The 288,358-nt window shown below is 42.7% G+C and overlaps 3 protein-coding genes and 1 long non-coding RNA gene across 8 annotated transcripts in view; 3 read left to right on the top strand and 1 right to left on the bottom strand.

Moving 5' to 3' along the window:
* NIBAN1 (niban apoptosis regulator 1) overlaps positions 1 to 48,546 on the top strand; it is a 69,278-nt gene extending 20,732 nt beyond the window's left edge. The window contains exons 2-14 of the mRNA XM_074833122.1: positions 10,066 to 10,196; positions 11,454 to 11,585; positions 12,278 to 12,392; positions 13,893 to 14,060; positions 29,742 to 29,857; positions 35,701 to 35,805; positions 35,900 to 36,062; positions 37,031 to 37,218; positions 37,475 to 37,636; positions 40,463 to 40,573; positions 41,176 to 41,283; positions 43,091 to 43,202; positions 44,130 to 48,546. Of these exons, the coding sequence (XP_074689223.1) occupies positions 10,066 to 10,196; positions 11,454 to 11,585; positions 12,278 to 12,392; positions 13,893 to 14,060; positions 29,742 to 29,857; positions 35,701 to 35,805; positions 35,900 to 36,062; positions 37,031 to 37,218; positions 37,475 to 37,636; positions 40,463 to 40,573; positions 41,176 to 41,283; positions 43,091 to 43,202; positions 44,130 to 45,862 (3,344 nt within the window). The 3' untranslated portion in view covers positions 45,863 to 48,546. The remainder of the gene's footprint in view (positions 1 to 10,065; positions 10,197 to 11,453; positions 11,586 to 12,277; positions 12,393 to 13,892; positions 14,061 to 29,741; positions 29,858 to 35,700; positions 35,806 to 35,899; positions 36,063 to 37,030; positions 37,219 to 37,474; positions 37,637 to 40,462; positions 40,574 to 41,175; positions 41,284 to 43,090; positions 43,203 to 44,129) is intronic.
* A 517-nt stretch (positions 48,547 to 49,063) lies between these two features.
* On the top strand, positions 49,064 to 80,491 carry EDEM3 (ER degradation enhancing alpha-mannosidase like protein 3). 2 transcript variants are annotated; one of them, XM_074833120.1, is made up of 21 exons: positions 49,064 to 49,254; positions 51,470 to 51,515; positions 55,888 to 55,988; positions 58,514 to 58,553; positions 59,952 to 60,064; positions 60,757 to 60,910; positions 62,060 to 62,194; positions 63,323 to 63,428; positions 64,016 to 64,113; positions 65,449 to 65,574; positions 66,149 to 66,232; positions 67,746 to 67,829; positions 68,391 to 68,515; positions 69,005 to 69,170; positions 71,675 to 71,829; positions 72,614 to 72,767; positions 73,273 to 73,467; positions 74,231 to 74,396; positions 74,902 to 75,087; positions 75,954 to 76,001; positions 76,646 to 80,491. In XM_074833120.1, the coding sequence occupies exons 1-21, from the start codon at positions 49,082 to 49,084 to the stop codon at positions 77,050 to 77,052; spliced, it is 2,862 nt and encodes a 953-aa protein (XP_074689221.1). In that variant the 5' UTR covers positions 49,064 to 49,081; the 3' UTR covers positions 77,053 to 80,491. The 2 variants fall into 2 exon arrangements, with proteins under 2 accessions (XP_074689221.1, XP_074689222.1); XM_074833121.1 differs by lacking the exon at positions 75,954 to 76,001 and having other exon boundaries at positions 49,065 to 49,254.
* Positions 80,492 to 92,608: 12,117 nt separating this feature from the next.
* C8H1orf21 (chromosome 8 C1orf21 homolog) lies at positions 92,609 to 219,593 on the bottom strand. Of its 3 annotated transcripts, none has more exons than XM_074833118.1 (7): positions 219,382 to 219,593; positions 202,906 to 203,004; positions 169,115 to 169,320; positions 142,871 to 142,965; positions 107,852 to 107,928; positions 103,470 to 103,530; positions 92,609 to 93,374 (listed from the first exon to the last, which is right to left on the bottom strand). In XM_074833118.1, the coding sequence occupies exons 3-7, from the start codon at positions 169,206 to 169,208 to the stop codon at positions 93,336 to 93,338; spliced, it is 366 nt and encodes a 121-aa protein (XP_074689219.1). In that variant the 5' UTR covers positions 169,209 to 169,320; positions 202,906 to 203,004; positions 219,382 to 219,593; the 3' UTR covers positions 92,609 to 93,335. The 3 variants fall into 3 exon arrangements, with proteins under 3 accessions (XP_074689219.1, XP_074689220.1, XP_074689218.1); XM_074833119.1 differs by lacking the exon at positions 219,382 to 219,593 and adding an exon at positions 203,914 to 203,936; XM_074833117.1 differs by lacking the exon at positions 202,906 to 203,004.
* An 8,753-nt stretch (positions 219,594 to 228,346) lies between these two features.
* LOC141926747 (uncharacterized) lies at positions 228,347 to 280,198 on the top strand. 2 transcript variants are annotated; one of them, XR_012624197.1, is made up of 5 exons: positions 228,347 to 228,486; positions 242,747 to 242,808; positions 243,570 to 243,617; positions 247,043 to 247,279; positions 280,080 to 280,198. It is a non-coding gene; the product is annotated as an uncharacterized LOC141926747 (long non-coding RNA). The 2 variants fall into 2 exon arrangements; XR_012624198.1 differs by lacking the exon at positions 280,080 to 280,198 and adding an exon at positions 248,795 to 249,332.
* The last annotated feature ends 8,160 nt before the right edge of the window (positions 280,199 to 288,358 follow it).

Below are 288,358 nucleotides of genomic sequence, written 5' to 3'. Positions count from 1 at the left end.
AGGAGAATTTGTCTAGTTTGGCTTACCTAAGACATAGAAAGATTAACCACATATTAGGAAAAAATACTTAGAAACACCAGAACTAAGAAGCATTCCTCTACTGATTCATTTTCCCAGCTTAAAACCGCTAGTCCATACTAGTTGCTGTTCTGCAGCTGCTGGGTGTACATATGGATGGATGATATGATGGAGATATTTTTTCCATATGCTTAATACATATGCAAAACAGGTTATTCAAAGTCATGGTGAATAATTCTGGCTTTACCAGGGCAAACACGCAGACTATCTACTGGCGTCATGACATTGTACCCTATGGTGTGCTGCTGTGAAACAACATTTTTGTCTTGTAGGTTGTGTCAGCCCTGAACAACTCCCACTGTAGCATCTTTATGGCCAACAGAGTCAGGTGGCATCAGAAAGTGATCCCATTGTATCACCATGCTTTGTAACAACAAAATAAATGACATATTAAAGAAATTCTGAAATAATGCTTCACTGAAACTTCTAGGTCTTAAAAATGAGTCCTCCCATCCTCTCCCCAATAATGTTTTGCTGTGACAACAGTTCAGCTTCCTTGTGTTCATCTCGCAGTATTATAGCGGAAATTAATGAGAACCCGAAGCAAATGACTAAAAATGTACTACAACGAAATGTTTTCCCATTTTTGTTGTCCAAGCTTAATGTAAAGTGGGAGGTGGGGTAAAAAAATTCCTTCAGATGTGAACTGCATCTTATATATTCATCTTCCCTTAATATGAAGTTTTATTAGAAGCTTAATTTTATATATATATATTAATTTGTTTGTCCTGTTTAAAAAAGTGAGAAAAGCAATAAAATGGATTCTTGGTTTTCACAAAGAGTTGTCTCTTTGTCTATCTAAAGACCTATGTGGTCAGCTACATCTAATATGGGTAAATACTTCTGTCTCCTTTACTATGTAATACACACCTTTATTCTCCCCCCCCCGCTGCATAGCAAAGTTTGCAGTGCAAGTATCACTGTGGTTTTGACTTAAAAGGACTTCCTGGGGTGCTGTAGCAGAAATCCAATTTTAAAAATACATATTTACCAAGAAAGCAACGTGTCAAAAGACCACAAGAGGAGGTTGCCTGAGAGATTGCAACAGCAAAAGGCTTTTGCAGGCTCATAAGCTGGAATGGGAAGGAGACCATGTCTGGGACTGCTCCTCTGCTGTACCCCTCCCAGGGGGAAGGTGCGTGCGTTCCTTGCAGTCCCCCTCCAAATGTCTTTCCACGGCTGCTGCCCCGCAGAGGACCAAGGAAACACGGTGTTGGCACAAGCTAAGAAAAATAGATTACATTGGGAAAAGGTCCCCACTGGCACACTGGTGACATGTATGGCCTTGGCCTTCAAAAATCTGAATGGTACTAGCTGTTTGGGTTAAAATCTGGTATTTACCCAGTTGGTCTTTTGGGTTTCAAAATGGCAAGGAGGAACTCTGAAAATGAAATTACTTCCTGCGATAAAATCAAGAGACGTGGCTGTGGTCTTGGAAAGCTATTAAAATAAACAGCCATACTTTGAGACCTCTGCTTAATTTAGTTCAGAGATGAATCTTTTTTTTAACCTTTTTTTGCACATAGGCTAGCTGAAATATTGTCCTTTGCAAATCCCGACACTCATTTTCAGTGTATACAGGAGCCAGAAGAGAATCAAACACCTTGTGATTCAGTGAGAAAAACTGCAAGGGAAGGGGACCCAACAGTACCCTTATTCTCATTTTGTTACCCACATGTAGCCCTTTTCCATTTTGTGGGGTTTATGTGTTTGTTGAGGAGAAATGGAAAAAGCCATTACCACGGGATAATGGCCTTCTGCTACAGTGCTTAAAAAGTGATGCCTCCATGGGAAACCTGGTACTCTGGGAAGTCCATCTGGGTTGACTTACACTCGACTGGTGGTGAAAGGAGTTATAAGGTAAAGAGAATAAAGGGAACTTGCTTGTAAGGTAACCTCAGCATGAATGAGGCCCCGCATGGAAAGACATGTGTGAGTACTCATAACTATGTCCAGTGTCATATAAGCCTTTGAGTAATTTTGATTTTGAGCTAGCTAGTACAGCATATTTTTTGCAGATTAATTAAGAAAAAATAAATGAGTAAAAATATCTCCTGAATCTATATGAGCACACTCCAGGCATTGCACAGAATGAATCTTGTGCAGGTGTGTGTGTCTGTATAAATATACATCTGTTCAGAAAAACCTTCAACTAGTAACATGAAGATGGTTGTTTCTGTTATCTGTATCTCCAACGTGAGAATGTTTTTTGTTATTTTATCTTGTGGATAGTCAAGCAGTGAAGTAGCTGGCTGTAACGCCTGTCACCTGAAAGGGAGGGAAGAGGGAATACATCCTGATTTAAAGGGTGATGCAGCGCTGGCTTACATTTTTGGAAAGCTGTTTAAATGTTCCCAAGAAACATTCTTGTACGACCTATTGTGATGTGTAACGTGATACTGAGATCTGGATTGGAGAATGCTGCTCGAGACAAGCTTGGTGTCTGTTTCCCCATTAGTGGCTCAGCTTGTGGCTCAGGGAGTTGAAAAAAAACCCCAAAACTCAAAACCATTGACCTTCACCAAATTAACTTAATACAGAGCATCGTTTAGCTTCTTGTGGCCCCCAGGAACTACACTGGGTTCATTTGGTTTATTAAATCCCTAGCTCTTCTGGTGCTGTGAAATAAACTTATAAATAAAGGATTGTCAGACCTTATTCTTGTTGAATTTGACCATGAGTTATTGTTTCTAGACAGAGCGTTGCTGCTTCTAACCCCATTACCAATAAAGGATAAATTTCAGCAGCGTTAAGGATAAGCTTATCTGACACAGTGTTAATCAAACCCTTGGCTTGCGTTGGGCTTGTTTCTGCTTGATTAAGCACAAGCTTTGGCCTTTGTGTAATTTGTGATTATTAGGATTTTTTTAATCTGACAGAAGTGCAAAGGCAACTCATGAAATCTTATTTCTCCCCTAAATAATGATTTGGCAACGGGAGCATTGCAGAGCTGGCGGCTGGTGGCCACCGCTGTTTCATAGAGCAGTGCCTGATCTCACCAATTGCAATTCAGGTATTTTAAGGTTAAAATTCAAATCCTTCCCATTACTTTCCCTATCCCCTGCTCCAGGTGGTCTGTGTTTAAGCGGGATTGGTGCTCTGTATTTTGCTTTGCGTTTTTTAATAGTGAGACAGTATTCAGAATTAATTTAAAATAGCAGGTTCCGTAGTTAAATCACAAGCTACTCTTAAGAAAACAAGTCTTTTTTTTTTTTAGAGTGCATGAGGTCTGTCTCACTGAGGTCTGTCTGCTCCCTCTGAAATATGAGATGCTCATCAAGTTGCCCAAGAATACCATTATAGGTGTATAAACCTATTGAAATCTATGGGATAATTGTGCAGCTCAGTATAAAATTTAGCCTCGTTTAGCAGAGCACTGCAGGAAGAGCTACGTACTCAAATGAAATTGTAGAAAGGGAGATCTGCAAGGCTGGACCAGAGCCTGTTATTTTTGGCTTCTCCTTTGCCATGGATTGAGTTTACATGAACTTACAAACATGTTTGTTTAGCTTGCCCTGAGAGAGAAGCTTCATTTCTGGTGGAACACAAATTTCACACCCATGGTCTCAGCTGGCAAACTTGCTAAGAAATATGATTTTTTCACAAGACAGCATCAGCTTTCCCACTCGTCCTATAGAAGAGATGGGCTAAGCACCCAAGGAGTGCTTATATGCTGAGATTTAGGAAGAGGATGATCAGAGGTGTGATAGGTATTATCCTTTCCTGTGCATTGAGTTTTGGGCCACTAACTGGAATTTTACCAATGTAATTCAGTGTCCACATTGCAGATAGATAATTTGGGCATGTGTGCATGCCAGTATAGTTACAGCATTACAAGTTTTTAATGAGAGTAGTCTCCATGAATACAAAAACAGGCTGAGAGTAAATAATTGGTTTAAGTATTTTATCAGGTGCAAACTGCGCTTCTCAACGTGTCTGTGTGGGGAAGAGGGTCAGCTCCACTGGAGAGCTTCTTGGTTTGGCTGAACGAGTGCAAACAAACCTGCAGAGAGGTGGTTCGGACAGATCAGAACCTGGGATTTGGTGTCATCCCTTTTTGTCATAACAGGCATTAAATCATGACTCACAAATAATCAAAATACTGTTTCTATAAATAAGGATCAAACTGAGCTATGCTTTCAACAACAAAGAGAGGGTTTTATAGTGCCTCCCTGAACATGTAGGATAAAGCCTGGATTTGAGCACTTGGATTTGAACAGCTTCTGGGTGGTACCACAAGTACTGGTATCATTTAAGGGCAACGGAGCTGGTGCAGGGTCTGGAGCACAGGTCTGATGGGGAGTGGCTGAGGGAACTGGGGGGGTTTAGTCTGGAGAAGAGGAGGCTGAGGGGAGACCTCATCGCCCTCTACAGCTCCCTGAAAGGAGGGTGCAGAGAGGGGGGATGAGTCTCTTGAGCCAAGGAACAAGCACCAGGACAAGAGGGAATGGCCTCAAGCTGCGCCAGGGCAGGGTCAGACTGGCTCTTAGGAAGTATTTCTTTGCAGAAGGGGTTGTTGGGCGTTGGAATGGGCTGCCCAGGGCAGGGGGGGAGTCCCCATCCCTGGAGGGGTTGAAGAGTCGGGTTGACCCAGCGCTGAGGGATCTGGTGGAGTTGGGAATGGTCAGTGGGAGGTTCATGGTTGGACTAGATCATCTTCAAGGTCTTTTCCAACCGAGATTATTCTGTGATTCTGTGATTCTGTACTGCACTAGAAAGAAAACTGTAGGAAAGAGGGAATCACTGGTAATTCCCACTGCACTATTACGTGTCCCAGAGAACCAGACAGTGGTGGGCACTCTTAGAGAGGATATGCCAAAGAGAATTGCTTTTACAGGCTTTCTGGTTACCAGATGCATTTAATAAATGATAATGATGTTTGAAATGAATGGATGAATTCAGGAAGAGCAGCTTTTATGCACGGTATCACAGCAGAAGCAGCAGAGGCTGCTTCGTTGTCTTCATGGCGAGCATCCCCCCTGTTCCGGAGCTGCCAGTACTGACATCCAGCTTTGCTGATTTGCAGGGCCCAGATGTAGAGCATCTACAGTTTTAGACGTTTATCTTAATCAAAGGCTGTGCTTATCTTGGACTTGGGATGAAGTTGACCCATGAGCTGAACACTGAAATGATTATGTTAACTCATTTTACTGCTACCCTGATAGGCTATGAGAATAACATTATATATCTGGACAGATAGATAGCTGGCTGGCTGGCTGCCTGGTAGTAATTTTAAAGCTCAGTACTGAATTTGCTGAATAGCATTAAGGTCTGCAGTATAGTTTACAGCTTATCGTTTAAAAGCATGTCCCCAGTTGTAGGTGAAGCACCATGTGGGTATGATCAACTGATCTTTTTATATTTACTTCTGATGGCTTTTCTCGTGGCCTTGTGGAAGAAATGCAAGGACAAAGTCATTCATTCCCATTCTGTCTCAATACTTCACGCTTGTTTGAAGTGCTCATGCACAATGCTTATTGTTTCTTTTAGGTTTCATTTTGTCTAGGGTTTGCTTTGATACAACAAATCACCTACTTTTTTTACAGTTCATGTCCCTCGGGGCTCAAAGTGTATTTTCCAGCTGGTTTAAATGGTTTAAGAAGATAAATCCCCCAGACCTCCAAAGAGATTCGTATCACAGATCATGGTATTTTTTGAAAACCCCGTTCAAAAGGTGCTGAGTGCAGGCAATTGTGCTATGAAGAGGAAGGGTCATGGCCATCTTGCTACCCTTGGAAGGGTCATGTTACTACCAAACACCAATATTTAAGTGGAATAACAACTTTTATGGCAAGTCCTTACCTCTTTCTCTTCCTAACTTCCAAATGGCCAAAGTCCGGTGAGTGTTGGCTACCCCTCTCTTGTATGCCAGCCAATTATTTTCTGACCTTTTTTTAATGAATTTTCCTGACCTGCATTTGTACCAGCCACTTGGCACCACATTGTTGAGAGCGGAGAAGCTTGGCAGGGTGAGCTAGCCAGGCTGCGTGTGGCCGTGCCACCAGGCTGAAAGCCAGTGGCTAGACCAGCAGAAATTCATGGGAGAACTTGCCAAGGAGTGCCCTTATTTTTTAAAGTTGTATGTCAGTTTATTTTAATAAAAGCAGTGAAACCCAAAATGAAAAGTTGGGTATTTGAGGACATGCTGTGGGTCTGATGACTTGGAGCTACGTACAACTGTTCAGCATGGTGATGCACAGCTAAGGTCAGTGGAAAAGGGAGAAGAAACAAGTTTGGGGGAAGATTCCCAATTTCCAGTGGGACAACTGACAGATGTTTCTTGTTTCTCAGTGTAATGACATTTGTTTTTAGTTTTAAAAGACTAACTTGTGCTACATTTTTGTGATCAAGTGCAAGGGTGGTTCTGCAGAACAGGAGGTGCATCATGAAGCATTAGCCAAGTTTATTCTGGAGCAGGATCTAAACCCCCAGCAAAGGGGTGACGGACCCTTGCCATGTTAACTTGAGAAATCCTTCTACCTCCATCACTGTCGTCTTTTCCTGTTGGTAATTTCAGTTGCATGCAGGCTTCTACTGGAGATGATCGTAGTACGTATACTCCTAGGATAAACATCCTAGCTGCTGCTTTTCAGATCCCATTTATATGGGCTGGAGCTGCGCCGTTGCCAGATCAACCAAGTGGGAAAGTTGGCTTTGCTCCATATAAACAGCTCTGATTAAGCAAGCCACACTAAATTTGGAAAAGAATTAGGGGAACTCATTTTTCAACTACCCTGGAGTATTTTATCTCCAGTTGCTCCATGTTATCATTTCATGGGAATAGTTTCTATAACTCATGACTGTTTCCATCATGTTTATTTTCAGATAGTGTATTTTTATCTTCTGTAAACCAAAAGAGTTTAAAGATCCATCGACGAACAATGGATCAACGGGCTGTCCACTTCTTTTCCCACCCACAGGTAGCGTTGCAATTCCTGTTGAGCCGAGCACTACAAGTCCAGGTCCTTGTGTGGTCCCACTCACAATCTGTTCAAAAAAACTTTTATTCTAATTTTAAGAGGAGGCAGTATTTTGAATGTAGAGATTCTTTGCAACAAGTAGTGCAAAGATTGGAGTAAATAGCCTGAAACATTTGCTCCTCGGTTCGTGTTTTGGTTGATTGTAAATACAGTCTGCACATAAAATCTACACTGATGTCATATTTCGCACTTAATATATATTATGAATTGCATAGTTCCTTTCTCTTTGGTCATCATACTTTAAGCTGATCTAAGAAATGTTGACAGTGAAGAATCACACTTCTGAGACAATTTAGCCATGATTGAAAGACTTTGCCAAAATTACAGGTATTTCCTGTGATTGTTGAGGGTTTTTTTCCCAACACCAGAATTTTGTTCTTTGTCCCACTTCCTCTACAAATTTTTACTGCAGGATGCAGGCAGTAGTCAAGTGAGGTCCAGTGTCCAGGAGCCCTCTGTAACAGATTAAGAGGCCGCTGCAAACTGGAAAATAAAAAGCCGCGGTGGAAAATAGGGGCAAACCCTGAGCAGGAAACTCCACTGGGGCTGGGGCCAACAACATCCTACTGCTGGCTGGGACCAGAATTAAAAAAAACATGCTATAAAGAAGGTTTTGGGAAGCTTTGTCCTTATTTGGAGAATAAGTTTATGCCTCTGCCCAAAGCAGGCTGGTTTTAAAAAGGCTGGCAGAGGGGCAGGGATTTTCTGCTTCAGCAGCACCGGTATCCTGCTATTATACACAAGCACATCCTGTAATCAGTAGATCTCAAAAAATCTGGTCTCTTAAAAATGGAGGGTTGGAGTCTAGATTGTCACCTGATGCCGTCCCATGAGTAAATCTGTGAAAAATTTACATACCTGAAAACTTAACCTGGCCGCCTGACATCCCTCCAGCTTTGTGTAACCACTGCCAACGAGCCGTCTCCTCGCAGGGCTTGAACAGGCGGCAGGTTTGTAACCCAGCAGCAGTGTGTGATTGGAAAGGGGCAGGAGTGGGGCAAAAGGGGCTTGCAGTTTAGTTGAAGGCAGCGATCACTTTGATGCTTAAGAAGGAGAAGGCTCCAGCTCACCTCTCTGAGCTGGTTACACGGGGGTAGCTGGAATGAAAGGTCGTGTCAATATTGTCCCTAAACTTGAGAGATGCATCAAATTCTGTGCATCAAACTGAAAATAAAACTGCAGAAGCAGAGGAGCTGACGTATAGCTTTTTCTTTTGCATGCTAGTCCACGTAACTACAGTGAGGTAAATGTAATGATCAGAAAGTTATGGAGTAATTAAATACTGTGCTATATGAATTGATGAAATTACCTCTGACAGCCTGGTGATGTCCCGCATTAGGAGCAAATTGGAGCTGGACCTGAAATAAACACCTTACAAAATCTTTTGCCATTGCCTATCTCTGTGGACTCCTTACCAAACTAGCTATTTTTCCATGGCAGTCTCAGCCACATATATTTGGGGTTTTTTTAATGGAAATAAGGTGACCAGAAGTGGTAAATCTTTAACCATAGCATCTTCTACACCAGAGCATCCCATGCACTTTGTCCTGTAAAATCCCATGCACTTGCTCTCATAATGATCCATGGCTTTTCTCTTTGTTTAACCGTATTTAAAAGTATTTAAGATGTAAAAAGGCACGAACATTCTTGGGAACTGTGCTGACATTTAAACCCCTTTTTTTGGTGAGAAATGGCAATAAAATCAGTAGTAATCCGGAAGTTTTTCATGGTTACTTTAGAAGGACTATGCTTACATCCTTGAAACAGCAAATCTGTCCAGATCTCTCTGATTTCATCATAGCTGCTGCAGACTCACAGCCTGTTGTATAAAATAAAGAAACATCATGAAGACTCCCAGTGAATCCCTTTTGGTGGTAGTGTTGGTGGGTGGCTGAGAGGAGTTCATCAATCTGCAGGTGGTTCAGCTTTTCCAGGACTCTGGAGGTCATGGTGCTTCTTGCTGGTTCCCCTCTTTGGGCCTTCAGGAGTGCTGAACGCCAGTCCTGGTTTAGAAGCCCATGTGTATAAAGGCTTCAAGAAATCTCAGCTTGGAAACTACCATTTTTTTTGTCTTACACAGAAAAATATATTTCTCCCCAAGCAGAACAAAATAAAATTTTGGAAGCATCAAAATTGCTTGGGGTGTGAAATTGCATTTCTCTGTTGTATGCTCAGAAGAAAACCCTTTGTCATGGAGTTTCTTCATACAAGGAAAAAAGGGATCTCTCCAGATGCTATCTAGACCATAGTCCAGGTTTTGGTTTTCGCATCGCTGCAGACTCTTTGAGTCACATATATGCTCATGGCTTTAACTTTTAGCTTCACTTCCCTGTTTGTGAAGCATTTTTATTTCTTTGATAGTGTTAATAGTTAATTACTTGTAAATTGCTCTAAGATTCTCAGAAATGAGACTGTCTGTGGTTTTATTGCTGTTATTGCTACTGATGAGATCTTGAGCGTAGCAAGACAATACAAGATTAGTGTTTATTGCAGCATGACTGGGTATCTGTTTACATTAAAACAAAAGAAGAGACTGCAGTGCCCAAGCCTAGAAAACATCCTTTGTAGGAGCTTGGAATCAGCTTTAAAATCTCACTATGTGATAAAATTGGCTAATATGGCTAAACAGTAGCCAGTATCACTTGTTTCTTTGAAACAAGTTTCTTTGAAAACCTTATCAGCTCTTGAACACCCATGACTCCATGGCTGTATGTCCCAGGGAGAGGCCGATAGCGTCTTAGAGAAATGGATTTGGGGTATGTTTTGCCTACTCTTAGAAGGAAAAACAACATTCAAACGCCAGTGTTTTCATGCACAAATTCCCTCTGTGCTTGGTTTCACAGCAGCTGAATGCATCTCCAAGGGTTTTCTGATCTGCTGTACAGCAAGTGGCTCTTGGTACGCTTGGGCAATATTTTGGGTCGCTGGTGATAGCTGCTTTGGTTCTGCATTACAGTTTCCGAACTCACATACATTAAATGCGATTAAATCTCTGTTTCTGCTTTAGGAAAAACAGAAGCTGTCATCAAAAACTTCAGCCCACACTACAGACGCCAGTACGCGGTGGCTTTCTGCAAACACGTGCAGGATGAGCTGGAGCAGCACCGGGATTCCCAGTCCCGGTTCCTGAAAACCAAGGTAGGAGGGCACGTAAGGCCTTCCCCATCCTCAAGCTGTCATATAGCTCTGCTCTCCTGCATGAAATAATTAACACATTGACCATTTAAATCACACATTTAGTAGTCGTAACGTATGAAAAGCATGAGCTGGAAGTGTATCCGCCACTGACTGGGCTCGGTTTTCTTGTTTTTCCCAGTTTTGAATGCCCTCGAGTAAAGTTGATAGGCGGTACAGATACTCAAAGCTTCTAAAAATCAAACCCAAAGTATTTTTAAAGCTATTTAAATGTTTCTATATATACAAGCGCAGTACAGAAATGTTCTTTCAGCTCCTTATATTGGATAGTTGAATACATAATAAATGTGTATCTAGGACATTTTATGTCTGTACTTTCTTATATATAATCCAGGTGTACACAGTAGATTTGCAAGTGCAGATGTTTGCAAGATGCAGATGGTTCAATCAGGTTTTAGGTGGAAAAGTTACATCTGGGTGCAGGTTTAAAGTTTATTTTTGAAAATTCATCTTTGTTTTGGTCTTGTGTGGTTGTCTTACCGTATCATGAGAAGAACATCTAGGTGGAGTTGGACGCTTGGACAAAACTAGTTGCTTCCTGCTGATTGCAAGGTTTTACAAGAATCTTGAGACAGAGATCATACATTCAGGGCAGAAATTAATGTAGGAAACTTAATTAACCCTTTCAGCCATGGCTATAGGGTTCCATAAAAAAGATGGCAATAATCCCCTCTGTGAAGTGAGCTATGGAGAGCTGTTTGTTATGAGAGACAAAAGTCTCTTTATTAGAGGAAAATGCAGAGAACCAGCCTTCAATATTAAGAAGAATCAAATCTAAATGTTTCAGCTGTGTTGGAAATTACAGGTTTCCAACACTCTTGAAATGAGTAGGGTAAAGCAGTGAGGTGGAATGCAAAAGGTAGGATAATAGAGGATCCGTGTCTTTCAAAAAGACACATATCAGTTACAAGAGCACATTTTGAGTTCAGCATGCCAACCGAAAGGTAAATAAGAACGTCTCTGTCTCAGAAATCTGGAAGTATTTTTGGAAGGCAGAGCCCTTCTACTGCCTCTTCACCTTAGGCTTCAAGAATTTGATTGTGATGTAGTATCTACCCAAATCAGAGAGATGTTTATGACTCCAAATTGCATTTGAAGACTCAAAAGACCTTGTAGCAGCCTTATGGAAATGTAGAAATAAACACTTCAAAATGGTCAGTAATCCAGAGTAATTTCAAATCTCAAAAATTGTCTTTGTAGCCCCCAGCAGAAGCTGGAACGGTCTTATATGAAGCAGAGCTGCTGCATTTTGCTGAGGATCTGAAGAAGTGGAAGGACAGATATGTCGTTATCAAAAATGACTACACTGTGGATTGCTTTGAGACTAAAGAGGTAAATGCTTCTTCCTCTTATGTTCTTCTATGCTCCCAAATAAACTGGTATCAGGTGAATTTGCTGCTGTTGCTGCCTTTCTGTTAGCAATGATAGGTGAAATGTCCTCGGCAAGGCAGCTCCAGCCTTGCAGACCTGGATGGAAGCTCCACGGGGATGGCTGAGGGTACAACCAAGTGCCTTGCATTGGCCATATACATTAGCAAGAAGTAGAAAATCATTTTAACTGTGCTTTGAACCTTCCTTTGCCTATCACAAAAAGCTTCTCATCTGTATGTCATTGTAATACATCCCTACTCTTCTGCAGTTGGATTTTAAGTAGCAGTTTTTGGGTGGCTACAAGTTGACCGCAGTGAAGCTTTTCATTCGGCAGCTGCCATAGTCAAACTAGTCCTGGCTGACAAATGAAACAAATAGGGCTTAGAAGAAAATCCCATCCTTTTCCCCTCCCTTCTGTCCCTGACACTTCACCACAGCTGATAAGCACTGAGAGAATATTTTAAAATATGTGTTTTACATTTAACCATGTTTTAGATCTGCTGTGTCTAGGGAATATATCCAAAATTCAGTCTGACAAAAAAATTTTCCCTTTGGGAAATATCCCCATGCATTAGCTTTGTCAGTGAGTTGTGTATTTTATGTTTTCCCTCGCCTTAAATCTCTACTTGACTCCCCCTCTCTTGATTTTCCAGGCCTACCAGAAAGGAGCCAGCCCTAAATATCATGTTCTTCCTGCAGGAGGCAAAGTACTGACTTCAGAAGAAGATTACAATTTGCTGTCTGATAAACATTTTCCAGATCCTGTTGGTAAGCCCTGCTCAAAGCTGAACTGCCAAACCCCAGGCTCTGTTCCTTACGCAGACCTCTTCTGGCAAGCCTTTCAGGCTAGACTTTAAAACCGGGTGACAGAAGATGCACACAGCCCTTTTCCTAAGTCACAGCACAGCTCCAGAGTGGACATACACAGATGCTATAAGCTAATGTTCACAGAAATGCTGGCTCCCTTTTTTCTCCAGCATCCCGGCACAAAGCTGCTGGAAGCTGTGCAGAAGCAGGGCAGGAACCACACCACCATTGTTCCCAGGCTTTGTTAATATTCCTGGTTTATTTGTTTCCATTTTTAGATGCCAGCTGCCCGGGTTGACTCACAGTTGATAATAAGTCCCACAGAGAGGGCAGGAAGGTTGCTGCTGCTGAACTTGTTGTTTCTGGGACGGGAACCGCTGTGGTCCTGCCTGCCCCCACTCCATGAAGACTGAGAAAATTTGGGCTTTAAGCAAGTGGATCTCATCTTAAAGAGTCAGATTTGGATAATGGGATGCCACATAAGGAAAGGAATAAGGGCAGCGTGTAGACAGGGTTTTTTTAAAGTTCTGTCTCATACCACTTGAAGTTATGAATGCTGGGAGGTGTCTCCCTTACACCCCTTTCCCAAGGCACAGGTTGGTCAGAGGGTAGCATGGGGCAGCGGTGCCTGGAGGTGTCCTCTGTGTGTCACCACAGCTCTGCAGAAGTTGGAGTTGAGTGACGTGGAGCAGTCCAAGGCTGCTTGCGGTCTTTCCGTGGCTCTCCCTTCACAAAGGGAGTCAGTTAGTCCTTTAGGGCCCTTCTCCCTTCTGTGCAATGCTGAAGGCCCTCCGAGATGAACCTCGGGCTCTCGATGCACACTACTGTGACAAGATTGGGTTTGGCCATCCATAGACGGTGTTGTACAGCACCTCCTGTGCACAGTGACTCAGGGCAAGTGGAAACTGGAGATACTTAATGCTTCCTTTGCTTCACCTTCAAGGGCTTGAAGCAACACGTCATAAGGCCACCTTGCACTTGTGTTTGGAAACCCTGGAGACAGGAAAACCGCTGCTGTTCCTACATGGTTTAATGCAGTTTGTTTCTATACAAAAGACCATGTGATCCTATATTGTCTCTATGTGGAAGAGACCAGAGCTGCCCACTAACTTACTTATTTGCCATGAAAACCTTTTCCCTAGCAGCTACAATCCAATGAAATAGTTTCTCTGGAATTTTACTAAAAGTGTGTAGTTTATGGCTACCTTGGATACAAAACAAGAGGACATCAAGTTGCTGTGGTATAATGTACAGAGGTGGTTGGTGCCTGCTGTGTTTGCCCATCCCATCTCTGTCCCCCTGCCTTCCCTGCCCAATCGCTTGGATCAGGAAGGCTTGATTTTTTCATAAATCATGCTTCCCTGCTAGCAAAGGTCTGTTCTCTCTGTCATAGCAGAGGAAAAGAGCCAACCCTCCCAAGAAATCTGCAGATTTCAACTGGACATGGTTTTTTTTGTGTAGGGTCGAGTGAGAAGGATGTCGCTCAAGCCTTCGTTCAGCTGCCGAGGGAGTTCCCGGTTTACCTGTGGCAGCCCTTCGCCCGGCACAGCTGCTATTGCTTCCCGGAGCCAGAAGCTCAGAGGCAGTTCAGCGCCGTGCTGGGGGACTGTGTGAGACACTCAAACCACGGTGAGTGCAGAAAGAGCCTCCTCTTCCTGTGTGTCGTTCACCTCGGTGGAGATTTAAATAGCTATTAGAGTAAAAAAGCTGTAGAAAAATGCAAGTCACTTAGGAAAGATACTTGGCTTTCAGTGCCTTGAGGAATGCATTAACATACTCCTTTTTGCTTTGCTGGGAGTGCAGTTAGGTGGGATTTGAGCTGCAGTGTAGTAAGCTTGGGTAGAAAACATGGGAATTGCTTTGAAAGTTACATTCCCCTCCCTGTCAGCTCATCTAAATCCAGTATCATGATACAGAATCATTGGAGATTTTCACTAAATACGTCATGGCAAACTGCCACCTGTGTTTGCAAGCTTGGCCAATGCATCCCAGATGTAGTAGACCAGGTTTGTACAACGTGGAGGGGATGTAGTCTCCCAGTACATTTCAGTAATGTTCTCCATGTATCACCAAGGGTCAAACATTTGATGTTTTCTGTGGGTGTTTAGGTGGCAGCTCATGCCTCAGCTGTGGTTAAGCTTTGTAGGAAGGACATGAATGGTATGTAAGACATGGAATTGATTGTTTGCACAAGGGTGTTCTGCTGATCAAGGATGCCAATTAAACTCAGACACCGGAGTGAAAAGAGTAGGCTGATTTTACTGTTAATAATCAAAGGATATAACTAAGTACTACAGAAAATAAGCAGTAAGAAAAATACAGAATAGTACACTTAATTATTAATAACTACATACAGTTAAGCAAGGCAACGCACCTAATCATTACTACACGACCGGGAGAACAGTGATTACGAAGGATACCTCACCCCTTGCACCCGTTCCCATCATCCAGACCCGCAGGCGCTGGGCAGCCCCGGTTACAGCGAGGATTTGTTGAGCCTTTCCCAGAGAGTGGGAAGTCCTACGCGGTGCCTGACCCGTCGGTGAGGCTTCCAAAGTCGCTGTGAGCGGGTCCAGCCTTATATACCAAAAATCACCAAGCCAGAATAACTGTCACCTTTGTTTTGAGTGGAAACATCTGGTTTCATCCTCCTGTTGGATTCCACCCAAAGCCTGACCAGGGCTCGGGGGGGAGAACCAAGGGAGTTTCTAACAAGGCCGAACACTTGGGTTCTCAGCCTTGAACAACATCCTTGCGTCCCATCCTCGAACAAGGCTGAGCGAGGAGAGTTGGATCCATTCTCTCAGCATTTCATCCTCACTACTGACTATATTCTGTCTAAGCTGCATCTTTCACTAGCAAGCTTACATATTTTGTTAATGATCAGATACTAATTAATAAATGCTAATGGTAATACAGATTTTACTAATTAGCAGATACTAATAATGTGAGGTTCATCTAGAGGTCAACTTTGTTTTGGGGCCTATTATTCAGGCCCTAGTACTACAATGGGTTAATTTTAAATCTCACTTTCTGGGTGTGTTAGACTACAAAACTAAAAAACCCCAAACTTGTGACTTGCTAGGATTATAAAAACAACCTTGCTCCCATAAAATTGGAAGTCCATTTATGAGTTGGATCCTTCAGAAAAAGAAACGCTTTCCTGTTTTTCAGATGACTTTTCTCTTTTTCCATCAAGCTGACCTGGTTGCCCCACTGGTGTCCAGGATCTTCCATGCCTTTAGTGTCATTTTCAAACCCCATCTGCTCCTGCTGCCGTTGGTGGGAGATGAGAACACTCAAGAACTTCTCCAGCAATCTCAGCTACTTTGGCCTGAGGCCCGTGCTTGTAGATAAATGAATTGACAGTGCAGTGTATGAACTGTCCCTTTTACTTACAGAATTGGCTCCTAATGTATTTTTTTTAGCTGTCACTTTTGTGTCTTGGTCATCAGCTTCACCCCATTACCCTCAGACAGCTGTCTCTGGATCCTTCTCAACGGCCATCTCTTTTCCTTTGTCTCCATAGCCAAAGGCATTCCTGGTCTTCTTTAGGACTCCATTCTCATGACAAAAACACACATTACTCTATTTCTAGGCAGTTTCCTAAGATGTGCAGTTACTTGCATGGTGCTCAGTGGTGGTTGGTGGTAGGTGCCTTCTTCGCAGGATACGCAGGACTCTTGTTCCTGATGCTAGCCAGGTAGTTTACACTCCCCTGACACTCAGTGGTGCCCCTCTCCAGCTCGTTTCCAAGCTCATGCTGAAGGCGATGAGACGCAGCGTGCCCTTCAAGCTCTGACAGCCTCACACAAACCAGAGGAAGCAGCTACAATGCAACTCTGTGTAGGAGTGGAGAGGCTGAGGGCTGAAACACCCTGGTAGGCAAATGCCCAGTCATGGGGACTATAAAGACTATTTCATGGCTAACATAGGTTGGAGGCATCAATCTAGAAGGAACAAACCTTCACTCGACACTTGCAAATAGCTTGAGGGTCAGTAAATATTCCCTATATAGCTGCCAGAGGAACCCCAATTCCCATAGTGTGCCTGAGGGCAAAGCCTGCCTCTGTGATTTTCATTTCTGATTATCCTGGTTTTAGCTGGGGCGGTCGTACAGTATGAAAGCGCTCCAGCCTTTGGAAAGCCACCCCTTTGCTCCTCACTGGGGTTTGGTAAGGAGTTGGGGATACAATCAAGTTTTCCTGGCACTGTCAGTCTTCCATGACTTGAAGCCTGTTCATTAGGTTTGGGATTTTTCATTTCTCTCTTTTGGAGCAAGTGTAACGGGCTTGACAAAGCTTTTGGCAGCCTTTCTTTTTTTTTTCTTAAAGTTCAGCACATCACTCTAGGGGCCAGTTCTGAATTGGCAGAAGCTGTGACTAGATGACCTAATAGGTCTTTTCCATCTCCAATGCCTGCAAGTCTGTGTTTTATTATATTTCATATGGCTCAGCTATTGCTCATTTACGCATCTGTTCCAGGATTTGTCCCTCTCAGCTTTTTCTGCAGTCAACTTTTTATCTGACAGAAGATGCTTAGTGACACTGGAGCACCTTCATCAAGGCTCATCCTTTCTGTCACATTATTTCTGCTCAGCAGGCTGATTGGTAGATAAAACCAGTTTGGATTAAGACCTACTGTTACACCGGCAAAAGTGAACAGACTTTTACAGCTAGGGAAATGGGAGCCTGTATCTTCTGGATTTCTTGGAGTTACACCATCTCCTAGAAACCTAGGTTGCTGCAAACGGAAAAATGCTCACTGATGAGTGCGCCAGTAACCTTAACTCCCCTTGGAGTGAACTTCTTCAGGGTTTTGTTTTTAAGGAGTTCATATTGATTTATATTCATTCTCACATAACTGAAAGATGTTACTTTATTAATACTTTTTAAAGTATTTGCAAACCATTCTACCTACAAAAAACCAGGTATCTGAACAATCCAACAAAGTTATAGGCACGTGCAGTAATACAATAGGTAATAAGGCTCGTGATGTAAAAATCGCCTGTGCTCTTTTATTAAAAAAAAATGAAAAGAGAGAAGAAACATGAAAAATCCTTCGAGATCGATTGTGGAACATAATTTAGTGGGATAAGGAGCACCAGCCAAGGCAGCACTCACCCCTCCCTCTTCTAAAAAGTGCCGAGTTAACGTTTGCCAGGGCAGATTTGGCAAGGACAGGAGAAAGATGTAATGTCTGATCAGAAGTTGCCTTTCTGTCTTTTCTATAATCTATCACTTCTGGAAAGGAAAGTATCACAGTGGGCTTTAGCCAAAAGCTTGGGGGAGTTTTCAGTTAAAGTCTGTTTTCTCCCAGGAAGCAGAATTAAATACGGACTCTTGCTGAACAGAAAACTGTAGTGAATCAGCGTGTGGTCTTGCGATGGGAGCCGCCCTGGCATTCAGCTGTTTCCTCTCTTTAGAGTCCCTCTGTTATAAATAACTGGTCCAGCCTGTGTGTTTCTGGGTTTTCTGGTCGTAACTCATGGTCAGGAGAATAATTACAAAAGCATTTGGATTTAGTGATCACTGCTTGTAAATATGATTCAGATGTACAGATTGCGGGTTCTCCCCTTCCCCGCCCCCCCCCCCCCCCAATCTTCCTATTGTGTTTGTCCTTTATATTAATTGATAAGAGTTTGCAGTTGAAGGGGACAATTATTTCCTTCATTTTCAATGGAATATGTAGATCTTTTGCACCCTTCTTGGGTACAGTTCAAATAAAGCATATTTAAAACCTTTAAAATGAATCTAAGCCAGTCAAGACCTGACTGGCCATGACTTTAAAAATATTCCAGCACGACCAGATGCGTATGCTGAGATTCTCTGAATTACTCTCACTCTGAAAGTTGATTGATTAATCTGCATACAGAAATCATCCCAGTTCAGTGATTCATCTGGGCAGCTCCTGCTTTCTGCTTTGCAAGTCGGCTTTTGTGATGCCTCAGGATTTGGGGAGAGGATCAAATGGGATCAGTTGGGTGTAAACAGGAGGCTGGTCAGTACGCTTGTCCCATGCTTCGTCACCACAATCTGTCCTGTCTTCTTACTAAACTCCACTTCTACCTATTTTCCAGGGTGAGGGTGCTCTCCAGTGTGTGTGTTGGGGTTCTAAGTGCCAGCAAATAGAGAAGGAGCCATGGGCACTCCCCAGGTTCGAGGTGCCAGCACCTGGAGAGATGTGTGTGAGAGGTCCCAGTGCCAGCAGTGGGAGGAGGGACCACAGAGCACAGGGGCACACAGGGGCAGGGCCATCATCTGGTGAGACCAGAGTGCTTTCCTAACGAGCATCCACCAGCCGTGCGTGTACGTAGGCTTCACTCACTAGCAAACTTCAATCTGGACTATCTGGTAAGTAGGTGAGGAGGGGTGGGAGCCCATAGAGACACCATAGGATGGGGACCACTACTGAGGGGCCATAGGTCCGAGCCAGACACGAGGGTCTGAGGGTTACTGCTGGGGGGAACATAGGTTTGGCCCTGCTAGCAGTGGGGGCAGGTGTGGAAGGATACAATGAAAGCTGCAGTTGTTGGGCTACCAGATTGGCAACTCTAACATAAGCCATACTTGCACTTGAGTCCCTTTTCTGGCTTAGTTCGAGTTAAATATATTTCTAAATTGCTTTTCACCAGTCACATTATGACCCTTCTCCTGTGAAAATTAATGACTGTGTAACTTTGCTCCCATTAAAAAAAGAGATGACTGTAAATTTGCATACTCAGTATACAGAACTGCTACTATCTAATCTTGGCCATTATCTCAAAAGCTCCATCAAAAAGCTTCCTTCCCTCCAAACTGTCCATTCTTTACCAACAGCTTTGTAATTAAGGACTTCAGTGGGCTGCATTAAAGAACATTGTGTGCAGCTCTGAAATGCTACGATTCATTTCTTATTGAATTTATTGCCTAGGCATAGGATATGAAACATTATAATGGGCATATTTGCTGATTTCAAAGCTTTTTGGCTTTGGGCAATTAATATGATAAATGAAAGGGTGAGTTAAATTAGTTAAATGACATAAATGTGCATATAGAAAGATAACGTTGAGAGGAGGTCTCTAGATCACAGCATGTGACAGAAATTATATATCCTAATACCACTTTCATATCAACTTCCTGACAGAAAGGGGCAGCAAGGAGAATTTTCTGCCCATGATATTATTTTTTAACTTTCCCTCCCTAAGTTTTGCCTCATTTGTGTATTTCTTCGGTTGACAGGAAGGAGCTGCTGACTGTTCACTGTTACTTCCAGGGAGCCTGATCTCAAGTGTCTGGGGAGGTCAGACCTTCATCAGTGTAGGATTTTATGTAATAAGTTTTAAAAACTTCTCAGGTTTTTAAAGAAGCTGTGCTTGAGTTGAAGTGGAGTGTGGAAGGAAATGGCTTCATTTTTGACTCCCATTTCCTCATCTGCTACTCCCACTTTAGATGTGGGCTGTAGCATGGGATTCATTGGTTTGCCTTTATCTCCATGATCCCTACACTTTCATCCACAGCTTGGATTTACTTTCGTTTCCTCTCCATCCCCATTTTCTTAGTGAAATGGTGAGGACTGCACAGCTCAAATTTTGGGGGAAATTTGCTGCTGAAATGGCCACCTAACCCTCAATGGAGAAGCCCTGTCAATCCCAGAATGGTGATAATGAGGGAAATGCTCAAAATATTCATAGTGCTCTAGTATTTCCCATTCTCCATTTTTTAATCCTTTATGTTTGTATGCCCTGAAAATCAGACTGAAGTTTATTCCGAATGCTTACTTAATTTTTTGATATTTTAGGAGGTCTTCTCGTTCCTATATGAGGTTACCAGCTATTGTGTTTCACTTAGTATTTGCTGTTAAAAGTGAAGAAGCCCGACCACTTGGTGCTGGGATAGAGGGGAGTCTGCGTGATGAGAAGGAGAGTACAGCTAGCTAATTCTGGGAGACACAGAGTTTCACTTCATGATTTTATTTTCTTTCATCTGGTTTGATTTCACATCCTTATCTTGATAATCACCCTCATGAAACAGGAAGCTAAGGGACTTTCAGAACCATATCCTGTCATCTCCAATTCAACCATAAATAACAAAAAAAAAAATTAGAGAAATAAATACATTAAAGAAGTACAATGAAGAAACACATTAGGCAAGAGAGAAATACAGAATGTACTTTCAAGCTTATGCATGGCCCTCTGTCACAGCTTGGCTATTGTCAGGACAACTAGGATGGCTTCAGGTTTTTTTTCTCCATCTCTGGCTTTCAGGGTTGCCATTAGCCATTGTCCACATTTCCTTTTTCAACTCTAGATGGCAGGTGTTTTTCTCATAATTATTTTTAGCTTTCCTTTATTACAAGTATATAGTGTGTGTAGAGCTTACCAACTCTTAGACTATAATTCAGAATAATTACTGAAGCACTGATAAAGGTTGAGAAGATGACATCAAATACTAGAGTTGAAGGATATATATATCTCCATATACAGAGCAAAGAAGCTGTGACGAGTCCAAATTGGACTTTGAAAAAATTTCTGAGTCTTCATGTTGCAAATGGGGTGGCTTTTCTTCTCCAAAGAGGGCAGCGGAAGGGAAGGATTTTCTTGTTGCCTTTTTCTGATGAGGTGCGGAAGGACCAATTAAAGTAGAAAGGAGGAGGAAATTGCTTTTTTTGATGTTAAAGAAAAATGTCCTTCTGCATTGGGATGAAACCAAGGCCTTTCTGAAAGTTTGCGTGATAATTTGGGGTGGGAGAAGGTATGAATGGAGACAAAATATTCAGCCCTCCACCCGCCCGACTCAAACCCTGGACTTGCGTCTTGGCTTCTCTCACTGCAGCTGCTGCACTTTGATTAATTAAATCACTTTATGGCTAATAAGATCATATCTCCTGTGATCCACATGAGTGGCTGAGACCACGGCTGGACTTTCACCAGACAGATATCTGAGGTCCAAATGGACTTTTCAAAACTGATGTGTAAACTTCCATAGAAATATTAATGTTGTCATAACATTCAAAACCATTTTGCTATAAAGATCTTTGATAAGGCTTGTGGGGTGCCATGAAACTCATGAAATGTTTTAGGATACAATTTAGAAATTTTTCTATAATTTAGAATATTTTGCTGAAAATAAGACTATTTTTTTCTCTTTCTGCAATGTTTTTGCTCTACATCAGTTCTTTCAATCAGCGTGGCTTTTGCTTTTCCAGTAAGCCTGCTTGCCTATACTGTAGCTAGGATTTTCAGTCTGTAGGAGTTGCATTCATTCTGAAACACCAAGATGATTAATGTGCTAAAATCCTAATTGCAATTACAGTCTTCCTACCTCTCTCACCTCCACACCTTGGGCTGATTCTCCTTTTCTTATCTATTACCAAGTATGGGGTGGTGCAGAAGAGCCTTGTGCCCACCACCTTTGCCTATTTGAGGAGCTGTGAAGATAACAATTTCTGTGGGTTTAAGGTGGTGTATTCAGGCTCCAGCCTCAAAGTTCAGCAGCAGAAAAATTCTCGCCTGCACCAGGGATATGGTAGCTGGTTTGGAAGGCGCTTGGAAGTTGTTGGAGGTAAATGATACTGTGATTCTTTGTGTGTGTTTATACGGTGCACTCATGTTTTAGACTATGAAACATAAAGCTGCTGGTCCCAGCAGAGAGAAGTTCCTTGTAATCTGTCTCGTGCTGCTTTGAACAGCTTTAATATAGGCATTGCGTGTTGCGAAGCAAATAGTTAAACCTGCTGAATGTTGGTTTGATGGTCTCAGAGGGAACTTGTGCTGCAAAACTTTATTTTCTATAAATACAGCGTATTATTGCAGGGTTGTATCCTGTTTCGAAATGACCTCATCTAGCTTCTGTTAGTGGTTAGCAGCTTCATACCACATGATCTATGAATAATATGATAGTACATTGCTGTCAGGAAAACATCAGAGCTGTGGGGTTGACGCTTCTCAGATATACTTCACTTCATTCTCGATCTGGATAATAATATGCCAGGACTCCATTTTGTAAAAGTAAATGGTGTGTCCTTTTATTCAGAGGATCATTTTCAGAGGTGCTGTAGCTGTGTTACAAGCCCTGGGCAAACTATCTTTTCCTGAGGTCCAGTTCCCGAGCTCTTCTCATCTCCCCAGGTTCAAGCAGTTGGATTCACTCTCATTTTCTTACCTGCTGTCTTACCCTTTGGGACCATTTGCTTACTTTTTTTGAGACAGAAGTTTTCAGAACCTTATTTTTTGGAGTTGATGGCCATGGCCTTTCTTACCAACTTTCTGTAATATCTTACAATCAACAGCTCTTAAATGTGCTCAGAACTCAGGTGGTCGCTTTTTGCCGTATGATAACATGATGATCAGATGGTCTTGCTCTCTCTTAGCCGTTCTCCATGTCCTGTCCATAATCCTCTGTGTGATGATATTACTCATACACGACAGTAGAAAGTTGCTCATCTTTAAACAGAAACTACATGAGCAACAGGCAATAATCACCACAGTCCCTACCCACAGCAAATAAATCCCAGGCAGGTATTACCAGAAATGCTGGTAATATTGCAGGCTATTGCAGGAAGCCTGTGTTGCAAAGATCGCTCCTAGAAAGGGAAATTGTTCCTTGTCATGCTCATTTATTTTTATTTGATAGGCATCCCCTAACTGTGGTGTTGGGAGGTCGGCAGAATGATTCCTTAACTGCAGGAACATCTCTTGTTCCCTGATGTTCTCCAGCTGCCTTCACCCCAAATCCTCCAGTGGCTGGCAGCGTGCAATAGCTTTCTTTGAAGTCTCAGTACAAGAGATGGGAATGGTCTATGTATTTACATGGTTAGGACACCACAGGTTTTTAAAATGGCAGTGTTTTCTTTCAGCAGCTTCCCTCTGGTTTAGGGTTATGTATTTTCTTTTTTGCCAGCTTTTATTTTAAAAGAACCAAGAGCATGTATAATGGAAAGCAGAGGAAAGACAACAATCTAAATATATTTGACAGAAACATATGCCAAGGTGAGAGGGGGATGACTTGGAAGGATAAGAAAATTGTGAAAAATGTAATTTGTATTTCTTAGCATGAAATCTATAATGTTGAGGGTAGCAGTGTCCAGTGGAAATAGTAAGTGGTGGAAGCACCATCTTTTGAGACTACTAAAATCAAAGATAAGACATAAAAATTCCAAACATTTTTCAGCTTTATCCACCTCGTACTATCTATTTGTAGTATCACAAGAAAGAAGCCCCTTCACCGATATCTGTACGGACATTTTTCTTGTCCCAGAAAAATAGTGAATGTCGATCAGCAAGAAAGAGCTGCAAAATAGATGTTTTGGCACTGCCTTCACCTGAGCCAGCTTTCCACCAAACAGATGAGGAAGCAAAGTAATATTGTTGTGAGATCACATAACATTAAGTGCAGTTTCTACCTATTTATCATATTCCAAAAATTATAGTAAATGACAAACATTCTCCCCATCAGTGAAAGTCCACCGAACTCGACTCCTCGATCATCTTCTTTTCCTTCCAGTGACTGTCCTCCACTATCCTCCTGCCTTCCCCACTTTTTAACCAAAGTCAGACTGTGGTTTTGAAGATTTGAGGAGGTATTTGTAGGAGGGAACTACAAAGTACGTCAGGTTGATAGCGACTTGCGTTGGGAAGAGACATTTGACCGAAGCTGCAGTTCCTGAGGACGGTAGGCAAGAGGCAGGCGAGGCTACCTTCCTACCTATGGGCCTTTACATGATCATCTCTTATAAATACAACCACTGTTGGATGCCAGATTGCTTTAATATCAGTTACAGTTACCTGCAGGAAGAATTCAGGGACTGTATGGAAAGTAATATTCACTGACTGCAGAATCTTTCACCAAAGTGTAGGCAGCTGTCCAGCTCAGGAACGTATACGTAGACGCTGCGTATATGTATATATAGGTGCTGCAGGAAACAGATGAAGCCAGGGTGGATTACTTCCGAGTTTGGGTAGTCAGATGATGGGTGTTATGTCAGAATCAGCATTTCTTTAATTAAAACCCGTGCTCTGTGAGCTCAGACTTCTGGACTCCATGTTCATCTACATCTTTGGGCCTCAGGCTTTTGTGAAATGTCAGCCAAAAAGCTTAGATTGCTCTCAGTGGTTTAGCTCACTTTGGTAAAGCACTTTGTCCACAGTCATTATGCCCCTCCACTATTATTACCAATAAAAGTAATACATTTATTGTAAGAAAAGCCCTATGGGAGAAGGACATTTACTGGATTGCAATAGGGGCACTCAGTTTGTTTTGAAGAATGACATACTCAGTTTTTACACATCATAAAACATCCTGACTGCAGTTCCTTGGCTCTCTGAACAGTTTAACACGGTAATGCTGCTGCTGCATCCAAAAATCAGCGAGTCCCAGTTTGCAAAATTAGCCAAGACACAGAAGGGAACTGTGAACCACTGGTGTCTCAGCAGAGCAAACCACCCCATCAGTTCTGGGAGGTGGAAAATTCTTGTTGTCTGGTTATCGCATCCGACTGAGGTCCCACCAGGAGCTGGAGAAACATTTCCCTGCTCTTCCCAAACACAGACTTTTCCGTGTAGTTGCACGAGCAGTACAGAAATGAGCTGTGCTGCTACTTACACAACTTGTTGCCATTGCATTTGTTAAGGGGATAAACGATACGTCCTCTGTCTTCAAACACCTATTGGCATTCCTGTTGTTTGACGACCATTTTAGCCTCTCTCATGCTGCAATAGTGAGTTTGAATAGCTTCATTAATGACAATCATTGTTCAGAGGGGCACACAGTTTAAACTGGATATTGAAATGCTCACTTTTTAACAGCTAGTGTGGCACGTCAGGATATGTAACGTTAAAGAGTCATCTTCCTTTGATCGTAATTAAGAAAAATCATCATCTACGTGATTAAACATCAGCTGGTTTTGAGCTTTCTGCTACAGAGCACAGCAAGAGACCCAATGCAGCAGTCTGCAGTACATACAGAAACAAAATTTGAACTGGAATATAGATTTCATATTACCTGGATTTGCTGAAAGTCCACAGTTTTAGCTAGAGGCAGTGAGGTCTGCAGCACTCATCTTCTCTGGTAATGAGGCCTATTTATAGAAATATTTGCACAGATGTCTTCAGTTTTTTGACTGATGTAAGACTGGTCGATCTATGGCTACAGAGGAGACCAAATTCACCAGGGCGATTAATTTCCGCTGCTGTCTTCAGACACACACAAGAAGTGTTAGTGAGTCAGAAAAATTGTTCCGATAGCCTTTCCCGTGGGGCTTTTAAACAATGTGCCAGTGCATGTCCATCTTCAAACAAAGGTGCAGCTGTCCGGCCGTGGGTGGGAGAGCACGTAGGAACTTGAGACTGCAGATTTCCTCGTTACTCCCCGTAGGACCAAACATTCATCTGCCAAGTGACAGAGAAGGAGCCGCAGCTCATAGCCTCAAGCACCTCGTTAGGGGACTGCGAGTCCCACAGCAGCTGAAACGTCGGATGCAGCTGAAATGAGGAATGGGACCCTCTAAGTTAACACTTCTGCACCAGGTGTCGAGTAGCCTGGTCCTCTGTGTATCATTTTGATGAGTTAAGGTTTGAGGTTTGTTTTTTTGTTGGTTTTTTTTTTAAAAAAGACGGGTTTAACCTGTTTATATGCTGCAGGGAAGTTCATTCCTACAGACAGCTTTCTGCAGTACTGAACAAACTCAGCCGTGCCTCTGAGAGATGTGCAAATTTGGGGAGATTCATAACATCATAGTGTTTCCAGATTTCCTTCCATCTTTTAAAAAGGAACGTTGTACCAGTTATTCTGTTATGTTTATAAAAGGAATCTATGGTTAGCAATATCTTATCTGGTATTAAAATTAAGCTCCACAATTGGATATGTAAAGATAGAGTCTCTAGGTGGGTTTTCTTATTTTAAAATTAAACAGAACAGTTTCATTTTGCTCTCCACAATTAAGCTGATGTTCTATTCATTAGCAACTGAAGAAGCTGCTTGGGTAATTTTCCAAGTGTGGACGAGCCTGGATTAAGCACGTAGCATCAGTCTGGGTACCTATAAAGTCTCACTGGCCTTTTGCTGGAGGACAGTCAGTGAACTTTATGGCTTTGTATGGGAGTTGGGTAAGGGTGACCTACAACCACCGCTGCACCAGGCTCCCCTAACATGCTCCACTTTCTATAAACAGCAAGGACAGTTGCATCACTCATGATAGGTGCCAGCTGGACTTGTTGAAGGGGAAGCCCCTGTGAGTGTGTTCAGGAGAGTGAAGCTCATGTCCTCCTTTCTGCTGAGGAACAATCGTTCCTGATAGCGCTGGGGTTTACCACCTGCCCTGTTTGCAGCTGCAGCATCTGCTTCCATCTCCCACGCACCATCCTCTCTCTTGCACGCAAACGGGGCGACCCCAACAGCTTATTCATTGTTTCTCTTGCTTTGCTGTGGCATAACGGAGCTGGCTGCCAAGCCAGCCGCAGTCCTGTAGCCTTTTCATAAACTGCTAGATCTGATTTACAGAAGCCCTGGCTCTTCCCTGCTGAGATCTTGGAGGACGTGCACCGCAGCTCCTTTCAGCTTGGGTACAATTCCCTTTTCTTGAGCCATATCCCATGAATGTGCCTCTGTCTTGTGTGCCTCGGCAACAGCTTCTGCACAGCCCAACACTGGATGGATTTAGTTGTTCAGTGCCTTATCACTGATGCAATCTTTTCCTCCTATGGAAAGTGAGAATGAAATTGCCTAAATTAAGCAATTGTGGTAGCCTTGAAAGATAAAGCTTCCTTTCTACTTTGAGCTGTTTTTGTAGTAAGGCTGCTGTAATTATGTTCTTCTCTTGTGTTTACTGGCATAGGAAAGAATGTGTGATTGGGATTTTATGGCACTTACAGCTTGGTATTTTTCCCATGAACTATTCAAATGAATCGCTCTTAGATTTTTAGCACCTTCTTTCCACTTCTGTGCAGGGTTGGGGACAGTCAGAACAGAGAGAAAATACTCCCTTGAGCATGGAGTTTAAAACCTGATGATCTTAGAGGGTAGACTTTTGTCATCTCATCAGATCCAAGATCCAGCCCTTTGGATGGTTTGTTGTCCCTTTTGGTTAGGAAGGAGCACAGCTGTGAAGAAGGAAAACATGTGAGTCACGATCGGAGGGCTGCAGGAGCTACAGTTCTCCCTTCCTCCAGCCAAGCCCAGCCCTCTTCTCATCAAAATAATCAGAGTTTAATTCTGGGAGGACAAAAGCTTTCAGATGCAACTCTCCACGAGTTTCTCAGGTGTAATACTCCATTCGTTCATTAAAGCTGCCATCAGAGGATGTTGTCTTGGCAGTGAACAGCCTGACTTACAACTCTTGTACTGATATTTTAGCATCCTAGTTTGTGATGCCATTAAAAATGCTGTAAATCATGGAGGTAGCAGTGAGTATGGTTGGGATTTTACCTGGCTGTTTTTCTCTTGTTTGATCATCATGTGGGCTTGAAGAAATTGTGTGATCTCTCTGGACCTCCAAATATCCCCAAACCAGGGATGGTATCTATAGAGTGGCATTGAGAGAGTGTTTACTGCACCTCAGTATGTAAAACATACCTTCCTGACGTAATTATTACACCCAGAGGAAACTCTGAAAGGGCAAATTCTGACATTTGGGCCCTTAGCTGATCTGAAACCTCATTGCCCGCCATGTAGATAATTCAAGCAGTAGCCAGGGTGAAGCACTGATGAAATTAATTGTAGGTTTCTGTAGCTTTCATTTTTGTGTAAAGCGTGTGGAGGAGACATTTCAGGCATTACTGTAGCGTTAGTCCTTCATGTTTCCCATAATTTGTATAATCCCTGTATTGCCCTTGGCATGTAAGCAAGCCTCTTATAAAGCTTCTTTCTTTAGAAGTTTCATGAACAAGTCAAAAGAAGTGTCTTGCTTGACAGGCAAGGCTTGAGAACGTACTCTCTGACTCTTCACATAGCCATTGTTTATACATATCAGTATCTTCTAAAGCAGCATACTTACCTTTGAGAGAATTAACATTCTTCTTCCCTTCTTTCTTCCTAATGTGTGCACAATAGCACTTCAGCTGATCAAGGCTGCAAGTAGATAACCCTGAAGAGGGGACAATAAACCATCGTGGCTTTGTTTTTCCCTTAAGATAATAATCCTCACAATAATCCTGAAGCTCTGTTTCATAGCAAAGACACAGCACTTGAATTCCTGAAGTATTTCAGTGGTGGTTTTTCTTACTCAGGCTTGTCAAGTGGCCTGATTGCTCTAGGGGGCTTTTCCACATTTTGAGGCAGAGGGACTGTTTCTCCTCACGACAAACTAGTTCTGCTGTGTAACTATAGCAGTCTTCCTTAGCTGTGTGGCTTTGTGTGCTTTCATGTGAAGGAGAGTGTTGGCTGCAACTCTCTTGAAAGCCTTTAGCAGTTTGGAAAGAAAAATTTGCCTGAGATGTAGTTTCTGTTACACGACTGGTTATCTGGAGTTTGTAAGAGCAAACTAGCTCGGCCACTTCTCATTCTTTTCCGTGCTGTGGTCTTATTTCTACAACAGTGTCACCAGGCTACCACATTGTTCTTGGGAAGAGCTACCATCTAGCAGCAGTAGCCACGGACAATAGCCAGATACTCCAGAGCTGTGGTTAAACATTCCTGAAATATTTAGGGAAAGCAGCATGATTTTGCCAGAAGTTTTTGTGCTTAATTGGTAGGAGCACGGTGCTTACTTCGTCCAGGTCTGTTTTGTACATCCATGAAAAATCATGTTGATCATTAATTCCTTAATACAACAAAGGGAATAAAAGATTACTGGGGAGTGTTAACTCAGGGTTCAGCAGTTTATCAAGAACGTACAACATGCCGCAATCAGCCGACTATCACTATCTTAAATTCTTAATCTTATCTCAAAAAAGTAGAACCTCCCAACTCTTGGCCCTGGTATGTGTTGTCAAAGTCTTCCAATGCACCACCTTGAATTGCTTATAGGTGTAAAGGCAAGGGATGAGCTTTGATATGTTAATGACAGCCTTGTCAAAGTCTACCACAGACAAGGCTTGCTGCCGTAAAACTCTTACCTTATCTTGTGCTCCATATTAACATTTGCTGGTGTTGGTTTAATTTATCAGCTTAGATGGGATGGCTTGTGATAGTTCATATCTGCAATGTGATAGTTCAACATTACATTTCTAAATCTTAATGAAAATCCAAGGTCTTCAGATATTCAGGTTTAGTAAATGGTTTAAAAATGTTACTGCTGGAAGCACATGGAACAGGAAACTGCATCAGAAAAGGATGGTTATTTTTTAAAATGTTATTTATGGGTAAATATTTAATGGTAATTTTTTGTTTTCTTTAGATTTTCTCAAGCAGACCACGTATGAAGTTGAGGCGTTCTTAGAAGCCATTCAGTTCTTCCGGCAGGAGAAAGGCCACTATGGAACGTGGGAAATGATAACCGGCAATGAAAAAGAGGTAAAAAAAAATCTTCCTGATTTTGTTTTGGCTTTGGATATGGCAGCTCTGAGGATAGTGAAGGTTGTAAAGCCTCTTGGGAAAAAAATGGTTTTTAGAAAAAAATATATTAGGTAGAAATACCCAAGATTTTAAGGTAGTTCTTACAGATATGGAAGTGACATTTCTTTTTTAATAAGCCCCATTCTGAGTTTTTTACTAAAAAGTGAAAGTGTGCTGTGAACTAAAGTTGTTGCGTTGTGCTGGAATGTAGGGATAGCCACATTTCCCCAAAAGCCTGATATATCTACTTCAATTTTATGCCACAGGGTCAATTGGTGAATAAATGCTGTGTCTAAAACAAGGCACTTGCTAACATCTCGCTACCACATTTGCTGCTGTTTATAGTTTTGGTAAATCAGTGAGACCAAAAGCAAACACACCAAACTCAGAACCCATGGGTTGTATGCAGCAGATACTCGCTGTCAGCTGCATTGGGCTGTGCTCCATTTTTCTGTCTTTTGTGACAGCTATTTTGTAGGTAAGAGTTATTTTTTGCTTGTGTTGCTATTACCTTTGCTACTAAACACAACAGTTTGCTTGTCCTGTAGTGCCTCTGGATGCCATCGTAGGAGATCAGGCTTTACAAAAAACAGAATAGCAGCTAAACATAAATTTTGAAGAATCTCTTCATTTTACTTTTTCCTGTTCTTTGGGAATGAAGTTTTTAGTCCTGAGCAGATAAAATAGTAGACCTACTTATTGTGCCAGACTTCTGAAACAGAGTCTTGCATAGTAACAGTCACACTCAAACACCAAAAATTTGTGTACTTCAGTTCCTCAGAAAGGAGATGCTAGGCTCAGGGTCTGCGTCTGTGCTTGGGCACCTGAATGAGCAGCTTTGGAGCACTGATGGTAGCTGAAGTAACTCTACTGATCCCTCTGGCATCACTCAAGATGTCTTTTAGTGCAATTGAGACCTGATTTATAAATTTTTTCCAAAGCACTTAGCAGCAAATATTTACTTTAGTACCAGCTGCTGGGTGTTTTCCTTGACGAAATCTGGCTTCCCTTTGGGAAAATGGAAAAAAGCCTGATGGAGAGTTCAGGATCCAGGGTTTTGCTTTAAGAAACCAGATTGTTCTTTTAGGAGAAGCCTACCTTTGAAATGCTGAAAAATGTGGAAGCTGGAGAAGAATCTGTAAACAGTGTCTTTCCCAGTGCCAGGGACTGAAGTTTCCTTCTAACGTCTGATAATGAATTCGTTAGTATAACGAGTTATATCCTTCCAGTGGAGGGACTGAGGGCTTTTCTTTTCTCCCCTCCTCCCTCAAGTTATGCAGCTATTATACTGCTAGTTTCATTTTATGTTTTGTTTTTCCTATTGCTTGCCAACTACTTACTCATAACCCATATACCTCAAGAGAACTGTAATCAGAAGACATCCAGACTAGTTACGCTATTATCTTCTTAGTAATAATTCTGTAACTATAGTGTGTTCTCATGCTTGCTTTGACCAAGTAGAATAATTATTTTAGGCAAATATCCAAGCTAAGTGAATGGTTTGGAACAAGCAAGCTACAATTTGTTGCTGCAAGAATCTCTGCAGAATGCCAATAAATATATTCCCTGACATTCATTTATAATGACAGAGTCTCCGCAGCATTAGCTCACGCAGTTCTGCCTAGGTTCTGCAGCACGGATGTATATTAGCAAGTACCCAGTCACTTGGCTGAAGACCTACTAAATTTTTTTGTGTCATAAAAGCTCCTTTTCTTGGTTTTGTTTTTGCTCTTTCGTTTTTAAGGTTTCTTTACTAACAAAGGATAAATTCAATTGTAGATGGTATTTCTGTAGGTAAGTGCTGAAATACAGGGTTAAAACCGGGACATTTTTGTTAGAAGCAGCAGTATAGCCTCATAGTTGAGAGCACTACAGCACACCAATTTTACACTAGCATAACTCCATTGATCTACATGAATGTGGAAATAACATATTGGTAAATCAAGAATAGATGAATAAAGGATTTAAAAACCCCAAACCCCTACAGTGCACCTTGCAGTACAGAAATATAAAGCTGATCCGACATTCCTAAAAATGTTTCCAGAGAGCTCAGATTCTTCAGAATATGTTTGATCCGTTGTCACGTATATTATTTGGTCTGTGGTGCTCCAGTTTGGGTTATTTGTAAGATTTTTTTTTAAGTGACTCATTAGTTTAGGACCTGAATTAGTCCATTGGTTTTGACAGGTATTTGAGTCAGCATAGCTGAATTTGAGTGGTGCTGTGGCATGATCTATAAGTACTGAATTACATGAAACAACAATAATAGGGTATTGCATATCATTAGGTATGTGAGAGGTATATTAATAAAGAGTTATATTTCTGTAGGGGCTGTCTTATGCACGGAAATACTGTTTTACACAACGTGGCATGCAGTCAGAACCCTTTCTTTCTTACTTTTGCTGTCTAAATTCCTGCCCTTTCCCTATCGTGTTGTTGGTGCATGCCTAAAACCCTCTCAGGCAGCTGTAATACGTGAGGTTGAATGTCAGGAAGCACTGGCATGAATGAAATGGCACAAATGAAAAAGCACTGGCATGACGAAATGTAAAGTTGAGTGGTGTTTTTGCACTCTGTATTGGTTCAGCCAGCAGCTGGGTGCATCAGGGCAGTGATCCTTGAATGAGGACTGTGCTGGGCTGTTGCTGAAAGCCAGGAAAGGAGTTGGGTTCGAATATGCATTACTTAGCAAAAGCTCTGTTCAAGCCTTGCTGGAGAGGAAGGAGGACTACCTACTTCACCTGTGAGACTTTACTGAAGCTGTTGAGCAAGCTAGTAATCCTTTACCCAGAGTAAATGAGAAATGTACAGAACCTTAAGATGCATTTTGTCTGCTTTTTAATAGGGTTACTGTGTCTCTCTGTGATTTGCAGAATATCTACTGCACTTGAAAGCTTTCAAGAAGCTGTGGACAACCTCATGTGTGCTGTACAGTCGGGACAGATAAAAAGCCTTGAAAGGGTTATGTGCTGTTCTGCATAGCACGTGCACGATAGTATTGCCTCTGTCATCATAAATTGGCAGCTGGGCATCTGTAACTGTGGGCCAGTACAAACATACCCAGGCAACATCTATGAACAAAAAACGAACACGTCCAGAAATAAAAGATGTCCCTCCCTGCTCTGAATCATGAGGATGAGTAAACCAAATATGGGACTGAGGTCTTTAGTTAAAAATTGAGATGCTTTAAGTAGAGAAATTCAAGAATCCAGCATATATCCCCAGCACTGATAAATGCCTCCGTAAGAAATGTGTTCAGAGACCTGAGATCACAAAGAAATAGAGGTAGGGCAGGGCCCATGATGAACTGTTTCCCTCTGCTTGCATAGTTTGCCTTGTTGGCCAACAGCAAGAGGAAAGCACAGGAGAAAGAGACGTCTTTCCAGCTTTCTCAGGCCAGAGATACAGTGTCCATCAATAAAAAAACAGAGAGAAAAGCCTAGACTCTCCAAATTAAATGTGTGCCTGTAACTCTCTGTATTTATTCCCAGATTGGTGCATCTGAGTGGGGTGGGCAAAGAAGAAGTTGTAGTTCAAATCTAGGCAGAGGAGGTTCAAAGCCTGACAGAGTGGGTCATTCTGAAGAAAACTCCTGAAATGTGTGCCAGTGAATGAAAGCAGGAATCTGTCTCACTCTGTTTCATTCTTTCTGTATTGAAGAAGCCAGACTTTGATTATTCTTCTGTACAAAGTTGGGTGATGCTATCAAGAGAACCACAGAACTGTTGGGAACAGTTGAGTTAAAAGGGGATCTCTGGAGGTTATCTGGCCCAATCCCCCACTCGGAGCAGAGGCAACTTTAGGAGTTTTGTGCAGTTGACTTCTGAAGCTATCCAAGGTTGGAAATTGCATGACTTGTTCCCATGACTGCCTTCATGATGAAAACTATTTCTTAATACCTGATTACTATTTCCCTTGTTGCTGCTTGTAACCATCACCTTCTTCCTTTCCCTGTGCATTTCCAAGAAAAGTCTGGCTCTGTCTGCCCAACATCCTCCATTATGTAGTTGTAGACAGCAATAAGGTCTCCCCTGAGCCTTATCTTCTTAAGGCTGAGCAAACCCAGTTCCCTCTGCCTTTCCTCATGTGTCATGTGCTACGTCCTCTGATCATCGTGGTGGCCTTCGCTGGACTTACTCCAGTGTGTCAAGATCTGTCTTGTACTGGGGAGCCCCAAACTGGACGCCACTTCAGATGCAGTCAGACAAGTGCTGAATAGAGGGGAACGTTCTCCTCCCTTGACCTGCTGTTGCCCTTTGCTGTGAGGGCACTCTGCAGATCGATGTTGAATTTCTTGTCCACCAGGATGCCCAAGTCCTCTTCTGCAAAATTGCTTTCCAGACAGTTGTCACCAGTCTATACTGGCACACGGGATTTTTCCATCCCAGATGTTGGACGATGCATTTGCTTTTGCTGACCTCTATGAGGTTTTTGTCCACCCATTTCTTCAGCCCATCTAGGTTCCTCTGAATAGCAGCCTTGCTTGCCAGCGTATTGACCACTCCCCCAAATCGGTATCATCTCTGTTCCCAGTGGGATGTCTTTTCTTTCTAATTGGAACCATCTGCAAGACCAAATTGCCAGTTGGATGCTGGGATCAGAGAGGGTGATGCATCTCTTCTACAACCACTGAACCTCTTTCAAAGTCAAAATGTTTTTGAGGGAGAAAAGTACTCAATGTCAATTTAGAAAAATACAGCAATGACAGACTGACAATATACTTAGAGCAATAATAAAAAAATGGGGCAGTGATATATTTTCCTCAGTTTTCCTACATTCCATCATGAATGGTTGATGTGTAGAGGTCCCTTTGACAATTTTCTTCCTCCTGCCTATCTGCTGTGGTGCACCTTTGTCACAGAGTTAGGTTATATATTTCATGGTTTTTGTTCAAGAATCTGGAGGTGTTGGAAGGAGATTTTAATGTATATGAATTCTACAAGGTGAAAGTTTTATTGGTTTTAGACCAGTATAGTTGTCTTTTAGTGACAAAAGAAATTGCTTGAAAAGTTTTTCACAAACTCCAACAGCTATTTATTTTATGCCTTTTGCCTCAGGATTAGGCTGGGCCTAACAAATCTTTTGGATCATGTTACACATTTTTGAAAAAAAAAAATCAGATAGAGTGGAATTGTTTGATTCACAGATTACCCACATTTCTGGGTTCCATCTCAGTCCTGTATCCTATTTTTTCTGGGATGTCCTTCTTTTCATCTTTGAATTGTGAAGTTGGTGCTCACCTGAAAAAGTGCTAGAGATTCATGTTAGTACGGTCATATCTTTCTTTTCTTGGCCGATTCTCTTCCTATCAGAAGGATCCTTTGTCTGACGAGTCTTTAGAACAATTTCTGTTCAACGATATCTCCTCTGGGAGGGTGTGAGTGTCCCAGAACAAGGTCAGTTTGGGGAAGCAGCAGTCAGCAAACCAACTTTTCAAATGTTTTTGATCCAGTTGCTCAGTTGATATAAATCATTTTAGCTTCATTGATTTTCACATGGCAATTTCATAATGGCATGCAGTAAATTTTAACGGGCATCTTAGTTCAGCATCTTAGTTCATCTGTTGTCAATTGTTGCATGGTCTCTCAGTCTTTCAGTGAAAGATGCTTCAGATGAAATGCATGGAGCTTCCCTCAAGCATACCTAATATTTTAAATTCGGTCCTCCTGGCAACCTGGGATGGCTAAACCATTGTATATTTGAGGTTGCCTGTGTTTGCACATCACTCTGTGATGTGAGTGCTCAGTTTTCAGATGAAGAACAGTGTGTCAACATGTCATTTTAATCTTCTGACTATACAGATCCTGAGCAACCTTGTGATGGAGGAACTCCTGCCTAACCTTCAGACGATGATTCTGCCTAAAATGAAAGGAAAGAGGAATGACAGGAAGCGGGCCTGGTTTGGTGTAAGTACTGTTATTTGCAGACTAGTTGTTTCTCACAGCAGTTGTCTGTGTGTGCTGATTCTGATCTATGCTTCTTAATTTAATCTGGTTTTAGATTGTAGAAGAAACTTACGGCCTAGTCCAGCAGCAGGTGGCAGAAGGATTAAGTACCTTGAAAGACGAATGCAGAGATTTTGCAAAAACCCTTGAAGGAACCATTCGTTCAGACATGGATCAGATTCTGAACTCCAAAAATTTCTTAGCTGGAAAAATCAAAGGTTAGTGGAGGAACAGCTGTGTTTTGGAGCAATTTTTTAATGTTTCCCATTGTGTTGCTTGAATCACCAGATGTCGTTGTTTTGAAATCCTCATGTGTTTTGAAAAATCCAACTGAAGACACTAATTTTCAGAAAACAAATGCTTTGGGCCTCTACTGCCTTTGATGGGAAATGATACCTGTGGCCGCTGTGTCTGTGAAGATACTAGGTCTTCTCAAGTTGGAGCTAGAGCTGACAGGTTTTGAATATTCTGACAAGAGTTGCTCATTCTGCTTTCATTGTCATTTGGACAGCCTTATGTAAGAAAGATACAGGTCACATAAGCATAATTAAAAGCGTAGTGGTTTTCGCCTGATGTCTAGGAATGTGCCACAAAACCAGGTTCTGGTTCTGTGACAAATTCATAGCCTACCAAAGAAACCAAAGGGCTTCTTAGGTGGTTTTAAACTAATGTGAAGTAATTACAATTTTGCTATGAATAGAAAAATGAGTGTAAAAAGCAGGCAAAACATGAGTTGGTGTTGCTTAAGCAAGCAAATAAATAGCTGATAATTTAGGAGCTGTTTTGATAGAAGTCAGAGTGTTCTGTTGATATTCTCACATACCAGACTAGGGTGCTTTCAGTGAACTGCAGAGTACCAAGTTTGGAGGTCTCCTCATAGAGTCACCCTGGGCACGCTCTGTGCAAACCTCCCAGTATGTATCAGTAGTTAAGAGCTGCCCTTTTCTCTGCTCTCACAGTGCCCCCAAGCTGCTGGCGTTTGGTTAGGTGGGGCATGGGAAAAGATATTTCACTGTCACTCATAAAACTATAAACTCTGCTTTCATCCCCCTCATCATCTTTGCGGAGGTGTGACTCCAGGGAAAAATACGGAATCGTTGAATTCGTTGTAAAGTAAATCAGATTACTTTTTTCACTGTATCTCTTAGTAGCCTAAATGCAACCGTTGTATTTTCTGACACTCCAGCCACTGTTTCTGAGCCTGCCCAGAAGTGCTGCACAGAAAATATCCAGCCATTTCTAACATCCATATTAGAGGAGCTCATGGGTCCGGTGAGTTCTGGATTCACTGAAGTCCGCTCGCTTTTTGATAAAGAAGTTAATGAAATCATCCAGGACTTTCAGAAGACGAATGATATCACGAAGCTAAAGGAGGTAAGACATGAATATGTTTGGAGCCTTTTATATTAGCATAAGGACCTTCTAGCTAGAACTTGACTGACAGCAGTATTTGCTTTCCCAGGTGATAGTATGCTAGCACTTAGTTTTGTCATTTAGAAAGTCTTGTGGTATTTGTGCAACTGCAGTGTAGATATCAGAATTTGAATTAGGGCCACTGTTATATTCTCTACTAAAAAATTGCCTCTGGTTGCTTTCTCTCGAAACCTGTTCTTCCTCCACTGGAATGCAGAACGTGGATCAGCTTATGAACCTACCATTCAACTCTGTGAAAATGGAGCCCTGCTATCTGAAAGTGAACCTCCTGCAGGAGCTCCTTCAAGACCTCAAGAGTCGCTTCAAGGTCTATCACATTGATTTTGTGATTCAGAGGACACAGAACTTCATGCAAGAGGTACTGTAAGATCCAGTTTTTCCTCCTGGGAGAACAGGTTAGGTTTGTCCTTCTAATCTGCTTCAAAGTGATCTTGATAAAAAGCTGTGCAAGGGTCCCAGAATATCCCTTAATCAAAATACAGATAACAAAACCTAAGAAAATCACACCTAGAAGCTGTTTGACGTTTATATTTGTGAGGTTGCATGTGTGTCTTTCAGCGAGGCAGAAAAATTTTGGATGGATCGTTTCTCCTGAACTTTCATGTTCTGAATTGTCAGTGTCTCAGCACCCAAGAAAGTTGTGCTTGTAACCAATGGCATGGCTAAAATCTACCTGATTTCCATTCTCAAGGATTGATTTTTCAGGAAGTGTCTTAAAAATATTTTACCAAAACGGAGTGTCTCCTTCTTGGTAGTTTATTTTCTCATTAATACAAAGTAAGGTAATGTTAGAAGCTGGCAATTACTTGGACACAGATGATGTCTCAGGATGTAGCTGCATGTATGTTCTTTAACCAACTTCACTTCTCATGGGAATGGTTCAATTGACTACATCATTTCAGATGAAAAATGAACTCCACCTCTTTTTCTCCATTAGTGTGTATTGGTATAGGCTATAATTTTGCTTTGTTTTTATTTCTTCTGGATGCCTGGCCAGAAATCTGTTAGGAGCTGGCCGGTAGACTTCTTTTGATTGCCAGATCACGGGGCAGATTTGGCCTTGTAGCTCTATGTTGAATCCTGTGATTTTAATCCATAGTTGAGAAACTAAATAATCTAGTTGGTAATCTTGTGAAATGGAGTTGGTCCAGTTTTATGTAGTGGGAGTTATGAATATGGAAAGCAAGTCTTTAGCACAGTGCTGGGATAGGGTTTTCCTAAAAGCAGCTCCTCTAAGTACAGCCATGATCAGCAGCCAAAGAATTATTCAGAAATAAAATTCTGATTTCATGTCTGGGTCTTTCAGGGGGACCATTCCAAAATGCTGCCAAATAAAATGTCTTTCAGCAAGAGAAGACCATGAGTCAAGACAAAGAAGTAGAGCGAAAATAGATACAAACCAAGTGGTGTTTTTTTCTAAACAGGAGTCAAAATTCACAATAAATAAGTTAAATTAAAGCACAAGTTGTTCTAAAAATGCTGTTCTTGCTTCTCTCTCTTTAAAAGGCTGGTATCTAAAAATGTTGTCATTGCTTCTCTCTCTTTAAAAGGCTGGTATTTTTCTCATAAAAATTGTAAGTAGTTTCACTTCGTGTCCATGGGCATTTATTTTATTAACGAGGAAGGTCAGGCATGTCTACGCTGGCGTAGTCTTAACTTAAAAGAAGCATTTGGCTTAACTTTAACTCGGGAGGAGGCTGGAGCAGGATTTCTTGGTTTGGGAGCTTGGCATCCTCTAGTGGCCAGTTTTAGGAAATCTGGGAGCACAATGCTCAACTGGCATGAATAAATAAAGCAGCTTTAGTGACTTCACTAGAAGTACACCAATTTACAATTTTCTTCAAATAAAAATTTAAATTAAAAGTCAGTAGTTCATCTTTTAATTATTTTTGGACTTAACTCTGTGCTGATCCTGTCTTTTTCTTATATCCAAGGTCCTGCAGTGCATGAGTGTTTACAGCCTCCTGATGCATGCACAAATTGAGTAAACCTCCATCTTCTACATTTCCATTTACAATTACAGTCTCTATAATCCAATCTTACATGATCTGCAGTCAGTTAAAAGAATTGGCCTTCAACGTTTGTCCCTACATATTTTAATTCGGGAAAATATTACTAGCCAAAGAGGAATTAAAAGCATGTCTTATCCATAAGTATGCATGTATGTCTGTCTGTGTATCCACTGGGGTGGTCCCATGTGATGCAAAGGAAGACCCAGCCATATGGACAGCCTCCCTGTACTTCTCCAATGAGGATATATTAAAATTTGAGTGGAAACACTTAGCTAAGAAAAGCAAAACCTCATTAGGTAGACACAATTACCGCTGGCAGAACTGTTTTTCTGAAATACCTTTTCAGAGTAGGGGGTTTAATGTTTTTAATGAATCTCTGCATAACCTGAAAATGTAGCAAATGCCAGCCTAACATAAATCTGTGAGAAATTATTCCACTCTGTGTGATTTTTACTGATAATTATTTGTATTATAAGGAAAGCTAGCGATTGCTTTCTTTTTAAAAAAAATATCTGCAGTTTTAATGATTAAGATGATTAGAATCTGGTAGGAGTCAATGGGAGTCTTCTCATCAGGGATAATGAGTTTTGTCTATGGCCTTTATATATAGACGATCGATTCTACTTTTTGTCACCATCAGTTTGGATGGTGACATGAGAGTAAATCTATACAAGAAAGCCATGATAGCATAATAATGATACTAAGGCTTAATTTCCTTTATTTATTGCATCATTTCTGTGCTTGCTAACCTTCAGAGAACTGAAATACATCAGAAAATCTTTGGTCAGTATAAATTAATCTACTCTGAGTAAGTTTGCTGGTATAACTGTTTGTTTAGTTACATCAGCAGACTTTCAAGTATTGACCTGCCTGTAAACTCTAGATAGAAGTTGAGGTAGTTTCATTTTCTTAGTCTCTTGGATAATCTTCTTTTGAGTTTCCTATTCCAAAACTGAGCGTTGCAATCTAAACTAAACTAGGCTTTTCTTCCCCTTCGACAATTTTTTAAAGTACTTGAAATATTTATTGATTTTAGGCTTGTTACTCTTTCTCCATTTCGTCTTCTCAAAAATACAATTTAAGTTAACACTTACATTTATCATGCTTCTTTACATACGTAGGATTTTTATGTTACTGGTCTTTAACAGATTTTTTTTAATTATTGTTTTTAGCTGATGGAAAATGCAGTTTATACTTTTGAGCAGTTGTTCTCTCCAAGTCGCCAGGCAGACTCAGCCAAAGTTGCAACAACCATTGAAAAAGTCAAGCTGAGAGTACTGAAGGTAAATGTAATGCAGCAGCGTTTGCACAGGAAGACCTTGGGTTCTGCCTTGTTGGAAATGGAGAATATATTTTATATGAATTTATCTCATAAATATATCTCTTACTATTAGCTGGAAATACTGATTTGGTGGCACGTAGCAAAGCTGGTCATTTGGGGGGTTAAACCTAGTTCTGGGCAGACACTTGTAAAAGTATTTACATGTGCAGTCCCTTTAATTGCAGTTAAATCATCTGGATATGATGCTGGGGATCTGGGTAAATAATTTTTTACTAGCTTTATAATTTTTTATTAGCCTGCCCCTAGAATTCATTACTCTCGGAAGAGGCAGTGCTGAAATACCTGGAGACAGCAGTCAGGGGGCTGTTTGTAGGTATAAAAAAAAAAATAAGGGAAAGAGATCCCAGAAAACTAGATTTTGGAGTATTTTTGGAAAAGCTGGAATAACCTGCATGAGAATTCAAACCCCTGAGTGGAGCCGTGATGTGATATCCTTCGGGATTCACCCATCACCAGTTACATGATAACAAGAACCAGTTCTTCCCATGAGTGATTAATCCAAAACACGTTTGGGCTTGTTTCTCTTTTTGTCTGTTTTGACAGCAATATGATTATGACAGCAGCACTATCCGGAAGAAGATATTTCAAGAAGCACTTGTACAGATTACTTTGCCCACAATGCAAAAGACACTGGCTTCAACGTGCAAACCAGTAGGTTTCTGTGATTTACAAAAAAACAATAATAAAAGGCAGGGAAGGATTAACACCTTGCAGTAAATCCTCAACTCTGTAAAGCTGTTTTCTCTCAGTGTCGTGCAGATTGGCTGCCTGCTTGGCCAAATGACACTTAGATTTGCCAGTTTGTGGACTGGGTAGATGTGGAGCATAAGGAGGATTTCAGGAAACAGGGAATCTGTATATACAGCCTGCTTTCTCAAAGATAGTTGCAGACCTTTGCCCATCCCCATTCCATTTCTTCCCTAGAGATCTGAAGTCCCCTCAAACTGGACTCCTCTCGACAGTAACGATTGTAGGTTATGAGCTTGTCCTTGTGTTCAGCAGCCCCGCTGCAGGCTGAAATTCGGTCTGTGGGAGAGGGCACTTTCTTCTTGAGCAGCATGCCGAGGCACGGCTGTGACCATGCACCTCCCTCAAAGCCAAGTGCCTGCTTGGGCAGCAGGAGCAGCAAGCAGACAGGCTGCGCACTCGCCCTCGGTGATTTTAAATGGAAGTAATTGCATCAACAACCAGGAAACAAACATGCAGACGTGATCTTGGTTGCCCTTAATCGTATGAGTAGGTTAGTACTCAGCAAATTTGGCTACCAGAGTTTTGTGGAGATGTTATCCATGTGGCTACATCAGAGGCCAGTTGGAATGCTGTTCACCTTGGCTCAAAATAGTCTGTACCCTTCTTGAAACCCATGCATATCCTCTTGCATTTTCACTCTACCTGCTAGAAGATGACTGCCCTAAGCCATCCCGGCCCCTCTGCCCTTTTGTTTCCCTTCGTGTTCATCAGTCCCTGGAGGCTTAAAGCTCTCACCCACGGTGTGCTGCTCTTGCTGTTTCTCTCCAGCTTGTTTCAGCTTCAAAAACAAGTTTAAAACCAAGTATTTTGCCAAGTTATACTTGCAAGTCTTTGAGTATGGATTATTAAAACTTACAACTTTAAAAATTGTATTTAAAACCACTCTCTTCTGTATGTCACTCTACTTTTTTACTATCCCCCCAAAAATAGTCTCATGTCCAGTGTCAGCAGTGCCTTCAAGACATGGGGTCTACGCACAAGGGGAAGCATTTCATCACCCTGAATATATGTAGAGAGCGTGGAGTCCCACATTGTGTCTCTGTCATACAGGTCGGAGGGAGCAGTGGTGGTGAAATCTTCCCACAAGCCCTTTCTGTTTAATTTCCCACAAGCCTTTTGCATTTGTACCTCTGCAGAAATGAGCAGTCAGCTCTAGAAGCAAATGTATGGCACAGTTGACATGTCCAGCCAAGTCTTTACTTGAAAACCTCCAGAGGTTTGTATGTAGGCACCTCTTCTAGAAGTAGGCAGAGGTCACTTAATTTACTTTTTATAGGCCACCAAACAGCTGCTTAGTGATGACGACTCAATTATTGTCTAGACAGCCTAATGCGTTATAAATCAGTAAGCTACAAATGTTACACACCTATTAGAAAAACAAAACCAAACCCTGTATCTCCCACGCTCACTATGGACAGTGAGACGTTTCCTCACCACCTATTTATTTCAGAATTGTTTATTATAGTGCAGATGGCAATGTTCTATAGGTCATTTAAATGTAATAGTAGTGCAAGAATACTGATTGACAAGTGCATAATAAATTGTGAACATACATAGTTCATTTAGTCATAGTTCAAATAGTTCATCTCAAGAACCAGCAAGGAGCATTGCAAGACCTGCTAGATGGCATCTCCATGGTGCTCTGTTGAAGTAGGACTCTCAGAATCTCTCATTTTTATATACCTGTTCCTTTCTTCTGTCTGCACAGGAGCTGCAGAAATACGAGCAGTACATTTTTGCTGATTACACCAGCGTGATCCAAGTAGAGAACGTGTATGAAGAGATTTTATATCAGACACTGCTTGAAGAAACCCTGAAAGGTGAGGACATTCTTGAGGTGACAGTAATAACATTTCAGCTGTTGGCCCAGGAGCTCTTGCTTCAGAGCTTCCCAGAGTCCTAACTGGCTGTTTCAGACCCGGGTCCCACTTTTCCGCAGACTGGTGGTTACGATGCTACAGTGTTTGGGTTCAGATCACTAAAGATGTGTGGCCAGCCCTAAAATCTGAATTATACTTTACCAAACCTGGGAAACTCAAAGTGATAGCTTGGCACAAGCCTATTTCTAACAAAATGTAATTATGCCAACCTCATTTTATCTTGATTCCCTGGGCCAAGGAGTGGAATTATGCTCTTATTTGCAAAGACTTGGTGATATCTAATGGCAGCAGAAATGAATTTCCCCAAATGAAATGTACTGCTGGATGCAGTTTCCTTTACATCACTGATGGCAGTGCAGTAGTCCCGGCAGATCTCTGCTTTTGTGTCAGAAAACGAAACTATTCTTGATGGCATATACAGATATATAAAATACTTGTATCTGTCTGGATCTGTTTGTCTACACCCTAGATAAAAGACGAGCATATGTATTGCACAGTAAGTGTTAACAGACCCTCTTTGGCACTCCTGTTCAAAAATATCAGTATAATAATTAATGTAACGAACACACTTTTATTCATACGTTCAGTGTAAATACTTCTGCATTGAAACATTACCTTTGTCCATTGTGGGTCCTCTGGTAGTTTCGTATTACAGCAATGCTTAGGTCAATATTGATGTTGCATTATTCAGAACAGATAAACACACCCCACCCCCAAGAAATATAAACTAAAAAAGCAAGTTGAGAATGAAAATTACTGTTGTCTGTAATATCAAAATATGACATTAGAAACTCAGGCAAACAGTGTACCTTCTTCAAGGTACCCCTGTCAGTTTTTCCAAAAGTTTGATCTTTCTGTTTTATTTAGTGATAAAAGAAGCTGCCATTATGAAGAAGCACAACCTCTTTGAAGATAACTTGAATTTGCCCTGCGAAAGTGTGTCCAGCTTAACGGACCTGAAGACCCCTTCAGGATCAGCACAAACCACTCCTGCAAAGAAGCCTTCCGCCGCCCGAGCCGAGATGTCAGACACGGAAACTCAAAGTGACGAAACACTCGTTGTGACGGAAAAAATTTCTTGGGAGAAGGATGCTGATGATAGAAAGTCATCAGACAAAGAAGCCGTCGCTTCTGTTAGTACAGCTGGTGATCAGGCAAGCAAAACTGAAGAAGTGGTCATTACAGACATCAGTGAAAACCAGGAGTCCCTTTCAACTACCCTTACAAAACAGGAAGTTGCAGAGGAAAAAAGTGCTTTGGAGAATGAAGACACGGTGAGAACAGAGTTTGTAGCGAACACTGAGAAGGAGCTTAAGACACAACAAGTAGCTGTGGAGGAAAAAGTAGCTCCTGGGACTGAATCTGCAGTGAAACATTCTGGACCTAGCCCTAAAAAAGAACTTAAGGTACATGAAGGAGCAGTGGAGGAAAAAGTAACTTCTGAGAGTCAAACAGCAATGGATGCTGCATTTGTGGGTGGCACTGAAAAAGAAAGCAAAGCACAGGAAAAAGTTGCTGAGATAAAACTGACTTCCCCACATGATAATGTAGCAGAAGCAGAGATTTTAGGGAATGCTGAAGAGAAAATCAAGGTAGAAAAAGAAATGATGGAAAAATTATCTCAGAGCAAAAATGTGGTAGGAACAGGGTTTGAAGAGGGTAGTAAAAAAGAAAGCAATGACCAAGGAGCGAATACTGAGACAAGGGTTACTTCCCAGGATGAAAACACAGGGAAAGGAGGGTTTGGGGATAATCCTGTGAAAGAAAGCAAGTCAGAAGAGAAGAGTTGTAAACCCCCTGATGATGTGAATGAGATAAGGAGTTTGCTGATGGTAACAGTTGAGATACCAGCAGATACTCCAGCTGAGAACATAAAGGAGATTTGTGAAGGTGAGATACTAAAGTTGCAGGAGCACAGTGTGGAAAACAACGAGGTGAGCAAAATGGCTGCGGCAGAAATTCAAATGAGCCAGACGATGATGAATAAAGATGCAGCAGAATGCACGGAGTTCAAGGAAGACAGACCATCTTCATCTAGTTTGGGGACAGATGGTACAAATTCAGTGAATGTGTCCAAGGAGGGCTGCAACATGGCACGAGCAGAATGGCTGGTGGAGAGCTCAGATACGCCTCAGGAGGCAAAGGCAGAGGTGGATATCAAGCAAAGCATTTGGTACACAGGTGTGGGAAGCTGCAAAAGTGATAGCTTGCAGCCAGAGGAACACACTGAAAATGTGTCCGAAGGCAAAAGATTAGATGGGGAGGAAGGAGGAGCAGGGAATAGCCATGCTGTCCTGGTGGAGGTAGGGACTGGGAGCTTTTTTCATAATCCTGCTGAAAGTGCAGACACAATGCAAGTGCCCATTTTGGATGTGGAAAACCCAAGAACAGGACTGCTAGATGTGCTGGTTTCTTTGGTGCCGGAGCAGGGTGAGGTTAGCACCGTAGAGGTCACAGGAGGTACAGAGGCTGGTGAGGTTGAAGGGAAGCCAGAACATGAATCATCTTCACACACAGAAGTGAAAAGCACAGAAGCAAAAGATAATTTCACAGAAGAAAACAGAGAAGATAGTTATGCACAGCAAAACTCTGAAAAGTAAGAAGCGTTTTTCAGCCCAGCCCTGCAGGATTTATTTACTCCAGTAATCCCTGTTTGATTGTGAATACTCACTTGGGTCCGGGCTAGAGGGAATGGGCTTTGTTGTGGTATTACCAGCTCTTGCAGTTTTAGCACAGATCCCTTCCTGAGTGATGAGTGATAGTTTCTTTTTGGTTAAAGCCCACACTGTTTAAAACCAGGCTACTGTTGGGGAACCTCATCTCTCACTTAAAATTTGCTACCTTTTATGGTTATAGAAAATGTAACCACTGAATTCTTCAAAAGCAACTCACCCCCAACTGTAAAGCTATTTTAACAACTTAACTGTTCTTAGGTGTTTTAGCAGGGGAGTAGCTCATGATTTTTAAATGCATGGATTTGACAAGTACTGCTATGATTCTTAGGTGGTTGGTACATACATTGCTATTTGAGGACGCTTTTAGTATTTGCATGCAGTATACAGGAAATAAATAAAACTTTTAGTCAACAGAACCAAATAGTTAAAGTAGTAGGTTGCTCAAAAGCCACGCTCTATGCAAACTCATTACTTAATTATTTTAAAGTTTTGACGGATATTAAAGACAAGCAAGTGTTCTTTTTTTTTTTTTTTTTTCTCTGATTGCTATATTTAAAATGGGGAAAACATGGGAGCAGGTTTCTCAGTCCCACTCTGCACTTCTGGGTTATTTAGCCTTCCAGAGCACTTTACAGCTATTTTATTTTGTTTTACTTTATGGAAGGGAAAGATGAGAATGTTTACAATAACTATAACCATTAGACGGCATCTTTCTGTTTTACTTCCCACCATAAAATATATTCGCTTACGTGAATCTTAGAATTATCTAATACAGAATTTTAAGAGTCCTGCCATTCTCATTCTTATTGAGTTACCCAGTTCTGTAGGCCTTTTTAGGTGCGAAATTATGTCATAAATTGCAATGATTGTGAAACAGCATAATCATTGCATGTAATTTCTAATACAGAAGTTAACTAAAGCAAAAAGTAGCCAAAGGTTATTCAGGTTATTCACATGTGCTTAGATTTTGGAGGGCAGAATCACATTTCAAAAGCAGTCATTAAAATGAGACCTATTGCTTTCATAGCTGACATATTATCATCTGTATCAAATCATGATCTATGCACAAAGTTGCTTATATGGGGTATTTGCATGCACAATTTACAGACTGTGCACAGAAAAGCTGGGAAAGGAGAACCAGTATTTTAATAAATCGGGCTTTAGAGTTCAAGACCTCACTTTAGAAGTCAGTTTAAGGCACCTTAAAAATTTGGCCTGGTGTTTCAGACTGATCCTGAATAAATATAACACAGCACAGGACAGCAAAGATTAATGATGAATACAGTAAGGACTGCAGGGTATACGCCCATAAAGACAAGAGAAGAAATAACAAAGTCCTGAGAGCATAATACTTGTTGGCATTTAACTTCTACACACTGTGCAAAATCTATTATTTAATGCTATCAAAATATGCCATAATACTAACAGAGAATTGACACTAGAGGAACAGGCAAATATTACTGCATAAGTAAGGAACACTGTTGAGTAACTGGACCAACTGCAATGTCACTGTTGTAAAATAAACACAACTCCTATTTATTCCAGAAGCCATACTGTGGTATAGAAACATTAAGGTCACAGATGTTTTCCTTGCAAAAGTACTTTGACTCGTTTCCTCCTTATATTTTATGCAAAAATACTAATTTGTAAACACACAAACCACTGTCAGACAATTTTTTTACAAATCATTAGTTATTTCACTGTCAGCTACTTTGTTTTTACTAACCATTATCTATTTCTAATTGGTACTGAACATTAAGTGACTTTTTGTGTGCTTTACAGTTAAGCAGCAGCAGTCTTTTTTAGCCATGCTAAAATTAGGGGACGTGACATTTTTTTAATACAGTGTTTTGTACGAAAGAGGACTAGCAAGAGAGCAACTCTCTGCGAAAAAGGCTGCCATCTCCTACAAAAGCTGTTTTCAGCCAGTATGAATTAGATACATCTGTACAGAAAGTATTTAACATAAACATTCCCATCATAGTCATTTTTCTACGGCAGCCTTAGATCTGGGTAATATTTTCCTGTAATATTAAAGAATTGAGTCGTTGAATACGGATGCTCAGCGTAATTTTTTTTCTCAAGTAGGATGGGAAAGAACAGGGAATATTTAGCCTGTACATCGCCTCGTTCTGCAGTTTAAATTGAAGTTCCTCATGGCCGGGGGACTGATTTTTTGCCTTCGTGGACGTTTTTTGTGTATTCAGGTATTTGCAAAAGGATAGAGAGTAGCATTTTTCCAGTCTGTAACCAGACTTGGGCAGAGGTGACAGCAATTTAGAGGTCAGCAATCTGCCAGGTTACATCGGACCATTGATCAAAAATTATAATAATCCACCCGTTCAGTAATTTTTGCCGCCTTCTTGGAATTTCCTACACTTACCTGGAAGGAATTATTTCGCTTGTAAACTCGGAACAATAATAAATCGCCTTTTCCCGCCTGGAGGGTTGGGCGCGCGGTGCCTTGAGGGAGGGGCCCGGGGGCTGTTACCGCCCTGGGGTTTCACGGGGCTGTCAGTTCGGAAGGACAGGATATGAAACACATTGTATCTCGCTTATAACTTTGTAAAAACGCTTGTGGTGAAAATAAAAGCAGCTCTTCCCTTCCACCGCGGGGAGGTTGGTTTTGTGTGCGTGCGTGACAATTTAAGTTGGGGGTTCCGTATTAAAAAAAAGTAATACACCTCAAGCAGCTGCCGGGGGCGGGGGGGGGTGGGGTGCGAGGGAAGGAGACGCTTGCCGTGCGCCCACCCCCGGCTGCCGTTTGGACGAGCCGGGAGCCAGCAGCCGAGCCCCGGGCGGCGGCGGCGCCTCCCCTGAGGCAGCGCGAGCCCCGCTCCCGCCCCGCCTTTTGTCCACGTCTCCCTCCGGCCCGGCGCGCCGCCGCCGTCACGTGACCCGCGCGCCCCCGCCTCGCGGCGCTGCCGTCGCGCTCCTATTGGCCCGGTGGGGCGGCGCGTGCGGGGGGACCCGGAAGTGGCGGCGCGAGGCGGTTTCCTTGGCTACGCCACAGGAAAGCGAAGGGCCGATCCCTTCCGCCTGCGCGTCGGCGCTGGGAGCCGCGGCCGCCGCGCCGCGAGGGGCGGGCAGCGGGCGAGATGGGCCGGGGCCGGGCCTAGCGGTAGCGGGCAGGCGGCCGCGGCCATGAGCGGAGCTGCGGGCTGCCAGGGGGGCGGCGGCGGCGGCGGCGGCGAGCGGGGGCCCCGCTGGAGGAGGCCGTGGAAGCTCCTGGCCCTTGGCCTGCTCTCCGCCTCCTCCGTGCTGGCGGCCGCCCCGGGCGCCGGGGCCATGAGCAAGGAGGAGAAGCGCCGGTTGGGGTGAGCGCCGCCGCGGCGGGCCGGGCCGGCAGTGCGGGGAGGGGGGAAGGACGTCGGCGTCGGGTCTCCCTCGGGGCCGCCGGAGCGCGGTGCGGCCCGGGCCGAGCCCACTCTCCGCGGTGGCTTTGCGGTGCACCGGCGGCCGCTCACCGGGCCCTCGCCGTGCTGGGGTAGGGGGATCTGCGCTACGCCGGGGGTTGGGCTTGATGGGTGCGGGTGTGCCCCCCGCCCGGCAGCGCTCCGGGAACGTCTCTCCTGTCCCTCCCTTTCCCCCCGCGAAGATCCTACGACATGCATGGCATAGCTCTCCCGTGAGCGAGCGAGGTGTCCATGCCGGGGCTGGGCTGGTGCCTCGGGTCAGGTCGCCGCGGCTGTTTGGGGCAGGCAGCCCCTCATCGCCTCTGCTGCGTGTGGGGTCAAACCCTTCTGCCACACGCTTGGGAGCTCCAGGCTTGAAGATTGCAGCCAGTGGTTGCGTGTAATTATGGGTAAAAGTGATCAAAGGTAAATCGACATCCATAGTCAGTTGGTCTAATTATGGCTGTGCCTCTGGAGCATGGGAGTGTTTGGGAGTCATAAAAAAGGTAAATGTTTATACGTGGTTTTGCCTAGTTCCTGTATATAAGGTAAGCTACTTTGGTCCCCCATGCAGGTACATGTAAGAAACTGATTCTCTTTTAGTATAGTTTTTAGTTGAAGGACAAAGATGACAGTATAGGTGGCAATGCATTACACTGCACAGAGTGGGATTGTTTTAGACAAATATGTAATCAAGCATATTATTGGGGCAGTTTCATCATCGTCCTCTTCCCATCTACTGGTCAGTTGCACAGAATGATGATGCAAAAAGTCTGCTGGAGAAACTCTCTGGATACTCTCATGGTTATTAATCGTTAGATGTAAGTTGTTATTTAACTGACAGCGTTTACAGTTACTGGGGTTTTCCATCTTGGGTTGTCAGGGTACTTTGTCTGTGTAATGTTTTGTACGTTTTCTTCATGTGAGTATATAAGGAGTTTAAATTTCATTCACCAATTGGTTTTAAAATTTTTGCATTCAGAACTTGCACTGGCTGTATCATCTGATGCCCCAGACATACCCAAGTAATGTCTCACCACGGTTTGTATTTGGGGGAACTGAGCAGGGTCATTTCTGAATAACGGCAGGGAATCTGTAGTTAATGACAAGATCATGTCAGTCGCAGAAATTCTTTCAGAAAATGCCCTGTAAATGTAAGTTGCATGTAGAGAAATAAAAGTTTTAAGGAGCTTTCTGAATGCTACATGACTGAACAGCATTGTATGCTTAGTTTATCTGGACATGGCACTTGTGTGCCAAACTCTGGGATGTTGCCTGCTCCAACGGATCCCAGAACTGCAGACTTGGTGTAGTCCAGGAAGTACCTGAAGAAAGCATCATATTCTGCTCTTTTGATGACTTTGTGCATTTGATGAGTTAAAACTGCTTCTTAAATTTCTAAGTCATTGAACTAAATCAGATACTTCACATATAATTGTGGTGTTCTTTTTTATGTTCAGTCTTATCAGCAGAGATTGTGAATTATGTTTATGGTAGCTTAGAAATTAGCATGCTTATTGCCTTGCAGGGCTCCTCAGTAAAACAGTTAGGAACAGTTGGAAGTAGCGCTGTCTCTCAAAAAGACCAGTGGTTTTTTTTATATAGTACCATCTCTCACCATGACTGCTTTTCAAACGTGTAAAATGAAGGTATCTACAAGGCTTTTCTTTTGTATTTGCTTGCCAAGACTTCTAGTGCAAGGAAGAGGTGTACCTCGTAAGTTATGGCCGTTTTCTGAATCACAGACAGGAATTTATGCTGTGTCAGTTGGTTTTAGTATTGGTGATTACAAGCAGAACATAATTCTATTTGCCAAGCATGGAATGTGTCCCATCTCTAGCTTTAATGTGTTGGTAACATCTACAGCTATTTAAGGAGAAGCATGGCAGGTTGAAAGAGATCCCCAAATACTTAATTTCATGCTCGGTAGAGAAATAGTCTTTTCTTTCTGCAGTGAAGGAAAGTAGCCAAATTAGGGAAAATTATTACCCTGTATTTCATTTACTTGAGTACATTAGTAGAGGACTTGTTACTGATGTTCAGATATTAAAGTGTACTACATCTTGCTGTTCTAAGATGGTGTGTTAAAGGCTGTTGTGAGGCAGACCACTAATGCTTTTTCTTTTGTCTTTTTTAGAAACCAAGTGCTTGAAATGTTTGACCATGCGTACAGTAATTATATGGTAAGTAAAATACTTGTTCGTTTAATTTTTTCAGAGTTGTTATTGCTGACCTGGGAGAGAAAGCAACATACAGTACATAACATTCTAGAGGAATAGCAGGGAGGTAGGGGTGAAAGCAAAGCTAGAATAACTAAGAGCACCTGTATAGCCTTTAAAAAGAAATGAACAAATGTTACTTTCGGAAGAGCGATGTCAGGAGGGTTACGATGGCTTTCAGAATGGTAGCTAGGATTTGCTAGCTGTAACTCTGTTACTCTGTGCCTGATCTCTCTCAAACCAGTTTATCTCGCATCAAGCTATGAACAGTTGTCATTTTTGGTAAAGTATTTGCTTTGAAATTCCAGACTCCTAAAGCTACTGGGAAAAGGAAGCTCTGGAAGAGCTGTCTGTAGTCACCAGATTCTGAAGAATACAAATTGATCTTACTTATTTTGTAGGCAGAAATTATGTATAATATTTCTTCTGTGGTAAGATATGTTAGATGCAGTTTGGCAGCTCTTTTACGGACAGTTTGTAGATCAAAAAGGGGATCTGGTGTCATATCTACGCATTATAGCCTCTTCTGAGAGTGTGACTGTCACATGACAGTGAGCCACACTTGCTACGGCTTCTTTTAAAATGACTTGTGATTTTCTGTGCAGGTGTATTCATGTTCTGGATATGTGAGCCATTCTGCACTCTAATCAACCTTGAAATACGTTAGCTTAGTTGAGATATGTTTAAGAATAATTACTTAGCGTGGACTGACTTTCCTCAAGTAATAGTATACTGTTAGCAATAAACTTCTGAGGAGAAACTGTAAATGTGAATAAGATAAATATGAAAGGTACATTCTTACTGGGTTTATGTTAACAGTCTTTTTGTACCTTCCTTGTGGCTGTTGCAGAAACCCCTCTTTTAAGTTGCACCATTTCCTGCAGGACAAACCACTGTCTCTTGACAGCATCTTGCCACAATGCCCCAGTTTCTGTATTATGGTTTAACACTTTAATATGTAACAGAAGCTTCAAAGCTTGTGAGTTAGAAGTTTATACAGATCATGAGAGTTAGAGAACTCTAGAATGGATAGAAAGCCAAGCAAGAGGATTTTCAAGGTGGGTGCAGTTTTTAACATTAGCTCTTGCTTTTGACACCTTATCAGTTTGACAAACATCAGGCTTTTTGATGAGAATTTGTAAGCAGTTACTTGGACCTGGTTCCATGAAAAACACTTGGCGTGTGTTTCACATGGCATTCTGTAGTAAAAACTGTTACGTATTTGTCAAGATTGGATAAAATGTTACATGCTGGTAGAAAGGATCTATGCTCCTACTGTTCTTTGTGTCATAAATTGGGAACTGGTAGGTGTCTTGCTACATCTCTTTCATCCAGAATTTCCTTGCTTCAGAAGAATGGCTTCAGCTATCCTGGAAACTTTGAAGCCAAAAGGATATTTACTTGCCACGTATGCTGGAGCACTAAACAAACAGAGAAATATGACTTGTTTGTTTAAAGTTGAGGAAAAGATTAGGGTATCAGATGATTCTGACAGCAAGAGAATTAAGTATTTTTGCAGCTGCTTTTGAAACAGACAGCTGAAAAGTTTTGATTTTCTGTTTCTATTAATATGCGTTTTAGCCTTGCATATTTGGAAGACTGAAAATTCATGTTTGCATGCAAGGGGGAAACTCCCTTGTCTTTTTTTTTCGGTTGTTAACAGGAGCTTTGACTAAAAAGTTGCTTTTTTTTTCGATCCTTTGACAATATTTGTAATAATCAGGACTTTTTTCTTCTTGACTGTCAGAAAGAATATATGAAAATGTCAGTCACTTGAGGCCAGTAGGTATTTCTTGGTTTACAGCACTAGTAGCAATATGTCTTTTTTGATTGTTCAAATACTGTGTTGCCCTGAGTCCTGACATTAGGCAATATGATCATCTGTTCGGTCAGAATATGTGGAAATTCCAGAGTGTCTGTTGAGCTCCATTGGTATAGTATTTTCCAGAGGTATGTTTGTTGGAACATTTGTGCTATGTTTTATATTTAATGGGTCTTGCTATTACCTTCCTTTGGGGTTACTTGAAAGGGGTGAGGTTACAAGTTGGGAAATCACTTGACCCAGTAGCCTTTCCTGCTCTAGACAGAGAATAAGTGAACTTTTATTTTTCAAAATGCTTCTAATTCCTTATGAATTTGTAAGACTAAAAGTCTACTTTCTTCAGAATTTTCATCACCTTTTTTCCCATAATTCAAGTCAGAGATCTTAGTTTTGACATTGCTTTTTGTGTACTTCTTTAATCTGTTTTTCTGAATACTTTGCACAGATATTCAGAAACATCTGAGCCATATTAAAATGATCTAGATTCTGGCTTTTGTAGTTGAACTTGAGGAGAACAAAGAGTCAAGCAAAGACCAAAACATTTGTGAGGGTGGTAGACGGGGAGACAAACCATCAGTTTCAAAAGAAGCTGCTGTAAGAGCTGTTTATTTATAGAAGAATGTTCTTCTTTTCCTCTCTATTTCAAGTTTGAATATAGATTATTTTTTTGTAGCATATATTTGGAAAGACTTTGAATGTATTTACTTGCAGTTTCAGTGCAGTAATACAACTTTTTTATCCTGCCACATGTTAGTTCTCCACTAAAAGTATAATTGGAGAGCACAGTACAGCAGTCACTTTCCTGATGAAATCAAAAGAGAGAAGCTCCATCCCAAATAACTTGTATTGGGCTTCTAATGGAGAGGCAGTTTCATGCATGTTTGTTGAAATTAGATATATTTAAGATTCACCTTTTTTAATGTCAGTGGCCACTCTTGAAAATTTTTCAGTAAATCTCTCCTATTGCACAATGATGAATTTCAAGTTTGTGTCCATTTCGTTTGATATCTCATTATGGTGGGAGTTGAAACCTCTGAAACTCGCACTGACTGGAGAGGCAGTAGGGACAGGCATTTTTTAATCAGTGTGCTTGACTTAGGCAGCGCTGCCACTCCTGTTATTTCTGACTGACTGATGGGAAATAATATTACAATACAGCTTGTTTTGCAGAGTGCTTTTTCTAGAAAAAGGGAAATTAACTTGCTTTTCCAAAAAAATTAGCAATATCTCTCTCTTTAAAAAAGTGTTATATTTGTAAAAGGCGCAGTCTTGGTAAGCTTTTTTGTGAATGTTATCTTTTGTTATGCCTTGTGTAGTGATTAACCAATTTATTATTTTACCTCCTAAGTGAGTTCTCTTATCTGTCACTCATTGTGACCCTGAGTCACTTATGTTCATTTGGAAATGTTTCCAAAGTGACTTTAAAGTCTAATTCCCACTAATTTCTCCATGAAATACCAGCCACTTGATAGTGCCCGCATTAGTTTTAGATTTTAAATTCATCTTTGAGATGATAATTTCTGCGTAAGAAATGTTACAAGAAGTGTCACATGCACCTTGTTGCAGAAAGCACACAATAAACTATTCAAGTTAATTGGTGGTTGGTTTTTTTTCAGATGTGCTGTTAGTTGTTCCAGACTTCCTTGGGAGGTTAGAGAGAGAGAGGTCCTGTTGCTCTGTTCACAGTTTAATCATTTCCAGCCACCCAGCTGGAAAGCAGCGCAGCAGAAAAGGACCTGGGGGTCCTGGCGGACACCACGTTGACCATGAGCCAACAACGTGCCCTTGTAGCAAAGGCAGCTAATGGTGTCCTGGGCTGCATTAGGGAAAATATTGCCAGCGGGTTGAGGGAGGGGATCCTTCCCCTCTGCTCAGCACTGGTGAGGCCATGCCTGGAGTTCTGTGTTCTGTTCTGGTCTCCCCAGTACAAGAGAGATACAGGTGTACTAGACAGAGTCTAGTGAAGGGCCTTTAAGATAATGAAGAGACTTGGAGCATCTTTCCTATGGGGAAAGGCTGAGAGAGCTGGGGCTGCTCAGTCTGGAGAAGAGCAGGCTTGGGGGGGATCTTACAAATGTCTACAAATATGTGATGGGAGGCTGTAAAGAAGTCAGAGCCGGGCTCTTCTCAGTGATGCCCAGTGACAGGACCAGAGGCAGCAGGCACAAACTGAAACACGGGAGGTTCCTTCTGAACATCAGGAAACGCTTTTTTACTGTGAAGGAGACTGAGCACTGGCACAGGTTCCCCTGAGAGGTTGTGGAGTCTCCTTCCTTGGAGATATGCTAAAGCTATCTGAACACAGTCCTGGGCAACTGCGTCTAGGTGGCCCTGCTTGAGCAGGGGGGTTGGACCAGATGACCTCCAGAGGTCCCTTCCCACCTCAACGGTTCGTGATTGTCGTGCAGTTTTTCTGAAGTACGGCGTAATTTGCCTTCCTTTTAATGGGCTCTGAAGAGTTGCTGAAATGGCTGTAACAGTTGTAACTTACTCCCTCGTTTTGTTTCCCTGCAGGAGCATGCGTATCCAGCTGATGAACTTATGCCTTTAACTTGCCGTGGACGAGTACGGGGTCAAGAACCAAGTCGAGGGGATGTGGATGATGCATTGGGAAAGTTAGTGTTTGAAATGGTTATTGTCTCATGTAAACATCTAGGAATCTAAGTACAATTTGCAGCCCATAAATCTTGTTCAGTTGACAGGTCCAGAAACTTGCGTTTGTAAGAAATACTTTTATTATTTCCTCCTGTGATGTTAACTGATGTGAAGTTGTACCTTAATCAGAAAAAGAGAATTGACCAGTGAATGAGATCCAAATGCATATTTTTTTAATCATTCTCCCAAGTATTTTTCCAAATGTGAGCTGACATTTATGGTATTACTGAACTTCACTGTTCAACTGAGGTTATAAGGGTTAATTGTCAGCTGCACAGAACAGTAAACTGTTATCCATTATGCTGGCCTTATAAGTGATATTTAAAATGCTTTTTTTTAGTAGAAAGCTCTCTCAAAACATAATTAGTCAAATGATTATCATGTGTGTGGTAGCCTGAGGCCTTTGCCAAAGTATAAAACATTACTTCACATGAAAATTCTTCATATTTTTTCTTCAAGATAGCTTATAATATGAAGTACTGATCCTTTGGCCAGCAGAATGTAGATTTAAGGACTGTTTTTCTCCATGTTAAACTGAACAATCAAAGACAAAGTTGACTTACTCTAAATGTGCTTGTAATTGATGCCTTTCTTGTCTGTATGTGTGCAGTTTATAGAGCAAATATTTAGTAACGAATAGCTGATGCTTTTTTTAATTGGTATCTCTGCTTAGTGTCCCTAAGCAGAATAGTGTTAATCAGAGCTGAAGTCTTTGTCTTAAATACCTCTTCTAATTCACTCTCTGATATTGAGCATGATGTTCTGATTAGTTTTGGTTATGTACAAAATTCTTTAGTCTAGAGATTCCTATATAAACCTGCTGCGTTGGAGGTATTGAGGGATATGACTGATGAGAAAGAAGTGTCGAGAAAATGTATTTTTGATTCTGGTCATGCATCTTTTTAATGACCTTTTGTTACATAGTAACATACTATCATTTGAGTAAAAATACGTTTCAGCCCCTTAAGTGCGTTGAATAGTTTTATTTTTTTTTTGTATACATGCTTTTTTCAGTTTCTAATAATTAGCTATATTATTATTTATCAGATTTGTTATATAATGCTTTTTCTTGCCAGCTGGCTCATCAGTCATGTTCTCTACAGGCCTTTGCAATCACTAAATGACAGGGTGAGACAGCTAGGTCAGTTGTGTTTCCCTGGAGGACTAGGGAGTATACTTGCACACCAGCCTTCTCTATAGCTCCGCAGTGCGTAATCTCCCCCTCTTTTGTATGGAAAAAGTTGTGTCTTTGTTATGCAGTTATGCATAACCACTAGTTAATCTCTTTCTCTTGTAGAACAACATTCAAAAATTGCACTTATCTTATAATATATGACCACTTAATTAGAATTTTGGTTACGCTTCATGCACATGTTGCCTACAGGGTCTCAAACATTGGGCACTTGCTTAAATGCTCCATACTTGTTCTTCAGTAGGCAGTTGTAACTGTTTCCAAAGTTTTCATGTTCTGTAAATTCTATTTTCTGCATGGTGTGTGTTTCCTAACATAAGAGCAATTTTATTGGGTTAGGCTAAAGGTCCACTCAGCTTGGTATGTACTAGAGCAGGCCTAGAGAAGAATACACGAACAGGACAAGCCTCATTGTGATATTCCTGTTTCAAACACTATGGATCTGACTTGATGTTCTCTTTTTATGGAATAAGTAGTTATTTTAAGCCTGCTGCTGGCTAGTGCTGGATGGCTCCAGGTGAAACTTACTGTGAGAAACAGTGAATAGCAGATTGTCATTCACTTTCTTCGTGCCATGTGCAATTTTAAAGTCTTTGTATAATGACATTTAAGCTCTTGCAGGCTGAAGAGTGCAAGTCTGTGCACTTGTTCCTAGCACAGAAGGTGCTATGTACCTTCACCCCCCCCCCTTACTGCCCTTTATTGTACCTTTTCCTGTTCCATTATATCCCACATAGAAGTTTCATAACAAAATAACAGCATTTTCTTTAGTCTTTCATCACTAATTTTAACACTGACTGCAACAAATCTCAGCTTTTTCTGAAGTAGGTAATTGGAACAGTTTCTGGTAGAAATGTAGCTTGGAATGATTTTTTGATCTTCCTAAGTCTTTTTATTATTACACTTAAGTCAACATTCTTCATTTCTTGAAAAAGAAAGGAAAAAAGAGGTTGGAAAAAACTTTGAACCATTCTACTGGGTTTCTTAGTAGATTTGACTGGAGACTACAAATAAAAATTTAATTTGCTTACAAGAAGTTTGAAAGCTTTGCAGTAAGTAAAGGTATCTTTATAATCATAGCTTGTTTCGGTCAGCTCCTATTTTGGTCCCTAACAAAGGGAAGAAACTTAGTAGGGTGTTTTGATATTAAACATGTTGTGTACAACTAATTTTTTAGCAGCTAGTGGACTGTGAGAATTTAGTTTCTTCCATGGTATTGGTTACTAGTAAGAATGATTTTGATTTCTACACATACAGGTCTATAGTAAATCTGTTTTAAATTTTGTTTCATAGGTTTTCATTGACCTTGATTGATACCTTGGACACTCTTGTGGTAAGTTTAATCTATTGATGAACTTTGATTAAAAAAAAGATTGCCTTCTGATTCTCAGGCTTATTTTTAGATTTCTATTCTGTTAAATTATACATAAAAAAATACTAATTTTTCTTCTCCTTTGATCTCTGGCTGTCTGTTTGAAGGGGCTATTGCGTGTAAGAACTTCCAGCTGCTGCAATGGTGGTGTTCAGAGTTTGTTGCAAAAAGAAAACTAGAACAGTTCCTTCACACTTCATTGATACTTTCTTACCTTGCTTTTCTTAGGCTTTAACTTAACAAAAAAGTATGTGAGTGCTTCCCATTATAGTCTAAACCAACATGCTGACTTATAGGTGAACACCTCTTAATACCTACTGAATTATTTATGTTTTTAAATTGTACATACATGTTTCATGAATGAATTTGCGTGCACTTAAATATACATTAAAAAATGTAACCCTGGACATGTTTGCCAGGAAATGTTGCCAAATTTCTTATGTTCCATTTCTTATTAAAAGATTCCAGTAATTAGTAAACTACTCTTTGTTAGATTTCAATCCCTTTGACATATATTGTCATTCTAAGTTAGAGTTCAGAAATCAGGAATTTTGGGCCATTCCCATCTACAAGTAAATTTAAAGTTTTGAAAATCCTTACTGTACTGATTTGGAGTGTGAATTATATAATGCTTTTTCTCTGACAGCTGTTCCCTTTTTATGATGTGCTGTGAGATGACCCTTGGCTCTTTTGAATTGGGACCACAAATGTTGAAAATGTGGAGTCTGGAACTCCCAGTCTCTACCAGACCCTCAAATGGATTATTGTGGTTTATTTATTGTTTTCTTGTCTTAGAGCAGGATTAATATTTGTGGAATTTAAAGGCACTTACGGTAACAAATTGGATAAGTCACAAAGATCAATTGAACTAAAAGAAAGTCAGTGTGAAAGCGAATCTGTAGGAAACGCCTGAGCTGTTGTTCAGGCAGAAGGAAAAAGCTGTTGGGAGGAGGAAGACTGCTAGGAGCATTCACTGAACTTAGGCTGTGGCACCTTAGTCCGTGGATAGGAGAGGCCAGGAGGCCTTGCCCCCTCTGCCAGCACAGCCTGCAGCCTGCTGAGTCCTGGTGCACTACAGTCATGGTGTGCGAGTAGGGGAAGGAACAAACAGATCCCTGGGTAACAGCTTAGCTACATTCTCAGTGACTTTATTCTTTGTGTACAGCTTTTATTCTTTCATGTATCTCATGAGAAAAACAATAACACTAATGTCAGTTTGCACTGTATCAGAGTATGCCCCTGCAGGCTTAGAATATCAATCTAAGGCATGTTAAATGCTTTCTTTAATTCATTGTACTTGTTCTACACATGACCGTGTCTATTAGCTAACCTAAACACCTGGTTACATTTGTATTCCAGGTGTTAAATAAAACCAAAGAGTTTGAAGAGGCTGTAAAAAAAGTAATAAAGGACGTTAATTTAGATAACGACATAGTTGTATCTGTCTTTGAAACCAACATAAGAGTCCTTGGGTGAGTAACTTTTATGTTTTAAAAACTCTTAAAAATATGGGGTTTTAGCTAGATGTCCTTAAGGCATACCTTTCTGTGCTGTTTCACCTCATTTAAAACAGTTGTGCCAGTGTCAGTTAGCATAGCTCACCACCTGCCCCCAGAAAGGTTTTAGAATGCTAGGCAGGAGTCCATGCAGCGGTGCTGAATCAAGTTGAGCCCCATCTAACTGCTGCAGGAGTAGTGCTTTTCATTTAAAAAAATGGTGCATGCTGATGAGGTAGCAGTGCTTTTTCTTAATGCAAACACTCTTAGAAATTACACTGTTCAATACTTGATTTAACAGAGAACATTTTGATACTTAGTATAATAGATTATTTCAGTTTAGAAGGGACTTCTGGAGGTCTCTAGTCCAATTTGATGCTCAACACAGGATCAGAGCAGGATAGTTTTAACCTATTATATGCAGTTTTATATTGATGAATTAATGATTACAGTTTAGGATTGAGTCCTAAACAGTAAGAATTGCTTCCAAAATACTGGCAGCTAACTTTGATTTTAATTAGGAGTTGCTTCTGCTCAGCGTTTCTGAAAATTAGGGCTGTGTGAATATAGCACAGTTACGTACATAGTCATCTAAGTTACAGAAATTTTTGCATTGCTGTTCAGATGAATATACCTTTTGAGATGTGGATATTTTGTCTTGTGTTTAGAGGTCTTCTAGGTGGGCATTCAGTGGCAATTATGCTGAAAGAAAAAGGTGAATATATGCAGTGGTACAATGGTGAACTTCTGCACATGGCAAAGGAACTAGGCTACAAACTTTTACCTGCTTTTAACACCACTAGTGGTCTCCCTTATCCAAGAGTAAGTTCTCTGGTTTCTGCAATTCCGGATTACTTCTGTAAGCAACATTTTTGATGTTTTGTTTTTAAGTCTGTTTCTAAAATCTCTTGTATATTTATTAAGTGTAGAGAAAAATCAAAAGCTGATAAAGTGCTTATTTATAATACATACCACCTAGTATTTTAAAATACAGTTTTAGGCTCTCTGAATCCCTTCCAGCTCAGAAAATTCTAATCTACATCGTTGTGGGTAAATAGTAACAGCAGAAATCTTAACTAATCACTGCCTACTGATTTCTTGCTCCCTGTTACTATAGGCACCACCAAGTAGCTGAGGAGAGTAATTTTTGTTTTGGTACATATCTCTCACTAAGACAGTGAAAGAGCAACTTGCAAGCACTTGCTTGTGAATTTAGCACAATACTGATTAATCCTCATGGTCAACGTCCACATTTTTAAAGGGCAAGGGGAGCTGTAATCTAAAAATACTCACTTAATGTAAAACTTTCATCATATTTAAACAAAGCATGGTACATATTCTTTGAGTGACAGAAAACTACTTCCCGTGCATATCCTCAATTGAGTTCATGAGACATGGCTTTGATTGGAAACTTACCAATAAATTAAAGATTTAGGCTCAGGAAATCAACATTTTTCTAGTGAAAATGTCTAATTCAGAATGTTCAGGGTTTTATAGATCTTCTGCTGAGAGGGCCCTCATCAGAACGCAGAAATTTGTTGTGGCCACAACAAAAGTGGGTCCATCTAGCAGGTATTCTCTGGAGCCAGGAGTAGTGAGATATTTACAAAGCTTAATTTCCATGAGCACTTGTGATGTTCTGAGTTCCTGGTTTGCTGGTAAATAAATTGCTAGAATTAGATTTTCAGGGTGGTATTCTTTTATTCAAATGTACAGTGAACCGGACAACAGGTATTTGGGGCAGTTCTTGTTTTGGAGGGTTGAGTATTTTGGGTACTTCTGGATAACTTTGTGTGCGTGTTTGAGTTGACAGAATGAGGCAAAGCAGAGCAAAACTGAAGGGGCTGTGTGATCTTTTTTTCTTGCCTTTAGAAAAAGCGTAGATTAGATAGTTGCTCTACAGACCTATCACAGGAGTGTAAATTCTTTCAGCTAGTAAAAATAAAGATGATAATTTCTACTTTTCTCTAGGTTAACTTAAAATTTGGTGTAAGACATCCAGAAGCACGAACAGGAACAGAAACTGATACCTGTACAGCTTGTGCAGGTACCTTGATCCTTGAGTTTGCAGCTTTAAGCCGATTCACAGGAACATCTATATTTGAGGTTTGCTTTCCATGATATCTTATTTTTTGGATTAGGTGTTCATTAGTCTTCTGTTCCATTTCTGTAATTCTGGAAAAACAATTTTGAGTTCATGAAATGGGTGGATATCTTAGCTGTTCTGCACAAAAAGTTTGCATGTGTTCAGATTTGTTGTGTTTGTGGGTTTTTTTCTAAGTATAAATTTGATTAAAAAAAAAAAACAACCAGGAAATAATTTTGTTTGAAAATAGTTACAGTAATATAGAAGTAAACAAGATAAATATACTGAAGAGTGACTAAAGAATGATGCTTTCATAGTTTCTGGGTAGAGGAATCAGGACTAGTAAGAAGAAAAGTGAGATACTTGGTCCTTAAAATGCAGATTTAAAGAAAAATATATATAAAAAAACTTCCACACTCGTATAGTCCCACTGAACATGTGCAAGACCTACTTAAGGGTATATTGTCAGCAGAAAGCTAAATGAAAATCCTTGCAGGATAGTTTCTTTGATTTTTTTTTTTTTTTTTTTTTTTAAAAAAGGCAAGCTCTTTTTCACATTAGAATTCTTTACTATCTTTCATTATGAGCCTGGTGTTTTACTTTGTCATGGAACCCAGTGGCAACATAACTGGGGCTGTGTTGTGTGTTTTGGTAAAACTTGCCCCCTAAAATCCCATGCATGTGTTTGGTGATTTAAAGCCATTTTTGTTGGGTAGCTTGTTACCTTCAAGTGAATTTTGTGTATGTAAAGAATGTATATAGCTTGTATACTAATGAACAGAGGTTGCTGATCCACCTTGAGATGTCTGAAAAGGCACAGCAATTTTGATTCTAAGGATGATATTTTTCTTGAAATATTTTAATTAGGTTGCACTATCCCATCTGTATGCACAGTTTTAGAGTAGGAAACCCAGGCAGGACGTTTGGCTTGCCTGAGACCATACTGTGTATTGGCAAATAGTTGTGTAGTCAAGCACCATTCTTTCTAATCGCAGCCCGTACTAGTTAAGTGTATGTAATACTGGGTTTTATAATTGTTAGATATGAAACATCTTATTACTTCCTAGCATCTTAATTTCAGTGGACAAAAGAATAACAGTATCTGTGTTTCTCTAATTTCCTTTAACGAGCATTTTTTGTTGTTGCAGGAATATGCACGGAAAGCACTTGATTTTATTTGGGAAAAGAGACAGCGCAGCAGCAATTTAGTGGGCGTTACTATTAATATTCATACTGGAGACTGGGTCCGCAAAGGTGTGTGGTATTCTGACTGGGAATCAGTGACCACAAGTGGTTTGGGGCAAGAAAAAAAAAATCTTGACACACACCACACTTATCTAGACTATTTAAAAACATTAATGGGATAGGCAAGTGGAATTACATAATTTCAGTGCTGGAGAAACCTGCTACAACAAAGCCTGGCTTTGCTCTGAAAGCGTGTTTTAGTGGAGAAATTAGTTTTATTCTTTGTAAAGTTAGTGTTCTCTGATTCACTTTAATACTGGGAGGGGAATGTCTTGGGATAAACTTTCAGAGATTCTGCTATAAATACATAGGAAAAATATAAATAGGACTCTGGTGGTTTATGGCAGCCAGTAGAAATACTTTCATATGAGAAGACTCTTCAATGCACGTCTGTTCATATTATTATGTGCACTGATATTGCAAAGCCTTTAGCATAGACACAGTATTGTGTCTCTGCATTCATCTGTGCCTTAATTCTAGTGCTAGGAGGCTTTTCCTTTTACTGAAACAGCCTTCAAAAGCAAACTGAAACCAAGGGAAAATATCCATATAGCTACTTAAAGTAAAATCACCTTTTCATTTTCTGCTCTATCTAGATAGTGGAGTTGGAGCAGGAATAGATTCATATTATGAATATTTATTAAAAGCCTATGTCTTGCTGGGAGATGACAGTTTCCTGGAAAGATTTAACACGGTAAGTTAACACCTTGCTCAGGTTTGTGCCTTCTGTAAGACAAATTTAAGACTAATTGTATTGTCAGTCAGCTGTTAGCCTGAGAAGCCTATGAAGAGATCTTTAGCAGAGTTTCTGTGACTTCTGATGTGTTTAGTGCCAGCTCTTTTTGCTATGAGTTTTTGCTAATCTTGGGTGAACTGCCACCTGAGCAGCTGTTTTAACCCCATCCAATCAAAATCGAAATCTTCTCAAAATTAGACCTTTTTCCATGTTTCCAGTACAGGACAAGCTGTATTTCAAGATCACCTTGGAGAGTGTAATACTGCAAACTTTTCTGTAATGTAAGGGCCTCGTGTCACAAACTGTGGTACAATTTATTTCTGTCCTGGAGCAACCAGAAAGATCTGAAAAATCAAACTCTGGATATTGCATTGCATTGCACTGCAGATCCTAAGGCCCAGTATACATTTAAGTATACTTACAAGCTGAAAACCACACTTAGATTACTAAATTCATAACTAAGCAACTTTGTCAGCATCATTATTCTTTATAAAAATATTCCTTCTTTTGAAAATAGCAATATCCAATAAAAACATTTTATGTCATAAAATGATTTTATATCATGTAGCATGATTTTGTATCATAAGCAATATTAAAATTGGAATAAATCAGTAGCTAAAGGCCCGTTGCATTACACTTTAAGTGTAATGATTATTTCATATTCCTAACCTGCAGCCATCAGTATTATATTTTGCCTCAATTATGTCTATTAACTGTTCCCTATCAGTTTGGTTCATGTGCTCATGATTGTACCTTCTGTTATTCAGAAAACAAGAAAGGCATTTATCTTGAAGTATAGGATTGGAAGTCAGCAAGTTGACAAGTGAGCTAGTGGGTTTTAAAGTTCTTCTGAGCCATCAAGTCCAGCTGCTTTGTTGGGTTTTTTTATACCTCCTTTTCCCCTTTTCCTCCTCAGATGTGTTAGCTTTGAATTCTCTTGTTCAGAGAAAGCGATTTCAGCTTTGTTTAAAAAGGTGTGCTTAAAGATTCGGTCAAAACAAATGTGCCTTAGCTGTGATACTTGTTTGTCACGTGGCTGCTGAATATACTTTTCTGTATGTGTATTACTTGGAAAATGTAGTGTGTATTGCATGTGTAATCCTGTGGAGCTTTTCAGTATTTACTATGCTGCTTTTTAGTTTGCAAAGCTGGAACCTACTGGGCATTGCCAAATGTAATAATGATTGGGAGTGTAGTACTGGATCTTCCATTGAAATAAAATGCCATAGTCTAGTGATTACTATCTGGTTTGTATTGATAATATAAACTCATGATTTTTCTGATGTTTGTCAGCACTACGATGCCATAATGAGATACATTAGCCAACCACCTCTTCTTCTTGATGTTCATATTCATAAACCAATGCTAAATGCTAGGACCTGGATGGATTCTTTGCTAGCTTTCTTCCCTGGATTGCAGGTAAGGTTTAAAACCCACATGCAGAAGATTTTAATAACAAGGAAACGATTAAGTAGACTGGATATATAGTTGACAAGTCAAGCTTAGTAATTTGATGTTCAGAAATACTGAATGAGGATTTCTGTACTCACTCCTGTCACTTCACTGCTATGATGCAAGTTAACGTGCATTTCTGCCCGTGTTGAGTATGAAGAAAAGTATGTCTGTGTGACTTGCTTCCTTCACTCCTAGTCATGAAAACACTCAGATTAAGCTGCCTTTGTAGTAGTCAAATGACCAATTTTCTAGTTTCTGTGTCATTTATATCTTTAAGACAAACCACCACAGCTCTCTGTAAATGAGAGAGATCCTTTTTCTACGTAGGCAGTAGTCTTAATGAGCTCACTGATTTTGCTTGAAAATCTCTTGTGGAATATCTATGGCTTGCACTGAAAGGGGATAATATTTACAGTATACGTCTGCTGAAAATGTAGAACTTGGTCTGTAGCTTTGCATGAACACAGTAAGTGTGCCTAACTTTGAATATTATTCCTATGCGTGGTGAATTATTGTTAATTTTATTGTTCAATTTTAGGTGTTGAAGGGTGATATTAGACCGGCTATTGAAACTCATGAGATGCTGTATCAAGTTATAAAAAAGCATAACTTTCTTCCAGAGGTAAGGTAGTAAATTTTTGATCATGTAAAGTGATTCTTACCTCAATTTAAGCAGTCTCGGATACCTATTTGAAAAAAATAGTAGGTATATGTGTTATTAAAACCAAAGGCTCATTTCCACAGCATTCTTATGTGATTCACAGTTCTGCACGTATGACAACTGTGTTTTGGATATGAAACATTTTTCCTTCAGTTATGCTGTAATTAACACAATAATAGGAAGCTGCTGCTATTAAAAATTGCTTAGGCTTTATATTTCAGCCTTTCAAAATTGACTTTGACTCATTTCAGAATGCAAAACTTGTTTAAGCACATGTAGTAGTTGCTTCTTAGTAATATAATAGCATTAATGCTAAAGATTGCAGTCATCTTTATTAACCCAAAGGGGGGAAACTAAAGACTGAATTGTTCTGAGAGAATGTTCTGAAATTTTGCATAATGCCCTTGAAAGTAGGTACACAAACTTACCTGTAGGTATTGCAAGTGTAGTCTTTTGAGCAAGTTAATTCTGCACAGAAAAGCTTGTTTACCTGCTGAAGTGTGTGTCTTTATTCTGGGATGACCCAGAATATATGAGAGAGCTTCTGACTCCAGTTTTCATTTTGACTTTCCCCTGGTGTAAGCTTATTTCTGTTAGAGAACATTTTAATTAACGTTGCATTCACCTAATAAGGATATTGAGACCAAAGAATGCTCTCTAAGCACTAAACTTTTAAAATGGTATGGTTTGGCTCCTTAGGGGTTTTTTAGGTTGTTTTTTGGTGCTTTGTACTTATGAAGGAAACTTTGAAAGATCAGTTAGCTGTGTTTATACCAATAGGCAATCTCCTTTAGCAAAGACTTAGTTTAAACCCTAATGTGAGCTAGCAGTGAATGTAAGCCATCACAGAAGTGGCTTTTGCCAGTGCATATTAAGAGTGACTACATAGACTAGGAAATTTTTAGATAACTGACTTCTAGTCTGTGGTATTTCTTATGTTAGAAACAGCTGCTTACCATCTGTCAGTCTGACATGAGAGCTTAATGCACTGGAAGTGTCAGGTGGTAGGTATGTTTGCAGAAGTGGTATTTGTCAAAGCTCGGGTGGTCTCTCTGTAGTGGCCCTTCAGCGGGCTGCTTGGGTTGGACGGCAGCAGCAGTTGTGTGCTTGGGCTGATGGGGTGATTGGAGGCTGCGTGCTGCCTCCTGGCTCTGGAGCACACGTTCTCATCTGGCACCTCGTGCCAGAACTCCACTTGCTGGACACGTGTCAGGAGGCTGGGTGGTGTCCCCACTCCTGCACCAACGCAAGCTTAAATCTCACTCAACAAAGTGGGCTAGAGCACTCGCTTAGGTTTTGGCCTCAAATGTACTAACTGGACAGAGGGTCTTGTAGCCTCCTGGGACTGATGTTGGGCCTTCAGTCCTCCACTGTTGTGTATTTTACCTGTTGTAATACAGTTAAGGTAGGATTCCAAATAAACCTGCATTTGGTTTTCATTCTTGCATTTATTTTTGTTCTTTTTCTTCCTCAGGCATTCACAACAGACTTTAGAGTTCACTGGGCTCAGCATCCTTTAAGGCCTGAATTTGCTGAAAGCACTTACTTCTTGTATAAGGTAAGATGGCTTCTGTTCCTCTGACTGTTGATCACTTTGTCTAGCATCTAGGATTTTATTGGTGTTTTATTCCAATCTAGAATGAGTAGCCTATCTGCAGCTTATTTTGTCTACTGGAGCCAGTTCTGTATGTAAACAAGATTAAATTATTGGTTATCAGAAATTGTTACAGGAATTTTGGTTTATATGCCTAGAATTAGAAAACTGTTAAGTGACAAAGGCCCATATTTTCTAAAGATATTTAGGTGTTGCTGATCTTTCTTAAAGAGATCTTAGAGACTAAGAAGAGCAAAAGCCATTTGTACCTTGAGAGAAGAGCAGTGCCTGAATGTCTTGTGTTCCTGTACTTCCATGTGCTTATCTGCATATCTGTAAAAGCTAATGCAGTAGTATCTCAGAAGTCTCTCTTGTGACTGTTTAGCACTATTAATGAAATAGACTTTACTGGTGTCTGAGAAGGTATGGAATCAATAAATTAGCGTTAGGAAAAGCTAACTGCACAGCTAAGTCTGAGTGCACCTATATGTTTGTGTTTGGGTTTTGTTTGTTTTTCTTTTATAGGCTACTGGGGACCCTTACTATCTAGAAGTAGGAAAAACACTAATTGAAAACTTGAACAAGTATGCAAGAGTACCTTGTGGGTTTGCTGCAATGAAGGATGTTCGTACAGGAAGTCATGAAGACAGGTAGAAGTTTTTGCAATTATTTTTTTATAAAAGGATTATAGAAAAAAATATAATTACCCTGTTTATATAATAGAATTGACTTTTGAGTAGCTGTTTGTCTTCAGTTTGATAACCAAGTCTTAAATTACCCATTTATCATAGTGTATAAACTATTTCAATAGTTTTATAGTTTGTTACATTAGAATATTTTTAGTTTGATAATGTTTCACTTGTCTCAGAGCAATAGATTAATTACTTTCAAACAAAATACGCTTCTAATCTAGACATTTGTAAAGAAGTTTGTTTTTTCTATAATGCTGTTTTGTGCTGAACATGCTGAATCATTTCCCTCCAAACATCATTTCTTCCAAGTGGAAGGAATGCTAATGGAATTAAGTTCAGCAATAATAATCATGAAGTCTTCAGAGATGGAGCAATATGAGTATTTGTTTTACTGATGCTTTAGAAAAAAGGGGATCTTCCTAAAGGACATCCATTTTTTTTCCATAGAATGGACTCTTTCTTTCTGGCTGAGATGTTTAAATATCTTTACCTGCTGTTTGCTGATAAGGAAGACATGATTTTTGACATTGAAGATTATATCTTCACTACAGAAGCTCATCTATTACCACTTTGGCTTTCTACTACAAACCAAACCATCTCTAAAAAAAATACGGTAAGTAACAGCTCAATTCTAAATCAGTTTTAGTGGTACTTCGAAGCAGGTTTTTTTTAATGAGAGAAAATGGAAGAAAAATCAGAAAAAAACATAGTTTGGAGAAGTACACCTGTTTTAACGCTTCGTTTAATATGAACTATTTCATCATATTAACAGTGCCAGTCACATGAGTATGAATAATGTTTCCATGACTGGATTCTGCACCATTGAATCTTGAGAAAAAAGCTGTGGAATGTTAGCAATATTGAAAAAGAAAATCATTCCCCATCTCTGTATAATGATATTTTAATCTTCATCTTTACTCTCTATTATTTTTTCTAAAACATACACAACAACACACCTAAGTCTTTGTTGTTTATTTTACTATGTGAACCCTTGGCAAATTTTGAAAGGTTTTTTGAGACTGCTACAAAGTTAGTTTGACAAGATACAGCTATAGATTTTGGGGTATTTAATTGTTTTAGCCCATGCAATAGGCATCTATTGTTTAAATGTGAGAACATTTATGGGTTTATAAATTACTTAACCTTCCAAAATAACCTGTAGTAATACAACTGTGCTGTGAAGCATCATCAATACTCGTCTTTTGTTTGGTTTTGTGTTCAGTAAGGTGACATAATTTATCTTTAAGGTAATAATACTACTGGCAAGCAAAAGAAATGCATGAGAAAGTGGAAAGAGAGAGGTGTCTGGGGTATCAGGGACATGCATTCCCTTATGTTAGTACACCTCTATTTTTACCCTTTACTATGAGTTTTTTACAATAATGTAAAAAATTAGAGGAAAATGCTCATGTTCTGTGTCCTGGAGAAATCTTATAATTGAGTAGAAAGCACTCTGTTTTATGGACATTAGATAGTGAAAAATTTTTAATAACTTGCTCTTAATGTCTGACATTGGTAAGACATTTAATGGGTCATTGGGTTGGTTTTTCATGTTTCTTGATGGTGGCGATCCTGCACCCTCCCTAAAATGCTCTTTCCTTGACATTTATCGTCTTTTGTCTTTGAGTTTTGGAAACCAAGTCTGTTTTTTAAACTACGCAAGAAGTTCTCTGAAGGTCTGAAGGAGCATTTTATATAACTTTCGTTCCCAACATGACAAGGTGATACTTTTGAGACGGGATTCCCACAGCTGATGCTGTGTGAAATGGTGGCCTAACATATGTAGTTCTCTTGAGAACCACAAATGTTAATAAAAGGCCAATAAAGGAGATCAAATAAATTGTTCAAATGCAGTTTTCTTAAGCTATTTAAGTCAAAGCTGCTAACATGCATAGTACGAGTAAGAAAGATCCATTGAAAATGGTGTCAATGAAGTGCATTAAATGGCTAAAAGGCTGTGAAGATGAGTGTGTTAATCTTTTATGGAATTTATCTGATGAGAAAAAAATTGATGAGAAAAATGGAATGTATAAATTATTTTTAATATAAATACAGTACTGTTAAGCCAAAATGTCTGAGATAGTTGGTGGTATGAACCCAACATCCTGTTTGTATTTATTCTCATAAACAGGAAAGGTCATGTCTTACTACGCTGATGCTTGCAATAGTGCTTGCAAGACTTTCTGAAGTGAAATGACTACTATTTGTCACACTAAGAACATAGGTACTTTAAAGTGTTTATTCCAGTAAACTAATAGCCTTTTAGGTCTTTTTTTTTAAGTGACCCTTTAAATGCTCGATTGTTAATTAGCTAATATGTTGCAAACAGGTTTGGGGTTTTTTTGCAAGTAGATAAATACTACATTAATTTTTATAGGTGAGAAAATTAACTTGCCAGTTACCCAACCAGTTACTTGCAAAACTAAGGACAGGCTAAATATGGCTTCAAATCACTGTACATGTTCCACATGGTTTCACGTTAGAAAACAGCGATTTGTGCAGCTGTGAACTCTGTCATCTTTTCTGAAAATAGAGATTGTTTGAATTACATGTAGATTCATCCTTGCCCGTTCAGACTTCTGGGTCTGTGTGGCTCCTGAGGAGGAGAATCTTTTGTTTGTATGAAAAGATGTGACATTCTTATTAGTACAAAGCAAGAATGACCTAAGGCCTGCAGCTGGTCCACTCAGCATAAAGTACAATTTCAGCATCATCTTCCTTTAGTTCTCTGGCACGTAAAAGTACAGGGGCACTAGCTATGTCATGAGCAGGCTTGAGAAGTGCTGTTTGCCAGTGAGGATTAGCCACTTCTGCAAAAAATTTCTAGTAACTGTGGATAGAAGTTTGGTAAGTTACAAATTAGAACTGGTGTTATATTTATCTATCCCTAGAAAGTGGTTGTAGTGCACTGGTTACCCTTTACAATTGCAACGTGTGGCACAGAGGAGTGATGTATTCTTCATTCCTGGAATCTGTGGGGTTGTAGGACATTTATTGCATTCAGGTGCTGTATGTCCTGAGTACACAGATTACTTAAGGGTAGGCCTATCTGTTGATTTTCTTCGTATACAAATGTAACCTACATTTTTAATAGAGTATCTGTTTCTTTCATTTTAGACTACGGAATACACAGAGCTGGATGACAGCAACTTTGACTGGACCTGTCCAAACACCCAGATTCTTTTCCCAAATGACCCTATGTTTGCTCAGAGTATTCGTGAACCTTTGAAAAATGTGGTGGATAAGAGCTGTCCTAGGGGTATTTCCAGAGCGTAAGATGAATATTTTCTGTCTTTTGTTAGTGTAGGAGTGAGTGGAATTCTGTTTGTTATTCATGGGAGGAGAAATACGAGGTGTATTGGAGCTTGCTCTGCTAAGTTTGTAGTCCTTTTAGAATGGATAGCCTAGTTAAGGGAAAAATCAGTGAGGTTTTCTCTGGCATCATCAGCAAGACTTGCTAATTCCTGCTGGAAATGAAGTAAGTCTTTCAAAGCCAAAGGAGCTTAATGAGCCACCTAATCCACGTGGGAATTATAGCCCAGGTATTACGGGAAGCATGTCTCTCTGAGTTGTAAAATTCATTTCTGTAGTCTCTTGAACAGTTCTGCAACTCTTCTTTGCAGTAAGCAAATAAATCGTGCTAGCGTACATAACTTCACCTATTTTGAAAAATATAGGAGAGTCTGTTAAAGCTGAGGAAGTTTATCCTTCTGACTACCTCTTTGATATTTATACTTCATGAGTAAAGCTGAGTAGCAACTGTATGAGGAAAACTGGTTTTAGTCTTACAATAATGCAGACTATTTAGAAATGAGAGAGAGCATACGGTAGTTTTGTTATTAACATTGCATGTGCTTTTTTGCACTACAAAAGTATTGATACTATTGACAAGCTTTAAGAAAGGTAGTTTGACTGGAAAGTTGCATTCTTGTGATCAAGCTTGTACTCAACATTATCCCAAAGAATTCTAATCTTGTGGTGGTAGGAATAACGTGAGAGTTACATTTCAAGAATAATCTGTTTTTTAAAGCTTTACTGTCTAATATCTTTTGGCAGAGAAGAAAGTTTGGGAAGTGGACCAAAACCACCATTGAGAGCCAGAGATTTCATGGCCAGTAATCCTGAACACTTGGAGATACTGAAGAAGATGGGAGTCAGTTTGATCCATCTGAAAGATGGAAGAGTGCAGTTAGTACAGCATGCAGTGCAAGTAAGACCTGACAGTACTTTTTTGGAAAACTTTCAGTAAAAAAGTACTAGCAATGATATTTGACACTTAGAGGTTCAGGAAGAACAGCCAGACTGTGGAAGGAGGCACATGAGCTGGATATGCAACTATATTTAGCAGGTGGCTGCTTGTTAATATTTTGCCTCAGCAACACTTTTAACTAATTTTTCATTAAATTAGATGGAGGCTGTTCATGTCAAAGTGATGTAGCTAACAGCATCTTATCAGAAAATGCTAGCTTGCAATGTGAGATACTTCCATTTGTTTAGGAGGTCTATATGTTTGTATGTTTTCAGTCTTCTGGGTGGTGGAGGCACTAAGAGGTTAACTTCCTTATTTGAAATGATCCATGAGTGCCAGTGAACATCCGTTCTGTATTTTAAAATCTTTGTAGCAGTGGCCCAAGCAAACATAACTTCAATTATTTTTTTTTCCAAGTTTCTCAAACATTTAAGAAGAAACTGTTTATTGTTTCTTTACTACTCAGGCAGCAAGTTCACTTGATGCTGAAGATGGCTTACGGTTCATGCAGGAAATGATTGAACTCTCCAGTCAGCAACAGAAAGAGCAACAGCTACCTCCTCGCGCTGTTCAAATTGTTTCCCATCCATTCTTTGGCAGGGTGGTCCTGACTGCTGGACCAGCACAATTTGGGATGGACTTATCCAAACACAAAGCAGGGGTATGTAAGATGTGTATGTGATCTATTCCTAGCTTTCTGTTACTTTCCTTATTGCATAAGCCTAAATTTTGCAGTACTGGTACTATTTCAGGGTGGCCAGCTAGAGGGTGATCAATTAATTACAGTGGTTAAAATGACAGGGCACAGCAGTGACAGTCTTTTAGATGAGTGGCTTATCGGTCTGTGGCCCATGCTCTGCTCCCGAGTCATCATTTAGGATTGAAAATGCATACACAGTATGATTTTTTGAAACAACTTTATATAATCTGCAGTGCGTATCTTAAGACATGTTAATTTAAGGAAGGCTTTCCTGCCATGTCAGCCATGACTTTGCAGAAGCCCATTTAGAGTTAGAGTAGGCTGTTCTTGCACAAGCTTTTATAAAAGGCTCTATCTAGATGGAAGAAGAAAATATCACAGAGGCAATGGTCCCTATTGGAAGCAGTAGGAAAACCCGATGACTTCAGTTGGGCAAGATGCAGCCCCAAAGAGGAGTTCCAGACTAACAGTTCACAGAAGAAAATTTTCCAGAGACAACTGCTCACAGGTATAGACAAAATACACTGAATATGAGAATTAGGTTTTCACTCGGTTGTTCTTTGCTTCTTAGAAATCCGACTTCAAGGTAAAGATTGCCTTCACCAACAGAAGACAACACTACATGTGTTAGATAACTGAAGAAATGAAAATGCTTAGGGATCTTTTGCAAGCTTGAACCTCGTGCTATAATGCTCTCTCTTTTTGTTTTTGTTTTTCCAAACAGACACGAGGATTTGTTGCAACCATTAAGCCATATAATGGATGCTCAGAGATCACTAATCCTGAGGCAGTGAAAGAGAAAATTGCTCTGATGCAAAGAGGCCAGTGTATGTTTGCTGAAAAGGCACGAAACATTCAAAAAGCTGGAGCAATAGGAGGCATTGTTATTGGTAAATAAAATTTTAAGTTCTTAAAATCTTCAGTGTGTATACATGTAACCTGTATTTTACAGATTTGAAGATACTGGAGAGCTGACAAGAAGCTGTTAAACTCTCTGAGATGACAGTACTCCAACACAGAAATTGTGCTTTCAGAAGATGAAGAAATGTTTTGGTTTTGTCCAGTTCTGCACAGAAAGTGTAGCTAAACAAATTGAATGGGTGATTGTCACAGTTTTCGCCAATTAAAAGTTGTTATTTTAAGGATCGAAGTTTTGCAGCAGTGCTGTCTACTAACTGCTGAGGAAAACTTGAGATGCAAATGAGAAATGTTAAGGGCAACAGGTACACAAGTTGGCTTTTGCTTTTTACAACCAACTTGCTATTTTCTGCCTGGTGTCCTCTTAACTGACTGAGCAGTAGAAAGCTGCTGAAAAAGTCTGCTGAAGTTGAGACTGGTAGTCTGTTTATCTAACAGGAGGTTTGCTTGCTTTTCCTTTTGTGTGCATCTGGCTAGATGACAATGAGGGAAGCAGTAGTGACACAGCTCCTCTCTTCCAAATGGCGGGTGATGGAAAGAATACGGATGATATCACAATTCCCATGCTCTTCCTCTTCAACAAGGAAGGAAACATTATACTGGATGCAATCCGGGAGTATGAGGCTGTGGAGGTGCTCCTTTCTGATAAAGCAAAAGACAGAGGTAAGATTAGTGGTTATTTGTACAAATTCAGCTTCCATCTGTGCCCTGGCACAACGTGAAATGTACAATAGTGATTTCTACTGCTACCTAAAGGGGCAAACTTGTTAATTGGTAGCTCTAGTTTTCTGTTTGACGTTGGTATTAGTTTTTTCATAAGAAAGCCATTATCTGGGATGTGTCATTATCCTTTCCCCCCTCAAGTTAACATTAACATCCAGAAATGCTGTTTGTAAGTTAAGTGTCAGTTTGACTAATGAGAAAATACAGCCTTTTGGATTCCTTTTGAACCCTTTTGTCATAATCTGCTTTGAAGCAGTATCAGGAATAGTGTAAGTATTTTCAATGCCCTACATTGTAAACGCCTTTCTCTTATCAAGCTCCCCAGTGACATTTTTGGTACCCAAAAGGAAAGAGACAACTGTTACAACTATTTTGCCTATCTAAGGAGAAGTGGTTATCATGAGAAATAAGGCTGCTGACCTCTGATGTTTTGCAGGTTTTTCTTGTATAATACAAGAAAATTGCAAGCTAATACATTCCCAATTACTATGTTTGCATATGGCAGAAAATTGTAGGTTTTCCTTTTGTAAGCCTTCCTCATAGCACTGCTTTGTCCAAGCAGAGTATGTAAGAACAAGTATCTCTAGTAAACCAGTGACAGTGTTTATTTTCTGCACATATGCAGAGGTGATATGCTGAAAGCTGCAGTGTTGTTTCTTTATAGTTGCTTACAAATTCCTCCTGTTTATAACTATGATTAAGCTGCTTTAACAAAATACTAAATACAAAAGATGGCTCTGCATTTGAGGATTTGTAATCCGTACCTGCTTCTTCCCTCCTCCTTGTGCTTCCGTTTGGAATCCCAGCAACAATCTTTAAAGGTAAAATGATTCCAAACTACATTATTGATAGCAGTAAGTATCCCATGTTAAAAATGGCATATGCAGTTAAACTCTCTAGAAGTCTTGAAATATTAGTGTCCTCTATACTAGCTATAAACATCAAACTCCAAAGAGATCTGCATGGTTAAATCGGACAGCTATTGTAAAGTTACAAGCTAAATCAGTACTTGAGATACGTATGTTAATTGCTTTGTGTGGGGATGTGCTGATAGAGGCTTCAGCTTTGGCTCTCTCTAATTCACAGTTCAGTAACCTTACAAAGCTCTGTTCGTCTCCCACTTGCTTGGATGTGGGATCCTGGTGGATGTGGGAGTGATTTAAAATCTGGTATTAAAGTTCAGTGCACGCAGTGGGTATTTGCTTAAGACTGAAGGATGGTAACTAGCACTGACACAGAATTGACTACTGAAGTTTGAGGAAGTGATGCTAGTTTCACTATGTTGTTTGCCCCCGTTTAAAATGTGTTTAAATGTCTTCCCTCCCTTCCCTCTGTCAAATATGTTCCTTAATAAAATTAAATTTTCATATCCATGGAAAGTCTGCATGTCCTTGAGGAAATAAGGCCAAGGGAAGTGACCTTGCTTCTGAAATACATAATAAAATGCTGCTTTTCTAGTGTTTTTTTCAAAACATTTTTCTTTTCTCCCCTCTCAAAGACTTGGAAATGGAGAATATGGACCAGAAATTATCTGAAAACGATTCACATAAACAGAATTCAGAAGAAGCTACTGCAGCATCTCAGGATGTCGGTGCGGTCAGTGAGGAGCCTGAAGAAGGAGAAAATTCTGATGTTACTGACGCTGATTCTTTATCTCCTGCTCACGCAGACAGTGACAGCATTTCCATTTCAAATCAGGATTCCTGTGTCCCTGGAACCGATGAGGCCAGTGCTCCGGAGCCAGCGTGTACGCAAGGGGATAACCAGCCTCAGGAACAAAAGACTGAGACAGAGTCAAATTCCAAAGTTAACTGGGATAATAAAGTCCAACCTATGGAATCCATATTAGCAGACTGGAATGAAGATATAGAAGCATTTGAAATGATGGAAAAGGATGAGCTATGACTTGTAATCATAACTTATTTGTTAGTAAACAAATGGAGAACTCTTTGGGTAGAAGTGAGGCCCTGATATCTGAGAACTAGAAAACACATTCAGTATTGTGATGAGCAACCAGGTTTCACCTGGAAATTACCACAGAAATCCAGCACGCGCTCTTTGTATTGTTTTAATTTTTTCCTGTTTAAAAATGGGAACGTGCAATTGAAGCATTTGCCTGGCTCCACCGCACGGTGCTGTAACCCGGGAGGCTCGCGCAGGGAACGAGCCCGACTTCTGCGTTCCAGGCTCCGAGAGGTCACACTCCCTTGGTCTCTGGAAAGCAAAAGTTGAATGCGGTGGGGTTAACACACCACGTAACGGTTATCGCTGAGAGCACTTGAAGGCAGTAGGTCAGCCACCGTTCTGGTTGGAGCGAAGGTGTGGTTCCTCTGATCTCTGCCGAGTTGAAAGCCTTCATTGATAGCAGCAGGTGAAATTGTTTCCAGTTGTCGTGTCTTTAAGACATGGCTAGAAGCAGTTTGATTTTGTCCTGACACATCCTACTGAGGCATAGTAGCGTTGCTCATCACTCCTTCCATCTGTTACCGTGAAGAATGACCACGATGACACGCGAGTGTTCCCTTCTGCGCCGCTTTCGACTAGAGAAACTGTATAAACCAAAGGCAACGTGTACTTTGTAAGCAGGTTCCATCAGGGAAACTAAGGCAGCCTTGGGCTCTACCAGGTTTGTGCCGTGTTGTGAAAGTTATGCTCGAGCTTAAGATGAAGTGGACAAGGCGGATGTTGAGTTACAGGTATTTCTTTTGGCCTTCCAGGTTGAAAAACTCATTCTACCCCAAGATAAAGAATTTAAACTGGCAATATTCTCTGAAAGGACACTAAACAGAACTAGTTCAGCTATAACACAAAAAAATCTTCCTTTTTCTACAATTTGACTTCTAACAGCTTGACTTTGTTGCCATTCTTTTTATATGCAACTTCTATACGTGTGATACTTCAGGCAGTGAGGCCAGTACCAGTAGTGAAGTGCAACAATTTTGGCTGTTGGGTCCATAGTTCGAAGTGTAGTGGTGTGAGCTGCGAGGGTGACTGGTATGTTACTCTGGGCTTGGGGAGTTTGTTACAGGTAAGTGTGAGTCCTAATCTGTTATCCCTCTTACGAAAAACATTATTTAAATAAAAATGGGGATGTTTAAACAACCGAGAGACGTTTTGACTGTGTCCAAAGAAACTGCCAAAAACTAATTAACTTGATTTATATAAACTGCTTTTAGTGAATTGTGGTTCAAAGAATTGTTTTATATTAAAGAGTAAATTAACACTGCCTATATGCTGCACCAGTCTAAAAATGAAGGTTTATGTTCATCTTTGCAATGGAAAGAAGGAAAAAAAAAAATAAAAGCCCCAATCTGAATTGCACCTTTCATTTAGCTGGTGAAATTATGCGTGCTGAATATGCAACTGTTAATTAGTACAGCCATACTGTATTTATTTATGTATACTCCTGTACAGTGTGAATGGAGAAATCCCAGGCAAATGTTGTATACATGTGTACTTAATGACACTTGCTTTCAAGAGTATCAAAATGCACAGGCACCTTTTGAGAGCATGACAGTCAATCAGAATATTATCCATAAACTGAATGATAACTTCAAATCACTAGAGTAGGAGGGAATTTCAAGGAGGAAATGAAGCGGTAGCGGAATAGTGAATAAGTGTCCTTTTAAATAAATCAGCTTTTAAATGTAGTTATAATTCCTTTGCACAAATAACTGTATGGAGGCTTGGACTGAATGAGTAGGGCGTGAAGCAGCTGGGGTTTTTCAGTTGAGGGTTTTTTTGTTTCTGTTTTTTTTTTATGTGAGTTTCTTCATGTAAGGCATTTGATCATGGGAGCCCTTTAAGTGTCCTTCGGCACTCGGAGCCTCAGCCCGCACCCGAGGGACGCTGCGCTCCCCCGGTAGCGCCCGGGCTCCAAGTGACGTGGCCAAGTGCAGTCAGCTGCAGGATCAAAACCGTCAGGTGCAGATCAAAAGTTTTCACTCTGGTAATTCCTTTGATCTGTCAGTGCTTAGTGCCACAAAAGGAGCATTTTTGTTCCCATGCTCTTTGACACGGACTACATCTTCATCCTTGTTAGCTCTCTTGGCGGAGATAGAATTATTTTTATAGCTATAGAGGCCCTCTGGTCATTATGTTAAGACTGTCAATATAGCAACTAAAGGTTTTCTTTTTTTACATGCAGAAAATTTAGGTGTAGATGTAAAATTTTATTAAAAGATTAACTTTCCTTGCCATCACCAGCTCATTTTTATTTAACTGCTTTTTCCACATCTATTGCTAAAGCAGCAGACGTTAGCTCTCCGTTTAAGGGATTTTGAATGATCCCAGAACTCCATATGGATTTGAAGCATCATTTTGGTGGTGGCCTACCTCAGATAACTGTTGCCTCCTTCCTTTTGGGTTGGTTTTTTTGTTTCGTTTTGGTTTGTTCTACTTTACCTTTGAAACCGTCATGAGAGCCATAGCTTTGTTTACAGAACTGAATTGGGTAAGGTTGACCTTTGGGGAGAGAGGACTAAATTGAGGGGGCAGTTTTATTCAGGTTATTTTCACTTTGTATTTCCCTATGAGGAAGTAGGCTTTAGTTTAACCTTTTCGTATCGTTCTGGAAATAATTCAATTTTCTGTCACTGTCATCTTAAAAAGCGAGAAGAATGTATTCATCAAAAAAACAAAACCTTTTGGAGAGGGGAGTAAGTGTTCTTCCCAGATTTTTAGAAGTCTGCTCCCTCCACGTAGACTATTGCTTGTACAACATTAATCAGTAATCACCTCTTTCTTTGTATAGTATTGTACATTTCTTTGTATGGTATTGAACACTGAAGAATTCAGGAATTGCAGCTGGAACTAGCACTTACTCCATGCCATGTAATTCAGATCAGCCAATTAATTTCTCATTTGATCTTAGAGGAATCTTCTTAATTGTTTACATTTATTGTTTCTTAATGAAGTTTCAAAGTGAGCCCAGCTTTGGTTCTCCTTCTGCCAGCGTACCTGAAGGCGTAGCGGTAGGCACGAATAAGTGTATGTTGAGAAGTTAAAAATGGGACATCTTATGCAAAAGGCATCAGTCAGAACACAGGGGAAAAAAACCATTCTGTGAATGAAATATTGTATGTTCAGATTTTATAAGATTATTTTTTTTTTAGCCAGCCCAATTTACAGCCGTATATTTTCTTATGAAAGATGTCTAATAACAGGTGCTGTAACACTATTGTTGGGTTTTACTGTCTGGTGGTAAGTGTATACAATATTTCTAAGGGCAACTATGTACTGTGATGTAAAAGTCTGGGCTAAAATGTATATAATCCGTGTACATAATTGTGTACTTGATTATAATTGATTGTAAAGATTTAATAAAATGTAAATATTCTGGTCACGCTGTGCTAAACTGCCACTAATTTACCTTGACTTCAGTAAGGCCTTTGACACCGTTTCCCACAGCATTCTCCTGGCGAAACTGGCTGCTCACGGCTTGGCTGATCGCATGCTTTGCTGGGTAAAAAACTGGCTGGATGGCCGGGCCCAGAGAATTGTGGTGAACGGAGTTAAATCCAGTTGGAGGCCGGTCACGAGTGGTGTCCCCCAGGGCTCAGTTGTGGGGCCACTCCTGTGTAACATCTTTATTGATGATCTAGACGAGGGGATCGAGTGCACCCTCAGTAAGTTTGCAGATGACACCAAGCTGGGTGGGAGTGTTGATCTGCTCGAGGGTAGGGAGGCTCTGCAGAGAGACCTGGACAGGCTGGAGCGATGGGCTGAGGCCAACTGGAGGAGTTTCACGAAGGCCAAATGCCGGGTGCTGCACTTGGGCCACAACAACCCCCAGCAGCGCTACAGGCTTGGGGAGGAGTGGCTGGAGAGCTGCCAGTCAGAGAGGGACCTGGGGGTGTTGATTGACAGCCGACTGAACAGGAGCCAGCAGTGTGCCCAGGTGGCCAAGAAGGCCAATGGCATCCTGGCTTGTATCAGCAATAGCGTGGCCAGCAGGGACAGGGAAGGGATCTTACCCCTGTACTCGGCACTGGTGAGGCCACACCTCGATGAGTGGGTTCAGTTTTGGGCCCCTCACCCCAAAAAGGCCGTTGAATGACTCGAGCATGTCCAGAGAAGGGCAACGGAGCTGGTGCAGGGTCTGGAGCACAGGTCTGATGGGGAGCGGCTGAGGGAACTGGGGGGGTTTAGTCTGGAGAAGAGGAGGCTGAGGGGAGACCTCATCGCCCTCTACAACTACCTGACAGGAGGGTGCAGAGAGGGGGGATGAGTCTCCTGAACCAAGGAACCAGCACCAGGACAAGAGGGAATGGCCTCAAGCTGCGCCAGGGCAGGGTCAGACTGGCTCTTAGGAAGGATTTCTTTGCAGAAGGTGTTGTTGGGCGTTGGAATGGGCTGCCCAGGGCAGGGGGGGAGTCCCCATCCCTGGAGGGGTTGAAGAGTCGGGTTGACCCAGCGCTGAGGGATCTGGTGGAGTTGGGAACGGTCAGGGTGAGGTTCATGGTTGGACTGGAGGAGCTTCAAGGGCTTTTCCAACTGAGATGATTCCGTGATTCTGTAATTTCTGAATTGCCCGCCAGCTCTGTTTGCCTGTTTGAGCAAGGCCATTAGTCGTTGCACCAATACTGTCCCGCATCTTTATTAGCAACCATAACGAGGGGCAAGCGCAGATTTGGCAGAAGCAGTCAGTCCCCAGCTGGCAACGCTGCTCTCGGGGGTCCCTGGGAGGCAGGAGAAAGCACCACTGGGAGCCTGGGAGGGGTCGGCACCCAGGAGGCTGGAGCCCCGAGCCCTGCCCCGACTCTTGCAGGAGCCCCTCGCAGCCCCGCCAGCAGACGTGCAGCCTCCCTAGCAGGAGGGTACAGGGGAGCACAGCTGTGGGTGAAGGCAATGGGGATGCTGTGATGCAGGAGATTCAGAAATAAGAGATACCTTTCCACTCTGAGAGTGGCCAAACACAGAGATACTATATATAATCAGAACACCACCCTTTCAGTATAAAATTGGAAGTGGCCTGGAAGGGCTCTCAGCAACCTCCTCTAATTGAAGTATTTCAACAACTCTTACTCTATTTTTTTTTTTTTTTTAATCCATTCCTGCAGTAAGAATAGAGATCCTCAAAAGTTCATTTTAAGTATGACTACTTCTGAGCCTGTTTTCATTAGAATTAAAGAAAAACAGGTCTCTCTTGGGCCTGATTAGGTATGTCTCAGAGGAAACATACTCCATCATCCTTCCTCTGTTATCAGCTGTTCTTGACACCTCAGCTCCCGTGAGCTTTTCCTCCATGGAAGTCAGGATTAAGAAAATAAAAGATGCAGGAGCCCTAAATTTAACTCATTGTTCAAGTGTTCAGCAGTGCTGATGATACTCATTAAGCAGAAACCATTACCAGCCTCACCGGTGAAGTGCTAAATTTCTTCAACCTATTGTTACAGGAGAATCAGGACTTCAGGGACTGGAGTATTTTGGAGCAAAGGTACCTTCTGCCTTCCTCATCCCTTGAAGGGTCTTAAAGCTGGGGTACTCTAAAAGCATTTTGGTCTGTGGGGCGTACAGCCATGTAGTAGGTGTTCCTCAGAGAGCTGCCTGCTGCCCATCGGCCCTGCAGGGGCATGGGCAGCCGCTGCCCTACTCACGGGCTCCGTGTTGTAGCAGCGATGGGCAGACAAACGGCTCAGTGCAGAGCAACGTGACTCAGAGCCGGGCAAACAGAAAGGAGTCCAGCGCAAACCTGGGTCTTTGTAGTAAAGGTTTAATAATAAAAAAGATGACCACAAGGAGATATGCAAAGAGATGGAGAGAGGGAAAGGGACCGCTGGTATGAGCAGACAAAGACATCGAGATGTATTGTGCTCCTCTGTGGCACCTCCTGGGAGCGGATGACGGTGGGTGAGGGCTAAGCCAGGGACAGGGCAGAGGGGTTTAGACCAAACCTTTCAGGACTAATATCTCCAGCACAATAGAGCAGCCCCTCATGTTTTCCCATCTTTCTTCAGAACCATCGTGGCCTCCCATGTGCTTTGCTTTCCTGCAGGGATGCCCCATCCCTCCCTCCCTCCCTGGCTTACGTTCTTCCCCATCTGTCCATTGACCAAGCATTGAACTAACACCCAAAAACCAGGCTGAGACATTCATCCTCTGCAAACACCTGCACCCAGCCCACAGCCCTGGGTCATCTGGCTGCTGCCCATGCGGGCAGAGGGATGAGGTTGATTAAAAGAAGCACCAGTTCTACAAAACCCTGGCCCTCCTGGGCAGGCAACATGTTCACCATGAGAGAGCAGAGCCCAAGACTCAGTGAAGGAGGGTTTAACCCGTTACCCGTCCTGTTGCTGGGGCCTTGCGGGTGGTGGATGGGGGCTTGGGAGGTTGGAGCAGAGCCTTGAATGGCAGCAAAGTCATCTCTCTCTTGTAGCTGGGGTAACTGGAGAGATCTTGGAGCAAACCCTTAGCAAACTTCATTACTTTTTATTGAAAAAAAAGGGAAAAAAACTGTCTTAAAGGAATCAGTGTTCTCTCTTAACAATACTCTCCCGCAGCGCTCAGAGGATCTGGTTTTCTTTTTCCATGTTCATCTACACCACCTTGCCAGCCACAATGCCCAGATGCTCTTTGGCATAACAAGGAGTCACCCTCTCTTTGCAGATGGCCTCCAAAAAGGCAAAAATATTAGCAAAATTAACAGTCAAGGTGCCGCCCAGTCCTGCCCCTCTCTGTATTTCCTTGAAATCAGGAATATTTAGTTATATATTTCTGTCTCTGAACGTGTTCCTGACATTCCTGCTCCACGGGGATGCTCATTGCACAGATGCACAAAAGGTAAGGGAAGCACAATGGCATCAGCACATCACACCTCCTACTAAAACTATCCTTAATAATTACTTTATGGCAATAGCTGTATTGATGGGCTGATACTCCACTTTCATTTCCACTTTCCAGTTAGGTCACCCAAAGCTAGAGGACTTCAGTAGCTCTCACAAAAATTCAGCCTCAGCTGCTACTCGTCCCAAGACCCATCATTCACGTCAGCCTGAAGCTGCCAGTGGCAGGAGTCCCATTTTCTTCTAAGTGCTACATAAAAAGGTAATGTTAATAAACGTTTCCAGCTGGAATGGTCCTATAAAACAGTGTTTGCCTGGGAAAGTTCACCCAAGCTGTTAAAACCCCAAGACGGGCGAATTCATCTTTATTAATCCTTTGGTGGAGCGAACAGCATGATGGCACGGCACCAGGGCCAGCCTGAGTGCAGAGGCATTTAAGCCAAAATTGTGCAAAAAAGCGTGCGCAGTACTTGGTGGTACCCGCGCGTGTTCTCGGGGACCACCCCGGGATAGCTCGGGCACCCCACCGGCTGCGACACCAGGACAGACCTGATGGCAGCAGTGCAGGGCAGAGAATGAGAAGAAATACAGAAAACCAGTTTCACCATTCCTTAAAACATCCCACCCGAGCATTTCTCTGCCTTCACACCCTTCGCTGGGTGCTGCCATCGCCTTTGCAGCGCTTGGGGCTGCCAGCACTGGGCTGGGAAGGGGTTGCTGGGCTTTGGGCACGAGTCCCGGCCAAGGGGGATGCTCAGAGACGTGTGGACCCAGTGGAGTGGCAACGTGGGTGAGAAGAAATGAGCAATTCCAAGCTGGACGTACTGAATTTGATGCATTTTAGGATTTCTTTATGGATCTTCTCTCCTTGCAGGCAGCGGGGTGGTAATAGACTAAATGTTGAGCATTAAGAGACGTGTGTGATCCTCCCCTCCACAGCAAAAGCCCTTTCCCCATCCCTCCTCTGGCCCAACGCTCCTCACACTCTGGTTTAAGAAAATTAGCAAAGAATGCTTAGAAAGGCTTAAGGATAAAAAAAAAAGGCAAAAGATGTGCAGGAAAGGGCAAAAAAGCGTTTCCGACAGAGGCTGGCTCTCACGGCTGTTTTATGTAACTGAGCACGTGACCTTCCACGTTTATTTTCGGGCCTGACAGGGGATATCTGATTGCCAGGCAGAAAGCATCTCTGTTAAATGATGTCAATCTTCACCGCACTGGCATTACAGCATCATAAAAAATTACATAGCTGCTATTTTGGGTAGCAGCTCTCTCCGACTCGGTGAATAAATGCATCTCCATATGACTCACTCTGGGGGATTATTAATAGACACAAAAGCAGAATGCCAAAAACCTGAGAATATCACTCAGTTCCCACATGTAGCTTTCTAGTTTCTCGCAGCAATCACACTCGAGAAGTTTTTTGTCTCAAAATTTAATTTTTTTACATGTATATACATGGGGAAAAAAAAATCTTCTATTCAACTCACACCTTTAAGGCTTGGAGGGAGGAAGAAAGTCTGCAGTGATGGAGGATGCTGGCTGCTCCAGCCCTGGGAGTGCAGGGTACCACACAGCAGCCCTGCACCACTCGCCGCGCAAACACCCGCGCAGGGCAACGCCTCCTGCTAACAGACCCGCTAAGGCGAGGCTGCCACTATTAACAAAGCTCCAAATAAAAGCTCAGCGATCCTGAATTAAACAGAAACCATCCGGGACGGCAGAGCAGCGGGGAAGAGCAAGTCGTTATGAGCGGGAAGAAATCACACGCTTCTGCTTTTGCTGCGTGACAGCTGGCGGGTAAGTCAGCGATAGGAGCCACCGTCGGATGAAGATACGGACTCAAGCCCGGAGCTCACCCTGCCCCGGGGGCACCTTCTTTGTTCAACCAGCTTTTCAGTAATTAAGCTGAAAGTTATCAGTGGGGTCCTCCACACTGTCCTAGCCCCGCTACCACATGAAATTGCTGCGCTTAAATAGCGTCAGCTTTGGTAACGTGGGGAAACCTTTAAAAAAAAAGGACACTTTTTCCCATAAAATGTTCTGTTGGTGTTTACAACACTGCCGAGATGCTGCCATGGGTGCAGGGAAGAGGTGTCCATGAGGATGGTGTTATAGTTGGCTTTTATGAAACAGGTTCACAGTCCCACACATGTTTGTGATGATGATGAAGAAGAAGATGAGCATGAGGAAGATGATGATGACTGTGTCACCTTCAAGCTCAAAGCGAGCATTTACCTGGATGTCATGGATAGAGGTATGCAGCTAAATTTAAAGAAAAAAAAATAATATTTTTTTTTAAAGCAAAGACATGAACTTTTTTGAATTCCACCAGCTTTCACATTTTGCAGTTCTCCTGAGCTGGGACTTCTTTCCCTTTGCCACAACAGCACAGTAACAATAATATGAATTTTTCACTTGGTGCTTACCCAATTTTTTGGATGTTTGACCTGAAGGCAAACAACATGTCCCTCCAAAACCATCTCCGCACTCCTTGACCCCTCCCCTCCAAACATCCACAGAAATAAATTAAATAGAGAAACGTTTCAGTCTGAAGAAGGAGAGTTTCCCAGCAGTATCAGGACTCAGAGCAGGGGCTTCTAATGTTAAAAGACTCCCAAAAGCATCCTCCATAAAGTCACATTGGTAGGAAGATCAACAAATCTGTGCTTTCTCAGTGAACACCATAAAAATTGTCTGCACTGCACACTGACCTTGGCTGCAGACAAAGCTTTTGATTTTCCTGGAGTACAAGTTTCAAGTGTTAGTTATTTTCCCCTGGGGCTGTGGCTATCCCAGACAGGTAAAAGCTTCTTTGGCACATGGGGCTGTTGCTCAGACTCCCCAACATTCCACACAGTGTTTGAGTCAGGGCACTGCTGTCTATGTCACTGACGAAGATATTGGCTAGTACTGGTCCCAGTACAGAGTCTGGAGGGACGCCAGTGGCCCAGCCATGATCCCACAGGCAGGCACTCTGGCTGTATTGGCCCCACTGGCTTTGGCTGGGAGTAACTGGAGAGATCTTGGAGCAAACCCTTAGCGAACTTCATTACTTTTTACTGAAAAAAAAAAGGGAAAAAAACTGTCTTAAAGGAATCAGTGTTCTCTCTTAACAATACTCTCCTGCAGTGCTCAGAGGATCTGGTTTTCTTTTTCCATGTTCATCTACACCACCTTGCCAGCCACAATGCCCAGATGCTCTTTGGCATAAGGAGTCACCCTCTCTTTGCAGATGGCCTCCAAAAAGGCAAAAATATTAGCCCTGGCCCTGGCCCTGCTGACATCCTTTCACTTCAGTGTCTTCTCCCTGCAGATATGGACATCACTTCCAGAATTCATTCACCAATTCTGGCTGAAAGGCAAGACACGTTGTAAAATGTGAGTAGAAAACATGCGTGCTGGACACGAAGCCTACATGGCGTCATGGACTGTTGCCTGTGAAGCAGCAATGCTGACCAAAGCTGTTGGTGGGACAGAGTGCCAACAGCAACTGGAAATCACCACCTTTTCTCGTTTTAAGCTCGCATTAAATTCGTTCCTCAGCAGATGCAAACATTACCCAGCTGGAAGCCTCTCCTATTCTGAAGGTCTGGTGTGTCAGCCAAGCCAATCTGGAGTTGAGTCATTGCTAACTCCAAAATTGAAGTGACAGGTAATTATTTTATAGAGTTGATAAAGCTGAGAAACGAATATTTATCTTCAGTCTAATTTTTGTACGACAATGGCAATGTCTCCAGAGTTCAAACATGTCTCTCTGGTGTTTCATCTACTCATTCACTCTTGTCTCATAACTGAGATTTTAAAGTATGTGTTGTGCTTTGTGGGCAGCTACAGTCACCAGCTGGACTCTCTTACAGCCATTAAAAGGCACGCTGCAAAAAAAATCATGCAATATTGCCGATTGCTGCCTCCTTTCTCTTACAGCTGTGGCCACCGTGTCTTGTGGCAGCACCGTGCACAACCCCACCAGCTGCAGAGAAGGTCAGAGCCCACCCGAGTGTGCACGGGGACAGCAGGATGAGGGAGTTCGGAGGCTGAAGATTTCACCTGTGCAGCCAGGATTTGGAAAGCACTGCTATTCCTGATGTGCACAAAGGGATGGGGAGGAGCAGGATGGGGAGGGTTCTGTGTGGCTCGTCCAGGGCCACAAACAACTCGGGGCAGTGGAGGGTGCAAAGCTGGGTCTTCTGGGTCCCAGCAGGGAGCCTTAATTTAAAAAAAAAAACCACAAAACACCTTTGACTGCAAGCAAAGGAGGAAATTAATGTTAAGTTTTGGATGGTACAGTTTTAGGGCTGAAGACCAGTATCAGAGAAAAGTTTGTGGGAGCCAAGAAACAAGAGCACTTGTAGTCAGACAATTAACCAGCTCCTTTGCTGATCCTCTTCAGGGGCATTCTGACCAAGGTCTGCAGACTGGTTTCTCTGTTTTATCTATTTGTATGTCCATCCTCTCTGTCTGCCTATAGGGTTTCTGGCTGCTCATCACCCACGATACCATAATGTCTGTGTGCTTCCCAGGCATCCCACTGGCACGCCCGAGTACTTCATGGGGAGTCAAAGTGGATCCTGCTCTGGTCAGTCCAGGCGTGTTTTTAAAAAGAGAAGTCTAAACAGTGATTTGGAGGGATACTCAGAGGAAAGAGCATTTGCTGAGTGTTCCCAGCGAGACCAAGACATCCTAAAAATAACCAGCCACAGCAGCAAAAGCCCAGAAAGCTTCTAATACCCTGCCCAGCTCTTCCTGAAAAAGTGGGAACAGCTGAAAAATTTTAGAGAAGCCCAGAGTTTGTCAATCTACACTCTCTAGTGGTTACTACAGAACTTAATTTATGTGGCCATCATGGAGAATCCTGCAGTAGCTCAGCCAGGCCATCCAACCATGCAAGCCTTGCTCCTGCAAGGGGCTCTTGCCCATTTTCCCCAAACGGGATGGGCTGGGGCTTTGCTTAAGTCCTGGCACTGGAGAGAAACCACTCCTGGTCCCTCATATCGCACGCAGAGACCTGGCCCAGAACATTTCCTGCTGGGGGTCCCACGGGAGAAAAGTACACGTGTCAGCATCTGAACGATGTGACATGATCCATAGCCCTTGAGATGAAAAAAGCACTAATACGTTTTTGGGCTTCTTTAATCTAATTTAGGTGCAGACTCCTGTGACCCAAGACATGCCTTGGGCCAAATGCTGCTCTTGGTTATCAGGTGATGATGTCATGGCAAAACAACGCCTTGGCATCGAGGGTTGGTGCTGGCATCCAAGAGCAGGCTTTCCCCTCACCTCTGAAAAGGCTCAGGAACACCAAATGTCAGCCTTCAAAACTAGGACGCGAGTGGCACGCGGAACAGCCAGCTCTTCCTTGGACCAGATTAGAAAATGATGAGTATAACCAAGCCTAACACCCAGAGTCCCATTTCGGGTAGGAGGATAAAGCCTCTGCCTCCTCCTGCCCACCATGACTGGACCTGCCCCCTTGGTGAGTTGTACGGAGAGTGGAAGGGTTTGGGAGGGGGCACAGGTGAAGAAAAACCTGCAATAATTAAAAAAAATAAAGGCATCATCTTTTTAGGTCAGAGGATGTGTCACAGTAGATACAATATGGAGACAGACAACGACTGAAAAAAGTTGCCAAAACCTCACAGAACTAGACTGAACGCAAAAACGTGTCCCTGTCCCTGGGTGCTAAAGAGGAAAAAAGAAGTGTCAGCAGCCAGCCAACAAACAGATTTATTTTTTTCCCCAGGTGTCACTCTCCAGGTGAAACACATCTTATGAGCACTGCATCAAACGGCGCCCAAATTGCACCGAGCGCATCAGCGCTCAATCTCAGCTGCCCTCAGCAAGCCCTGCTCCTCAGGTGAATGAGGATGATGACGCAGCTCTGGCACGCTGGGATGGAGCACCCACCTAGGCAGTCCTTGGAGGGACACACGCCCCTTGCGTTGAGTATTTGGGACACTTTGGCACGCACCTGCCACGGCATACGGCTGGATCTGGGGATGGCCACTGGCCTCTGGGGCAACTCCTCCTGCTCCCCGGTTCCTCTCCTCGCTCTTGTCTGGGGCTAACTCTTGGGGCAGGCTCCCAGGAGGAAAAACAGCACAGCTCGGAGGGCTTTAGAGAAGGAAAAAGCATGTCAAGGGAAGAAGGTCGATTGCAAAAGTCCTTCACCACAATCTTCTCCAAGATCCCAGAATAGGAGTTGGAGCTTATTAAATAATGCGTCAGCCTCCTAAAGAAAAGTTGGGCGCCGAATGGTTTTCTTGGTATTTCTTTTAAAAGAAACCTTGAAAAACCCATTTACAACTAAGTGCAGCACATCAGATAGAAGCAGTTTTTCTGTTCCCATCCTCCTCTTTTCCACCCCACTGAATATATTTAAGTAAAGTAACGTGGAGGTATGCCTGCAAGGAGAGATGCATTTCAAGCTACAGTAATCTGCTTATATTATAGATCCTCAGCCACTGCATGTATGTAGACTTTTAACAAAAATTACTACAACTTTGCAAAGGTGGAAGAAATAAAGCACGTTAAAAACCAACGTTCATCCAAGTGACCTTGTGGGTCTGTTTGTGGCATGTGCAACTTTTTACAGGGAGGTTTGGTTGTTCTTGGCCCTTTCCCAAATGCCACATGGCTCCAGTCAGGTCCCTGCACTTGTTCTGGACAGGTTTTTGCAGCAAGTTGCTGCTCAAAGCTTGAGGAGATGGTTTATCCTGCTTCAACAAGCAAAGCAGTCAGCTCCTAGTGGCTGAGGTGCGGAGAGCGGAGCATCAACCTAAAGCCTGAAGTGTTTAGAAACCATCTTATATTTCATAGACTTCAGACGTTCAAGACTAGAAGAAGATTTCTGCTCTGTTTAAGTTTTGTTTCCATATAAGCATGACTCCTTTTAATAGGTAACCAGCACTGATCTCTGCTTTTCCATATCCCAAAGAGTTTAAGAGCAGGTCTCCTGCCTGACCAAGAAGCTCAGTCAGCTGAAAACCATCATGAAGCTCCTGATAACAGGTGGCTGAAAGAAACTCCATGTAAAAAAAGTCTGGTGTCTCCAAAGACCCTGATGTGTCTGTACCACGGGGTTTGTATGGGGAAATTTATACACAAGACATTCAGCATCTAGAAAACGAACCATGTTTCAAAAGGATGGACCCAATTCCATCACTCTTGTACTACTTGCGAAAGCTTTATAAAGCACTTCTGAGAGAGGGATTGCGGGATTGAGCCCCAGGACTCTTTATTAATTAAAGTGTTTAAATAATTGAAATGTGTGGTCTCTTGACTCTCCTTAGCGTGGCTACCTGCTCGAGAGCTGACATAAATTATGGAAAAAATCATATGCAAGAGGACAGAGTTATCACCTTGAGGAATTTGTAACAGATCAAATGGCTCCGTAGCTCTGAGAGATGCCAACAGCCCTAAGAAGGACGATGTGATGGGAGGAAGGTGGTGAAACCTCATCTCCAGGGAGGTCGGGATGCTCGGGAACAGCTGCGTGGTCAAAGCAGATGCCAAAATGCAGTGAGGATTTAGGAAAATCAGAACTTGCTGGCAATTTGTGACCATTAACAGGATAAAGATGCACAAAGCGAAACCTGCCAGAGAGGACCCTGTCACTGAGCTACTGGAGTTGGGCAGTGCTTGAGTTGGAGTCCCAGTCCTGCGATACAGCCACCACTCGACCCAAACCGAGGTTGACAGGAGACCTGGGGCTGAGCAGTTTGCAGCATTCAGCAACAGCTTCTACCTTAAGAAGACAGCTTGATGCTGCAGCCTCACAAACGCTGCTTGGAAAGCTGCTCTTGCAGGAGGTGCTCACATCCAGTCCTGTGCGAGGAAGAGTAACTCCTGGATCTCTCTCCCTAGGGGGTCCTCCCTACCCCACCACCCCATCCACCGCCCGACAGCCAAAGGAAAATCCAGTGCAGGGAAGGAAGTTGCTTTTTTTTTTTTTTTTTGACATATTCTTGGTATGGCACAGCACCGATAGGGAACAAAATCTGATGTGGACTGTCCAACCCAGCTCAGAGCAAATACTGGACTCTTTACTCATGAAAATCATTAGTATTTTAGAGATTTTCAGAAGTCACACATGATATTTGAAGGACTTGAAACCCTTTAAAGGGATCTGATTTTCAGAAGGTCCAGTGAAAAACAGCCAACACTAAAGGGCTTTGGGCCAAGTACCCCACTCAAGTGTTGGCCACATCAGCAAAAAATGCTACTAATGCAATCTCACGGTCTGTTCCACATACATCACACACATCAGAGCAAGGAAATCAATACAATACATAAACCTATGTCCTGACAAAGTTTCCCCATAGGATGTAGTGCAAACCTGGCCCTCATACGGTGTCAAAGCAGGAAGAAAAATCAGCACAGGTAACAATCTCCTTTGAAATAATAAATACAAAAGGTGTATTTTTTTTTCCTTTTTTTTTTTTTTTTTACTCATGACAGCATTTGTTAAAAATATTACATCTGCTTTTGAGAAGGTAATATCCTCTCCCTATAATATGGAAAAATAAACTCTACAGGACACGCAACAGATACCCCCAGTTGGCACAGAGCTGCTTTAAGAGATTAGATCCACAGACTAGATCAACACAGAGGGCTGGTTTTGCCTTCCTTGTCCCCAGACTCTTAAAACATTGTATTGTAGGAATGGTAAAAGACAAGAATACATAAAAACAGTAAAATGTTTATTTTCTTAGAAAAAAAGAGATTCAAAATGATTGTGATCACACTCCCATTCGTGCTCAGCAAAGCCAATACTGCAAGCTTAGTCCTTGATTAAGATACCTATTAAATGAAACTCTTTTTCCTCTTAAAATACAAATTCCTGCTCCTGCATCACTTCCAGTATTTCAGTGATAACATGCTTTTAATGGATAATAGTTTCTCAGCTTCTTCCCAGCAGAGAAACAAGGCTTGCCATGGCAAAAACATCCCATCTCCAAAGCTTGAAATCACCAGCATTAATAAGCACTCCGGCCCGAACGCGGACTGACAGACAGCTTAAGGGTGTTTCTTAGATGCTTGAATGTTCACTTATGGAAGCTTTGTATAACACTACCTCATCTGATAGAAAACAGGCCAGAAGCCTCAATAAAATCAACAACGTCTTTTGGATTAACTTTAAGGATTTGCTGCGTATCTGGACACAGAAAAAAGTGAGAAGTTGCAACAAGTTTTAACTAGCAGCAACAAAAACAGTTCCTTACGAGTTCTTAGCAATATTCCTCATCTGTTCATTAAGAAACACTGTAACTGAATGGAGCATATAATGTGGAAATGATCTTCTTCTGTTATGTAGTGCTGTTCGCTCTAGAAGACTTCCAAAAGGTCTCGACTGGGTTGTAATCTATTTACACAGTAGTATTCCTGGTGCGAGCGGCAGAATTGGCACTATGTGACATCTTCCTCTTCTGAACAATAATCACGACCCTGTAAGGAAAAAAGCCAGACAGCTTGTAAGTAACTACTTGAAGACAGAAATAACGTAAATCAAGGGAGCCCTTCTTAATAATGCATATCAGTTCTCTAAACTTAGGATATTTAAGTTCAGAGCTGGGTAGAAACCTTAAAAATAGGGAACGGCGTTCTCCCAACTCCACCAAACATTTCTGTAAGATTTGCACAAAACCAGGCTAGGAGACCCTTCCCCTTCTGTCACTATTAAACTCATAAATTTCATCCCCTATACTGAATTCCAGGGGGAGTCCAATAAACTGATGTACAAAACTGTTTTATGTAAAGATACACCGTGATGGACACAACCCTACAGAGCCATTGTGAAAACATAATCTCCGAGGCAAAAGCAATGAAGCACATAATCCTATGAGCAACGCCAGTCAGCTGCTGGGGACAAGAATACCTCATCTGATAACCTCAGCAAGAGTTTAACATTGGAGCAAAAGGTACTATTTGTATTGGAATTACACTTGCACAGTGGGGGAAAACAGGCTATGCTTCACAAAACAGGGGTTTCTTACAGACCAGTCACGTTACGCCTTCTGTCCCATCCCAAACACAAGACTTGCAGCAGCATCTATCTAGGAATTACCCTCGGGAAGGTCTGGAGAAGCAGCCCCATCCCTCACTAGTTGTTCGTTGCAAAGCAGCAAGAAGAGGACCTGACGGGACCTACTGTCCTCGTTTCTCCGCACAGGAACAGCTGGAGCTGAGCTTGTCAACACAAAAGCTACCCAAGATATCCTGTGTAAAACAAGTGCCTCAAATGTAGTACCAAAAATCTCAACCTCCATGACAGGTGTATCACCCGAGCACTTGCGTGGAAAATCCCAGCAGATGAGCAAAGGGCTGGCAAAGAAGAAGAAGAAGAGAACAAACACAAGAATCTCAGACCTGCAATAAAGTGTAGAAGCTCAACAACACCCTGTAAGCAGAAGAGACCAACTCAGCAGTGATAAAACGGATGAATATCTACTCACTCAAGGTGGGGTATCTAGTTGCCCCACAAATCAAAACTGGTCACTGGAAAGAGGCAAGGGGAAGGGGAAAGAAAAAAATTTTTAAAAAGGGAGAGATGATTCTTGGTGCAGCGATCAGTTTATTTGGGATGCACAGCTGGGGTACATGTTGGGAACGAAGGCTCCAAAATGTCTCTGCAATTAAAATCCCACTGATGATGCTGGGATTGCAGAGCTCGCTTTGCTGGAGGGTGCACACCTGGGAACGTGTGGTGCTTTAACAACCTTCTGTGGCCCAAGACTATTAGTAAAAGGGCTTCCTTAGTATGTCAAAAAAAAACCCCCAAGAGACTAATCAGCCCTAATTTCAATTCAGCAATCACTGACCCAGAAAGAAAGAAAAAAAATTACATTTTTTAAAGTAAAAGCTTTGAATCAGAAAGAAGAAATGCCGAAACACTTTGCAGCGAAGCCCAAATCCATGGGTTTTCTCCAGGCCAGGGACCACAATGCATTTGGACAAACCCAAGGAGGCTAAGCTGGTGGTGATGAAGGCTTTGTCCAACATGCTTGAGAGCTGTGGCAGCCACCAGTAGTGAATGATGACTGAGACTCAGGGCTTTTCCAGGAGATTCACTTACCTGGTTTCCTGGCCTCCTGCTCAAGAGGGAGCCCCGTGGCCTATCATTGCGCCTGTGCTTTGCACTGGTGGCCATCAGTGCTATTAAAGGCTCAGACAGACGCGAAACATGGAAGAAAGCTGTCTTGCATTTTTTCCCTCCCATTCCTCCTGTCATTCTTCTGCTCCTGGGTTCATTCTGCAGCAACAAGGTGCATTACCACTCAAAAGGATGCCAAGAAACCGCTTATAAAGCAACGTGCTGAAGAAGTCCTTGTCACAGCGGGGAAGTGCTGCCTCTCGCCCACCACCTGAAGGCTGCTGAGAGCCGGACTGCTGCCGCCAGACACTTTATTTCCATTTTCATGCCGGCGGGGATGGAGACACGTCGGTGTGTCAGAAGTGGCCTTCAAAGCCACGGACCTGGGTTGCCACCAGGCAGGGAGCTGCCACCATCCTGAGCTTCCCGCCAGCCCGCTCCTTCCCGCGAGTGCGTGTGGGCAGCGGTGGCACAGCCGGAACAGTGAGGAGGGTGAAAACTGCCTGAAACACCAGAAACACCTCCCACACCATCCTGCAGCGTGACACGCAGCTCTTCCACCCGCCGAGCCCGACACGGACCTGCAACCCCAACCCGACCAGCTAACGCGATGCCCACACTGCGGTAACGCCTGCCAGCACAGCGGGGAGCCCCGCTGCAGCCCGAAGCTGTTGTATTTTTTTGCAGGGATGTGCTTGAAAGAGGGGTTCGCCTCGGCGCTTGCATCAGCAGGGGCAGCCCCCACCGACACGCAGGAAGGGGGAGGACGCAGTGAGGGAGCAGGGGGGCCAAAAAGGTTCCCACAGCTGCTCGTGGCTGGCTGAAGTCTCCATGTCCCCTGCCCCTCTCCACCACAGAGCTGTACACAGGAGCACGCCGCAATGTAGGGGAAGGGATGCATCTGTTACACACCGAGAATAACATCGGCGCGAAGGCACGGGGGGCTGGCAGCCTGCATGCAGAATTAGTGATGCTGCTTTCACTTGGGTTTTACGGCGAGTTAAGAGGACATTGCTTTTGTTTCCCCGGGAGGAGGAAGGGCCACATGCACCCTCTCAGTGGTGGGATGTGATACAACCTGCAGAACCACCCCGCTCCGGCAGGTTTAAGTTTATTTTCTCAGAGGTGGGAATCAGCTGTGACAGCAAACACCCCACTTTGCACATACTCCTGCACCCATCCCGGCTGTCCTACACCCACTGCCCTGGCTACGCTGCAAAGACCCACACCAACACATGCCCAGCATTTAATCCCAGCATGACACAAAGCATGTGGGGCTCAGCCCAGCAAGGTCTGAAGCATCCTGGCCCAGTTCAGCAGGGTTAAGCACATACTAGTCTTTAAGCACAAAGGAAACAGCGTTTAAGCACTGGAGCAGCTCATGAGCAGAAAGTTAAGCAGGTGCTTTAGCATCTTCTTGCAGGAGGGCTCCTAGTAAGTGAGGTCTCCTTGAGAAACTACACAGCAATGGGTATTTATCCTCCTAAAAAGAGTTGGAGGGGGAGAAACCATGCTACAGGGAGGCCAAAAAAATTACAATTCCTTTTTTTTTTTTTTAAGACAAAAGCTTTTGTCTAAAGCTTCTTCCCTAATTGAATTTTTATCAGTAATAACAAGGTCAGTGTTCCTCAGGAAGATCAGAGAAAGAATAAAGCTGCCTTCCCTGCTGCACCGTATCCAATACACCAAGTTTCTCCTTGGTGCTTCTCAGGCAGAAAGGCTGGAGAGGTCTCCATGGCCCCGCTGACAGAGAACTAAGGCTGCTTTGGTCCTGCTAAGCACTGTGGCATCCAGTAAAACACTTAAAAATGTCAATTTTTGACCTCTTGGTTGTTTCAGAGGATGTCTGATAGATGCTGGAGGAGACAGTACCTCGAGTGACCGCACCTGCAATCAGCAAGAGGCCCGCTGGGCTTGAGATGGGGAATTATCCCAGTGGGGCTGGACAAAACCTCACTCAAAACGGTGAGCTAACAGCCTGCAGAGCTCATAAGGTCTTCTGAAGAAACCACACTGAAATACTGACCATGTGAAGCAGCAGCCAGAAGATGAGCTCCACAACGTGAGCAGAGGAGCTCCGGTAGTATCTGAGTGCAGACTGGAGTGATGGGGTGTTTTTGGGGAGCGGATGTGTGTCAGGGAAGAAAAGAAGAAAGCAGAGAAGGTGACAACCTCCCCAAATAGAGCAGCATCATGGCTGGAAAATGAGGGTGCAGGATTGCCAGCCAAACCCTGTTCCCTGCTGCCCAGGGGAGCAGGCTCCTGCATCCAGAGGAGCCACAGGCACAGAGCATGTGGCTACTAAAAGAAATGTATGGGCCATCCTTTAATAGCACGGGTTATTAAGTTTTAATAACTGAGAGTGTAAATGAACTACACCAGGGAAGATGAGAACAGGAACACATGCATCCAAGTCCAGGTAATTCCCCGAGATATCCCATCTTCCTACCCCATGGTTTCAAAATCCAACTTTCAACTTTTGTAGATTGTCCCAGAAATGCCTTAACAAAGGTGTGTGCATTTAAGGTAATTAAAAAAAAAAAAAAAAAAAAAAAAGCCTTATGCTCCTTTCCTGCTGCTTTTACCCAAACCAGAAGGGCTCACTCCCCTGCTCTCTCCCCTCGCTGCATCTAGAAAGCGCTACCATGCTGCTGCCCCTCCCAGGGCACACATCACGCTGATGATATCCTTTTAGAGAAAAAAAAAAATATCACAGAAAAAGCCCTTTTCCCCATTGTTGTGGGTGACAGGCCAACCAACAAAACCCCCTGCCGCCCGACTGCAGAAGCCTTCCCAGCTCAATAGCCTTTTGTGGGGCTGGCGGCCTCACCGAGGCAGAGGAGGCAGCTCAGGAGACGCTCCTTCCGCCCCGGCTCTGCAGCTTGGCACCAGCACCCTCGCGCCTCGGCCCTGGCGAGGAGAGGAGGAAGAGGAGGGTGGTCGGCCCGGCAGAGGGAAATGAGCTGCACCAAGCAGCCCTTTCTTCTGCGGCGGCTGAAAGAGCTGGCGGGACACAGTGGCCCCTTTCAGAGGAGATGGCCGCTGCTGGGAAACGTTAGCCCGGCTCTGCGGTGGGAACGCTCTTCATCAATCTGGTTTTGTTTACAGCGCTCGCAGAAAGGATGGGAAGAAAATGCCAGGAGGCGGCACTACATAATTGTATACTGTGCTAATTTTTGTCTGTTTCTTATTTAGTTAGGGAAAAACCAAGAGAGTCATTAAGAGCAATCCACTTCGCTAATGAGTTTTAGCCTAATAATTCTGCCCTTGCATACGTTTCGGTTAGCACCCCCCCTATTTCTAACAGCACTCTTTATGATACAAGGAGCTGCATTGTGCCTTCCCCCCGTGTTCATGCCCAGTTTTACTAACGAGGAGATGGAGTGAGCTGCTGCTGGGCATCTCTCCCATGGCCTCCAACAACAAACCCATAGTCTGCAACTCGTCTCCCGGCTGTCAGGTGTGTGGATCGGTAGAGAAACCCCTGCAAACCCACCCTGACACTGGCACCGGTGCTCAAGTTATCTCTCAACCCAAAGCAACATCCCCTGCGGCAGCAGAAACACGATGCCTCAGGCTCAGGGTATCCACCAGCCACATGAGAGTTCATAGCAAGACACCTTCATGTGCTATGTCATTTTTAAATCTCATTTTTTTCCATGAGCATGAGCTTATGAGCATGAAATCCAAATTGTTGGATTTTTTTTTTTAAACCACAAAGCCAGAGATGCTTCTCTTCTGGGGGTACAATCCCCAGATATAATCCTAGAAATTGCTTGTCAACTGTTCAGTTACACCTCAGACTTGGTATTTTTTCCTGCAGTGAGACAGCTGCCTACACACTGTGCCACAGCCTACAGTAATAATATATACTTAAAGGAGATAATTTCTGATGATTGTTTTACTGCTTCATAAGTAGGATTCAGAGAACACAGCCATTTTTCAGACCAATCTCCATGATAGCCATCATCACAATGTTTTCACTAGCAAGTGCTAAATGGGGTAAATTTTCCACATTCAACATTTTATACGTCACAGCTTTTAATTTTGCTTTTATTTCATATTTTCATGGAAGCCTTGGTGGGACAAGGCCCCCTCAAGTTGGTAGACTTCAGGCTGCAAAGACTGTGCCCAGGCTTAACTCTGCTCTGAGCCATCCTGTTCAATTAATGGGATTTCTTCATAGTGGGTAAGGTGGAGTTTGCTTGTGGTCCTGCACAATCAGGGTCCAAATAAAGTTGAGATATAGGGGAGAAAAAAAATTAAAAAAGGCTGGAGAAATTTTAGGGGAGACATGGCAACTCTTTGTGAATCCATATACAGTATCTAACTAAATTAGTCGTTGCACTATTAGAAAGAGAACATAGGTAACTAATTTATTTGCTTGAATACCAATACAAACGGCCTATTTTTGCTATAGTTTCTCACTGCAGCCAGCGGAAAACACCAGGTATCATGCAGACAGGGACTCTGTTAGTGGGACACATTTCTATCTTCTTAATCTGAGACAGTATTTCAAAACCAGATTTATCACATGGTGATGAGTGCAGTGACTTTCCCCATCCCGGCTGCAGCTAGTGGGGCCCATTTCTCCTCTTCTGGGCATCATGCAGCAGATCTTGGATTCATCCAGCAGCTGCTGCGTTTGTTTTAGGAGGGATGTGTCGGTCGCTCTCCACTTGCTTCTTGGGTTTCTGAAGTCGTCGTTCTGCTTTCATTTCTCAGGTCAAGCAAATCACTTGCACCTCTGACTCATGTCTTCCTAATTTATTCTGGGGGGGGGGTGTCTCTCCTCGAGCTTAATTGCTGCTATTACCTGTTGCTCATCCTCTACTGGAATATATTTATGTGATTTCAAGCAAGCTCAATTTTCGAAAAACAATGGTAACGCTATCACCAGGTGAGCTGCCTGTCTCCACTCTGTTTTCTTCCCAAAGTCTTTGTACGTCTGTGCCCTTTCGTCTCCAAAAGCAAAGCCTTGACTCTACTCACAGTAACTTCAGTGAGTGTGAAACCCCAAGAGGACTCGCTGCAGCTGCTGGCAGATGTTGGGAGCAGTTCGGAGCCAGCTTTCACCACAACTCTCGGGCCTCATGCTCACAGGTGACTTAGTGTGTCCTTTCCCTCTTTCCTCCCAGTGTGGTGCCCATCCAGCCTTGGTGTTGCGCTGAAGCTGTGCTTGCCCTCTGCCACTACACCAGCATCCCATCATCTGAAAATCATCCCACAGCTGTGCTGAGATTTGTTGAACCTTTTAATTGTCTGGTTCCTATCTGTCTGGCTGCATGCCACACAAACTCCACCACAAGAAGCGCTCCGTGGTCTGTCATATACATATGACATATGTATGTTTCCTGTGTTGTTGACTGCTTAACTCTACCCAGTTACTCCCGACCTCCCACATAACTTTATATCTCTGGCTTCTCATCAGGCTTTGTTTGTTTCTTTTTTTTTTTTTAGCTCAAATTCTGGTGCCTCTGAAATGACTGGGTTGACTCTAGCAGAACCAACATCTAACCCTACGTGCGAGGCTGACTTTTACATTCTCAGTCAGTCCTACCTCAGCATTCAGTGCCAAGCCTTCATTTCAGTATTTCTTCCTTCCAACAAACCGTATGAATTGAATTACCATAATCACACGCAGTTCCATGCATTGCGAGTTCAGCTCTAGCTCTCCGTGCAGGGACAGACACTCATGCAGAGATAGGAACAGATGTCTCCCTCTGAATTCCTCACAGTGTTTTGACACTGAATTCTGGTCGCCAGAAGCTCCACGCGTTGGGGTTGACATTCTGGTTTTTACCTTTGGGTGGCATTTGCAGAAGGCAGTTCAGCTTTGTACGGGCAGCCAGGAACGCGGGCGCGTGCTGGGTACCGAGAGGGGCTAGACTTTCAGAGAAATTCTCCAGACCATTTCATTAAGGCTTTATTTGATCTCCAGGATTCATAATACTTCATATTTTGAGTTGCTAAAACATCAGCCTGTATTCTTTCCATTTTACACTTTGATTGCAGAAATTTTATTTTAGCTGACCTTCCTGTCCGTTTAATCGTTTTGCTGAGTCCAAAACGCCCATTTAATTTTCCTCTCTAACTCACAGCACACGCATTAGAGTTGTTGTTACTCATTTGTAATAGGTGACCTAACACCCCTTGAGATTTCAGTGCAAGTTGAGGGATGTTTGGCTTCTGAGTGGAGAGTTTCTGTGGACATAGCCCACGGAGTCAACATCACTTGTGTGCCTCCATTGCAAATCCAATGCTACTCATGGCCATGGTTACCACGTGAACATTACATGGTTTTGGACCTCATCGACCACAGGCAATGCCCCCCCACTTCAGCAGACTATTTCAGCTGTAACTGGTGAGCTGCTCAGTGATATAAATCTACAAATTATTTGACTGCTGTCCTCCATTTCCCTGGAGAAGGGACTCAAAATGCTATTTAGGGATCAAACAAAACCCCTCATATTTTCCAATCTTTCTGGCACCTGTGGCAGATACCTAGAAAAACAATGCAATGCGGGCAAAGATTAATTAAAAAACGCAAAACTTCTCTTAGGAAGACTTTCCTCAGGCACAGGAGGTCCCCAGAGAAAGCAAATCCCATGTTCAGCTGCGCATTAACTCCTGCCAATCCCATCAACTGTCAGCAGCTTGAAATGCATGGGAGCCGTCTTTCTTTGACAGATAACACTGTGTATTTCCTCTAAATAGGCAATCTCCTGATCTAGAAGATAAATTAGTACAAGAGCCCTGGAGAACACCTGCAAGCATCTGAGAGCATGGTGCAAACAGCAAGGAGACATGGTCAACTGCATCTCAATGTGGCAGCTGGTGAACAAATGGTATTACTGCTCTGAAACAAATCTCGAATACAAAAACCTCAATTCATAATTAGATACAGCTATCAGATGGTCTGGTACGTAGATAAGAAAGACCTTTGGAAAATCCATTTCACTGGAGATTCTGTGTTTGACATTATGGAAGGTGATGATGTCCAGGAAAAGTATCTAAATATTTATAGGGTGAATGCAGTTACTCAAAGGAGACGTAGCTATATTATGGATATGTAGAAATTCTACTTTTAAATGAATATGGGTTAAGTAAAATCAGTCCTGTGAAATAATGGTATAGAAATATTCTTCTTAGGAATCTACAAACTCATCCTCACTTCTACTCTTCCTCCTTTATCTAATTTTTTGCTTTCATCATTTAATTTTTTTTTTTTTTAGAGTAGAGCAACAAATTTGTTACTTGGGACAAGTAAGTGATTCACCTGCTGTAGCATTCCAACTCCTAAGACCAGGAGTGTTGGCAAAAATGGCAGAAATTCAGTCACCCAAGTAAAAATTTCCCTCCTACTCTGCAATGCAGCACTACAACAATAGAATGGAATGGAATGGAATGGAATGGAATGGAATGGAATGGAATGGAATGGAATGGAATGGAATGGAATGGAATGGAATAGAATAGAATAGAATAGAATAGAATAGAATAGAATAGAATAGAATAGAATAGAATAGAATAGAATAGAATAGAATAGAATAGAATAGAATAGAATAGAATAGAATGGAATAGAATAGAATGGAATAGAATAGAATGGAATAGAATAGAATAGAATGGAATAGAATAGAATGGAATAGAATAGAATGGAATGGAATAGAATGGAATGGAATAGAATGGAATAGAATGGAATGGAATAGAATAGAATAGAATAGAATAGAATAGAATAGAATAGAATAGAATAGAATAGAATAGAATAGAATAGAATAGAATAGAATAGAATAGAATAGAATAGAATGGAAGAGAATGGAATGGAATGGAATGGAATGGAATGGAATGGAAGAGAATTCAGTTGGAAGGGACCTCCAACGATCCTCTAGTCCGACTGCCTGACCACTTCAGGGCTGACCAAAAGTTACAGCACGTTGTTAAGGGCATTGTCCAAATGCCTCTCAAACACTGACAATCTTGGGGCATCGACCACCTCTCTGGGAAGCCTGTTCCAGGGTCTGACCACCCTCTCAGTAAAGAAATGCTTCCTAATGCCCAGCCTGAACTTGGGAGTACAAATTATTTGTTGCAATTGGGGAAGCAAATATTTAATATCAAGTATTAAATAAGATACACCACTTTAAAGTGTAAAGAGTATATTAGTGAGCGAACATCAGCTTAAGATATAAGCAAAGACTGAGATCTAGACTTGATCCAAATAGCCCATTTAATTCCTTAAGTCTCAGTTTCTCATCCATGTTGTGGAACAACTATTTGCTACTATCTCACAAAGAAGCTGGGATTCTCATTTAAAAGACTTGTGAAACACATGAAAGCTGCTATCGAGACCATGAGATGTGCAAAGAACTGTTCACCCTCTTCTTCAAAACATCTCCACCATCAGTATTTTATTCAGTGCAGTATGTAGTATGTAGACATTTATTGTGTCTTACCTTTTCAATTTTTTCATCAAGCATTCTGAAGAATTCTTGTTGGCTTTCAGAGATGTGCATGCTGAAAGGCAAAGGAAGAGTATCAGTACCAACAGGATTTCTTCCATTTTAAAACACTGACACTGCAGTTCAGGGTTGCTGAGGGACCCAGCTGTAAGCTTTCACTACTGTGAAAAATAAAGCACTTTACACTTTTGTCTACAATGACAATTTATATATATTTTTTTTTTAATTTGCCCACATAAAAATTACTGCATTTAGTTCTGTGTGTCCATGCCATGGGCAGGGACATCCTTCATTAGATCAGGTTGCTCAAAGCCCTGTCCAACCTGACCTTCAACACTTCCAATGATGGGACATCCACAACTCCTCTGGGCAGCCTGCTCCAGTGTCTGACCACTCTCAGCATAAACCATTTTTTTTTAATGGCGAATCTAAATCTACCCTCTTTCAGTTTAAAATTGTTGTCTCTTGTCCTCTTACTACAGGCCTTGGTAAAAAGTCTCTCTCCATCTTTCTTATAAGTCCCCTTTATATATTGAAAGGCCACAATAAGGTCTCCCCAGAGCCTTCTCCTCTCCAGGCTGCACAACCCCAACTCTCTCAGCCCTTTTCCACACCAGAGCTGTTCCAGCCCCTGGACCATTTTCGTGGCCTCCTCCAGATCTGCTCTAACAGGTCCGTGTCTGGTGCTGGGGACCCCAGAGCTGGACACAGTGCTCCAGGTGGGGTCTCAGGAGAGTGGAGCAGAGGGAGAGCATCCCCTCCCTGGACCTGCTGCCCACGCTGCTGGTGATGCACCCAGGACATGCTTGGCTTTCTGGGCTGAGAGAGCACATTGCCGGCTCATGTCCAATTTGTCAGCCACCAGTACTTCCAAGTCCTTCTCCGCAGAGCTCTTTCAATTCATTCATTCCCCAGTCTACATTGATACTGGGGATAAAGATCCCATGTTTTGGCAAAATATGTTTCATTGGCCTGCCATGAAACATCTAAAAATGCATTCTCGTGCCTTCTGATGTGCTTCTTAAAGGGGAAATGAATTCCACTTTTCTATTTGGTGAAAGCTTTTTCTTCTGGAGGGATACCCCAGAAGTCTGCCAAGACTTGGTGGTTTTCTGACTCTTCCAGCTGTTCATTAACTCCTGCAGTTCCCTACCCTGCCATGGATTTTACAATCTTACACAGATCCTCAAAATACACACTGTGTCAGCATTTGGGTGTGTTTTGCATCGCTAAATTGCAGGGCAATTTTACTGCCCAGCCAAACTTCTGAAGATCATGGCCTGCAAGGGCTTTAGGGCCTCCTGTGGGACTTTTCATGTATACGGCAACAAAATACTTCATTTTTTTCCCCCCCTTTATTTAGTTTCCTTATAAATTATGGTTGGGGTGAATCCCTACAGTATCATCTCATTTTATCAGAAACTGGATCTATGATGTTGCAAAGGCAAGAATATCTTTCTAGTGCTTACCTACCCAGAAAGGGCTGTACTGCCTTAAAGCCCCTCTCTAAGACACCTGATTATGAAGGTGACAGGATTGGCTGCCCCAAACAAACATCTTTTCCCCATCTCAGGTGGAGGTGGGAACCTGAGGGACAGGCAGACAGCTGGGGACAGAAACTCCAACAGCCACTCAAAGGTGAATTGTTCCCTCTCCCGAATTACCAGCTTTAGGTTTTAATGCCACTTCTGAGACCTTCTCTTCTGAACTAAGCCTTCATTTATGTCCAGCATAAGCAAATCATTGTATACATTCATCCTGATAGCAAGTGAAGTATGAATGCTGAGCTTTGTAGGGAAGTGCAGTGTGTTGTTGGGCACTTGGGAGAAGTATTAACTCATTACAGCTGAAAGGATCATGCCGAGGAAGAGGGGACTGGGGTGGGAATTCAGCAAGCTGAATCAACCTTTAGTGTTGGAGAAAATCTCCAAGAGCTGTGTGTCCTTCTAACCATTTGGCCTCACTGTTGACACTGGCACCAGTCTCCCATCCTTCAATTTTTGCATCTTTTTTTTTGTCCCACATTGAGTCCCTGGTGCTTTTCTCCAGTCCCCCATGGGCCCAGGTGCTCCTCCCTGCTGTGGGTCCAGAGGATGCTCCAGCTTCACCTTCCCAGAGGGATGTCGTTATTTCAGGAAGGATGCTCTTACCACCCCTAACATAAATAAAGCAGACACACCCGAGATACCGTCTGCCACGCATCCTCATCTTTGTCTCCTCGTCCTTCCCTTTGTGACTGACCTTCCTGTATTTTAGCTTGCAGGTCCCCCCTGGGGAAGGGCCTGTTGTCTTGTGCCACCAGCAGCGTTTTGCAGACAACAAATAAGTGTATTTTTCAGCCCTCTTCACTAATGCAAAACCATATCGCTAACCCCTCAGCCTCTGAGTGCTGCAGAATTAGTGAAGTGAACAGTCTGCTGGGTGTACTCAGGGAACAGCAAGGTGGGACCAGCCTGGGCTTGCAGGTGTTCCAGGGCGTTGGGCGCAGAGCCCAGCTGTAGCAGGGCACACAGCGGATGTCAGCGGAGCCAGTTTTGAAGATGAGCAAACTGAGCAAGTGTCAGAGGTTGGGGCAGAGTGCAGGGATGAAACCCCATGAAGTTATGGCAGGTACCAGGACTCAGTGTAAAGAGCAAGGACCAACCCCTTGGCCTCTGTCAAAGATCGCCATAAATCTGCTTCTGGCTGTCTATATACACTGGTTTTAGAGTCCAGGGCTCTAGATGTAAAAATCTAAATCCTCCTACAAATGGGAAGAGCCTTCACAATCTTACTTTTATAGTTCACATATTAAAACTCCTTCCACTGTAAATGACCTTATGATTTGGCACATAATCCACGTTTTGTTTTGAAACAACACCTGTTCTACAAGAACGGTCCTACAAGATGCATCTAATCCTCCTTGCAGTCAGAATTGTCATGGTTTTCAGATGATAAACCTTAAAAAAAAATGCACATGGTAACAGATATTTGCTGACTTGGCAATTAGCAACTCAAATGTATGGAGCCACTTTTGTAAACAGAAATCCAGTGGTAGGTTGGGGAAACAGCAGAGGCTTGGGCAAACAGCGGAGATTTTACCCAACAACCTAATGTTACATTTTGTAACCCCTGAGAAGGTTCCTTACTTTTGGAGGATAGCCACATTCACCCCTGCCAATGCAATGTCTTTCAGCTTTTTGGTGAATGAAGGTCAGTTCTGATTTCTGCAGGGACTTTTAAAAATCAGAGTCTGATGAGCCCCCTAACCCCACACAGTAACTCTGCCTTGGATGCACCAGGAGAGATGACCCATCAAAAGAAACAGCCCTTTCTTAGCCCAGGTTGACTACCCTCCTGCTAGAGCATCTTAAACACATCTCTGACCCTGCTGGGAAGGACCAAGCCACAATAATAAAGTACAGCTTTGCTCAAGGGTGATTTTACCTCCAAATCCCCACTGTGAATTTCTTTGCAATTACATCTGAAGCACTCAATTTTTCCTTTTGAAAGGAGGCTGAATTATACTGTCAGTTCATTAGGAAATTACTGAAGTTTCCAGACTTGAAACCACGTACAATGCACTTGATATGCAGCAAGTTTAAGTTAATAAGTGCCCCGAAGGCACAGCATAAAGAGCAGCATTTCCACTATTGTTCAAAACCCAACAGCAAAGCTTTGTCATTTCTTTGTTATGAACCCAATATATGGCTCCATGTAATCTGCTATTTTCAATCCAATTAGTGATTAAAATGTAATGGTTATTTAGATAAGAAATGAGTTACTAATATCAAAAACCAGCTCTGTCACAGGAGTTAAATATTTCATGGCATATGTAATGCTGACTGATCTCAGTCAGGGTACAGCACAGAACTGCAAGCGAAGTATGGAGAAACTCAGCTACAAAAGAACCCTCATTTTAAGAAACAACTTGACCATTTTAAATGGAAGAAGTTTACCATTCCTAATCCCAGGCAGCATAGCTGCTAACCTAAGCCAAGAGCTAGCAAATACTTTCCTGGGAACTTAACCGACAGTATTCAGGAACACTAGGGCATATATGATTTTGTTTATGTGCAAGTTGTACAGAAAGCTGAGAAATAACACAGTATGGTACTTCTATAAGGCATGGTAAGATGCATCTCACATTTTTAAGTCCTGCATCTCTGCCACAGAAAGGAGAGGATGCTGAAGGGATGCCGGCACAGACGCTGCCCAGCTGCACTGCTGGTGTTGGGACACAGGTGACCTTACCTATTTTATTTAAATTAAGTATGGTTTTAGGGCTACTGGAAGCACCAGTTGGTTTTCACTAGGCAATAATTGGGAATCTCACAGATACTGCTTAATCCTGTGTCTATTTGTACTATGACTTTAAAAAAAAAAATTGAACTTACTTTGCTCTGGGTTGATGTACTAATCCTGGGATCTCTTTATTAGATTTAAGTCTTACGTTTGAACTGGCACTTTTTTCCTGAAACACACAACAGAGATACCATCAGTATTTATTAAGCACACAAAGCACAACAGACATTTGTCATCGTGGTGTCACACGCTGCTGCATCCAGGCTCTTCTACCTGTACAACCGAAGGAGAAAAGCTCATAGAAAATGAAATTAAAGGCAACACAGTTGATGCAATGACCCCAGGTGGGCAATTTTTAAATGTCATGGGTTCGGTGGCCTGGGGGATTGCCTCCGGGTCCCAAACGAAATCCATCTAGGACGTGTAGCAATCAAACACTGCACTGGCTAATAACTCTCCAGTGGTCCATGGAAAACGAGGTGTGCAGCTGCGGCTTGGCTCCTTGTAGAGCTGCACTGATAACACGACCAACTGGCACCTTTAACGAAGCAAGGCAAAGCATTGAAAAGGCAGAGCCCCAGAGTCACCCCAGACCTGTAGGTCTGCTCAGAAGAGAGGTGAGAAACATCAGCATCACGTGGAAAATCATGTGGGAGAAAGCACAGATGAAACACGCTGGTGAGAAGAGCAGCAGCGGCAGACCTGACCTGCTCAGCCAGAAAACTGGACATGAGGGCCCAAGGAAGCAAACCAGAATATGTTTACAAGAGAAGAACACAACCGTGTCCTTCGTGGAGAACCAGAGCCATTAAAAACATCTTAAAAAAGAGGTGGGGAGGGAAAAGAGTTTAGTTGAGAGCCAGCATTTCAAGGTAACATCTTGTCCTTGTGCCAAAAGCTTCTGTAAACCAAAGCTTAGTGCAAACACATATCTATTTTCTGCAAAAACCTGGAGAAGGATATGGCCCCTTCCAGATCTTCCCAGCACTGCATGTTAGGGAAAGCTGCTGGTGCAGATGGGAGAGAGCTGAGTCAAATCTTACAGCTCACCCGCTCCACAAATCTGTCTGAATTTCTTAGGCACGTCATGCCCGTGACAATTTAAGAACTGTAAACCCAAGAATTAGTGCTTTTGTGGGTAATTTTGGTGGTTTTGTTTTGTCTTATTTGGTCTTTGAATGTCTGAATCACACAACATGATTTTTAAGAGGGCTACTAAATCACTGAATTAAAAAAAAAAAAAAAAGAGGCTGTCTAGCAGTTAATATTTTAATGAATAATTCTACAAGGGCTGTAAACATCAACTGCCTCAGCATATTTAACACTGTTTAATGCATATCTTCTAATCCTCCTAAACAGAAAACGGTGTCTTGCATGAAAATAACAGCTAGAGAGAAACAAGCTTTTCTTCCAAGCCTTAACAAACATCTCTGTATGTTTGTTACATCTCACCAGCCACCACCAGCCCATAATCCCATGATGTCAAGTCAAAGCAGCAGGAGAGAAAATGAAGCCACTTGGTTTCAAAGCATCTTCTAATTCTAACAGTGTTAACTAAGGATCACTACGGACATGCGTGTTGTGTGTGTGGTGAACATGCATGTACATAGTCATACAACTCATATGAGTTGATATATGACTCATACAACTGTCAAACAAACTCATACAACCATCAAGCAAAATGCAAACAAAGGGACAGGTGTCATGGAGAAGACACCAAAGCCAGAAAGCAGCTAAATCCCAACCTCATGCACCAGGTGAGCATTTATCCTCAAATCTGCTCCACCAGTTAAGTTTGCCACAACGCAGAGGCAGAAACTGGGAACGGTCCACACTGCACCTCTAGGATGGCACCTCGGATGGTCCAGTGGTAGGCATGGTCTGCGCCCGTAGCACCTCCTGCCCACCTGCTGCAACACAAGGTGAATTTTGGGCTACCTTCTGTCTCTGCATACTGTCACCTTGAGGCACAGACCTTTTCCCACCAAAAAACTGCTGTGAATCCATAGTCTCGACTAAAAGGGAAGGAAGGCTCTGATTTACAGTTCCTGCGCCGGGAGCTGTGATAAATCAAGGCAACACAAACCCTGCTTTCCACACCTCCGCCTGTGCTTTGGTGCCAGTGCAGCTCTATCAGTAGCTGGAATCAGCACAAAACCCAGCCTAAAGAAACTTCTGTCACTTAGGAACAAATAGAAAGACACAAGGAAAATACACGTTGCCTTCTCTCTGTGGGTCCTGGAGCAATATTCAGAATATTAATTGACTCTGATGGGAAGATGGAAATAAAATTCCAGTTTACTTGACTTCAGGATTCCAAAATTTACTCTTCCCTCCTATTGTTTCTGATAATTAACACACCTCAATAACCTATTACTTACAATTCTTCTGTTTAATCAGAATATGTCACCTTCTCCATCTGTTGCTCAGCAGGAACGAACAGAAAAAGAGGAGTTAAGAGAAAAATAAAACCCAACCAGGCCTTGAACTGGCTCATTGCTTTGTTTATAGCTATTATTTACAGCAGTGATATTTCGTTACACTGACCAAAATATTGGGTTTGATAAAAATAGATATTCAAAAATAATTCTTCCAAATACAAACAAATAGAATATTTTTTTCCCCATCACTTTGAAGACAAACCGGTTCATCAGAAATAAATAGTTTGGATTTTAATACTGAGCTTATAAAGAAACCTGAAATGCTTTAACGTAGTCAGATTGCTCTTCCAGGCTGACTTGACTTTGGTTGAAGGGTCACTTCTGCCAGCCTAACCTGACAGAAGTGACCCTTATCTAACATTAAAGAAGTTACCATGTGTCAGCAAAACCACAACTCATTTTTAGAGTCCTAATCTGCTGCAAACAGAAATTTAGACGCAAAAATTTTTTTTAATCTATCTCATTTTATAAGGATTATTTAAAGGAGATGCACTAAATGATGTCTCACACAACAAGCTTAAAAGTAAACCCTCGAGGATGCTGTACTTTGATAGTGGCTTTAGCTAGTCTATAGCAAAAAGGTGAATAGTGGACATTTTACTCCTCATTATTTTGCAATTAATCATTATCAAGGTAAAGCTGTCATCCAATCAAGGTGATTTCATTTGATAGATTCGTTAATTATTGTTAATTCCTCCATAAAGGATGCACCATATCAGAATTTCAGGGCATTAACAGATGGTGGTGACTCTGCTGCCAGATGCTATTAACACAGCAACAGCCACTACTGCCATTATAATTAAATATCTGTCAACATTTCCCTTGATGCTTCCCCTCTTACAAACCCACTTCTAGAGACATGTGAACTTCATTTGAAGTATTTTGCTTCTTCATAAGACTGCCACAGATGGACTCAGGTAAGCTGCTAATAGCCCTTCTTCTCAACTCTCTTAACACTCACAGCTTACTAGAGAAGGGCTGATTTTTAAGAGATGCTTCCATAAGTGCTAACATATTTTATGAAGAGACTATACATTGTTTTATGCGTTTTTAATTGATTAAATTGGCCAGGAAAAATGAATTAAAGATGATAGCAGCAATTCTACTACCTAATCTAATGGCTAATTTATTAACTTACAGTCACAGTTTGGTCTTCAATTGTTTTTCCTCTAAAGTTACAATAATTAAACAAATATACAACCAAACAGGGGAAAACCCCCCTAAAACAGTAAAACTTACTGCAAGTAAAACAGGTTTCTTAGTTTCAAGGCTGGTTTTTGTTTAATTTGGAAAAAGCTGAAGTATCCTACTTGTAACTGTATCTGGGAGCCACTGGTGTTTGAAGGTGGCGTGTTCCCCCACATTGGTAAGGCCTCTCCAGGTAGCAATCATGTTTTACTCAATATTGGTAGTTTACAGCTATTCAAATATTTATAAAGTAATATTCCTGATTTATATCAAGATGACACTTTTCTTCAAAGGAGCCCACAGTGCCTTTCAAACTGCTTTCTGGAGCCATGTAATTCATCATTAAAATCATTTAGGGGAAAAATGAAGTATTTATTTTGTTTTTATACCATAAATTAGTCTTTAAAATAATTGTATTTGAAAAGAAGGAAACCAAATGCATCAGTTAGATATGGCATGAAAGATGAGATATAAAATTTCAATATGCCAGCTCAGCACTTTTTACCTCCCTCTGTTACAAGGACCAGCCTCAGGTAATAACTTTTTATATGGACTGTCTTGATGCATCAGGGTGAACAAGGGAGAAGTACTGACCTAGGAGATTTTAGTCAAGTTTCCTTATATGCATACATGAGCATTTATTTTTTGTATTATCATTTGACAGGAAGGGAGCCTCTTTCTTCTTTCTCTAGTCACCTGGAAGCAAAGCCAACTGAAAATGTTATTTAGGGTAACTTTATAACAAAGGGGTAAATCAAACACTGAAAAATCTCAGATGTTGGTCAAAGAAGATTAATTCTTGGATGCAATTTCATCAGAGGAATCACATTATCCCTGCCACAATGTGTATATGCATATACGCTGTGCTGTCCAGAAGTGGGTCTAGGGCACTTGGTGATGAGGCAGGGCACCGATTATGTGCGTTGGAGGGTCCTAACACCGGGACTCCATTCTCCTCCTCCTCTCGGGATCCTGCATATGGTATGAGGGATGATGGAAATCATGGACCCATCTGACAGTGGAGGTGGGTGCCTGCACAGGCTGAGCTTTGGAAACCAGGCTGGAGAGGAGCTCAGTTTGCACACACCGAGCACTGGACAGTGTGTTTCAGATGCACACCAGCTCCAAAATAAACACTGGACCCTAAATCTAGTGCTTAGCAATGAATTTAACCTTCATGGCACACATGCAAAGAGAGACAAAGAAATAGATGCTCATGGTGAGAAGAAACCTGAGAAATACGTTATCATCACAGTCATCAGAAGGACCTTCTATTTTTCCAAAATAAATCTTTCTTAAAAACAACCTTCTACTGGCAACGGTCATGAGAAAAGCCAATATTGGAACAAACTCCCCTGATCTCTCCAGTACACCTCCCAGTTGGCTGCGACTGTGGATGCAGTCGCGTAGACTCCCAAACACACAACTGCAACACAAGTCAACAGGCGCTGACACCGGTCCACTATTGATGCCCATCTTGCCCTGGGCTCCTAGAAAACGTTGTTTGTGATCCATCACAGGAGCTCAGTTTTAAGGAGCACCTTGTAACTGAGGTACCTGAGGCATCAACAATGTTTAGCCTGTCCATTTGACCAAGTGCTGCCATCCTGCCACCTGGAGCACCTTGGTCTTCAGAAAGAGGACTTGAAAACATGGCTGATACTTGTGGATTTGAATAAAGCTTGAGGTCACGTTTCATAATAAAATCTTAGTCTTAAATGGAGTATTTTAATATTACTGCTGTATCAGGGAAGAATTTCCTCAACTAAGCATGAAGGATTTGCCTATGATGCCTTAGCCCTATAAATATCTCCATCCTTGGAGATGTCTAAAAGCTGTCTGGACTCGGTCATAGGCAGCCAGCTCTAGGTGGCCCTGCTTGAGCAGGGGAGTTGGACCAGATGACCTTCAGAGGTCCCTGCCAACCTCATCCAGTCTGTGATTCTGTGATAAAGTATCTTTCTTAATAAATTGGACACTAGGGAAAAAAAAAAAAAATCTTGAGTAGGTTTGTTGAGTTTTATCCCCAAGTAACAGGGGAGAGATTAAAGCCTGAAGACGTCAGGCCCAAATTGTGGCCATTCAGGCATGCAAAGGGAAGGCAGAAGCAGACACATTGCCCGGCATTTATTTTGGAAAAAAAATCAGATTCTGCAAACCCAGCCAACATCACGCAGTGAGTCTGTGCTGATGCCAGGAGTACAACCAAGGTTTGGCAGAGAAAAATCCTGTGCTTTCATCAGAGGTCCATGCTTTTCTCAGATTTGTTCCAGAGGGCAAGCCTCATCCTGAAAGTAGCTGCTTAACAGAGCACCTCCTTCCTGGCTACTACTGGGAAATTTTGCTGTAGCCACTCCAGCTCCTGAAATGCAATATGGAAGAGCAGGATTCAGAAAGGACAAAACAATTAAAAATTACTCAAAATGGGATAAAAACAGTTAAAAAAAGAGAAAGGTGCAAATCCTGAGCAGCTTTCCACAGCCCACCAGACAGGCATCCATATGCTACAATCTGAGAAACTAGATAATGCTGCTTTTAGTGGTTTTTTACCAGTCACACATACACGCACGCATACACCTATGCATCTTGCTCAGCAAGACCTGGCTTAAAGTCAACACGAGTCTTTCAACTGAGTGCAAGGTGGCTTTCAGCCAGGCCTGCAAAACATGAAAGAGAAATGCTTGTTGTGACTGTACAAAATAAATACAATCTACATGGAGATCCTTCACCACACTCAGATAAACCACTAAAGAAGCCAACATAGAAATTCAGGGCAAGGGCGAGTGAGAAGAATGAAATGACACTACAAAGGAATATGGATTACAAGGGAACTGAGTGAATTCGGAGACCAAGAAAAAAGAAAATGGGTATTGGATGAGAACATGCTACAAACTCTGAGAGCGGTTTAAACGGAGACTAATTTACCCCTCCAAGGGGTAAACAAAGCAAACAACTCCCTCGCAGAGTGCGGCACTGGCTGGAGGCAGGGCAACAAACTTGCTCTGTCTGCAGGTTTGGCCCCATTTCAGTCCTTGCCCCGCTGGCGCTCTGATATTGAGCTCCCTCTCCAAGGACATCTAATCTGAGGTTATTTGCCTTCTGTTCAGGTTGTCACCTGGCCTGCTTTTTTCCTCTTGGATCAGCTGTTTGCATACTTGGCTGAAACTAGTGCAGCAACTAATTTGTAGTTGCTTTTTTAAAATGATTTTGAGATGTTAAAAACCGAGGGGGGGCGGGGGGGGAAGATTATTAGTAGAACATGTAACGTGCCCATTACACTCAACTCAAGCTGCAGGATCTCAAAAAAATCTGACCAGAAGTGTAAAGTTGGAAAAAAAAGAAAAAAAAAAAGTAAGGAAGAGGAAAAAGCTCCCTCTGGAAAGAGTTGCAGGACTTCTCCTTCAGCATCTAAATATAGTTCACCCTCAGTCAAAGTTACTGGTCTTTGAACTTCGATGGAGAATGTCATTAAAGAGCATGGGGAAAAAAAAAAAAAAAAAAAAGGAAGGGTCATTCCCACCACTGAGGTGTTTTCAAAGGGCATTAATATTTCTGAAATCTAATGGCTGCAATTTTTTAAACATCCCCATCAACTTTTCAATTCCTTCTCCCTCCCAGTCAATATTAGAAAGTCTGGACTAATTGGTCACAGTAATTCCAATTAATTCTGTTGAGTAACCGAATACCAGGAAGGCTGTGGATGAACTGAAATGTAGACATGGGAGCAGCTGGCATGAAGACAGGAAATTAAGGCAGGTAAACAGATGAAAGTACAAATAAGGAGCATAAATAATAAGTATGACCAATAAATCCTTCAGGGAAACTGTTACCTGCACCTTGCCATCCTGTTCCCTTTCACAGCTCTGCAGTTGTTTCACCCCACATGTTTGATTCCTCTCCTTTCTATACTGCTTGTGACACCAAGGTCCATAAAAATAAAAATGGGTATTTCTATCTCAAAGTTATTTTCTGCAGACAGATTGCTAAATTTCAAGGTGTCCCCTACAGAAAACGAGGAGTGTGATCTCTAAAAAAAACACCTCCATTCTGAAATACAAGGTTTACACTGCCCTAAACCCAGGGTTTTCTGGTTGCTTCAGCCTCTGTAGCACTCCAAAAGGTCAGCCAGGAGAAGAAAATGAACATCAGACATAAATAAAGCCAAAACACCTGTATCCATAGCACTGCATGAAGTTTCATTTCAAATGGGATATTATTTTGCTCCTTCAGCAGGAGTCTTACCTATCCATGAAATAAAACTCCGTGTTTCATAGAGAAAGGGAACAGGAGCAGGAAGCAGAGGAAGGGACACGTCTGCAAGATGTCCAGCAGGAAGCAATTTGTAAAATGAAGTTGAGGAACATCCCCTCTACAAACAACTCTGCAAGAGGCTGAACGCTGTCCCTCAGTTACATACACCAGAAATTAAGGTGACAAAGGATTGATGTTGAGCATGAAGAATACTTGCTTACATCAAAAGATATCCAGAAATACTGCAAATAAAATGCTATGGGCAGAAAGGAGACCTGCTCTGCAACTCTCATTAATATACCAGATCTTTAATGGCTTTGGTACATCAGAATGGTTGAGAGTTTTATCTAGCAAATAAAAAATAGATGGATAGGTTTTTAAAACTGCATTACTGATAACTTACAAGACTAGACTGATTTTTGAGGAAACGTCACAGGTTTTAGGGCACTTGGCAACAGAAAACACAACTAACCTTGCTCTTTTCCAGGTATGTCACTCTTGTGGACTGTATAGCCACCCTGGATAACAAAATCCGGCTCAAAAATTAACCTTCTGCTCATTAAGCCTGTGTCGTCAATTATTCTCTCTCCTGCTTGACAAGCTTTTACAAAAATACAGTTATTTATAGTAAATGCTCTCAATTTTTCATGCACATCTCCTGAAGGCAGTTTTCCGCCAAGAGTAATAACATGGAAAGAGGTGGCATTAAGCATGAAACAACGGTATTGCCTGAAGTCTGTAAAACAGTTACAGCCAGGAATAAATGGTGTAGAGAGTCTCGAGAGTAACTTGGTATGTTACGCAGCCCATCTGCAGCAGGGCATGTATCCATTAGTTTTTGCTTCAAGAAGGCATTTTGCTGGAATGGCTAGCAGGTTATCGCTACTACAATTTTTGCAGAGCTTTTTACTGGGATGGTTTTGAAGAGCTTTATGCCCTTCAAATATAAATGAGAGAACATATCTAGAGAACGAGATGTGCCCTGTTTCATGGCTTTTTAAAATAGCTGGGCCTAAAATTTCAGCAGCCACAGCAATTTCTAAAGCCGGTTTTCTAAACGTAAAACCGAATTTTTTCAGCCTGTTTTTGGAACATGCTCTACACCCACCCTTTGTAAAACCAGTTCCCTGAGAGATGCCTCCACGTCAGGCACACGCAAGCGAAGCCTGCACTCCCAAAACCAAGACTGATGACTCTCCCATGGTCACATACTGCCTTAATACTAAGTTTTGGGTTACATTTTAGGCTGGGCTCACTGAAAAGATGGTGACCATCAAACGGCCACTTTGAGGAGGTGTTAAAAATAACACTTGGTTCCCTCCATCTGCAAAACAACAGCATGTTGATGGTGCCTTCTCTTGTAGAATCTGCAACTATACCGGTCGCTGCCTTTTATCTGCAAATTGCAAGTTTGAGTAGACTATGTTAATTACACATATCTTACTACACCCAGTTAGTTCCATAAAGTGCACTGAGATCCTCCTAGATGTGAGGACAATGAGAGCACCCCATTAACCCAGTCTTAACAGGGAATTTTGCAGGATACACGTAAGATACTTCTTCCCTCTTGTTCAAACCTGAGATTTACAAAGTATGGAACAAGTGACACCAGTGAAAGAAAAAGTCCTTCTAGGTTTGTTGTTTACAATTAAGAGAAGAGGAAAACCAGAACTAATTAGAAGATACAGTGCAAATGAAAAGACACCGTTAAGCCAAACGTAAACACAATAAAATGGAAGCAAGAAATTTTGATTGAGGCAACCCTGAGAAATGAGACGACAGAAAAATGAGAGCAGTGCTACTCATCAATACAAATGTATTTGCAACAGGATGGTTTGGGGCATTCACAGCCTATAGGGATAAGTCTCATGTATAAACCAATAAATAGAACAATATGTCCATGCATCCCACTAACACGCAGGCATTCTCACACCCACTATTCATTCCCACAATGTGTTTCCAGTTCCCACAGGCTGACGTCATGGGAAACACCTCCGACCACGTGGAACATCATACACCACACGCCGTACGCTCGTGCAGATGGACGCTGCTGGCTACCTGCATTTCCCACTTGTGGAGTTGTGCAGCTCACAAAGGGAAAAAAACATATTAATGCCTGTTCCAAAAGGGCAAGAATTCCTACAGTAAGTTCTCATTCTCACAGAACTGTCCAAGGCTCAAATTTTTTGATTTTTTGTAGATTGCAATTTTGTAAATGCCATTGCTGGAACATATTTTCAACGTCTGTATTTTGCTCATCTCAACGCCTGTTTTATTTGCATTAATTCTCAAATTTGCACAAGGCATAAGATTTAAGTCCCAAGAGGATGAACTTACAGTTCTTGCTACATGGCAAATTTCAGTGAGCGTGGGTAAAATATACATTTTAAGGGACATAATAGTTTGAGTATTATTAAATATGACATATGTACTATGAGAAGTATTACAGCTGCAAGAGGAGCTTTAAATCTATGTATTTTGTACCATTTTTTCATTGTTTTGGTTAGCCATTACTTTTGAATAGTAGAACAAATTATTATTATTTCACATAGAATATAGTAGCCTGCTCGCTTACTGAGTTTCCAGTCCATCCTCAGATGTATAAGCACGGGTTTTGTCTAGATTCTCCAAACAAATTTATCTGAGAGTAATACTGAGAAGAGATATCACACGTATCAGAATGAAAGACAATCATAATCGGTTTAAAAATTTTATAAGCTGTTTAAATCAGTAACGGAGGCTGAGTTTTTAAGTGTTTATCTCCTCTAAGTTTCCTTGGAAAAAGAGCAGATAAGTAAGCATGTCTCCTCAGTGTTAGCAAAAAGAGGCACCAGGAAGTAAATACATTCCATCAAGGATGTATAAAAATAGCTTTGATGCTCAAGATGCTGCAGATTAGAGGAAGATATCCAAGCCAATATTGGGTGAAGAACTAACTTAAAATCCAATTACAGGCCTAGAAATACACGTCTAACATCTAAGACGTCCCATATTTAAGAGTCCCCAAACGCCTGTATGCCTGTTATGGCCTTCATCATTCATTCTATTAATGTGTTCATCATCTCACCTTCTCCATCACCTCTTCCCAAAACCACCCCTCATAGGTGGGAGAGGACATAGAAAAGACTCAAAATGAGCTGTGCCCTCCTTTTCCAGAAAGCAGCAAACCTCTCCTCCAGCCAAGCGTCAGTGCATCAGTCCCAGCAGCAGCATGGCCCTAAGACAGGCCAGCGCTGGGACATGGTGTCTGCTCCCTTGGGAGGGACGGGCCACGGAGGGCTCATGTGCCATGCAAGGTCAGGCTGCCCAGGGATGTATCCTTCACTCACCCACAAAACTTCAGTTCAGAACGTGAAATAGCATTGTGAAACACTACAAGATGAGTCTCCTGAAAGTTTCACATGGTATCGACCACCACAAAAGAAGATGTTTCAAAATATCACCTAACTGCATCACCTGAGGGCATGTATCCAAATCCCTTCAACAGACTGCTGTCTAACCTGTTCTCCAAACGCCTGTCCTGCAGGTTCTCTCAACAGCCTTTCATTTTGCCACTTCCTAAAAGTTCAAACCCTTATCCTACTACCCAGCTTAAATCCTTGCCTGATGTCTTCTTGCATCTCTCAGTGGTCACGGAGAAAAACCGACTGTCATGCCTTTTAAAGAGACCTTTTATATATCAGGTGACTTGCATTTCCTTCTGTATTTTTAGGCTAAACAATCAATTCCTTCCATCTTCCATTATAGCTTACGTTTGCTAAACCTCCTATTCTTGTCACTCTGCTCTGGGCTCTTTCCCATCTGCCTACATCTTTCCTGAAGAGCACATTTCCAATTTCGGTCACAGTATTTAAAGCCTTGCTGAAGTCATGTATCACATGTATCGCCGTATTTAAGAACAAGAGAAGCTCCTGTTTTTTAATGCAGTATCTCAAACCAGTGAGGTTAACCTACCATATTCAGAGATGGCATTTCTCTGCCTGCTGCAGCCCTATCTGAGACTCATAAGCAAAGGGACAGAAGCTGCACTTGGCTCTACCAACTATTTTTACTGTTGAGGTTTCCCTAAAAAAGGAAAGCATATTTATTTTGACAAGCAGGTCAGAACACGTATTTGGGGATGAGACAGCCCAATTTCTTCAAAAACAGAGGCAGCTCCCGTTCAAATCTCTCCGACTTCTGCAAGCCGCCCTCTCTGAATGTACTCACTTTGTTATTGTAAATCATTGTCTGCTGTTGAAGTATCGTTAAGTTTTATTACTACATATAGAGGGGACATCTGTAAACTGTGCATTCATACTTCAAAAAAACGAGGTAAATAAATGCTGAAGGAGAAATAAGCTGAGCTCAACTTCTCTAATGGGCACATAAAATTTGTGGTACAGTACTCAAGATCTCTTTCAAGCCAAAAAGCTGGTGGGGATGATCTGTCTTCCTGCCTCAACCACTGCATTATTTAACAAAACAATTATTTGGTGCTAACAGAATTATCAGAAAGTAAAATATCCACGTTCCAAGACTTATAGTCCAACAGGTCTTCCTAAAATTAACAAAAATCATATGCAACAAGCCAAACAGGCATTCTTAAATAATTTTGACTTTGCTATTTCTAATCAAAACTAGCTTTCAAGTCTACAAGTTGATTTCTAGCCATCTGCAGATGCCAAGTTTTAACACACATTTTCTTTTGAAGTCAGGTGAGCGCAAAGGTAAGTACCTCTAAAATTTAACAGGGTTGTCCCATCACAGGAATGTTCAGAAAATGAGGGACTGTTACTACCAAGAGATGCAGCACTGCCAAACGCGACAGCTTTCTGCCTGAGTCAGAAATATACTCCAATGCATGTTCATAGGCATGGTACTTAGAATGAGGAGAAAACTAGAGTTTAAGTATGGAAATACTGCCTCATTTTTCACTGCAGTGTTATAATATTAGCATTCAATTACTTCCCTACACTTAATTAACTCCTTGTTGAATCTTAATGTGATAATGAGAACTTTAATTCAAACCATATACCACATCAATGATCCTAACAGCACAAATAGATTTTATTAAAGTCACCAAAGCCCCATAATCCCTCTGCCTTTTTATAACACTATGAGCCATATAAAAGCACAGCAGCTGCAACAGGCCAAGAATCTTCCCTGATTGCTACTAAGAACATTCACAAATAAAATCTACTCTGAAATCAAAATCAGTAAGCTGTGATTAATATTTCTCACTTGTTCATCTCTCTGGCAAAACAAAGAGCAACAGAGACATGGTGATTGGGGCTCTCTGCAGAGAGTGTGTTCAACCAAAGACCATGTTAGGTCATTTTTTCTGTCAAAACTTTCAACTTTTGAACAACCCCCAGCAGAGACCCATGGTTTGTATTCCTTCCTTGGCCTTTCTCTGGCCCACATTTTGTAAACTGTTAAAAACAGACTAGAGACCTAGCAAGACCTAGACCATCAAGACCTAGAAAGGAGCACACTTGACCTTCAAGCAGGCTTATCAACTCTATCAGGAACACCAACAAATAGATCATACAGCTTTTAGGAAGACAACTGGAAACACCGTGCTTGGCGCTTAGCAGCCAAATCTGACAATGCTTACCCAAAACTTCTCAACCTGAAGGACTGCAAAAGCAGTTTTGAAAAACTGAGGGATGAACTGCGTGTCAGGATCCCTTTTTCCCCTACCAGTGAAATGCAGCACTGCTCTCATTCCCTGACTCTTTATGAAAAGCACAGCCTACCACATCACTGAGGCTATGGGACGTGACGGAGCACGTCCCTAAAGAAGCATGTGCTTAAATTCATTTTTTCCTGATGTAACCTTCAACCTGTTACATCAGTTTATCTGATGTAACCTTCAACCTAGGCACACTTTGCTCCTGGATCTGCAAAGCACTTAAGGGCTCGTTTCACCTCACAGAGGTGCCTAAATCCCCCTTAGGTCAACGGTGCATATGCCCATAATGCTGCTCTCCTGAACCATGGTCTGCACGACTCTTCCAGCAGAAGACCACATGTACTGAAGACTAATTCTGCAGCTATTAAACACCACAACAACAACAAAGGACTTCATGCTGGAAGGACACTTTGTGATGCTGCTATGTACGTTTAAAACAGCTGGGCAAGGCACGCAGGGAAGGAAAGCTGACGGGGAAGACGGGCAAACAACCAGCCACAGGAACAGCATAGAGGCCAACTCAAGAAGCTTGAGCCATGTATAGGCAGAACTGGTAAAATAACCTTCACCAGAGAAAGGAAGGGCAAACAGCAGATGGGGCACCACCAGATTGGGGCACATTTTATGATGTTTAAACCTCACTTAAACCAACAGCGATCAACTGAGTGTAATGAGCAGAAGGAAATACACTCCCTGCAGCCAAGACTCCTCTATCGTTTCTTCTAAATGAAACATGGGCAGCCACACTTGCCCTAAACTTGCAGCTGTAAATAAGTGGGTAGTATCACTGCACCATCCTATTCACGTTCTAGGATCACTAAAGCCTTTCTGTTACTATTTATACAGCTTGCTCCTTTGCCTCAGCAAACACGCCAGCCTCGCCATGCACAGCTCACAGGTGTACTTGCCTCAAACTTGTGAGCTTCTGTGCCTGTGGTCTCTCTTCTCCAGCCCATCTAAGGACTTTCCTGCTGCTCAGACAGTGCCAAGTGAGCACCAAGCTCAGACTGAGAGGGCACACAGCTCTTTCACCCGTCTGCTCACTTCTGAAAGGGCACATTAAGCAATAAACTAGCTGGCCAGCAGGTGCAGAGAATGCTCAGGATGCTGTCACGGCTTATCTGGGAAGACAAACACTTAGATGATTAAGTGGGCTCCTCCTAATCCTCCAATTCAGACTTTAGTTTAAACCCCAAATTCCTGAAACTTAAAATCACTTTCAATTAGTATTAGCCATGCTGTTGCAAGCTTGCCACAAGGGCAGCTTCTGGTGTCCCAGATCCCCCAAAGGGACCCAGGGGACCCGCACAGCCGCCTCCATGGACGTTCAGCACATGCTCTCCTGGACTGATCAGAAACTCTGGTCGACATTAGTAAGGCAATATATGTTCAGAGAATGTTTTTCAATATTGAAAGGTATTTATTTGCCTCTTGGTAGGTCCCTCTCTCATTAAGAGTGCAGTTTCACAGTCAATTCATGACCATTTGACTGAGGTCTGCCCCTGCACTTTTGGTATGCTCCTTCTGCCAGGACTAGAACTTGTCTGGCCCTGTAACGAGTCTTACTGACTCACTGATCTGCCTGAAAAGAGAATTTTACATCTTTTTCCCATGGTTCATTCACAGCAACTGACTCAAATGGCTCTGCAGCCCACTGAGTGCTAAAGCCAAAGCACCAGGGAGATGGCATGGCCAGGGGAAACTTTCCCCCCTTCTTGGTTTCCACTGCAAAGCTCACCTCTTTGGACAGCTGCACACTGTTAGTGTTCCCACTCTTACCTTGTCAGCCTTTATTTACTTATGTATGAATGCTACTGTGAGCAGGAACAAAGATATCTCTATTGTAGTCCATTCATGGCTTTGCATTCACACTACAGCCTTCTCCTTCCTTTTCTCCTCCCCATAAAGTACCTTTGCAGTCTTTCAACTATGCAACTTGTGTCTTTGCGTGATTATAAATAATGCCTGTTGACACAGCTGCGAAGAAGGTTCCAGAGGAGAAACCACAGATATATCAGGAGTAAGTCCTACATCCCAAATGTTCAATAAACTGGACTTCCCAAATGAATTACAGAAGCAAATTTCACAGTGTAATTATCTCGCTGAAAGACAAAAGGATCTTTCAGACATTTTGTTTAAAATTATTTAACATCTAAGTATTGATTAAAACATTTTAGAATGACTATTTATCACAAAACAGTGAATAATTTCAAGACAAGAAAAATATTATAATAACTAGTAACATGATTTAATTCTACATGCTGTACTCTGCCTCTTGTTATATTTGGTCTAAGCTATCAGCCTACTGTAAAAGCCAGCCAAGAATTCTTCAAGCCGTGCCAGAACTAGAAATACTGGCCAGAAATATTTGTCATATCACAGCTCAGTTTCCAAAATGTAAGATGCTGGACTTCCACAGCCAGGAAAATACAAGGTGCAAAGGACAATAAAAAATGGACTTACTTAATATTGTTGGAATACATCAGATCAAATGAATCCAAGTCCTCTTAATCCTGTAGGACTGCAGCATGACAAATACACTTCATTTAGATACTCAGTCCCCGTGAGTCAAATCAGTCTGGAAGATTCAGCCACACAACTGCTGGACATTATTCAATTAGCATGAGGCAATGATTTCCAGTCCTCAGCAACTGAGGCAGCCTTCTCCTTTAGAGAGCCAGACGGTTTTACCTTGGATTAAATTTATCGATTTTTCCACTGTGTATAAATAACAGTGTCGTCAGGCAATTCCAGATGAGTTCACTGACCACAGAATTAATGGGTTTTGCTAATTTTTTCAAAGCACTCATAAAATACAAAACAATGGTGTCTTATAATTAGGTGTAACTGCGGAGGCAGCTTCTGCAATACATATATCTCCAAGAAAAATGTGTTGACACAGACATGCCCTTAGGAAGTTTGGGCATTGTATTTACTTACTGTAGGGTACCATATCTTGAGCCACAGCCAGTCCTATTCATTTCAGCGAGCCTACCTGTTGCAGTAAGCCCTGCTCTCAGGAGGCATTACCACCTCTCAAGACACCATACCTCTTTGCTGTTCTGTTCAGGACCCAGACCTTCAGTAATTCTAGTCAAGGTAAGATCCCGTGTACAATCCTAACAAATTAGGAAAAAATTAGGAACAAACCCTAATTCTTCATCTTGGATCAGGAAAAAAATTAGGAGCAAAACCTAATTCTTCATCTTGGATCAGTCGCAGGTGTGCAGATGCCCAGTCTCAAAGTCAGGATAGCTGCTGTAAGATCATGTTTTTCACCCACCTTACTTTCAAGCAACGCTCCCCCATCCAAATAGCGTATTTACCTGTTTAGAGTGAAAACATGACCTGAAAACTGTCTCTGACTGGAATTAGGAAGGTTCTTCAGATGAGCTCAAGTGTAAATATATGGGGTGTACTGATTCTGAAAGAAATATAAAGCAGGTTTTTTATATTATTTTAAAGGAGAAGATGAGGAGACCCTTTTTCAAGTTCATTTTGACATCCTATAATGATAAAGTTCACTACTTACATGTCTGTGCTAATTGATCAGACTGACTGAATCTGAGCTTTGACTAATACATTGTATAACAAAGGCCTTCAATGCTCTTCATTCTGCAGCAATAAAACTTCCTCCCAAAAATTCACCCTTTGGCTTTCAATCATGTCTCACAATCTAAGCTTGTATTTTAAAGCATTCTGTGATATTAGTATTTTTAGGGAAAATCTTTCCATGGGAAAAATGTTGTGAACTATCAATACTTGACACATTTTTTAAAAAACACTCATATTTATGTAAATACTACATATTTCAGTCATATTCGTTGCAGTGAACATGTGATATGCCTTGATTTTCATAAGGCTTTTGTCACCACCTCTCTGGGTATTTTCATAAACAAGTTAGGAAAACCAAGTCCGTTTGTCTAGACCTGCTAGATGAAAGCACTGTAGGATAAGTGCAAAGCTGGTTAGGAAGTTATACAGAAGGTAGTTTACAATGGCACATTGTTAAAATGGAGGAATATATCAAGTAGGATTTTGCTGGTATCTGTCCTGGAGCTGGATTTTCATTAGGCACTGGGATGATGAATAATAATGAATTGGAGACTATGACTCCTTTCCAAAACCACGGAGAGAATCAAGCCAGGAAAGACTCTACTTTGCAGGATTCAAAGTTATCCTGACAACTTGAAGAGATGTACTGAAGAAGACAGGAGATGATTCCAACAGGGCCCAAGTGCTGGGTATTGCACTTAGGCAGGAATAACCAACTGGATATATACAACACGGAAACACCAGTCTACATAGTAATTCTGCCAAACAGGATCCAGAAGCTTGCTGGACATGAGCCATCAATATCATGCTCTTGTAAAAAAGACAAGCATCACACTGATGCATGTAGAAGTGTAACGGGCTGCAGGATACGTGACCTTCTTCAGCTACATGCACCTACGTGGTCTCAAAGAACCACAAGAAGAACTAGAGCTCCATAAAGCATGACCATCGAGAAAACACTTCATGAACTAGAGCTGCTCAACCTAAAAAATGACAGGAGTGAGACACAATAAACTTCCATCCTCCATACTTACAATGACCGCAGCAACCATGACGACATACAAATCGACCATTAACTTGGAAGTTTGAATGGCAATGCTGTTAACTATTTCACTGCCCAACATTTTGATGGTGGTATTCAATTGAAGTCCTTGCTTTGCAATTCCCATATGCCTTCTCTTTCCTGACAGCTATTGATCCTATTCCTAGTCCACTCCCATGACTTTGTTCCTGACAACTTCTTTGTTCACATAAGGCAAGCCTTGCCTTGAAGCAAATACAGAATAATTATTTGGTATCTCCTACCCCAGTGTTAAGTTCCTCTAAACTAAATTAATCACGAGGAACCTCTGGCAGCTCACAATTTGCCAGCAAGATACACCAAAGTAATAAGTGATTTCACATTCTGCTTTTGAAGACAAGCTATTAAATTCACATACTGTACTACTTTAATCAAGAATAGTTAATTAAGCTGCTCCCTTGATATGAATTTTTATCAGTCTGCACCAGCCATACATCACTTTTATAGGACTCAGACTGTGGCCATGATGCATGTTTGTAATCTGTCTTTCCAAATTAATCTGTCACCATTTGTAAACTCAAAGTGGTTCCAATACATTTTGTTTCAGTGGTAACTGGGCCAAGTTTGGGGACACTGAGGGCTGGAGGGTGAGTGATGCTGGAACACCACTTCACAAAAGGTTTTCAGTGGAAAGCTGAATTACAAATCCCTCCATGGCTCATCACCCAATGTGACACCAAAGACTTTGTTATATTTTAGTGCTCTGTGTTTGCATCACTTTTATTTCCTTAAGTGAACTCAGTTTTATGCTCTACGCCACCATCATAAAATCAATTTAATAACTTACATTCGCATAGTAATCATCAGCATACATAATGCAGGAGTCATAAATATAGGCCATAAAAGTAGGGAGATCTGTAGTGTCAGATTATTAAAAACATTAACATATGATAAGAATCTAAGTCTAAATTTATTACAAGCAAAAATCCCCAATGATTTTCTATTACATTACCTGAGCTCAAGGACAGGTTAATGCAATGCTTTTCTAGAAAAAAAACAACTTTAAACACAGCAGTCATAGGAACTAGACTTGAATCTCTTCTATTTTAAAGCACTCACAGAAGTATGATACAAAAACAAGAGACACCGCTATTTGGTTATGTGACTTTAACTGTAAGAAAAGAGCTTTATGAAGTAAAAAGGTGAACGAAATGAAAAATGTAGCCATGTTTTCCAAACCAGTGCAGGGATCCTTAACTGGGAAAGCTCTGATACTATGCTGTGAGAATCTGCTAAAATTTACCCCCAGGAAAATAAGGAGCACAAAAGACAGAGAAGATGGAGAGAAGACATGTCATCTCATCTAGCCTTTTGGGAATGTACACCATCAAGTCAAACCAAGCCTTCCATATACCCATTTGACTATTTTTATTTAGGTTTTCTAAAAGGTGAACCAGTGAGGTTGATGCGAACTGGCTATTTTCACAACCTCAAAATGTTACAGACAAGTTTAAGGAAATACAACCAAAGGAGGTGGTTTAACATGGGACTACTGGATCCCCATCTCATCAAGACTCCCCTGAGCTGGCCCCGGAAAAGCCTCTGTCTATGGAGACAAAAGGAGAAGCACGTAAAGGCACTTACTTAGGTCACATTTTTTCAAATGAAGATAGGAAAATAATCTATGGCCTGTTTTATTTAAGTGAGAAATCAAGTATAGCCAGAAGAACAGCTTCCAAAACACAACCAAGCCCATGAGGAATATGCAAGTCTACTTGCAAGCCTTTGAATTGGCAGGTAGGGCCTGGCCCTTTTATGAGTTTTTCCCATTTAACAGTTAGATTTGTTTAGATAAACTCATAAATATGGTTATTTACATAGCAAGATAGAATGGTGTATTTAGGGATTTTAAGCAGAGGAAAATTCTTTCATGCTAATCATAAAACAAAAGTATGCCAAACTAACTAAAGAAACATGTTCTAACACCAAGAAACTTTTATAATTAATCCTTGCCTTAGATCATCTCAGAAAGAGTTATGAGTCTAGTTAATACTCGTTGAGAAATTGGTCATGTTTCTGAAATCGCTGAAACTGGGTAACAGACAATCTGCATCCTTTCTATCCCACGACCAATTTATGGCTAAGCCCTGACTCACTGCATTAAGTCCGAAAATATTTCTCAGCATTAGCGATAGCTCATTGCAGGCACAGGCAGACACTGTCGTGGGGGGAATAAAAATCCCCTCCCAACTCCACCTCTTCACAACAGGGATGAAGACAATGCATTGCTAAAGATCCTTTTTTTGGGGGTGGGGGCTTTTTGAAAAGAGCACTGGGGCTATTCTTAGAGGAGTTACATTGGTGTGCAGGCTGCGGCTAGCAAAGGCTTGGCCAGTGGCCAGCCTTGGCTGGGTTCGCTGCAAGGCTGAGCAATGCCTTTAGCTCAGGAAAAGATTTCTGCTTGCCTTTTTTTTTTTTTTATTTTTTTTAAATTAAAAAAAAAAAAGAGGATGCAGAAAACTCAATACACAACCAGCTAAGAACAAGCTGTACTTTGGAAAGACGTGCCACCGTCTCCTCACATCTGCTGTCACCGCTTCCACAGTGCTGCTGAAGTCCTGTTTCGTTGCTGAATGTTTTCCCTAGGAAGGAAATGAGTGTAAACATTGCTTCAGAGACAGCGTTTCCATACGGATGTTAATCTTTGGAAAAGCTGGGCAGGATGAAGTGACTTAGAGAGCCAGGAGATCTCCAGAAGCAACAAATCCCACAAATATACAAGCTGCTAAACTTGTGCATCCAGCCAAGCCCTTATAAAAAATAAGGCATGTTTTGACCTTGACTCACTCTTAGAGACTATGAAGCAACCTGAAGCCACTTATTTCAGAGCCCCACCAGTCACCTGAAAGGGCTGAGGATTTCCTCTGTTTAGCTCAGATACGCTTGCTAAGGCAACGTGCTCTCCAAGTCTAAACAGAGAGGGTGATGTGGCAAACTCGCAGAGTTTCACCAGCAGAAGTACATTACCAGCATCTCTCCAACCCTGAAATCATCCCCTGGTTTCCACCGTGCCTGACAGTGAAATCTGTCCTTCCTGTCTCTCTCACAGCAGCTTCATTTCTCCAAATGGCTAAAGGAAAGAAGAAAACCAAGGGAAAAAGGCAGTTTGATGACATGCTCCCTCCCACTCCCATCCAAATCGGAGTTCAGCATCCAAATATTGGGGGAAGAGGATGGCAGTACCTCATGCTTGCTGCATACAATGCCTTTACCCTCTCCAGCATTTGCTTTCTTTTAATATTTTAGGGTTTAAAAAGTTACCCCCAGGTCGCTCCCCTGGAAGTACATAGATGTTGTAATAAAAGTGCTGGTTTGGATGAAATTTTTGGGAAGAACTGGCAATATATGAGTCCCTTTTTGCTATGTTTGCAGGCAGAGCAACTGCTTCTGATTCCCAACTACTGCCCTCAGGTGCTGCTGTAATACAAACTACATTTAAATATATATATATATACACACACACACACAATTATAATATTATTACATAATTAAAAAGCATAGGTTTTGTGTTCCCATGCATAGACTATCCAGCAGCTTGTTTATTTTATTTAAAGCCACCTGTCTTTGATGCTAACCTATGGAAAGATTACATCTTAGATAAAGCTGCACGCAGAAGTACGCAGCCAGTGCGGTTTGTGCAGATCAAGTGCGGGAGATGAAAGTGGAGCACTGGAGAGCTGTGTTTGAACTCTAATATTGCTTCTTGTGGGAGCAAGGAGCAAACAATTTAAAGCCAAAAAAAAGGTTTTCTTCCCAGTAAGAACAAACATGAGACTGTTCAGCATATTAGTTTAGTTCAGTAAGACTGTGTAAACTAGTACTTCACATTAAAAATTATTCATGTGTACAGGAGATATATTTTCTAACATACCCACATGTAATTTCAAAATGCACTGTCCTCCAGACACACAAGACCCTGAATTATCTGCCCAGCATTTTCATAATACCAAAGTGCTTGCTTTTACAAGCATAAATTTATTTTCATAGGGCTTTATCCTTCCTGACTTTGTTTTTACTTAAAAAAAAACCCTGAACCCTTGAAGGTTATAATCTTACATTGATTCCCCTTCTCTAATCCAATTTTCTCCTCCTCTTTCCACCAGTTGAAATGCAGAAACCCCTTCCAACACACGCACTTGAGTCTCTCTCTCAAGACCCAGCAGACCAGCAGAGCAGCTGGTCTTGGCTATCCGCAAAAGCAAAGAGGAACAACCAAAGCCAAAGAGTGAAATTATAGTGAAAAAACAATCATGCTGAGCCCCTTCCAGCCCTGGCTTAAGCATACGTAGTACAGATAGACAGATACTCTCGTGTTACCCTTAGAGGTGGCTGAAGCATTTGTAGTTCGACTGGAGGCAGATACCCGATACAGGGGATTTCACATCAACTAGCTGGAGCTGGCAGCGATGCCGAAAGCGTCAGCAGTGCCCCACCGTTGGCTCGAGAGGCAGTTACTGCCTCAGAGCTGATGCGAATCCCAAACGTTCACACAATCCCAACTCCAGCCTCCATCCCTCTATTTAAAACGGGAGCATAAGCTGCTACCTTCAGTTTTGTAAGATTAAAAACTCTTTATGCTGACTCTATTTGGCAAGTGCCTAACCGATGCTCCAGGCATCTTATATAAGTAAATAAATAATTGAAAATGCTTCTCATTTAGAAAAAGAAAAAAAAATCCTTAAATTTCACTTAATATCCAAAAAAAATCCTGAAAACATTACATTTATATCCCTTCCCCTTCACAAGTCTATCATGCTTCTAGTTTCTTTTTTCAGGGGGATTTGTATAGGGCACAAGAAACATCTCAAGAACACCAGGAACATTGCTGGTCTCCCCTACCCGTGTGTGTAGATTACACGACCCCGCTTTCATCCACCACCAGCAATAAATCCCTGCCTCTTGGCTCACTCACCTCTTCACCTCCTCCCCGCAGATCATCTCTTGGCTTCGCACTGCCCTGGAGACCCCTGCAGTGGCCGCCCCAGCACAAGCAAACCCCCTTGGCAAGGTGGACCAACACAGGCTGAGGAATGTTGTTACCTCCCCAAATGTGTGGCAGCAGGAGAGCAAACAGGGGAGTGCCTTCTGAGTTCACACCAGGTCTCGGGGAGACCTGGATTTGCCAAGCCTGTCACCCTGAGCATGTAGTAATTAAGGCTAAAGAGCTCAATGAGTTTGTTAATACAGCTAATGAGCTTCCCCAACAGCCGTATCCAGTTCTCTTTCACTTTCTCTAGAGAAGACATCAATAAATCAGGATGTCTTCTGCCCGCATGTGGCCTTCACTGCAGCACTGTCCCAGCAAGCCTAAGCTGAGAAAATGTCTGGGTAGCCCAGTCCCTGCAGAGACCAATCATTTCCCTGAAAGAATTAAAAAAAAAAACCAAAATCATCCACTTAATGTCCACTGCGTTTTCAAATAATTTCATACAATATACCATAATTTTCTCCATGGTGGATTTTAAATATTTACCAAATTCACTGACATATTGTGATGAAGCACAATCCAAATCAAAACAATTGCTGCAGTGGTGAAAAACGTTCCTGCTCAATAACGATGTGAGCATGCAATTGCCTAATGGGTGGAAAACCTAACAAAAGCAGTGACTATTGAATCAGGAAAATAACGTTTCATGCTCATTCAGTACAACAGATACTGTCTTTTTAAGATTAGTTAAATAATGAGTACTCTCCTGACACAACTTTTATTCCTGCCAGTACTCCTCACTCTTGGATCTTCTACTGTATGTTGTTTCTAAAAGTATTTTTTTTACACTTCTTACTAAATAACCAAGATGAGCGAGGAAAAAAACACACTAAAAAGAATTTAGGTGATGAAGAAAGTCTCACATGGATTGGATATTGGAAACAAATGGCATTGCTTACGTAAAAAAAGGAGACAATGCAAGCATTTCAAAACAATAATGGTGCAAAACGGATTGGGAGCTTCTGGTTTTCTAATCCCATAACAGAGGAGCAACGGGGCTTTTAAGAGAAAAAATTCAAAACTGAAAACACTCATTTGAAAAAATAAGTTAGAAAAATCTGTTTTTCAAATAATGAAAAATCTAGATTAGGCAACATGCTGCTATCATGGCAAAAGCTCAGACCTGCCTGTTGAAAGGCTCTGCACCAATACGGCCAGTAAGACCACCAGAACAAAGCACAGGACCTGACCCATCTCCTACAGGACAACACTGAGTCTGACCACGGCAGTCCCTGTGGGATTAAACTGGGAGAGATCACATAAAATCACCAGACCTTTCAAAAAACACCTGGAAAGAAACGCTACAAATAAACTCCTACCTACATTAGAAAGGCCGCATCAAAATTGTTTTTAGAGCTGATGAGTGCCCTCAGCTACCACTATATGGATTTAATGTTGAGTAAAACGTTGGCTGGTGGTATGGCACCTTTGCTGAACGAAACCTGTGTGAACACCACAATGAGCTGCATGTTTCATTAATGTAGCACCTCCTTAGGGTGCCCCATTGCTTACAGGAAGGATGCCTCTCCTCAGCTAGGGCAAGCTGAGAACCTCAGGGCTGTAGAGATTCCTCTGAATCTCTTCTCACCTCTCCTTGGAGTGTTTCTGCTTCTTTTCCTCTTTTCTGCCCAACTTGCATGTTTTTCCCTTTCTCCTTTACCATTTAACTTTACCATTTAATGGTCATTTAACTCCTGCTTGCTTTCAGCAGTCGCTAAGGCAGATTCCTCTTTGGGGCTTTGGACTCACCTTAATAGCTCTGCTGGCCACAGAAGATGCCACCTTTCTTGCCTGTCACTCAAGATGCATTAAATTCCATCCGAGAGAGACATCCAAGATGGATGCTGAGGTCTACTTTGCACTAGAGAGCTGTCAAGTGTCATCTGTTTCGCTGCGTTTGAGATCAAACCAGCTGTCACCAACCTCAGAAGACAGCTGAAGCAATCTCTTCCCTAAAAACACGAACAAATCCCATCCTTTCACAACGGTCAGTCCTTGCATTTAAACTTGATCTCCGAATCTATACAAAGCCATCATAAGTCAGTGTGAGCAAGCTGAGCTCCCAGCTACTAGAAACCACTTTAAAGATACATTTCTCTATAAACAGGCCAGGAGACCAAAGTGTTGACATTGGTCAAAGAAACACAGGATAAAGGTAGGAGAGAAGGAAGTGTCTGCCACGTGCCAGCCACTGCAAAGCATTAAATCCTGAGAACTGGGTGCTGGAGATCTTTTACGTACAGCAGACAACAGTTCATTTGACTGGCTTCAAGTTCACCTCTTTTAACTGGTCTTTAAGGACATTAGTTAGGGAAATTCACAAAAGAAAACACTTTTTCCACTGAAAAAAATAGCCACAGAATTAACAAGTTCCAGCAAAAACACACTGCCTGTAAGAAGGATTTGCCTGAAACCAACACTCAATGTCCCACCCCTCCAAGGGCACCACCTCAGTTTCAATAAATCAAAATTAATAAATTCAGTATTGACTTGGGGTCTGCAATGGCATATCCCATCTCTCAGCACCTTGAAACTTTCTTTTCCAGGTGCAATATTGTATTCAAACTAAACCAGAGATGATTAAGGCTGCTTAAATATCTAATGAAACATCTGTGAATAAATTTGCTTGTTATCTTCACGTACTTACGTAGTCTGACTTATGTAGTGAGGTGTAGTCTGCACCTCACCAGATATGTAAATCCTAGGCCCTACGTTTTCTCCACAACTGCCACAATTGAAGGAGTTCTATACCTGAAAAGCAAGCTTGAGCAAACCCATAAAATATCATCTATAATTAAATTTGAACAGAGGAAATTATCAACTTCTACCTCGCTGCTATCAAAGGGAGGCAGGAGGGCAGGAGACCGCAGCTCACTGGTGGTCAGTGGTACTCCCACCCTGGGACTCTCAGGCTAGCAGTAGGCACAGCTGCCTGGATTTGCCAGCTTTATTCTCCAACAGTGACTTTTGATGATTTTAGGCATTTCTGTGTGTTCTTTTCTGCCTGTATCTTGTTTTATCCTCTGTTCCGAAACAGCAGAATTAATAATTAACACCCACCAGGCAATCGCTGAAAAGCAAGTACCAAAACAGAGGATACAGAGAGCTTCTATGGTTGACAGCTTTCAAAATCTTATTGCTCATCTTTCTTAAATCTTCAGTTCCTCAAGTTTTGAGATGCTCAGGCTCTTAAAAAATAATAAAAAGAAAAAAAAAAAAGAATCTCAGCTCTAAAAAAGAAAAAAAAAAAGTTGGGGGGAAGGGTTCCCAGGCCTCACAATCATGGAAGAAACACTTAAAAACTTCCAGAGCTTTTTACATAATATTTTTAAGTAACAAATTTTATATATAATCTATATATTTTGGCCAACTGACTAATTTCCAAATGGCTGATGCTGGCAGCCCTGCAACACAGGCTGGTTTACTGCAAAGTGAGCAATAAATTCTTATAGGGAACGGTATACGTTTCTGTCCCTCCTCCTGGAGAGCAGCATTGAAAGCTGCGTGACCAAAACACACACACAATGCCCATGGCCTTGATAACCCCAAGCACAAGGACAATGATAATGAGAGGATTTGAGAAATACCCCCAAGCTCGTGGTTGCTGGTGGGACAGTATACTTGGGATGACGGGGAAACGTGCCCATCTGCCTGCCACTGCCAGAGCTCACCACAGCAGCGTCCAGCTTGGGCTTCAGATGCTGACAGCTACAAACCCTGGATGATGTGGTCTGCAGAAGCCTGACACATTTCAGCCAACGAGCAGCAATGCTTTAAATTTTGCAGTTTAGGTCCTGGGTAGGACTGCTGAGAAAATGGACTTCCTCAGCAAAGCAAATTTTCAGCCAGTGCCTAATGGTGAAGGGAGAGCAGCTCAGCTGGACTTTTAAGAGGACTCTAAACAGAGTAATGCAGCTCATATTGGCAGAGGATTTCAAAGCCAACAGCATCATTCACTCTCAACAGCCACCCTGCCACCGCTGCTGACTCCTGCTTCACCAACAGCTCCTCGTCCATCTTCCTCCTCAACAGCATCAGCTTCCCAGAGAGAGAAAGAAAAACCCAGGCAGAAACCCACCCAATAAAATGATACAGGCATGGAAAAACCACCACCCATATGGCAAATGATCTGCTTCCACAAGTGACAGGAACATCTCTGCAGGCTTTGCAAGAATCCTTTACACTGACAACGTATTTGATCCTGAAAACTTGCTCCTGACACCTGCCCAAGGCTCCTGGCCATTACACTTTCACTACTATTTTTTTCCCCTAGCGAACACTAGCAAGACTGCAATTACATGTTGCTTCTGGACACTGTTACGTCAATATGCTTAGAAGAAATATCATTATTTTTTTTTTAGGCTTTCTACTTGAAAATCACATCCATCAAGAGCCTAATAAGTTGTATCACTCTACCTCTCAATAGACCAATATGAAGATTTACTCAGAGTGAGGACTGAAACAAGGATCAGTCTGAAGAAATGTATCTGGAGCACAATTAGTCTGTCTGTTATTTTCTGACTCGCTAAAATAGTATCCACTTATTTTATAGATTTTCAAAAATTAAATACTAGAGGAAAAATTATTACTTCTTCCACCAAAACAATTTTTAATGGAATCCAGAAGAAAAAGAATATTAATACTCACAGCAATCATTTACTTTGATGTCTATATAATATGCAGTGACCCGTAAGTGGAATGAGCTAAAACTATCATAAATTCATTAGGAGAAATCATTCTTTGAAGAATATCACTGTACATTTGAAATGAAATGGGCAATACGGAAATAAGCATAGCATTTAAAATAACTGGCTCTAGTAACAATATCCCTTCCATGCACTTCTATTTGAGCTGCAAATGCATTTCTTCCAAAAATACTGGAGAGGCTGGTTTATAAAAACTGAAATGCTGTAATTACTTAGTACTGATAGTGATAGGACAGCATTCATATAGGATCTCAGACTTTGAAAAAAGAAAATAACCTGAAGGATGATTTTATAATTTTAATTTCCCTGGGAAAAGGAACCTGGGAGTATGTGCAACATAAAATGCACCAATCCAGACCCGACCGATGAACACTGGAGGAAAAGACATCCAATAAACTATATATTCCCAGGGGAATTTCTTAGGTATCATCTAATAAAAGCAAAAAACAAAATTCCTCTTCACCAAGTGGGGCACACCGTTTGCTTTGCCCAGTCTGTACCAGCGCTGCTCAGAGCGGCTCTGCCTGGAGGAAACAACACCTCTGCCCTTGCAGCTGCCTGGGCAGGTGGTTCCTGGGCATCCCAGCCTGCCCGTGGGGCACGGGGTGCTGCTCCGTTAGCCTAACGTCAACCCTGCCACCGCCAGCAGCAAGGGGCTTGATACCACGCTCATCAATCCTTCCTTTAGTTACCTTTAAATTTTAATCCCTGGCTTTCATTTACTGACTCTGTAGCTGCATTTTGTAGCAGCGGCTTTTGTTCTGGGGTTTATTTCTTGAACTCCAGAGAGGAGCAGTCCAGGTGGGGAGCATCTCTGCGCTGGTCTGCCAGGAGCCTGTGGGACCTGTTTCCACAGACCTCCCTCGGGGCTCCAGGATTTGGCTGACGCAGCACCTAGGCAAAGTGGATGCCTCTCCTTGTGGGAAAACATGTGGGGGAGTAGCCTTGCTCTGCAGCCCTCAACTTCTCTGCTCCCTTTTCCAGCTCTCAGGACTACAGGAGATGCAGTGGGTGGGCAGCACAGCAACCCCCGCACATTATCAAGTCTCCGTGCACATCTGGTGACACTCACTTTGTCCTTTTATTACTTTCATGCCCCGGGAACCAAAGAAAAAGGGTGTCTCCATTTCTTTTTCCTCTCCCAGAATGACCTGAGCTGTATTTTTCAGTGTGATTTTGTGCTTTTCTCCCTGCCTGGATTCCAACCCAAGAGCCAGCATCATCTTCAAGCATTTTGTTGAGCTGAGGTTTTACAGCTGAAAATAGAAGAAGGGAAAATAGGGCGGCAAGAGGCAGAGAACAGCCTCTCTTTTATATACAGAAAGATATCTAGATACCCATCCTTGACAGCGGATAATGAACCAACATGATACAAATCATCCCAGTGCTCATACCTGGAGCTGACACCGTGCCAGCAGTGGGACAGGGTCTCCTGGATGATGCTGCATACAGCACCGAAAGCAAACGAGGCACCAACACAGGATTTAACACGCCAAAACTCTTCAGCGTAGACAAAATCCAAGAAAACCTCTTCTTTCTAAGGGCATTTCTGGTTTCTTTCCCCGTATAAGCAGAGCACAAGCAAGTTCTATCCTGAAATCGCGTGTTTTGAAACACGCTATTATTGCAAAATGGTTTAAAATAAATAATTAGTAAACTACAGCCCAGAATCTTAGTACTGTAGTATATGTTAATACGATACTAATTTTAATTTTTACCAAGCTCTTCACCAATGTAGTACAATAGTGCTGTGATAAATATATAGTTACACATTTAAAATACAGCAATTCAAAACTTACCTAGAAATAGTAAGCAGCAGTGCCTTTAAACGCTTTACAGTACCAAATTAATTGTATTCCCATGCTTAGATTTGCATTTGTGGTATTTTGCATATGTGGAAAGGAAAACACCACAAATACCCCCACTAAATTTAACCCCAGAGAGTGGCACCTAGCTTACTTCTTTTAGCTAGCTTATTTCTTCTTATTTATTTTAGTGTCTAGATTGGGCAGCTTGGCAATAGAATTAAAAAGCTATTTTCCTAAATCAATCTGCAATTCAGACATATGTCAATATTTGCATTACACATCACAAAATGTTTATGATTGATGTAGCTATAATACATATTTTGCATACCTATTTAAATATTTATATTATACACAGTATTTTCACTTTCACATATCACATTTTATATAGTTATTACAGTTGTTTCATTCCTCATTTTCTGCTAGGCTTTTAATTTCATACACTTCATCTATCAGATACTACTGTCTACTTTTAACATTTCACTGCAGAAAATGATAACTGGTGTTGAATACAGAGCCACTGAGATTGAGGTTTTGCAATACTACATGTTACAGAGCTGAATGATAAATGGAGAACAGCAGCTGGGCTGAGCAGCTCGAGACATAGTTAGGAAATAACAGCGCACGTAAGGCTGACAAAAATTACATTTGCAGGTAAGTGGAGTGGAAATTTATACTTATTGGAAAAAAATGGTAAAACATTGTTCGTGTTATTAAAGGCAGAGTGAGAGATATAGCAAGAGCCAGGGAGAGAGGCAATTTTCTTCCAACTCCAGCAGGAATTAATCTCAAGCTCAAACACGCAATTTCAATATGGAGCTTCAGGACAAAACAGAGGATTATGCCCAATTGTTTTGAGGGTTTGGATAATAAGGCATAAAAATCCTAATAAATAGCCTTTTGTGCCAATGCAGACCAGAAAAAGATTTCCATTAGTAAAAGTTGCAAAAACATCCCAAAACTGAACTGCGATAAATATCGAGTTAACCACCTAACACAAAAAAAAAGTAGTTTTAGTTACTTGATATTTTCCGAGGTATCTTACTATCACAGACCATCTCAGAGGAAAACTGATACAGCTCATCAAGTTTGCCAAAGCAATGATAAGCCGCACGTATACGACACACCTTCTTATTTTACCTTTTCTGGTAATAAAATTTTGCAATGGAAAGCCATTAGTGCTGTGAGAGTGTGGAAATGAGGACAATTAAATTTGTCCTATTATGAATGTTAAACAAGCTGTTATGATTGTACTCTGTATATTTAACTTGATGGAGTAGAGCTAAACAGTGAGTCCTTTCCAAACAAATTAATAGATTTTTAGAAATGGTAAAGTGTGTTCTTTATTCCAGTCATACCTAGCAGGTATGTTTTAGAATATATTTAGCCTTTTAAAATATTAGTATTTCCTGCTTTTTAGCATTTTAGCTTTCCAAAGTAACAAAACCAGGTATGTGATATATGTGATTAGCCAGGATTAGCTTTTGCTGATATTTAGGGCCAAAACCCCCATCCAGGGGTAAACTCAAAGTTGGTAAAACTGTCTTTGTTTTGGGGAAAGCTTATCATAAAACCCTCAAACAACCCACAGTCCCCCTAAGAAGATGGGGAAACGCAGGAGAGCTCACTTCTGCCCCAGCAGGGTTTTGCAGCGCCGTCGTGGATCCCCAGGGAGTTGAGGTTTAGTTTGAACACCCAGGGGTTCATCCCCTCACTTGGCAAGCTGTGCGTGGAGACAGCACTGTCTGGGCTGTGCCTGAGCCAAGCACCACCCTGTTGGAGCCCAGCCTGCCGTGGGCAAAGCCAGCCCACCCGCTCTCCCAGCCACGCCAGCCCAGGACCCTGACACACCATGGCAGCCCTTCTGTTTCTGAAGGCACAAATAACCATCGCAGCCGCTTCTTCAGCTCCAGGAGTAACACCTCACTCATGACCTTCTATGCAGAATCACATCTCATCTGAAAATTAGCACAATTTTCATGTTTTCTTATATGTATATATAGCCGAACACTTGTGATTAAAAAATGTATATAGTATATAGTAGAAATTACTTCTTTCTTTCATCAGTCTACTTGTTCTTTACAGATTTGACTCCAAACGTCCCTGTTTGAGCTGAGCAGCTATTAAGGCACGTGGTGCAGAGTGCCAGCACGCAGCGTAACCAAAGTTCTCCAGCACCTAATCCTGCTACATCCCAGGCTACAAGGATGTGTTACTGTCAGCTCAAGATTTTCGCCACCAAGTGCAACGTGTCTGGGTTCATTTCGAGGATGGAGATCCCAGGCAGGATGCTCAGGAAGGTGCCAGGAGCCAGAGGTACCAGGAATGAAATCAGGATCAGAGCGATCCCAACAGCAAGCGGAGAACTGGAGAAACAACCTGGGTAAAGAAGTGAATCAGACTGATGGATACAAGGGAACATCAGGGAAACAGTAACTGACTGTGACAGAGTCTGAAACAAGCTTGGCTTTTTTATCTTTTCTTATTTCCCTCCCCACCCCTCCCCCTGTCAAGAGCCTACATTTTAATTCAAGGAGGCCTTTATTCTGCCAGAAAATGCCTTTGCATGGAGCATCTTCTGTTTCACCTGGCATACAGCCCTAGAACAGCCATTCCCATTGTCAACACATCTTAGGAGTATTTCTGCTTTACAGTGTCAGTGTTGCTCAAGTTTTGAGCCCTGCTTAAGCCTCAGGCTGAAGCTGAGAAGATGGTGATTCACTGACAGAGCTTTGTCTCTCCCAGGGATACCCATGCTTGTACCAGCCCATCTCCAGCTCTCTCTTTAAACAGAATAAAAGCCTGAGACCCTGACAACAGGAGCCCAGTACAACATGACAATTTGCCTGGTGTCTGCCATGTCCTCCCATTCTCTTTATCTACTTGCATGACTTTTTTTTTCCCTAACTCAGAAATACTGCAACAGCAAGGGCAGAGATGGCACCGCATCAAAGAGCCTAAATTATAAGGGAAGATATTTTATTTTCACTTGAGCAGAGATATTTTTAAGCGAGACTTCAAAATACCTTAAAAAAAAGAGTAAGTGATGATAATGGGACCGAAAAATTTGATGGCATCTGAATAACATAATTCAAGCACAAGTATCAGAGAATAAAATAACCCACACCAGAGCAGTTCCCAGGGAACAGACTGTACCAACATTCAGATTATACATCTCATCTGGGTTGTGTTTCTGAAGAAGATGTGAATTAGGAGCCCTGTGACAATAAAGAAACGTGGGATTAAGAAACAAGAGAGGAGGGAAAAGGGCTGGTTGATTCTCCCACAGCCTTTTCTTGTTCCTAAAATTTCTGTTGCCTGGAAATGGCTGATGAGAAGATGGGATTATGTAAGCATTTGCCAACTTTTCACACGTTAAGAAAACTAAAGCCTGAGTGATGGGTAGCTTAACCCATCTTCTAAGCAGTGAACTAAAACATGTTTACTAAGGAGAACTTGAACAGTGAAACCCCTTTAAAAAAAATCCAGGAGTGATGAGGACTTGACAACTCCCAGGATTAAAAAGCTGCATACATTACAGACAATGTAATCTCCTTACAGTAAGATGAGGAAAAGGAAAATAAAGCCTTTTTGGTGTGCAAAATGGTTTTTGTTTTAAAGTATATACATCCTGTCTGATGGAAGACTTCCTTGCATCACTGTCTTTTTTTGTTTTCCTCCCAACAGACATGACCGAGAGCGAGCTATACCAGCTCTCCAACTCCATATTAAGTTATATTTTCCAACAAACCCACTGCTCCCATCAAACATGACCCATCAATAATAAAATAATAAGCACTGTGCTGTACAAATGTCTGTTCCCAAATGTAATCAGGCTAACACTTAGGTGCTACAAGAAAGCAGGCACTAACAAAAGTTTTGAATACTTCAGCGACTGTGTCACCTCAGCAGACCCAAGCTTTCCTGAACTCTTCCTCGTTGTCATTCAAGTGGCATGTTACCTTCTGCAAATACCCTAACTTAACTACAGCTGAAGGCTATCTTAAAATGTAACCTGCTACACTTTTTCCATTTTTTAATCAAAAAACCATGAGGATTGTGCTCATTTTTCCATTTTCTCTGTTTACCAACAGAGCACTGGGGTCTCCAAAATGAGCAAAAAATTCTTGCAGTCACACTTCCAGTTCAGAACAAACGTGCTTACATTGGCGATAAAGCTGAATGCACTGCGGATGCTGCTAGAAAAGGTGATATTCTCAGCAATGTTTCTGAGGCACTAAAATAACCCAAAATACTGCTGCAGGCTAAAGTTGCACTGTCCACGGGAGCATCATCAATGCAAAACTGCAGGTGGCAAATTCTGGAGACCGAAGCAGAAATCGTGTGGCATGATGCTCAACCACCACTCGAACACCAAGGTTAGGACAGAGAAATAAACTCAGCTACTTACTACAGGAATGCACGTGTAGCTGTGTAACGCAAGTAGGGGTGTCTAGAAGAGGGAATATAAAGTATGCAGGTTGCCTGGAGATCACTTACATCTTCAGGAAAAGAAAAAAATCCCAAACAGTGGATTTTTGTACAGCTGCCCAATGATGGCAAAAGGCAAATCCTCAACTGGTTCCACTGAAATCTGATGATGATTCTTACTGATATCTTACTGATAGAGGGAAAAAAACAAACAATCCTATGTGAAGAACAGCTGCAATGAACGAGTAGAAGCAGATACGAAATTTTGCGCCCAACTATTATAACTGTGAGATGTCTTCAAAAAGTTAAACTGGGCAAAGCCAATTGCAAAATCAACATTCCTCCAGCTTTAGAAGAGAAGAAACAACTTCTCAGAAATAGCAGAAGTGACTCAACTGTGATTCTTAAGCTGCTTCAACAGCATCTTAGTTATTTCAAGTAGTACTAAGAGTTTATCTGAGGTTTCCTTCCTGTAAGTGGAACTGTGAGCCAGCAAGGTGCTCCAATGAGGGGAAAAGAAACACAAAATTATTCTTGTGACTGCTGTGTTATGAATAGATTGCTTTTTCTATTCCAAACTGCCTTCCCTGTGAATTTTAAAATATGTAAAACCAGAAAGCACAGAGCAAATAATATCTACATAAGTAGGTCATTTTTTTAATGGCAGTGCACTGTCGGTTTACTACCAAGTCGTCTGCAACATAGACACATACATTTCAAAGCGTGTGTATTCGGATCTGCAAAGGAGGTGAGCGAGTATAATCGTGGAAGCACTCGCTCCAAGATCAAGTAGAGCCTAATTCAGAAAGACAAGCAGGAAAAGTCATATTTTGCACCATCTATGTGAGCTTCGCAGAGAGTTATGACATTTTGGAGAAAATCCTCTTGCCGTGTGTAAGCTGTAGCTTGAATGTGCTGCACGTTGCATATTTCATTACAAAAGCAGAGCCACGTTATTTCATTAGATAAGCGATAAGTTCAATCCTTACCAAGTTTTCTTGGTTCCTGGCTGCTATTTTCTGATCATCTTCTCCCCCATTTTTCATGTATTTGACCTCTTCCACTGGTTTGATCCTATACTCATCTGAGCACCAAGAAAAAAAAAAAAAAAAAAGAAAAAAAAAATTTGAACCAGTGTGTTCAGCAGCTGGGGAAAAAAACCAAACTAAAACCAGAACAGCTGACTAGAAAAGACCCTAATTAAACAAAGCAACTAAAAATTACATGTATATAGTTTCAAATGCTTAAACGTAACTGATACCAAGGAAGTTTTTCCTGACTGAAGCTTCAGTAAGAATTCCTAGTTCTGGCTTCCAGAAGTTGTTCAGTAGCTCCCTGGTCTAGTACAGCCACAGCACCAAACGGGATGTTCACTGTGTACTCTCCCCAAACTCCCTAGTCTTCTGTACAATATATTTAATACAAACAAGTACTTTCCTCCTGCATCTTCCCTGGATTTTTATTACCAGTGGGCAAACAAGTGATGTACAGTAGTTACTACACAGAGGAGTCTGCTCATGGATGTTCCTTGCATTGAGAAAACCTCTTTTAAAAAGCAACGCTGATGGAGGCTATTTAAAATTTAATTTAAAAGCTGGGAAAAAAACCCCACACCAAAAACTTTGCTTCTTTTTCGAAAATTTTGGTTTTCCTGCACTATTTTACCTGAGCTAAAGCAAAAGGTACATAATGTACAGTCATAGAATGGTTTCTGGAGAAAAGGCCCCATGATGACCTCCCCCCCGCCCAGCCATTCTTCCTGCACATGAATGTTACCCAGATAGAAATCCAGCGTGAAAAGAAGTAATAAGAAAAGTAAGATTCCTGGCTTGCCCTTAATATTTATCAGCTAGGTGTTTCAGCTCTTCAAATAATAAATTCCCAGCTCCTGTGGCAGTACTGAAGTATTATCTAACGTACATGTGCTGTCCCACAGTAAATATACAGCCTCGCTAAAACTTGAATAAAGGGTTTTTTTCCTTTGGTAGGACAAGAAGGGATTTGGTGATTCTTCTTTCTAGCCCAGGGACACAGCGCTTGCAGTACCACCACCACTGCCTTTTCTCAGCCCCCATTACAGCTTTTTACTCTGGTCATCTTTGTAAAATCTACTGGAAAAACACCCAGAGTTTTGCACCCACACTCCTTGAGCCAGGATATATAATTCAGACGAGAAACTTTACCCCAGGAAAGTTGAAAATGTTAATATAAAATTAAATGAGACATGGTACACTGGGAATAGAAGGCAAAACGTGGGCAAATTAAAAGAAACCACACAAACTTTATTCTTTTCCTTTGGGTTTTCAAGCAATATCTATCAGTTGCTAAGGGAAAAACAAAACACAAGTGTATTATTCTGGGTTACTGTATTGTTAAAAAAAATAATCAAAATTATTTAGAAGGAAACTTGTTTTCAAGAAAGTGTTAACCACAGAGTGTGTAAGTTAAATGAGCGTAACTTTGAAAAACAATCTTTTTAAAAAAAATACAGCATGGTTTTGCATTTGGCCTAGTCCATATCTATACACTTTTTTTTATTATAGAGTTTAAATAAAACTGTGAATTTATCCAATAGCAGTGTCTTAGATCCAGAGTCTCAAAATAGATGGAAGAATTTAAGACAATAGAATTAGATTGGTAAATGGGAACAACTTCTCTAAATTTTTTTTTCCTCTTTTTAAAATGGAATTTAGGTAGTCTGGAGGTGACAATTCATAAAACCAAAAAGGCTGAACACAATAAAGCCTGAGAATTAGAACTACTTGACTGACTGCAATATCTAACTTACGTTTTTCTCACTCCTTCAATGATCTATGTTGTGATTAGCAATAAAACCCACATGCAGAAAAAGCATAAAACTCCCACAGTGGCATATACAGATTTGAATAGGAAAACAGATGAGAAAGAAAATAGCATGAAGGACGTCTGCACAACCCGTGGCCAGTCCACATTAACTAAAAGAGAGAGGCATGTTCAACGCAGCCTTTTAAAAAACGAGTAAGGTATGGAGGTCCTGATGTTCAGTGGCAAAAATAACCTCTGAAACGTGTCTCCTGCTTATTCCAAGAGATTAATTGTGATGGAACACCGAGCGCACACCCGGGCAGCAGACCATCCTTGGAAGACATTGTCTCTTTTAGCAAGTGGACCAGGGCACTGATGAGCCCATGATTGATAGTCAGTATAATCAGATTTGTGTATGAAAATTTGATACAGTTCAACAGGCTAGAGGCAAGACAGGAGGAAGGGTTTTTGTTGGAAACTTAATTCTGTATTTCTTCTCTAACTGACTGTAAGAGACTGCTGCCAGGCTTCGCTGTTCAGGCGTTTGAGCTGAGGACTTGCTGGTACCTGGCTTCCCAATATTCATCATCACCATCATGGCAACACTCTTGTAATTATTGCACCATTACTACTTACAAATTTCTGCTGCTTTTACCAGGTGAATAGAATAGTTCAGTTGTAAGGGACCTCCAACGATCATCTAGTCCGACTGCCTGACCACTTCAGGGCTGACCAAAAGTTACAGCACGTTGTTAAGGGCGTTGTCCAAATGCCTCTCAAACACTGACAGCCTTGGGGCATCGACCACCTCTCTGGGAAGGCTGTTCCAGGGTCTGACCACCCTCTCAGTAAAGAAATGCTTCCTAATGCCCAGCCTGACCCTCCCCCGGCACAGCCTTGAACCATTCCCACATGTCCTGTCCCTGGATCCCAGGGAGAAGAGCTCAGCACCTCCCTCTCCACGTCCCCTCCTCAGGGAGCTGCAGAGAGCCATGAGGTCGCCCCTCAGCCTCCTTTTCTCCAAACCAGACAAGCCCAAAGTCCTCAGCCGCTCCTCACAGGACATGCCTCCAGCCCTGCCACCACCTTGGTTGCCCTCCTCTGGATGCATTCAAGGACCTTCCCATCCTTCTCAAATGGTGGGGCCCAGAACTGCACACAGGGCTCCAGGTGAGGCTGCACCAACGCTGAACACAGCGGGACAATCCCCTCTCTTGACCAGGTGGCCACGCTGGGTTTGATGCTCCCCAGGATGTGGTTTGCCCTCTTGGCTGCCAGGGCACGGTGCTGGCTCCTATTGAGCTGCTGCCAACCAGCACCCCTGATCCCTTTCTGCAGGGCTGCTCTCCAGACACTCCTCTCCCAGTTTAGACTTGTGCCTGGCATTACTCCATTCCACGTGCAGAATCCAGCATTTTGATTTGTTAAATTTCATCCTGTTAATCATAGCCTAATGCTCCAATCTAACTAGATCCCTCTTCAAGGCCTCCTGTCCCTCAAGAGAGTCAATAGCACCTCCCAGTTTGGTATCATCAGCAAACACCTCCTGGATCCAGATCGTTGATAATATATCGATGATATTGAACAGCACCGGCCCTAGGATCGAGTCCTGGGGAACACCGCTGGTGACCGGTCACCAGCCTAGACGCAGCCCCATTCACTGCAACTCTTTGAGCTCTGCCCTTCAGCCAGTCCTTCACCCAGCACATCATGAACCTGCTTATCCCACAGCTGGACAACTCATCCAGAAAGATGCTGTGAGGGACAGTATCAAAAGCCTTACTGAAATCCAGAAAAAACACATCCACCACCTCCCCTTTGTCCACTGGGTGGGTGACCTTATCACAGAAGAATATCAAACTAGTTAAACAGGACTTTCCCTTTATGAACCCATGTTGACTGTGCCTGATCACTGAATTATTCTTTAAACACCTTTCAATAGTACCCAGTAGCATCTTCTCCATAATTTTTCCAGGTGCTGAGGTTAGACTCACAGGTCTGTAGTTCTCTGGGCATCCCCTCACACGCCCTTTTTGTAAATGGGAATAACACCAGCCAGCTTCCAGTCAGCAGGGACCTGCCCAGGCTCCCAAGAGCTTTGGTAGAAGACCAAGGGGGGTCCTGCCATAACATCCACCAACTCCTTCAGTACTCAGGGGTGAATCCCATCAGACCCCGTGGACTTGCAAACATTCAGCTCATACAGTTGGTCCCTTACACCTTCAGTGTCCACAAATGGAAAGTCACTGTTCCTGCAGTCATGGTCCTCCAACTCAAAGGACCAGACAGCCCAAGGTCTACCAGTATTATTAAAGACTGAGGTAAAAAAAGCATTGAATGCCTCCGCTTTTTCTTCATCCCTATTAATCAGGTGACCATCTTCAACAAGTATCGGTCCCATGTTTTCTTTAGACCTCCTCTTGATATTAACTTCGGCAGAAATCTCCCTAAATTGTGTAGAATTCATAAAGAAAATAGATGTTAGAGAACCTGTGGACAGAGTCAGGCTAGGTGAGGGTAAGGATTACGACGTGAACATGGGACATCTAAGAAATACTTGAGCTGCCTGGGCAGACCGTTCCCGCTCTTCGTGGTTGTGTGAATTTCTAGGCTATGCTTCCTTTCCAGCTTCAGCTCCACACAAGTCTTTCTTGAGATCATCATCAACAAAAGTTCTCAAAAACGTAATTTTAAATTCATGTTGAACTTGGGCACAGATCCTTCAAATGTTGCATCGTTTGCCAGATGCATCAAGTAGCCCTGAAATGGCAGCAGAGAACTTTGCACAGATTTCTTGTGTAATTTCCACAGATATTTACAACAGTGTTAGCAAACGTGCTTCCCTCCAACACCTTACTTATCAATAAAATAACTATTCCATTATCTGTGCAGTGCAGCACAGTTAGCATTACTCTTCCCTCCGTCCTATCAACTGCAGGAGAAGTGCAGATGCCTGGACAATTCATATGTGAGAGGCAGCAGCAAGAAAGTTTCCAAAAATAAACCAGTCATTTTTCATTACATTTTTGGGACAATTTGAATACACCATGCCAACAAGGCAAGTCTTACTTCGGAGAAATCCACCTTCTCCTTAGGAGAATACAGATAAAAGAAATTCAGGATGTCAAAGACACCTGCTTCTGTAGATGTTAGTAGAATTACTCTTTTAATAGAAAGTGTCTTACAGAATTAATATTGTCATGGCTCTATTATATGGTATGTGTTTGGGCATGAGAAATCTCTACTTGTATTTCAAAAAGCAATGTAAATTTGACACAACCTAAAGCTGATGACCTGCCTTAAGGGCCAAGAGACTACCTCTTGAGGATGAGGCACGGTAAGGAAGAAGCAGGCTGAGTGCCCAATACTCAGGCTTCAGTGCCTAAATAAACGATTAACAGCCAGGAGTGCCAAGCAGCTAGCAACTCAATCGAACCTGTATGTTTGAGCAAGTGGTGCACGTACCAATATCAGACAAACAGGCAAACAGCGCTGGCCTGTGGAAAGCAAGCGATCAACCCAGTTTCAGTTAATGGGAGCAGAAGAGAGGACTGAGCCATGAACAACTGTTTTATCAGATACACACAGAGATGAAGGGAATGGATCGACGGTGTTAAGCTTGAAGCAATACTATTACTCATAAGCTCTCATAATTTTCTATCACAGGCAAAATATTTTCCTTAAAATAAGGAGAACAAATACAATATATTGGCAACATTAGCTCATATTGAGTAGTCACTTGCTGGAGGTAAATAGATATGTTTCCACTTACAAAGGGAGAGAAAACCAGCTAAGTAATTATACTGCCACAGAACAAAAAAGGAGGAGTATCCAGCTGACTACAAGCTCTACATCTTCCCAGTATGATGAGGCATACCTGGAAACATCCACTTCCTGAACTAGCCAATGCATTGAGGAAAAAACCCACCTCTAATTTCAATAGCCATTGAACTAGGCTGCTTAAATACGAGTAACTACCTGTATCACAGCTAAAATGTTGATATTTATACCTGCAACCTTCCTGCTACCTGAGGAGAAACACTAATTTTTGCTCACAGGTCTCCCTCTAGCATTTACAGTACTCAATGACCCAAATTTTACCTTTCACATTCATGTTGAACTCTGATTTGTTGGTGTTTGGTTTTTTTTTCCTGGATCCAGCTAAGCTGTAAAATCTCTTAATTTTTATGGGGCCATCACAAGTCTGTTCAAGTAGAGACCTGACATGAGAAATGCAGAACAATTCCTGAAAGCAATGGGACCAGTCAATATTTAGCATGTTCCCAGCCAAGACTGTTGACTGCAATGAGCAGTCAACCAAAAGGGCAACCAAAGGGTGCAAAGGAGGAAAAGGTGGTAGTGAGCAGCTTAGATAGGGAGGACACTGCTGGTGTAACGGAGAAGAAACAAGTCTGATGCTTAACACCTTATTCACAGGTAAGACAACATTCATTATTTCAAATATACTAACTATAGTAATTATATTAAAATAATTACTTGCAGAAGACAGGTCTTGCACTATATTATGTTATTATTGGGAGAACGCAACAACTAGATAAAGACCTTTTTGACTAGGTGAACACAACATTTATCTTCTATAGATACAATATAAGACAAGGTGTTCAAACCCCACAAATTCTGAACTATTTATGAGATTGTTCTTGTTCTAAAGTTACTATTAGGATGAAAGCACTATAAATGCAAAAGAACGGGTGTTCAAGCAACAGACAGACCTTGAAGTATGTCATGGGGTGTATGGTCATTAATGGCTTTAAGTGAATAAGAAAATTTAGATTAAAGACAGGTTGGAGGAACGGGCCTTTAATGCCTTCCCTAAAGCTAACACCTTTAGGCACTTGCAAAAAACTGCTAACCAGGTTTTGTTTGCTAAGGTAAGAGTGCACCAGAAACTGAAGTAGTAAAGGATGCTAAAATCACCTTTTGATTTTTACCTTCTGATTTCGACTAAAGTAAATACAGCATTTTGAAATATTCTGGTCTGAGTGCTCAGAAACAAACCCAGAGAAATCCTGAAATGTTGACTGAGATCAGGTAAGACCTAATTAAGTCTGACAGTCAACAAGACCTTTAAAGCTGTAAGAAATTCAGGATAAAGGAAATTATACAAAGTTCTGTGCATATTTACCTTGCTAAAGAGTAATACCCTTTTTCTTTTTCCTAAATACAGTTTTATGTCGAAACTAAAAGTGAAACATCTTTATGCTTCTTTCCGGTGCAAAACTAAAAATAGAATAGTGAATATCATAAAAATTTTAGGACACTATCACTCAGAGTGTGATATATCATATATAAAGAGAAATACATCTTTATGCTCCTTTCATGTGTAAAAGTAAAAATCAAGTACTGTCTTCCATTGTGTGGTATATTACATAAAAAGACAGTATTTCCAACAACTCAAATGGGGGAGGAATGGGTTTACAGGACTGTCACAGCAAATACCGAGTTGAAGAAAAGCAGCTCCATTGAATCAGAAGAAAAACAACATAAATGAACCACAAATAAAAGACAGAAATATTGTTGAGCATAACACCCACCACAAAATCCATCACAGGATATAAACCAGAAAGCAGCAACGCCTCTAGCACAAAAGTCTTTGAAAGGGCAAGGGAGGAAGAATTTTTAAGTTGAATATGCTGCAAAAATTCTTAGTAGGCAAATCTTATGAATGAAGATCTCCATCTGGAAACAGATAATTCTACTCAAACATGTCACCCGGTTGCCATGGCAATGTGACAAAGAAAACCAGCACTCATTAATAATGATTTCGGTGATAAATGAGCATATCAACTTATAATATTGAAACAATTACTAGAGGGGGGCAAAAAAGAAAACTGTGGTTGTTCCTATGAGAAAAATTTGTTCAGCACTTCCAGACATCACTGTAAGTGCCATTACCACAGTAACATCGGTAATGATGCTATTTCTGGCTCAGTTAAAAAAAAAAAAAAAAAAGCAGAAAAAAGCATAAACTCCATCAATTATATCTGGACTTACTGTGACTTTTGGAGAAATCTTTTGTTAAACATCAAGTCTTTAAAAAAAAAAAAAAGCAGCTTATTTACATTGCATTCCCATTTCATACATCTAAGGACAAACAGATTTGGCTCTGCTGTCATCAACAGGGATCATGGGTGAGCCTCTCTTCCCTATTTTTAGTGACGTATCAAGTATCAGACAGCAGATAAGTGGTACTTCAGTCACACCACCGAGAAGAAAGTTTCTAACCACACTTTCATTTTCCTGTGCTTCACATTTTTCTTTCGTGTCTCTTGCCTTTCTATCAAAGGACATGCCAAGATTTATCCTTCATTCGTTATAAAACACACGTCTATTCTGTAAAATATGAATTTTGCCTAACAAATTTCTCTGTACCTTACATATTTCTGCCAGGTGCGGCAAGGATTCCTACTGCTGTGATCACAAGGAATGCCACCGATCAAAGATTCACATGCTCTCCTCTCTCAAAGACCTGAAAGCTAAAAGCTATATTTAGATAAAGGACTGAATTGCTCTTTCTAAAAATATTTGTTAACAATCGTTAAGAGATTTTGATACAATTTAACTGAAACATATAACAGCAGGTGAGCCACTTAGGTGTTAAACATCATCTACAATGCCACCGCAAAGAAGGAACACTCTGAGCTCCACAGCTACACCGGTAGGATGAGCAGCGGTGGGCTTAACTCCAGAAAAAGCCAGGCTAGACAGGAAAAATCATTAACCACAAGGACAGTCAAGTACTAGAATTAGATCGCTTGCACGGCTGCAGTTTCCATCATCAGAGGTCTTTAAAGAGTCATCAGCCTCGAATGCCACAGATAAAGTCCATCCTGTACTGGAGCACAGGAAGGATGAGATGAGCTCTTCAGATTACTCCAGCTCTGTTACTGTATTTGGGTATCAAATGCCTGGACAGCAAAAGCCATGTCAAAATCAAAAGAAAAAAAAAAAGTCAACAGTTAGAGAAAGAAGTTGCAGAAATCCTGTAAACCAGTGTTTCTCGAACTAAATCCTAGGTAACAGAGGGTATCCCAGTTAGCTTCTTAGCTCCAGCTTCAAGCACTCTAAGAAGGCAGCATCTACATGGTGGTTTTTATTTCACATGGTTATTTAGATTCTGACTTAATTGTTGAGATTCGCAGCTGTGGGGGTGGATTCCCAATCCACCTGGATGTGGGTTGAGAGTGAAATTTCATCAGAGATCAACCAGCATTGGGTGAACAGCCTGTCGTCTTCCTCTGTCATCAACCCTCACAGCTATCAACTCCCAGGCAATTCTCGATCTTAGTGATCATGTTTCTACTAACATAAACTAAATAGAAAAAAATAGGAAATAAGCCAACCCATTTTTCTCAAAGGACTACCTGAAAATGCTCATTCATATTTCCCAAATTAAGTTACCTTACCTTAATCCAATCTAAAATACAGCCACTGCTGGAAGCTGAGGCAGTGGACACCACCAGATATTAAACAGAGTGTAGGTGCACCAAAGCCACACCAGCCAACAAAATATAAATCATCTGACAAAAAAACGGTTTAAAAATCCGAATGTACTCCACAGATAGCAGCACATCTGGAAAGACCACCCTCAATATTTTTTCTTCTTCCTACACAATCCCAACACGTGTTAACTTGGAATGCTAACTACTGCTTCTGCACGAGGCAGATGTGACTCCTAGGGTTGTTTTTTCAGGAAAAGAAGGGCACTGAGACATTCGGTGTAACAAAAACCAGACCCTACGTGGAGGACTTCTGCAGTATTGGAAGGACACTTGCCCTAAAGCTAGGTAAGATAGGGGTAGCTCTTTTCTAAGCTGTTGAGCAGTTTCTACTACAGCACCATGTCACACCCAACACTTTATGAAAAGCTAGCTCCCTCAAGGGTGATGCCTACTTGAAATTAAACTGAAAAATTTTAGCAAATTCCTTTCTACTTTATCAGACTACCCCTTTCCAGGCCGAAATCATGACAGCTTTCAACAGCACTCCTCTGGGACTGACAGGTTTGACGGGAGCATGGCTCCATTAACGTTAATGGACGTCATCCTGATCTTTGCTGCTGTGAAAGCACAAAACCTCATATTGCCATATTAATCCATCCTTCATGAATGCTGTCAGCAGTTTCCAGTGCTGCAAACTGCTTGCAGCTCCTGATCCTTTGAGTAACTCCGTCTCTCCCGTGAAAGACCCAGCCTGACTTCTGCCTGGGGTAGAAGGTGCTGTTCCAACGCTTGCCATGCTACCGCTCATTGCATGCCTCAGTTTATGTATCTTGGGTTTTCTGACTTCTTTTCTCCTCCCACCTAATAAAGTGGCAGATGATGATGAAGCCATTATTTAGCTCCCTTGTTTCTATATTAATTTTCAAGTGCGGTACATGACTTGCAGAGACACACCGCTGTGCATAGGACACAAGCAAGTGAATCAAGGAGGTCATTACTTGGTTCCTTCTACTACTTTGTTTCTTGGCTAAAAAGTTCCTGAGGCTACTTTACATTTGGCCTATCTCATAGTCTAAGTACTACGAAAACTACAGTGGTACACTTCATTTTCTGTCATGTTATGCACAAAGGATCGCATCAACTTAACATGGCACCAGGAGCACAGGCCCACAACAGTGCATTCCCAGGTCTACCTCAGTGGTAGTTCAGAGGAGTACTTTGGCAGAGGAAATAAAAAAAATAAAATTAAAAAAAAAAATATTGGTGTGCAACCAATAGAGTTATTTTGTGGGAAGTAATTTTTCCATAAAGATTTCTGCTTCATACACAATCTCTACATCAACACCATGTGGAAAACAAGTGACAACTCATTACGGTTTGCACAACTGGCTTCCTTGTATGCAGGTCATCCCCCTCCTGGGACTACAGACCAAGTGGGGAGGACAGCTCATTGGTCAGCTAAAGCTTTTCCTGCTCTAGGTCAGACTTCTTCTACACTCCTTGGGGTTAACACTCTTTAAATGAGGAGAAGTATGGGAAGATTCAAAACCAAGTGGAAGATACTGAGTACCCCAGACTGCTTGAAAAATGATTCTTAGGAACATGGGGGCTCATGGATGTGTGTTGCATGGGGCAGGGGGAGGATCAGAAACCTTAAAACCCTCCGGACCCTGTGAAGAAAGGCAACTCTCCACTTCTGCTCTGTTCCATCACAGCTCCCTGACAAGAAGGTCAGGGACTCTGCAGCCAGCTCCACCAGTGAATCCCCCCAGCCAGGTATGTGCTGTCAGCAGCTGGTTCAAGCATGGGGAAATGTACCACAACCTCAGAGGCCATTTCGTTACCTCAGAAAGACTCTTAAAAATACAACCTCAATATCCTAAAATCCAGTCACTGCTAAACACCCAATTTCCATCTCACTTGCATGGTACTGTCTTTAATTACACAATCTCCAGATATTTTAAACTCCATTTGTATTTAAGATCTGAGGAAACTCCATAGAAAGATGGTATTGAAAAAACAGCCACATGATCATATAATTAAGGACTTTTGTGCACTTGTCTAATTAAGAAGCTAAAAAACAGTGCTGCTGGTGTGCACTCATGTCTTTCAGCTACCCAGATTTTTGCTTGCTGAAACTATATAACTCTATGTATATGTATATACATACACACACTTTTTTTTTTTTTTTTTTGCATTTAATTAACACGTAACTTTGAGCCAGATGCCAGGTTGTTCAAAGGAAACCATTTCTCAGGTGGAGATTACAGCCACAGTGCTCTGCAGGAAGGATACTCAGTAAATGCAATTATCTAGCCCACTAAAAAGATCAAATTGAGAAATGAAAGCAGGAGAGAGATTAATTAAAGGAACAGACAAGAGGAAAACAAAGGGTCTGTGCCTTGAAAATATTGCTGTTCATATGAAACTACCAGGTAGGTTTTTGGATAGAGGTCACACCGTCCTGCCCCAGCATCCCCACACCACGATGGGAACAGCACAGGGTCAGCCCTGCACAGGCCTCCCTGCATCTCGAAGGAGCTGGAAGTTCAGCATTTCCAATCACTTACTACATTGAGCACCACAAACTTATTTTTAAACAAAACGGTGCCAGCCTGCCCTGAAGAAAACACTCTGCACTGCTCAGAAACTGCAAAAGCAAAGCTTGAAGAATTGGCTTCATGGCCACAGACCTCTTCATTGTGGAAGGGAGAGAAGAGGAACAGCTGGGGAGCAAACCTGCACATATAACATAAACTGCAACACAAGAAGGGCTAAAACTTCTCCTATGATCCAACTAGGTGGTAAAACCCTAGCTAGCTTGTAGGCAGTGATGGTAAGACCTCCTTGGCCACGGAAGAGAGGTGGGTGCTGTCCTCTTGCCTCTCCACAGCGCATCTTGGAAACTATCTTGATACCAACCCAAAAATCAGCTCAGCCAATCTAGATAGCACAGTGCAGCCAGGTCAGAAAGGCTACTTCAACTCCATTTTACTGCTCCTTGTTTTAAACTGTCCCTTTTTAAAATTATCCCACCAAGCACTAAATATTTAATTCTTGTCAGGTTTTTGAATATCATTAACGAAACTCCCAGTCTCTGCTGACTCTCTCCCAGCCAGCATCTGTCTACATACTCCATTGCAAAACATTTATCATTTAGCACAGAACCTGTCAGGGACTATTCAGATTCCAGAAAAAAAAACCCACAACTAATTGACCATTACTGTGAGCATCCCTTGTACAGCAATGGAGGTCCTGCTTCTTACAGCCCCACTAACGTATCAACCAATTGCTCAAGACAGCAAAAATGTCTCCTGAACTGAGCTGCCCCGAGAGTTCCCTGGGAAAAAAAAAAAAAAAAAAAGAGTCATTACCACTCCACGCCCCCAAAATTACACATTTCCTATTATTGCAAACACATGACAAGGTGTCTTCAGTTTCCTTGTCAATAAAAAAGTCGATTCCTCTTTACTTAACAAGTAATGCCATTCTCAATCAGTCAGCTATTAAATGAGATTGTTGCCCCGCAACATAGGATTTGAAATGGATTTTCACATCCTTTCTGCCTTTCCTCTACTAACATTAGACTATCAAATTTTCATTGCTCATGTACCTCAAAGAATATTTGTAAATCAACAGCTATTTCATTTTTATTATTTGCATTATGAAAGGGACAGGGTAATTATCCAGGATCAGTAACGTACTGGGGATTCGTGATGAGCACAAGTGTCTCCTCATTGCTAGGATTTCTGGAAACCAAGAGGGGAGGGGAGAAACTAATCAAAACTTGATTTATAAAATACAGCACGCATTTCCAGATGCAAAAGATACAAAAGTTAATTACATTACTTACAGGCCATCCAAAGAGCTACAAAATTAACCTCATATTTTACTCTGGTTACAATGTTGAGTTAATTTGCTATCTCTGAAGGATGTCTACTTCCCTGAGCAGCATCCATGTTGCAAAAGCTTTAGATAAAGCCCCAAGAGCAAACACCTACCACCCACACCCACCGATGGAGGCATATCGTTCAAGCAATCAACAAGTAACAATGGGAACACCCAAAGAAATTCCCGGCAGGGGAAAGCAGCGAGGGACTGCCTGGCTCACAGCCCTGTCCAGTCGCAGAAGAAGTCTGGTTTAACACCTCCATCTCACCATATAAGTCAAGCCACAAATTAACTCCCAAGTCTGCAGCACGCAGTCGGTGCTCTTCCACGCCACCTCATGCTGTTAACAATCTCCTCCCTTGTCCCTACTGTCATCACGAACATAACCTGTTTATGAAACTAAAAGTACTCGTCCCTGTTCCCTGCCTGCTGTCTTGTAACCACATCAAGGCCACTCTGTGCAAATAATACATGAACATGAACATTTAGGATATGCTGGAAGCACAAAAATGACTAGGTAGAAAAGAAAAAAGAAATTTAAAAAAGCTAGTGATTTTCCATGCCTTCTCCCCTTCCCTCTGGGGAACACTTTTAAAAAGAAAGTAAAACATCAGTGTGTGAGAAAAGGAAGTTTTTAATAATAGCTAAAAAAAAATAAATCAAAATAAGAAATGTGTGCTTAGAGCACTTATATCAGATGAGGACTTTCAGCCTAAAAAGATGTCAAGAGGCACCCCGTTCCTACAGTTAGAAATTCGATATACACTTGACGACAAAATACAGGGGATTAAATGTATGTAATTTTAATAAATACAACCATTAATACAATTCAGGAGACTTCAATGAAAAAAACTACACCCCCTATTTTCCCTTTGAATAGACCAAGATCATTCCTGAAATCATGAATCCTGAAACAAAGGCGACTTCATGCTATTTCCCAGTATTGCAGAACACGAAGTGCTCCGCACCTCTGCCACCTGCACAGCCCCTTGCAGCGCTCCCATTACAAGAGCAGAAAGGAAATATGTAATTTAAGAGCACCCTAAACCTGATCCTTTTTGCCAGAGCACCCCCTCATACAGATAAGAAGAAAAGGCACATGGCAGGGCACGATTACACCCACTCAGCAGAAGCCAGGCTTTGTTTTTTATAAGCCAATGAAGCAGCAATCTTAACATTTCAATTTTTTCCAATTTTTTTTGGTGCAAGCTCAAGACAGAATGTCACTAGTCTTAGGCCTCAGACCAGGACAACATGCAACTGCTGGGTTATAGGATTTGTTTAAAATACCCACAATGTCTCAGTGTTTTGGAGAAATACCTAGTGGAAAAATGCCTTCTATGTTAGCAAACCAATGTTTAGCTGTAATCTGAGCACACAGGACAACGAAGAATTTCGGCAGCTTTTCAGAAACCAAAGTTTCACAGCAACAAACCTGTAAAGGCATCTTCAGCCGTGTATGCCAGGGTACACAAATACTTACTGGTCAGGTATCTTTTCCTTGTATTTAACAGGTATTTCTACCAGTAGATATTCCTACTATGAAATTACAGCCTTGTGTTGCTAAAATGAATATGCATCCATGCAGTTTCACAAGGTTTACCTGGGGAATCAGAGAACTATCCGCCAGACTGAAGATTTCCTGGCCAAATTTCAGCCTTTGAGGTTTTTGTTTGTTGATTTTGGTAGGTTTTTTTTTTTTTAAAACTTTGTGGCCAACAAATACAACACTTGGAAAATGGCAAAAGGAACACTGCAGTAGTTGAAAGTATGTGGCGTTTTTACCATTGCACTTACAGGTAGGCAATGAACACCAAGGATTCTGTCTTTAAAAGATTAAGTAAATAAAATAAGTTTGTCTGTACCATAAAAAAAAATAAATGGATTTCCTTCAGCACCAAGGCTGCCAGAAAATACATCCTGACTTCTTTCTAGCAAACACCAAAGGCGGATGTATGCCTCTATTTATAGTACACTAACGCAATTGTGAAATGCATACCCCATGTGCTTTACTTGTATTCAACTTTGACTATACTCTTCATGCAGCTAAACAGCTTATGGAAAGGGTCACTCCCAAGAATAAAAATATGTTAAATTTCTCCACATATCAACTGCTTGCAGAGACTTGGAGGTGGCCTCAGAGCCCCCCATCCTCTGGTACCTCTCCTTTGGGTGCTGTGACACCGATGCGCAAACTGCACAAGCTGAAAGCTTACATTAAAGTAAGAAGCAGGGAAGTTACAACCTGTCTGTGATTAATTTCTCCCACCAAAATGGTGATAACAACTGTTTTTCCAGCTTGGTTCACCTTCTCTCTTTACACCAAAGATGCTGAGTCTGCGTGTGTATTGTGCCAAACCCAGGCATCGCTGCATGGCTGGTAACAAACAGTGGCTGTACCAGAGAAGGTCTGCATAAATGCAGTGCACTTGAACTGAGTAGAATGACTTTGCAGAATAATCCCCTCATCTAATACTATGACAAGAGGTTGTAAACACTGCAAGACGATGAACCACCAGAAGAAGGTAACTATCTAGTTCATTTATGGACACGTGCTCTGCTTTAAGCCCAACTCTCCTTAAGGTGTCAAGCCATTTCAAATTCAAGAGAAAAACTTACAAAATTATGGTTTCAGGAAAAAAATGTAGGAGTCACCCCCTCTTCCTTCAGTTTTCCTACTGCAAAATTATCTGCACACACCACTCCAAAGCTAAGTTAAATGTTTGACTTTGAACTGTATACTAAGGTTAAAGGGTTGCAAAGAAGGGCACTTGGCATCTTCTGGCTAGGTGGCAAACACTGTTCAAGCTGCAGGGATTATTTTTTAAGGTAAGGACTATATAATACTATATCAGTTTAGTCATTTGATAGAATAATCTCAAAGAGTAGCAACAGAAAATAACAATTTGTTTTGGTAAATTTAGTCACTTGTTCTCTGCTTACAGGTAGGAAAACCTCAGCGACATTTATATGGCAACGATCTGCTATTCATTTGGAAAAGTAATCTCATTTAGGGTCTTTCTGAATTTTTTCAAAGGAAAGAACTAAAATAATAGGAGACAGAACTCCAAATATGCACCATTTTTCTTTATTGCTCATTTTTTGCTTCCTGCCAGGAGAAGTCATGACTAAGAACGGGAAGGCTTTATCTGGCAAATCAGTCCCTCAATTGATATAAACACAGCACCTCCCCAGAGCAGGACTGCCGTGTACCTGAGGGCGTAGCGATGCAAAACCTCACCCCGCCAGCGACTGAGAACACTCCTCCAGCACATAAGGACAAGTGATTTGTTTCTGTGCAACTGCTCGGTTGATCTGCTACCTAGCACGGGCTTGCTCACTGGTGGTGGATGTGATCAGCTTCCGAGGGTCAGTGTTTTCTTCTCCTTTCTTTGTATTTTGATTTAAAATGAACAAAAAGCTTCTGTAGCCTTAAGGTCAATGGTATAGAAGAGGTGGCAACTGCTGCGTGAGATATGAAGATAGCAACAGGGAAGTATGACATGTCTTTATCCACGTTCAGACAATTGCTAGCTCAGTCATGCCCAGTCCTGACAGAGTCCAGAGCTCTACTAAAACAGACTTTATTCATCACAATGTATACAGCACTGCAGGGCAGGGACAAGCTCTTTAATTCTCTGTGAATGGGATCCCCACTGCTATCACTAGCGTTGGGTTCCACAGGGATTACTATACCTGACCAAGGAGCGTCCTCAACCACTGTTGTTGCTCTACTGTCCTGAAACAATTTACAACTAAGCAATTTTCCAACATGCAGGTATTTAAAGAGCTACTCTACCATTTCTTCTGAACAAGTTTTCTTCACTGCTGGATCAGTGAAACTACATGCTGAAAATCAGTATTGTTCAAAGCTGCAAGGTATCTTCTTGGAGTCTACAGGAAACTTTCCATTGACTTGGTTCTCATCCCTAAGGACCACCAGACCAGCATTTCTTCACTTGCAGGTAAAAACAAAAAGGGGAGGAGGAGGAGAAGGGAGAGCTTGTTCAATCACAATCATGATGCGTGGCCAGCAGGGACAGGGAAGGGATCTTGCCCCTGTACTTGGCACTGATGAGGCCGCACCTCGATGACTGGGTTCAGTTTTGGGCCCCTCACTACAAAAAGGACATTGAATGACTCGAGCGTGTCCAAAGAAGGGCAACGGAGCTGGTGCAGGGTCTGGAGCACAGGTCTGATGGGGAGCAGCTGAGAGAACTGGGGGGGTTTAGTCTGGAGAAGAGGAGGCTGAGGGGAGACCTCATGGCCCTCTACAGCTACCTGAAAGGAGGGTGCAGAGAGGGGGGATGAGTCTCTTTAACCAAGTAATGAGTGATAGGACAAGAGGTAATGGCCTCAAGTTGCGCCAGGGAAGGTTTAGGCTAGATATTAGGAAGCATTTCTTTACAGAACGGGTTGTTAGGTGTTGGAATGGGCTGCCCAGGGAGGTGGTGGAGTCCCCATCCCTGGAGGTGTTCAAGAGGCGGGTCGACATAGCGCTGAGGGATCTGGTGTAGTTGGGATCTGTCAGTGCTGGGTTAACGGTTGGACTGGATGATCTTCAACGTCCTTTCCAACCTAGATGATTCTGTGAAATTCTGTGAAATTACATAAAGCTCACAATTAATGGATAGATGCTGTCAGTGCCCTGAGTGCACTAAGAGGCCATGACCAGCCTCACGAAACCCTCATTTGCATCTTCTGCCCATGGATCCGTGAGCTTTGTTTCGGCTGAGGCTTGGGCCTTCACCCCTTGCCAGAGCAGGTCTGACTGTCTCTAGTCCTGTCTCTGGTCTCCTGGAGGAACCTCAACCCCACATTGCAGGTATCTTCTCTCCTGAACATAGCCCTCGGGCAAGCTCCAGCTTGTCCCCAGTCCTGTCTCCAGCCTTGCCGCCCCCTGCTCCTCACCGTGCTCCCTAGATGGACCCTGGACCTGGCTCGTTGCCGTGCCTGGGACTGCTGACAGACCCTGCCACCAGCACCCTGCTCTGGCCCATGTTCAGGCCCCGTGGGACGGCACCTCAACAGTGCCAGCACTGCAGGTGCTGAGGTCACTCTCAGCTCCCGGCTCGTCCCCCCTCGTGAGGCAACCCTGCTCCTGCTCCAGGAGAGATGCTGGCCCATTACACCTTCTACAAAAGGCTCTTTTTATATTCTTTATATGTATCTCTATAAATTTACATGCTGGAGTCAGATGAAGAGCTTGTTTTGCTACTACTCTCTGAGCAAACCCATGGCCCAGAACGGCTTCTTCCTTATACTGCAGAAGCAGTACCTTTTCCAAAAGAGCTGTAAGGATGAGCCCCTTCTATTCACAAAAGGTGAAAATACAGAGTTTTAATTCATGTGGAAAACACTTTCTTTGCACACACTGATCACAAATACATGACTAGACAAAACCTGAGGGTGGGGTTTGGTTTGGTTTCCATTAAGTCCCGTTGTTTCCTCATGGGAATAAATTGGTAAGTTATTGACTTACCAAGGGTGTTCTCAGTGTTACATAAATACATCATAAACCTAGATAACAAATGCAATTTTATTACATTTCCCACACGAACATAACACCAAAGTGATTTTTGGTTCTATTTTTCTCTCTCACTTCCTGAAACACGTCTCTAGGACTGACCCGTGTTTACTTAGATAAGAAGCAGGCTATCACCAAATTGGGTTGGAACAGAGTGGATAAAAACAAAGATCTAAAAATATATCTAAAAAAGTATCGTTTCAACTGAATAAAAAAGTGAGGGAAAAGAGTCCAGTATAATTCTGGAAGATGCTCGTGCACTTCAGCCCTACTCATCTGCTTTTCTTAAGCCTTCAAGCACTGAAGCAAGAGCTGCTTTATAACATGAGCTGCTGAAATCATGAACAACACTAAAGCTATCCTTTCAGGAGCTTAGCCGGAATTTGAATTTCAGCATTGAAAATCTCCTTTGAAACTCACTGTGATATTTAAAGTTTTGCACCACCAAAACTGGGTTTTCAGACAGCAGGTGCCTACATGTCACTCACTTCCATGGAGCTCCGATTAAGCACTGGATGGAAGGAGTGCCTGTGGTGGTACCACAGATATTTGTTTGTGTTTGAAAATGTCTTTAAAAAAAGGTTACTGTCTCAAAATATCCAGTATGGTATCAGGACACTGCATGGTGCTGGTCTCCTTCTGCATAATCACTACTGTCCCTAAAATGAGTAAGGTCTGACATTGCAGAAGCATGTCAGGACAGCCAAAGGAGCTGAAGCAACGACTATTTGAGTGCTAACCAGCTGACCAACAGAGTCAATAAAATAAATGCTGCCAGGCAAAGTGAGCTGTGTGTCTGTGTGAAGCCCGGTGCAGCAAGGCCTTCTGATCCCGGCAGGCATGCATGCCAACGTGACAGAAATTACATTCCTTAAGCTACCTCTTTCCAGATGGTTTCAGTTCAGTGAGGATGGCCACGCTGAAAGATAGTATGGCCAGAAGAAAAGATTTCTCATTCTCATCTTGAACAATTTTTTAACTCTGACAGTTGAGGGAAAGGGAAAGGTAACAGGAAGGTGTTATTCACTGAAAACACTTCTAATATATTTTTCTCACTTCAAATTCTATCTTAAAACTTCCCAACTTCAGATCTTCAAATGGCCAGAAGATGACCTGCAGAATTTTGTGCACAGGAACAAGGCGGTTTTAGGAAGCTGATCACATACTGATCAGGGACATCTGAACAGTCTGCCAGGCTCACAGATATTTTAAAGCATCCTGAGCAACAACCTGAGCCTGAAGTTTTGAGTAAGATGATACTTCTAGGCCTGTCAATCAAGGAAACAGCCTTCAAAACAAAGTAATCTCTACAAAGGTTTGGGCACAATATTTTTTGAGATGATGACACCTATTTAAGAAAGGTGAGTCATAGTCCCAAATTCCCCTTGCTATTCTCTTCCTGTATAAAGTGGGCATGTTTTTCAAGTTTCAATTATTTTAGCATCTTTTGGCACTTAATTCAAATGCACACAAGTCAGAGTTCTGCTGTCTTGGGCAGTGGAGTGAGATACCCATGTGGATAAGATGTGGCAGACATGAGGAAGGAAATACTTGACTGTCACAATGCAGGGGTTAGCAGAAGTGAGACAAACCCACAAAACATAGTAAGAATGAAAATACGATGAGCTGATAGAGTGTTTGGGATTTAAACTGTGATATTGGTGAACAAGAAGTCAGTTGAGGTGACAGCTACAGAGCAGCGTATTTGTTTCAGGTGGCTAAGTTGAACTCTTTGATTTGTTGGGAGAAGGGAGTCCTCCCTGTGAGATGGGTTGTTGCTTTCCTGACACCACAGACCGACTGCCACCCTACAGGACAGGTCAATATTTGCCACAGTTAAATACTCTAACCTTCCTGCTTGGCTTTTGAACTATGGCATTTTCAAAAGATTAGGGAAGAAATATCAACACAGGAGAAAACCGTTGGAAAAAAAACAAGTGAGGAAGAGCAGAGATAAGGGCATACACGTCTGCAAGTGATCTGACATCAGGTCCCTCACACATCTTCTCCATTCTGTCCATCTCTAAAACTAGGGTGGGTCTGTAATAGAAACCAGGAAAGCTGTGAAGGTACTTCACAAGCTGTAGTGTAGTCAATTGGATACTACGTGCATCGATCAGTTTTTCAATCTCATTACGATACCTCAATGCTAAAGATTTCTTTTCCTTGCATTCTCCCAGCTGTCCTGAGACAAACTGCTTTATAAACTATTGTGCTTTGTGTTCAGCTTTATGTAGACTGGTTTGGCAACTGGAGCTGCTGTTAATAACATGAATCCTATCTGGCAATTGCAGCACGGATATTCCCAATTTGCCAGAAGATTCCTACCTGCCATGTTTACGCTCACTTTTGCAAAGCACCCAAGAGCTCCATATAAATATCTGGTTTAGCCTCTCAGATTAATAAATAAATTCTAAAATTGCTCCTTTTCCACAAGAAATCACATTACCAGTTATTTTCTTACACAAAAAAATACGTCAATAACCCTCTCCTCAAATAAACATCCCATGATTTTTTAAAAAGGCGCAAATAAAATTAATCTACAAGGGACATTATATTATTAAAACATATGCTGAAATCAACAACTCTCAAGGCTCTATCATGGCATTTTGTTCTTCATTGGTATTTACATTATTATAGTTCTTATGTATTGCCCTGGAAATCAGCTTTGAAGTGGAATGATGAATAAATGAAGATTTATTATTACTATCCTTATTAGAGGGATTTTAAAGTCATTAGAGACCAACAAGACATAATAATCATATTATATTCAATCTTCTCTAGAACATCTCCTTTGATAGGCCTGCTAACTCAGTTATTTAAAGATATATTACAGCAAAATGCAGTGTGCCTTCTACAGTTCGGGATAAGATGGAAATTTTTATCTTTTGTTTTCAGTTAACCAGAATTTGTTCTTACAGAATTCATGGGTTTCCTGGTGGGTTTTCTCAGTTTTAAACGCTAGAGTTTCAAATTTACAGTGAACACCTGGCTCAATGTGTCTGCTCAATTGAAAAAAAAGGTTAAAAGCTAGGGAAGAAATAAGGCACTGGAGCACAATCTTAACCTGCAGTGACTTTTAAAAGTGAAAAAAAAAACCTCACAGAAGCGATGATCTCTCAAATAGTCAATAGACTTGGCTTCAGCCAACCCCACCAGGGTAAGAAGGAAAAAGCATCTAGAGGCTCTGAGGAAGAACAGAAGCAGAACTGCACCACTCTGAGCAGTTCAGAAAATAGTCTCTGGATTCAAAGTGACATCTACAGCTGAGCAAACACTACTTATTAGGGAAAAAATATCCAAACAATGTATACCTGGAAATTATTTCCTTTTCTTCTAAAGAAAGGTGGATAAACCGTAAGACAAACATTACAACCCCTGAAGAAAGCTTTGGAAATGGTTTTCTAGACAGGCCACCTTCTGAGAGCTTGGAGGGAGGACTGCAAAACAAGTATAAGGCTTGTGGCATGTAAGCTGAGTGACAACAAAAAGGCAGAGGGCAAAGCTGCAGCCATGTTGGCACTTGTAACTCTTGCGTGGCTTCTTTGCCTACTTCTCTGAAAGGAAGAGGAAAAAGGGATGAAGGACTAGAAGCATCTTCACAGCAAAGGAAATCAAAGTTGGCAATGCAATGATGATGGCAACTTCTGCAGCATGAACAGAGAATTGATAGCCAAGGCACAGAGAGCAAAGAGCTGTACAGGAATTATTTAGGTCCTTTCCATCCTTCCTTTACTCATGGAGTCCTGTACCATGAGCTTACCCCAAGCTTGGAGACATCACCATTTACACAGTTCTGAGACGACCTCAATGTCTTCTTCAGTTCAGACAACTGTTTCCCAGCCTCCACTACACATACAGCAGGCCTCTTCCATAGCAATAGTCCTTGTTTAACCACAACCAGACAGGTCTTCTCTCCTCCCCCCAGCAAACACTCTCATTATAGTTACAGCTTTTTCCATCAGTTACAAGAGGTAACCTTATAACCCCAGGCTATGACTAATCCCCTTCTCTGCCCTCTGAAACTTCCACCATTATTCAACCTTGATGGCAGAGATGGTGTTGAGCAGGCACAGGGTCTATATCACTGTAGACTGGCACTGGCAGTTCTTATTGCCCAGCTGGAAAACAAGTGCAATGGTATCGATGCTGATCTAGTTTATTCCCCAGTAGCTCCACCTGCTACTTGTGGAGCTGCAGTTATAGCAGTGGAGCAAAGTGGGAAAGCTCTTGAGCACCAAAGACAGAGCTCACAGAAAAATCACATGAACAACTGCCTTGTTGCCAGTGCACTTATTTGTGGAAAAAGAGTGGTGTGTGGGAAAGCGAAGGTTTTTCAGCTATTTGGTTAATGCTTACAGCCATGCACCTCAAAAAGCCCTAAAGGGCAAAAACACCCCAGCAGCCTAAGGCATAGGTAAGAGCAAAACTGACCAGAACCAAATAAAAGTATTTTCATACCTCTCCTCGCTTAAAATGACCTATTTAATATAAAAGCAAGACGGAAAGTACAATCCTTACTATTGACTCTTTCTGCCTGCAACTTGACTGGAAAACTTGTCTTGTTCAAGGAAAAAAGAAGAGCAGTGTTTCCATCTCAGGTGTTAGGCAAACAGCAAGTGGCAGTACAGTGTAAGCCACATCTTTCAGATCACACCAGCTGCCCAGGGAAGGCAGCACCAGCACGGAGGTATTTTCCTTTAATTCTGCCATTGCTGTTCCAAGTCCTTCAGCATTTCCTCCACTTGTGAAGCATCTGAGGCAATCTGGGCTACTACAACTACAAAGCTCATAGCTGCTAGTTCTGCATAGGTGCCTTCGTCAGATTAGCCCCCAGACGTGAACACTGCACATGTCTGTCATCTATGAACATCACCATTTCTGGACACTAATACTTTCAGGATGTTATCAATGCTATCACTACATCAGCCACCTTCCAACCCCACTTGTCATCTCTGTTTCTTTTACTTTGCTGCCTCCTTCCCCCAAACCTCTTACCAGCTGCCTCTTTCCATTATCTTCTTGCTCCTCATGAACCATCCCATTTCTCTGCAGCTTACCTTGGTCTTACTCTGCCTAGTCATTCTGCAGTTAATTTTCAATCCCTACAGGCTGCAGAGATACTTTGCTCTTGGCCACTGGCTGGATGAGACACTTCTGTCCCTTCCCAGAAATAAAGAAGGAAACATTCAGCAGTTCTTGGCACCTGGAACTGGACAGGCAAACGCATTATGGAAGTGCTGCAGTGCTTTTTAACCTTTGTTGACTCTGTGCATCCTTCTGTATCTCTGGGAACTTACTCTGCTGAGATTTGTCATCCTAGCTGAGATCGCCTGGTCAAATCTAGCACGACTATGCTCTCTCTTTGCAGGGCGTTGATGATGACAGCCCTCTGATACAGCGCTGACTTCCTCCCTGATGACTTAAGGCAGAATATGTTACGTGGAATTAATTCAGGATTAAAAATATTAAAGTTTAATAGAAAATTAAGTGGGCAGAATACTCTGAGCTTTCAGATCTAACTCATAACAAACAATGCAATTGCCACTACAGTTTCCAATATGGAAGAAGGGGGAATAGAAACAGTATTTAGTCTCCTATGAAAGAGCTCTAAGCATTTAGCAAGTCCAGAAGATTGTTAAGAAGGACTATAAATATGATGTTGAGGTGTAATTTTCTTGCCTCTCTTTTTTATATTAAAAAATTGTGTTCAGGAACTATGCAAGGTATTGTACACATGAAGCATGCAGCTTCCTGCTTCTGGGCATCTAAGCGTCCTGTTGATCATTTGTAAGTCCCAAAAGGACAGCAGTAAAGCCAGGTACATGCCAGCTCACCCTTCTCATACGCCCAAATCCTGATCTGGAGGCTGTCCCTCAGCAGCAAGGGAAAAACACAGCTTTTGTCTTCATTTTGGTTACCATTCAACAAATCGTTCAAGTCACAGACTCCAATTCTTTGCTAAAAAAGGATCCAGTGCATTGAACTGGTTCTTTAGCAATGACAAACTGTGTACCTAAACTAAAATATGTGACAGAAATTGGTTAACAGCAGGTAGCATTCCTGAAATTGATAGGTTTCTGTAAAGCACGAAACAGCTCTCAAATGAATCTCAGAATAGCTAAATGATGCTGCTGACACCAGTCCAGCTCTATGAAGTGGGAACCCTTTAGAATTCCTTCAGCTTTCTTAATCCTCTGCCTCCAGAAGTTACTTTAGGTTTCTTGTCATTAAAGTTATGATCTTTGGCCTCCAGCATGCAGTAAATCAGGAAAAAAAATAGCTGACACACACATATTGCCAAAAATTGCTCCCTCACTAAATATTAGCTAAAATATAAACTCAAATTCCTCTGAGAAACTAATGGAGCTTTTTGTTTGTGACAGCACTTAAAGCCTGTTTTAAATAAAAGCAACACACTGAACTCACAATTCCAAACCCAGCTTCTCTCGGGTTAGCGAAGGACCATACACAGGAAAATAACCCATTATTTAGGCCTGAAGTTTGCTGAACAACTACTTTCTCTTCAGAGTATGCCTCTAGGTATTCTTACTTTGGGATCCACTGTGGGGAGCAAGCTAGCACCCAGAAAGGTTGAAAAAGTGAAATATCATTGCTTTTGAAATTAAAGAGAGATATTTTTTGCTGCTAGATGCGTCATTCCCACTTCTACACAAACAATTGCTATAAAAACCACCAGAGAAGAGAAGTTTGGCGTACTCAGTAGCAAAGCACCTATTTTAAGAATAACAGTACCAAGTTAGCTTATTCACAGCTGACTTAACTTTCAGATAGATATCTGGGCAGATCTAGAAATTTCATTTCTGAACGGTCTCCCAGATAATTCCTAACATTTAAAAACTGAATTACAATTTAGATCATTACCTAAAAACCACTTAGCATATACTAACAGAATCTAGGGGGGGAAAAAAAAATAATGAAGTTGGCTATGCATTTTATCTCATATCACTTTACTTTTCCTGATGCAGATGTGTCTGTGACAAGACCTGGATCACAGACCAGTCTTCCCATACAGTGAAACAGATGTTCTCATCCCACGCTCAGAGCCTCCCAGTACCACTGAATCCCTCACAGAAGGTTATTTTTAGTTTCATTGTACCTTCAAACCCTGTTTGCTACAGGATTTCAGAACTAATGTTTTATTGCTTTACAGGACAACAGTATTAAGGAATTATTTTTCTTACTGAATAGATTTTTATTTTTAGGAAATGAGTCAACTATTCTGGTACCTAATGACAAATATGTAACAGAGACACATATATGAGGGGGTTGTACAACTCATTGTCTTTGAACTATTCCAGGATACGTGCAGTTGAAGACAGTGCAGTACTGTACATCACTTAGAATGTTAATTTTCCACTAAGCATTTCACCCCGACCTCTGTTTCAGCTGTCATGGTACCGTCTCTTTGAGGGGCCAACTGCACTATCATCTTGATTTATTTTAACATGCATTTTCCTTTATATTCTCTGAAAGGTTAAGGCTCCCAAATATACCTTCCAGCACATTCATGATGTTGGAGAAAGATGAAATCCTGCAACACTTACCACCAAACACATCTCCATTCTGATAGTTTTTCCCTTTCTGAGTTTCCTCTTCGTTTTGAACAGTAGAAACATGCTTGGCGGAGGCACAGCCCATAGCTTCATTCAGACAGCTCCAGCTGGACCGAACCACAAATCATGTCTAGAGACGCACGCTCATTGTTTTAAAAATAATCCACCTTCCCGCGTGGTTGTCACGTCACTTCTACCTAAAGACAGCAAAAGAGAGAAAAGTATTTAACTACATATGTTGACAAAAGGTTACCTCTAAACGTAGAGCTTCAAGAAAACAAATAATGGGGTTTGTGAAGAGGAGTACAAGAGCACAGGCTGTCTCCATCATCTTTGGTGTTAAAACCATATTCAAGAAACATCTGATATAGGTAGAGGATGATCTGATATAGGTAGAGGATGATCTGATATAGGTAGAGGATGATCTGATATAGGTAGATCAATGCTGCCTTGGGACAGGAGCACAGTAGTTGAACTCAAAGTCTCTTCCAGCCCTATTCTTCAATCCACGGCTTGAAGAAAGCAACACGCTCACAGATGTTTCCCACCCACCCAGCTATTCCCACAGAACACTTTTTTTTTTTTTTTTTTTGAAAGGAGAAACTGGCAATAGATGCTCCTCTTGTTCCTTTTACCAATCTACCCTTCAAGCCAGATTCCTTACAAGGTGTTATAGTGATTAAGAGCTGCTAATTGCAAGTGTTCTGACAAAATACCCCCCCCAAATCAATTAAAGATCTTATGTTAATAGATGTGAAAGAGGATAGCCAGCTGTATTATCTTTTTTCTACGTGTTCATTACTCTAGTGGATCCATTAAACCTCCACTACTCAAAAAGGCAACTATCCCCATCTTCAGACAGAATAACACTCCCTGAACAATCCAGATGTCACATAAAACAAAAGGGGGAAGAAAAAGCTAATTTATAGCTGGAATATTTTATGCTAAAAAAAAAAAAAAACCAAACCATTAACCGTTTAATGACTAAATGGTTCCACACTCAAACAAAACCAACTTCAAAGCTGGGTGAATGACCTGGCTTGACAAGCCAAACCTTTTGTAGAAGAAGAGCTAGAGGAAAACAAGAACCACCCCTTTTTACTGAGTTGTTCAGTACAGCTATAGCATAAGATCATACACACCATTTCTTAACTCATCATTTCTGGGTATTTACTTTAAAAGAATGTGGCTCATTTTGCTCCATGCCGACCACAAGAATTTTATCTACAACAGCAGACGGGCACTCTTACCTAGGATACAGCAGTATCCATCCCACCAGAAACGTATACCCCCGAAGAAAGTCTTTTGAGTTTTATTTCCCTGTGTGCCCAGCACGAACAGCACACCTGCCCGTGCCAAGGCAGCACCGTGACACATCAGGACATAGTCCCCTTGCGAGGGACTTCCCTGCCCATCGCCAACGTCACAGAAACAAGGATGTGGCCAGCTGGGCCGAGAGTGATTCTGCTTCTGCTATTGCAGCTGCAGGTCCCCTGACAAGCGGCATTTACCATGCAAGGGGAAGGACTCTGGATGCAGAACCACTCCTCATGTCTACTGAGACTAGCTTCTGCCTTCCACCTTGCTCTGCACAGAAGAGTGCTTTTCTCCCGTTAAGTGGGGCATTCCACTCAAAGTGTACAATGTGTATATGCTCAGTCCCTGTTCTAAGCAGTTAACCCTCCCAGTCACATCTGTATGTGCATTTTTTCTTTATGTGCAGTACATTCCCCAACATGCTTTCTCCCTTTTTCCTTCCTCCTATATATGCACACTTGAGCATAAAATTTCTTATTACCCCATCCTTCTCTTCTCCCTTAGCCACAGCTAGCTCCTCACCCAAAAATGCATTATTTTAAACCAGGTCTTCATCTCGCTGTCACAGGGTGGGAAATGAGGATCTATACAGATTTCAAGCATCAGCCACACTGTGCTTCCTTAGGAGGTAGGTCAAGACACACAGAGGTGTGGGAGATGGAGGAGAAATAACAGACTAGGAAGGGGAACTGCCAGCTGGACTAGAAATTAAATGTGGGCTTATTTTCTTAGAGGATGTAAATTTGCTTAAAGAAAACAGCTTTTAATAGACCAGCTGAAACAAACGAGGGGGTAAAAATGATCAGGTTTTTCACCACAGAGTCCCTATTTCAGATTTCAGATAAAAGCAGGAGCCTCAAGGTAAGCAGAGCCTGAAAACAGTAACTTTGATTTCTGATTTAAAATATAACCAGTTATATTATCCCAGGGAAAAGGATGTGGCCAGCTATGGGACAAAGAGCAAGGGGAGACACGATGTAATCCCAGAAAAGACAAAGAGGTGTGTAGGCGAGACTGCTAACAGGCTGTATGTGGGGGAAATCACTGCACACCACAAACCCAGCATCTCTGTCACAGAACAGCCGAACTGCACTCACAGAAGTACCTGTTGGATGAATTATGCCGTTGCCTTATTCAACTGTTTTTCCTCTTTCTGTCTCTCAGCACGGACCATTTACAAAAGGGGAACAGCTGCTTAGTAATAAAAACCAAATGTATTTCATAACATAGCAGCGGGTTGGTTTTTGGGAGGGGATTTTTTGCAAAGCCTTATATATAGCCAACATGCAGCAAAACAAATTGCAAAATATTTAATTGTTGATTAGTACCCAGGAGGGTGATGGTCCCGTCACCCAGGACCGGTGAGCTGTAGAGGCAATCAGGACGCAGAATGTGAATGCAGAAGGATAAAGCTCTTTGGGGGAAGGAACTAAAAAAAAACATTAGCCACCGTCAAATCTCTCCCGCAGCATCTTGGTAGCACACGCCAACCTCACTAAAAATATGGTCACGTTCGAAGGCATGCTGTGATTAAAGGAAATAAACAGGAATTTAACAAACTGGAAGTTTTACCTTTTACATTAAAGAACAGTAATCACAGGAGTATCTGAAAAAACTACACAACTAATACTTGGATTATGGAGGCAATTTCTCCTGGTGCCTGGAGACTGGGCTGAGAAAGTTACTCCAAAATGACCTCCAAGATAAGTCTAACACATGTTTCCAGGCACATTTCTTGGACTACTGTTAACATAGTGCAGTGAAGACGGATGACACTGTGACACGGATAACAAACATAACCCGGAATTAGCAAAGGATTTAAAACAAACAAACAAAAGAGTGAGACAAAACCAGCAATAATTTTACAAGAGATGAAATTCGAGATACACGACACTGTGATGCTCTCCAGCCTTACACTGCCCCCAGCCTCGGGTAAACATCTCTTGCCCGAGTACCAAAGCCCACAGTGACAAGGTTTGGGTTTCGCTCAGAAATGAGGTGCTGGTCTTCATTCAGCAGGATGCCTGCAGAGGGTTCTGAGGATGTGAAATGCAGTACTTCAAATGGCAGCATAATAACACATCCGTTCCACCTCCTCCCCCACTTTTCCACAAATATAATTTTCCCTTTTGTCTTTCCGAGCATTTTGGGGGCATACATATTTTTAGAGGCCAAAAATAAAAAGAATAAGAAAACCTCAAACCATTTGCAGTTCATGTTCACCACCCACCATCATTAATTATCAAGATTTGAGAGGCAATTTACAAGCTCCAATCTGCAAAACGCTAGTGAGAAAAAAATCACTCAGGCAGATCAAAAGTGTCTACACCACCCCCAAATTAAATGCAGCAGGTTTAAGATTAACATCTTATGTGCGGGTCAAGAGAAGACTATAGACACTCTCAGATGCTGTACTTTATTCCCCAAGTTTCTTCTGAGCTAAAAAAAGGGGAGCTCAATTCTTAGAATAGAAAGTGCTGTTGGAAACCTTAAGCAATTCCTTTTTTTTTTTTTTTTTTTTTTTTTGAGGCATGTCTATGTTGTGCTTTTTTACCAGCTCTTTCAGCACTTCATGAATCCACTCATCATCCCCTCACCTCTTATTTCTGATGGTTGCATCCAAGGCTGCATCCTTGACAAAACACATTTTTGCCTCCACAGCTGAAAACCAAACACTTAACAGCAAGTGGAGGATCTCTAGTGTTTCACAACAAATGTATGTTAATTAGTCTATTACCGCAGGTGTATTTGTTTTCATCTTTATTGCACTGAGATAACCAATCTTTCATCTTCTTTAGGCTGCAGATACATCTGAAAGTTTCCTTCTGTGTTGACCACACAGGAAATCAGGTTAAAATTTCACAAAGCTCAAGAGATCAAAGCAATGAGCTTCATGCAACCATGAAAAAACCCTAAGCTACAAAGAGAAACCACACTGGCTCTTCCTATAATACAATCTAGTCCAGGCAGAATCCAAGCCTTAACTTACTGCTATTAGTTAATCTTATTTCCTATAAGAAATAGTCCTGTTCGATTTCCATTGATTTTTTTTTTTTCTGTAAAAGAAGAAAGCAGCAATGTCTTCTGAATTTGCCCTCCATGAGAGTCATTGGAAGATAGCACCTGGGAGCCCTGCACTGTGATATCCCTCTTCCTCAGCAACCCTCCACCACCTCTGCCAGAAAAGATGGCTTTTGGGTTTTGGGTTGGTTTTTTTTTTTTTTTTCCCAACTGCCAAAAGGCATTTTTTGAGCCCAAAAGAGAACTTTTGCCTTTGAAGTGCACCGATGGCCTAAGGGGGGTGGGGGGACAGTAGAAAGAAAGATTAAAAAAAAAAATCATAAGCTCTCTTTTCTCCTTCTTCAAATTAATCTAACCGGCATTGCAGGTAGTTACTGGCAGCAGCATAGTTACATTGAAAATTAACCCACTGACTCGCTAAACGAACAGGGCAAGGTTACAAGCAGAATGAGAGCTGGAAACACTCTGGAGTAATACCTTGCAGCGGCTGACAGGGAAAAAGAAAAGTCAAAGTGAGTGGTGGTGCTGCTCTGTTCCTTCAAACCCATAGGCAGAACATGCTCCCCTCTGCCTGTTGATACTAATAGCCATGAAATTAAGCATTTTCTCCCCTTGTATGAATTGTTTCTCTCCGTGATGCCACATTTCTGTGTTTATTACCACATTTCAGCATCCTATTGGAAACATGCTGTTCCGGCCAGCTGGGCGAATGCAGCAGTAATCTCACTTGAAAGGGAAAAGAATGAGTGCAGTGCTATAAAATCAATAACGCACGAGGAAACGCAGAGAAAGCACACCATGGTTTTATAGCATTTTACTCAAGCTGCACTAAAAATACCATCGACAAACTAAACCAGCCCAGTTACCCAGTCAGATGGTAGAACTGCCATTTGCACGTATCCTCTCTTGGGAAGTCGTGCTCAGAAGAAATCATATTCGAAGCACTTTTCAAAGAGCAAAAGAGAAGGCTGCAATTTGACAGCTAAAGAGAGCCGACAGGAAAAAAAACAGAAGTTTGTCTACCTATTTTTTTCCCAACAGCGACAGCCTGGTTTGAATTAATTCTACTAATTCATATCATCAGGTTGTTTGTTCTATTACACGATAGACTTTGCCCCATTGAGGCTTATCTTACCTTTTTTATCAGCAAAATTAGCCCCTTATTTTCTTTTCTTTTGTTTGCAATCAGCATTTCTGCTGATCTAATACATGTTTTTTGATGTATTGAAGCAACAAGTGTTTTCCAAATAGAATAGCTCTCAACAGCAACACAACACTTCTAGGGAGCATTTTCTCCTTACTCAGTCTCAATAAGGAGAAATACCACCGGGGAGTCCCTGGGAAGAGATTTCACACATCACACAGTAAAATACAAATGAAGAAGGGAAGGGGAATCGCATTGCAGTCTTCCTCTTCATTCACACAGGGTGGAGTTAAAGTAACACCAGTGTGAAAAGCCCAACAACCCAGGAGCAAAATATGTCAGTCACAGGACCTACCAGTTTTGCTGTTTCCAAAGAAAATGAATTAAATTTTATTCTGGTTTTTGGTTGGGGGGGGTGGGGTGGGGGGGTGTTTCTGTGGGTTTTTATTAACCTCAAATGCTTTAGGCATAGTGATAGGAAGATCACCACCACCATTACAGGATGTACTTCTAGTACCTAATTTTCTTATTTTTCCTTTTTTTCCCCCCTGTTTTATTTTACAAGACTATGGTCTGGCAATACTGTACAGGGTTTTTTTCCTTGCACACAGAGGAAAAGCACACTAGAGCTGGTATGTTTCTGGTGAGAAAGCAAAATTTTCATATAACATATTTCACCTTCACAGACTCTTTCAAACCAGTAGCGATGCCACAGCTTCTCTTTACCATAGTAGGTGGTGCTACTCAACCAGAATGTCCAGAGAATCAGGACATTTATCCTGTGTACTTTCCCTCTGCAGAATAAACAAGCACTCTTCATTAAAAGTAAGATTACATGACAATAAGCTGAGAACACCTTAAATATTTCCCGCTACTCGAGGAGCGATTGCTATAGCTGTTTGCAAGGACAATACAGAATTGCAGCACGTTTCCACAACACACACAAAATGTTCAGATGTGCATTTGCTATCGAACATGTTTCAGAGCCAGTTTCACAGCTGGTGGGTCACTACAGCATCTCAAGTCCACTGCCCAGCACTTCTCTTTTGGGTCAGTCAGCACTAGATGATGGAAAACCCGACAGAAACCAGCATGAGGGACCTGATTAAAGGCAACAAGACCCTTTCCACTGGCTTTAGGTGGCTTGAGGTCACTTCCTAAAACTCAAATTTCATAGAAGAAAGATTGTTTTGTGTTTTATTTCCAAAGTGAAGTTAGAAATGTAGTGCTGGTGATCACAGCCCAGCCAGGCACACTGGTGTGATGGGAGATACTAGACAGGACTACAGAAAAGCCAGGTTCAATTTTCCTTAGTACATGACTTTCCTATATATCTAAGCATAATCTCCGGCACTTACCGTAATGGGTAGGGTGCCCAAGTACCTCTAAAGTATAAAGAAAACCAACAATAAGCTTTCCTATTTAATTTTATTTCTGTCTTCATGGTTTAAGAGCAAGATATGGTTTACTGAGCAAGAGACAGTAAAAGGCCCTGAGGTACAGGAACAGTGATTTATACAATGTTCTGTACACGTCTGTGTACGAGTCTGAGCACCATCTCCCTTTTGAAAACTCATTCCTTTGCTTTGCCATACTAAAAATAATTTAAAGACACAACCATTACACCTAGCCAATCAACCCTATCATTTAGAATTATACTAAAATATAATTACGTAGTAGCTGTAGCTGCACCATCAACAAAACCATTTGCTTTGGAGGCAGACCTTGAGAAATAATTACCACACTGTAAAAAAGCAGCTTCATTCTCTTAAATTTCCTCCTGCCCTCTTCCCACCAGTGACGGGGGATGCACCTCCAGATGCAAACATTGACTTTGACCTGGAGCTGAACTCTTTTTATGACTGACTCTCTCCCAGAAAAGCAGTGGCTCAACAAGTCTCTCCTAAAAATGAGAAGCACATACTTCTTTATTTCAACAGTAAAAGCATCAAATACCACACTGGTAGTACTAGACTTGGGACTTTTTAGACTCAGAGGTCTAAATCTTTATTCTTTGTCCTTCCACACTTTTATTTCTTCCCAAACTACTTCTTAGTCTTTCTCATGTGACACCATGACGGTGGAAATAATCACACAGAGATGCGTCAGCATGCTAGATGCCTCCAGCTGTGCGAGACGTAACCTCTTCACTCTGTGTGGTGATGACTAGCATCTTTCAAAAGTCAGTAAAAGCACCTTTTGCACCATCTTATCACAAATCTGGCACAGCTACGCTCTCCAGAAAAGGACCTTATAGACTCCTCGAGAGCTGGGGTGCATGCAAGAGACTCCATGTCTGCTCTTCAGCCCATCCAACCAACCTCAGTGCCATGCAGCAAGGCGACGGTGGCAGTGCAAAGTGATGCTGGAAGAGCAGCAATGAATTCTCCCTCTCAGACGCTGGGGTGTAGCATCTCCTGTTACAGCAAAACTCCTTTGAGTCTTAAGCCTGAAAGCACACCAAAAGCAACAGTGCTGTGCCACCAGGCCATGATGGGCAGGAGTAAGGAAGAGGAGCATGGCTGACCTACCATCCGCTGCTGCAGTGAGAAGACAGCGAAACCATCCCATCGCAGGGAGGAGGTTTGGGGCAGGGTGTATTGGAACAAGACTGGTCTATACAAGAGGAAATGCTCCTGCTGAGGGAAGGGGGATGACGATTTAGTCTCCTATGATCAAAGACCTTTTAATACCCACATGTATTTTAACTGTACTCCATACCTACAAAAAACCAGTGCACCTATGGCCAAAACAACCCAATAAAAATTGCCAATCCAACTTGGACAACCCAAAGAAACCATCTGACCTCTCGGGTTTATTTTGGATGCCATGGAAAATGCAGGGTCTCCTAGACACTGAGATCTGGAAATGTCTCAGTATGTTAACCAGTCAATGAGACAAGAGATGTTGGATGGATTACTGAATACCTGAGGCGCACAGAGACACACAGGTCACGTGAAGGCCTCCCAACAAGCTGGGCAAACATCCACCAACGCTGGAGCACCCTCTCAAGTACATCATCAAACAATCTTGCCATTAATGGATAATGGCAACTTTGATACTTCTATGCAGTCTTGTCTCAGACAAAGTGAAAAAATAGTTCCTGTGGACTTGTGTGCATTTTTTTTTTTTTAAGCACACGGATTCCTAATGCAATTATCTGTAATTGCATGTTTTCAGGGTCTCATCCCCCTTTAGACCCAGTGATCTAGCCTAAATGCTCTACAATAAAAAGACCCCCAATCAGTTGACTGGGTGTTCCCTAGAAAATCCTTAAAAATGTACACAAATGAGAGGACAGACCACACCATATCCCCCCCATCTCCAGCTGCATTGATGAATGACGACCGTAAATACAACAACAATTCATCTATCTCCACAAATTACCTCCAAACATACAGAATAGGATTATCCCAGCTCACCTTGGAAAACTACTTTCAGTTCCTCTAGCCTGACTCAAATATATGCTCTCCAGTTAGACTGTGTGCTTCCAGCTTTCACCTGAGGACCTTTCCTTGCTCCCTGGTAAGTTTGGCCTAATTCATCACCACGGAGGAAGAAGGGAGCAGCTGCAAGCCGGAGGGGAGCTGCTGGATATCTCTGCAGCAATACAGAGCCCATGATCTGCCCCCCCAGGTAGCTTCCAAAGCATTTTTCATCCAAAGAGCTGTGGTAGCAGCTACTTCATGTGCCACTTAGGTTGAAATTAAAACAAAACAACTTGGCTATGCAGAAGCCAAGTGGGTGAGATGCCGGGGACCTGCTGTTAACATGTCAGCAAGGAAACATTTGCCATATGCACCTCTGCTGTTTCTGTGCAATTAAAGCATGAAACAATTAAAGGGGCCGTGAGTTTTTTTTGGAGACAAACTAGAGAAAGAAGAAATCTTTCTTCACTAACCCGATAACACTTAAACAACAGAATAAGTGCAGAGATGCTGCTCAAAACCACGGAAGGTGACTCATCCAGGCCGGTGAGGAGTAATCCCAGCACAGGTACCCGTTCCCATGCACGGCTGCCTCTTCTACAGCTGAAACAACAGCTACAATCTAGCTAAAAATAATCAGTTAAAATTAATGATAAGAGCTAACAAAGCAGCTCATTTCACTCTTAGCTTTAGTGAACAATTCTATAGGGTTCAGCATTTCTACTGAGGACTTTTTTCACACAGTCAGGACATTTCCTAACTGTAGTCCTATGAAATGGCACAAGTAGGAATGAAAGGGATGCACACTGCAACCTGCATTCCCAAAATTACACTACTGACTGCTCCCTCCTGCTTAGCAGGGCTACTCCTCAGGATCAAGGAGGAGAAAACAGGATTTTTGGTGCTGAAGGCCACAGTATGGTATGGTTTGATCCAAGAGCCCTATCCTATTCGATACCCTATCGTACAGGTTATCCCCTGGAAACCTGAGCCGGGAGGACAGCTGAGAAAGCAGGCTGTGCTCGAGAGTAGGAGACCTTCAGAAACCTCCGGCCAAGAACAGACAGCTGAAAAAACACAGGTGAGGGGAGCTGGGCTATTGGGAGGAAAAGCAATGTGTCACCGCTCCTGTAAAAGCTGTTGTGATCCATCCCCTTCCTCGATCACATCTACCCATCCAGCACTCGCACACCGGGCGCTTCTGGACATCCCCGCTGGAGGCTCCACGTTGCAAAAACCATTTCCTTACTCTTTACCTCAACACAGATTTAGGAGCTTACCCAAGTCATGGATTTGGGTAGGAGCTTTTTCCTTTTTTAATTCAAAAAAAAAAGTCTTAGAACATCTTAAGTTTTATTTCCATACTCTCCATTAATGCTAATAGAGCAATGAATGGAGAGTTTTCCTTTCAATGGTGAGATGGTGAATGGATATGTGCACAACCAAGCCTAGATACTCAAAAAATAAGATCTGAACCGTGCTCCAGCCTATGATATAAATAAATGAGCAGCAGACTAGCCGAAAACAATTGAAATATTTTCAGTTCATATTAACACAGTTATAACTCAAACACAACCAGCGGCACAGGAGAGGGAATGCCGCAATCTCTCCTCTCACTGACGATGCTGATGGGGTTCCAGATTTCCCTGGGTTACAACAAAGAGCAGTCAAGGCAGCAACAGACCTCATCAGGATTGAAAACACAGAAACCACCTTCTATTTTCTTTAAATGACCTACACCCTACTCAGGCTGTTAGCATCCTGCCCCCGTACTTTGGTCTAATGTTACATTCCCCCAAAAGTGATCTTGTGAAATTTTCTGTGTATTGGCAGCTGGCTCCTATTTGGCATCTCGTATACCTGTACAGCACTCTTGTGCTTTGAGCCGCAGTTTAGGGATCTATTTGAACAAAAAACCCCCCAGTGTTTAAAACCAATTGTGTATAAAACAAATTAAATATTTCAAGTCAGAAATTTTAGGGGAAAACACATTAAGCACAACTTTCTATTTCATGGTGTAAAATTATTCTGGGTACCACTTGAATTTACTTAAACCAAACACCATGCAGAATAATAATTATGAAGCAATTTTTGGTACAGAAAGGGGTTTAAGAACCACTCTGAGAACAGTTACACCTCGCCCATGAATCCCAGCTCAGCAAAACCCCTGCAGTCCTGAAGCAAAGGGCAGGTCGATCAAGGCTACAGTATTGTTCTGGAAAGGTGTTACGGTTGGGTGCTGTTACCCACCAGCTGCTCACTGCTGAGCATCAGCTGGGTATCACCACCTTTAGGCCTGACCTGCACTGATCCACTGTTTGCTATCTGCTCCAACGCAGAGGTCAGCCAGCTGAGCAAGCGCTCCGACTCATGGTCCCTGTCTGCAGAAGTTACTGTTCCCAGCTGCCCGTGTTGTCCCCTCCTTAAGGGACATTTGCTCCCAGTAGAATGAGCAGAACTTCTGCCACTACACCCGGGACATCAAGGTCACATCAGTCTGTGCCCTGACTCCTCTTTGCAAGCGGCTGAATCCAAAGTTGTTTGCAGTTGACTCAATCAAGACTTAAGAGTGACTGACTCAGCTGCTGTCCCAAAGTGCACCCATGCAGGATGGGTACCTTTGGATTCACCCAATTCATCCAAAACTGGTTTGAAACCACTTTTGCAGATCAAGCGTTGCGACTCCCCAGCTCAGCAGATCTTTAGTGCATCACCAATGCGTGCAAACGCCACACCAGTGACTCTTGCATGCACAGCAGGGACTCTGTGACTGCAAAAGGCATCAAATAACATTAAATTGTCTTTGCAAAGCGTGCATGTGCCTTCACATCTCTTGAGGACCAGTGAGCGAAGACTATAAACTAATTGGTGTTGTTCACCAGCAAAAACTGAAACTGACTCAAGGACCAGGAACTATCCAAAATTTTTTTGAGTACCACTCCCCAGTCCCTCCACACAGCACACAACTCATCTAGGGAGGAGAAGGGGGGTCATACATCAGTCTAGCTGTGGGACCGTGAAGTTTCTGAAGTCACAGAGATGGATTGCTGGCTTGAGGTCCTGCAGTTGTGAAAGGTGTATGACTGAGCACGAACAAGCTGGAGGAAATAATCCTGAAAGAAAATGGCAAATGAAGTGTTCTCCCACGCCCCTTCGGAGTCCTCTGGCCACACAGTTGAGCTCTCACTGTGAATCTTCTGCCAAACCAACACATGAATAGAAGGGGGGAAAGAAACCAGCTGAAAACATTACAGCCTCACAGGAATCAAAGCAAGGAGAGAAACCCATACAGAGCAGGGGGAAAAAAAAAAAATACATTCTGCTCAGTTGTAGAGGCAGAGAAGAAATGTGTAATAAATAATTGGAAAAGGTTCCAAATACCATTGAATACAATCAGTAGGAATTGAAGTGTAATAGGAATTTTTTTAAGAATTGTGCTGCCAGAACAATACAAATGGCTACAGGATTATAACTCTTGTGGATAATCCATGCCAAAATAAGCCAGTGCAGACATCCAAAAACGTTAAAGCTCTGCAGATGGTCACCCAGGAAGAGAAAACTGATGGGAAGTTAATGCAATACTGTTCAATTTGCAAGAGAGGAATAAAATAATATAGATCCCCTAAAGAAAACAGAAATATGGATTACAAAAGATTGAGAAGACTTAGAAAAGCAAGAAGGGCATGAGTACATATGCTATTTGGCTGGCTTTGAGGAGGGGCTGAGCAGGTAGCAGCTCTGAGGATGTGAATGCATCACCCAGGCTAGCTCTCAACTGGTCCACACTGGGTCTCTCATTCACATCCAAGGGCAGAGGACAACATCCATAGACAAGTGGAAATTTCACCCACTGCACTGTTGTCATCATCTCGAGACCAGAAGGACAATCCGTTTCAAAAGTATTTTCCAGTTTCTTCTGCTACACTCCAAGTGGGTCTCCTTTCTCATGGAGATGAATCGAGCTGGCCCTCCAGGAGCTATTTTGACTCCTTTTTCCTCTGCCCACAATGAACTCTCCTTACAATTACTTTATTATTCAAATGCACAAATATTTTCAGCTCAATGTCCACGGCACTGAGACCTTCAGGGCCTTAGTTATTATATACTGTCACTAGCATAAAGGGCCAAGGAACAACATGTATCTCTCCATACAATCCACAAAGCCACAAAGAATTGCTAAAGCCATCTCAGCAGCCTTCAAACATCAAATATTTTGACCTAGTGCTGATATTTGTGCAGAAACTACATTAAAACTGTCATATTTCAACAGTGCTTATATTCGACAGCATAGCATCGTTTTGGGTTTTCTGACAACCTCCCTACAAGGAGGTCATACGGCTGTATCATCTTCCTTAGGGACTTATCTCAAAACCTTTAGCACTGGCATGTTTATTACTTTGAGAAGTAACGTAGTGTTGGTTAAATTTAATTTATATCTGTGCTCCTGTATTTTATTATTTCCCTCCTCAAGTCCAGCAAGGACTAACCGCAATAATTTGTTGAATTGAATCATCTCCATCTCCAGCTCTGCAGGTTCACCGTCCCCAGCGGGGTCAGCTCCAGCAGGACCCTTTTACCAACCAAGGTCCGTGATTCCCTGCGACAGTGAAACTTCAACGCAGCTGCATCCAAAGTTAAAAGGCAGCCAACCAACAGCTGTACAATGTTAAGCTCATTGGCCCCTTTACTCCCACATTTAGCTTTTTGCACATGAAAATAGCAGCTGCTTTCCTGAGAGTAAATTCTGCAATATCTTTATAGCCTTCCTTTCCCCCTTTTAGCTTCAAGTGTGAGAAGTATTTCTTTACAAAATTAGGAAAAAAAAAAAAAGTTTATGAACTCTTAACAGCAGGCAGGCTCTCCTGGATATGCTTTTATTATGTTAGGAAAGTAATACTGAGACTCAATTCAAAAAACACTGACTTATAATTAAGAAATAAAAAGGAAAATACGGGAGTTGAGCTATTGCAAGTTGTAGTACTTCTCCAAAAGCTAACATTCAAAATTAGAGTTTACCAGAAGCTTAAAAAGACACAAAACCATTCCTATCAGGGCAAAGAACCCGAAGAAGCTCTCTCACTGGGGTGCAGAGCTGATGGTGAGCCAGACACCAACCTGAAACACAAAACCTGGATTTAGACAGCTATGAAAAAATCCTTCAGCTGGTAGGACAGACAGAAAGCTTACCCACAGTCTCCTCAAATCCCAGGAAAGCTTGGCAAGCAGACCACAGTTGCTCAGCCTTTTGCAGGAGACCTGGTCACAGACATACAGCCCAACTGGCTCTGGTCTGCCACATTCCTCCCTCAGGCAAAAATTATTGCACATTTTTTAACAATTTGTCGGGGTTTTTTTAAGATAAAATCCTTTTTTTTTTTTTAATGTAAGGCAGTACCAAGAAAATTAAAAAAAAAACCACACACAAGTCCTATCCAGCTCTCTAATCTTGGTTGTCCCTTTTGTAACGCTAAAAAAATACACACCAAAACCTCTTTTTTTTTTTTTTTCCCCTAAACAGTGTGATTGCACCACACAAAACCATCTTTTAGACAGTGCAGCTATACAGCCCCAAGTGCAAACCAGTGCTGCACAGATTGTGCACCTCCCTCCCAAGCCCATGAACGTGGATGGTCATGGCTGAGCAAGGAGCCTGTAACTGGAAGTTGGTTCAACGTTATCTGTAGGAAAAGCCATATAACCAAGTCCAGTTCCCTAGAACAGCATTTAACTCAAAACAACACAACTGTAAATGCTGGTATCATTTATAGCACCTGTAAATCATACATTGCCAGACAACTGATAAAGAGTCTCATGAAAATCAGCTTCCAGAGCGATATGCACCAAAACACCATAAATCCCTCAGTCAGTATTACTGTATTTTTCCATCCCCATGTTACATGCAAATTCTGCGCATATCTGCGCAATATCTGAATTACGATACTGAAGCTGAACACTTACCAATTATATTTTAAACAGACTATTTAAAGGTGCCTACATCCCACTGCAAAAACCGTCATTAAGATAGAGACAGCAAAGTATGAACCCCAGAAACTAGTAACAGGATTCTTCTCTCTTCACCTTGTTTCTCTCCAATTGCATTTTTTAAAATTAAAAAAAAAAAAAATCACATGGCAAGTAGCCACTGTTTCTTCATCTACAGTAAATCACTTAATACATATGTCAGTGCTTATAAATAAACCATACTTCATCAAGGTGAAGTTCAGATCTTCAAAACTCCAAAGACTAAATCCAGAACATCAACGTAAGAGCTTGAATCTAAAAAAGAGCAAGGCCAGAGATGGTATTTCTGGTTCGTCAAGGCTTTGTGTAGAATGACGTCGAGAGAAGAGCTGTTCTGCATGCAAAGGCCTTCACAGCTGCACCTTCTGCTACAGCAGCGTGATAAAGTACCAGCACCGACATGGAGAATCCTCTTAGGGACCATCATTTGTTTGGAAGAGTGACAAGTTTTAAAATATATTGAAATAAAAACTAAAAATTCTCACATTTTCCTTTTTTTTCTTCCCTTTGCTAAAAGAGAAGCAAAGTCCAAGTGCTCGGGTTTACTAAATACGCTGTAAAGCTTAAAACCAAAAGTTAAAAAAATCAGGACATTCTGCCTGGAAAATATTTTACTTTCCTTTCTGATAAACAGCTTGCCATAACGTAACACTCCCTCATCATGTTATTTTGCTGTGCGATAAAACCTGCAGCTTCCCTATTTATGACACTGTCATCGACACCCCTGGAAGAAGTTTTTCACCACACAGAGTCCCCACAGCACTGCGGTACAGAGAGCAAAAGCAAAAGTGCTTTAGCTGGAGCTAGAGCGAGGAAAGCTTGTTTTGAAACCTGCCCTATGAACTCACGAGGAATCCAAGCAGCACAAGAAGCAATTTTGGTAAGGAATTAGGTGAAATCAGCTTTGTGTTACCAACACCATCCCACCTCCTCACAGCGAGATTATGGGAATTACTGACTGCTTGCTGGGATGGAAGAGACCCTCTCAAGTCCCCAAAAACACCACGGAAGGAGAGAAATGCCATGGCAATAAGGGAAGAAGTTGCTTAGCAACTCTCTTATTCTGACAGCCCAGGTGGGTGAAAGAAATTAAAAGTATAAGGGGGAAGGAATTAAACATAGAAACTTTTTCTACAAGGTCCTCAGCTAACATGAATCACATCGCTCGGATGAGTATTGTAGGGCTAAGTCAGCCTGTGCCAGCCACGGATGCAGGGCAAAAATAACTGGTATCAACAGCTACCCAACGAAGAAATAAAGCAGAAAAAAAAACTTGGGGAAAGAAGCCTTTACCACCTTCAGGCTCTATATTGAAGGCACACAAAGCAGCCACTTGGATTTCATTATCCAAATGCCAACAACTCCTCCCCAAGCATCCCAAAAAGTGAGTTTCTGAGCAAGCACCAGAGATCAACCTTTAAGTACAGCCAAGACACAAAACCAGGGACGGCAATTCCTCGGGCGTTTGCCAGCCGGCACGCACAGACTGTACCAGCTGGAATGGAAGCTGTAACCCTATCAGCTTGGCTTCTCCTCTCCTTTTAGGCAATAAAAAGATCTTATACAGGCTTCTAAATTCAAAGGACAAATGATAATGTTAAGCTAAAATACGACAGGAGGAATGATGTGGGTGCTCTCATAGCCCAGGGTTTAAAGCTGGGTTTACCAATGGCTTCACATCTTCACTCTGGGCAACTCGCTTCCCCGGCGCACACAGATCCCCAAAGGCAGACTCAGAAAAACAAGGGAGCTACCTGATGCAAACAAGCATTTTTGTAGATACTCCGGTTTTAGAAAAAGAAAAAAAAAAAATATTGCTATTATTTGACAGAGCAGATCAATCTGCATGAGACCAGTGCATTTCAGCCTATAACATAACTGATAAAAGTGTAATGGAACATTAATCTTCATTTAAGGTTATTTAAGTGTCTTACTAGAAAAAAAAATAAAAGGATCTAATTTTATGTAAGCTAAAGTACAGACTCAGAGAAGGACATTAACAGATCTCTTATTTGTGTACAACAAGGCCTGGTATTTCGGAGCACAGCTGACTTTCTCAGAAGGAGGGGAGCAGGTAATCTGATTTTTACACAATAAAATTCACCGCTTTTGTATTTTCACCGTGGCACTCAGCTTTCCTCAATGGTTTGGGAGTGAAAAGCCAGCCCAGGCTGGTGATCTCCCCGCCTCGAGCCCCAAGGATTTCACTCCCTGCGAGCGGCCATGCACCCTCGCAGAATACCAATGACACGGGATGGCACATCTGGGAATCAAAACAAGGGGCTCCAAAACAGGCTAGCAGATTGCAGGCAGGAACTTCACTTGCAGCAGGAACAAATTCTGTTTATTTTAGCAAATCAAACTGAAGACATAAAATAAATACATTGCCCCAATCACTTCTCACCCGCTACACAGCTGGTAGCTAATGAGTACTTTCCAGGCAGTGTTTGAGGTGACATGCCCGTGACATTTCCTACTCCCCAGTTTGCAAGAGCACCAAATGTTTGATTTACTCAAAATTTACCAGGGAAAAATATTCCCTTTTCCATCCGAGTCAGCTAGAGGGAGGAGTGAGAAATACTCTGGAACGATTTCAAAAATTACAGTTCGATCAGCCTTACAAGTTGTTTGAAATCAGAATTAATAATAGTGTTTGAAAACAACTAAAGAAACACATTAAATCAAAAAATTTTAACGTAGCTTCAGTTACAGAAGTCAATATGCTCAGTTTCTTTGGATAAAGAAAATGTCCCTGTTATTCGAACATTCAAAAGCCAGTGACTGCATCTTGGAGGGACTTCATTGCAGAACCCTGGCTAGTGGCTTGGAAGGAACTTTAGAAAGTCACCTGGTCTGTCAGAGAGCAGAGAAGAAGAGAGGGGGCCAGAGAAGAAAGAAGAGAGGGCATCTTCACAAGGAGAAGTTTACCCTCAAAACGCTTCCCTGAGTGTCAGCACAGGGAAACAACTCCTGCAGGAATGCTCCAGAGCAAGAGCCTAACTCAGGAGAGCTGACTGGTCCTACAGCCTGCCTGCCTTCGTTTAGTCCTCATTAATTCCTCTCCAAGCACACAGTAATAAACTTCAATACTGAAAAAATAAAACCAACCCAAACCCAAAACCCCACACCAGCATTTTTTGTTAAATAAAGAGATGGTCTAACCCACATCTCCAGAACAGAGTGGCCAGAGAAGAGCTGATGGGTGGCACTAAACGGTGCAAATTAATCAAGACTAGAGAAAACTGCAGAATCCCAAAGGGCCAGAGAAAAGCCAGACAGTTAAGCTGCCTGAGAGTGGAATAAACTTATCTTGACAAGCACAAGGTAACACAGATTAGAAGGAATAATGTACAACTGTGACCTGGGCTTTACCGCAGACAGCTCAATGACAACGTCTCGTTGGGACTCAGAAAACACTGTGACAGAAAATAACATGTAAAGGTACATCAGCACTGTAATATTTCATTTCATTATAATATTTCATTACCACAGAAAGTTCTACATACTGAGTTAAAAAATAAACACTAAATAAAAACAACAAAAATATTAATTTGTATTGATTTGTATAGCAAGATGAGATATAACAGATACTCAAATGGTTTTTGGTGATTGGGATTATATCTTGCAATCATCCTCACACTCACTTTGTTTATACACATGGACAATGAACTGGTCTTACTAGCAGATGGCTTCACCCTGATACACCGTAATTTAATAACTCTCTCACAATTTCTAAAAAACCCTCTTGAAGGCATAGCACCATTTCATAGCAAGTTTTAGTCAGTGGAAAACACTTGGAAGAGCTGTCGTGATGTGGCATAATAATATGCAAGACAGTTCTTGCATATTATGCCTGTCTCTTACATAATCTCTGATGAAAAACCCACAAGTGCCTTGTTGCTGTGCACTATTAGTAGACCCATGAGCTGCAGGTCCTATTCCCCAATTTCCACAGACCAGGGTATCTTGCTTACCAAGATCAATTCTTCATCATTAGCATGAGAGACTCCATATGCACATTCAGATGCATTCTGTAAGAGGGAAGAATTTGTATTCTTCAACAGTAATGCAGTCAGCTTATGCTACCAGACAGCTCCTTGCTAACATCCCTTCATTAAGTCTTCAACTCAATGCTAAGCTTCTCATTCCACGAGTTGCCCTGCCAATAGATGTATTCCCTGTAAATAGGCATCATATTTTGTATGAGAAGGCTCAATCAAAATAGCAGAGCAAGGAGGGCGGAAAAACAATCCTGACTCCTACACCTTTACTCCCGTTTCCCTAGACTGAAGGCAATATATTCCTCCCCCTTGGATCGCCTTCTGTTGGTCCCACACACCTAGTCCATACATTTTCACTTACCTCGCAGTAAGAGTTGATTGAATTTCCTATTTTCAAGGATTATTGTGGACTGGCTTTTAGGCTACAAAAATTCTGAAGCAAAACTCCAGCTCAGCTTTTTTTTTTTTCCTTAGACATTTTATGAAAGTTCATTAGATGTTTCATAAAAAGTACTGCTTGCTAGAGGTAAAAGCCCCAGCCATCTTCAGCCTCCCTAGACAGCCCTACGCTTGGTTCAGAGAGAAAAATTTGTATCTTCCAACTCCCCAGGGTAAGCTAGGCAAATCTAGTACAAGCTATGAATGAGCAACCGAGCAGAAGCTGTGCTAGAGAATACCACGCTCCACGGCGCAGGCTGCAGCACCACAGCTTGGGTGGTGTATTTTCAGGCATCTCTGAATGTGCACTCGTGTTCTCCTCTACACCCTCCCCTTTGACATGAAAATGTTACAAAGGGGGGGGTGTGTGTACATATATGTGTGTGTATACACACACACACACATATCTATACCCTGTAAAGCCAAACAAAATACTTAGAAGGCACAAATACACACACCTTTGTATTTCAAAACAAGATTCCTAAAAATGCCTGTCCTTACCTCCTCCTCCTCCTCCAGTGATGCCAAGATCTTCCAGCTCAAACTCTGTGCTAGAGCTTCTGCTGGCTGGTTTCGAGGACAGAAAACATCTCTCATCCTCTTAAACATCAAAATTGCCTTCCAGAGTTGCTGTAAGGCAGGTAAAACCATTTTCCTGTTAATTATCCTAACACTGTTCTTTAAAATAAGTTTCAAAATTGTTGCAAATACTTCCTATGATTATAAGCTACATTTATTTATTGCCTTTAACTTAAACCTCAAGTGACCTTGACTAATATTAATCCAAATGAGACCTCTCTGCCAAATAATAATATTGTATGGCACTTCTAAATTAGTGTAAGTAGGATATTCTGTTATTCTGCAGTTTCTTCCAAGGACACATGAAGAAATGCTTGCAAGATGGGAAAGACAGGGTGGGGGAGGAAGAGCCCATAACCCTTATAACGTGTGCATGTCAAACTCCCTAAGCCAGGAGACTCCCAGCGACTTGAGATGAATTTTCAGTAAACCTGGGAAACTTCATTTTTGACAGAAACAACGCAAGCCTTCCGATTTATGTAATTTCTTCTTGAAGCCAAGTAACAGCCAGCAGCCTCTGCTGAGTTGTGTTCTGGTGGTTCAGGCTAAGTAAAAGCCATGAAATCACAGCGAAATTCCAGATGCGCTATGCCAAGCAAAGAAATAGCTGCACCCTATTAGGGTTATGCTTGCCATGCTGTTTTCAAACATGAGATTAAAGATATAAAGTATCACTAATATATTTAACAGGCTGGCTGAGCATCAGATTCAAGTGACAAGACATGTCATGCAACAGAGCAAATATCTGTGGTTGCAACTAATAATAATATGGGTTTTAATTAAAACACAGTTGTCCAAGAGCATCAGTTTGGTATCTGCTATGAAGAGTGCTAGTTTTAGCACTGTATTGCTCGGAATTTTTTTCTTTTTCATTAGAAACAAAGCGTTTGTAACACACTGATAGTATCCTTATTATACAAAACAAATGTTTTCACACTGTGCGCTACCAAAGACTCTACAGCAGGAGACGAGCACAAAGTATACATGCTGAGAAACCTACAGTAAAGAACTATTTTACAGGAAGTTTCACATACTACTAATACCCTTACCTGTCAGCTTCAACTGTTAGAGCTTCACATTACAGTGGATGGAAAAAACATACATGAAAAATAAAATTAAAAAAAACCCCTTTGCTCATGCCATTCATAAATATTATCTATGCTATCCTTTGCAGAAAATAAACCAACAGTAGTTCAACATGAAATCATAAAAAAAAGGTACTGAGTTTTTTTCTTACTTGTTTTTACACCTGCTTTAAATTTTGCTCTCATCCGCTGAGCAGAATCTTGTTTTCTTGTTTTAGATAACAAAAGAACATGTGGAGTTTGATGGGAAGTTCTTGCAGGACTTCTCTCTGTACCTAAAAATATCTGTCTCTGAGCACACTTATTTTACAATCTTGAATTTCTCTGCTTTAGTCCCTACCAACAATGGCCCTTCCAAAAGATGAAGAAATATTCACCAAGGACCTCCCTGATTCTTATCTGCAGACAGAGAGCTGCTTAGAGTGTAAGGTGCTATTGGAAGTAGATTATTTACAAAATTGTGGTTTAGTCCCCACAAATGTCAAAGCAACTTGTCTCATTTCATTGGGTACAGTACCAATGAGTGTCTAACAACGGATTCTGATTTGGGGATGTACAATAAAAATTAAGAGCAACCGTATCACTGAATGAGATCAAATTAAAACACTGACCTCCTGTGCTAACCAAACCTGCCCCAGCTTATCTCCCACACAGTCATCCGAGGAGGAGAGAGGTCAGACTGGGATCACAGCTCTGCACCAGCTGACCACATCCACACAGCTTCTGAAGCTCTTCAAGGATACATGAAAATAGCAGATGATATTTCTGATAATCCTTTGAGACAGTTCCTATTCTTTACTTGAGCATTTCTTTTGCCTTACGCTATTTTATCATTTGGTTTTAAATTTAAAATAGCTCTGGTCTGAAAGAAAGCTTCTCCGAAGCCGCAGCTCACTGGGCAGCCGAACCCTGACTCCGTTCAACACGATTCTTGCATTGCTCATGATCGCCACCAGAAGAGACCCTACAAGCATGTTGCAGTATTTATACTGCAAATACCAATTTGAGTTCTGTAAGCGGCTGATACAAATCACTCCTTACATACAGGTTGGCTTACAGCACATTTATCTTCTTCTAAATACCACTAATGTCTTACCTCTTATTTCACATTTGATTTTTCTCCTTGCACCTGAAAATCCCCTTCTTGGTGTCTCCACAGCCATTCTCACTGTAGCTTTCATCACGATTAAACTGTTCTCCTAGCAGCATCCTCACAGGTACATGACAAGAGACCAACCACAGTTATCACAGCATGGGTTGTTACACGGTGGACTTTTTCTAAAGTCTGTATACCCTATAAAAATCACCCTCCTCTAACACAACATGGGCAAGAGAGTAATTCCACTGAGACTTAAGGATTCCCCTCGCAGAGAACTGTATTATATTAGCCAAAAATACTTTAAATGTTTCAGCAAAGGTGAAGAAAAACCTTGCCTGCATCAGAGAGCCTCTGATCCAACCCTGTGACACGAGACACATTTCCTTGCAGTACCACCCAAAAGTGTTTAACTAGCACTGACCCCTATAAACCGATGCATCATAAATCCTTGGCATTAATAAAGTTGCTTCAACACTTAGCTCGGTTTGCAGGTGACAGCCTGGGTCATCATATAGATGGGCTTTTATGTTCTTGAGCCACTGAACAGCAAACGAGCTGTCCTCTGAGTGCGAGATGAATGTTCAAACCCATCTGAAATGGCTCAAGCACACCAGTGTGGAGGACCGCACACGTGGAGCAGGATTGGGAGCAGTATTAGTCCTGCATGACACTTTTCCCACGAAAACATGGTTTCTCTGTGCATCCTTAACAGCCCAAAAATTTGCCATGCAAAAATGGAAATCTCCACTAATCCCTTGGATCAAAGAGAAGCTTAAAGCTTTAGGGATTTGGCTATCCTAGGAATGATGTTCTTACAGAATTGTATACATGTTAGATCCCTTCGCTTATGACTTTTTTTTAAATGGCATTCCAAAAAAATAGTACACTAGGTTTATCCTTTAAAATGGCAATGTGCTGCATTTTAAGTCTGATGGTTTTATAGAAATTATATAATTAGTAATTGGACAAAAAGATCAAGAAATATTTGTAGCATTTTTCATTGTATAAGTGCAGATATAATTCTTAGGAAACATCTGGGTTTCTGCCAAGAAAAAAAGCTTGTAGTGGAAATTCTGCAGGGTAAAAGCATCATGTCCTGTTCAGCTTGTAAAATCCCAGGTATTCTTGAAGGTGAGCAAAGAGCTGGGGAGCATCAGTTAAAGGTGTCAATGCTATTGCAATGCAAACAGGAAACCATAACAAAAGTAAATTTTAGCAGACTAAGTAAAATGCATTTTCACATAGCATCTTAAAAAGTGATACCCACCAGGCATCATGATAGCACTGTTTATTCACTGTGCTTTATCAATGATCTCTCATGAGCCAAAAAGTATGAGATTATATAGTCAACAATTACCATAAATGTAATGACCAAATCGGTTATCACTACTGACACGTAAGAGACACAACCTTTTAATGCAATAAGAACGCGCTTTTACTGGACATAACAATGATTTCAGAGCTGATATAGTAAACTGTGATTCTGCACAGATTACTAGTCTGCCCTATATACAGATACAATTGCATATGAAGCATACAAGAATTTTTCAGCACATCATCCACTTTCTAAAATAATCTGTATTTCAGAAAAAAAGCCAAAACAAAAGCAAGTCCCTCCTCCTCTACAAAACAGGCCTAACTTCAACTGCGGGGCTAGAGGCACTCAAGTCGTGAAAAGTAAACATGTAATAGGAAGGCAGATCAGAGAATAAAAGCTCTGCACAGACAATGATAAATTGAAATTGCAAATTAAACGTCTTCTCAAATTCCTGAAGCTACCTCAAAAGCTGGGGTATGAGCCCATTCAGGAACTGTGAGCGGCATTTGGATTCTAGGCACAAGCAAGAAGTGATCACTGCCAGCAGTAACGGGGTTTGGTGAACAAAAGGAGAGGGAGGAAAATACTACTAACTTTCTAACTTAAAAAAAAAAAAAAGCAGCATTTTGGGTTTCAATATTTCCTGTATCTCAAATGCTCTGAGAAACACAAGCCTCAGGTACACTTGAAAATGTATGCCTTCAAGTACCAGAGGTTATAAAATTCATAGAACAGAATAGCAATACAGCATATGAATCCATTCAATAGCTTTTTTAATGTTTATTTGGCAAAGTAAATACACAGAATCTCCTTCGGTTTTCTCAAACTTCTAAACTAAAACAAAAAAGTATGGCCTAGACTACATAAACACCCATTACTATACTATTATTCACCTGATCAAGGAGTACCTTAGTTTTCTGCTTCATCCAAAGCTTTACTATGACAGCAAATCCATATCCAAAAAATTCAAATACTCACACACGCTTTTGAACATCCCCACTCAACATGACATCCTATAAGGCCTCCTTTCCGAGAGAAGGGCTTTAATTCTTACAAGTCAACCAACACGCTCACTGAAGTGGTGCTCCCTCGGGAAAACATTCAAATGAGCTCTTTATATTAAAAAAAAAATGTATCTGCCTGCAGTTGTTTAACACGCACTTGAGTTTCTTTTACAACAGGACATCCTTCAGTATTTAGAGGAAGCAAGTTCCAATACTGTTCGATTATTTGCTTGCTAAAGAAATATCAGACCTCTGAAATGACAGTTAACCATTTTTGACATACATAAATAGTGTCTGAAGATATTTAGGACACCACTCATATCATTAAGATCAATACCGAATCTCTGTGTGGTCTACAGGCATGGAATTCAGTGAAGAAAAATGACTGCAGGCTGCAAAAGCATGTTTAAAAATGGATGCTATTATAATTCAGTAACATTAAAATCCAAGCAAGCAGAAAACCCCACTGTGCTGGTTTTGGCTGAGACAGAGTTAATTTTCTTCACAGTACCTAGTATGGAGCTATGTTTTAAATTTGTGCTGGAAACAGTGTTGATAACCCAGGGATGTTTTAGTTACCGGGAGCAGTGCTTACACAGAGTCAAAGCCTTCTCTGCCTCACACCCCACCCCACCAGCGGGCAGGCTGGGGGGGCACAAGAAGCTGGCAGGGGGGACACAGCCGGGACAGCTGACCCTGACTGACCAAAGGGATATTCTGTACCACATGGTGTCATGCTCGGTGTATGAAGCTGAGGGAAGAAGGAGGAAGGGGGGGGACATTCAGAGTGATGGTGTTTGTCTTCCCGAGTCACCGTTACACATGATGGAGCGCTGTTTTCCTGGAGATGGCTGAACTCCTGCCTGCAGATGGGAAGCAGTGAACAAATTCCTTATGCTTTGCTTGCACGTGCAGCTTTTGCTTTACCTATTAAACTGTCTTTATCTCAAGCCACGAGTTTTCTCACTTCTACCCTTCTGATTCTCTCCCCCATCGCACTGTGGGGGTAGTGACCGAGCGGCTGAGTGGTGCTTAACTGTCAGCTGGGGTTAAACCACAACACCCACCAATCTTAACTCTATGTTTTAAGTTTTACTAACTTAAAAACTACACAAGCATTTTACTGCAGGGTACTCCTGTTAAAAAGGATTATCTGGAATAGAGGAAGGTTTGTGCATCCTTGACAGGACTCACAAGGGCATCCTGGCTCTTCTCCCTTTTACTCTAGAAACACAAGGCAGTCTTGACCGAGACCTTTTTCAAGACTATGAGGATGCCTTCCCTGGAGAGAGGTGTGGAGACCTCTTGTTAGATCCCTTACCAATTCCTCATCCCCTTATATATATTTTTAAAACCAATTAGTTCAGTTTCATGAGCTGTAAGTGACTCCAGATGAAGATGCACAGAGACATGCATCTAGGTCATGACAACACATTTTTCAGCCTGTACTGGGAAATCCTAATACCACACTAGTTGGGATCATGGATTTATGCTCTGAGCATCCTGTCCCTCGTATAAACAAGAATGGTTTCCATGAACAACCTGTACTGCATAACTTGAACCAGGACCACCAAAACACACAGTGTAGCAGCACCGAGGAGTAATGAATCAGGAAAACTGCACCCAAGGCTGTCACAGAGCAAAGCAGCAAAGGACAGGGAAAACACATGCAGCGACAGAGAAATGTGCTCTTCCATGGGTCAGGAAGAGAAAGGCAGTGTAATTTTCACAGAGCACAATCTGAACACAATCAGAGGGAAAAAAAGAAAAAAAAGTGTTGTTTCCAATCAGAGGGAAAAAAGTCAATAAAGCCAATTAACACTGCTTTGGTAGGCTTCCAGTCCCAAAAAGCAAATAAAATCTTCCCCTTTTGTGTGCATGTGTTTTGTTTATAAGTAAAGCAAGGAAGGCACTGCCTTTAAAAAAAAATAAAAATAAAAATATAGCTGTCACTATCAGCCTTTTACTTTCAGCCACTCATGAAAACCAGCATCTTGTATAATTCGAATGCACTGGCAATAGGAGATTTCATTTCAATACTACAGAAGGCAATCTGAAAAGCACTGCCAGGCAGATCAATGATATCTGAAATTAAACAAGCTCCTTCACAAGCCTCTATGCAGATGTGCAGAACAACACATTACGTTTCACAGTACTCAGTCCCAGAAGGACCGACATTCATACAATTATTAAGAAAGCAATAGAGAAGCGTGTGCAGTTGTTCAGCCTTTTAATGCTGTGAAGGCTGCATTCACAAACGCCTGCAGAAACAAGATCTCCAGTTTTGCTTAATTCTTGTACTTGAAAGGAAGAGTTTCAGATGACAGCAGAAAAAAAGAAACCGATAATGGGAAGCAAGAATTTGTTGGGGAATAATTCAAATGTGAAACTGTTAATTAAATATGCAAAGTACTTCCAGAAGCAGCAACAGATAGACAAAACCCCAAATACTATTGTATCTATTGTAAACAAGTGTGAACACAGAGAATAAATATATCTACCTTCCAAACTGGGATTTGACTTTCTAATCCCTTGTCTACAGATTTCGGATTCGCCTCTTTCTTAGGCACGTGTTCTGTGAAGGATGCCTCCGCAAGAAGCAATTATTTCAGCGTTTAGAAAAGGGGAAAACTGTTTGTTGTTCAAGTTTTCTTGAAGTCCTCAGAACACAGAAAACAGCTTCTGCTCTTGTTTAATATAAAGGATTTACCAGTATGTAAGTAAACAGTGCTTCTTGTTACTAAACAGGCAGCAGAGAGCTCTGACAAGCTCAAAACAATTCTAGGCACAATTCACAGGGTTTCAGATAAGGTAGGTGAAAGGAGGAGTTGAACGGTTTAAAGCAGTTTGTGTAGGAGAAAAGGGAGAGCTGCATGAAATTTCATTATTACTTAAATATCTGTAGTACGTAGGAGTAGCATGGGAAAGAATCCCACTGCGCTGGACACTGTGTAAACACAGAGCAAGAGCAGTCGCCTCCAAAAAGCCTATCATTAAAGTATAAAATAGAAGATAAACAAATACTAGCACAAGGTCAAACAGAAGACAATTTGCAATTCCTATTAAAACTAATTTTACTTCCATCAAACCCACAGAAAACTCAAAAAAGGCTTAACGATAAACACTATGACTACTATCATCCAGTCCTCATAAAACGCTGCTTATTTCAGGCATCGGGACAGGTTTTCAGAAGATGGAGGGTACCACTCAGAAGATGGAGGGTACCACAATTCCCATTTTACATACGGGCAAAGAGACAACTAAACATAATTGCAGCAGGTTCCAGATTAAAATAGATCAGCCTTCAGCCCCTCAATGCAATGAATCACCCTCAGCTTGAAAGATGGTTTTATAAAGCAGATCCAGTCAGTTGAGGTCTATGCAGCGAGTCTGGAGCATCGGCAAAACGGACTGTGCTCACAAACAAGATGGGTGCCCAGGGCGCTGCCGGGCGCCCGGCACAAGCAGTTTTATGGGGAAAAGGAGGTAAGCCTTTTGGGGGGAGTTTTATGGGGAAAAGGGAGATGCAAGCAGATCAGGATGAACCTTATATATACAAACTGACAAGGAGAGACACGCAGTGATTGACGCTGTATGTAATAAACACAAGTGGTAAGAGTCTAGACAGGCTTTCAGTGCATAAATATCAAATTATATGAAACATGCTGGAGGGGACTTGCAGCAACCTCTAATTTGAAGATTCTACCTGAAGTTTAAAAGAAAGGCAGTGATACCCTCCCTGGCTCCTTCCCCAAACAGATTCTGCTGATTTGCCTAACCAGACACATCAGATAAACCCTGTGGTTTATAAATACCTTTAAAGTTTATTCTCAATATAGAAATGGAGAAAAAATACAGGTTTGGGTTTTCTTCCCCTGAGGAAAAAGCAGGTGAGGGAGGAGAGAGTCCCCTTCCCCATGTAACCTATTCATCTGTCTTCATTCTCACAGCAAGCTACAGAACTGAGCTGTGCCCAGCACCATCACTGTCCTGCCCAGTGCACACTCGATAGCTGTTGTTTTACCCTGAGAACAACATGAAAATAGTTTCCCACTGTGTTGTTCCCAAACATATTTGCCTAAACTATTAAAACAGAAAGTTAACTGCTCCTGCCACAACCCTTCTGCTCCGCAAACACTTCACACAAAGCACATCTGAAACATTAATCCTTTGTTGTCTAATTTCAGGAACATTTTGCAAGTATCAGAACTGCAGTTAGGACTCCTCACGTGCGTTTGTGATGGATAACAAAACCAGAAGGCACACACGCTACATAAACTGTTGATTAAAGTTAACCAAAAGATTTGGGGGTGTGATCTTTCACTCGATGAAGCAACTAACAACAGGAACGCAGCTCACCCTGAACACGGACGGGAGAACTGCAGAAGTATGACTAGAATCCTATCAAGAAAACTCAAATTGTAAGAACGAGAGATGCTTCCTCTCAAATCATTCCTCTCAGGCGTGAAGATAAACCACTGGGGTTTTTCACTTGACACAAAGCTATCAGGTGTAACTTACCTGTCTCAAGCAGCTACCTCTTTGTACCTGCACTTCTGTGATGCTCCATCTGTGGAAGGAAGTCAAGAATGTGGAAGAAATTAAGTACTTTCCTGCACAGCCTGCATTTTGTTTTGATTCACTTCAAAAATTTGCTCCTCCCCCCTTCCTTTCTCTCCTCCTTAAGAGGAAACTTGGACAACGAAGGTGTTAGCAGACCCATCTGGAAGTGCTGGATTTGCTTCAGGAGGTTCCCTGATGGAGAAATACTGGCATGACAGTGAGTTTTTTAACAACTGGAAACAGCAAAGCTGAATCTCACTAAGGAAAGTCAGTATTCAAAGTAACTTAATATTTTCAATCTCCTTATCAGAATAGCACTGATTTTCTTTTCAGCCAAAGCACTTAACACACACACTTGAACAACAACCAACTTGAGGGCTCAAAGTTACACGCCTGCCAAGAGGTTTTGGTGAAAGATGACCAAAACCACCAGCAAAGGCTTTTGTACCAGCAGCAAAACAGCCAGCTTGCTACAAGTACTTCTGTGGAGTCCGTTCACCATGTTGGGCCAAAAGCATCATTGTGTGTTTATTTTATTAACAGCAAGTTTGTTTATCTTAAGTATGTCTGACATCGCCATCATTCAACATCAGATGCCATTCTCCAGCTCTGGTCTCCTCCCCTCCTTCGGGCTTCCAGTAAAATTAGACCTTGAATTAAGCTTCCAGTAAAATAATTACAGTTGGCAGGTATTTTTCAACACTGATTTGGAAGCCAAGAAACCAAACCAAAACAAAATCAAATCAAGCATTACTCAACTTTTCTCAGAAACAACTTGTTCTGTAGATCAAGTATTTTTACTGGTGGATGGCTTTGCTCTACCGCTATTTCATGTGCTCTATGAACTTCACAAAAGCATTGGCTGGACAGCCTACTAAATTTTCCTAAGAGAAAATAGGGAAAAAGGTATTTTTTTTGTTGTTGCTTTGAAAGACTTAAGATGACAACAGAGGAAAAAAGACCTGCTCAAAAGCCATGGACATTTTTGTGGAGAAAACCATGAAAAGAAAAGGGAAAGCAAAAAGTAACAATGGCATAATCCTTTTCCAAAGCACATCTTCCACTGGCTGCTATGGGAAAAGGACTGGCTTTGAAGGCTGTCTTCATACCTACAATTTGAGAACAAAAGGCACCCTGTCTCAGTCTCCTGGCCAAGAGATGGACACCTGGGGCTGGACAGGAAAATACTGAATTTACCTCCAACCTACATAATCTTCACAGCTGACGCTAAGGACACTGCACAAATAGTTAACTCAGTTTCTGTACAAAGTAGGATACACTTATTTAAATTCAAGTAATGTAAATTCTCAGTGAGGCAACCCAAATCATCATCTCCATTTTTACTGGCAGCTATTTTATTAAAGAGAGCTCCCTTGTAATCAGTTGGTAACCATTAAATCATGTTGATCATCATGTAAATATAGCTTTCTCTTGCTAAAAACAGAACTTCTTTTTGCAAACCCAGAGGATACACTGTTTCTAATAAATAATTTCATAGCTTCCCGTACATTTACCATAATTCCCAATGGTTCATTTCTTTTTTGTTAGAAAACATTTCTTATTTAGGCCATACTATGTTATTTTGACACATGTCAAACTGCAGTCAAATACAACACTTCACCCTAATTTCTGCCATGCTGCTTCTAAAATAAGCCCAGCCTGTACCACTGTGCAGATCTTTAGGAAATCTTCTGCACAGGACCAGACCAACATCAAAAAGACAGAAGGGTCATAAGTTGAGTGGTTTTACTTCCAAGTCTTTTGGTTAAATGCCCTCCTTTCTCACGTACTACCCTCGTTACTCCATCACAAGCTCTGAAGGCTTAGAGACACAGGTGCCCGTATCCCATAATTCGGCTCTTCTCTGCTTGGAGATGAGCTCATAAAGCTACCACACTCACAGTGAACAAGCCTGAAGCTGAGCCTCTGGATGACATTTCCCTTTAGGAAGGAATTTCCATAGTACCGTTTCTTCTCACCCAGACAATCTTTTCCAAAAGTTTTGAAGTTTTGTTCTCAAGGGTTTTTTTTTTCCAGTTGAAATACAAAACTGGGAAACAGCAAAAAAATTACATGGTAGCCCTGTCTTAGTTGGTCCCTGGTAGCTCCCTGATGAAGGCTGACAATGTTCTCAGCATTTGCAAGATGCCCTCTTCCCCCCCCAGACCTTCACGGTGGACTCATTAACCACGGTGCTCTTGATTTATGGGTTGACTCATTTGAACCCAGAGAGTCAGAAGACACCACTCGTTCTTGGCATTACGCTGCTCTTGAAGATGGAAACGTTAGTGCCATGTGGAAGAGTCAAAAGAGCATCTGTGTTGACCAGCTGGCACCTACACGAGAGGAGCACATGCAACATCTGATGAATCAAGAGAGTCCCCCCAAACCTTTGGGACAGGCCCAGCGGCTCTGCAAAGGCAGTAAAGCAGTAGCAGGCTTTCACATCCCATGTTACATTTTGCCATATAATACAGCTCTATTTTTCTAGCAATTCCATGGGGGAATGTTATGAATATATATATATGAATATATATATCTCACTCCATCAATTAATATCAATATTATATATATAACACTCCATCAATTTGCACAATATCTGGGGAATGATACAATGCAAAAAAAAAAGGGCTGAAGGAAAAAGCAGCAGCTTTCACACGCAGAGGCACAACACAGAGGAGCCAGAGTACTTCACTCAATTTCTAAGAAGCCTCCATCACCATCATCACTTTCTTTTGCATGCAGATGATATGCTAACAAGCCCTTTAGATAATTTAGTCCACGTATATTGTGTAGGTGTTTGCTAAAATACTAGTGCCAGTATCCAGTCAATACAATGGGCATTCTTTCTACTTTATTGCATTAAAAAATTGTAGAAAGAGCTTACAGAAGAGAGAGAACTCCATTTTCAGAAGTATTTTAAGTTGGTTCACCTCTGGCTTATTTTTCCACCAGAAGCAAGGCTGCTGTCAGAAAGCTGTTTCCTTCTGGCATTGCTAACTCAGCTCTCACTTTATTCCCACACTTTATCATTCCCCCTTCCTGTTTTTGTACTCATTGCTGCCTTCAGAGGACGATGAGTAGGGGCAGGAGGAAAATCAAGACAGGAGCCCACAGCTTTCTCAACAGCCGCATCAGGAAGCGGACCATTTGAAAAACACACTGAAATGCTGATCTTTAATTTCCAGGTCAGTTAGTTAGCCAAAAATGTGACGTACAGAAAGGAAAAAGTGATGCTCTAACAACTCCCGAGATTTCAAAAACAATCCTGTCCCCATCCAGAAAAAGAAAATCATACCTACCACTTCTGCCTCTGTCCATAACTACCATTTCTTTCTCGTCCCACACTCTCTTAAAAATATAGGATGCTTAACACAAAAAGTGAACAAGATTTGACTGCAAACATCTTTTGCCAGCACAACTCTCAAAATTGCTTAAGGGCTCAAGGTACTCAGATGCTTTAACTAATAATTGAACAGGACACTGCATTTTGTAGGTGGATCTGAGACCTTTGTCAGGGCTTTTTTCCCCCACATATACACAGTGAAGTGGATGGATCATCCTGGAGATGAGTCACTACTGAAACAACAGAATAAACTCCCATGAAATGCTATGCGTTTTGTGTTTAACATTCTCCAGCTCCTTTTTTGGAGTATTTGGCAAGGCTCTGGCAAATGCTCCTCCTGCAGAAATCAAGTGGCAACTTTATTTGTCAGTGACGTTCTTAAATATGCATTTCAGCCTCCACTTATCTTTTCCTTCTGCTTCGTTTGCTCCCTCCCAAAGCTGACAAAAGAGAAAGGAAAGCCACCGAGAGCAGGGCAACTGCTGACACTACAAACACAACCAAGATGGGTTTCCACAGCTCCAGACCACAGGTGATGCTCAAGCAGATTTGCTGGTGTAGCTGCTTCATGCTTCTGAAGATCAGCCCAGACAAAGTGTTTGAACATATACAATGCTTGAACGTTTAGATTGGCTCTCCCTTCTAAGGGGTTAGGCAGCAAAACCTTTCGGCTAAAGGCCAATTAACACATTTAAAAGAGGGGGGGAGAGTGAAATTTAAGGGTAAGTGGATCTTTGGTGAACAAGGCAAAGCAAAAGGAGCCAGTAGAAGCCAAACCTAAGCCTGGCACTGGGTGTTGCCATAGTCTATCTGTGCTATACCCACCTGCTTCTCAAAAAAATCTTTACATACCTGTACATGCTTCCTTAAGTGCAGACACCACAATAATCATTGCAAACCCATTCAATTTGCACATAAATCACTAATTAACTGAGAATGTGCAAAAGGTACCAAACCTGGAATCGCAGGTAGTGACTCTGTCACCAGCACTAATCTCAGGGATGTCAGGGGACACTGGCCACTTATTTGGGCAGCTGGCCTGTGCTGCAATCTGCCCTACTGCATCTCCACACCTACCGCTACTTATTTAAAAGCTACAATAAACATTATTATTAATGTTACAAATATACCTTCAGTTATCACGTATCCATTATGTTACAGACACTTGCGCCTTTGATTAGTTACTTTTCAGAACCATGTGCATTTATACTATCACTGCTCTCACATCTGCACAGAGCATATAATTTCTTCTGCATCAGTGGATACCGTGACTAAGTGGCGTTAAGAGTGAAACGAGTATCACAGCAATCAATGTTTTGTGCAAGTCATCTTACCCACAGGATTTTGCACAGTCCCGTGGTAAAGGGTGAGCAGCAGAAAGGGGTGGGAGTGGCAGACGGGCGTCTGCGGCCACAAACCTGCATCCAAGGGGTACACAGCAGACAGCCATCCACCGCTGGCTTTGACACCCAGTCAAACACCACTTCGTATTGCTACCAAGTCATCTGCAGTAGTTTCTGTGATGAAAAAAATGTCTGTGTATACACACACAAATAATCTGTGCTTTCCATTCACTTAAAACAGAATTCACATAAGGAGAACCTTTATTACAGGTATTTTCTTATACGTATGCATTTGTCTTTTGTTTTGTATTTTTGCTTGTGTTCTCATCAAATTAATAAAAAATAAGTTCTACTTGGCTTATAAAGCACTCACTTATAAAAAAAAAAGCTGATGAGAACTTGACTGAAAGTCAGAAACACAGAAAAGAAACAGCAGAGCTCTAACCACACACTAGACTCACACTTGTTTAACCACACACCCCAGCACATAGGCATGACTCTCAGTCCACAAACCCTACATCTATTTTTGTCATATAAACTGAAAGCAAACTTCAGCCAGGTCTAGTGGTAATTAAAACTGAGGAGGGGACGTTGAAGGATGGCATGCAGTCACAGGCTGCAGTACTCCCATTCATCTTAAAAGAACAGAGGCATTTCAAGTGGCTGGACATTACAAACCCTTTATGCTTAAAGAGCTGCTGGCTAATCACTTCTGTCATTATATGCTGTCCTCAGCTAAGGGAGGAATCTGATGGAGAACAGAATGTATTCTTAATTTACTGTAAAAGTTAAACCTGGTTGAAAAAAAATTGTATTCTGATTGGCGATGCATAAGGTGAGGAGGCAGGAAACATGAGGGAAAATGCTACTTGCAGACTTTGGGGGAAAAAAGTGCAATCTTACAAAAAGCAACCAACTCTAAAACTAAGTTCATTTTTCCACTGGCTTAAAAGAGACTAAAAATATTGGTTTTTATCAAAACAAATCATTAAGCGTATAAACATGAAAATGAGTTTTCCCACTAGCAAGCATTCATTCACCATAGTCACTGAGCAACAACATGCAAGGAGAAAGTGCACTCACATGGTGCTCAAAATTCACTATTTTGATTAGACAGTCCCTCAACGGATGATAATCCATCATTCCTCGAAGACTGCAAAAAACCCAGCACTTCTTTTAGCACTCATCTGAGAGTAAAATGAGAAAACATCGTAAAAGAAATGAAAGATAGGCAACGCCCCCCTTGCAACCCAACAGAACAGTTGCTCCATTTTATGAACAGGGGAAACACTTTGCAGTTTCACTGAGATTTTACTTGTTCATCCCCATGTGCTGCGTAGAGGTGGTTTGCATTTTTATACCATTTCACATACAGGAAACCAAAGGACAAGTAGCACAGCACAGGCAAAAGAAGGCTCCATCTTTTCAGCCCTCTGCTCTTATATGTGTGGCTGAAATAGGGCTTTTTTTTTTTTTTTTGCTTTTTTTTTTTTAAATTTGACAGCAAAGTTTCATCATATTCCTCTGCTTTCCAGAACTGTTGTTATCCAATAAGCTCAGTGGGGGACATACAGAAACAAATAAAGAGGCAATTCCTTCCCCAGGAAGCCTGCAGTGGAACCTCCTGGTCCCACAAGCCATTCTACACTGACCCCACAAGTCCACGCAAGACTTTAAAGATGAGCTGACAATGCAGAATTATTCTCAACTACATCAGGTCGGACTAAAGGTCCATTTCATCTTGCACCTAACAGAAAACAAAAGCAGATACCTGGGAAAGGGTAGGAATCTTTACTTGATCTGTAGAAATACAGATGAAGCAAACACTGAAACCACCGTGTAACTCTCTCTCCTACCCCAACCCAAGCACAACTTTTTCCTCTTCAATTCAAGGTGTAACTAAAGTTGTACTGAATGCAACACAGCAAGTCAACATGGATCAATCAGCATGGCACAGGGTTGTCTATCGGGTTCTCCTGCCTATTTCCCTGTTCCCCACTGACCCTCGGTTGCTCCTCTCTATCTTGTGAGCTTTGGGAACCCAACCTCCTTGCCAAAAGTCATGACTGTGCTTCCCAGAATGACACCTGACCTCATCCAGAGTTTCCTTGTGCCAACATAACACAATAACATGGCAAGGGGAAATTTAAGAAAAGCAAACCAAAATGGGAAATAGTGTTAGTGCTGGCAAGAGGAAGCTCCATAATAAAATCATTTTGAATGACAAATAAAGTTAACTAAGGAACTTCTTTAAAGGTGAGGGTTTTTTAAGTTTAAGCTTTTAGCATTTTATATATTTAGAAACTCCTTAAAATGTTAAACCAATAAAGAAGACACCTGTGATGCAACTCTATGTTGCCTAGGACTTTGCAGATACTACACACACGAACCTCCCCACTCAAAACCAGCACTAAAGCACTTAGTCTTCGATACGAGGCCCTACTGCAGCAGGCACAGTGCCTTACCTCCATTACATCTGCTGGCCCACAAGATAGCTCCTGTTCTTTGGTGTCCTGCCAGTACTTCTCCTGTCAAATATACTGTGTGTCAACACAAGTGGCAACACAAAACTCCATGGAAATTCATGCTGGTTTAGGTTTTGCAGGTCTGCTGCACAACACGAGACAGTAAGGGTGGTGGACATAAAACAGAAATACAAACAAGCCTCAATCCTACAAAGCAGGCACATTAGCAGGCCCATTAGCCAGTAAAAGTTACTGAAATCATGAGTCGATTATTCCCACAGCCAGTGTTTGCAGGGTCAGCCACTGCCCCCACTTTAGCAACAGTATGTCAGTGCCTCAACGAGCCTGTGATTTCCTCCATCAAGCCCCATCCCAGGTTCAACAAATGAAGGCTCATCCATGAAACTTCATCCTTACCTTTAGTTCTCCCGCAAAAGACATAATTAGCTATAGTTAAGGTACCAGGGTAAAATGGATTTTAATCAAATACAATTTCTTTTTTTCTTGTTGATGCTGCTTTACCTTTTGCACACTTGTCTATTTGTCTGTCTCGCAATTTCAAATACCAGAATACAGACCAGCACTGCTGTGAATCAGGGAACTAACACAAGTGGTGATTATTTTGCTATAATACCAGTTATCTAAGTGGTTTGTGGTAGAAAAAGAGAAGGTTTAGGGAACAAACAAGGGGTGCAGCCAGAGAACAGAAGAAATACTGCTCCTAAGTGTTTCCACCTGGAAAAGATGACAGGGAGAATCAATGAAGCACATTAAGCAAAATCACTGCAGTTCACAACTGGAATATTTACAGTCTTTTTGACTGATCTTTAACATTTCAGAGTTGTAGAAAAACCCTAACTGGAGACCAATCCTTTCCTTCCTCTTCTCCCTTGCCCATAGCTAGACAGACACTGGTCAGCATGATTCAAATGGCAAATCTGCTGGCTGAATCCAGCCCAACTATATCTCACTCATTAAAAGAAAAAGGTGCACAAAGAGCCAGGCACTACTTGGTGCCTCCCCCACAAACCTGGGGTGTCACTGGCATCAGGGGGTGACCAGCCCAAGACCCAGCTTTAGGATGTGGCACCACCACCCCTTGGTTACAGCCCACCACTGGAGAGCAGGCTCTGTCTTCATTGTTTCGACAGGTTGATTTCTTGCATTGCCACCTCTAAAAGGAAAAGCAACATGAAGCCCAGCATCCTGCATTGCAGCCTACAGAAAACAAGCTCTGAGCCTCTCTCTCAGAAAGCTTTTATTCATAATAAAGAACAAGAGAAGGAAACATTTGATCATTTCTGCCCCCTTGACCACACACCTTAAGATAGTAATGCAAAGCACACACAAGCCCTTACACAATTTCCTTTTCAACAGCAAGCACCTTTTGGTTTCGTTAGTCCCTCTCTCATTTTCTCCTGCTCACATTTCCAGCCTCGTGCCATCAGCTGTTTAGCTCTTCACATTTCATCTCCACCTTGACACCTCCTTGTTTAATACATTTATGAACAGACATACTATTCCCGCTCTCCATACCATTTCTCTGCTTTCTGATACCAGCTCTTGATGGTAATGACCCAGAAACGACATGCCCAGGCTCTGCTCCTACCTCAAAATGAAGAGAGTTACAACCTCGCCTGCACAGCAGTGCGAGGAGAGAGCCCATGCAATACCTCCTTTGCTGGGCATCATGGTGGCCAACCATTACTCTCAACTTCTTTTTCAGTATTAATTTTCAGTCCATGCTAAACCCAAGGTGCCTGCAGGCTTCGGTCTGTACGAGGCAGCTAGGGGCACTAGGAAGGGATGGGGGGGTGGCAGTGAGTTGAGGTTGGGGGACAACCAAAAGCCATGTGCAGGGGAGCTGTACACCTTCTAAAGAGGGCAATCAGAAAGCCAGAAAGACATGTTTTCAGCTTACTTTGTCCTTTCACACATGTGATTATGGCTTTAATGGTAGTGTAAAGCCACAAGAATCCTTCTTCTACAGCAATTTAACAGTATTAAAAACCATTGTGCCTCTAAACATTCAGAAGCTAAATCCTAGGCTTACTAAGCTCAACAACAAAATTCTCCGTGACTTCAGCAGTACCCAGTTTTGGCCCCAGGGTATTGAATGTAAGTGCACACAGGGGCTAAACCGAATCTGCACTGATATTTACATAATTTCCCTGTATGTAAACAAATTAACATAGCCACAATATTTGATTGTACTTGTCTTCCATGACCAATGAGTCAGAATTGCTTGTTTATTGTTATTAGCAATATAAACCTGCAATCAATCAGCGCTGTCTTCACCCTGCAGAAGCAGGGAGAGAACAGCTACAAAAGCCATCAGGAAATAGCCACGGACATCCCAGCCCCAGGATTGAACTGGGAGCATTAGTACTTGTCATAGACAGCAATAGGAAATACTCTTCTTCATAACTCTGAATTTATAATAGTATTTGAAAAGCAAATACTATTTTTGAGAAGAGAATTAAGTAACTGAGGTTCAAGTTGATCAAGGGATTTAGAAAAATAATCCAGATTTCACTCGATTTAAAAAAAAAAAAGAAACAAACAAAACCCACCACATTTCAAAACTGAGAAAAGGGACCTGTTTTTATTTTTCTGATAACAAGGCACAGAACAAGATCACAGTCTTACCACGCTGCATGCCACAAAGATACCGTCGCAGCTGCAAAGAACCTGAATGAGCAACTCCAGTTGTAGCAGCTCCACAGCCTCTTGGGAAAAAGAGCTGTGGTCTCCCAGCTCCCACCCTGGTGCACCATTCACTACATCATGCTGTTCTTCTATTCCAGCAATATCTGGAAGCATGCACATTTTTTCCTCCTTACCACATGCTTTGAAGCTGATTTTCTGGCGCATGCTCATTCTCCTTTATACTTCTTCCCAATATTCCCTAAAACTTTCCTTGTGGGCACTCATTTCATCCAAGCCTTTCTGGTATAGATCTATAAGAAAGCAGCAAACAGGATAAAAACCAGGGGAATTGCTAAAGGCAGCTGCACGCAGCACCAAGGGTACACTCCTGAATTTCCAGGTAAGTACAACGAATGCAGCACCTTAGACCACTGCAGTTTCCATCAGTTTTAAACTTTGTCCTAGAGTACCTCCAGTGACTAACCAAACATTTGAACCTACTAGATGTGCTGGCTAACGACTAGGTAGAAATGCCGAACTAGAGATCAGTAAACCAGCTTGCAATCCCTACCACCAGGAGGCATATGTTACCTTAAGGGCAAAAGTCACTCCCATCTTCTGTTTTCCATCTCTTCTTTGACATTCAAATGGAGATACAAAACCAGTCATGCAGTCTGATGATACAAAAAGGTCCCTGCATCTCCTCCAATACTGGTTTTTTCCCCTCGACACTGAGGCCAGATCAGCATTCCCACAGATAGCACCTCAGCTCAGCTCAGCTTGCACTTGGAAGAGACCTTACGGATACCAAGCCTAACTCGCACAGTTTAACTTTATTGGCACAGAAGCAGCAGACTGTGAAGCTCACATTACTTTTTTTTTTTTTTTTTACACCCAACCACGCTCAGTATTTTCAAAGCAATAACACAGTTTCAATACAAAACACAATTCAGGCACGTTCATGACATGTCACAAAAGCTGGCAGCAGGTAAAGAGAAAGAATGGCAAATTATAGGTAGGGAAGAGAGGAATGGGGAATTGAACACCTGAAAAAGTACAGAGATCACCAATTTACTCATTAAGAGAATCTGTCAGCAAACAGGACAGTGCGATTAACCAGGTAGCAACCATCAAAGCGAAACCAAGGAATCTTCAGGGCCACCTCCATTCTTACTTGTGGCTTTTATTCCTGAGGATATTCAGTCACAACCAAGACCAAAAGCTGAGCTGATCTCACACACTCAGAAAATCCACAGCAGATTTTTTGGGGATAGTTTCCTTGGCATGGTTAATTCACCTGGGATCTTCTGTCCCACCTTTGCCTCTGACAAGCACTGCATTAAAACTAAGCTCCTGCTTGTGAGAGACTGCATCTCAGGAAGTGGCTAATACTACTTACGGCCAACAGCTGCCTGTTACGTGCCTTTTCAAAGCATATGCTGATGCAAAAATTTCCCAGAAAAGGGAGCTGTTTCTTCTGCATTTGGCTTAAGACAAAAAAATACAGGAACACAACAATTACCCTGGTATTTACCCTCCACTAAAAAGATATGGGCTGTGGTGACAAGTGGGTTCTTGATGGGTTTTCCCAGGATAGCAGTAGCTCTTGGGAAAGCAGGGTGGAAGAGAAGGGAGGAGGTATTGCCATTAGGATACTATTCTCCATCACAATTCTTTGAACGGTCATGTCGGTCAAAGATAGGATCATTCTTACATCTGAAATAGACTACTTTAGTTCAAAATCAGGTGTTTAGGCTGGTGGGTTTTTGCACCGTGGGATTTCTTTTGGAGGACAGGCAGGAGGGGAAAGCCAGCAGTAAAACAATTTCTTGCCTTACTCTCATTAATCACAACAGGAGCGAAGAAATTCCTCCTCGTGTACTGCAAGCCAACATAAACCCCAGAAAAACAAGAGTCCTCGACCTGTCATGCTTAACGAACGTTCTCAGTGAACTTCACCTTCCTCTCTGTAGTCTCCTCTGATCCCATGTTGCTGCCCAACCTGTTTTGCCTACAAAGGAAGGCCAGGGCAGGGCCTGGAAGGGTTTGGACCAATTTCTCACCCAGCAGCAACAGCACTATGTGCTGATTCTGCCACATTTGCTATTGCTTCAACCTCAGCGCCCTCAGAAGACCAAACCCCGCAGGCTTTGCCCAGCCAATCTTCCCTGACTCAACAGGAACGCCGTCCAAATCTCAACGCTGGCGTGCACCGTGCGTCTATCTGCAAGAACAGGATCTCTGCTCGCAGCCTCACACGGGCCGCCTGGCCGGCAGTCAAAGTACGGGGGAGGACAGGCTACGTGTTTGTTTACACCCTCCGCAGCTGATGGGTGGGAAGGGAGCTGGGAGGGACTGAGTAGGCAAAGATGGGGCGCACAACCTTAACTACCACTTTCAGAGCAGCTGAATCAGCGCCGGGTGGATGGCTATTTACTGCTGACACAGACCTGCAATAAATCACTACCTTCTGGAGCAACGAGGAAGTTGCAGGGGTGAGTGAGTCATCCTCCACCCTGACGCCATTCCAGGAGCAGAGCCATGTACGTCCCCCGGCTTTGGGCTGTGCCCGTGGCCCAAAAATAGCTTTCAAGCCAAATCCTGCAGTCATCCTTCAAAGCTGAAACGCTTTATTTACACTCAGCAAGAATTCATGTATGTTTTTGACACTGCTAAGAGTAACCGGTGCTTAAATTATTTGCTTAACAAAGGAGTCCATTTAACTACAAGAGTTACACCAAGTATGGAATGTTTTCTGACCCACATAGAAGCTAATAATTTGCATTTTATGGAACCACTTTGCATAGACAACCCATCTTAATGGCCAACAACATGCTGTACAAAAATTAATAATTGAAAAGCAGTCGTCAGCACTGTTATTTGTGTTACAGGTAACTCACAAACCTCATTAAATTGTAGTATTAAATTTCTAATGACCTTCTGGAAAGCCTTTCACTTCAAGAGTCTTTTTTTAAGGCATAAGCTCGCAGAATGTCAAGCAATTGCAAAGGAAGTACATGACAGCTACCCGGAATCTGTGGGAGAGGCCAGGCAAAAACCCCCATCATAATGATGTCAGCCTGATCCCCCTTTGGCTGAAGAAGTCACTTTGACTTCATGAACCCCTCCTCTCTCCAGCCAGTCACTTAACCAGGCTTCTCACAAATTTCTGCCCTAGTGCCAGATTAATCCAGTCTCTGCACATCTAAGAAGCTCCAACTATTCTTCTGTCAAATCACTGGCTTTTAAACTATTTGTGTCGCAGCACCCAAGCATTTGCTGTGGATGAAAAAAGGCTCAGAGACTAGTACAGAAGTGTAAAGGCAAACAAAAATTATATCACAAAGCTGGGGATTTTCATAGTCTTAGGGAAATTAGGTCCCTTGAATCCCACTGCAACGCAGTGAAGAGTCAAGTGCATAATTTTCCATTATGCTTGTAAAAATCTCCAAATGTAGCTTCACAAAGCTGAGCATTTATTATTCTCCTAAATGCTGTTACTAAGCCTGAGGCCTCTTATTCCATTATTATTTTTTTTTTAGGAAATAGTCTCACTCTTGCCAAAATGTCAAAGATGCAGAATGCTAGTTATAGGAAAATCCACCTCAGTCAGCTCCTGTTGTTGGGGAAGAACAACAAACAAACCCTATATTCTGAGCTGACAATCATCATGATCTGCCCATTAGTGTTGCGTCACTCTTCGCTGGTCTGTCACACTGATGGAGTCTGTCTGTTTGTGTTGGGGATGACAGTCACTCCTCGCTGCTGACGTCTTTGCTCAGGGCTGTGCCGCGGTCTCCGGTACACAATCTGCTCCAGAACATGCAGACTGGCTGTTGCCATTTCAAAAGCTTTCCTGGCATATTTCTGCAGACTGAAACAGGAAGATTTGGGGCAGTCAGGGGCTGATTTATCTCTACGTGAACGCCTGCGGGTGTAATTTGCGCAGCTTTTCCAAACAAAACATTTTCACCGCCATAGCAAAGGCAAACTACCCCAAATGCAATTTGTTTGGTGGTTAATTAGTATCCTCCGCTGCAACGTTTGAGACAAAAGAAAGAAACGCTCCCCTCCTCCCACAAGCATCAAGACTTTTTACTCTCAAAGATATACCTTATCTGACATGACCGAAGCAGAACGGATACAGCTTCCTCTTACTATTTTTTTTTTTTTTTAAATACAGAGGGAAAACAACAGAAATTATCTCAGAAGCTTGTTCATTGGGAGGTTCTGATTTTCATTTTTAGGACTGGCCAGACACTTTTAAATTATAAGCTCCCACACCTGAAAACTAGGTAGTAATTTAAAAACATAAATCATAAGAAAAAAGAACTATGTCCATAAGAACTTTGAGTGGTAAAAATAACAGAGATAGTATTAGAAAACCCTGGCTGGCTTTTCTTTCGCCCACTAATAAAACAAGTCCCTGAAGTACTCATACGAGTTTCTCCTCTATGCATTTCTGCGGTGGATGAAGGGAAGAACCGCCAGATCTGCTCCTCTTGATTCAGTCTGGCTTATTCAGCAGCTTGGGTTCTGCTATTTCAGATTCCTGCAAAAATCAAGGCTCAGAAGAGAAAGCTGAGCCTCTGGGTATCCACCAGACCACAGCTACTGTGCGTACGTAACAAGCACGAATGCACTGGAAGAAAAGGAACAGTACCCTGTCCTTCAGCATCACATGGCTGACCACGATCAGCAGCCCAAACCGCATCTTTGAACACCCTACTTCAGAGAACAGTCCGCTGCTGAAGGCGGCTTCCCAGGGACGGGTGCTGGGTAAATCCATCTGCAACAGAAGACCAAACTCCTGCACATTTTGTCAGTACATTTAGTGCACATCAGCTGCATTCCCTTTAAGATGCAGCTGAGATGAGCAGGCCTGTAGACAAAATTAAGCAGCAGGATCCAAACTGGGTATTGTCAGAACAGAGAAATGTCTTAGTCATCCCTCAAAGTTGAAGCCGAAATGGGCTTACAGCCCATTACCAGCCCTTAAAAAGACAGCTTTTGTTTTGTTTTACCAGCCGATTCTTCCCTCAGACTGTTTTCTAGTGGAGATGTGCAAATATCTGGTACTCAGAACTTTATTGAATAGCAATTCAAAAGGAATTCTCCAAATAGAAAGGTGAACTTCAACAAGCCCGTTTCCCCAGGAATAGCACACCAACATCAGCATGTCATCTAGAAACCTGCAAAGTTCACAGAAAATGCTGCCGCCACCATAAGAAAGGGGAGCAATTTCTTCCTTCCTCTGTGTCTTCCTGCTAAAACAATCCCCCTGCCCAATATCCTAAATCGCATGTGCTCCACAGATCTAATTAGCCACGACTAAAATGCAGAGGCCTGTCTGCCAAACACGCATAATCCCATTAAAGTTGTTTTGCTTTTATTAATAAAAATTTGGGATGGGATGAGATAAAAATCCCAAGTGAAAAGTCTAAAAGGTAAGTCCCTTCTCACTGAATAAAGAGCCATCTTTGTGTGTATAAACTCCTCTATTGGGCAACTTGGATTAACTTTTCCTTGTTTATTATAAAAGCTCAAGTTCACCAAGGTCCTTTTATATCCTGATGTATAAAATGATTCCAGCTACGTATCGTTTCACGGACTCAAAGGGGTGAGGCTATGGTATTTATAGATATGTTCAGGGCTAGAATTTTGGTTAGCAACAACATAGTTACGGCCTCAACGCCTAACACACACTTTTGGGAAAATGCCCACCTGCATATATAGATCCAGGAAAATTTTTTCTCTTAAATACATAGTTCAAGTGAACTTTCTTTTTATCTTTTTCCAAATTTGATGGATAAAGTCTATTACTTAGAGAGAGAGAGAAAGAGAGAGGAAAAACAAACTGAGGCCACTTCCACAGTAAGAGTAAAGACCCTGATGTGATCCTGATGCTTTCAGACATGTTCACTGGTTTGGGGTTTTTTTTTTTATTAGCAATAGCACTCCACTCTCAAAAGTGGGGCCTCAGTTTTACTAAGCACACGCCACACATTAAGAGATGAACAACTCAAAACACAGATAGACAGTGCTCCACAAAAGAGAAAGAATGGTTTTCCCTGGTTCAGATAACAAATTAAGAGCTCATAATGGTTTAAAAATCTATTTCCCCAAGCCTCTAACCCAGAGCCCTGCCTAAAGGCTGTTCAGGACTGGACCTATACTCCAGCTAAATCACTTGGCAGTGGCTCCTCTTCACTACAGAATTACCTTCCTTTGAAGCAAGCGACAGCAGACACACAGGCAAAGGATGCTGTTGGATTAATACTCGGTTGCAGACATCTTATCCATATGTATGTACTGTTGTTCTGTATAGCATCATTATGTAAGTGTCTCTATTTTTAAAACAAACAGAAAACGTTTGTCTGGTCACTCTCTACTATTATCCCACCCGTAAACCAGTAAACTGAAATTCCACCCACTTTAATCATAAGTTTACAGACAAGGGTGGAACAACAGTAGAAATGACAAGATGAAGATTTTCTGTTTGCTTTACAAACACGAAAATTGTACCAATTTTTATCAATAGGAATTCAGAAGCTGCCATAATAACAAATAAATTATCAACCTTTGGAGGGCTTCTTTCAATACACCAAATACAACTGCCATTACCACCAATACCAAAGTCTAGTACAACAAACTCTGTGACCCAGATGGCCCCTGTAATCCAGACAGACTCCTGGACCACCAGTAAAAAAGCAAATACTGTAGGTCTATTCACAGTCAGATGATCTTGCTTCCCTGCCACACTAAGGAAAAGGGGAATTTAAAATCACAACTTTTTAACACCCACCCGTTTCTGAAATGGTCCAGGATGGCATGTCAAAAGCCAACCCAAAGAACAATTCAGGGACCGAGACAGTGTTTTTACTGAGTGATGCTGCACTTACTGGAATCTGCATTTCTTAACCTCAAGCTCTTTAACACAATTTTTAAATTCTGGTCCCCGTATCCTTCCACACCCCCTAAGATGTTGCACCAGATACCTTGTAAAGATTTACTTTGGCAAGAACTTCAAACAACACTGCTGAAGTCACTCCTCAGCATCCAGCAACTCTTCTGTCATCCAAGTTGTTCTGAATCAAGACTTACTGCAATCTATGTGCAGGATGTATAGCTGCAGAAATCATATTACTTCTTGTATTTGAACATTTTTTTGCATGTAATCACCTAAATGCGACAGCTGTAATGGTACGTATCTATGAAAGGCGACTGTAAATGGGGCTGTGAGCATACCTTACTGCAAACATAGAGCAGTTATCTTTATATACATTCTAAGACCTGTTAGCATCCACATACATAGTACTTTCCTGTATAAAAATCTAAAACCAAAGATATTCTTCCAGAATTCAGATAAAATCACAAGGCAGGCACTTCAAATGGCACGCCGTAAAACAAATAAAATAAAATCCTTTTCAGAGTGCACAATTATGCCAGAAGTTCACCAACACAGGATGTTGTGAACACTAACGCCATAAAGTTTTTCAAAACAAATCAGACATTTTTCAGAGAAGACAATCCATCAGCAGCTATTAAACACAACAGCCTCAATGGAAGCGCCAGCCCAAAGATTTCCTGGAGCGATGACTGCTGGAAGGATTTACCAGGAGGGTAACTCTGGAGTTACAGTTTTCCTACGCACCTGTAAGCGGCCCCATCAGAAAAAATACTGAGCTAGACAGACCTCTAGTCTGACCAAGACTAACTGCTCTTTTTCAGTTCACAAAATTGAAGACAAGATACCAACCTGTTAATAAATCAGAGCTGAAGTAGACTAGTACCAGTAAAAGACATAGTCTTAAAATTACTGATTGCATATCACATTCCACACCGCCTCCTCTCTGAACATCCTACGGTAATACAGCTTTAACAATATTACCTATTCCCAAATGTACCTCTTTAGATTCCAGTATACCCAAAATGTGCTTGTGTACATTTAGGCACAAATACGTTATACAGCACAAAGATCAGCCAGTAGCATAGTGATATATATTTGCAAGTGCCTGTGAAATCCCTTTGCAATTAGATGCCTGGTAATATAGAATGAAACACAGTCAGCAAGGAAATAAGTAATAATAATAATAATTTTAAAAACCCTTTCCAGAGTATTTCTGAATATGTATCCAGAACATAGTCCTGTTCTGTTATCTTCTGCTGAAGGATGGAAGAGCAGCATCCTCGAGGGTACCTTACCTTTCCCTGATCGAGAGGAAGGTTGGAAGGGCTCAGGCTCCACATCAATACGAAGGCCTCTGGAAAACTGACTGTCAGGAGTCAGTTATTCCTCCTTTCTCCCCAAACACCCGACACCATCGCATACTGTAATAACAGCAGGCTTATTTCATGCCACAGTAATTTTAGAGCGAGGTCCACTTCCAAAGCACCAGAGCCCACGCGAGATCACTGCGCTGCCACTGCAGAGCGGGGCCCGAGCAGGGACGCACAGGAGAGGTCCCTGCCCTAACACCGATAAACGTCTCCCTCTCCTCCCTGCGCTCCACCTGCTCCCCCCACATCCCAGGCTTCCACCTTTCCCTTTCTGTACCAGCTTTTGTCTCTCCTGGCGGGGTCTCACCTCTGATACACCAGTGATGCCTGCGCCGGCCTTTGCCACGCAGCGCGCGCGTCATCGCCTCCTCTCTGAGTGGATTCAGGCAGACAAGCCTTAAAAATCTCTCCTGCAGCAATGCTGCTTCCACGACAACAAGAAGAAATAGCCAACTAATAATGGACCGGTTGAGGGGCTGCCAGCTTCAGGAAATGTGTCTGGAATTACGGGTTTTTTTATTTAAAAAGCTTCCAGTTCAGCCTTGGTCATCTTCCTAGACCCAACACCTGCACTGCAATTAGCCCAGAGCCTGCACAGCACCCCGGGCACAATCAGGCTGTGCATAAAGATGTTTGCCTTTGCTTGTCAACTAAACGAAGCTGAAAGTAAGTTTGCCCATGCATGCGGGCAGCACCTAACATACTGCAGAAGCTCCTGGAGTACAGACAATCAACAGTAAGTGCACTACAATCTCAAGAAGTTTACCAAAAACTTATTTACCGTGTTACTGTATCCACTCACTTTGTTTTTGTCCAATATTTGCAACACCCTAACTGCAGCACATCGCTCTGATGTAAGCAGTCGCCCTAATCCACAATGTTATATATATATCTATCTCATTTGTTTACCCAAAGTTGAATGATCATTTCAACCTTTGTTAATCTGATTGCATAACAAACTACAGCAGCCTTAAATAACCAAGCTGCTCTCTCCAGCGCGGATTAGTCGAAATCACTCATTTCAGCACCCCGCTGCTTTTGAAAAACAAAATGAAACAGATAATAGAGAAAGAAGAAGATAGAAGCACCTGGCCACTGCCTTCACGGCCGACTAGCGTACAAGACATATCGCAGCATGCAGATGCAATGTAGTAACTTCACACCTGGTGCAGGCTGCGAGCACAAGGTAAAGCGAAACGTTTTCAACCGCTGAACAATATTGCGCAATTAAAGCACATTCTGCTAGATCTTATTCACAGCTCCGGCGCAGGCTATTAAGCAAACTATACAGCATGGATTTTCAAAACAAGTAATTGCACGTATATAAACAAAGGGCATAATTTACATGGCAGATCCCATAAAAGCTTATCTACCACATGACGTCACACCCATAAATTACAACTTAAAGTACCAGTGCCAAACTGCTCCTGTCCTCCCACCCCAAAACGAACATGATTAATATCAAACACTGCTCATCCATGCCTGCGCCTCTTGCAAATAAACACACATGAAGTACCTCGCAAGACAGAGTAGTATTTAAAGATTCTTCAGACAATGAGAAGATTCATAATTATTATTGTACTGCATCATCACAAGGTCTTAAAACAAATGGAAGCTGCCTCATCATACAACACTTAAGATAATATAAGGTTAAACGACATCAAACAGTATCGGTGCATTCCACTTGTGCCAAAGGGCAAACACCTCCAGCCAGATCTTCAGAAACACGTAGCCTTACAGCTATTAACAAACAGCAAGTTAGAGAAGCAAAACCAAAACACACGTATTTCTTTGAGCAGACTCAGGACCAGAATTCTTCCACTGAAACCGAACCAACCACGGCATGGGGAAGGTGAAGGGCAGGTGAACGGGCAATCAAATAAGGTGAGGAACGTGTTTTGGCATCCCTCAGCTTTAGTTCACCAGTCCACGATCAGCTCACCAGAAATCAAGAGGCAGTATCAGGGGCTAATACAACACCGCCTATTGATCGCAGCCAGCTTTCTACAGCACACAACAAAATTCATCCTCCTGACTGATACCCATGGCAGCAGCCTCATTGCAGAAGTTAGACAAGGCAGGCATCAGCGAACGACTCTCTAACCAACACATATCTGAATACCTTGGTAAGGGAAAGCAAGCTAAGTGTCTCTGCTCCTGGCACAAATATCTGCTCCTCCGAGTCCGCAGTCACCCACGAATCTGTAACAATTATCCCAGTGCCCCTACGATCTGCCTGCGCCGGGGGACTACCTACACAGCAGGCCCAGCACCGGGGAAGAAAGAGGCTCCACCGAGTCTGTCCACGCCAGCTGGGTCTGTGCCGTCTCCATCACGCTCAGCCCGCACCGAATTCACCATTTCTGCGTGTTATTACGAATCTGACATCACAGCAGTGCAAGCCCAGTCTGACATCTACAGTTAACTCGGTGATGGTGTAAGTGCCGCCTGGCTTACAGGCATTTGGTGTTGCAATACGCTTGCTGCTGAACCCTTGAAAGAGAAGATACAGATACATATAAAATCTGCTACAGAAAGCCTCGCAGGGACTTGTTTCTTCTCCGTGTGAGGCCGGCAGACCTGCAGCGAGCTTCCTCCCTCCTGCGAGCGGAGCGAAATGCAGCAAGAGACATTTCCACACACCCCCGCCACCCCCCCACACCCCCCCCTCACACCCCTCCCGAGCCGCGGCAACGCCGGCACCCCCCAAAGCAAACAGATGCCGTTCAAACCCCGGGCTGCCTGCCCGGCTGGGGAAACCTTGCCCACCCTGCAGCCATTTCGCCTCCAAGCCGCGACCCCCCCGTCCGTCCCCCCCCCCCAGCCCCGGGGTCTGGCAGCACTTGGCGAACTGCGGAGGAAGGCGCCCGCTCCCCGTACAAAGCCCGGCGGGGTCATGAATAAAACATCGCCCGGAGGAGGCGCGGGGGGGTGGGGATCGGGATACGGAGAAATCAGGGAATAAAAAGGCCCCGCGGCGGCCGGGGACGCGGCGGCGGGCACGGCCCCGCTGTGCTGGGGGGGGGGGGGGGAACCGGCCCTCAACCCCGGCCCGGAGCGGGGCCCCAGCCCGCCCGCCGCCGGCCCAGGCCTCCGCGAGGGAAGCGGCGCCCCCCGGCCCCCGCCTGCCCCCCGCCGCCCCCCGGGGGACGCTCACCTCCGGAGCCGCCGCTCGGAGCGGCTCCCCCGCCGCGGAGGGCCGCCGGCAGCGCCGGGCGCGGCTCGGGGCCCGGCTGGAGAGGACCGGGAGGCGCGGGGGATCGGGCGGCTCCAACTCAAGTGTGCGAGCGCGGCAGCGGCGGCGGCGGCGGCGGGCGGCAGCCGGGCGCGGAGCGGCCTCTCCGGGGAGCCGGGGCGGGCCGAGGCGGGGAAGGGGCGGCGCGGAGCCGGGGGCGCGCCCGGCCGTCACGGCGGGGAGGCGGTGAGAGGCCGCGGAGGAGGAGCCTCCGCTGCACCGCCCGCCCCTCTCGCCGCCGGGACCGAACCCCGGGCCCGTCCGGGGGCCGCTCCCCGCCCGCAGCCCCGCTCCTCCGGGTGAGGGCCCGAGCGGCGCCCACAGCCGCCCTGGGCGCGGGGCCGGGGCCTGCGCGGCGGCCGCGTCCCTGCCCGCCGCGGGGCCCGCTCGGGCCCTTCCCGCCGGGCTGTGGGGAGCCGCGGCCGCGGCGTTCCCTCGGTCCCGTCCCTTCCCGGCCGCCGCCGCCCGCCAGCCCGCCTCCGCTCCCCGGGTGGAGGGGCCGAGCCGCCCCGGGACACCCGCGGCCCGGCGGCGGGGGGGGGGGGGGCGCAGGCCTGCCCTGAGAGCGCGGCGCAGAACTGGGGGGGGGCAGCGGAGAAGACGGTTAAAAATAATAAGAGCGTGTCAATTAAAGCGAAGGGTCTCACAGCGGCCCGTGAAACGGTTGTAAATTAGTCTTAGAAACGGGCCCTTTCGAAGGCTTTGTTTCAAACACAGCTAACGGGCAAGGATAACACTGTGTCCTTTTTACAGTCGTTTTAGAAATCCCGAAAAAAAAAAAAAAAAAGTTGCCGCTACCCAATTTGTCCTTTTCCATTGACTGGATCATCAGCGCTGCGCCTTTTAATTACTTCACAGAAATCTTGTTTGCGCGCAGGGGTGGAAAAAGTGCAGGGGTAGGAGTTTTTCAAGTCAAGCTGTCATTAATACGCTGTCTGGTTTTCAGGGCGGTGTTTGTGTGAGCAGTTCAGGACAACGGTGAGCACAAGGACATTCCTGCTCCCTCCCCTAAAGGTCTGTGCCCACCTCGGTGGGGGGGCTGTCCTATCCTGGGGGAGGCTCAGCACCCACCGGAGAGCACCTCCAGCACCCACGGGCCGCCGTGCCTCAGGGCAGGAGGCTGAGTACCTCGAGGTGGGAGAACAGAGAACACCAGGTAAGGTCAGAGATGCAAAAACAGGGCCCTGTGCCTTTGGTGTCCGTCTCCCACTCAGCAATGGGACAACAGAGTGGTTCTTCACCGTATCCTGGAAGTTTTTTTTTCCCAATAACGCAATGCGTATCTGCTTTATTGCAGCACGAGCCCAAGTTGTCACAGGCAAACCTGGTTTTGTATTCACAGAGGCATAGTTTTTCATGAAAATGACTGTTGACTGAAAAAAAAATGGAGGTTGAGGTGAAGCTTCTTTGAAGATCTGGTTATAAAAGCTTTCTCAGATTGTTTCTGCCAGGAAGTGCAACCATGTAGAAAGAGTCCAGCAAGCCTATATGCTTTTCATCACCTACAGTTTTATTATCTTTCAATAATCCAGGCAGATAGGTTTTCATCTAAGAACCTTTTTCATTCACCATTATGAAAATGTTAAAATAAATAACAGTTTGTTTGCCAAATACTTGCAGGATCCTATTTGCAGTCATTTCTACCTTCATCTTTCTAGCAATCTAATTATTTTTCTTTGCATCGGAAATCACTACCAGAAAGGTGGACATAAACAACATCAAGAGATTCCAAAAGAGCAGCTCTAGGTTGACAACTTTGAAGTCAGCCAACTTTGTTTTTCACCCTTTTCACTGGAGAGAGCCTGATGCTGTTTCCAAAGACACATGGAGCTTTTACAGTGAAAAATACGTGATTGCTATGCTGCTATAAACTGTGCTTCCAATAAAACCGACCATAAAAGAACAGCATAAAGCAAACATATTTTGTTTAGCCTCCACAAACCAACCTCCGTGACGTTTTCCTTGTGATGTGTGCAGCTAGTTAACATTCATAATATAATTATTTACATGTAAATCTGCTTCCTTATGCACAGTTTTGTTGATCGAGTCTTTGTCTACCACTCTCATGGAGTCAAAGATACAACTAAAAGCAGAAAATATTTATTTCCCTGATTTCTCATGTTTGTTTTATTGATTTCTGAGAAGAGACATTGCATACTGAAGAGTTATTTTTAGAAGGTGGAAATCGATAAATAGTGTAAGTGATTTCTGATACCCAGGACGTATTTGGTACTAAGCATAGCCCACGTCGGCTGAGCCTGATGCCCTGTCCTTGCCTAGTGGTGCCCAAACCAGGTATTAGTTCATGACCCCAAGAACAAATTATTGTTTTAATACCAAAATCAAGGGCTGGGAGTTGTTCCTGCAAGAAGATGACAGCTTTTATCCTGACTTTTTCATGGAGTACAAAAGGAATTGTCTTTCCCAATTAAGTTCTCTTGCTACTGTGGGAATGAATTGACTTGGATCTGGGGAAGCCATGGACTAAATAAAGAGTAGCCAGAGACAGTATTTGCAAAGACAAAATTATTATTATAAGAAAAAGAAAAAACACACAAGACCCTCATTGGAAGGGAGAAGGATGAGGACAGAAATGAGTATCGAGAGAGTCAGTGGCTCCAGAGATTGCACTTGGCTGTCTTCTTTTAAAAGAAGCTCCACCTCCGGGCCAAATTCTGCCATGCTAAATTTTTGGACCCTTTCTTGTCTAAGGCAATAGCTTGTGTGCCATTGAAACCTGCAGGCTTATGGTCAGAGAGCCCTCTCCAAGCAGGTCTACTTCTGGCATCAGGAGGAGGTTCCTTCACGTTAACCCCGACACAGCCACGCACTAGATGGAGCAGAGAGAGTGACGTGTGCAATTAATTTCCAGTGATGCCATCAGGCTTTAAAGCTGGTGAGTTGGTGTCTCAAAGTCTGAAATTTTGCACTATGAGAGGTTGTTTGTTGGCTTGATCTCTACGCGTTGTTTCTGTTCTGATGAATCTGTTTGATAAGACCATGATTTTTGCCCAGGCTGATGTATATTATTTCCAATGTGGATGCAATCGTAGTGGGAGTATGGACTTGTTTTCTCATGCCTGTACTCACATTATACTGTCATAGTGTACTTAACATTCACAGAAGAGCCTTTTCAGTGCAGTAACACTGACTACATAGGGAGGGTTAAAAGTGTTACAGCTGGTGTCTGTGTAGAATAAGCCTTGAAGATGCGAAATGTAAAAGGGAGCACTGGAAACAGCAAGGCTCTTAAGAGAGCACTTAAAACAGTGGTGTAGAAATATCAATTTGGCCTGTTTATGCAAAAAAAAAAAAAGGTTATTTGGCTTATAAGTCATCAGACTACTGCAGTGAAATCTCTGTATGTGTGTGTGCCACGCATGTTGCCTAAGTTATAATAATACAACAATTCTTGTAGGGATCTACCTACCTTCTTTTCTCCTAAAAATGTGAATACAGTTCATTCATCTATGCCAAAGGTATGCGTATTCTACCTGTGTCCTACTGGTTACTGTAAAAATAAACCATTACTTTAATCAGGTAGTAGTTATCAGCACAACAACTGTGTGTTCCAAGCCTGAAAATTGTTGCAAATTCCTAAGTTATCCTGTTTTATTTTCTGAAAGGTGCTGGTAATTTGCTGATACTTTAATGAAGCTCTACATTTCGGAAATGGGAGAAATTAGAGAACTCATAGCTCGGCTTACAGATAAATAGGTGAAATTGCTGCACATTTTTCCCAATTAACATGAGCTCAGAAAAAAACTAAAATGCTGCACAAACTGCTGCCAGGAACAGTTTAAAGATTCTGATGAATTGATATCATCTAGACCCTGCCCGGGAGATGCTAACGTAAACTCCACAATGCCAAATTCATTTCCCTTTGAGAATAATAGTTCTAAAACATTGAAATGTTTCCTAAATGTGCTGATATTCAAAGGTCTTTGTAGACATCATCTGTGGGGTTGGAAAGTGCAGTCACTGTGAAAGGACTCTGGCAGCCAGTGTGATGAAGCCCTGACTCCATCCCCAAGGACTGGAGGAGAACTGGAGTCAGGCTCTCATGGACCGGATAGCTGGTGCTGCTGGATAAAGAAGAGAGGGCACAGAAAGGCACAAGCTCTGTAGATTCAGTTTCCTCACATAGATTTTCCATGTCCCGTAAAATTTGACGATAACTTAGGCATTTGCAACAATTTTCAGGCTTGGAACACACAGTTGAAGATACCAAAATTTTTTACAAGACGGCAAACAGGCTGAGGTGGGTTTGATGCTGTAAATCAACAAGCTGCTCTTTGAGCTGTTCTGCTGCTTGACAAGCAATACAGGAACAGAAGTGTGAACTTCCCAGCTCCTTTTTAATGGTGCATTAACATCAAAGTCTAGCTTTACATACTTAAATGATTACAAATTAGTGGATGTTTGTTTTGCACAGTCTGGCCCTGCTCCTTGCATTCACTGTCATTATTAAAATGGAAATGGTGTGACTCTGCAATAAAGAAAAAAATGGATCGCAAATTCTTGGCATATCAGAGAATGCATTTTAACCAATAAATAATTATCTTAGAATAAATAATGCCCTTGGAAACATGAACTGCTCTCATTCACCTCACTGAGCAGTACACCTGTTCAGAGGGCAAAAAGGAGTCTGAAGTATATAAAAAGAGTCAAAGATTAATCTGCATTACTTAAACTGCATAAATCGCCTGAATTTTCTTTTTCACATTTTCATCATCACAGAATAGTACCTACATTAAAAACCTGCGACAGAAAGCAAGCCCAGCTGTAGGAGAAACCTACAGATACCCCTGGGAATTTTCAGACAATCTTTACTGATCCCAGTTCTATATGCAATGTTTGTTTATTTACTCTTCAGATTAAATTATTCTCTTTATATCCGAGCTTGCAATTAGGCAAGATAAGACAAAATAGGTAGATAAGCCCTCAGATAAGCCATGCACATTTTGGATGCTGTACAAACAAGAATAAAAGATCCATGTCAGAGCATCCAATTCTGAGGTCCTAATTCCAGATTAATGACTTCACAAAGCTGTCTCTTAATTTCAGTCAAAGGCAGAGAGAGTAAAGAATAATCAGGAACTTTAGACTTTAGTTGTTCCACATTTGGAAGCAACACAGATACTGCTAAAGTTAATACAGTTTCTTATAATAATAATAAAGTTTCTTAGCCTAAAATATGTTTTGCGCTGGGGCTGGAGTTGTAGGCCATGTGCCTGTACTATAATAAGATAAACCAACCAAGACTGACTTGATTTGTGCGCCTGGGGGCACAATTTGTCAGAAACCCCCACCATTTGCTATACTACTTCTCTAGCAAGGCAATATGACAACACAGGAAATTAGTGGCAAGCGAGGACTGGGTACTGTGATCCAGTTTGGGTCACCAGCAAAACATCCCTTTGACTTTCATGGTGCAGAACTGGATCCAAAGCACACGCTGAGTTATGCGCGTTACTGGGTTAGCATCAAACAGCCAAGAACATTTTCTTCTAGTCTACACTTGTTTCTCAGTACCAGTTAGGCTAGCATGACTTTCTGTTTAAGCCTCTCAAGCTTTAACACAGCTCATTTTGACACTAAATTATATAGAGAGCACTTAGGTGAGCAGCTGTACCTCCTCCTTTGGAAAGGTGGCCATCTCCTGTTGGGAGCATTGAGGGACGCTGCTCACTAGTGATTTCTTCTTCTGGCACGGGTGTTTGCAAAGCACAGAACCACTCCCACTCCTCACCTCCACCAGGAATATACAGTTTTAAGTCAGAGCACAGTTTTAAGTTAGGATTTTAAGTTAAGTTAGAAAAAAGGGAGATTGTCCCACACAGAGACCCTCCATACACCAATACTTTGGGGTCTGCACTACCAGCTCATACAGGCTCTTGATGACTACAGACCACATCCATTTGGATGTCCTATTGTGGCAAATGCCTCAAAGGAGGCTGCCAAGACCTTGGCTCAAATGGGAGGGGTTATTGCGAAGACACCCTTCATACATGGTACTTTATGTTGAATTTCGCTGCCCGGGTATTTGGGAAAGGATTGGGTTGGTGTGATGGCAGATAAGAGTTGCTATGTCATGGTTCCTTGGCAGAGTGGCTGTAAGACAATAGTAGCAGCTTACCTGTTATGATAAGATCTTAACTGCCAATGTTGAATATTGAGACGACTACATTAGGAGATAAGCATTGTTAAATTTTAAGTAAATCAGTTTTTCAGGGGCCCATAAAAATACTGTTTGCAAGAACATAAAGCAAAAACTGGTGGCTATAACAGTAATGAAGAATTAGGGGATTTTTCATGTATTCTAATGGACCAGAAAAAAAAAAAAAAAAGAGATTCCAAGTTCATAACTAGTTGAAGAATTGGTTCGAACAGTAAAAGCTGGCATGGGTGAAGTCATCATTTCTGTTCTACCCAAGCCATTTATCAGCATTGCAGCAAGCCACTGTGCACCATGTGCAAAGTTAAACCCGAACACTGGTTTTATTAAATCAAGGTCTCGGGTCTCAACATCTCAGATAGGCAAACAGTGATTCAGTAAGTAAGTAGCCTAAAGCACAGAGTGGGCCTGAGAAGCAAAGCTACAAGGCATGGCTAAGAGGCCATGTTTTAACTGCCAGCACAACTTCCTTCTTTTCAGGTACTGGAAGTGGACATTAAAAAGAAATTTATAAATGGATTTGTCTGCATCACTTTTCATACCAGAAAGGAGAATACACTGACTTGAGAATCCTGCTGTCCATATGGGATTGAAGGTCTATTTCATTGTGCAACATTGTGTGTTATTCCCTTTTAATTTCCAAGCTGAGGAAATAAAGAAAAAATATTCTTTGTCATTATGCCGCTATTATGGCAGAGAATTTAATTGCATTCAAATCAAGGCAAAGTTATATTCCCTTAGAAATTGTAACTTGGTCCAAAACACTGAGCTCTTTTGGAGTGATTGTTGCTACGCACCTTTACAGAAAACATTAAACTAATAGAAAGTGTGTATTATAGTTGATAAGGGAACTATTACATTGAATTTCACAACTTGTATGGATATGTGATTAATCACAAACGCATTTTTATTGTAACATTTATGTATAGGTTATGATACGGAGCTGTAGGGTAGGATTTGTCTGCCTTATCCAAGGCATCTCAGAGTTAGATGTCCACGCTACAGCTAGTCATCCATGGGTGGCTCCTTTTAAAGTCAGTGGAGAGAAATAAGGACCTCCAAAGGCTGATTTATCTTAAGATGAAATGAATGACCCCCTGGAGGCTTGTGTTTTGCTACAATAACTAGCATGAGCAGAGGCACCTAAGTTCTGATGCCTAAACCATGTGAAGTGAATCCATCCTCAGGGGGCAATTTGATGATCTTTAGGAAGGCAATCATTCCATCATCATTATTGGGATCTTTCCCTCAATAAAATGTAAAAAGTTTCCCCTTTCTTGCTTGCCTGCTTTGTTAGTGTCTATTTGTCCATCCTCCTCCAGAACTGTCATTGTTCAACCCGGAGATTATGTGGAAATGCTACCACTTCAGCAGTAATTACTCAAAGAACTGGTTTCAGTTCATTATCAAAACAAACTCCCTTGCTCCCTAGGCTGCTCAAAAGTTTCCCTCTTGGAGGAAGAAGAAAAAAAGTTAGTAGAAGGAAAGATGTTCCTTCCAAAAAGGCGGGGAGGATATTGCCAGCAGTCTTGTCTCAATCATCTCTGTAGCTGAGAGTCAGAAAGAGGAATTAGGATAGCAATTGGAGAAATTAAAAGGCAGGTATCTGAGACTAGGCTTTGAAAAAATATGCAGGAAAGTCATAATAGACGCTCATGGTGATTAAAAATTGAAAATTACTTAGGAGTTCACTCTCGGTAAGTTTAGTTTGTTTTGAGGCCAAATAAGAATTAGTGTTTCCATTGAACTGTGTTAAAATATGACACATAGTTTGGGTGTTATTTATGCATGTTTAAGCAGAATGAAAAAATAGGCTTTCTGTCATTTTGAGCTAATGTCCAACCGGTGGGGACTCTTTTGGATCTAGAAATTCAGATTCAATGTCCAGCTCAAAAACTTATACATCCCAGTGAGAGGCTGTGGCGGGGCTCATCTTTGATTAAAAATGGCATGAAAACATTCTGGCCGCTCTCAAACCGGTGAAGGGCAGTACCAAAACGTACTTCTGTCTTATTTGTTTTCACAAACTTCAATTATATTTCTTTTTTTGAAGTCCGAAGACCTCTATGAAGCAGGGTGGGTGCCCAGTCTTCTCACCAGCTTCTTCTGTTACTGAACAACAAGGCCAGGTGAGGGGAAAGCCAAGTTAGGTCCACAGGCTGATGTGGGGAAGGTTGAAGGTCTTGCCCAGTCTTTCCTGACTGTTTTGGTATGACCTCTCTCTCAAGGACCACACAGAAGATTGACTGGTGTCCCTTGTTCTCATGCAGGATGCCAAATGGATTGAGTATGGTGCCCACCTCCTGTCCTCCTCCATCACAAAAAAAAAAGTCTAAATTTGGACCTCTGTGAGGAGGAGAGATGAAAGTCTGCACGTGGGTGAACTTGTGCCTTTTGTGGCAAAAAGACAGTGTACAGCCAGAAGAATGTCTGTCACCAGTGGCCATGGGGAATGGAAGGGAATCTGACCTTAGGAAAAAAAAAGAGGCGTTTCTTCCACAGTCTAAGCCTGTGTAGATCTAACAGTAGATGTTATTGTTGTTTTGCAAAACCAGCTGAGGGTCACTAACAGCTTCCTCGAATTGCTGAGCCACGGCGGAGGCAGGAGTCAGGCACATGACTATGTGAAGCGTGTGATATTAATACCCACCCAGGTGATCAAGCTAAATATAGAGATAATGCAGCCTTCTCTGGGCAGGGGGTAAGACATGAAAGTCTTACCAACAGCGATATAGGAGAAGAAAGGAAAGCTGCAACCTTTCTGCATCAGCTCCAACAACATCTGCAGCCTGCTGCTGGTGGGATGGGGTGCTCCAGGCTTCAAAAAATAAGGAGGCATCTGTACTAAGGTGAGTACTGCCCTGGGAGTCTGAAGAAACTATAAGCCAAACTAAATATTAACCTACCTCCGAGCATTGTAGCAGTGTAATTTTTTACGATGTACTACACCTGAGATGGTGCAAACATCTGTTACTGGGTTTGTTGTTTGTTTTGTGTCTGTGTCTGTGTGTGTATACACTCTTCAGAGAAGAGAGAGGGAAAGAACTGCCAGTCTCTGAAGTTCACTGTGACTCAGAGGTCCAGGTGTGATCCTAAAGAAAAGCTGGATTGAACCAGATTGAAAGAAAACGCTTTAAAGATACTTAAACAAGCCTCTGTTAATGTTCAGAGGTGGAGCGCTTCAAATGGAGTTTTTAAACCTTGCTTTTCACCGTCTGTGCAACGGTAAAGGAAGATTTCCCAGCTTCGCACAGCTACGATAAAGAAATACAAAGCGTTATTTCCTCCCTCGGCTGCCATGGGGCTGTGCTCTCCCCCATGAGCTGCTGTCGGTAGTTCAAAGGTGTGGAGCAAACCCAAACCTCCAGCTTGCACAATTTGTGACTTCTACTGTTGACCAAAAAAGGGGAAGGTGGTTCTCAGTACCTGATGTTCATCCAGCAAAGCCTTTCAAAACTGAAAGAACATTGTGCCATCAGCTTTGTTCAAAACCTTTCTCATGGTCCCTGCACCTCTCCGTAACTCCTCTCCCCAGATATGTTTGAACGGTCTCAAAAATCTGATTAAATCTGAAATTTAAGGATTGGCTGAAAACAGCGTGTCTGAAGGTATGTGTCAGCAGTGGGCCTCGATGGTCGCTCGGCCGTGATGTTGTGTGGTCTGAATGGATGTCATCCTGTCTTCAAATGTCTTCTTTATGTCTACTCCACAGCAGGCTCCGAGGTGTCTGGATGAGCAAGATCAGATATTTTATTAGCTCGTTTAATGCAATGAAGGTGGAGGAAAAAGGCTGACCTATTTGTATTCTTTAGCAGATGCCAACATTTGTGACTTTGGCTGCAGGTGGAGCAGTTAAGTGAACAAAAAAACAGAGTAGCTAAGAGACTGAGCAGATCCCAGTTATCAGGAAGCAGAAGATGAGGGTTTTTCTGTTTTCCGTTTCAATGAGGACCAAATTAGGCTCCTAAATGTCCTAACACACGTCCTGATAACTGGGGAATGAGACTACTCAACTCATCTCTGCAGCCACCTGTGCTCCTGCACTTCCTTTCAGAAAATAGCTACCTCCATTAACCTTATTCCATTTAAATGAATTAAGTGTTATCTGTATTTTCTATCCTGTGACCAGAAGGGAGACTGAACTCCATACATAAGCTCATTCTATATTTGTGTGTACAACTAAAGAAGTACTGGAGGAGGTCCATCCTCGCCCAACTCCATGGTGGTAGGGAGAAATTTAGCACAATAACTCCTGAGACTGCGTGGGAACATCCTCTTCCCTGCTGGGCACTGAAGGTGGTGTTTCTGTGGTTCAAATTAGGATTAGGGCTTCTTTGAATGCGACTAACCATTTGCAAAATACAAGGAGCCTGCTTTTCACTTGGCATGATGGGGACTGCGAGTTGAGGGTCAGCTTTGGGGTCCCACCTGGGCTGTGTGCTGGGCTTGCATCAACTTCAGCCATTCGGTTTCTCAGTCCTCAATGAAACAGGAATAAATTCTTCTTGGTTCCTCACCCAAATGGTGCAAAGTTTTATTTTGCTCTATTTGAACAGCACTTTGAAGATACAAATCCCTAGCATTACGATTTGTTTCAACATGCATGTCCTGCTAGTAAAGTGCCGTGTAAAAGCCCAGCTCTCATCTCAGCCACAATGGTATTAACAATAATGCAAATGATTCAGAAATGTGAGTGGTTCAGAGGCCATAAAAGATAGCAGATGTAAGCAAAGCCAACAAAAAAAGTCTGTGTACTACAAAGCTGTATTACACAAGACTCCCATAACAATATATGCAGAATATTATTTGTATTGTAGCAGAAGCAGTCAGTATCCTCTCCGGCAGAAAATCTCATGTAAATCAGAAAATCTTTTCCAAGATGTTCTATAAATACACAAACCTTGTGGGCTAGGGAATGAGTTGGAGACTATTACCCAATCTGCCCTGGAGCAGGCCAGGAAAGTAGATCTGCTGCTGAAAGAGAAACAATTTTCCAAGATTTATAGACTGTAAATATTTTATTTACCCTCTAAAGAAGGAGTCCATACTCGTAGCAAAGAATGTGTACAAAGTGTGTGCAGGGTTGGGTCTTCTTTGGTTTGGTGTGACTGTGAAAATAAATTAAAGCGTCCCTGGGAGCCAAGAGAGATCAGGTGCCTTTTGGTCCCATCCCATTCGTCACAGGGAGGTATGGTGAGGTTTCTCAGGCGCGTCTGCCCTGGGAGCGCTGCAATGTCCTCACCCACCTGTGACTGCACAGAGAGCTTTTCAGACCTTAGCTCTGAGCTGAGAAAATACAGATGAACCATGAATACAAAGCATTTCGATATCATTTTCAATTCACTAGCTAGTGTCCAGCATAAACAGGCAAGCTGTTTCTGCTTCCAGCTTTCTTATAATTGGGTCTAATCTAGCTGAGATATAGCACATCATTTCCAAATGCTCTGTACACTTTAAGCAGTGCATAAGGGTAATGAACAGGGGTTTTTTGGTATGTGCTTTCTCCAAGTCTCATTAGACGTAGCACTAATATTTACTTGTTTGCATTTCAAACGAAACAGAGTCTATTTAATAACATCAGTGATTTCGTCAATATCGGCACAGTCCGAGTGCCAAGTGGAGAGCTGGATGATGTTTTCATTAACCTCGGCACTCTATAGGGCTGCAGTTGTTCTCAGGAGACTGTTTTCTGTCACCGTAGTGTGACCAGAGCTGTGGAGAAAGAGCAGTTAGTAGGGCTGTCTGCTAAAATCTCAGCTTGGTTCCTGAATGAGGTGCTAAAAGTGACTCCAAGCTGTACTATTCATCACTATTGCCTCTGTCTCAGAAACCAGCTTGCCTGTGCTTGGTCCCTTAAGCATCTTCTCTTCCTCCTTCTGCTCTACCTGCTCAGGCTGAACCCCACAAATCCTCAAACTCATGTGGGAAACCTCAATTTTTGCCCCTTACCTGCTACACTAGCCCTGCCTGCGGAGCAGCTGATACTTGTTCATCACCATCTGCTTGATGTGACTGTAACTTGCCGTTCCTAAGATGTGGTTAGCTGGGAAGAGAAATGCAACACATTTATTTCTTCATTGCTACCCTTGTGAAAGCACACTGTGGATTATGTTGCTTACACGGTTTTCTGTCACCACAGTATTTTGCAGATAGCGGTGGATTTGTTCTTAAAATTGGTCCGAGGAAGGGAAGTGTACTGTTTCCCATGTTAGAGATGGAAAAGCTGAGGCAGGGAAGCAAAATGACTTGCTCAAGGAGTCTGTGGAGGAAGAGTGGGAGGGGAAATTCCATCTGCCAAAGAAGGAATTAATCCAGACTACAGGAAGCATGGGAGATGACTCAGTTGCAGATGATAAGAAGGTTGGAAGGCAAGTGAAAGCTGGCCTGAAATCTGGATGGATGCAAGAGAGAGAGGAACTAGATTTTCTGAAATTACTCACAAGAAAGTACCTGTACGTATGCAGCTGAAAGGAAAACCTGGGTCAGGCTAGGACTTATCTGACAAAAAATAAGGAGGCTGTGAATTACAAAGTCATCTCTACTTGGCTCAAACTTACTGCTAGGCAGCATGCTTGGAGTAGAGCTGCCCGCTTACAGGGAGTCTGAATTAAAATCTCTGAGCAAAACATCCTCTCTTGAATCAATAGTTCTGTTCACAGCAGAGGTTGCAAGACAGGGTCACGAGAAAGAAGTTGTTATTTTGCTACTGAAAATTCTCAGTTTCTAGCTAGTAGTCATCGCTGTTTTCTGCCTGTTGTAAGTTACTGTGCTTAAACTCATGTTACTTTACATATTTTAATATAATTATCTATAAAAGTGATGGCAAAATAGTCCTCCAGCATGCTCCTAAGAGCTTTTAATCATTCGGGTCTTTTGCATAATGATATGATGGCAGAGATTTAGGTTCTGAGAACTACAGAAGCAATTAGTCTATTCACATGAATTTAGTAAAGTTAATCTACACTGGGCCAAATCCATAAAGCAGTTTTTCACATCTAAGGTAGTTTTCAGGTAATTCCCAAGATGGTGATTGCAACTCTTAACTCCAAACTTTGTATTCAACCACCAGAACACACTTTTACCTCTGTATCATCTAATCTTTCGATAATATGCACATTGGTGTCAGCAGTGAAAAAACTATGTCTAAAACCAAGAATAAAGTGTGTCTTAGTGGAAGGACGAAAATTTCCTATCAGCGATGGCTTAACTCAGCAACTGTTATCTCACTGGGATCAGGATTTCATGGTGCTCATAATAAAGAAATAGTGCACTGTATGAGTAAAACTCCACGCTTGTATCTTCCAACATTGGAGGAAGTTACCCATGTCTTCCTTTTAACTGCTGATGGAGCAAATATGTTGATGCAGAGAAGTACCCAACGGTACAGTGACTCTACAGGAACAAGTCCAGCCCAGTGAAATGTGAGCCAGTATGTTCTCCTTGGGGACATTTCAGATAGCTCCTGTTTCTACATGGGCTACTGATTGTGAGCAGAGATAGCTTCACAGTAGCTTTTCTGAATCACAGAGGGCAAAGAGGAAGGCGAGTGTAAATCTTCAGGACAAGGGAACTGAGTCATCTGAGTTTGGAAAACATCTACGGCTCATTTGTAGGTCGAGGTTTGCAGGGAAGGTTGTTTGATTGACTCGAAGAACTTCCTTGTCAACCTTACAAATAGATCTAAACTACGTTATTTTTGTGCTGTAAGGTGGCTGCCTGTGTTTCTAGAGGTCATATTTGTACACATCTTGGTGCCGCAGTGTGCTGCTGTTACTTATCTTCAGCTAAAGATGAAAACTTGCCTCCCTTGTCTTCATGAGACTGTACCTCTTCTGGGCCAGCCCAGACGTTTCCTGAGCACTCTCAGTTATTGTCCCCTGTGTGCCCTGGCATCTCCCATGACCACTGCCCAGGAATGAGGATTGAAATGTGCTGTCTAAATAAACACAGTATTTCTACTTGATGTGAAGCAACTGTCCTTCCTGGTATTCACAGCTTCCTGACAGAGGCATTGACTGATTTTATTAACAAAAATAACCCTCCCCTTTTGGAGTCAGTTTTACCTCAGCCCTACCACAAAATTTCCTTGGGCTGCCAGTGGCAGGTGAAAGAAACTTCTAGAAAGAAAGACCCAATAAAATATAGGTAAAATGTAGCTCTAAAGGATGTAATATTTTAGATGAAAGGCATCCTTCAAAGCAGTCCTGTGTATAGCGAACATGATGCCTTCGAAGCTGGCAAGTGCCCAAACCAGCTTCAGCATTCAGACAACTGAACATCCCTCTTTGAAACCTGATGGTGGGACAAATTGATGCAAAGATAAAAAAATTTATTTGCAAAGGAAAGACAGACTGGCAGATATACACATTTTGAGACCTGATGAAAGAATCTCTTCGCAACATTATATATTGAATTACCTTTATGGCTTAATCGTGCAAAACAAGTCTTGAATGATGTTATAAATGTCCCAGTGTATTTGTAGTCCCTCACTAAATGACCTGTTGGGTTAATTGCAAGTCTGCCACCAAAATTAAATGTTTTAATACAGTTTACCTCCTTTAGTCCTTAGGGCCACAATACCACTTTTATCCCAAGGCATTGTTAGCAGCACCCTGACCTTGGTTTACAAGCAGTTAAAATAAAATTTTGATCTGAGCATGACAAAATCCTGCTCTCTCCTGCATCTAGGTGAGCTGTAATTCCCACCTCTTCACACTGACCTTCGTGTCAGAGCTGAACAGCAAATGTGGGATGAGCACTGGGCAGGCGATGGACCTTCATTAGGGTGATGGTGCAGACAGTAATCTAATTGCCTAATTTAAATATCTGCATCAGAAAGCTGTTTTGCCTTGGCTCTACTTAAGTCAATGGAGCCTAATTCACGTGTGGTTCAGTCCAGAAAAGCTGTACTCTCTGGTGAAGACTTTTTTTTTTTAGCATCTCCTAAGGCACCAAAGCTGGGTACATGAAAGCAGGCAGCCGGAATAACCTCCCACAGGGAAATAGGCACCTTGCACCAAGGAAAAATATTATGACAACAGCCTCCCATGAAAGGACAGGGGATGGGAGCTCTGCTTGTCAGATGGGTTCATCCCACAGGAATGAGGCATGAGAAGATGGAGAAGTCAGTGAAAACAGAGGAAGAGGTTTTAGAAGGCGACACATGGCCAAGAATGGGGTAAGGGAGCTGAGAACTAGCTTAATAACTGGGAATTTATTAGTTTTAAAAGCAAAAAGTCCTGTGGATTCACTCCTCAGCCCTCACTGAGTGTCCCACTGCACTTCCACACAGGACTTGTGACAGGCTGGAGGAGCCCGTACGGTACCACGCAAGTGCGGTGAGGTGGGGTCCAAACCTACCTGTCAGCTATTGCTTTTTAATCCAATGCTGCAGCAATTCCTTACTGGGAAGAAAAGAAAGTGGGTGAGTGAAAATGCCCTTTTGTTGGTAATTTTATGTTCCGAAGCTCAGCTTATGGATAAAAGGGTCATCTAGGGGTAGAAGAGAAAATGCAACTGGTAGTTTGACCTTTTATTGAATATAGTGGAGAGGTGATATGGGATGTGGTACTTCAGAAGAGCAAACCAACACATTAGGCACCAAAGAAGATAGCACTGAAAGTACCTCTGATGCACCTAGGATGCAACTCTGGGTGTGTTTAATACACGAGTGGGGAATAAGGGATCGCAGTCTGCTTTGGGGAGAGGCAGTAAATACAACAGGGACAGTCTGTATGAGCCTTCATAGACAGCCACAAACCCTCAGCATGGCAAGAGCAGTACCACCACTAAGCTTCCCAGCATCTCGTAGGTGATGACCCTGCTGTGAGCTCTCCCTGTGCCCAGAGGAGGCAAGGCTGGCTGGCTGGCAAGTCTGCCGTGGCAGCTGCACCTCCCTGGAAACCCCGGTTGGAATTTTTGCTTTCCGAGAGCAAAACCACACCGGAGTTATGACCTCATAGGAAGTCAAGTGAAAATAGACCCAGTTGTCAACAAGAAAATCAGATCTGGGAGGGAAGTGTGGTGAAGGTCAAAGCAGAAGGACGCTAGATAAATTCAGAACACACACAGTCTAACTATAAAGGTCTAAAAAAGTAAACTCCTTTGGGGCAAATGAGAAGAGATTTATAAATCTTCTCCTGATACACAGTAAAGAAGATTATATTCGAAGCAGCTTAATGTTACTTAAGGATGTGCCAACTTAAATCATACTCATTAACAACTCTTTATAACAGGCAAAGTCACATAGGTAGAGAACCAGGGAAGAGACCAGATTTTATGCTCAGCCCTGAAAAAAAAAGCAAAGAATAATAAAAACACTTTGGAAAGAGAAGGAACAATTTACCAGTTTGGACATAAGCAGACCTTTGTACCAGGTGTGCAGGGTCATCCTCTTTGGTCTGGTTTGTATTTCATTGTCTTATTTTCAAACTTCCTATCTGATAACATGTAAAGGAATATGTATTCTAGACAACTACCTCATTAGAGTAGATATTTGTTTCATAGAAAGCCGGATGTTTTCGATGACATGTAGGAATGCCATAGTTAAAAAGCATTAAAATAGCTACAACTTGCAGTGCATGTTAAAACAGAGGGAGCCTACACGGTACACTGTGCAGATAGCTGTGCTTCCTTCCAGTGGGCTGGAAATCATTGCTTGCTCTTCTTTGTTAAATGAAAAATGTGCTGTGTTAAAGATGTGATTTTGCATCTTACACAGTTTCATTTTCTCCATTGAAATAATGAAGAACAGACTTCCATTTTCAATAACATTTTCAGATGTTTTCTGGAATCTGAATCCTCCTCATTGCCCTCCCTCCATATCACTTTGGAAGGTGGCCGTTGGGGTTTGGGGCAGGGAAGGGATTGTTCAAAGCTCTTCCACAATGTCATGAGTAATTTAAAAAATGTCTTTTTCAAATCTCATAGAAAGTATTTCTGATTTAACTCTCAAATTTGAAACAACTGTTCGTTTACAAACTTCCGAGTGACTCCCACTGCAGAAATGTGGGAGGAGCAGCTCTTCAACATCATGGAGCACCATTTCAGAAGTGTTTAATGTTGTTAGAGGAGGAATCTTTCAAATTATAAGTGCCAAAGATAGTCATTTTCTGATTTATACTGTATACATAGATATGTATCACTCAAGTATGAGAACAGGGAAGTGCTGAAGCATCCCCTGTGTGAGGCAAAGATACAACTAACTTGCATTATTTTCTGTTCTCTGAAGATATAAAAGACAATATTGTGGCAAGGAGCAGCTCGTTGAATGTGTGTGACAATCAGAAGCTTGCCAAAAGCCTCTCAGAGACATGTTTAGTATTGTTAATTCTTGTGATCACATCAAGTTATTCATCTTTTATCAATTCAGATGGCTCTCCTTCTGGGGACAGCCCGTCTCTCAGATGACATTTGATGTGTACTGTGTTAGCATTGCTGCATCCCCAACAATGAAGCAAAGATAGATTACAGTAGATTAGATGAAGCATCAGAAAGATGTTGCTGCAGTGCCACTTGTCAACAGTGAGGGCCAGACTGGTGACCGCAATCGAAAAAAAATCAAAGACTTGGGAGAGAAAGAGAGCTGCAAGCTGAGAGCATCAGCCTGAGCAGCAGCTGCCTTCCGTTCTGGAGTACAGTGCTGGTATGCTGCACCAGCAAGACTCCCAGTCCCTTTAAAAAAGGACATCTGTGTCTCCAGATTAAAGATACATAGATGATGAAATATGCCATGACATGAGGCGTGTGCTCCGTCGTTCCTAGCTAGCAGGGGCATTAACCGAACTCATTTCCTCCTCCCTTTCGCAGGAGATCAGCAAAAGGGAAACAGCAGCTACTTGCTGGGGCCCAGGGGGAGGACGCGTCCCCAGGAAGACAGTGCTTTTTGGGGTGTGGTGTAGGGCTGGCATAGGATCCCGCTGTGGATGTTTACATCCCTTGCATCAACTTACCTTACTGTCTCGCTATACGCATTAACCCTTGAAAAGACAACCCTGCTGATTGCAACTGCTCTTGCTGCAGCCATTTAACTCTTTCGTATGGAACACAAAGAAGCTGTCTGGAAGTCTTCTGTAACTGTATCATTTTGTGTAATTGATTTTTTAGATATACTGGACTTACGTATAATGACAGCAGGCCTTTGAGCAAGGCCATCAAGAAATTAAAATGAGACACAGCCTTGGCAGCTTCTAGGACACAAATGGGGTATAGAGACAATTGAGGAGATTAGTGAGAAATGTAATTTTGTTCACATGGAAAAATGCTAAGGAGGAAGCAAAAGTTTTGAGGGGTAAGCAAACCACGCCAGAAATGAGTGTAGCTTCTACGTGCTGCTAGGGCTGATTTGTTTTCCTTTTGTTTTATGTGTCTTAGATAAAAAATCCAACTCTATAGAAGAAAGAATTTTCTACCATGAAGGTGGAGAAATATTGGCATAGGCTGCCCAGAGAGGTTGTAAAACCTCCATCTTTGGAGATAGCCAAAATTTGGGTGTACATGCTCCCAAGCAGCCTGCTGGAACTGGACCTGCCCTGATGAGGAGGTTGGAGTAGAGGAGCTCCAGAGGTCTTTCCAACCTATGCCATTCTATGCCAAAACTAATATGGTCTTTTTCCTTTGTGTACCAAATACTAGTAGAGGTGGATCTGTACAGTGTTTAGTGATATTACCTGTTAATATAACACTTTGAAAGGTCTCATCAACATCGCTTTCCATGTTATCTTTAATATAGTCTTAAAATAAGAGAAAATACTGCTATTCTGATTCAATATCAGCTAGGTGAGTAGATACACAGGTACATGCCCTAGCTGGAAGCCTTGATCAGAGCAGTTGCATGTACAAACATGGCCTGAGGAGCAGTTACTAGAGCGGTAACAGCAACTCTGATTCCAGCTCCCAGTTAAATTCTGAAACACAAACCTGCCAGCAGATGACATTAATTTGTTTAGGGGGATGTCATTATATCACATAGAGCAAACACGTGGATGCACGGTGTCAGGGGGACCCTGTAGGGCATCGTGGATGACGTGTACCTACAGCATGTGTATGGCTTCATGCTGGAGGAGGGGAAGATGATGAACATTTAACTCCGCTCAGCATTGCCATGCAGGACAGGATGTGAAGAAGGGTATGTTCCCCACTCAAATCAATGTAAAGCTTCTTTTTTATCTAGTCAAAATATAATTATAGAGATTGGAATTTGGCTTCAAAACCTGGGCTAGCCTGTCCACAAAAGGTGAAGTGAGCCAAGTTATTGAACCTTGGTCCTTGGAAGTGTCTTTGGGTTTTTACACCATAAGATTCTGAGGCTGCCCAGTCTCTTTTTGAAGGATGCCTTTATGATTAAGCTGAAAAGTTACGTGAATTTTTTAAAACTTTATCTGCTTATGCTTACATTCCTGTTAAGCCTAAAGTCAAACTGCTTCTACAGGAGTGACAGCTCCAATGTGAGTGAAAGGCCAAATGAAAATTATAGAGAGATCTCATTTGACAAGGCCACTTCAGACAAAAGAAATGTTAAACAAATAGCCTTACACAATGGGAAATGGTGAACTTCTGCTGAACCTTGCTGATGGCTGGATGCCAAAGGAAAGTCTGAAGCTACCCACATGTTCTCTTTTGGAAATCTCTCTGGTTTTAACGTCCAGCATTTGTATACCATTTTAAATGGAAAATGAAGAGTGTTTAATTATCTTTCCAGGGTATGACAGCTGATAGAAATTAAAATGTCTGCCCAGAGCTCCTATGTTTCACAGAGTGAAAAACCTGCATACTTGTAATTACTCAGATGATATAAACCTAGGTCATATTAAGCCTAAAAGATAAACAAGTGAGACTAGATGATTTTGCAACATAATGATGAAAACGTTCAGGTCTATTACCCTGGATGAGTGTTGCTTTTGGACTGCAATCCACTGCCACCAACAGTAAAAGTGGTCATGGTCTGGGTAACTTTTCAGAATTGTCTATTTGGCTAGCAATGCAAGGCAAGGGCTGTGGGTAGAAGCAATGTCTTTTCTTAGGGTAGATGGAGTTCGAAGAAGCTTTCTGGCTTTCAGGACCACAAGTCCTTCAAATTTTAATATAAAACTGCAATTTCTCTGCCTAATATAAACCAAATCCTGGCCAGGAATATGAACTCTGCCTGTCAGGAAAAGGCTCTAACATCCAACCACCTTGTCATTTCCTTCTGATATTCTGGATTAATTTTTTTTTTGTCCATTACAGAAAAGCTGCAGTCTAATATTTTAAATATTCTGATCATTGCTATCTGCAGTAACTGCAAAGAACAAATTACTGAAGGGATCCATCTCATAAAGTAAAATTAACTATTTGAAATGGAAAGCTGCCATCACAATCTGATGACACCAATTAAAGTTGCAGAAAATGCAGCTCAGTGTTTGAGGCAAAAGAAAGACAGAGCCTGGGCCAAGTTGTTTTAAGGTGTGTACCAGTCATTGTCCTTTTAACTCAAGATGGATCTGAGCTTTAAATGTGAGATTCAAAACCAAGTGTCCTGAGAGACTGGAAGGTGCTTAGGTGCAGGTTTCCATCCCATCCCAGCCCCCATTTTTAGTGAGAACATTTTGTTCTCCTGGTAGAAGAACGAGGGATGCCTCAAAAGGCTCAGAGCTTTGAGTCAAAGATGCTTCTAAGCCGTAGCTGGCTGGAGAATTTCACAGATTTGCTGAAATTACAACCCGTTTCTCCCCATCCCTCTTATATGATGCCTACAAGATGCTTGGCCATAGCTAGAGCTCAGGAGCCCTCAAACCGTGGCTTAATGGGCTAGGGAAGACAGACTAACTGCTTCCCAGTGCTCCCAGGCTTTTAGATGATCAGGTCTTCAGAGTGAGTTTTCTTTTTGGGATCCTGAGGACCTGCTACAAATCCAGCTACAGGTAAAAATTTCCCTGGTGAACTTGGTGGGTTTGACCTGTTCTGCTCAGAGGAATGTTTCTGCTCTCCTCACCTGGCACAAGTTCCTGAAGTGGAGTGGCTGATGACTTGGTTGCACTGGTGGCTTTAGGGGATGCCATTACATGATGGGACAGGGCTTGCTAGTCAGGGTACACAAGTGCCATTGCAAATCCTCCTATGTGAAATGCCTTTGAAATCCCCAGGAGATGCAATGTAAATCTAATAGAAATACTGATTATATGAAATTGGCTTGACCAGTAGTTCGTCTTCTGAGGAGATGTTGGCTAAAATTTCATCATCAAATAGCAAGGGGAGCAGAATGGGTCAGTCCTTCTCATTAAATCCTCCTTCACAGAGATGATTCGACCCCGAGGAGTTGTAAAAATAAATTGCGAAGCAGCTCAGCCTTTCACACGGGCCAGACTGCAGAGAGTGGCAGATATTTTAATGCAAGATATACCTGAATCCATAGACTTCTTGCAAGATAATTGCCCACCTCCCATAATTCAGCTGACACCAGCCGAACAGTTTCCAGTGCGGTGACATACTCACAGCTGTTTTCAGGAACAAATTATAAACATTTCTAGCTACAGGCTAAATACCACTTGGTTTGCCAAGTGCAGCTGAATGTAAGATGTATTTATGCTGAAGCAGGAAGACCCATGAACAACTCTCCCAGCTTTCTGTCCCTTTTCTCTGCAAAAACACTAATCCATGGCGCAAAAATTACTGCAGGAGCTAAGCTAAACACTATTTTTACTGTGTGAGAGCCTGTTACTTAGGTGCTGTCGTACTGTGATGAACGGTCATGGGCTCTTCCACTCCCTGGCCTCTCTGCCATTTACGGTGCTAAACAGGCTCAGCTAAAAGTAAAAAGCTTTGAGGCTGTTCTCTAGCTGCTAGCTTTAAATTTAGTCAAGTTAACGTACTGCTTCTCAGGCACTGTCTCCATTACAAAGATTGTATGTGCCACATCAGTCCTACCTGCTCCAGCCCATTAGCTTCAGCACCATTGAGAAGGTTTAGGGTAGGAGAAAATCCAGCTCGAGGTCTCCTGGCTGCCAACTGTTGCTGCTGGGTGTGCTGGGACAAGAAGGCAAAGTCGTGAAAGTCTCTGTTCTCTTCTCTTCAGGCAGAAAACAGCCATAAATTCACATGGATCACACCTGCTGAACGATAAGGTGGCTTTCGTCAGTGAAACCACTCTGGGAGCCAGGGTCAGGATATGGCTTTTCCCCACACTGTGGTCATGGCAAAGTCATAAACAGACCAGATCCTTACTGAACCCAACGCACCTGGACCGTCACTTGCAACTGAGGTTGTGACAGGGGTATGGGAAGAATGATTGCTGGCTCTAAAGCTTCAGTAAATTTGTATTTGCTATCATTGTCCAAAGGTTTCCACTCCACCTCTGAATGAGCAGGTGAGCAACATTTACTATGCGGAAATTTTTGTAACAAAGCTGAGTCCAAACACGTCCCTCCTGAGGAAAAAAAACGCTTCTTGATGTATAGACTATACTAGGATTGTTTTTTCCCTCTGGAATATGTTGGATAGGGAAAAAAATTCTGTTATCATGCCCAAAATGGATTTTCTACCTGAATTTCTGTGGCTGTTTTTTGATGGCTTTGTACAGTATGGTTTCAGGCATCAGTGTGGGAACTAGAGCAGTGTTGGGATCCAGTTTGGCTCTCAGTATCAGCAGGCTCGTTCTCCTGCTTTAGGGTGAGGTGGGCAAGAAATCTCTGAACATTTTATTTTTCTTCTGGTTGATAATCAAAGAACCCAAAATTATATCAGAATCACCTAAAACACAGATTTAAGCCAGCCAGATTTTAATCCTCTCCCAAAAAAAGGAGAAAAACAACCCCAAAACAACTGCTTGAAATTAAAAGAAAGACTATTATGAATTCCTACCAAAATAACAAAAAAAAAAAAATCCATGAATCATGTTTCATGAGGCCTGGTTTCCTGCAGACTCTCTTACATTACTACCCCTCTTGCACTGCCATAGCCCCTGGTCCAGCAAACCTCTTACAACGCACAATCACAGGACCTCCAGAGGCTAAGCTCTCTGCAAGACAGCTTCAGCTCTCCCCTCCACATCTCCTGGACCTTTCCTTTCACCAATTCCTCTCTCATGTCACCTGTGGCCGCCACAGCAACTGCATCTCTCTTCTTTTCCTTTAGTGTCACGCAGCCAGAAGACAGCACAAGCCGTTCCCTGGAGCGTTGTTCCTGTGGATTAGTTGGTGAGTACATCCATGGCCAGCAGCCTTTGCTGGAGGCAGGATCTAGGAAGCAAGTTCTCCCTGCCTTTCCCTTTGTGGCAGCATCAATAACATCACTTTTCCCTATGTGCTTCTCTATTTTTATGAAATTTAGAGGACTTTAATTTTTTTAAGACCTTTACTGCAGCTTGCTGGCTAGCTTGGGTTAAAGTTGATCACGGTCTGATGGTAACAGCCTCGTTTCCACAGGAAACCAGGCTAAAAGACTTCTCCTCGCCTGCACTTGGAAGCTGCCAGTTTGACAAGCTGCCAGAGTCTGCCTGACAAAAGCAGACCTCTCTGCGCTTCCTCCTGCAAAATACTTTCCCATGGAGCCTAAAGGTGAACTGCCAGGCCATTGATCTCACTGCAAACAAGGTATTGGCAGCAGTGGCAGGAGATCTCCGTGGGGACAAAGTGTCTGGGAATGACACACGCTGGCTGCTCGTTACATCAGTCTGGTACTAACTGGTCCCTAAATGAAGAGGAGTCACTGAAAGTGGATCACAGGCCATTTGACTTATTTTCATTAGTAGCTCTGAAAAAGTCACCCACTCAAAAGTTAGACAAGGCATGGCCTATCACAACTTGTATTTCAGCTTCAGCTCCCTTGCAAGTTCCTCCAGCTCTTGAACAGAACCCTTGCTTTAATCTTTAGAGGAGCACTTAATGCCAAGTCACACAGTAGCCTGCTTCTTCCTCGTTATTCAGTGACTGATCCTGTTTCTCTGTTTTCGGCACAGGATTGAAAGGCTGATGGGAGAAGGACCTATTCATTCCTGCACATGCTGGTGAGTGGCATGGCTCTGTCTGCTGCCTCGCGCTGCTCCAGCGTTATCCCTCACCACCCCTGCCAAGCTGGGGACTGGTGCTGTGACCATCCTGTGCACAGGGAACTAAAGACCCTAAAAGTAAAGGCACAGCTCTCTGTTGGTTTTGAATGTCCATCTGCTCTCCAGAGAGACCCTACACCCCTTGCAGCCACAGTGGCAGATCTCTCAGTGACTCAAGTTGCAGCTATGAATGATGAGCATTTCTGTAAGTCAGACGAGCAGGATCTCAAGCAGAAATCTGGGGAACCATTAGCCAGCAGCTGTCTCTGAGAACCGTGTTGTACGAAACCCAAGTAATCGTGGCAGTGGTGACAGCTGTGGACTTTCCATTGTCTGGACCACAAGGTCACCCCTTGCCTTCCTGTGGGCTCTGTCTCACCCTACAGCAAAGAGGAAGGGGCCCCACAGGACAGAGTTTCTATCCTCACACAGATCTTTTTACACCCAGTCTGACACAGAGCACATCCATACCATGCACTGCATGAAATGCTGCATGTGGGGGCAAAGCCGTTCATTTTTAAACCAGGAAATGTTCATAATTGACCTGACAGCCTGGCCCCACAAAGAGTTGTCCTGGCACCACCTGGGGACAAGAAACTGTGGCACAGAGGAAGTCCTTGACTAGCTGGTGACAGCAGAATTTGGGACCATTACCCATGTTTTGCAGCTGAAGCCAGTGGCATGTCAAACCACACGTTAACCACACATTCCTGAGGTCTGTCTGCTCAGGGGAAAAATGTGTGTGAGCCAGTGATCAACGGTTGAGAGAACCAATTTAAGTTGGATATGAAACTTTAATGAAGTGCTTGAATTTGCAAATCTAACGGCACCAGTTTAACACTGATGTCTGTAGGTGTTCAGGCTTTTTAAAAGGAAGCTGAGCTCCCCACTGTACCTTGAAACCCCACCCTGTGCTCATCAGAATCTACCTGGACCACCAACAAGGCTGAAATCCTTCAGTGTGCTGCCCAGGCCTCCACCATGTGTGCTTGCAGAGTCACTGGTCATGGTGGTTGTCTCTCGGAGGAGATGGATGGGCCACTTTGATTTTGACCCTCACAGCTGCTTGATGGCAGCAAAGTGATTAAAAGATGCAGTGAGGGGAACGTGCTCACGAAGATGTGGCCACAGCATGGGAACCAACAGTAGGAACGGGAGGTCTGTGTGAATTGTAGGGCTACTGGGATGATGGGGGCGTGGTGGGATAGCTTGCTCAACTGGAGGGTGGACAGCCTGGGAGGGGGAGTTGCTCTGTGTGAGATGGCAGAGGGAATGGATGGAGATACGGCCAGGGATGGGTGACGAGCCAGCTGAGGACTTGTGGGTCAGGGTTACTGAGCAGACCAGCACGGGTGATTTCATCACGGGAGTCAAAGGATTGTGATCAGCGGCACAAAGTCCAGCTGGACGCCAGTCACTAGTGGTGTACCCCGGGTGTCAATACTGCGACCAGTCCCACTTAACACCTTCCTTAATGACCTGAATGATGGGCCAGAGAGCACCCTCAGCAAGTGTGAAGATGACACAAAGCTGGGATGAGTGCCTGATGGACCAGATGGGTGTGCTGCCATCCAGAGGGACCTTGACAGGCTGGAGAAACAGTCTAGCAGAAACCGCAGGAAGTTCAACAAGAAGAAGAGCAAACACCTGCCCCTGGGGAGGAACAACCCCAGTCACCAGTATGTGCTGGGGGTCAACTGTCTGGAAAGCAGCTTAGCAGAATCCTTCCATGGCTTCCACATGCCGGCTGCGTTTTTCTCATTGAGCCCTGATGAGGGGAGCAAATGGGCGACCCACCTGCCCTGCGCCCCCACCAGAAACACCATGGCAGCTCTAACTGTGCGCAGATAACCGTGTGGATAGCTTAGATGTTACAGCAATTGTTTCAAGAACTTGAAATCTGTTGCGCTGTGGAAGGCACTCGGACTTCTGTTCAAGGGATGCAAATGGAAACCAACAGGAGCTTGTACATGATCTGATGCATAGCCTTCTTCTCTTACCTTGTACCTCCAAGTCATTTGCCTGTTTTAACCCACCAAGAGATGGGACCAGGGCCATGCACACTTTTTTTTTTTCCATGATGCCTGTCTGGGGCAGTGAAGTCACAACATTTTTTAACATTAGAAACAGAACAAGTTAATGACTGTGCCCAGAACCCTGGGGAGATCAATTTCTCAGTGTCTACAGAAGTCTGCAAAATGCCAAGGTTTCAACATTTTCTTATTGAAAGCTGGGACAGTGTGTGAGAACACGATGGAAATGGCTGGAGAACCTGACTGTTGTCAGACCCCAGTACAAAATGTGACTGAAGATATTTCAGTACATCCCAATATGCTCTTGTGACTCTGTCTGCAGAAAACTTCTTTGTCAGAAGAGGTGCTCAAGGAGCAGGATGGAGCAGAAGAGCGTCCCACTACTGATTTGCATCTGCCCGAATGCACAGATTTCTATAATTGTTCTTGTTAACCAAAACCTCACTCAGCAGGAGAGATTTTTAACTGCACCGATTAGTTTATTAAAGCTACAGTCCACATTAACCAACAGGGTTTATTCCTAACACGATGAAGAGATGCATGTGCAGACCTTTTCCCTTTATCACATGGAAGTGCCTAACCGACATGTAAGACAGAAATCTCATTTTTACATGACAGTCCCCCACTACCTGTGCAGTGCTGCCCTTCCCCCTGCCCTGGGTGGGCAGTGTCTGCCGGAGGAGCGAGGAGACGGGGTTGTGCATATTGAAGGGGCTGGTGGCACTGGGAACTGTCTGCAGCAGCAATTGGCAGGAGACAGGCTTTCTCCTGAATTATTCAGAGCTGTCAACTAGAAGTCAGTCTAGGGTGAGATGAGACCGCAGCATTCATTTTGGTTTAGTTTAGACTGAAGCCAAATTAGTGGTAAATTAATTTTCACTGTCCACACACAAACACAGCTCCTCTGGTATGTCAAGATCAACTTTATCATCTGCTGATACCTTCTCATCAAAAAAACACTTGACAAATTAGTTGCCAAAGGTCTCATCATACCGTAATACGGATATTACTAGTTGCCAAAGTCTGCGTGCACAAAAATGCTTCACAATTCACATCCTATTCTTTTCTGCTTCACTAGTTTTTGAGTCTGTTTGGGGAAGACAAATTACATGGTGAAAAATTACACTTGGTGGGTTTCGTGGCTTATCCAGAAAAGTCTGCGCTCAAAACATGACACTTTGTCCATGTGGCTGTCCTGGTAAGCAATAATCATGAAAAAGCTCCGGGGAAAGCAGCTGGCTGGATTTTTATCTTGGTTTTCTAAATTATGTGTCTAAGACATGTTTCTAAGTTTACCCTCCATAGAGGAAGGCAGAATTTAACTGTCTTTTCCCTCTCTAACTGTTTCAGCCACAAAAGTTTCCACTGGTGGAACAAATTCTTTCCAAATGCTAGTGAGCAGCCTCAAACCCAACAGCCTCATCTGCAACCCCACGGGGGAACCTCGCCCCACAGTGGGACTTCCAGCTGCTGCATTTTAGCCCGGTGGTACTCAAGGGAAGGAGTATTTATTATTTCCCCTGTTTCCCGGTGAACTTCAGAGCCATCACTGCTATTTACAGGCTGGTGAAGCTCAGCATGATGCGGGTACGTACTTCCTGGGTTTTTCCACTTGTTCTGGGTGCCTGAGATGCTGTAGTTATGTGGTACATCTGCCCAGCATGGCAAGTATTTCTTTATGAGAAAAAAAAAAAAGGGAAAAAAAGAAGCGTCCTCAAGTTTCATAGTCCTTGGGACAGATCCGAGCTGCGTGATTATATCTTTAGCAATTAAAATTGTGCCGTGGGAGTTAGTCTGGAAATGATCAAAGGATATAGCTGATGCTTCTTGTTCATTAGATAATACAATCCCTTTTGCTGGATGAGAGCTGGAAATGAAGCCTGGCTCTTCCTAGGGAAGATGACAGCTAGGCTGCAGGAGGTGTTGGTCAGCAGAGGCACTTGCTGGACTCAGCTGGAGGAGAAGGTGGACAGGGCATCCTCCGTCTTCTCAGCTTCCCCCTTGCAGTGATGCTGCTGAGCTCAGCCAGGCAAGAAGACCTGAGTGCTGGCTTACCATGGGGTTTTCCAGGCTGCTCCAGAATGGCCGCAGGTGGGAGCAGGATGCCCACGGGCTCCTGCAGGCAGGAGGACAGACTAACCAGGGGTGCTTCTGAAAACCCCACCGTGCAGCTTGCCAGCAAGGGGTGTGAGGCTTGTGTTCAGGGTCCCTGCTTGCTCCCTGAGATTGTCAAAGTCACTGCTTCCCATTTTTGCTTTCATTTGCATTTGTAACTGGTGTCAAAGATCCCTCAACCCATGTCATTTCTATCTCTTTCCCTTGACTGTTTTCCCAGTGCCTCTCATGATCTACCACTTTGGGTTTGCAACTGAGGTCATGTTCAGTCAAGATTCACAGGTGGAGAAGAATTGTAACACCAAAAATAGGTTTACTAAACCAGGATCTGCTTTCTAATCATTTCATTGTCAGTTTCTCTAGCATTCAGGACATTTCAGTGTCCAAACATTTCCAGTTAGAGAGACAAAAATAGCCTTTTGTGGAGTGTTGGCTTGGGGTGGCATCTGAGCCACTACTTGCCCTCCAGTTCATGGTAAGCTCAGCTCAGCATCCCTTTGTTTTGGTAGGCTTCATGCTGGTTTCCCTACAGAGTTGGTCCAGCCTCAGCCCAGCTAGAGCCAAGCAGGGCCAAAAGAAGAGCAGAGGAGAGCAGGAAGACCAAAATAGTATGAGGGTCTATTTTCCCTTCAGCACAAAGATGGCTCCCATCATGGCTAATCATAGCAGTCGTGCCCGCAAAGAGAGGTCAGAACGGACCCTGCAGCAGGTAAAGGGCTGAAGTGATGGCTCAGCCCTTTACCGGTAGCAGCTCCTTGGATCAGAGGAATATCTGGACATGTGAAAAGTGCCATTTTATAGGAGAGCCTCTGAGTCACTCCCGGATTTCACATCTCCATTCCCCAGGGCTTCTGGAAACAAAGGGCAAGTGTTTTTCTCCTGATGTCTTTAGCATTCACGTGCCAGGAACTGACAGGAAAGACTGAACACATTATTTTTAATTATTTGATATTTTTTTAAATCTCGTGGAGACTTTGTCTATGGCAGGGCAATGACGCAGGACAGAAGAGGAATCTCGTTTTCCAGCCCACTGGATGCAGCATATCGGAGCCCAGGGCGGTGCCAGCATGTTGATGGTGATGTCTTGAACTGCGAGGAGCCTCCAGCATGGCCAGAGTCCCCCAGCCCTGCCAGCACCACTTGTCATCCTGACCTTATGTTCCAGTTTAAGGGCAAAAGGGCCTATTTTTTCCTTTCTGTTAATTTTAAAGAGATAAAGATAGTCAGTGAAGTGAACTCCTACTCCCATGGAAATCTTCAAGTTTAAAGCTGAACATGTGAAATTTAGCAGTAGCTCTTTTTTATTTATAGGCTGCTCATTGTTTTGGTTAGCATGAGGTTATGTTGTGTGCCTCCAAACACAGTTAATTAGCACAAGGTCAGCTAGCTTTGAAAACCAATGACGTGAGTCTTTATTTTGCTAAAAGACTATTTCCTAAGGAAAAAAAATGTTACCAGCAGCAAAGGAAGAGCGTCCAGTGTTGAAATGTGATTGAATATAGTCTTGAATAAGGTTTCCCAAAGATATATTCTTGTTTGAACAGACATCTAGGTAATTCTGGCCCTATTGAACTCGAAGGGGCTTGAGTCTGGCTTTCACCCTGACTGATATAACTCCCAGGCCTGCACTTTTATCACCCAGAACATGAGCTGCAGGCAACAACAAGAGATGGTCATCTATAAAGAAGAAATCATGTTTCCCGTAACAGCAGCTCTGAGGAGAACCCGAACGAGCAGCACTGACCAAAAATAGGCTGTGATATAAAATTGGCTCGAAATTGAGACCCTTCCTAGAACTGTCCAAAGCTTTTTATTTTCCCTGTGATGACTGCAGGACTAATAGGACATGTGTTCATTAGTCTGCAGGAGGTTATTGTAATGAATAATAATGGATGTGACAGCAACCCCGAGGTAACTCAGTGACTCTGAAGCTGCTTCCCAGTTTTCCCATATTTGGCTTTCACCCTCTCTGATTTCTGCCTCCTGCCACACAAGGAAGAATGAAAAAAAAAAAATGATTGGGACATTACTTTATGAAAAAAAAAAGAAAATTAAACTGCAAAGTAGACTGCTGTTTAGCAAAGACTTTGCTTACGGGTCAGGGAAAGGAACATAGTTATGGTGCCTCCTTGGAGAGACAAGCTTTTTCCAAAATCTCAGCCAAAAAGGCTGTGAAAGCATGTCCATGTGCTACAGAAAGTGTTGGCAACTACTTTCAAGAAAGTTACAATGATGTTTTCGGATGAAATGACCAGATCACAAAACAGTTGAGGTTGGAGATCTCTCCAGGTGGCTCTGAAGGTGTCTAATCCAACGCTCCTGCTCAAGGCAGGATCAGCTGGAGTAGGTTGCCTAGCACTACATCCAGACAGTGCTTGAATTTCTCCAGGGATAGAGACTCCACAACCTCTCCTGACCACCTGTTGCCTTGTTTATCCACCTTTACAGCAAACCAGTTTTTCTTAAGTTTAGGTGGAATTTCATATATTTCATTTTGTTCCTTTTGCCTCTTGTCCTACACCACTCAGAAGAGACTGGCTCCATCTTTACCCCTTTCCATCTATTTTTAGGTAGGACAGAGATGGGTGAAGCATCCTCACTGAAGATAAACCTGAAGGTTGGGCCCGAGGAGGATTTATGTGGAGAACCAGTTTAGTTTGCTAAAATGGGAACTATAACTGTCCTTTGGTTGCACTGAAGCACACAGCTTTTGCTTTTGGTATACAATTGCTGCTAGTTCATATAAGCAAAAAGGCAGCTTTGCTACCAAAGGGCTGCTTGCTGCCCCCCTGGGTCACTTCTGCAAATCACACGGTGGGGCTTGTCAGGCTGCACCTTGAAGCTGGTGCTGCTGGAGAGCACAGTGATATCCCGAAGCTTTAGATCTCATCTGTGACTCCACGAGAGCCCTGATCATCATCTTTTATGTCAGAGAGAAAAACCTGTTTGCCAGATCATCTGAAATAATTGTACTGGCGAGCTGAAATCTACTCCGGTTTCCCCTGGAAAAAGCAAGAGCAGCTTTACCTGAGTTTGCATTCACCCTAAAGTTGCTACAGGTGGAGACAATCCCAAGCTGCAGCTGGAGACAGGAGGTCCCTGACCCCCTCCAAGGGCCATCACCTCCTGTTTCCCTCTTCAGCCAGAAAAAGGCAGCCTGGGGTAGCGGGAGCTCTTGGCACCCTGTGGAGCTGTCAGCACAGCCTCTGCACACCTTGGGGAGGTGCAGAGATGTGTGAGGAGAGACAGCAGAAACCAGAGCTATGCGGGGTCCCCTGACAGAGATTGGATGAAAGCAACAGGGGCTGCTGGCTGTTCCCAGGCTGAGCCCACGAAGGGGCTGCACAGCTTAGTAAATGCCTGCAGAGACAGTGCTGAGTGTGGGCAACAGTGTGGGAGGGGAACGAGAGTCTTTTTCAGGGTACCAGATAGAAGACTGATGCTAGGCTGCAAATATCTGGTCATGCAAAGCTCAAAGCAAATGCCTGCTTGCATACAGTGTCCGGCTACCTCTGGAGAGGGAGTGTCTCCATTCATCACCTTCTGCAATGCGGCTGTGCAGGAGGAAGGGATGTTCCTGGTGAAGGAGGTTGGACCAGCTGGGTGCTGCTTACTTCACTTTGGTGCTTTTACATGGGACACCTGGGTGAGAAAGAAGAAAGGGACCCAGGAAACTCAGTTTGTATGAATTTCACATGGATCCTCATGTTCAGAGTAGCAGTCTTGTTTATTCTGGACTTTCATTTCTCTGGGAAGAAAAACATTTGGTTCTGAGATAGCTTTGAGTAGTACTTCATCTCCTGGGTGGTGGTTTTTTCTTTGACATGGGAGGCAGTTCTGTACTCATAAGTGACATGCCTTGTTATAAACATAGATAGAAATTCCATATGTTATGGAAAATGTTCCCTCAGCTACGATACACACAGAGCATGGTACGCAATTCCTGCTGGACCACTAGCAGAAATGCTCCTTTGAGTCATCACAACATCAAGATTTGGGCAAAGGCTGGAGGATTTGGTTCCCAAGCTGAAGCACTGGGACCCTATCTTCCAGCTGGGTGTAACGAGGTACACCTTCCCAGAGCTGATGAGCAGTCTTGTGTCTTGCAGATCCAGCTTCTTAGTAGGCTTATCTTTGAAACAGGTTCCATAATGAACCATCATTACTAAACAGACAAAGAAAACATGAACAATAGACACTTGTGGTGAAACAGGGTGTAAGACAGTCAATAGGATGCAGCCCTTTTAGAAGGGCTCTTTGGTAAGAAGTTCAAAGCCATAATCTCCTTGGAGGTTGTTCACCCTTTGAAATTAAGGGCTCAGCCAAGTGGTTGCAGACTGAAATCCTCTCTGTAAGTAAATGTGCTCTGCTTGCCCTGAGCCCATCTAGGGTAGGCCCTAGATGAATCCTAGCTAAAGCACAACTCAAGCTCAGGTACTTGATTTCAAGTGCCCGGCTCTGAATTCTGTTTTTGTGGGATCACTGAGTGCCATAAGTATGAGCAAACTGGTTACAGAGCCCAGGAATTAAATGGAGTCAGATCATCACTTTGATTTCCACGAGGGGAAAAGATTTCAGGGCTGCACCCAGTTTTAAGTAGTTTTTGAACCTTTAATGAAAAAAAAAAAAAATTCCGAATGTGGAGTTGAGCTTCTTTGGCTTTTCCATTTGAGTCAAATTCCAGGTCAATCATAGTCTTGAAAAGTCTTTTCCCCCCCATCTACATTAAAGGCTGAATGTACAAATTGTTTCTAAAAATATTTGGTATTTTCAAATAAATTAATTGTTTAACTTTTGCATTAACAGTCAAAAACCACTGAGCAGTGTCATTGTCTGGTACAACCCCCCACCCCCTGCAATTTGAATCTGTTGACTCTAGATGGATACGACAGGTCGTTTTAAAATACACAGCATGCTATGATATCCTAAAAGTTCAAATAGGTTTGAGATTTCTGTTCTTGTCCTCTGGAGACAGAAACTAAGCACAAAATGTACCAGCTTGGGATGTACCAAAGTAGATCTGTATCAGAAAAATATGTTACTTGCTTCTATGACAACATTGGAGACATACAAGAAATAAGACACTACGCATCCCACACATTAAAGAGATGAAACTGCCTGCTATCCTGAAGTGACCATAAAGCTTTCTCATCAGCTCCAGTACTTAAAGGCTTAATGTTCCTTATTTGCATGCTTGCATGACGAAGATGTTGTGGTGCAGAGCACCACAGAGTCTGCCATAACTTCTTCTGCTGACTGACATCTCCCACCATGACCCTCAACAGGGAATCTTGAGTTGACAGCAGCTGTGGTGCCTGCCATCTACATTTTAAGAGCCCTCAAGCATTGGGAGGCTGGGATGAACGAGCTGACGGCTGAGGAAGGCTGTCAGCAGCTCTGTCTTCTGCTCTCCTATTATATGGGGAAGAAGACAACCTCCCACTCCACAAACAAGAATATTATCTGTCAGTGGTATGGTGCTATAAAGTTTAAATACTATCTTTGCCAAAGGTGGTCCTAAAAGCAAGGTCCAACTGCTTGACTTCCCCACCTGGAATACAGGGTCAAGAGTTTGGGGTTTGTTTCTTTTTCCACCTCCATCAGGGTGCTTTGAAGGTAAAAATGGCTTTCTTGAACCTTGCGTACTGTAAACACAGTATAAGGGTGAGAAGAACATGAGGTAGGAGTTCTGTGCCTATGGAAAGCTTGTTTGAGCCTGGCTTTGTGCAAAAAATGTCTGAAATTTTCCTGACCTCCACAGGTGATCTCAGTATCAGGTCAGGGAGGCAAAACACCATTTTGTCTCAACACCATGATCCCCAGGCCCCCCAAATCCACCAGCCAACTTGGGGTTTCTCACCTTGAGGGGCTCATAGCAGACGAGACTAGCTTAGGGGTTCCCAGGCTGCCTGGACCAGGAAACCTAGCGGGGGTGCTGAGGGCAAACGGGACTTGAGGTGCTGTGGGGTGGCCCTGGGACAGCTCCACCTGAGACCCTATGCACCCCCTGTGACAGGCCTGGGGATCCGTCTGAAGCACCTGGAGCTTCAGGGGGGGCACAGGCTTCACAATGCTCAGCTCAGGGCTTGAGATGGCCTCAGCTGATGTCAGGGAGCAGCTGACCCCCTGTACCTGAGCAAGGTGACAGGGCCGGGTGACCACAGCAACAGGTTTCCAAAAGCCCCATGATCATGCAGAGGAGTAGGCTGAGGTCAGTGCAGGATGGACAACCCATGGCATAGCTCGGCCATGGCCTGGGTGCTCCTGGGCAGGCAGCCATGAGGCCCAGGCAAGAGAGGTTCAGAGCAGTCAAGGCCCATTAATGTCCTCGGTCCCACCTGTAGAAGAGTGACTCCAGATGTGACTCCAGCTGTAACTGGACCCCTAACCTCCATACCCCCCCACAGAAGGTGTCGGTAGGAATTAAGGAAGGACTCCCACGAGTAAGAAACACTGTGCTTTCCTGATTGGGACCTGTCTCACTAGTTCAAAGGACTAAAAGCTGTCTGCTGCCCTGGAAGTGCCTGCAGGTGAGTGGCTTTCTTGGGCTGACTTCTCATTATCCTCTGCTGTGGCCCTCCAGGAGCTCTCGAGATGGGGAGGTTTGAAGGCAGTGTGCTTAACCAGTTTTCTGCTCAGTCGGTGTAGTGAAGTGGAGGGTTAGTTTGCTGTCGCTGTATATCTTCTCCCTAGTTGTCTTCTTCCAACTCGGCTTGAGCCAGCAGGAGCAGTGAGAGAAGCATCCTCATTAATGGCAGCTCGTAACTGCGAGCTTGGCATCTGGTGGATCAGAGAAGATGAAATCATTTGTGTTCCTGCCTGCACAAGGCTAGAAGCAATGGAGAGAAGGCAGCTTTAATTAAAACCAGTCACCACAGATCATAAAGCAGCCTTATCAACTTGCAGGCAAGGCACACCGTGCTCCAGAGAGTGCCGGGCTGTGGGAAATGGAGATGGCCCACAGCGAAAATTGTAATAATGAAGCATCAGCAAGGAGCGGTGATATTTACTGCAAAGCAAACCTACCGACCCTGTGTCTTGCTTTCTCTCCTGTGAAAGAGTCCCCTAAACCCAGCCTACTCCTTGATGTGGATGTCAGCACCATGTGGCACAGATGAGTCCGTGCTTCTGGGACCATGCTGTGAGGCTCGGCTGTTTGTCCTCTGATCACTGTGTGTGGTTAAGGCTCTGGACACCAGAAGTCCTGGAGGCTCGGCCACTCCCAACCCAGTGCGTATGTAGGTCTGAAACTCCTCTAGACTCCTGTTGCTTAAGCACTGAATGACCTCGGGTATTTGAAGTGGTGCAGCAGTGTTACATACAAAAAATACTATGCTATGGTTGTGCTGAAAGATAGCATCCAATAGTGTAAGCCAATATATATAAATCACTCTTTTAAAAAGTGAAGTAGCACGTTTAAAGCAAAGCTTTTGGCTTTCTGTGTGCTTCAGGCTAAGTCAGGCTGAAGGTCTATACTCTGCTTCTGTCTGTGGATTTGCATCGCTGGGATCTGACCTGATGCTCAGTGGAGCTCAAACTGGGAATATGCCTTTGCTTTTCATTAGAGATTTGAATTTGCTGAAAACAGCTAGATGTATTATTCATTAGTATCCCCTGCAGAAGTCACAGACCAGCTTTTCCTGGACTGCATTCAATGAAACAGATTTCCATGTAGTACTGCTATGGGGTTGAAAGGCTTGTGTGAAACTTCTGTTAGCTATGCGCAAAGAAATTCATGAAAGTCCCAATCCACAAGAGACTACAGAATTACTAAATTCGCTACCTCCAAGAATTTTAAAATCATGAGTCAGGCCTCAGTCATAACTTTTTTTTTTTTTTTTTTTTTTTTTTTAAATACAAAGAAACCTCAGGGTCTTTATTTGCTTAGTGGCTTGTGAACATTGAGTTCTTGTTCTCAAACACTCAGGCCCTCATAGTTGGGGAAATAAATCTATTTCTAAATGAAAAGCCAGATTCTCTGGCAAACCAGCCCTAGAGAAGCTGATCTTTAACTGCAAGTTTCATAACTTTTTTGGGGTGAACTGACCGCTCCTACGGTGTAATGCTACCACCTAATACGGACCTTTTCCATATGGACTTGTGTGTAGTACAGGTCATCACTGCTGAGGATAGGAACTGGTAGCTGGTTTTAAAAACCTCCCAAACTGAGCTTTCCAAACAAAGCAAAGCATGACTGAGGGAAGGGCTGCGTGCTGCATGAATGTCTCCAAATAATGCCCGTGAAAATAGGATGTGTCTTGCCTCCTGCTTGTTCAGGAGGAGCCAGACCTCACGCAGTCTGTGCCAGCAACAGGGGCACAGTGGCTGTCAAAGCGTAGAGGTGCCCTCTGATTTTGCCTTGGGATGACACAAAGCGGTTATTTTAATCTTAGGTCTGAACTGCTGCCAAGCTTTATTTAAAAATACATATATAAAGGAAGGCAAGCATGCAAGTCATGGGAAACTTCCGGGTACATTTTAGCCATGTGAATAATGCCGCATATGTTTCCATTTACCCTTCACTCCTCCAGCCCCCAAACCTGATACTTTGGATTGATCTCTTCACTCTGCCAGGAGCATGGTGGCAAGCACATTGAGGGCAAGTGCCCAGGGACTGTGTTTTGCTGGGGTGTTGAGGTGTTGGATCAGCTGTAGCAGGGAAAAGCCAGCACACACGGAGGACTCAAAACTTCAAATGAAGTGAAGTTTCTTAACAGAAACCAAGAGCTACCTGGCTTGTGTCCTTCCCTTCACCCTGGAAGACAACATAAGTGAAAGAAGTTTTTCAAAATTCATCCATTTCTGTGAAACTCTGCCCTTAAATGTCCTTAATCGTGGAAAATTATGGGTTGCAAAGTGCCTTCTGGAGAAGGTATGTTGCACTCATCTAGACCTGATGTTGGTTCAAGTTCATCAGCTGCCACAGTTACATTTAACGATCCTACACTTCACCTGTTTTAATGTGAATCTCACTTGCTATTAAGCATTTTGTTTCAAAGATGAACTCTCGAAACCAGGTCCTTATTTGTGAGGAAATGGTGCATCTCCAAACCAATGCGAGCTGTGCTTCCTCCTGTGCTCACCTGGGTTTGGAGGTCAGTATCTGAGTCTCAGGTTTCACTGAAAACATTCAGCACAGCTTTGCTGACAACCTTTTCACCTTAACAGTTAATCTCTCCTGCTGGCAACCATTACTGTTTATCCATCCAAATTGAATGTCCCTTCCTGGAGCATGTCCCTGCTAGGAGAATCTGGTAGGATGGGGACAGCTGACTCTGGAAAACTGAATTAGAGCTAAATCTCTGCATTAAAAGCCCATTGGGCTAAACCATCCAATGCAGCAGTCACGTTGTCAAAGGCCAGGAACTACATTTACTTTCTCCCGGAAGGAAAGCCCCCCAACATTCAGCTTTAGTGTTCCTCAGTGCTGAAATAGCTGTAGGAAGAGGATCAGAGTGTGAGGATCAGGGGTGCCACCTCTTTCAGAGCTCACCTGGGTGTTGCAATTCAGAGCTTGTAAAAACTCGTCATGGCGGCAGGTTGCCTGCTCTGAAACTTTTGTGCAGCTTTCGGGAAGGATTAAGTAAAGGTGATGTGTGACAACAGCATCATTGCTTGGCTGTGGGGTTGTGAGTAGCTGGGCCAAGAAGAGCAGGATTAGTGCCTGCGGGAAGCTTTCATCTGGAAACCCAAGCACTGACTCAAGCAGCCGTAATGACTTTGTGGGCTGACCTCCTCGTGTTGCTGACTGTAGGCGTTCAACCGTGGCTGGAGATGCTCCATCAAATGGGAGATGTTCCCATCCTGCTCAGGGGGAGCATGAGGGGAGGCAGAGAAAGGACAAGGAGGGAAGAAAAAAGAATGGATATTCTGTTAGCCTGTCCTAAAGTGTCAAAAAGTTTAAAATAAATTGTTATGAGCTTCTTGAGGATTCAGGAGATTCAGGCAGGGCACATCTGCGCACATCATCTGGGATGAAAACTATCCCAGCTCTTACTTGGTGTGGTGGAGGTTGGACTGTTGGATACCAGAGCTTTTGAGCTGCTGCCATCTGACAGCAAGCTGAATCATTGGCTGTTGAGTCTTAAAAGTGCTCTGCCTTCCCTTCATCACCTCTGTTCATGTGCCTGGCTGCTTCACAGGCATCTTCAGGTATTGCCCTTTGAAGTGAGCAGGGATGTTTATACAGCTTGGGTTCTCTTCAGAGTGTAGTTACGGTTGATTTCTGATTCAAAGGTGGGGTTTGGGTTTTGCTTTCTCATTTTTGGAGAGTGTTGGGGGTTTTATTTTTCCTCAGCAAAGGACCCAAACTTCTCATTTCTTTAAGAAAACAAATTCTCCAAGCAGATGACAATCATTAAGATGGTTTCAGGAGCACTGAGATTCCTTGCTCGCTTCTAATAGCTCATCTGGCCAATGTTTGACCTGTGGTGCTTAAGACTCCCTGCTTGGAGCATCAATAGCAGTCACTTTTATGCAACATCATAAAGAATAGTTTTGATACTACTCAAGAGGTGGGTGAGCTTTTTTTCTCCTGACACTTGTACAATAGCAAATGTTCCCAGGGCATCTAAAATGGTATGGATCTGTGTATGCAATGTGTTTCTTAAAACATGATCACTCTGAGCTTGTCTCTGAGGGGAGACACTGAATGTGTCTGTTAGTTACCTCTTAGGGTGGTGAACACTGAAGCTGTCCCGTGGTTTCACCTTTGGAAAGAAGGTGAAGAGCGGTCAGGGGGAATCCAACAGAGGCATAACCGGCTGCGATGGCACTGGAGGAGCTGAAGACTGGAAAGTTGTAAGGGTCAGTGTCCATAAAGATGTTTTCTAGTACCTTTTTACCCAGTGTAGACAATGGTTAAGTGCTTCAGCACTGAAATCGTCTGTACTTGAGGTTAGAGGTACAAATATACTAGGAAGCGTCTGCGTGCAGACAGGTCTTAAGAAACCCCACAATAATGGACATGAGGTTAACGGAGCAAATGGAAATCCAAAACCAAGTTGCAGTGATCGCTTCTACTTCTCTAAACAAGAAATTTAGTCTCTCCAGTGGGTAGGCAGTCCTTTTCCATAGGGGAGTATGAGTGAGAAACAATATTATGTGTTCTCTTGTGACATTACCCTGCTGACATTAAGAAAACTAAACTTGTACTTTTATCATCTGCTCAGAATTTTATTTCAAAGACCACCCCACTTCCAGTGCTGAAATACCCTAACTTCTTCCAGCTTAAAATAGTAATCATAATTTGTGACATCCCTGTTCACTCGAGTGACATAGCAAAACAACTCCTATCTCACCAGCTGGTGAGAAAAATGGCTGGTAGTTTTACTTAAGGTTGCAATCCCAGTAAAGCTCTAAAGCTCCTAACGCTCAAGTGGCAAGGCAGATGGTAGAGGTTCTATACTAGTGGAAATCACAGTTAGAAGAGGGTTGTGGGGGGATTGAAATCTGTTGGGGGTCATGCTTCATTCCTCCCCCCATCAGGCTTGGTCCATTAGCGTGGGATTTGGAGACAAGGAAGTTCTGGTGCTACTTCCCTACATGGAGTTACAGTTCATACTCAGGTTCTGATGGTCAACAAGTGATATTGCTTTTATTCAGGCTTCTTAAATGCCTTTGTATCTCTAGTTTTGGTGTGCGAAGTGTTCTGTGTACATATATTTTTATTTTCTCTTTTCAACCTCTTTGTGACTTTGACCTTTGAAAGACTGTAAAATGAATCTATGTTTATAAGAGTGCTGACCTGATGTGCAGACACCTGGGTTTTGTTACCTTTTTTTTTAGGGACCTTCAGCAAGTTGCTTAGTTTCTTTTGACCTTCCTTTCTTCCTTGGCTTAAACACTTGGTGAACTCAAAAAAGAAAATGCTGTAAGAGACTCAATAGTACTGTAAATTGTGAATGAAAAATGGGAATTACTTAGTGATAATAGATTATTAGCATAGTGGCAATGTCCCTGGAAACTTAATGTGGGATATCAAACATAGCGTATATTTAAAGTGTACATAAAATTGGGTTTTTTATTCTTGCAGAACTTTTAAATGGCCTCTAAGATTAATAAATGCTGGCTGGCTGCGTATGAGGGGCCATGGAGACTTGCCTGGAATTTCTTTAAATTTCCTTGGAGATTGTGTGACGTTCATGAGGCATGAAGTCCTGAATCACATATTTCTAGTGATAAACAGCAAGTTTGTCTCAATGCATTTGTGACCGATGCAATCATGCTATTCTTCTGCTAAAGATAAATCTAGAGTAGGGCAAAGCGATGATGTCATACTCTGATTAAGGACCTGGATAACAGGCTGAGAAGGGCAGAGGACAGCCTGTTCTGCCGAGCAGGACTTGCTGCGTCCCCTCTCTTGGACAGGGCTTGTGTAGCCTGGTGACATGGATTATAAATGTCCACAAAAGGTCTGCCTAGGCTGCCGGGTTTACTAGTTGTAAACAAGTCTCCAAATTCACGTGATGCAAGCTTGGATATCCCTTAAGCAGTTCTTTCAGACTGGGAAATATAATGTGTCGTGTGAACCATAGTCGCTCACCTCTGCTTGCAGGGGGACACTGAGCCATCCTGGGAACAAGGTCCACCAGCCCTGATGTGGCCTCTCTGAAGCTAGCTTTTAAGAAAAAAATAGCAAGGGCTTTCAGATCCAGTTGCAAAAATAGATGTTTCCTGTGTTTGCTCTGAGCAGAGCGAGGACGATGGCATCAGATGCTGAGTATTCATTATTGGAGCCTTGCTTTGCTAGTGCAGAAATTAGAGATGCCTGAGAACAATCTCAGCTTTATTTCTACCTGCTGGGCACAAATTATTTCAGAGAGAGCTCAGACCTGTGTTTGTGTAATGAAACACCATGCTGCCCTCATTTGGTGTGAAAACCACACTGGATGTCCCAGCTGCATGGCCTGGGCAACTGTGCTGTCCTGGAGGGACTGCAAAAGATGAGCCACTTGTTACCTCGGCCTCCAAAATTCGGGCTGAAGAGACAGTTGCAAGTACTAAAGATGCCAATTAGGCTTACAAATAAATTTTCTTATGTGGATGGTGAACAGCACCACTAATTGCTAATAAATGGAAAGCTGTATGGATGTCAATGTAGACTTCAAAGGGCCGTTTGAGGAAGCTGTTTTATTCCTGGTAGACTTGCTTTCCCTGTAGACTTTTGGTGTAAGGACTCTGCTTGTTCAGAAGCTCCCAGTGAGGTTTTCAATGTCAATATTGATTAGGGACATAGAAGGTGTATTTGATGTATGCATGAGGAAGTGCTCTATTTGTGATATCCTCTGAAAGGTCAAACAATTATTTCCTACCTATGGTCAAACAAACATTAGAGCAACACAATACTAAAATCTTAGTATGACCCCAGTGCTTAATTACATTTTCTTCAAATAGATGCTAAATTACAAAGACATTGTATCGGGTCTGGCTGAGCCAGAATTGGTTTTCCCCTGTAGCAGCCCTCATGGTGCTGTGTTTTATGCTGGGAGCTGGCAGGGTGTTGATAGCACACTGGTGTTGTGGCTACTGCTGAGTAGTGCTTACACAGCACCAAGGCTCTTTCTGACATTTCCCCCCCCCACAGTGGGACGGGGTGGGCAAGATCTTGGGAGGGGACACAACCAGGACAGCTGACCCGAACTGACCAAAGGGATATTCCATACCATATGACGTCTGCTCAGTATAAAGCTGGGAGAAAGGAGGAAGGGGGTGGGGTCACCCTTGGTCCTCCGAGGCAACCGCTACGCATATCAGAGCCCTGCTTCCTGAGAAGGCCCGACATCGCCTGTTAATGGGAAGTAGAGAATAAATCTGTTTTCTTTTTCTTGCTTCCGCGCGCGGACCTTTGCTTCGCTTTGCTTATATTAAAACTGCTGTTGTTTTACCCACAAGGGTTGTTTTGTTTTCCTATCTTATTTTCTTTCCCTTCTTTGCCCTATTGAGAAAAAAGGGGAAGGGGGGGGAAGTGATAGAGCGACTTGGTGGGTACCTGGCATTTAGCCAAGGTCAAACCACCACAGTCTATTTTGGCGCCCAACGTGGGGCGGGACAACGGCAGTTTTATATTAATTGTGCTATAGCTATAGCAGTTAGTAAGCGACAAGCTCTTGTGCTGGTCACGGGTTTGTTTATTGCTCTGCTTATCTTTATTTTGCTAAGCTCGGGAACATGCTGGAAGAAATTGGGAACATCATGAGTGGTTTTATTCTGCAAGCTCCCGAAGTACTTATTAATCCTTATGTTAGCTCTTTGATACTGTTCATTAATGCTATTCGCCTATTGTGGGCTGTGTGGAGCTCGTTAGGTTTTTGGTGTAAGAGAAAGCAAATTTTGGGTGAGAGAATACCAAAATGTGCCCTGAGGCGGCCTGTCCCTGGGTGGCAGGGGGAGTGGAAGGATTTGGGCAGATTCCTAGGACGGTTATCACCTCCTGTAGCCTGGGATCTTACCCCTGAACAGGCAAGCAACCCCGCAAAACTGACACAACACCTGATAGAAGGGTGCCTTGTCTATCCCGATGAAAATCAGCAACTCCTAGCGCTGTACTGGGGCCTGGCCTATGCTTATCGAGCTGCAGTTCAGTGCTCTCAAAGGACTGTGGTGGAAACGGGAACTCAAACAAAAACAATAACAGCAGAGATTGCCCCAGTAGTAAAAAAGAAACAGTGGACAAGGAGAACAACAGGTCCATACCCTCGATTAATAAGGGACGAAAAAGAGGAGGAAGAAGCGGGTCCTTCAGCAAAGGGGTCAGAAGAGGGAATAACAGAACTCAAACAGGAGGCAGAAACTACCCGGTCCCTGACATCATCAGAACTGCGAGATCTGCGGAAAGACTATAGCCGCCAGCCGGGTGAGCGGATTGCTGCCTGGCTGCTTCGATGCTGGGATAATGGGGCTGATGCTCAGCAGCTGGAAGGTAAGGAAGCCCAACAGCTGGGTTCCCTTGCTAGAGATCGAGGAATTGAAAGGGGAATTGGAAAAGAAACAGGAATTTGCAGTCTGTGGAGACGGCTCCTTTCAAGCGTTAAAGCAAGATATCCTTTCAAGGAAGATCTTACGGATAACTCCCCAGGGAAGTGGGCTACTGCGGATGAAGGTGTCCAGTACCTGAGAGAACTAGCAGTGCTGGAAGTCATCTATAGTGATCCAAATAATGATGAAGCCCCTAAAAATCCAGAGGATGTCCTGTGCACACGGGCCATGTGGAGGAAGGTGATTAAAGGTGCACCATCCTCGTATTCTGCGGGCTTGGCTGCGATGTACTATCCAGAAATGGATATGGGAGAAGGACTAAGATGTACGCCAACTGTGGAGGCAGTCTCTTCCTGGCTTCAGAACTTTGAAGAGAGTCTTGGAACCTCCTCATCTCTACGGGCAAGTGCCTTAGATGTCAGGAGCACCCCAAGAAATCGGTTCTCTTCCACCCCAGCCAGAGGGAAAGGGAAACCTAGGCGCATGACACGTGGCGAACTTTGGTTCTTCCTGCGTGACCAGGGGGAGGACATGAGGAAGTGGGATGGTCAACCCACCTTCAAATTGGAAGCTCGTGTACATGAATTGCGAGGAAAGACCCCTGCCAAGAAGACAACATCCAAGAAGGTTGTTAATGTAGCTGGCGTGAAACCGCAAGAAAGTAATCAGCGATCTCCCAGATACAGGAAGAATGAGATCACCTCCCTTGGCCCTGATGAAGGAGTTTCCGGCCTGGCACAGCAAGGGTCAGACAGTGAATACTCCGACCAAGAACAGGAATAGAGGGCCCCTGCCTCCAGCCAGGAGGAGGAAAGGGATGATCGGGTGTATTGGACAGTGTGGATTCGATGGCCTGGCACATCAAATCCACAGAAGTACCAGGCTTTAATCGATACCGGGGCACAGTGTACATTAATGCCATCAAGTTATAGAGGGGCAGAACCTATCTGGATCTCAGGAGTGACAGGCGGATGTCAAGAACTGTCAGTACTGGAGGCCGAGGTTAGCTTGACCGGGGATAAGTGGGAAAAACATCCCATTGTAACTGGCCCAGAAGCCCCTTGTATCTTGGGCATTGACTACCTCAAGAGGGGGTATTTCAAAGACCCAAAAGGATACCGATGGGCTTTTGGTGTGGCCAGTGTGAACACAGAGAAGGTCAAACAGTTGTCTAATCTGCCTGGCCTCTCAGGAGATCCTTTTGTTGTAGGACTGTTGCGAGTTAAAGAACAACAGGTGCCAATTGCCATGAGGACCGTGCACCGACGGCAGTATCGCACGAACCGAGACTCTCTGGCTCCCATCCAAGAACTGATCCGTCAACTGGAGACCCAAGGTGTCATCAGTAAGACACATTCGCCTTTTAATAGCCCAATATGGCCAGTGCGAAAGTCTGACGGAGGGTGGAGGTTGACAGTAGACTATCGTGGCCTGAACGAAGTGACGCCACCACTGAGTGCTGCTGTACCAGATATGTTAGAGCTCCAGTATGAGCTAGAGTCAAAGGCAGCCAAGTGGTACGCCACAATCGACATCGCCAATGCATTCTTTTCAATTCCTTTGGCAGAAGAGTGCAGGCCACAGTTTGCTTTCACGTGGAGGGGTGTCCAATATACCTGGAATCGACTACCCCAGGGGTGGAAGCACAGCCCCACTATTTGTCATGGACTAATTCAAACTGCACTGGAAAAGGGTGATGCCCCTGAACATCTACAGTACATCGATGACATCATTGTGTGGGGCAACAAGGCAGAAGAAGTGTTCAAGAAAGGACAAAAAGTAATTGAGATTCTTCTGAGAGCTGGGTTTGCCATAAAGAAAAGCAAGGTCAAGGGACCAGCACAGGAGATTCAGTTCTTGGGAATAAAATGGCAAGATGGACGCCGCCATGTGCCTATGGAGGTTGTCAACAAGATAGCAGCTATGTCTCCACCGACCAACAAGAAGGAAACACAAGCTTTCTTAGGACTTGTGGGATTTTGGAGGATGCACATTCCAGGTTACAGTCAGCTGGTGAGCCCTCTCTATCAAGTAACCCGAAAGAAGAACAATTTTGAGTGGGGTCTTGAGCAACAACAAGCCTTTGAGCACATCAAACAGGAGATAGCTCGGGCGGTAGCTCTTGGGCCTGTTCGGACAGGACCAGATGTGCAAAATGTACTTTACACATCAACTGGGGAGCATGGCCTCACATGGAGCCTCTGGCAGAAGGTAGCAGGTGAAACTCGGGGTCGACCATTAGGATTTTGGAGCCGGGGATATCGAGGATCAGAAGCCCACTACACTCCAACTGAAAAGGAGATTCTGGCAGCATATGAGGGGATTCGAGCCGCTTCCGAAGTTGTTGGTACAGAAGCACAGCTCCTCTTGGCACCGCGATTGCCTGTACTACATTGGATGTTCAAAGGAAACATCCCTTCTACACACCATGCAACCAGTGCTACCTGGAGTAAATGGGTAGCGTTAATCACGCAACGAGCTCGACTGGGAAAACCCAACCGTCCAGGAATCCTGGAAGAGATCATGGACTGGCCAGAAGGTAGAGATTTTGGAGCACTGCCTGAGGAGGTGGCTCGTGCCCAAGAAGCACCACCATATAACGAATTACCAGAAGATGAAAGGCGGTATGCTTTGTTTACTGATGGATCCTGTCGTGTGGTAGGAAACCATCGAAAGTGGAAAGCTGCTGTGTGGAGCCCCACAAGACAAGTCGTTGAGGCCACTGAAGGAGAGGGCGAGTCAAGTCAGTTTGCAGAAGTAAAAGCGATCCAACTAGCCCTAAAGATTGCTGAACGAGAAAAGTGGCCAGTACTGTATCTCTACACTGACTCCTGGATGGTGGCTAATGCCCTGTGGGGGTGGCTACAGGAGTGGAAGAAGACCAATTGGCAGCGCAGAGGTAAACCCATCTGGGCTGCTGCACTGTGGCAGGACATCGCTGCCCGAGTGGAAAACGTGGCTCTAAAGGTACGTCATGTAGATGCCCACGTGCCCAAAAGCCGTGCCACCGAAGAACATCAAAACAATGAGCAAGTAGACAAGGCTGCTAAAATTGAAGTAGCTCAGCTGGACCTGGACTGGGAGCGCAAGGGTGAGCTATTTGTAGCTCGATGGGCCCATGAAACATCCGGGCATCTCGGGAGAGATGCAACGTACAGATGGGCTCGTGATCGAGGGGTGGACCTGACCATGGAGGCCATCTCACAGGTCACGCATGAATGCGAAACATGTGCTGCAATCAAGCGAGCCACACGAGTAAAGTCTCCCTGGAACAGAGGGCGATGGCTGAGTTTTCGATATGGTGAGGCCTGGCAAATTGACTATATTGGACCATTGCCACGAACACGCCAAGGCAAGCGCTACATACTCACTATGGTGGAAGCAACTACTGGTTGGCTTGAGACGTACCCTGTAAATCATGCCACTGCCCGAAATACCATCTTAGGTCTTGAAAGGCAAATTTTATGGCGACATGGTACTCCTGAAAGAATCGAATCAGACAATGGAACCCATTTTCGAAATAATCTCATAAACTCCTGGGCAAAGAAACATGGCATTGAGTGGGTGTATCACATCCCTTATTACCCACAAGCGTCTGGAAAGATTGAAAGATACAATGGACTGTTGAAGACTATGTTGAGAGCATTGGACAATGGGGGATGGAAACACTGGGATATAAATTTAGCAGAAGCCACTTGGCTAATTAATACCAGAGGATCTGTTAACCGTCCTGGTCCTGCCCAAACAAAACCCCTTCATACTGTGGGAGGAGATAAGGTCCCTGTAGTACACACAGGGAAATGGCTGGGGAAGGCAGTATGGATTGCTCCTCCCTTGGGAAAAGGCAAGCCCACTCGTGGGATTGTTTTTGCTCAGGGACCTGGATGTACTTGGTGGGTAATGCGGGAGAATGGGGCTACTCAGTGTGTGCCTCAAGGAGATTTAACCTTGGGGGGGAAATAATCTGTGAGCTGAGTTGTATGTTACAGGAAGTGATAGAGGAAGTAGGAACGACGAAGAGTGAACCAGATACATGCGATGATGACCCAAACCTAGCCGGTGCTGGAGTCCAACAGTCAAACATACTGCTCCTGTCCTGAACATCCACCTTGACAGATGGCAGCCAAGTCACTGAACATCTAGAGGAGTGAAGAAAGCTTACGGAATGAATAAATGAGTGTTATGTGGGACCTGGGCATGACGTAAATGGTATGGAATAAGGGGTGGAGACTGTATCGGGTCTGGCTGAGCCAGAATTGGTTTTCCCCTGTAGCAGCCCTCATGGTGCTGTGTTTTATGCTGGGAGCTGGCAGGGTGTTGATAGCACACTGGTGTTGTGGCTACTGCTGAGTAGTGCTTACACAGCACCAAGGCTCTTTCTGACATTTCCCCCCCCCACAGTGGGACGGGGTGGGCAAGATCTTGGGAGGGGACACAACCAGGACAGCTGACCCGAACTGACCAAAGGGATATTCCATACCATATGACGTCTGCTCAGTATAAAGCTGGGAGAAAGGAGGAAGGGGGTGGGGTCACCCTTGGTCCTCCGAGGCAACCGCTACGCATATCAGAGCCCTGCTTCCTGAGAAGGCCCGACATCGCCTGTTAATGGGAAGTAGAGAATAAATCTGTTTTCTTTTTCTTGCTTCCGCGCGCGGACCTTTGCTTCGCTTTGCTTATATTAAAACTGCTGTTGTTTTACCCACAAGGGTTGTTTTGTTTTCCTATCTTATTTTCTTTCCCTTCTTTGCCCTATTGAGAAAAAAGGGGAAGGGGGGGGAAGTGATAGAGCGACTTGGTGGGTACCTGGCATTTAGCCAAGGTCAAACCACCACAGACATCTACCTTTCCATGGAGCAGAAGTCATAGCTATTGCACTGTTTTATTCTAACTTATCTATACCTGCCTTGTGGTCTGTTACTTTGTGTGCAAAAATGGTCCCCACTGGTGCAAAATTCTCACTTGTAAGCAAATAAATGAAAGGACCATTAACAGCAAACCATCCTATGGGTATTTAGTTAAAGAACATTTGCAATATTCAACTAAAAAAAAGCGAATGGGTTGGAAAATCCTCTGAAAACTGAATGACTTTATCTTTACTGGCATCAGTCAGCTTTTGAGTTAATAAACCAAACTCTTGCCAGCTAAAGTATCTCTTCAGGAGTGTCAGTAGCTAAGGTATGAGGTTGTTCTTTGTCAGAGGCTTGATGTATGTGCGTGGTGGGAATGAACTGATGACTTTGGGCTCATTAGGCATTAGAAGTCCTCTCTGGAGAGCCAGATCCATCTGTTTTCCCATCTCTGCCTCGTTTCTGTACTTGGTTACGTGACTTCCCCTTGAGAACATTTCCTCTGAATATTGTTCATAAATATTTCCAAGAAACCAACAAACTATTGTTTGATTTCTGTCTCTCTTTTTGCCTTTTTTTTTTTTTTTTCTGGATAGTTTTTCAGCAAGGAACATTACTGCTGTTGGTCTTTTCAGCAGGTTGGGAGATAGGGGGTTATTGTTTCTGGGTTTGGGCAGTTTGTTTGGATGGCTGTTGACTTTGTTATTGTTGTCTTTCCTCTTCATTTTTGGCAGTCTGGGGAAGTGGGTGGTTCGCTGTTTTGTTTTTTTGACCGTTTGTGAATTATTTATACAGGCAGACTTTTGTGGGGGTGAGTTTTTCTTTGGGTTTTGGTGTTTGTTTGTGGGGTTTGTTATACCTCAGGGAATTGTTTTTTTGTTTGGCTTTTGTTATTCTGAAGTTCATCTTGCTCTTGGTAGTTTCCAAGTGGCTTCTGTGGCTGGTAGCTTCTGTAGCTCTTTCTTGACAGTTTGATTTACAACCTAAAAGTTCTTTGCCCATCAGACCCAGGCTGCCCACTGCTCAGGGGAAATGGGGCTCAGACTTGCTTTGCTCCTTCAGAAAATTTCTGAGTACACATTTCTGAGCAGCAGCAGAAGGAGGTGGTGACTGGCAATAGCCATGCACTTGTAAAGGGTTAATTGAGTGCAACCAACGTGATTGCCTTCTGAGAAGAGACAACTGAATCTGTGGATGAGGGAAGGCAGCGGATGTCACTTACCTTGACTTCAACCAGGCTTTTGATGCTTGATCTCCCCCAGCTTTCTTCTATCCAAGTTGGGTTGTTACGGTCTGGATGGGTGGACTACTAGATGTGTGGGAAAACTGGCCAGACCATTGGGTCAAAGCGTTGTGGTTTGTACTCTACCTGAAGCCTGGTTACAAGTGGGGTTACTCAGGAAACCCTCCTGGGATCTCTCCTGCTCCTGCTTTTGGAAGGAGGATGACTAGAGACCTCCCAAGGTCCGTTTTGACCTGAATAATTGTGTTATTCAAACAAGCTGATGACAGCTAGATTCAATGTCAAGAGCACACAGCACAGACTGCCTATTAAAATTAGTTTTGTGTAGAGGTCTAGTTGTTTTTCAGCTGAAAGGATGGAGATAGACTTTGACTCTGTAGTCATCTCTGTTGTTGCGAGGAGGATTGCAATGACGCACTGATGGACCACTTGTGTACTAGCATCCTTGTTCATTCCTGAAATAAATTCAGTGTGCACAAACTACATACACACTTCACAGCACTTTTTTACTAAGCTGTAAGAGCAGAGTTTTGCAGCCATATCTAGAGCCTGAGCAGGAGCAATAACCCTCTCAACAGATTTCCTCCCCTTAGTCACAGTTAAAAAACGGAGAAGCTTCTGCTTCAATATGTCCGGGAGGGATGAAGGGAAAGCAGCCTTCAGCTGGTTTCTAAGCACTTATGGCCCATTGAGAAAAGCTTGGGGAGAATTTGGATCAGCTCCGAAGCAGAACTGCTGCTTTGAAGCAAACGGTTTGAAAGGGATGAGTAGTGAGCCCACAACTAGGTCATCAGAGATTTGCATTAGCACTATTCCTTGATTTTTAGGCTTTACATACATTTTTGCATAGCTCCATGGTACCCAAATAGTGCCTCTGAGGTTTATTTCCTGAAGTGCTGATCCTGTGAGACATTAAAAAAAAAAAAAATAAAGCCCAAACACATTCCTCCATTTGCTCTACAGGTACCTGGTGGTCACACTGGATATTTTGTCCACCTGCCTTAACAAATTCCCAAAAAAGGCCACCTCCAGAAAGTGTTTTATCCCTAAAACATCCCTTCAAGTAGGTTTCTTCCTTTTTTTCCCCCTGCCTTCCCCAATGTAATGGGGGTCTCCAGTGTAATGATCCAACTTAAAAAGATTGGACAAAATTTACAGCTGGTTGAAAAAATGGTGAAAAATTGAGTTTTCTGAATTTTTAGTTGAACAAAATTTAAATTTGGAAGCTAAAGTATCAGGGTGGGTTTTTGCCTTCATTCCTTTTCATTACTCCCTCATTCACTAAGGGTTATGAGATGGAGGGTGCTTTCTCCTGCCTTGTTTTCTTCCCCCTCGCCTTCCCAAATCCACCCTGAAGATTTGGTAGGTGAAGATCTGGAAGGTGAAGACATGGACTAGAAGAGTATGACTCCTGCAAGTCTGAAAAAAGCACTACCACCTCTCTTGCCACACCTTCATCCTTGAACAGGAAAACTGGTCCTAGCATTCTCCACAAAAACCCTGACCTAGAAGTACCAGGCTTATTTAAACCTGAACTGCTCTGAAGCTGGTTTTTCAACACTGTCAAAGGCCACAATTCCCCATTGAACATTCCTGCTAGGTGGAGCCTGTTTTGAGTTTCCCAACAGCTCTGTAAGTGTAGACTCCTAAAGTCAGTATTACGGCTGGTCACAGGCTCCAACAGGAACATTCTGGGCAATAAAGGATTTTTTTTTTTTTTCTGCAGCAGTGATATGTTAGTTGCTAAAAACACTTTTATCCACGTTTATCAGTCATAAAACAGATAAATGTGACACGGTGGGGTCTGCTGGGCTTAGGTAAATTGAGGTTTCTGTCTATCAGTGCTTCAGTTTTGATTCTTTACAGCTTTCAACTCACTTAGACTTAACCTTAGACGGTTTGTCTTCTGACTGCTTAATTTAAGATGTCTGAAGGCTGACATGGAGGTGTCTGATTCCCCCGTTTGGGTTCTTTGCACTGGCAGCAGGGAGAATTTAAACCTTAACATCTGACTCGGTTCTTCATCTGAACGAAGCCTTCGTCACTTCCAGCCCTCGGGGAGATGGTGAAGCCTTATTTAACTGCAGTCTACTGAAACTTGCCAGCGAAAGATACTGAGCAAAAGAAAGTGCTTGTGCTCAGGGTTTGGTTTTTTTCACTATTGAAATAGCTTTTTTGGTTATAAACGGTAGCAATGAAGGAATACTGTTTCATTCATACGCTTCTGGACCAATTGCCAAATTCATACCCTTCTGGACCAAATGCAAAATCTTACCATCACAAGCAGCAGTTCTTACTGAAAAGAAGATTAACTACATTTTCATTTGATCACATTTGTATCTGTACCTGCAATATCAGTACGAGATTTCTAACCCAACACTTTCCTAAGGGATTTGCATGAAAAACAGAAAAGAGGTCTGATTCACCATTGTCTTTAACAAGGAGAGGTGTTTGTCTCTCCATGGATCAGAGGGAGAGATCTGCTTCAAGTAGCATGAAGGGATGAACCTCTGTGTCCTCACTCCAGGAGAACTGACCTTGTAGCATGAAGAATTGCAACGAGCAACTCACTTCTTCTGCAGCGTGGTGCAAGGAAGGGCTGAGGTAGCAAACTCTTTTTCCCAGGGTGGCTTTGCTGCCCTTGGCTGGCTGTGGTGGACCTGGAAGCTCAGGGATTTTACTAATTGAAGAAGCTGCTCAGTAGCACCACAGCACTAAAACTAGCCTAAATTTAAAATTTAGCCCTAGCAAGAACCCCTTCATTTTTAAAGGGGGTGGAGGGAAGCCTGGGGTGATGCTGGAGAGAAGAGGAGGCAGCACTGTTTATTAAAGCTGGTCTTTCTTGCGTTATGTAGATGTTGAAGGTTTTACATTAAACCTATTGTATTGTAACACTTTGAAGATACATGTTCTTTTACATAACCTTCATAAATACAAATATGAGGCCAGTATGACTTGGAACGAATCCCCAGAACTTGGACCAAAGCAGGATTTGAAAGCAAATTTATCAAGGATTGAAAAGAAGAGGCTATGGGCTCATGTGGGTCAGGCCCTCAAGCCTTGTTCCTGCCTTGTAGGCTGGGCTCCTTCCCCTACCCACAGTGAGATCTCCCAGCTGGGAAGAGACACTGACTTTTCATTTCTCTGGTATTTATCAAGTCCTTTTTTTTGCAGCCCTAAAATACATTTTCAAAAAGTAAAAATGAGCAGGCAGTTACTTCAGCACCTTCATGAAAAGATGTAGAAATATTGTAAGTCGATTTCACTCCTGTCTCCTTAAAGGGAAAGAAATAGTCTGTGGTATAAATATGCAATTAAAAATAGAAGCAATTAGAGTCTCAATGAACAAAATAGGAGATTGCTGTGAGGTAGAGCTTGTTTCCCTTTTGTCTGTACTTCTAATTTGAAACTCTTTGACGTCGGGATCTAATCTTAATAGATGATGCTCAACTTCTGGTTTTGTCATGCAAGTTAAATGTCATGGGCCAGACTCCAGCGTAAACTCAAATCTGCTTCAGACCTTCTCTACATGTCGGTGGTGCAAGGATATTCATGTCTGTAAACCCCTATATGCACACAGCAGTGAATGCTTTTGAATGGATTGGCTTCATTTGTTCGTGAATGAAGGATAAAGATGCCTCTTATGTCTATAAGTGCCTGTGTGCATGCAAAGAAGAGATGAAAGCAGTTTAGGCTTTCAAGCCTGCCCATTCCAGTTATGAGTATTTCAGTATTTCAGGACACAGCGAAGGGTCTGAGCATCCATCTGTTCGGATCCATCCCCCTTGCAAGTCAGTGCAAGCCAGCAGATTGATGGCAGTGCTCTTGGTGCAGCTCAGGATGGAGGGAAGAAACTGAAGTGGTGGAAGATGCCCAGTGCAGTTCTCTGGAGAGCAAATCACACATGGGGAGGACTGCATCTTTGACACTAATCTCTGCTTTGCTCAACTCCAGCTCAGTAATGGGCTGTCGGGCTTGTTCAGAGGCATGTAGTAGCCTTTTCCCAGCACTGTAACTTGGAGCAGAGGAGCTTGGGAAAGTTTACACAAAAGCATAAAAAGTGCATACTCTTTTACATAGCCACAATGGCTCTTTTTGAAAGTGGAGCCAAGTGATGGGAAGCAGGGGTTTTTCTCATTTTATTGGAAAGATTTGTATTGAGTGGAGCTGGTGCTAGGCTGCGTCTTGGCCAAGCCTGACCTACTGAGCTGTGCACCTGCAGAAACCCATTCTCCAGCCTTTGGAGGGGCCTGTAGTTTCCCTGGCTACACCTGCACTGCTCAGAGACACAGGCCAGGGCCTGGTGGCCCATCCTGAACACAAGTGGTCTCGTGCAGGCTGCATCTGTAGGATTATGCTTTCCTTCCCTCCTCCATTTCATGTCTTTCTCACCAAAAACAGGGGGACTTTGTTCCTGCAACCTTCTGGGGTTAGCCCAGGGCTCACGCCCTCCAAGTAACCAGGTGCTGCTTAGAAGAGTGATATTTGGTGCAAGCTGAGACCTTACCATTGCTAAAGATTAAATAGTACCTTCTGTGGCCCTATTTCATTAGAGCTACTTAGATCGGGAGCCTCTGGAGCTGCAGCTCCAATTCTGCAGCATCCTTAAGGCTGTTTTGAACAGTAAGGCACTTCAGTGAATGCAAATACTTTTAAAATTAACTCCCCAATCCAGATGCCCAGCTGCACCCCAGCTGCTCAGTGTTGGCACTCATGGCTGGCCCCGTGTTTGCCCACCACTACCTTTATGTCACGCTTTTCTAGCTGATGTTTCAGAGCATGCCAATGCAGAGGTCACCACCAAGTATATATTTCAATTAATTCTTCCCATGCCGTGCTTTTGGAGCCAGCTGCTGCTTCTGCACCAGTCCATGTCCTGAGGTGCAGCCCTCTGGGATGGGCAGAAATAACAGCAGATGGAGGTTTCAAGCCCCTGTGTTCCTCAACGAGATCGGCAGACATCCAATTTCTTGTGCCCACAGCCAGCTTCAGTCACAAAACAGCGCATTTTTTCCCTGCTCTCCATTATTTTTTACATATCCTAGTCAAGTTTCTAGTCTATTTTCAACATATTGTTAGTAAAACCACAAGGTTAAGGGCTGGCTGGAGAGGAAGCAGTAGCAAGGCTCTGTCTTGAGGACTGCTTTCTGTTTGGGGATCAAAGTTCAGTGTAAAGCATCAAGGTGCCCAGATTTTTTTAAGCACTGTCTCCCATCTGCAGTGAGCAATTTTATTGGGCACAGAGCAGGATTTTGTGCCCCCTACACATTGCTTCCCCGCCACAGCAGAGTCTTGAGCATGACTAAAGAATTACTGTTACCAGACTTGTGTCTAGACACTATTGGATTTTGTGCATTAGTCGTCGTACACTCAGATCCTTTCTAACAATAATAACATTCAATGTGTGCTTCAGGTACTTGGCTGTATAGGGATGACCCTGGACACGTGTATAACTTTGCACACAAGTGGTTATAGAATCACAGAATCCAAGCAACCTTACATGCTCCTGTTTTCTCCGGTTGTCCTTATTTCTCCTTGTAGGGTGGCCAGTCTTTACAAACAAATGTAGGCGGCAGGCTCCCCAGGCTGGGTCATGCAGGGTGACCCCGAGCACGGGTAATGACCCTGCGAAGAGGCGGCTGTCCTTGGCTCCTGCCGGGAGCTGGGAACAAGCTCGTTCCCAGGGCTGCAGCCTGGGTGGGGGCGACAGAAGACAACACGAACACTCTGCCCTGAGCAAACCCCAAGGCAGCGCGCTGACTAATCTTGCTGGCGCGCCGGGACAGACCCAGTTAAACCAGGACATCTGGGCACATCAGTGATTCCTCCAGTCACACTGTACTTGAGCCCTGTCCCTTCTCCGGCGCTCCCGGGGACTTTGCTCATAGCCTTGGAGAAATTATGATCCAGGCTCTTGTTTAAAAGCTTAGAAGTGTATACATCTCCTGTTGTCTTGTTCTCTAGAGGGTTGTGTTTAAGTGGCCATGTGGTGATCTAGAAAGATTGGAAGGTTTTTCCTACTCTAGTTCAAAAGGCAGGTGAGAAGAACAGAATTTTTATTTAAAGCAGTGACCTGCCTTCTGCATGGCATCATACCAGCAAACGTGAAAAAGCAACACAGTCTGAGGCATGAGAGATGTCTAGAAATGGGGGCCCAATCCTTGACACTACCACCCACCTGCTTTTTGCTAGAGGCGTCTCTGCTTCACAGCCTGTAAAGTGCAGAACTGTCCCAAATACCGCTTTTACCCATACTCGTACACTAATGCTACTCACTCCAAGAGCACTTAAAATTTTTTCCCTAACGCTGCAATTCCCATGCTCCGTGTGCATCTCCTCCAGGCCTTTAGCTGAAAGCACACAGCAACATCTCCTGGAACTGGGTGGCTATTGCAAGTTCAGTTGTCAAAGTGCTGTCCTTAAATCCCGATCAATGTGCTCAATTCGAGAGACTCCAGGGGGATGGTGCAGAGGTAGCATGTGTCCAGCACATCTCTCACCTTTGTGAGGAGGAGGAAGGCACCAGCTATTGGAAAGTGTCTGTTCTTTATTCAGATGTCCCTCAGGAAAGTTTATCACACCTAATGAGGCAGACCACCATGTTAGGTGATGCATTTAGAGAGAAACCAGGGAGAGAGAACTGGACTGGTGATACCACACCAAAGCAGGCAGGAGGGATTCACCCCACCAACAAGTGTGTGAGCTGCCAAATATCTGGATTTAATTACCAAGGAGCTGGTCTCCTGTAAAAAAAAGCAACTGAGGATGGGGACCATGCGTATCCTTGGAACAAGAAGCACTAAAAGAGGTCCTCTGCTCAGAAATAAGGCAAACTGCTGTCCTTACTGCCCTTTATAAGAGCAGATAGCACTGGAGAAGGAGGCAAATGCAGAAGGGCACCGAGTGCCACCTCTGATGAGACAGCAGCAGCAAGGTTGGGTAGGATTTGTCTCTCAGCTGCATCTTCACTGTTTCCAGTGGCTGCACGTCACGGTACACCACCTTGGTACACACAAGCTCTTGGGGCAGAGCCAAACTGGATGGCAGCCCAAGCCCACCTGCAGGCTCCCTCCCTTCTCCTTCCTACAGAAAAAAAGGTGGAAAATACTGGAAGGGAACTGTTGCTCACATGGCTTAGAGGAAACTGGAAGTCCCAGTTGTCATGAGAGACCCACATATTAAAGTGGAGGACAATGGGTGAGGAAAGTGGGGCACTCTGAGGACTCTGGCTTAGGAAGAAGGATTTTTCCATTTGTGCAGTGCATCTGTCATTTTGCAATGTCTCCTGTTGTCATGGAAAACATCTTTTTTCCCCTGTCATGGCTGGTCAGTGCCTGACACAAGCTAAAGACTTTGTTTGCTTGCTTCATGGTGTGGCTTCTCCCATCATACATTGGTCACTGGTGATTGTATGTGCAGTAAACGGTCCAGCTAACGCACTGACAAGCCTCACTCTTTCCCCACCCTGACCTTATCAGAGAAGCTGAGTTGGCTGTGACAGCTCTTATTGAAGATGCATATATTTTAAAAAAAAATCACCAGAAACTGGAGATTTCCCCCATTGAATTAGATCAGCACTCCTCATGCTCTAATATCCTTTCAGCTGCAATGACTAGGATGAGGTATCTCCAAACTAAAGGTGCCTAGTGGCAGCACCTATGGGCAATAAGTACAGAAGTTTCCACCAATCCCAAATTAATTGGGGGATAAACAAATTCCTGAGGCAGGAGTTGACAAATCTTTACACCACCTTTGCCATTCAGAGTTTTGTTGGACAGCTTGGCCAACCTAGGCATGAGAGGGACAGCAGGTGGCCTTTCATGAGACCACAGGCTGAGGGGGTTCAGGTGGCCAATCCAACGGGGTTTTTTTGTGAATGTGTGGCAAAGTTGGTGTTCAGGCTGTGATGGTGTGATGATGGGATTCATCATGCTGTGAAAGAGCAAGTCTTTCTTCCTATGTTGTGTCTGAAGGATGGGAAAAATCATCATTGCTATCTACCTTTCTGGAGTCTTCTCTTTTTTTTTTTTTTCTCCTTCAAATAGAAGGAAAGGCAACAAAACCAAAATGCTATTAGTGGAGACTTTTATTTTGCTTTTCTGCTGAAATTCCAATACATGTCATCAGAAAGGCATCAACCCAGCCCAGATTAAGCAACTCAAAGCTCCTTGACCAAGATTTCACAGCTTGAGTTTCTTGCTGCTTCTGTGCCTGCTGTGCCCTGGGCAGGGGAAGGGAAGGGCTATGTCTTATTTAAACATAGCTGTGCCTTTTTTTGGAGAGGGAGATCTTTCCCCATGTTCTAACAATTAACCAACAGGATCACACTGCAGAAAAAAATAAGAACCGGGAAAGGGAGAGTGAGGATGGATGTGAATGTAGATTTCTCGTCTGGTGCCATACAAAGGCACTGCTTGTACTACAGCAAGCCCAGGAGCATTAGCAGCCAAATTATTTGTTTAATTTTAACTGCTGTCTTCGTCGCAGCTTGACTTGCTAATTAGTATTTTAAGTGCTTGTAAAATAGTTTGGACGTATTCCTTCAGCTTTCACACACATCTCTATCGCTATTGCTATTCCTTCCTCTTGCCCTGTGCCATCACCTAAGTAACATCGTTTCTGCTTCCAGATGGGTTGAATTCTCTAAAGCAGGAGGAAAACACAATCTTCTTTGCTTATTCATGCACGGGGAACACTTATTTGCATGAGAAGAGATCAGTCTGTGGAGCAGCACTCCCTAAAGGCTGGGGAGAAGGGAACCTATGCTCACAGGCAGGGAATAATGAGGCACAAATGTACATAAGCTGAATTTTTTGTTCTGCAGCTACCCTGGGTTTTTATACCCCATTTGCATCATTCAAACTGCTCTGCAGAGCTGATATGCGGAAATCGTGGGCTGGGAACACCACTGGCAATCTTGGCTGGATTTCACCGGGCAATTGCCTTGGTGACGTACACTGCAATTGATACGATGCAGAGGAGGATGTCCTAAATGACTGGATTCAAAAAATAGGCATGGATTTCTGAATGAACACAGAGGCTGGTGTGTTGTCATGTGGCAGGCTGCTAAGTCTGGTACAGCAGTAACGCTGGCAGTCATGGACAAAGGTACAGCAATGTGGGGGGGAACCTGTTGGACCTGAACATTAGCCCAGGAATTTGTTGAATGGCCTCCGCGAGCAGAAGAACTTTAAATTACACTGACAGGGAACCTGAAGAGATTACTTTTTTTGCAAGCAGTATCTGGCAGTTGTACAAAGAACCAAAAAGCCTTTATTTCACAGCTGTCCTTTTAGTTTTTTGAATGTACCTTTCTCTAAGTATGCAGATAGTAACTATTAAAAACCATTTTCAGCGGTGGCGGTTTTCAAAGCACAGTCACTCCAGTTGCTATTTATGAACGATGTTTGGGAGGTTCTGCAAATGGAAGAACAAATACATTTTTGTATGTGCACAATTCTGGATATTTAGCACACAGAGGCACTTCCCAAACGTTTTGTGAGAAAAAAAAGCCCTTTCCCTGGCTGTTTACAGATGACTTGCAAAGAATAAGTGAGAGATTCGAGCATGGCTGAACCAAGCAGCTGCCGAGAATTCAAATAAATGCTCTCAAACCCTGCTTTTTCCACAAGCTCCACTTTGGAAGATGCAGAAACGAGACATGTCACAGGCTAATGCTGTCCATCAAAGCAGTGGTGAGAAGGAAACCTTGTCTCATTTCCATTCTCTCGACTTGCTCTTTGGAAGTTGATTCTTTAAGCGTTATCATTGGTGAAAGCTTTTTAGTGTTTAGTTTCCAGCCATGATCTCATGGGCTTTGATGAGCTTTTCTGTGCTGAAAGGAGCTTGTGCGAACAATGAAATGAAATGAAGATGATCGCTTGCATCTGTGTGCCGTGTGCACTGGGATGTGTTAATCCATATGATGAATAATGCACATATCAGCACCTTTGGTTTCCCAGCATTGATTTTCATTTCTTGCGTATCCTCAGTGGGGCAAAGTCTGACTTTTTCAAGGCTCTCCAAATGTGTCTTCTGTAGTGATAAAGTACTGCAATGAAGAACACAGGATTTCTTCCAAAGCCAGGCTGGCCCCAAGTCCCTGCGTTACCAACGTCTGCATCCAAAAGAGCTGAAAACAAAGTCACCTGCAAGGTGTCCTGTACAGCCCCTGTCATCAAAGCTAATAAGATAATGCACCCATTAGGCCATTTGAGGCCATAAAAAGAGGTTTTAAATCACAGAAACATTATGCTTCAATGTAAGCAGTGGGTTTTTAAAGTTTGTTTTACTTTTCCTTGTTTGTTCATGAATTGGGAATCTCTCACATCCTATTCAGAAGCTGTTTGGGATATTTCTTTCTTTGTAGGTGGGGTTACTGAGCCCACAGGAATATTTGGCTCAGACTTTACAGCAGGCAAACTGAGTACTCAAATGCTATTTAAAACAAAACAAAATCAAAGTAAAAATGCACCCTTCTCATGGAGGTGTTTCTGCACAGCTGGTGTAGCATGTGCGGAAGACCTCAGTGATGCTACAAAGTTTTTACAGGGCTTGTTAGACTTGACCTACCTCTCTGTTGTGTTTTCAACTTGTGGAGAGAAGCTCCTTCAAACTCACACTAACACTGGCGTAGAGATGGCTTCCTGGTTCTGAAATAGAGTTTCGGCCTGCTCTAGGCTTCAGCTTTGCTAGAGTGGCATCCTGAAGGGAGGGTGAATCAATAGTGACTGCTTTCTTTAACACATACTTGTGCATCAGTCCCTAACGTAAAATAAATATCTTCGCTGTCAGATGTAGGACAGCATTTAATTTTTTCACTGTAGCTTGCTCTGGGGTGTCAGAGTTCCCACTGAAATGTCCACTAGAGAATAAAGAAAGGACAAGTGGTGGTTGTACTCTACTGCCTTGACATAACAAGGGAGTGGAATAATGAAAATCTTAAATTTGTATCCTTACTGTAAGAGGCATTTTTTAAAACAACTTGATTCACTCTACATCAGTTCCTAGCTTCACCCATTTATTTCTTAGGATACAGAAGTTTACTGAATTTGGTCAACCTGCTGTCACTTGGGTGGGAATGGGTGCCACATCAGTCTCTGGCCTGCATAGGACAAGGACATCTTAGGGGCAGATCCAAAGCAGGAGTTGCTCTGCCTTTCGTGGACGGCTTTGGAAATGTGTCTCTTTCTTTGGTCCCCAGGCACAGTAAATAACCAAGAAGTAGGATTTTATGAGAACCCTCAGAAGCCTGCGAAAAGGTAAGCCCCTTTCTAGACTGAAAGGTCAAGTGGTGGTGAAATAGCCCTGGGGACAGGCTCATCAGGCAAACTTCAGCTTGCTTGTGGGTGGAATTAACTGGGCTGTGGGTACACAAAACCTTTCTCATTGGTTGCATTCAGTTTGTGGACTTCTCTGTAACTTGGTACAAGCAAAAGGAAGATTTCTGACCTGAAAATATTCTAGGGTTCCTGTCCATTTTCTTGGAGCAAACCCAGTTTGTTCTACTGTCTCCAGCGAGTCTGTGCTCCCATACACAGCAGTTTGTGTCTACTGCCTACACGTGGTCACGACCGTAATCAGACTTCTTCAGGAAATTGTGCACATATTCAGTGTGTGGTTTTTGAGCTGACAGAGGATGTCTGGGCTAGACTGAACTGAAACCTGCTCACATGGCGTACATGGATGTCATCCATTCTTTGTATCAAAAGACTGATGGCAAAAGTGCATAATAATGAATTAATAGAGACCTAGGGGGACTCAGAAGTCAACTGTTTGACAGCAGTGGTCTGCTTGCCTGTTTTTCTGACAGTTTCCCTGTCAGGCCTTATTACACAGTCACTTCCAAGTTCGAGCGATGACAAAATGGATTAAGATATCCAAGCTAGACGATGTTGAAAACAAACATCTTTCATCTGCTAAGTATCCCCTTTTGGAGCCATTCCCATCCTGATGGCTGCAAGGGCCTGTTAGAGGCCACACAGTTTCTGCTGCTTCCTTCTGCAAAAGGACCGACATCCAGTAATGGCATCCCAGAACTGAGACAGGTACGTGCCAGTTTGAGCTCTTCTGCTGGGATTGTCATCCCCCCTGGGTTTCTGCTCATGACCTTGCAGCCCACAAGCTGTACAGCTGGAGATAAGCAGCTTGGAAGTGCTCTAGGGCTCACGTATTACCAACCATGAAGACATGAATAACTCATAATGCACTGCAGTGCATTAATCAGCAATGGATGTAGAGGCTGTTGGAGTCAGAGGGAAGGTGCTCTATGGGCTTGAAATACTGTCGGATTGCTTCTATGATCCCTCTGCAGTCAATAGGATTTGGCTTGTTATCCTATTAGATTTTTCTTATATTTGTCTCAGGTGAACCCTAAAAAAATTGGTTTTAGATGCGGAGAACATTGATTTTGACATATGAAAATGTAGTCTTGGTAAACAGTCACGTTCAGTGGCAGCACTGTGGATTTGTAATAATATCTGAGCAGATCCACTGTATGTGTCAGCGGTGTCTCTCAGCCCTGCCATTTTTATGGTTTTGGGGGTAAAACTTTGCAAGACACCCCAGAGGAAGCTAGGTTTAAGGAGAAGAATACTGAGGAGTGTTGGCAACCATATATTCACCGTGAAAATCAAGGAATTCCCATCTTGCTCAGCTGTGCAAGCCCGCCTGGCCGACCTAGCCTGTTTTGCTGTAACCTTATCTCCACGCTGAACCTGTCTTTCCTTCTCACCTCCATTAGGCTTCAAGAAGATGATATACTAGGTCTTTGTTGCATTGCCCCTCCCACAATCTTGGCTGCAAAGGTGTCAGTGCCCAGCAGCCTCTCTTGCTGTCCAGTACCATCTTGTTCTTTTAGTCTTTTGCATTTATATGTGCTTTTCATCTGGGATTGCCATTTCTTCTGTCCAAACAGGTTCGAATTAGGACCTTGGTTGAGCACCTAAGAGGTGTATGTCAATAGAAAGAGTAACCCTGCAAGCATTCATGTTTACTCCCTGCAAAATACAGTTTGGAGAGTCACGATTGGTCCGTAGCATCTCAGCATGCAAAACAATTAATGGCACAACTGCCAATGAGCTTCACCTTTGGTGACATGTTGTCTCTCCTAACCCAGCCCTGGTTTGCAGACCAGTTTTGCCCAAGATTTATACTCAAGGGGTTGCAAACAAAGAGCGGGGACCCTCATCTCGTTCCCTCTGTGCAGGTGGTGTTTTTGAAGTGATCGTAATTAAACAAGGAAGCCTGCAGTCTGCCGGAGAGCACATTTGCCTGAACGGTTGTATCAGCACAACTGAAGAGGGAGGGAGGGAGGGAGGGAGGGAGGGAGGGAAGGAGGGAGGGAAGGACCAGCACGATCTACATCTGCTGATGCTTCATCAGGTAGAGGTTTCCCCACCCCAAGCTGGTGTATTGACTAGATTAGTCATGCTGGAACTTGAATTAGTTCATGGCCAATCAGCTTCTGTTACTAAACACAACCGTAAATGCAGATGAATACCCAAACTCACCTACACAGTCCAAAGATGAGACACCAGTTAGAAGACAAGTTTGTCTAAAATGAGATCGATTGTCAGTTGAGATGTCATCCCTGTGTTTGCTGGCCTTTCCCTGTTGAGAAGTGGACTAAATCAGCTCATTCCCAACAGCTTACATCTGCACTAATACCATGGGCACACTCTCCATCCTCCACAAAGTACCCCAAGCAAATGAAGCTTAGACACTCACCCACAGCAATTCAGTGTAGCTCAGCAAGAAGTTGGCACCCCCAGGTCTGTGGATAGAGATTGGGAGCACGAGGCCGTAAGTGCATTCCTGTTTGTTAACACAAACCCTCTGCTGACCATCGCCACGTCTCGTGTTTCTGCTGTGACCTGACGTGTATTTGCAGGCTCGTGAGCTACCACACGAGTAATTTGCTGCAGGTTGCTCAGGATGTTTCTGATACCCAGCTCTGTACGTGTGATGCCGGAGTATCCCTGTGCACTGGCAGCCGTTGGGGTGAAAATGCTGTGCTGATGAAAGGGCTGGATTTGACTCTTGTCTCAAGGTCTCACGTCCTCCCCCACTGCCGGTGCAGATATGCCAATACCGTGTTGTAAAGACAAAGTCATCCAGACAATGTCTAACACTTGCTGGTGATAATGCTTCTCGATACTGCTATCCACAGTGCCTCAGCTGGGATCGAACATCATGGAAGATGCATTTCAACGCACTTGAACAATCAGCCTTGTTCCAGCACTGACAGTAATAGTTATTTTTCTAGACAGAATTGACATTATAAATGAGTTGTTGGTTAATTTGCTGCTTTCTTAACATCATTGATCCTATAGCTATGTCCTTAAGCAGCAGTGCCTGAATATAAACTACCCAGCAGTAAAATTACAGCTCCATTTGGATGCAGAGCACAGCCTTCTTATCGCCAGACTTTCAATCCCGTCAAGAGTTTCAGGGTTACTCATGCAAAAATAGCTTGTCTGCCTGAGTGAGCGTACGAGGGCTGTGGATCGTATGCAGAAGCGTAAGCGCTCGCCATCATGAGCTGGGGAACAGGTTAGGAAAATCTGTCTTTTCAGAGCTGTACAAACCTATCTCACAGGGAACTGCCTCTGGAGCTCAGAGCAATGCAAATAAGGCCAAGCATTAGCCCCATCCCACCAGCAGCGCTGGCTTGGCTCGGTCAGACCCCCACCCTACTCCAGTGAGACAGAGCCAAAAGATGTACAGATTTGCTGCTTTTGATAAAGTCACCCAGCAAATTTACAGCTAGTTTAGCATTTTGAGGAGGACATTAAAATAGTGCAAGTTTTAACGCTTGTAGTAGCAGGGCCATGCAGGTGATCCATGAAGATGCTGATTTTCAGCTCAATGTGTTTCACTCTCTCTTTAAAAGGCTTCCCTCTAAAATTTGCACAGCTACATTTGATTTTACCTGCAGTCTTTCCCATCCCAGCTTTATGGAAATGTGGCCTGTCCCTACGCAGGCATTGTAGGGAGCTACTCTTGGCAAAGCTTCTGGGCAAAAAACTAAGGAAAGTGGGTAAAAAGTGCAAGAATATCCCTCACAGGGGGAGCAGCCAGGCAAAAACCAGGGAGCATGGATAGTAAAACTGAACGGTGAGAAACAAGCCAAGAGCCTGTGTCGTGAAGCTGGTAAGGCAGATAGCATAGCTATAACATTGCAATGTTTTCTCCCTTAAAGAGTTTGCCGTGCTCTCCAAGCGACAGCATAAAGACATTTTCTCATCTTACTGTGCCAAGTTACAAGTGGAGGTTAAGAAGATTATTAAACTTGGCCACTCGTGTCCACTCGAGGAATAAAAAAACTTTAAAAACAAATTCCTGTAAGTAGGACAGTCCAACTTTTATTGTTTCCCAGGGACTTGGTTAAATAAATGCTCTTCTCTGGGTGAAAGAATGATGTTTACAGTAAAATCTGTCAGCCAGAAATCACTTCCAGTGGGCAAGCCACTGAGTGGCCATTGAGAAACACCCCAGATATTCTCGTATACTTTTTTTTTGCGTATTAAAAGTCTGGTTTTGATATAAATAACCCCCTCTCTCATCTACACCTGTGTGTTTTTATGCACTCCCACACACAGATATATATACGATTATAGGACTATTTATTCCTAAAACTTAAAGCAGCTTTTAAATCATGTGATGAGGTGTAAACACTCATCTCACAGGCTCATATCCATGGTTGAAATATCAGGTCTGCTCCCACTGGCGTGGATGCAAATACTGAAATGCACCTGGCTTGGAGCTGGCACAGGACCTATCAGATGGCAAATGAGGGAGGTATAGATCTTGGTCCTATACATTTCCAAATCACTCTAGCTAAGCCATGTTTCCTTTGGAGCTGAGAAGTGGGAGAATAAGATTTCTACTCCAAAGGTACGTGCCCAGAGCACCAGGCCTTCAATTATGCAGAGAACTGGAGCCAGCTTCCTCCTGCCTTTTCAGATAAGTGGTTTCACCAAGAGATTACAGTGAGCAGAATTTGGCACCTGGCTCCATTGGCACGAAGGGGCTTTTTTTTTGCCCACGCAGACTCCTGCCATGGAAATTTTTGCTTATCCAAGGATCCACCCAAGTGGATCCAGTTGCCATGTCAGCAGATTAGTGCCTACAAAAGACCAGCAACCCTGGGCAGAAATTTAGCATCTCCCAAAGCCTGTGAGCTGGATGCTTATTTGTCCTCTTCATCCCATGTGGGAAAACTTGGCTCAAGGCCCATTTTGTTCCAGTCCCTCTGGCTTCGGGAGCTGTAAAGGCAGCTGGTAAGCCCTCCTCCTCCTGAGCTGGGTGTCACTGGAGGGTGTTTTACTGAAGAACAAACTGGTTATGTGTGTGTGAGTGATACCTGGGCCACGGCAAATTGCAGAAACCATCAGAAATTCAGCAGGCTCTCTAATACCAACTTGGCAGCCTCAGAATAACTTTCACTGTCTGATAATTAGACAAAAATACAGCCTTGTTTTCCTCCTTTGCAATCCTGTAGTGGCTGGTTGTAGCAGGGCAGCTGGTAATCAAGGCAAGGGGACCTTACCCAGGGAGAAGCAAGACAGGGCTGCCTCCAGACATGGGCAGCTACCACTCTTGAACAGTTTCATATCCAGAGGGCTGAACATAGCTGAGATCAGACATATAAAAAGCGCCTTTTAAGTTCCTATGGATACAGTGAATCGCTGCACTCGCATGAAATGTGCAGAATATGTCTTTGGACACTGGGAGAAGCAAACCCTAGTAGTAGAAACTTGGGTGGAGGCTTTGGAAATTGCCTCGGTGTTGGGTTAATGCTGCTAATTGAAGTGAACGCTAAAGTTAATACAGACTTCAAGGGGAGCGGTTACCCCAAGGGTAAATCTTGAAGATAACTAGGATACTTTCTCTATATTTCAGTGTTTACAAGGAGGAAAGACTTCATAGCTGTGTATTTACTGTGACTGTTCGGGAGGGAGAGTGACATCTGAAGAAACATATGCAGGCTTTCTTCTCCAAAGAGAAAATTGGATCGAGACAAAAATGACCTAAATAAACATTGGAAGATCATAGGAAACTATTCCTTGGAGGCAGAGAGGAAGAATATATACATGTAGATAAGGGCTGTGTGCGAAAGTTGAGTATTGTTCTTTGGGGAATTTCAGTACATCAAAGGAGCCTGATATCAGTCCTGGAATAACATCAGAAGAAACATTGTCTGAGGAGAAGTGGAGGGGGTGAAAGAAATTTATCTGGGCAGGGGAAGGTACAATGGACTCTCCAGCATTAAATACTGAGGTGGTTTCTGGCTTTTTCATGTTTTGCACACTGGGCTCAAGAGAGCACGACTTCTCTCTGCCCAGACGCTTGTGAGCGATGGAGAGCTGGACGAGTAGACTTTATGGCGAGGCCAGGAAATTTGACAACAATTTATTGGGTCTTTAAGGGCTCAATTTTCTATTACAAGCATAGACTGAGGTATATACGCTTGTATTTGCTCTATCCCATATTGGAACACCATGTACACCATGTGTACACCACAGGCACTGATCTCAGAGTGCAATTGAAAAGGATATCATAACATGTCAGTTTGGGGGCAGAATTTAGGGTTTATTGCAAAGAAGAAAGGAAAATCCAGGGCAGAATTTGCTTGCTCCTCCCCACCTCCATTTTTTACTGCAGGTAAACCAGATTACAAGAGGGAACATGCAGCTTCTGAAATTATTGCAAACCATCAATGAACTGCTGAAAGCTGGTGATCCACTTATGGCTGAATTGTGGCAGAAACAGGACGGCATCCTGACCAATCTGCCAGTCGTCACGAGCACATTCCCGTGTGAAAATAGTGTAAGAACTAAATATGGCTTCAAGACAGTGCTGGGTTAAATATATCATCTTCAGAGGCACCAGTGTGCTTTCTATGTGAATGAATTTACGCTGAAAGTTACAAAGAGCGAATTAGTTTTTAAAAATAGACTGGTGCGCCTGAATTCAGCTTGGTTGCTTCTCCCCTTTGGCTTGGCTGGATGCTAATGGCGCGTCAGGCGGTGGCTTGTTCATGTGTGCTGGCCCCATCAGTCCAAGAGGGCTTGGAATAATTGCTGAGCTGTACTTTTAGCTTCAGGTTCCTCCAGTTCTCATGCCTGAGCCTGACAGCACCACTCTGTTCGCATACTTTGGGTGAGTCACTCAGTCGTACCGGCTGAATTACCCTGCTGTGGGCCAGCAGTTTGGCTTCAAAAAAATGGAGGCAGTGAGCAAAATCTGTCCTGCATGGAATTTTATTTCTTCATGGCAATAAAACTCCCCACTAAATTCTGTCCGCTCCCTGATATGCTGTGATATCCTTTTCAGTTTTGGTCTGAGGTCAGCACACACTGATGTACATCCTCTTCAGATATTCAGAAAAAAACAAAGCTCTTGAACGGCAAATAGGTTTGGGTGGTCCGAATTGTTTGGATGGCCTTTTTTTTGTGCAACTTGCAGCTCCTGCTTGGCCAACCCAAGTCACTGATCATCTATCTAAAAATCTTCATCTCTTTCTTCAATTCCATCCCTTACTCTGTCATAGTTAATATTTAGGAATATTTAGGAATATTTAGGAATACCTCTGACTGCGGGGGAAAGCTGTCCTAACCTAGTAGACCAGGTTCAGCCCTGAGATGCTTTCAGGTAGCTGCTGCCTGTTGAACACTGAGAAAGGGAAAACCAGGCTTACTGTGGGCACTAAGTACCAATGACAGGCTCTCCTGGATACTCTACTTATCTGGCCAGAGCCTGTTGACCGCAAGTTCAAAGAGATATGAGGTTATTCTTGGGCCAAGGAGATGCTGTGCTAGAGAGAAACCCTGCAAGGACCGTGTTGGACCCCAGAAATGTGCTTGTGTTTTGAACATCACTTTTCTCCTTTTCCTCTCTCAGCTTCATTTGCTGCCGCTGCTTGGGGGAGTCCCACAGGGTCTGGGTCTGTCAGGGCATTCCCTGGTATCTCTCGCAGTGAAGCTTTCAAAAGGCTTTGCATGAGAGACGTGGAAAGAAATGGGAGATTTAGATACCTTTTACAGCCTGAAAGACCAGCCAAGCGTGTTGCAACGCTCTGCATTTCAAGGCTGTATAAGGCTGACACATAGCATGGGCATAAAACGGCTCTTCACCCTAAAGAAAACACAGTAAAACTCTGTTGCTGAAGTTACTACCTGGCCAGAAAGCTGCAAAACTGCCTTCGCTGTGAGGTGGGAAGGTGCCCAGAGGGAGGCAGGTGCCTCCACACTTCCCTGGAGGAAATTTTTCCAATCCCTCTTGATTTCATGCTGATTGTCCCAGGACCACAGTAACCAGTCGTTGTTTTTCCAGGGGACACTGCTGCCAGGGGATGGTTTTTAAGGAGTCTAAAAAATAATCCCGTGCAGCCTAAAGCTCTCGGTCCACCAAGAAAAAACACAAACAGCCATGTGAATAATTTTCATATGGATATTTTCATGCTGTATTTATTTGTTG

This window comes from Strix aluco, chromosome 8, assembly GCF_031877795.1.
Source record: "Strix aluco isolate bStrAlu1 chromosome 8, bStrAlu1.hap1, whole genome shotgun sequence".
Taxonomy (NCBI): domain Eukaryota; kingdom Metazoa; phylum Chordata; class Aves; order Strigiformes; family Strigidae; genus Strix; species Strix aluco.
The sequence above is the reverse complement of the archived record's forward strand: the minus strand, read 5'-3'. Positions and strand labels throughout refer to the sequence as shown.

Coding starts and splice junctions, on each gene's coding strand:
- EDEM3 (XM_074833120.1), top strand. CDS start 49,082: ATGAGCGGAGCTGCGGGCTGCCAGGGGGGCGGCGGCGGCGGCGGCGGC. Junction 64,114..65,448: donor TCCTGGAAAGATTTAACACG/GTAAGTTAACAC, acceptor GATGTTTGTCAG/CACTACGATGCCATAATGAG. Junction 75,088..75,953: donor TGATAAAGCAAAAGACAGAG/GTAAGATTAGTG, acceptor TTGGAATCCCAG/CAACAATCTTTAAAGGTAAA.
- C8H1orf21 (XM_074833118.1), bottom strand. CDS start 169,208: ATGGGCTGTGCCTCCGCCAAGCATGTTTCTACTGTTCAAAACGAAGAG. Junction 142,966..169,114: donor GAATGGAGATGTGTTTGGTG/GTAAGTGTTGCA, acceptor CTTGGTGCTCAG/ATGAGTATAGGATCAAACCA. Junction 93,375..103,469: donor TTGATGAAAAAATTGAAAAG/GTAAGACACAAT, acceptor TTTTCCTTACAG/GGTCGTGATTATTGTTCAGA.